The sequence below is a fragment of the Dermacentor andersoni genome, chromosome 7 (genome assembly GCF_023375885.2).
Source record: "Dermacentor andersoni chromosome 7, qqDerAnde1_hic_scaffold, whole genome shotgun sequence".
Classification (NCBI taxonomy): Eukaryota; Metazoa; Arthropoda; class Arachnida; order Ixodida; family Ixodidae; genus Dermacentor; species Dermacentor andersoni.
In genome coordinates this window covers 105461295-105749652 of record NC_092820.1, presented here as the reverse complement: position 1 = coordinate 105749652, position 288358 = coordinate 105461295, and the positions used below count along the sequence as shown (strand labels likewise).

The 288358-nt window shown below is 46.7% G+C and overlaps 1 protein-coding gene across 6 annotated transcripts; it reads right to left on the bottom strand.

Moving 5' to 3' along the window:
- Positions 1-162512: 162512 nt before the first annotated feature.
- Positions 162513-287238, bottom strand: LOC129385670 (uncharacterized). 6 transcript variants are annotated; one of them, XM_055072555.1, is made up of 11 exons: positions 287150-287238; positions 286075-286138; positions 273746-273776; positions 273250-273336; positions 253951-254127; positions 252827-252852; positions 211171-211317; positions 201991-202007; positions 194167-194228; positions 190882-190974; positions 162513-162676 (listed from the first exon to the last, which is right to left on the bottom strand). In XM_055072555.1, the coding sequence occupies exons 1-11, from the start codon at positions 287167-287169 to the stop codon at positions 162540-162542; spliced, it is 861 nt and encodes a 286-aa protein (XP_054928530.1). In that variant the 5' UTR covers positions 287170-287238; the 3' UTR covers positions 162513-162539. The 6 variants fall into 6 exon arrangements, with proteins under 6 accessions (XP_054928530.1, XP_054928533.1, XP_054928532.1 ...); XM_055072558.2 differs by having other exon boundaries at positions 287123-287226; XM_055072557.2 differs by lacking the exon at positions 286075-286138 and having other exon boundaries at positions 287123-287228.
- Between the last annotated feature and the right edge of the window lie 1120 nt (positions 287239-288358).

The following is a 288358-nucleotide window of genomic DNA, read 5'->3' as shown; positions in this document are numbered from 1 at the left end:
ATTTGTATAGGGTCATGTCTAGCTCCCGTCCTTAGCAACCCATACTTGGCACATCTAGATAGGCGCATGTACATTTAGCATTTAGATTTGTCGACGACGTCTTAGTGTTTCTAGATTGCGCTAGTAAGTGTTTCCAGTAAAGAATGTGCTAATGTCTTCACAATTGTTCGCAAGTTTTCAGAACTCTTGACGTGACTTTTGAAGTGCCTGTTGACAACGAGCATCGGTTTCTTCACGTTCAGTTCATATCCACTGGCAGTAGGACCTGCTGGTCTTAGAACCAATCAGATAATAAACCTGTTCTCTTATTTCATTCAGACCATTCGACGTTGACGAAGAGGGGCATAACTAAAGTGTTTCATAAGCGCCCTTAAATATGCATGCCCACCTCTAATGAAAATCAGTCTCCAGCAGCAGCCTGCGCGTCTTAAGAAGGCTTTTTATGCTGCCCATGTGTTGGTGTCGGTGGCGGAAGGGCTGCTAAAACAGGAACGTTCGAGAAATTGTTGCCGTGAGAATGCGAGAGCTAGTGGCCGTAAGCAGCAGGAAACCGCCGTGATTCCGCATATAGACCAGCTATCACATATCGTGATAAAATGGGAAGTCGCGCCAACCTGCGGGTTGTTTTTTTCAACTCCAAATCAGCTAAGTACCATGTGCAAAACCACTAACCCAATGAGGACCAAAAGGCTGGTGTTTGGTAAGAATCGCAAAGATCCGTTCGTGAGATGCGTGGTAGCGCTGGCCTATCGTGTTCCGCTGTCATGTGGTAAATGCTACATAAGCCAAACCGGAAATTGCATCAATGAGCGCTTAAGACAGCTCAGAAATGGGTGTGAGGGTGTATCAGGCGACGGTTTTCTTGCGTTTCATTGCAAAACGTGTCTACAGTATATCGGCCATGTCACCCACTTCTAGAAGATACCACTATTATAAATGGGGATAAGCGCGAGTGTGTAAGATTAATATTAGAAACGGAGCAAGTCCTCTTGGTCGCTAACCAATCCATCAGCAAACCGTCGCTATCCGTGTCATGAAAGCTGACCGCATTTGCACTATGTCATTTAGGTTTTCTTGTGTTTTCCTGATGCACCGGTGTTAGATTGCTCTCATGCCGTCATGTACGTGTATTTTCATGGTTGATATCGCGGTGCACCTGGTTGTTATCGCTGTGCACGTGGAAATAAATTTTCGTTATTGATAGCGTTTGTCTTCATCTTTATTTCCTCTTGTGTCCTTGTTTTCCTGCGTCATCCAGTTACCTTTCCATGCTTTCATCATGTGGCTGTGAAATGTTTTCTCTCGGTGAAACGAAAGGCAGCACGAAGTGTTCACTTCTCGTTGCCGGCACTCTTCATCACGCTAGCGTGTGACTACGAGTGCTCGTGGTCATCGACTGAGATGTGTTTTTAGTTGCCTGTGCATGCGTGACACTATGCTTGTCATAGGCATATCTACCAGGCTTGAGGGTGAACGCATGCACCTCGCTCCGCAGTGAGAAGTGAAAGCGCAAAGTAGGCCGTTGCGCCCCCCACCTCTACACACAGTTACTTGTGAAAGCGGGCACTGTCGGCTGCACACTTGCAAATTTAACAATACAGCTGCTGCAAAATTTTCTCTCAGAATTGTGCCTACATAGGTACGACTTCATTATTACGTATTCCCTACTGGACCAACTAGCATTGTCCTTCGGGCCTCGCCGCCACGTGCTGTAGGAGATGAAGCTCGACCGGCCGCACTAAGAAATTAAAAATTTTCGTGCAAGCCTGCGGTTGAGAAAGCTAGGCAGTCCAAAACAAGCTTAACTTAACACATCCCTTGCGTCATCCCGTGATTGTTGGGGTGGTCTAACCTAGGTTTGAAAACACAAAATCAGATTTGCTTTTTATAATTTACCGGTATTTATTCAGTGTTGCCATTTCTGCGATTTGTATCGTTAGATTTAGCAACATTTGTGTCTGTTTAGACGAAGTTTTATATTTGGGAATCAGCTGCCTTTTTTAATAATTGAATAAACAAACTGGTGATATGTTAAGAACTTCGAGGTTAGATAGGTTGCGTCAAAAATGGGCTTTTAGAAGGCAGTTTAATATTCGAAAGCTTACATGGAAGTGACCGACAGTCGCTGTACAATGCGTAAGCTCCGTGAACATGATGAACCAACGGTTGCCTTGACATTTTTATTGTGCTTCATACACAACTGCCATCCTAGCCTTCACATTGTGCTCACAAAATTTATGTTTCGTTTCAATGTGTTCAAAAGCTGCGGGTTCAGTGGTGTCACTAAAGCTCTTCTATCGGTGGACATGTCCAGGCGTGTCAGAGACCAAAACCAAATGAAATAAATTTTGTGATCAGATTTAGGACACAGCAAGGAACAAGACATATCGACTGAGTAAAAAAGGTGTGAATATCGGAACGGCTGAACTCGTTCACACGCGTGTGAACAAATCTCCTCTATTTGTCCCGGCTTTAGAACCAATCAGTGCTTCGCAACGGCTTCCAATTAGATCAAGGGCGAAAATGCGATATTGGACCTCGGTAAAGCCCGGGTAATTTTTATCGCCGTGTTAACAACATGCGGTCAGCGCGTTCCGGAGAATCTAGTTCTGCCACCACGAACGTCAAGAAGAACAAGATATTTAGGGATAGTCTGTAGATTAAGTGCGTTTTCGTGCAAGCAAAGTTAGGTTGTACGTGTGTAGTGTATTTGTAACTTTCCAATCTGAATGCGATGAAAAATTTAAAGCATAATCTGTTATGTAATTATTAGAGGCAGACAAACATTGACTTTCTCGAATACGAACCAAATAGGAATATTAATTATGTGGTAAATGTTGAATCGCATATGGAATAGACAAACGCAGATACAAATATCTACAGCAGGAATATTTATTTCGGTGTATTTAGGAACACGCTTGTGTTGAATAGGAAGTCAACTATCCCGGACAGTTAGGATAGTTATAAACACAACATCGCTACAGTCGTCACGAAAAGAACTGCACCAATAGCCAATTGACACCTTTAGAACCTGGTGGCAAAGAAGCTTTTGAAATATGACGCGCTGCTGTATAAACAGCTTTCCAAAAACGCTCAAGAAATAATTGTTTAACATATACCAGATGTTGTGCACAAAGAAAAGAACAATCTAATGAAGTATTTGTTTTTCCTAGACACAATAAAGGGCCCGTTACAAGAAAAACATCACCGTTTTGAACATAAAATATTAAACTGCGACATGACCAGACTGCGAGAAAGAATAATTGGCAGGCCAGTAGCGAAAATTACCGGTGTTCATGTAATGGTCGAAAAGAGTTTGGACCGAGGGGCCTGGTGTTTTAAGGGTGCACGTTTTTCAAAGAACGATTGTACAGTTTTGTTGTTGAGAACCATATGAAACCTACAGATAATGAAGAAAGGAAAGCATAGGGTAACATATTTTTAGTTTTGAACTGAAGTATAAAAATGAAATGCTAAGAGAAAATGGAGGGAAAAAGAACTTACTGATGGCGGGAGTCGAACCCACAAACTTCGCATTACGCGCACGTAGCACTAGCAATTTCGCTACGGCGACCGCGATTCCCACGTCCCCTCATTCTTGTATATTTATGTATGTGTGCAGGATCTAATCCAAAGAGCATTAACCTGGGTAGGATTTGCGTATATTTAAAGTTTGTTGCAACTTACGTGGGACGCCTATTATATTACATCCACCACGAATAACTACGCGTGCAATGAATGCCTGCAACGACGCGTCAATGCGGACCATTGCGGTGGCAAAATTGCAGACGTGGAAAGAAATATATAAATTCCCGAAGTTGAAAACGCATACAAGCGTGCTTTCGGCTGCGAGTCATGGCAGTATTATTTTGCATTGATATGTAACTTAACCTGAGCTACGTTATCGCCTTAATGGCTAACAATGCGAAAAAAATGAGGAGGACGCTTAAACTTTGCGTTTAAGAGTGGAACGCGATAACATTAAAAGACCCCTGATGCTTGTTTCCGGCATCTGCAGCTTATGTAACCTTAATGTTAACCGGGAAACGCTTGGGGCGAACGCTGTGCATGAAGGCGAGCTTTCTGGTAAAAACTCGGCCTCTTACATGGGAGGCGATGCTATCGAGACGAGCTCAAAGTAGAGGTGTTGCAAGAAACAGGGCGCGCCACTCCGTGGCCTCCGAGATTTGCGCGCGCCGGTGCGCGCAAATCTCGGATGTCGTGGCTGGTCAATGGATGGTAGAAATGCTGGAAAAGGGGTTTTCGTCTTATTTTCCGCGTAACATAATTATGTTTTCTCGTATATTCAAATTACAACCCAACGCTATCATGCCTGTAGGTTGTGTGCAAGTTGTACGTTTCGATTTTTCTTGCGTATATTACTTTGAGAAATTCAGTTAGTTCAGTACTTCCTTGACGCTACACGGAGGGTCTGCGTGGTTTGGTATGAGTGGTTGGGTTTGCATGGTTCGCAATTATTTTGCCGATACAATGGTCGACGCTGGACGTGGCACGCCGATATTGGATGTTCTGCGAAATGGGGCCCTTAATGCTATCGCGTTCAATTTGAGCGCGTAGCAGACGCCCGTTGCTAGCCCGACCGGAAACAACCCCCGAGTTTACCAAGTAGCGCCTCTGGCTGCTGCTACAGAAAACGCCTGAATTTCCTCTATGTGTTCGCGCGCCTCTTTGGCCAATCTCCCACTATGTTCAGGTATACCCCTATACTGGCTGCAACCCATCGACTCCGTATTCGTTTGCAGGAAGCAAAAAACTAGATGTAGACACGATGAAGCGGGACCATGAAAAATTCGAACAATAAAAATATAATTGAACTTTTTGTCTTATGCTTAGCAGTCTATGGACGTTTGTATTCGTAGGGTACTTGCAGCGTGTAGTAAAAATAAAAAAATTCCAGCAGAATCCATCTAATATTGTAAAAGGTAATAAGATGAGCATTCAAGCAACGAAGCGGCACACCACATTGCTGGAGAAATTTTTATTTACGATCTGTAGTGGAGATTCCGAAATTCCCGTTGCTTCGGCTACGTGTGACATACAGCGTCTTAGGAATTGTCCCTCTTTTGTATAACACTCGGCAGCTAGAGTCGGCCATAACAATGGCACATGGCGACGGCTGTATGATGACGACGCACTGCACGCCGAAAGGCCTTGTCTGGTTTACCAGCCTCCCTTGGGGCATCCCTCGGCAACACGTTTTTTCCAGCAGCGTATGGATACAATCCTGCAAGGACTTTCGGGAATCCAACTGTACTTTGACGACGTCATTATCGCGGAAAATTGCGATGATGCAACCACGCTCCGCAAAGTGTTGCGGAGGTTTCGATATTGTGGAGTGCGATGGCAACTCAAAAAATCGAAGTTTCGGCAGAAGAAGGTAAATATTTTAAGTCCCCTAATGGGTTACCTGCGACGAAAGTGGCCTGCAGCAGAAGGCTGATAACCTCGGTGCGATCCTTCAAGTACCACCGCGTCAAAACGTACCAGAAGTGAAGTTGTTTCTGGACCTAGTTACCTATTATGGCAAGTTCATTCTGAACTCATCCGCAGTGATGGATTCCTTGTGTGAGCTACTACGCGCACGTTTCGATTGAGGACAAGACAACAGCAGACTTTCCGAGACGGGAAGGGCCTTCTGGAGAAAGCGAATTTTCTTGCGAATTATCACCCCACTAAAACACTTAGCTTACAGTATGATGCTTCCCTGGTGGAAATCAGGGTGGTATTCTTTCACGACATAGCGGATAGTGTAGGAAGATCGATAGGCTTCTATTCACGTGTCCTAATTGCAGCCTAGCCAAATTACTCGCACATGGAATGGGAGGCTCTTGGCTTAGCTTTCGAAGCGTTCTCGTTTCGGGCCTACATATTGGGCAGACTATTCACTTCTTCGCAGACCGCAAGCAGTTGATTGGAATCTTCAGCCTGTACCAGTAAGGTCCCAGTGTTGCAGGTTGTTTGTGCTATAGTTAACTAGCGACGCCGGTGTTGGGTTGCGCTTGCTCACCAAAGCCTTGGACGTATAACTGCAGGGCTTAGACTCGGGCTTCGTTGCTGCCTGTTATTTGACTGACATTTGACACCGACCACGCCGCACACGTGGCTGTCGGCTTTCTCCACAGCCGAACGAGAACCGTTGTCGCACTTCCTTTACCAGCTTTGATGTCATAAAAGTAGCAAGCTTTATATTCGTGACATGTTGTTAACTTTGACAAATGAACGTGCCAAGTTTATACGCGGCTTGTCTGTTTTGTGAGATTTTCCTGCAGCGACTAGTGGATTAGCTTGTTGCAGCAGTGACAAGCAATGTGCAGGAACCAAAGACAATAACAAAGCGCATTGACTCAAAGCATGATATTTAGGACTGTCAGATCAGTTGCCTAGTTGACCACGAAGTTGTACATTTCTTTAGGTTGTCTGAGTTGCGAGATTCAATTCATATGTCTCAGAAGTCCCCAATTTCGCAACGGTAGACTTTTATATCTATGTCGCTACCTAGCATAACGCCTGATTCTCGTTAATGCTGAGTCGGCAGAAGGCTGAGAGAACAGACCGATTCGGGAGAATTTTAGAAGATTCCTTTTGCGTGCGTATGTGGCTGGTGAGCACAGGGTGAGCTGCAGTTTCCTCAAATTGAGGTCTCAAGTTTCTGTATCATTGATAGAAGATGTTTAGAAACGACTGCATGGAGACGTTCGCTACTGTCGGTTACTAAATAGGTAACAATGCGTAAAATATCTATGTTTCCAGAACCTTTAATTTCAGTCTGTCTCGGCCAAATTCTCAAATTTCTGCAAGCGAGCAAAAATTGGTGCGAGTTTATGGCACATCACGATGGAATACAAAAATTTTGACAACCTACTTTATTGCAGCTGCCCTCTAAGTTAAATTTGAATTTCTAGTATGTAGTTTAACAGAAACAGGACAGCACCGGTAATGATGGGAACGAAATAGAATGGCAAGTTGTTTGCTCTCTGGGTGTGTGGCTCTCATTGACAAGAACACATTTGGACTTTTCATTTGTGTTTGTCAATTATTGACAGAACGTGCTTACTCAGAAGAACTCACGAGTTGCAGCTGCTAAAGCAGTTTTTATTATACAAGAAGTATTGTGCAGTTTTGTTTTACTGACAGAACGTAAATTTTTTAAATATCAATATCGAAATTCAATCTGAGCCGTTCTGGCGACAGATGTAGCTGCTTGAAACTCCACATCGAGATTTATGCTTGAGAATGTGTCACTGTGATGCTCAGAAGAGCTTGATGTCGTTTTTGAAAGAATGAACGTGAAGCAGCAGCTCTGTAACCGAAGATGTTGGCCGCATAGCGAGAAATTAGGCACATGATCACACATTACCGGTAAAGACCACGTGCTTGAAATAGGCGCACTTTCTACGGGAAAACACCGTTTTTAGCGTAACTTTTCCAGTGCTGTATGATACTATACTAATTATGGCAGAAGAAAATGAAGCTCAATCGACTCATCCAATATAAAGAATACTCTTTCTAGTGGCCAAAAAGCCCGCCTCAAGTTGTATGCAAACTTTAAAATCTCGATATTTTGGACACCATATACATTGAAGTATAAAGGTCATAAACAGGAAGTGCCCCAGAAAGACTGGCTAACGTTTCGATAAGAGGACCTATCTTCGTCAAAGGCGGCCTCGTCGTCCTCGGCATGTTAGTTTTAAAGGGTTAGTACATTGACGTCACGTGCAATTGTTGTCGGTGCCGGCTGATTGTAAAGGGAGAGATTTTAAAGAGAATAAGCGCTGTCGCCTGACTTCTGTGAGCGTAGTTCCCAAGACGAGGGGACAAGAGCGGGAGAGTGGGATGGCGGGGAGAAAAGAAAAGAAAGCAAAGGAGCGAAAAAAAAACAAGGGAATTAAGGGGAGACACCAAGAGGAAAAAAAAAGAACAAGAAAAATATTGGCATGGGAGGGTGTTGGGGAAGGGACAGGTTAAGGAGGATTCAGGGGTGTAGTCGGTGGCATGCTTTTGTGGCTTTAGTAGAGCCCGTCACGCGGTCAGTGCGCGAGTAACAAAAAAGACCCATAAAGACATGAGTTGAAAAAGTCACATAGTAGCGCAGCAGCAAATGCGTCGCATAATTTTGAAGGAGTTAAGATAGCGACAAGGAGTCCGGGGTGCAATGCATGGGGTAACTGGAAGGCAGCGGCACGGTCTTTCAAGGGACGTTAGCCACAGTAGCTCAACGTCGGTGCCGTTACGGCGGTATACAGAAATGGCGATACGCTGTGTGGCTGAGGCACCGAAAAAGGTATGCTGGCGTCTGTGACTTTAGAATGTGTTGAGGGGGTTTGAAAAATATATAATTAAAACAGACAAAAAAGGGGGCGTAACTGAAAGCGGAAGAACAAATAGGAGGGTGACGTGCACAGAAGCGCGCGGAGGCAGGTGTTCTTGGGAAAAGGGGATGGTACAGTTTATGTAAACGTAAAAACATGAAAGAATATATTAAATTGTGTAGTAGGCAGGAAAAAAGTTTTCGCAATGGAGGAATAGGTCAGGTTAAGGATATAAGGTTAGCTGGTGGCATAATGCGCTTTGTGCTTTGGTTGATGATATGAGAATTTCAGATTTAGGTTACCGCTTTTAAAGTTTCTAAGTTGCCACGTGCCAAATTAATTCCCGTCGGGTATAGGCAATTAAACTTGTGTATGTGGTATGATTCCGTATATGCCCTCTCGCGAGGTGAACGGAAATTTGTTTGTATTATATAGAACCTTACTTTGTGGAATATATGACGATGTTCATTGAAGTGGCTGGCTACTGGTTTAGGTATATTATGTTTTGTATTCGCGCGGTGACCGTTGAGTCTTGTATGAATTTTTTGTCCAATCTCACCTGTGTATTGTTTGCTACACGCGGCACGTTCTAAAAAATTATGGGGTCTAACGTGCCAAAACCACTTCCTGATTATGAGGCACGCCATAGTGGAAGACTCCGGAAATTTCGACCACCTGGGGTTCTTTAACATGCACCTAAATCTAAGTACACGGGTGTTTTCGCATTTCGCCCCCATCGAAATGCGGCCGCCGTGGCCGGCACATTCTAGACAGTAGACTACGTTGCTAGATGTGCAGGTGAAATCCGAAGTTACCTTGTGGGAGTAATTCGACGCTGTACTTTTTACTGTAGTAGTAGTAGATGTTTGCATGTAGAGCGCCACAGGGACCGGTTCCCAACTTCGTCTTTGTACTTAGTTTCGCATGCACAAGAATATCTTTAAAATTAGTGTGGCGTGTGTAAGCTACTCTGTGCGGGTCGGGAAAACCTTATTATGTTTCTGGTTGCTGGTGAGAATTGGGTAGTATTTACTGAGGATGTTGTTCACCTTTGGAAGTGCGTTTGAGAATGTATAGTTAGGAGAGGCGTTGTTCTTGTGATTCTCGGGAGGGGCTTGAGGACCTCGGCTCGATCAAGTTTGGTTGCAGCGGTGTAGGCTTTTTGAAGGTCACTGTTTAGGTGGTTCCTGTTTGATAGGATTTCTTTTAGGTTATCGATTCTATCTATGTAGCCTTGGTTTTCAACGCAAATGCGACGTAGTCGTGTGGCTTGGCCTTTAAAGATGCTTTGTTGAAGATGAAGTCTACATGTCTCTCCTTGAATTAGTTTTAACACATAACGACTTCGGTTTCATTCATTACCTCTGTGTCATCTTCATTCCTCTGTTTAAAGACTGAATATTTGTTCGCAAGCACCAACCTTAATTGGTCTGCTTTTGCCTTTACTACGTCTAGGTTGGCCTGTTTCTTCCTGACCAATTTCACTCTTTGAAGTAGACTGTCTATATGCCGGCATACCCGGTTGTCGCGAAACATGTGACATGCATCTTGGCTATCGGCGCGGATAAAATGTGTTCGGTGGGATGGTGAGACTGCAGGACTGATTCGAGAAGTGCAAATGCCTCTGCGTCAGATGAATCAGGAATTTCTATGTGTGCTATTACATGCTCGTAGCCAGGGCGAACTACTGCGGTTAGACATCTACCCTCCAAATGACTACCATAAGTATAGTAATACGTAGTGTGGTGTTGTGGGTGCTCCCTATTTACTCGTTCAACTAACGCGGAGCGGCAAGCTTGGTGTTTGTGTGGCTGCATATGTTGTAGTATGGGTAGGAATATGAATATTTGTTGTGGGCGCCATGGTGGTGAATACAACGATGGAAAACGGGGTAGCTTACCTGTCTTGCATCCTTGATGTTCGAGCAGTCTGCGCCCTTGTGGGAATATTAGAAGCCTTTGAAATTGCTCCTTTCTGCCACTTTCCACGGTGTTCGTCAAGTGTGTTGAAGAGCCCAGTCGAGACCACAAAGTCGTTTGCGTCAAATCTAAGTACTCCTAAAGATGAACTGGTGTATCTGCGAATATATAGTGCTGTCTTTTTGTGAGATTGATATAGAAGTTAGTGGAGCACGCGGGAATAGACATGCATCTGAATAATCTTTCGAGGCAAATTTGTACAAGGTGTACAACAAGCAATCCTCAGGTCCCCAGAAGCTGTAGATTGTTGGAGCATGAAACAACCTTGCAGCTTTGTTCATAAAGTAAAGGTAAGGTTATAAGCCTTCATCCAGCTATGTGTGCTTGTATTGTGCAGCTAGCTGTTGATATCTTCGTCAGACATTCTTGACTTGTCAGCATTAGATGTTTTTCATAGTTATTGTTAACAGCCTTAAAAAAATTCGTCTTTATCGTTACAGCTTCCCATAAACCAGTAGTATTCACGTATCCTTCTTTACTCCTGCAGTCGTGGGCACAAACTACACTTGTTATCAGCTCGGTGAGGATAGTGAGGGGACTGATTCTTCCTTGGAATCAGCCGAACAAACTCGTGAGAGGCCAGTAAAGAACCAGAAAATAGCAACACGGCTTCTACACAGAGACATTTACAGTGATATAGGCACAGAGGCAGCCAAAAATCTATGCTTGTCAAAGGAACAGTGTGCCCCTATTGAAAAAGAAAGACGTGGTCAGTCACAATGTCCAAGATGGGTCCAAGAACGTCAGGGTCGAATAACAGCTTCTGCGTTGCGCCGCATTCTGGCATGCAAAACTGGGGCCAGTGGATTAACCACAGAAACAATGGGTTACATAAAGGCACCCCGAGTTGAAAGCATTCGATTTGGATGTGATATGGAGCTGAAAGCTAAGCGAGCATTCATTGAACATGAAGCCAAGAAACATGAGGATTCGCAGCTTCACGAATGTGGGTTTTTTTTTGTCGTACAGAAGGTTTCATTTCAGACTGCATCATCTGATGCTATTGCTTCGTGTGGCTGTTGCAAGAAGGCAGTACTGGAAGTTCCCGTTCTTATTTAATGGGGCTTATCTGAGTGATTCACCAAAGCATTTGCCTTTTCTGGATGAACAAATGAAGCTTAAGCATAACCACGGGTACCACATGAAAGTACAAGCAGGGATGGCTGACACAGAACTGAGCAAAACATATTTTATTGTGTTTACTGGATCTGCCATTACACTTGAAATTATTGTTTGATAAAAGGTTCTGGGAAAATTTAATACGAAAGGCAATTTTTTTTCTTTCGTGGGGTTTTGTAGAGATTCAAATAGCGAATTATTAGGAAAAATTCAAACTGTCAAGCTAACATGTCATTGTCATGGTGCCAGATCAGGATGTGCCGTAGAGTTCTTATCTTGTAGTCCATGTTTTCATTTGAGGCGCCTAAAGTAGAAACGGATGGCGGATCTGTGGAGGCGCTTTAAACGCTAAACCAAATGCTCACATTGTTTCAAGCAAGGAGGCAACTTGCCTTTGCAATTTGGTTAAAAATGGTTCAATAGAATAAGTTATGGTAAGAAATGACAATTATGCAATTCTGGAATATAGTAGAACAATGTTTTACTGCTTGCAGAGGAAGCTAAACATTTTGTAGTTGAAAGCTTTCGCACTATTAATAGTCGCGTTCGCTGCAGACTGCATGATTCTTGTGGTGTAATACCAAGAGATGCGTGTGTTGGGTGCTGTGATACAGTTGAAAATACAGAGCAAATTCAATCAATCTTTATTTACTCCTAAACAAACAGAAGCATAGGGTCACTGTATGATTGTTTTTTGTTACCAATGACAAAAATGGTTGCAGTCAAATTGGTGTAAGTTTTCTGAAAAGCTTGCTGAACGATTATGATTTTGCGGAAGGTTGCTTCAGAGATTACTAAGGAACACCAATGAGAAAGAATGGATTCGCTCTCTTACGACGGCGAAACAGGAAGCCTTCGCTCCATTTTGTTAGCCAGATTATGGCTGTAAATGCGGAGTCAACATATCCATTCCCAGTGGTTGACCTTTCTTGGACCGGCCCGGCCTTATCTGCCGATAGATTCGCGCCATGGCGCTGCTGTCATTTGTAGAAGATGGCGTTGTGTTTCACGCGTCCACGGTGTACGAGTAACGAAATGTCATTCATTTTCTACGGAGCAAGGGACGACCGCGAATAGAGATACTCAGGGAAATGCAGCCTACGTATGGGGAATGGTGTCTCCCTTTGAGTAGTTTGAGGTGGTGGTGTTGTGAGTTCGCCAAATGTCGTGAAAACTTGCAATACAATGAGCGTTCGAGGAGGTCGCGGTAGGAGGAATTATACCACAAGAACACCTGAAATTTAGTGCTGCGTTGGGTTTAAGAGACAGAAAGAGAGCGGTTTGGATCAGAGGGGAAACGGGTGTATTCTAATAAGACGATATTCTAACAGACAGTAGGAGAAAAAAATGGCGCTGGGCAGGTCATATAATGCGCAGATGAGATAACCGTTGGAACATTAGGGTGACAGAATGGATTCCAAGAGAAAGAAAGCGCAGTAGAGGATGGCAGAAGACTAGGTGGTGCGACGAAATTAGGAAATTTGCGGGTGCAAGTTGAAATCGGCTGGCGCAGGACAGGGGTAATTGGAGATCGCAGGGAGAGGCCTTCGTCCTGCAGTGGGCATAAAATAGGCTGATGATGATGATGATGCTAAGACGCAGGTGATCCGATGAGCTACGGCTTTAGAGGTAGCGCAATTCTTCATGCCCCACATCGTACTGTCACGGTGCTCCCTCCACTGTCATTACAGACGCAGTGACAGCATTCACTGCCTAGCTTATGAAGTTTTTGAATTAAGCAACACCAGGCAACTAGCGCCGACCACGTATCATCCACAGACCAACGGACTTACCGAGCGACTGAAGAAGACGGTCACAGACATTATCTCCATGTACATAGACGTTCGACACAAAACATGGGATCGGATCTTGCGTTACGTGACCTTCTCATGCCTGAGACGACGCGATTCGCACCATTTCGCCTCCTCTACCATAGCGAAGTCCAGATGATGCTGGATGTTATGCTGCCGTGTCATGACGCCGACAAATTGATATTTGACGCCGATGAATTAGCTCAGCATGCTGAGGAAGCTCGTCGGCTCGCGCGGCTGCACATCGGCCAGCGGCAGCAGACGGGTGCACGACGTTAGAACATCCACCACAGGGACGTGTCATACAACCACGGAGACCAAGTTTGGGTGTGGACCTTTATTTGCCGCCGTGGCCGCCATGAAAAGTTGCGGAGCCGGTATTTTGTGCCGTATAAAGTACTACGCCACGTCAGCGACGTTAACTATGAAGTGGTCCCGGGCACATCATCACAGACACACACCCGGAAACAAAGACAACCGAGCTCGGACATAGTTCATGTTGTTCGCATGAAACCGTACACTGCGCATTCGTAATTTTTTTTTCTCTCGATCACAATTCTTTGTTTCTGCTTTTCACTTATCTTCTTGAGCTTGCCCCTTTGTTCATCGACTGTGCCAGCGGAACGTTTCTTTCTTTTGTATTTTCGCTTGGGCTATCTGCCTTGTGATATCTCTCTTTTGTTTGTTTTGTTTTTATCTTACGCCCAGTTTAGAGCATCAAGACGATGCTTTTGTTCGGAAGAGCGGATAATGCCACATGTAGGCTGTTGGTCGAGGGAAAAAGTGGGTAGAGCCCAAAAGAACAAAGAAGACTGCGCGCCTTCCCTGTTCGCAGCGAACCCTGAGGGACGCGCTTTCCAAGAGCCAGCGGCTCTGCTGCTTATTAAAAACCCCAAGAGTACTTTTGAAGGCTCGTGAGAATATGACACCGTTTCAGTCATAAAACAATGTGTGCAACACCTGAGGTGGTTCGAGGTAATTATCGAAACTGTGCAGGGGAACCCACCAAGAGAATTTTATTGAAACCCTTTGAGATCAAAATTTGGCGGGAGTGGCCTTTTGCGCTGTTAAGAATAATGTATTTCATGGGTACTTTAGGAGTTTACTGCCGTTTCTTTACTAGTTACTAAAGTTGGTAACGTAGGAAGTGCGTCGGAGATTGTACTGGAATAGTTGTGAAAATCATTTTGAGGGACGTCCATGGAATATAAAGATGTCAAATTTGAGTTTTGTAGTACTCTACAAAAGAATAAAAATTGAAGTGCTTTTTGGAAAACTGTAGATCACCCTTACTCGGAGAACCCTTTAAATGCCCGAACATAGCGTTATGATCTGTAACGATGATTTGAACCTGAGCAGCATATAAAGTAACCGAAAAATTGGGCAATACGTAGTCTACAATGGCACCTTGACCCCTGTCATTACAGCGAGTAGGAAAAGAGACAAGGCGCTTGTACCCATAGCCATTCAGGCAAATCAAATATGATTACACGATAGGTTGCTGACGTCAAGTAGGGTTATGTTCATATCACTTATGATATGAACATAGTCCATTCTCTTTTCTGGAGACAACTTATGCAGAACTGTTTCTAAGATGAGATATAATTTATGCCTTGGCCATGAACGAGATCGATAGATACATCGGACAATCAAATGATTTTTCTCTTTATTAACAAGCTATTCCTGGAGCTTAATCCAGACATTTGAAATCGGATGAAATCGTTAAGCATTAAATGGGAACATATGCGGATGCTCAAACTTGAACAAATGTGGCAGCGCCGTGATGACAACTGACAATTACAGTACACAAAAGAGTATGATTGAAGCTTGAACAGATATTTTTCGTCTTAGCTTAACAATGTTTATTTAACGCATTCAATACAGAACTCGTCAGTGAGTTTAGGCCAGCTGCGTGCACTAAAATGGATTATGAATTTCTTATGAGAAAAAAAGTACGTCGCGAGTTTTGGCAGCAGTGAATACTACTCCCTCTTTTGAGTTTAGAGCTGACAATGAATTTCAGCAAGAAAGTTACGCGACGACTGACAAGTCGGATTCACAAATAATACGGAAGACGCGGATGTCATTGCTTTTCCGGGCTTTTCCGTGCTTTGACTTGACAATTGTCTGTCCACAAATGAAGCCAACAACTTTTTTTTGAGCGCCACTGTCATTGGAAGCCATTTCTTGTTGTCCACAGATAGATGTTCATTCACAAAATACAGCCCGTGTCCTTTTACTTGAGAAACAAAGACTGCGAGTATTCTGCCGCACCTTATGTAGTGCCGTACTAAAGTCTTTATTGTTAATGCAAGAGAAAAACCGACCATTCATGTTTTCCTCACCAGACTTTTCTGGCAAACAATGCCCAACATCAACGCCACTTTTGTCACCCATTGATGTCATAAGAGCCGTGCAACCTTCCCCTCGGGTAGCAGATGCCCCACTGATTTCAACGTTGTGGAATTTCGACTATTGCTGAAGCTCTGCCACATGCCTTTTTATTGCATCGAATTTTGGTGACGTCTAATTTTCGTGCTTAGTATGCGCACCGGCTCTGTGAGACGCGTCTTATTTACATGTACGTGTTCTTTCACAGCCCTTGACTTTGCCTCCTTTATACTCTTGCTTCTACTTGCGCATTTGTATTGGAATAGGGAAGTTTTGTTCGCTTTACAGATTTTCTCAGGGTATTTCCATAATTGCTTTTTGGCGACGTTATTGGGCGGCAGCGTGCTCAGCATCAATCAAAGAAGAGAAAGCAATGCAACCGACATTAGAGTTGCTGTAACGGCGCCTTGCGGGCAAAGAGTTGCGCGTAGCTCCACCATTTCGCCCGCCGACGCATCCATGATAAGCAGGAAAGCCACTCGTCTTGAATGCAGGAGACGGTGCGGCTCAGTGGCCGAGTGTGCTTGCTTGTTCATTCCGCGTCGTTGGCGCCACGTAGACTTTCACATCAAAGAAAAAGGGGAAGCTGCAAGAAAGAACCAATTTAGATAAAATTTATGCTATAAGTTGTTCGTTGCGAGCCACTATCGGCAGAAAAGTTTTTTTGTTTTAAATATAAGGAAACTTCAACAGAGACTATTCCAGAGTAAGTTCTAAAAATCACTCGTTGTACGTCGTTTTTGACAGAGTGCTTTGAAAGATGAAATATGTAACTTGAGCAAACAACCATTGCAGGTGAAGCAACTCCTACAAATTACCTGTGCTTCGTGCTTTATAAATAACGCAAGCTAAGTAGAATTTTGCGCAGATCGAGGTAGGCTTAGCGTAATTTTATACTTCGCAGTTCGACGGACTACGGCAATCTATATAGACTGTACTAAGCTGCCCTGCTACAACTGTAGGTTGAATCTTTGTATTTCTATTCACGTGCGCACATTTGTATCATTTTCCAGTACAGCTTCTTTTTTCACCGGCTAACCAACTGTTAGATAGCGCGAGAGGAGCCATACATGTCTTGAATGTTATCACGTATTCTCATCGAAAAAATGTTAATAGTGATATTTATACTTGCCGTATATGATCAGATTTCGTGCGGTACGTGAGAAGGTTTGTGCATTGTGGAACGTACCGTTACACTGGCGTAAATGGCGAGTCATGTTGAATAGCCGGCACACTTCACCCGCGGTATCGATTTCGGCGTGCGACGATCATTTTGCTTCGAGTGTCACTTGTTTGTCTGCGCACATGTTTGACAAGAGAGACTGTTTATCTTGTGCTTTGAAAATACATGACGCAGCGGTTGCGAGAAAAAGCTGGTTCCTAACAAGGTTAACAAGAGGTATGGCGCTGCCTTGCGCTACTTTCGCTAGTAAAAGTGGCCATGCAATTAAACAAGATGCCTAATTACAAAATTCTGAGAACCATCGTGTAGAATACAGAAGCACCGCATAGTAATCTTGACGCTGCGACGTAGGGCAAAAAAAAAAAAAAAATCTCCGTCGAAATCGCGATAACAAGACACCAACGCGACACATCCAAGCTTATAGATCACTCTAGTAGGCAACTTTGGCACGTTCTTATTATAGCGTAAGCTGTTATGGGCTCATTCCAGCAGCCGTTTCTGTTGACGATTGTGTCTGCTGCCGCCATTGCCCGCTGTAACCGCTATCGCCGGGAATGAGAAAAAAAAAAAAAGAAAACCACTTCCCGCCGAAATCGAGCCCTGAACCCTGGACGGGAATCGGCTGCTCTACCACTGAACCGTGCTAGTGCTTGCTAGCATGCAGGGGAGAAATTCCCTCTAAACGCGTCCTAGCACGCGAGGAGACACGCGATGTGACATGCGCACCGCGCAGCGTGGATAATTGCACATCTTGCATTGCATTTTGCATATTATTACACAGATGGGACTTCGTGCAACAGATTCACTAGTAGTGGTGGGAGGTAGTTAGAAATTTGAGAAAGAAAAAAAGTTTAAGGAGATGTATACATGAATGGGAGAAAATATATACATTGCGTACCTAACTAAATTAAGGTGGCTAAGTGACTATGTCACCGCTGCCTTTCAGAGGGAATGCCAGAAATCATGATCATTATCATAATTTGCATAGTATTGTACCACTTGCCTTGCGATGTGAGATGTGAGGACCTACATGTATGACAAACCTGTTTATTTCAAGCAGGCAAGGTGTCTGTCACCATCACGTTTCAAAAGGGAATGCCATTAAATCATCATCATCATCATCATCATCATCATCATCATCGACGTCGAATGGTGCCACTTGACACGCGATGGGACATGCGTGCCGTGTGGCGTAGATACGTACAGACTTTGCGTAACAGATCGATTATATTCCACCTGGTGTCCCGACATGTAGAAGTTACATGTAGCAGTTGCATGCTACATGAAACTGAACCTCGTAACTGAAGCAGGCTAGGTGACTATTTGTCACCACCCCGTTTCGAAGGGAATGCCAAAAAATCTCCACCATCATCATCAACAACGTACTGTGCTACAGGTCAAGCGATGTGACATGTGTGCCACGTAGTGTGAATACGTGTATTTACTCTTCGCTACATGTTATGACGCCTCCTCGCAAGGTACGAAGCGCTGCCGAAGAAGCGAATTGCAGAGATACGCTCGCGGCTGCAACCAGGCAACATCAGGCTCAGCAGACCACTGTGGAGAGAGCAGCACAAGCCGGAGCTTGCCGTCGACGCCGGGTGGACTGTTGCGACCATTCTCGTGAAAACGACGCGAACATACTTCGCCGCGAAGACCCTGTAGTGCTCAGTGGCGAAATGGGAGCTCATATGTAGTCATTTTTCGAGCTCACGCTGTGATTGTACTGCGTTTGCTGCGCAGGCTTGTGACTTTTTGCCAGTATTTTGTCATTTTTGGCGCTCATGTCGTCTTTAACCAACCCCATTTGGAGGTTAACTAGGAAGGTCCAAAATCAACAATGAAATTGTGGTTATCGTGTCTAGGGACTTTTGGCGAAGATCAAGTTTATCCCTTTCGAGAAGGAAGCTTGGAGTCATTTGTTATTTTTGAGGTATAGATGGCTAATGGTATCCTCACACCGCATCTTGAAACAATTTACGAACTTGTCTGGTAAACCGTAGTTAGTACTCCAGAACCCTATCAAATGCCTTCGTTTGATGAAGAGAGGCGAAGTCACCACAGATTCCCTTTTCTTTAGCACGATACCCGCTGTGGTTGCTCAGTGGCTATGGTGTTGGGCTGCTGAGCACGAGGTCGCGGGATCGAATCCCGGCCACGGCGGCCGCAATTCGATGGGGGCGAAATGCGAAAACACCCGTGTACTTAGATTTAGGTGCACGTTAAAGAACCCCAGGTGGTCGAAATTTCCGGAGTCCTCCACTACGGCGTGCCTCATAATCAGAAAGTGGTTTGGGCACGTAAAACCCGATAATTTAATTTTTTTTAGCACGATAGATGAGTGATCAGCCTCACAGTTGCAACAGCCCAACGGCACATGTGTTAGTTGGTTTCACTGAGTCGCTAAGTAGATGTTTGAGTCGCAGTTCTAGCAGCCTGTCCAGGAGTTTGTAGTCCGTGTAGCATAGCTTGATCTGCAAGTTAATTTCAAGGATTTCGGGTTAAAGGATCCATGCTGTCGTTCAAGAGCACTACACACGGTTCTCCAAGTTAGGCGTGTAATGACTCTACTTAGCACATTATTAAACTTCCTTATGTAGTCTGCGTGTCATACAAAGCACCTCCGCGTTAGAGTTCACGCATGGTCAGCGTCCCGTCAGCGTCTCATGGAGGCTGATTTCGGCGTTCTTGGGCCCGCCATGAATTTGGCCTGCTGTTAATATATGGGACCTTAGGGCACTATCGCCAGCAATCCTGGAGAACCTGCGAGTATGACGTCGAGACCTCTGCCCCCGGCGCTTACCAAGCAGCACTTCCTTACATTCGAAGGGTGAGAGAATGCCATTACAAGGCTTCATTGCACTTTGCGAACGAGCCCGTCCAAATGGCATATATATATATATATATATATATATATATATATATATATATATATATATATATATATATATATATATATATATATACAAAGGTTCTTTTTATATCTTTGTCTGCTCTTCCTGTGGTTGATATTTCATATATGCTTCATATGTTATTCGTGCTTTCTCGTAGTAAACTTTACTTTGAATGGTGCCTGTCTTGCCTTTTCTTCCATGTGTCAGCGTCCGTCCTTTAGCTGTTGTACTTGTCAAAAAGACTTTCTACAAGCCATCTCAACTTTATACACTCGCCACTTGAGCGCCTTATCGAACGATCTTTTGACAGTTGGTAGCACGCAGGACACCCCCCGTATTCTAGAACCTCCCTCTGTCAACGCTCCTTCTCGACTTAATGTTAGGATGGATGGATGCCACCCGCATCTCTTCTGAAACGGTGCACTGACCAATCTCTAGTTCTTATTTTGCTTAATGATCTACCTATAATAAAGAAAAACACGAACACATACACATACAAACATACGCATAATTTCAGCGTCTAGCTTTCTGAACCATTATGAGGAACTTTGGTTTTGTATGCCTCCGTGATTTGCTGTCTCCCCTCTTTTCTGTCACCAAACATACAATCGCCCTTTTTTAATCTCTCTTGTGGCCATGTTCACTTTCCCCCTAATATCCCCGAGTTTCATTGCTCCAAGAAGGCCAGAGGAGCCTAAACATTTTCCATTGTTTCCGTAGCTTTGCCGCAGCGAGCATATGCTTCTTCCTGCGTAGATGTCACTTTTCAATTACGCGTTCTATGACATCCTGATCTGGCTTCGAAAACTAAATACCTTCCCTTTGAGTTATCATGAATTGGTTATTACATGATTTTATTTCTACCTTTTATGTAGTTCCACATAGCAGGTTCCTTTTCCGTTGCCGCCATGCAGGACATTGTGTCAGCCTACATGACTTGGCATTTGACGTTTTTTGTTGTTGTGTTACTTAATACGCCGGTCGTATACATGCTGGTAAGCTTCCTAGCTTCTTCCCTCCACTGTGAGTCAATGTTTTTCCTGTACAAATATCTGAACAGTCGCAACCGATTTACTTTCCTTCACATTCTTCAGTTCTTCGAAACCTGTTTTACTCTGAGTTTCTCTCACGTCAAAATTTGTTCAGCCAATGTCACCTTGTACAGCCTCATTTGTAGTCTTCCCGTAAGCTCCCGATGCGAGGCGTGCCACTGACCCCTGCTTGCCATCGAGTACTGATTGTACCCCGGGCTTCGAAAAACAGGCGCCATTCCAAATGTATCTCCTGGAACTATTACACCTTTCCACATACACCGGAGCACCTCATACGCATTACATCCCTATAACGCTCTGTGTTTTAGTATGGCGGCGTTTCTCTTCGCCTTTGCTATTATTATGGGTAGATCACCTTATCCGTTGGAAAATAAAGTTTATTCTATCTGTTATTATTGTCTCTTCCTGTGTTTCAATATATCTATTTCCTTCGTTTATGTACACACCAATGTATTTGTATTCTGCAGCTGAGATATTTCCTGACCCAGTGTTAACACTGTCTGTTCACTGTATTCATTGAATACCATAAAACCTGATTTCTTAACGCTACAGTTCCGTCCTAAATTTCCACCTTGCTGTCCACATATATCTTTGCACACCACTTTGCCTGTTATTTAGCAACATACTATCATTCGCATAAAAGAAACCTGGGAGCTGCTGCTCTACCTATTGCGGCCGCCTATTCGTATGAGAAATTAAGCACGATATTACTTTCCTCTAGCACCCTTTGCATCCTTACTACATACATCATAAATAGCAACGCGGATTAAGGGCGACCTTATCTCAGTCCCTTGGTGATATCAACCTTCTCCTTGGTCCTCAACCCTTTTTATTCTACGCAAACGGTATCTTCTTCGTAAATTTCCCTCAAACGCTGTATACAGTCGTTGCCTAAGCCTTCCCACTCTAGAATATCCCACATAATGTTGCTGTCCACGTTGTAATGCGCGCCGGTATAATGTTTAAAAAGCAGCAAATAACAACCTCCTTTTCTCTCTGGATATTAGAATACAATGGGAAAGAAAAATACATGGTCATCAAGACGCTTACCGATTCCAAAGCCATTCTGAAGTTCTCCCAATATGCCATTATGTTCTGCCGAGGTTTGCAGTTATAGTTTAATCGTCTGCGTTGCTGACCTCTGTGCTACAGATTTAATGGTCAACAGTCTATATTAGGGAATTTTATCTTTTTCGCTCCTATGTTTATAACTAAATTTATTCGGCTTTGTCGCCAACTGTCTGGGGTTCTGCTGTCTTGTAAGCTTTCTTCCACTGCTTTCCACAGAGTTTGCTTTGTTTTTGGTGCTAGTTAATCATTGTAACGGGGCCCTTTTCGAACTCTCTGGATGTGCGCTTACAAATTTTCTTTTCAGCTGTCTTCCAGTTGTGGTTTGCCAGCACCAGCTTCTTTTTCATCTGGTTCTCGTTCATGATATTTCTTTTTTCCCGTAACCACCTCGTTATTGCCTTGAAATGCTGGGGCTGTAGTTTTTCGAATGTAATTTAATGTCGCGTCCCCTTCCAGTTTATTTCTATCTTTGTCTAGGATATGTTGTTGTATGGTTCCAGACTTCCTGCCTAATAAGTTAATGTGTTTAGGGATATTCTAGGTGTGGCCTTCTTTCTCTCTCATATTTCTGACAAGCAGCGTTGAGCTTCACCTTTAATCTTTACGGAAATCAATGGTTAAAGCATAAAGTTATTGTTTCGGTGTATTTACCATTTTCTGTCTACTTCACCCTGCGGCAACTGCGCTTTTTCGTATGCCTATGCTCTCACGATGCTTTCTGTCGTTCACGAAGTGCTTCTGGCATCTCCCTGTTCCAGCAGCTTTTCGGCGTCCTTTCTCCTTTCTAACAAATGTGTTGCTTTTGTTTCCTTATTTATCTCCTTATTACGCTCACTAACTTCCCACTGCTTGCTTGACCATTTGCCAAGTTCTTTCTTAACTCTTGTAACTGCATTTGTTATTTGTTCAGCGTTCAAATTTGGTATAGCCATTCTTCACTCCTTGCTCACTTTCCCACTTACATAACCCATTTTCAAAATAATGCGTTTATGGTCACTCTCTGTGCTACTCTACACTTCCTCGTCAATGACCATTTCTCGCAATTTATCATATATTCATTCTGTCATCAGTCAGTAATCAATGGTCGATATCCTATTTCCATTTTCGCATGTGATCTAGCCATCATATTTAGGCCCCGTATTTACGATAACGAGGTTACATTGCTCACAGATGTCGACCATTTATTTCCGTCGTTGTCGGTCTAAGTGTCTATATCCTGTATGTGGGCATTCATGTCAGCGAACAGGATAATTTCGGCATCAATCCCGAAGCCCTAATATCAGCACTTCTGGGATATGCGAGCATTCCTACTGCCCCTCCCGTTATTTCTGATTTATCTCTGTTGCGCCCTTCCCAAACATAATTAGCAACTATTGGTGGGTCTTCTATGTCTCTAAGGAGCGTTTGAGTAACGGCATACACGCCTAATTGTGAGTAACGGTATACACGTCTATTGGTTCTCTCTTTAACTGTTCCTCAACCTGTAACCAATTTTTCTTGTTTCTGTGGCATAGCGTGTTTATGTAGCCTATTTCGCGGCGAGCTCTGTTCTTTCTATCCCTCCCTTTTCTGTTATTGATAATTATGCTTGTCCGAGGTTTCCCTAGGAGGCCGTCTTCTTCATTACTACCCACCTGAGCATCTTCAGCGCCCGTAGGCCGCCCCCGCAAAAAGCATTTGGGCGACCAGCAAGAGGGCAGCCCCCTGAAGTGGATTCCACATCCTTGAAAACCACCGCACCTTCTGGCTTCCAAGATTACTTGCGCAACCTCGAAATTTTTGTCTGAGATCGCTATCCATATACCTCATTACCGGCCGCAACCGCTCTTCGCACGTAAGTGTCATGTAAAGGTACCTCCGGCACCACGCACACCACAAACTTCACCCGAGGGGACATCTCGCGCAAATGGTATACACCCTTCGCCAAACTGTGGGCTTGTCCAGACCCTTTTCTAGAAGTTTTGCACGTCATTTAGCCCGCCCGCTACTACTACAAGGTTGCGTCCCTGTTCGTTACCCGCTGGCTTTTCTCAGCTCGCTCCATGACAGAGCCCAATGTCTACGCGGTAAACGTCCATACCACCAACTGCCCCGGGTGCTTAGCGGCTACGGTGTTGCGTTGTCCTACGGTGTTGCGAGAAGCGTAGAAGCTCGAGATCGTGAGATCAAATCCGGACCGCGGCGGCTGCATTTCGATGGGGGTGAAATGCAAAAACACCAGTGTCCAGCTCATTGGGGGCACATTAACGATCCCCTGGAGATCAAAATTAATCCGGAGTCCCTCACTACGGCGTGCCTCGCAATCAAATCCTAGTTTCGCACGTAAATACACTGAATTCATTCATTCCTACTGCCACTCTTATGTCACGTAGCCTTCAGCCCCTCCATGAAAGTTAACGGCAGTGTCACACCTGGACAGATGCGTTCATGGCGCTTCACTGGCACTGCACGGAAATTATGGAGAAACGTAGTGTCTTGTTCAATCGAGGGATGGTGCTGCACTTCAATCGGTGGAGATCGACATGACGGGACAAAAAATTATCATAGTGAAGTAATATCAAAACCTCGACGTGTACAGAAAGTAAGGAAAGCCTTACTCAAGCACCCACCATGATAAACCGAAAATAAAGGGGAAGTGGAATGCAGCAGCAATGAAACATAGAGCACTTTGGTACCACAATAAACATAAGGTCGTGTGTGGAATCTGACATGGAGCAATGGTGCCAGCACAAACTTTAGCTCATGTCATTCTGTGTTTCAAATTTAATATCTTGTGGTGGTTTTAAGTTAACCAGAGATCTGGCTGGTTGGCTTTGTGGGCCTACGGTGAAACCTCAAATGAGGCAGCGCAGTGTGACATCGGTTAGGCCTGTTTTGAAGCACAGAGACGCAGAGCAGAATTCGTTTTCAAGAAAGTCTCAATAACATGAATAAAAATAACTGGACGGCTAAAGTGCAGAAGTATCTGTGCCTGAAAAGCGCGGGCAAAGATTTGAGGAAGAGGTCACGAGGGTTGGCAAGCAAGCACAGGGTAAGTGAAAGTTTAAAAAGTCAACCAGGAGTCAAAAGAAGGAAAGAGAGAGAAACAGAAACAGCGAATTGGATTGAAAGAATAGAAAGAAAGAAGACTAAGGAGATTTTCACGAATAGCATAAAAGAAAGAAAGAAAGAAAGAAAGAAAGAAAGAAAGAAAGAAAGAAAGAAATGGCTCGAGCCGGTTGCCTAAGGACAATAACATATCGGAGCGAATAGTCGCAATTAGATGAGGCATGTATACGCTGCAGCAAAAATCTGGAGACCACAAAGGACATCCTTATGAAATGCGAATGGGTTGACCCACCGAGACCTGTACGTAACCTGGAACATAACGTAGCGCTTGAATTTAAGCTGGGCGGAAGCATCAACCAGTCAGCAGTCGAGATAATGAAGAGACATTTAGAGTATTGGTGGAAGAAAAACAGGGAAGATATTGATACGACAGTATCTGTTGCTGACATAGGTACCGGTGCGATGTAGACAGAGGAGTTCTGAAGAAAAAAACGGTCGAATATATGTGGACAAAAATGCTAGAAATAAAGAAAATTGCATTGCGTACCTGATTGAGTGAAGCATGCTAGGCGACTATCACCGCCCGCTTCATACGGTATGCCAATAAATTATAATCACGGACTGGAGAGAGAGCTGCGATGCGAGGATCCTTTGAGAACACGAGGGTGCGAACGACCTACGGTGTTGCGTGAGCTTTCTCTGAAGATGTCTTGAACGTCATTATGTTCTTTCTACAAGCAGTTATACTACAATTGTCATTGCACTCCTCAACGCAGTTTAACAGCAAATGCCTGTGGGCTTTTAATGCCTGTGGGCTTTTTAACAGCAAATGCCTGTTGGCTGCTTAAGTAAATTTAGTAGGAATATGAAGTCGACCAGCGAAGCGTCTAATAGCGGCACCTTATTTCGCACATATAATATTGATTCTGCACGCATTATCTTAATGCTTCGACGCAAACTTACGACGTATGTACTTAACCCTTAATTGCCCGATATAATTTAACTTCGAGAAAGAACTTCAAACATGGTGGTTTATTTTGGTTTTTGGCCTTATATATAAGAGATAACCTGGAAAATTTCACTTCAGTGCTGCATTTCTCAAAATTGGTTTGCCGTGAATTTGAGACGCTGGAGATTTGGTCCATTTTTGAACAATATGAAAACTTAGTCAATCGGGCACGAACCTGAATAATGCCTGGTTCTTGTCTTGGGAAACACTTTTCATATTAAAGAACTTACAGATTCGTCTTACTCGTCTGAAGTGCTGATGAGTTTTGAAGAAGTAGTTATTGTGTTTATTAGGGCAGAGCTAGACATTGCACTTGGAGCGCATGAAACACATATGTTCTTGACAGTTAGGTGGTTTGCACCTCTTCCGCGTGTCTTTTACAAGTATCCAGTACCCCATATGCTCATTCTCCCACCAGAAGTTGGAACAGGCTTGATGAGACTGGTATACTGCCTTCGCCACTAGAAATGTTTTCGTGGACGATGACAGTATGCCGCTCTGCTTTGGAGCCGTACAGTTTGCATCTTATACAGCATGCTGCTCAATATGAAATTCCTGAAATATTTACCAGGACGTTCCTCCCTCTCACCTTCAGGTAGATGCTTGCTACAGCGTCCTATTACATTTCTCAATCCAAGATGTCTTCGTTAATTACATCTTCTCAGTTGCTAAGAGGCACGCGTTTGGTGCAACTGCAGCTTTAGTCTCAGCCTCGGTAGTGATGTCATTAAACAGAGGGGCCGTGTATATAAATATTATCACATTGTCCTCCTCTTTTCGTTCGTAAGATTCCTGTCATCACTGTCACATTCCGGTGGAGGAAATGTTTTCCGTAGACTTGATACCACAAAAGATTGTACATAGATTATATAAAAGGAGCACGCCAACATGTAATTAGTTGAATCCCTTCGGCAAGCCATGCAGCCGCGCTCCAAAAACAAAAGCAAAGCACAAAGGTGTCATACACAGCCACATCCTGAATGTTGCATTGAAGCAGAACCCGTGAAACAGAGGACTCGAATAACCACTATTGCCACAGCAACAGGTGTCCGGGTATCCCTGCTCACCTCATGTCGCTAACGCCGCTAAATTGGGCTCCTATTCTATTTATTTACTCGCCACGCAGCGCAATCCCACATTACTGTGGAAGTAAGAAAAAAGGGGCGATTTATTGGTGTAACGAATTCGTGACATAGTGAAAATCCAGACATGGGATGGATAAATTCACACTGCGGAGCGCTTATTGTGGTAATTATAAATATTGAGCAGCACAAGAACAAAAGCCAATTTGACAAGCATTCTGATATCGTGCATCAATACAAAACCATTAAAAGCCGTTCGTGGAGCCGTCAAAGAAGAACGCACACAGCCTAAACCTAGCCTGTAATTTCACGTCGGTAATGCGGAGTCAACAACTATTCGGTATGTCGCAAATTTGCGACACAAGGTAGTAAGGGGTTAAGAGAGCGCAAAAAAAAAACTAGAAAAAAAATCCGCCCCCATCACAACCACCACAAGCGAAGTACGTCACACCCTCATGACGTGTCCGGAAGTGCAGCATGCATCCTCATTCTTCTAGGCCCTCCGCCAAGCGCAAGTACATTATGGAACTAAATGAACGATTAATGTATAAAGTACGATTTACGCACAAGCTGCAGACATGCTAGCTTCAGATTGTTATTCGAATATATGAGGAAAGATAAAACTGTTACGCCGAAGCTGTGTTTAGAAAAAGTTTATTTCGACAAGAGACGATACGAACACCGAGTCATAATCACGGCACAATTCCACCGGGAGGATAACATGTAAGAAACGAAACACAGCACGTTTTCAACGTAAGTAATGTCCGAGTCCTCACGCACCAACATATAAACACGTATACCCACAGAAAGGCACAGTTAAACATAAACTGAAAGACAAAGCCATTATTTAGTAGCCTCTTGAGGTGTTTCTGAGTGGTCGCGGACGCTACATCCTCATTCTTGCAAGCCCTCCGCATAGTGCAAGTGCGTTATTATAGTAATCGAATTTCTCAACGTAACATGCGCCAGAACATTTGCAATATACAACTTACGTAAAACCTGCAGACATGATAGCATCGGATTGTAATTCAAATATAAGAGAAAACATGATTCTTTTACGCGGAAACTCAAACACAATACCTCTTGAGCTGCCGTTTGCTTCTGTGTGAGCAAAACTGCGCACTAGGACACGGAACATCTCGACCCACTAGAGGCTAACAGCTTCGCTGTAAAAACATGTAGAGTGGACGGACAACAGCGCTGGTGCTCCAGCTGCCTTTCATTGTATAAAGTATAACGTGAAGAAGAAGTTTGGCACACCGTCGAACAAATGCCATTGGAGGGTTTCAAGTCAGGCATTGAGGTTGTGCGATTGCGTTTGCAAAACGTCTCTCAACTTGAGAAAAGGCGGGAATAGGTACTCAAAAAACTTATTTCATGAGTTTATTAGTTCTGATGAATAGCGTTTTATCCTTGTGGTGCTTTCTTATTCAGCGCATGTGAAAAGCATGAATTTTCTTTTCAGTTTCAAGTATACAGCCTGAGTGCTATATTTCTTCAGTATTTTCTCTCTTTTTATGCCTCCTTTGAATTTATGAAGTTATTTTAATAAACCAATGTGCCAAACAACGATTGTTGTCAACAGAGAAATTAAAAGGGCGATAAGGCATCACAAGTTAACCAGATGAGAATTTCTGGTTGGCTACCTTGCACTGGTGCAAAAAAATGTGGGTCGACAAGGAGAAAACTAAGGAAAACGTAGAAAAAGAACACTAATGACGTTTACGTCATAGATGTGAACAAACTAGTCGATCGCAAGAAGCGCAGTATTGCTTCCACGGCCTTGTCGTGTGATAAGTTAAGTCTAGGGTCTCGAAATTGCTCGTCATCTTAAATTTCTTGCATATTTCAAACATACGTTTTAGGATATCTCACTCTCTCACATGTTTCCACGTTTTTGCCTTCTTTTATGTCAACAGCTATCATATTCTACAAAAAGTATGACCACATTCAATCAAGCAAGCATTATCTTCCTTCTAATGTGTGGAGAATGGTGCATAGTTCAAGGTGAGTGCTTTTTTTGTACCAGCGCCAAATAAGCATTCCATTAGGAATCTTTTTCCATACGATTCCTCAAGTGGGAGTACGATGAAGGCGTGATTGCTCGGTGTAGCGAATTGGTGACGTAGTGAAAATAGTGGAACTAGTGAACATAGTGAAACTGTCATCGGCCGGTTTTGCCTAGCGCTTTGCTGCTATACCTAAACGAAAACGGAACACAGGGCATACGGCAGAGAGAAGTGCATGATAATTACCTCGAGGATGAACCACCAACCTACTGTCTACCGTATTTCCGGAAACAAGTAAACAACACAGGGAAGTACGCGAATGAAACAAGTGAATAGCCGAAGAAGTCGCTTTCAGATTATATAAGCACTAATACTTTTAGATGTCAACTGACAGCCACAACTCATTTACTTCAGCATAATACCTCCTGAAAGCAGTGCTATTGAATACCGAATAACTCTTCCGTATTGCCAACGGTCGGGGACCCTCTCGCATGCAACCGTTGTCCTGCCCCAACCACAGGCGGCATTTAGTTGGAGCGCCAATCATGCCCTCTGAAGAGTTATCATAAAATTCACGCGGCAATCAGACGGGAATTCGACAATTAGGGCACCTGTATGTCGCCAGGCCTGGTCGTAGGCTGCGCAGGTGAACGCATCAGACAAGACCGTCAATTGTATTTCTGAGGCCAGCACTCCTTGTCGCAGAGTTTCAAATTATGATTTAGCCCTGGTTTACTTTATAAGAAGCCGGAGCTCCGGTTGCGCGACTGTGCATGACGCAATCCATCCTGGATGGCGTCTCGTTCGAACACAACGTTACGATCGACTGCGTGGATAGTAAAGTTTTTGCATGGCAGCATGGCTCCTGCAAGAGAAAGTCACCTGTTTAAGGAGTACATGGTAGCGCGACGTAGAAACATAATTAATATGAGGTTAATACGAGCGCTTAACTTTAACTCGTTATTCGCAGAGCGAAATCATAGGAATCCAAAACTTTTGCATGCGCGGAATAGCCAGGTTAAAAAAGTTCGAAGGCTATTCAAGCTCCAGTTGAAGTCAAGAGTTCGGGATGAGATAGGAGCAGAGTCACTGCACACGGTTCTCGATCGCATCCCGCCTCACTTGAGCTTAGCAGGAGGCGCGTCGGACGGGATTGCGATAGCCAGTACATGGACACTGCAGGCGCATATTTGTCGGCGCCGCACGTCGTTGCTGTATGTGCAAGTGAATGCACGCGAGGGCAGCCGACGATCACGGCTCAGCCTGGCGCGCGCGAAGGAGAAAGCGGTGAGCAATCGCGCCGTCTTCCGTGGCGCGCGCCGTATCTTGAAAGGGATCTGCAGACGGCTCACACCTCTGTGCGCGCTGTGTTCTCGCCGTACTAGCGTTTAAGCGATAGACGGCATGAATGTCACATCACTCACGGCTGCTGCCGCGCTTCGACAGCGAGTGTACCCGCTCATCGAGTGCGATGTGTTCGCGTTTGGTTGTGCTCGCCGATACATCATCATCATCATCATCATCATCATCATCATCATCATCATCATCACCAACCTGGTTATGCTCACTGCAGGGCAAAGGCCTCTTCCATACTTCTCCAACTACCGCAGTCATGTACTAATTGTGGCCATGTTGTCCCTGCAAACTTCTTAATCTCATCCGCCCACCTAACTTTCTGCCGGCCTCTGCTACGCTTTCCTTTCCTTGGAATCCATTCCGTAACTCTTAATGACCATCGGTTATCTTCCCTCCTCATTACGTGTCCTGCCCATGCCCATTTCTTTTTCTTGATTTCAACTAAGATATCATTAACTCGCGTTTGTTCCCTCACCCAATCTGCTCTTTTCTTATCCCTTAACGTTATACCAATCATTCTTCTTTCCATAGCTCGTTGCGTCGTCCTCAATTTAAGTAGAACCCTTTTCGTAAGCCTCCAGGTTTCTGCCCCGTACGTGAGTACTGGTAAGACACAGCTGCTATAAACTTTTCTCTGGAGGGATAATGGCAACCTGCTGTTCATGATCTGAGAATGCCTGCCAAACGCACCCCAGCCCATTCTTATTCTTCTGATTATTTCAGTCTCATGATCCGGATCCGCAGTCACTACCTGTCCTAAGTACCACTTCCAGTGCCTTACTACCTATTGTAAACTGCTGTTCCCTTACGAGACTGTTAAACATTACTTTAGTTTTCTGTAGATTAATTTTTAGACCCACCTTTCGGCTTTGCCTTTCCAGGCCAGTGAGCAGGCATTGCAGTTGGTCCCCTGAGTTACTAAGCAAGGCAATATCATCAGCGAATCACAAGTCACTAAGGTATTCTCCATTAACTCTTATCCCCAATTTTCCCCAATCCAGATCTCTGAATACCTCCTGTAAACACGCTGTGAATATTATCGGAGAGATCGTATCTCCCTGCCTGACGCCTTTCTTTATTGGGATTTTGTTGCTTTTTTTATGGAGGACTACGGTGGCTTTGGAGCCGCTATAGATATCTTTCAGTATTTTTACATACGGCTCGTCTACACCCTGATTACGCAATGCCTCCTCGCTGATACAATACTTGTTAATTCCGTTCGTAAGCGAATGTTTCTACGTTTATACGGCACATAGAGCTATTATCCTCACTTCGTATAGCAGCATACTAATTTGCAATCGCAATCGATGCTTCGCCTTTCAGGCGAAACTGCGACGTTTTAGTGCACGTCTCCGGGATCGGCCCACATTTTCACGAATGATGACGTGTTAATTATTATAAATAATTTCGTGGATTTGTCATGTGAAAACTACGATCTCATTATATGGCACGCAATTAGGGAGGAAAAGCGTCATCAGCGTAATGGTTACGGTATCGGGCTTCTCTGCTATATGTCCTGCATTCGAATCCGTCCGCTGGACAGCTTCATTGGCTTAAACATTTTAAAAAATCACAATATCGTCATAAGGCCGAAACGATGAATGTGATAGCTACATAATAGAATATTACGCGAAACAAAGGTCGTAGCTTTAGTTTCAGCATACATTAGAGTAAGCAAGCTTAAGCTGGCAAAGTAAACACGCGTGACGTGAGCTGTGCAGGTACATATGGACAGAAAAAACTCGGTGACCATGAGTAGCATCGGACAGAACTAAAGGTTCTGGTCGGCATTCTCTCCTTGTGTCGACCTTGCGTTCATGTACTGCGGCGTGCTCACGGCCGGCACGATTTGCGTTCGCTTCGTGCTTTTGAACTACAGGGTTTTGTCAGTGATGTCGCCTAGCCTCGGCCTCCCCCGGCGTCGAGCTGCAGCGTGCGCCGCACAGGTTGCAGGACGTTGTTCCTGCGTCTGGACCACGGAGGCGTCTTGGCGCTTTATGTGTGTCCTCCTTGCTTCTGTGCGATTGGCGTTTGACAGCAGCTTCTCGGCTGACGTCCTGACAATTGACACGCGGATACATTTTCGTGCGATGTGAGAGACACGGTGCTTCGTTGGAGAAACACCGCACCGACAGCTACTACCATGGCTACTATAGGAGCCAAAAAACAATGGCACAAGCTGGCAGGGTGTGCATATTGCTCAGCAGACCATAAATATGATCGCTTAGCGCAAATGTGAAACGAAGGCAGGAAACAAGGGGTGCGCCAACGGTGAGGCTGGAGGTCTTAGGTTATATGCACCGTGTAGCCCACAACTTAAAGAATGTTGCAGACAGACATTCCAGGCAGACATACATTGCAGGCAGACAGACATGCCATCGTGGTCATTCAATGATCATTATTCCAGGTTCGTGATCCGACTCACGTCATTCCGTCATTGTCATGCCTTGTACTCCGCCCCAGGGATCGAAGCTGTCTAATATCTTAGTCTACTAGGTGCGTGTTCGGGGTCATAACGCCATCGCGGTAGTTGGATTACAGCTTGTCCTCATACTCGTGTGATGCTGTAGTCAATACGCCATCGTTGCTGCACAGTCGTCGTCATGCCATCGTCGGCATGCGGTCGCTTTATCCGTGTCATCCCCTCACTAGCGTGATCGCACTGTCGTCGTCTCGTGGGCGTCGCACCGCCTTTAGTCGTTCTGTTGACGTCAAGCTTCTTTCGTAATTGTAGTGCAATCATACTGGCGGCATTTAATCGTGGCTATGCTACCTTTGGCATGACGTCAATATTAGACAGTCACTGTCATGACTCATTTTTCAGACAATGCCATCATGGTTATATCATCATCGTCACTGTAGCTTTCTCATCCGACTCTCGTCATGCCGCGTTCGTCACGCAGTCATCGCCATGCATGTTCCTCGGTAAAGCCATCATCGCTCTATTGTCATCGCACACTATCGTCAACCCATTCTCGTCATGTCGTCGTCATGGCATCGTCACCATATAGTCGTCGTTACGCATTCGTTGTCATACCGTCGTAGGGATTCCGTAGCGGTGTTCCATCACCATAACTGTAACTTCGACATCTGGCTTTCATCATTCTGTCTTCGTCACACCATCTTCGTCATATAGCTTTCGTGATACAGTCCCCTTCACGCCATTCTCATAAAAAACTCGTCCTTGCCCCATTGTCTTCCCGCCGTTGCCATGACGCCGTCATCACTGCATCAACGTCATACAGTTGTCGTCACGCATTCGTTGTCATACCATTGTAGGGATGCCATTGCGGTCATTTCGTCGTCATCGCTATAACGTATACATCCGACTCTCGTCGTGCTGTTGCCGTCTACACCTTTGTCGTTACGTCATCGTTTTCAGGCTCTCGTTTCACAGTTATCACTTCAGGAGCATCATCCAATCGTCGTCATGTCGCCGTCACCATATCCTTTTAGTCGATCATTCGACGTGATTCCATCTTCTATCTACCTTACTCATGGCATCGTGATTAAATCGTGATAATACCCTTGTCGTCATTGCGTCATTGTCACATAGGGGCTATGATGCATCCTTGGTTTTACTATCGCCGTCATACCGTCTTGTACCTGACATCGTCGTCATACCCGCTTCTTCATCTGGTTGTCGTCATACCGTCTTCGTCATCTCATCGTCCTCATGTCGTCGTCATCACGTTGTCATCGTTATCAAATCGTCATAATTTAAGAATTCACATCTTATTGCCGACCTGCTGTCGTCATCATGCGCCTTTTTTAATATATGGTACTAAAACGATGTTGCCTTTACTCGGCGCCGGCTGCTCCTTCTCACATAGAGCGTTAAAATAATTAACTTAAATGCATTAAAACTAAAGATCGACTCCAAATGATAATAACGCAAAGTCCAGTCACATAACTACACTAATGCCTCACTAAAACTAAGACAGCACGGAATAAATTCAAAGGAAGGTAAATTGTTCCAGGCACTGAATTGGCCAAAGCCGGGTTAGGCCATCGACATAAGGTCTTCTAGCGGCTGAAGGGCCTGCGGCATAATGTCACTAGATCAGATGCTAAGTGTTACCTGCGTGTGTCATGTCCCGCACATTCTACCAGACGATGCTGTACATCCTCTTCCGCGTGGCAACAATTGCATTCCGGACTCTCGGCTCTTCAAGTTTTATGTAGAAAGTGCTTTTTGCAAACGGTACCGTGCCGCAGACGGTGAATGAGCGTTTCAACGGCTCTGGTTGCATAAAATGTGGACGCAATGTTAAATTGAAGCGATGGGTCAATGTTAAATAAATCTGAAGCTTTCGAGTTCTGATCAAACAATGTCGCTTTGGCACCAATGGCTGAGATCTGTCTTAGTATGTGGCGCGATTCGCCTTGCATGAGAGGGAGACCACGTGTGGCGTTATAACATGTCCTTGTCCAGATGCCTTGTCTGCTTCAACATTTTTAGGGATATTGCAGTGGCCAGGTGCACATAGCAAGAATATTGTGTGATTCTCTTCACTTACTTTTGTGAGTTTCTTTAGTGTCTCCTAAACTAACGCTATGCTTGCAAATTGATGATGTCATTGTGAAGTGAAAACAAATCTGCCTTTGAATCACAAAGGATGACTCATTGTTTTCCTTTTTGCATAGAATTTATGTATCGTAAGAAATGCAATTTTGCAAAAAGCTCTGCTGCTGTTGATGATGTCGTGTGAGATAGCCTAAACGTCTGTATTTGGTTCCATTCTGGAATGACAAAGGTACCCGTAGAAGAATTTGTTTGGCAAGAGCCATTTTTATACGCTTGAATGTAGCCAGGGTATCGAAAGTATATCTGGTACAACGCTAGTTGTTGTGCTGCTAGCACAAACATATCCCGTTTGCGAATAATGCCTTCAATCGAAAGTTCGATTTTTGGGGAGTCGCCATGGAGGGTAGGATATATCTGAGAATGAAAATTCGTGGTTTGGTAGTAGATTCTTATTTCTTATGTATCCGGATCACGGTATTGATGTTTGCTCTGTCTCTCTAAATGAGTGCAGTTGCTGCTTTTTGTGCTCCACTAAAACGCGAGAGTAGCATCGACGAGTATCAACCATCCTCATAACAGAAAATGGAGGATGACGTGCGCCGGCAATTACCAAAGAATTTGAGGTGGCTCTGGAATGCCTGAACGTACTCTAAGAGTCCTAGCTATTATTAGTTGAGATGTCCCTTCAGATGAACGGGAGATTCAATGCAGAAACTCTGAAGAACATGTAATCTATTGCCTTCTAAGTGCATGGTGTACTTTTAGTAGGGATGAAACCAACTCTCCCCATGTCGTGCCTGCTACGTGGCGAAGAACATTTATTATTGGGTTTGTTTGCTCTTTGAGGGCCTTAATGGGAGGATTTCAAGAAAGTCGTCTGTCTAGTATAACCCCCTCTAAATTGTGTTGTTTTACTATGTGAAAAGGCTGTACCTAAAGACGAACTTAAACATCCTTTAAATATCCTCCGGCAAAAGGCAGCACGGCCGTCTTACTGTACGACAGTTCCATTCCTCTTTTCTTAAAGAATTTTTCCGAATTATTTAGGCGTTCCTGCAAAGTTGATTGAACAAGTCTGGTACTTGAACCAGAGGCCCAAATACAAACACCATGCGCGTATATGGAGTAGTGTAGCGCAGTTGGAAATCTCCGCTGTAAACCCGCCATTAAAGGGACACCAAAGTGAAAAATGATTTCTTCTGCATCGGTAAATTACCGTTCTACAACACCAAAAGCACCACTCTTACAACGATAAGATGTTTCGTAAGCCAGAAAAAGCGCAAGAACGAAATACGGGTAGCGACGCCTACTCAAGTTCCCGCACCTGGGGGCTGTGACGTCTTGGATTTTGATGCCATGTTCCAGGGCCTACTAATTATATATAGCGGTACAGATTGACTACATTGTGTTCTAGAGGAACCAAATATTAAACATGGCAAGTTTCGGGAACCAGCCAAAGCTGCCCAAATGCGAAAACATAGTTTGGTATCCCTGACGTCACGTTGACATACCGGCACTGGGGTTTCGGCGCGAAATTCAAATACTGATACTTGGACCTTCATTTTCTCATCTAATTATCAAACTATTTTTTGAAACGACTGCCTGCAGGGTTCTCAAACAGTGCTTCATTAGTCTGAACTGATTTATTGTTTCGCTTTAGTGTTCCTTTAAGCATTTAAGGAGAAACTGACCTAATACATTGCCTTGTGTGACTTCCTTGAATGAGAATATGCGAGCAGCTTTTCCTTCGTGCGTATGGATAAATACTGATCTGGCATTCAAGAAGTTAGATATGTGCCGTAGCACCATTCCAAAAACCCCATTTCTAGGAGCCCACCTAATATACGAGCCTTCTGTTATTCGCCTTTTGCGCTCAATCAGTATCATTCCTTCTTCGTCACTGTATCGGTGCCATACAGTCGTCGTCAAGCCTCCGTGCTGATGCGTGACCTTGGCAAGCGAGTGCCCTAAGAAAGTGAGATGACATCAGTGTATGGGCATATAGTCGAAGAAACGAAAGTCTAAGAGTTACCACTATACGTGTTAAATGAATGTGATTTCAGAAATTTGGCGTGTCGCTTCATTGCTCGATTGCTATTCGCATTACTGTCGATGGTGATGGTGAGATTAGTTGTGACGTCTTCCTCTTTTCGCGCTATAGGGTAAGGAGCGTCGCAATTATATTGTGGTTTTATCACGTAAAGTCCCCGGTTGTATTATTGTGCGTGCAAAAGAAAAATAAAAGAAAATCGTGTCCAAGCCGGTAGTGTCTGGCGCACTCAGGATGGCTGTTAGACCGAGACGAGATTCCAATGAGGTTATATCTGTGACAGGAAATTATTGCGTCCACATGGACCAGTGTGCAGTATGCCGTGATGCGCTGTGATGTAGTGGGATGTGCCATTATGAACGTGCCCGACACTAATTTTAAGATTGTGCTTGGTATCACCTCCTACCAATCTCCTTTGCCGTTAGCCATTTCATGCTTACATCTTCTCTTCATTTCGCGGGAGCCAGCACATCTGTTTACCTTTCTGCTTTAAGCATCGGGACGACGGTCTCTGAGCGGAGGGCATCGATGCACGGACGGATTTAAATGTTTTGCGGGGACTCCATTTCACCAGCTTGCAACTTACGTTACCGCTCATCGCAAGACGCGTAGGCGATGTTCTAGCCGAACATAATTCGATCAGGTTGTATGCGGGACACGAATAGGGTTGTCCTTTTTCGAAGGTGCACGAGCAACAGCGATATCGTTATCCTAGCGGACAACTTCCTGTGGCTATGAAGGGAAAATTACCGGCGCGTGGCTGCTGCCAGGGGCGTAGCCAGGGGGGGGGCTTATGGGGCTTCAGCCCCCCCCGAAATTTTTTCGTGCTGTCATGCGCCGCCGACCAAAACAACTCCCGGCGCCAGAAATCATGCTCGATTTTGTCTAGAATGTCCTTAATTCACGCTCGAAAAGATATTTTAGCGTGAACATTGTTAAATCGGGCTGGATTTCGCGGCAACGCCCATGCATCGGGAGTCACATATCGTAACGCAAGGAGCCCCACCGAGCACAAAATTTCAAGGGCGTTTTGAAGGCGAGCGGGCTCGTCGCGGCATCTCGCGGAGGCCGCGGAATCTACGGAGCGCTTGGATTTCAATTTTGAAACGTTGTGGGTATAAAGTTCTCATAACATGCGAAAGGTCCATTGACATTTTCAAAGTCGTGCTTTAGATTTTCAATTCCGGAACTTTTTGGGTTTAATGCTGTTGTAAACATTTGAAGCCAAAGGTGCATGCATCGACTTTTCTAAAGTCGTACATCGGGCCATACAACAAGACAAACCGAATCAACATACTATCAGACAAGTTGACAAAGCACGCAGCGAGGTCCGATGAGACAAACGTTGTGGTGGTTCATTTGTGCCGTCAGGTCACAGAAAAGAATATAAACATTGTTTTTTTCACCTGCGCCAAAGCATCCATGTCAAGACACTAAAGCCACCATTGTAACTAAGTTCTTATTTATTTTTCTACCTAGACTTTTATTCGCGAGGATATATTGAGCCTCTTTGTCATTTCCTTTCTTTTTTTTTTGTTCTCGCAACCCGCGGGCTGCCGATCCAGCCAGAGCGCATGCGTTTTTCTCGTGCTGCATCGATAACCGCGCGGCGCACTTGGATGCGCGTTTGTTTTTCTCTGGCCGACTGCATTTTCGCCTTGATGGATTGGGACTCGATGGATTGCAACGCGTTCGCTTGAGCGCAACCTCTCCGGAAAATTTTGTCTCGCCGGTGTAGGATGCCGAACAGTGTGCGTATGGTTTCCTGTGGACCAAGCGTCACACGTTTTCTTCGATATTCCTTCGGTAGCCACACTAGGTGCCCAAAGTAGGCATTCGATTGCAGCCCAACATGCTGTCCTTTGCGCTATTCTATTTCGCCGCCCCCCGCCCCACAAAAGAAAAAAAAGAAGACATTGTTGCGGCGCAGCGAATTTTCGAATGGTGAAAGTTCGATTTTGTTACTTCTTTCGCGGAAAGTAATGGGCCACGGAACGCTTCAGTTGCCGGATACTATTATATTATTGCGATAGCAGCTATATGAAGACTAGAGGCGTATTCCTGCCGTTGCCCTCATGTTCCGTATAAGTAAAGGCCAAGGGCGATAACATCGTGACCGTGCGCTGCATGCTCTATGTGCGAGTGAAAGCATGGGGGGGAAGGGGTGAGCCGACGGTGGTGCTGAGTCTTGTGTGCGCAAGGGAGAAAAGCGGGGAGGAAGTGCGCCGCCTTCCGTCGCACGCGATACATTTTGGGAGTGGAGGGAGGGGGGCGGGGTGCTGTGATCTGTGAATCTGTGGTTTCGCAACCTGTTTATTTGCCTTGTTTGACGCATAATATATAGTGACTTTTTCTTAGGCACGTAGATTTATTGGTGGCTTTTGCGTATATTTAAATATCTTGTTGCGAGGTTTTGTGCATATGCGCAGTGAACATTGTTTCCAGTGACAATTTTTTGCCCTGTATCAAGCTGTATCTTCACATTTGTATATTCCATTGTATCTTCGCATTTCTAATGTACGAAGGCGAGTCAAATGAAAGTGAGAAAACCCGCCCCGCGCAATAATGGTTGGGTTCATTATTTTCGAGGCATGTGCGTAGCACATACGCATCTCATTTACAATTGACATGCTGAGGTGAGGTTAAATGTTCTTTAGTGCTCTCATACACTGGGTTGAACATGGGTGTGTGACATAATGGACACTCCGAAAGTTGAACAGCTTGGTGTCGTAAGGTTTTTGACAAATGAAGATGTTTCCCAAAAAGAAATTATTTGCCGTATGCGTTGAACATTGCGTTTCATTGGCCACTGTGAAGCGTTGTAGCAAACTGTTCAAAGAAGCAAATGAAAGTTACAAAGACGATCCATGGCCGGGCCAAAGCCACCGTGCAATCACCCCGAACACAATTGAAAAGGCCGTCGTTGATCAGTGGCTATGGTATGGGCTGCTGAGCACGAGGTCGCGAGATCGCATCCCGGTCACGGCGGCTGCATTTCGATGGAGGCGAAATGCGAAAACACCCGTGTACTTAGATTTAAGTGCACGTCAAAGAATCCCAGATGAGGGTGACGACTTTTTGTCTGCAATTGTGACCGGGGATGACTCATGGTGCCGCTACTACTAGCCTGAAACACTACAGCAAAGCTTACAGTTGAAACATTTGCAATTCACCACTCCCAAGGAAAACAAAGGCCGTCATTTATGCCGGAAAAGTGATGACTTCTTTTTAGGTCTTTAGGAGCCACTATTGATCGAATTTTCTAAAGCTAGAGAGACTCTAAATCGTTTCAGATATTGTGAATGGTCGGATCGGCTGCGTGTCGCAATTAAGAACAAATGACGTGGAAAATTGAGCATTGGGAACATCTTGCTTCACGACATTACCCGTTCCCACGTCGCTGATGTGGTTAATACAAAACTGGCAAAGTTCAAGTATGAAACGCTGCAACATCCCTCATGCAGCCCAGACCTGTTGCCCTGCGTCTTCCACATTTGGTAAAATTTGAAGAAACCGCTCAGGGAACCAGATTCGTGTCGGAAGATGACGTGCAGTCATTTACGGATTTTCGAGGCAGCAACCCAAGGAGTTTTATGAGACGGGAATTACACGACTCGTTAGTAGGACAAGTGTCTAAATACTCTTGGTGACTACTTTTTAATAAAGTACCCCGTTTGTCATATATTCGCATTGGCTCACTTTCATTTGACTCGCCCTCGTATATGTTGCAGAACTCCTGCTTTTTATATGTGCTCTCTGTTGCGACTATAATTTTGGAGCAATTACTCGCAATACACAACCGGTGACAGCTGCTCCTGTGCAATACATTCTAACAAAGGAAAGCGTCATTGAGATTTTCCCCTGGTCGTTGCATATGTACGAAAATGTAAGCAAGGTTGTTGAACGACAGACACACACACACACACACACACACACACACACACACACACACACACACACACACACACACACACACACACACACACACACACACACACACACACACACACACACACACACACACACACACACACACACACACACACACACACACACACACACACACATATATATATATATATATATATATATATGTATATCTTAATCCCTCGACTAATTCTATAAGGAGGAGGCCGAGCTGCAAAGTGAGCCCCCCCCGAACGAAATTTCTGGCTACGCCACTGGCTGCTGCAGATGCGTTGCCGCGTCAAGTAGTCCGGCAGCGTTTGACAGTGTTTTGGTTGCTCGGAACAGACGCTGAATTGACGCGGCTTCCATGTGTGACAGACGCGGAAAGGAAAAGTCGCAAAATAACTAAACATCCACTCTTCGTGGTGTGTTCTTTCTTATGTAATTGTTGCTAATTGGGTGCTTATGTTTCCTCTCGCCCAGCCTAAACTCACGTGGATTAAAACAAGGGACTCTTTTCAGAAGCGCTCTCATTTGTGCGCGCTTTGCCTCCGTAACTTTCCCTTCATAGCCACAGAACGTTCTCCGCGGTTATAGAACCTTCGAGGAGCCTTGCGTAAAAGACGACGCGCTTGAGTCGCAGATCATATGTTTGGCAGTTATCGACTGTGCTCGCCGCAGTCGTTGTGCATTCAAAGTCACTTGGTTTTAGGGGCACAAGTTTGCCCAATAAAGAGTTAGTTTTGTCCTACGCAGTCTTCCTGTAATGTGCTATTCACCGTCACTACAATGTGACACCATTGACGCTGCACTGACGTAGTAGAATCTCCAGGTGATTGATCACTGCAGTCTCAATCATCTCTTGTCGTCTGGTTTGGATGCCTGGTTGCCTCATCACCAGAAATTTGATGTCTAGGCACTACAAATGCCCGTTGAGGTTTCATAACCAACATTAAACCTGTAATTTATGGCTTATATGCACGGCAAAGGCTGTGATTTAGGCATGTATAGGCTCAATTACTGAACTGCCGCTGTGCATGCGGGGATAAATTATGATTTTATAAGGAACACAGCCGACTAAGCCCTAATCTTATGCATTCATTTTTTTGCCGATAGAATGGAGTGACGGACAATGTGCAAGTTACATGATTTATATGAAATATAGCGGGACTAGACGAACGTGTAAAAAAGTTGTGAATTCAGTGACAAAGAAGCAGGATTTAAGAAATATTTTGGTTCATATTGTGTATATTTTACTGAGTATAAGTTAGCATGCAGAAAAGGAACACGCTCAACATCCACTGAAGTTAGTGGCACATGCTCGTAATTCCCAACGTTCAATGGTCTTGTTTACTCAGGAATTGCAGAATGTTCTCCATTCGGAGCATTCGACAGTTCTTTCAGTAGCGAAAGTCTGACATTTTCGTCCGAGATGGGTTGATGTTGCGAATCACCTTTAAGCAGCTGGTACAACTCGGATTGGGCCAACCTTACTGAATGTGGAAAATAAGCCCCACGTTGCAGGTCAGAATTGCGCCCAAGCACTCCACTTTCTACATAATCTCTGCAAAAAACGTGAAGTTAGCGCACAACAACGTTAAGCCACCTTCATCTGTTTGGTCCCGTAGAGCAGTTTGAGCCTTCCTCACAGCGACACTCTCGTCTGATACAAAGCTGTTAAAATTCCGCTGCCTTAAGTCCTTAATATTGGGCTGCCTTAAGTCAAGTTCCCCAGCGGGTGATAGCATTATAAACAAGATGAGGCTATGGCGAAATACAGAAAAAGGCATTTTTCTATCCTGAAAACTCAATACAGGCACCGACATCGAAACAAGCATCTGTAGGCCCAATACAGGGACTACTAAAATGTTCCAAGACCAATATTTCCGCTACATATAATAAAAGTACGAACAATAATTACAAAACAAATAAAACTGGCATTTTGGTTAAAGTTCCAGTCTCATTACTTAGAAGTTCATTTTCATCTTCCATCGCTTATTTTCCATGCCTTTACATAATTTCTTTATGCTCGGTTTTTGGCCTATCGCAGGCATAATGGTCTGAGCAATTAGCGGATATTTGCAAATAGAGTGGCTTTAGGGTCACGCAAAAATCCGTTCCGCAGAATGAGCCAGTCTAGTAGCGGACTGCACATGTGATAATCTGGTAACCTCTTAGAGGGCCTAATACATTGCGGTTGGCGTCATATATCGGAGCAATCATTATGAAAGCGCGATAACGAATTACTTGTAGTCGTGCGATAGATCATGCTCAGATAAATACAAATAAGCAACAGCAGAAGAAAGCTACACCGCTCTGATAGATAAACGTGTCCCCACTACGTATTCAGAATAATGACAGCTAAATTGTGTACTTAAGGAACAGGGCACGAACTGTGGGGAAATGCGATCACGGACGAATATCGGCGGAAATGACTACGGAACGAGAAAGATGGCAAGCAGCAGTTTTCTGCTGCATGAAATGGCTTTGCGGTACTAAATAGTCGGATATAATGGCAGAGCTGTTTTCTTACGCGGACGGAAATGTAAATGCCGGAAATGTTTGCATTCCACCTGCACTGTATATAGCCACTGCAGTTGTGAAATGAACCTATGACCTCTCGGTTAGCGACGGAACGCTCATCTGATAATTCGCTGGGCGAATGCAGCTATTGTATACAGTGAGCGTGTATGGGGTCTTAGGCGGTGTTGTAGCGCAAGTCTACGAGTCTGGCAACGCGAATACACGATTGGCTTCACGGTTACAGCAAACCTGCTGACGGTTTGGTCCCGTTTTAAATCCCGCGATAAAGGGACGCAATGATCATACCAATTTATAAAAACTTCTTCATACTTTTTCTTGTTTTGAGTTACTGTCACGGAGTTGCTTTAGTAGCCATAGTTCCGCGAACTTACACATGAGTTGTCCGACTCAATATAAGCAAGACTTATACCGAACACTTTGTCAGAGTGCCATTGAGTACCTGTTCATTGTCCTTATGGTGCGTTTGAGCTCGGGTGAGCCGGGCTAGGTCTGATTTCTGTGAGCTTGACCCCCTAGTGAGCCTTAGGTTAGATATATATTTTGCGAGTTAAATTATTGAACTTTGTTTACTTTTCATACTCATGGTCGTAAATGTAGCAAAGTGTTTTGTTTTCAGCGTCATCTTCCCTTCTTGTGTACAGGATTATATTTGCGTTGAAAAGGCTAGAGGCCCAAGGAGAGGATGAAGAATATCTGCCCTTGGAAGCAGAAAGCGCTAGAATACCCCCAGGAGCGGTAGGTGGTACAGTCAAGCGAACAGTGACAGGGGGTAGCAAGTCAGGGGGCAGCGACAATAATAATGGATAATAGAAATAGACTTAGTGTGTGGCAGTGGAACTGCAGAGGATTTCAGCAAAAGAGAGCGTCACTAGCACAGATAATCAAAACGGTTGAAAATAGGCCGAAATTAATAATGTTGCAGGAAACTCTAGCGGAGGAGATCGGGCTGTCCGGCTTCAACTCGGTCTGCAAAGGCAAAGAACCAGGCAGAGGAATTGCCACCCTAATTGACAAGAAAATTCCCTACATAGAGCACGATCTAAAATTAGGGGCGAGTAAAATTGAATACATATTGATAGAAATGGTCCTAAAAAGGCACAGAGGTAAAGCGCAAAGCTTGTTCTGCCTCAACATATATAGCAGTCCCAGAGAGATGAGACAGAGCTTCAGAGCAATTTTTAATAAGGCCATGAGGGTAGCCAAAACTGCGCCACTCATAATAGGAGGGGACTTCAACGCCCCACACCAATCTTGGGGTTACCGCTGGAGTAGTAAAAAAGGGGAAGGAATCTGGCATCTCGCCACAGATTTAGGCCTTTCTCTTATCACGGACCCAGCCTTTCCTACCAGTTGTGGCAGTTCCACGTGTAGGGACACTACCCCGGACTTATCCTTCACTTATAACTTACCCAGGGCAGACTGGATCAACTCTGGTACGGACCTAGGAAGCGACCATTACATACTACACATAATGGTCGAAACGACAGGGGGGGAGGTAAAGCATTTCACTTACATAGACTGGGAGCACTTTAGAAAAATCAGAAAAGACAGAGCAGACACAGATAGAAAGGGGCGCATCACACTACAAGAGTGGGTGGGTCAGCTTAGGGACGACTTGAATGCAGCAACTAAGGCTATAGAGACAGAGGAAGAGGTTGAACAAATTGATAGTAGATTGGCGCATTTGATCGAAGCCAAGCAATCGATTTTACAAAGATGGAAATCACAACGCCTAAACAGGAGACTTAGAAAACGAATTGCTCAGCTCAATAAGAGTATAGAGGAACACGCACGATATTTGCAGAAACAAAAATGGGATGAGGTGTGTAAATGTCTAGACGGAAGGATAAAACGTGGAGGCAATTGGAGTCTGCTCAGGCATCTGCTCAACGAAAAAGGCACTAAATCGAATAGACGTACGGCAGTGGCGAAACTGGTACACCAGGAGAGTCAGACTGCAAGCGCAGAGAGCATAATGGAGCGATTGGCTACTAAATACTTGCCTCTCAGGAAAGAAGATCAGGATGTGAGTTATCCCGATTACTTATGGGTAGAATGCAAATATATGGATCAGGAATTCACCGAAAGTGAGGTACGCACGGCACTGTATGATCTGAATAGTAGGTCAGCAGCTGGCCCGGATGGCATCTCTAACAGATTGCTTAAGAATTTGGACGACGATTCAATAAAATATCTGACCACATACATTAATGACCTATGGAAAAATGGGGTATATCCAGAAGAATGGAGGACGGCCAGTACTATCTTAATACCAAAGCCGGGCAAGCAACTCAACTTGGATAATCTGAGGCCAATTTCGTTAACATCATGTCTAGGGAAGACAATGGAGCATGTCATATTGAACAGGTTAACGAAATATGTGGAGGACAATGACATCCTACCGTACAATCTGATTGGTTTCAGATCAGGCTTGTCCACACAAGATGCCATGTTGTTAATCAAACATCAACTGCTATTAGCTAAACCAAAAAACACTCGAGCTCTCTTGGGGTTGGATGTCGAAAAAGCTTTTGACAGAATTAAGCATAGAGCAATACTTGAAGTGATTTCCGAACTGGGATTGGGGAGAAAACTCTACGAAGTGGTCAAAACCTTTCTTGGCAATCGTTCAGCTCACCTTAGATTCGGGGATATTAAATCAAAGAAGATGGATCTCGGTGACAGAGGGACGCCACAAGGGTCGGTCTTGTCACCTATGCTTTTCAACCTGACCATGTCAAAAGTGGCAAAGGGACTAAAAGGGATAGAGGGCATTCACTTTACCATTTATGCAGACGATGTGACTATATGGACCGCTGAAGGAAGTATGGGACATGCGGAAAGCAGACTTCAGAAGAGCATTTATGAGGTAGAGTCTATTTTAGAAGGCATGGGACTCAAATGCTCTGCTAATAAGTCTGAACTCCTTGTACTCAAGAACAGAAGAAGGGGTAGAAAACCGAGGGGATACGTTCCCGAGGAAGAACCCAGGTTAGTACTGACCACGAAGGCAGGCGAATCTATTAAGCAAGTAGAATCCATTAGAGTCTTAGGGTTATTCCTGGAGGCAAACGGGGCAAATGGAAGAACAATACGACACATCACAAGCAAGACTGTGGAGGTAATAAGACTGCTAAGGAGAATCACTAACAGACACAGAGGGCTGGGAGAGGAGAGCGCCATGAGACTGGTCCACGCTTTCGCCTTGTGTCACTTCTCATATGTAGCTGGGATGCTCACTTGGACACAGACAGAGATAAACAAGTTGAACAGATTAATTAAAAGGCTAGTCAAAACAACAGTGGGGTTACCGATTAACACTCCGGATAACAAATTAATGAAACTCGGGCTCCACAACACAATAGCCGAGATAATTGAAGCTCAGCAAATTGCCCACAGAGAGAGGCTCTCTGGAACAAGGCCAGGTAGAGCAATACTAGAAGAGGTAGGATGGTGCCCAACCGAATCCAAAATTTCAGGTGAAGGCACAGTAGAACTAAAAGATAGCACAAGAAAGGTAATCAAGACGACTCCTTTCCCCAGAAATATGCACCCGGTGCACAACCTGGAAAGACGAAAGGCAAGGGCCAAAGCTCTCCTGCAAGAGATAGAACACGACAGAGAACATGCGGCATTTGTAGATGCTGCGTGGGTCAGAGGGAAGAAAGCCTTTACGGCAGTAATAGTAGATGCAGATGGTCTCACTCGGGATGCTATTACAATCATGACTAAAGACACGACAGTCGCGGAACAAGCAGCGATAGCATTGGCTTTAAGGAATAATAAGTGGACGAAGATTTACAGTGACTCTAAGACGGCTATTAGACACTTTACCAATGGCTTTGTAACCAAAAGGGCTGCCCAGCTGATCGGTGAGTTGGACAGCCAAGAGATCGAAATCCGCTGGTTTCCTGCGCACATGGGGTCTGTCGATCCATCTCGGAAGAATTTAAACGAGATGGCTAACGCAGCTGCACGAGGACTTACTATCCGTGCACTACGCGACCAGGACCTTAATATTATACAGGAGGAGAACAGGGACCAATTACTAACATATAATGAAATCACGAGGCATTATTACATCAACAGAAGGGAATTCCCAGTGCCACACGCTAAGCTCAATAGAGCTCAAGCGGTGACTCTGAGATTGTTGCAAACAGGAACTTATCCAAGTCCAAACTTTATTAACAAGATATATCCTGAAAGAGAGATACCAATCAATTGCGAGAAGTGTAATGGCATCATTACTCTGGATCACATGCTTTGGCAGTGTCCTGTGACTTTCACAGACTGTGACAAGGAGAGAGACTGGTGGCAGCGAGTCCTACACAGTGGAGGTCTTTTCGATCAAGTACAGGCCGTCCAGAAGGCCCATGATATGGCGGTAAGGTTAAACCTTACTGTCCCGACGTGGGAGCCGCCTGCGTCAACCTAAGGGTTGATCTTCAGGACATTAAATAAAGTTCATCATACCATACCATACCATACTACATAAGACGTTTATGCTTGCAATTTGTGCTAAATATATCATAGGATGTTCACACGTTGCAGGTATATCGCTTGTTCTGAAATCGCATAGCGTGATGCCAGCATTCAACGTGTGAACAAATAGAGTAAGAATCCTAGAATCCAGAGAAATATTCGTTATGCTTAATTGAAGTGTAGAAATATCAACGTAAAAGAAAATGATAGGTTGTGATCAACAAAAGAGCGGGGACCTCGGATCTCCTTATTCTTACCAGCTCGTTAAACCTGCAGTGGCTACGCCTGATTTGACACTCTTCTACGCTTTCCCAACTTTGTGGGTTTTTGGTCTTCAGATTTCTTAGTCGCTGCTGCCTTAGCAAAATATTTATGTTTTTAGGGGATTGGACCATTCAGCAATCTATTTTGCCAGGCTATCATTATTTATTAAAGAAGACACGCCGCCCTATCGAGATTTATTCTTTCCTCATGACTTCAGCATGCAGACAGAACGAACACTTAGTTGACTGCCCACGTCGTGGGCTCATCCCTGGAGCCTTGTGTCCTGGAATGAAGTCGTCTCCATGCGGGAGACTAAAGATAGTGTGCGCATGCGTGGAAGGATCATTCGAGAGGTGGGATGGCCGCTGCGTCCACTACAGGGACTGCGGTAAGTGCGAAAACACTGGCTACTACACATTGTTTTCACTCTGGCACTGAAGTATTAGCTACAGCTGGCGTGAGCCAATTATCACGATCGTGCCTTTCCGCTTTAGTAACATCGTAGGCAGACAAGACAAGACGCACTGACAGACTAAGTGAGTGTGACTGACTGACTTATAGACCGAGAGGCTGGCTGGCTGGCTGCTTGCCTGGCTGGCTGGCTGACTGGCTGACTGACTGAGTGACTGACTTTGACTTACTGGCTGACCCTGGTCCGCTTTTATACTGCTGCCAATAGTAAAAATTCTCTACACTTTCAGGATTTTGGAGTGTACTGCTCGAGTAGACGTGGCTTATCAGGGAACAATATGCATTATTATGTATGCAAATGCAATGACGGAACGTTTTTAAAAGGTAATAATATCGTAGTTGCATTAGTGTCGCAAAAGTCTACTCCCACTTAAGTTATTAGGTGGGTGTCTCCTTAAGCCTATTTCCACTTAAAACATGGTATGACAGAGTAGTCCGGATGTCGCGAAATGTTTATATAGGCGCTGTTTATATCGCCTCGAGCTCCATTCATGCAGCAGCATCGATTTATCTCTACAGAAAAAAAAGAGCAGCATGGAACAGTGGAATAAATTGTAATCATAAACGTTGCCGACGTTTGCCAAAACTTTCCGCATAGTTGGGCACACTATGCCCTAACATTTTGGCTACCGCCAGCGTCCGTTACTCGAGCCAACAGCGCGATGAAACGTAAGGTAATAATTTCTGCTTGTTTTCCTTCTTTCTGGTAGCTCAACTCATACATACCGTTATGCCTCACCACCCACACTTCTTCCACCATTCTTCTGACGTCTGGCTCGTCTAATCAATACTAGTTGACACTTCTGTATAAGCAGGTTCTAGTGCCAGAACGACAGATTGCTTATCTTCGCTCTGTCTTTTTTTTTTCATAAACCTTGGATATATATTGCAAATAAAGTCTTCAGGGCCTTCAATCCAGAAAAAGTAAGTAAAATATGCTTAATTTAAAGTTGTCCGCTGATACACAGCTCTTGTACGCGCATCTTTCTTGTGTAGTTCGTGCCGTTTCGCGCTGTCAGTAGTTTCAGTATGGAATACCAACATGCCCAAGTACCGATATTTTGAAGCATACTTATGAGATAACAACTCTATTACACTTATTCTCAGTACAGCTTGTCGTTCATGATCCTGTTCATGTCCCTCTTTTCCTACCCTGAGCATAGTAGCAGTTCAGAGCACTATGGGCTAAGGCCGATTTCTCGGCTTTGCCTTAAATAAGTCCTCCCGGCACTCTGCCTTGAAAACAGCCGTCAAAAAAAGGTCGTTCATCAACAAACTAATGGATGGCTTTTACATGAGCAAGTGATACAATTAGAGCACGTCGGACGAGTTTGTATCCATTCATAATGAAGTTTAGAAGCGCGAAAAGACAACAGAGATGAGATAGAATGAAAATTAAAGCTGAGTAACCACCGAAGTTGTTTGTGAGTTGGTAGTGCTCGAATTTCTGTGTGGAAGACGCGGCAGCCCCGAGTGCCTTGGAATTCACAGGCTCATTTAAGCCAACTCGCTGTTCCGTGATCTTGTTTGGATTCCCAATTCTAAGATATAGGTATACTTCTTGGAATAAACAGATCCTTGAAGTTCTTATGCCTTTAGTGCAGACGTTCAAGACATGCATTATTCCACACTTCAGCATAAAATACTTCATAGCGAGAGGACAATAATGAGCCGGCTTTGATTTGAATTATGGGATCTCCGCAGTGTAGTTTATGTAGTTTCTGGCATTATACATCCAATGCGTGCTTGTTGGTTGGGATAGCGGAATGTTGATCTACAAGTGTGGAACACACATTCCTTCGTGCGTTGCCCACACTCTAAGCAAAGGTGGTTGTTGAGCCACGTTAATCGACAACTAAGTAAGCTGCTACATGGAACGGGTAAAACGGAATGTGTACATTTAAATATACACAGCGATTCGACTCGCATACTTCGCTTTACGTTTGGATTACCGAGTGGTGGCCAGATACACCTTCTTGTCTATAATTTGAGGTGTCACTGAATCATGTTTGTGAGAGTTATACGGGAAGTCTCTCTAAATCTTTACTTAGCTTTAATTCGAGCCTCTCAAAAGTTTTAAAAGGTGCGGCTGTTATGTCTATCCTGGGCTCTGTGCTTGAAATTTTTCTGTTTGCATAAGGCGCAAGAAAGTTGAATAAGCCAAATTAGGCAAATTAATGCGCTGGCGAAAGCAATAAGTGTGAGGGATAAGCTAAAGAAAGTGTATTAGTTTTTTTCTTATGTTCATCGTATGTTTGCGATAAAGACAGGAAAGGGTCATGATACGATCAAGAGGTTGCGCGCATGCCTGCAATGAGCTGCAGAGAGAGGAACAAACGACGAAGGAAAACACAACGCACCGCAGAATGCAATGATCGGGCGATTTATTTTATGTTAAACGTTTTTAAAAACTACTGTATGGGCATATGCAGCGTGTCCCAGCTCCCAGTCGTGGCGTTTTTCAAGAAGACGGGTTGTTCTACGTGAAGATAACCAAGTATATAATGCTCGAAGTAGAGTTGAGTAGCCGCCAGTGTTATTTTTGTTGGGTGCCATTCATGTTAATAATTAATTGCAATTACCTATATTACTAATTACTGTCTTGAATGTCGTGCTGTTAATGAAGGATTGTAGGAATTTGACAGAAACCTAAACCTGGAATATTTTGAGACAGGTACTTTTTGGCCGTTTATAGTTTCCGGCTGGTAATGAAAGCGCGCAAAAAATAAAAAAAGAAATTACGCGACGAATCACCCGCCAGCGCCTTCGAACAAGCTCCATAGCAGTTAGTGGCAGATCTCTCGTTTTATATGGTCCATGACAGCACGGCATCTTGGTTTTGATAAGGAAACAGTGCCGATAACTGGTGGTTGACGCTTCGTGGAAGGAGTGTGCTTACTAACTCCTATAGAGCGTATTCGAGGGCATTGGGTTTTAGTCACGCGATAGTTTTGATTTTCCCGGGTGTTACTTATCTGCCGTAAATCACAATGCGGCTAAAAACACCTGGTTGATGAATGCCAGTTATACATCTGTTTTAATTGTCTACTATTTCATCACTGACAACATGCCATTCACAACAGTAAATTAACAATGAACAATGAAAGCGGAGAAATGTATTCGAAAGCAAAAAAGCCTATCTAATGAATGCTTTGCTGCAAAAATGTTCACTGACGATTACGATTCCCTGATGGAAAATTTGAGCGCAACTCTACATATGTTTTCATATGTAGAGTTTCAGCTTAACGTAGTTCAGATGGTTTAGTTTAGACAGTTTTAGTTTAACGTGAGCATAATGACGGGGTTAAGGCAAATAGCGTTACTGTTATGCAAACGAAGTTTGTAGAAAGCTAGTTTTAGTGCACTGTGATAGCGTAGTTTACGTGTGGGATGCTATTCCATTACGTTTTGAATTTCGCATACATAGCGCACTTAAGCGATCGTATCTGTGTGTGCGCAACCATCCGCCGTGGTTGCTTAGAGGATATGGTGTGGGGCTGCTAAGCACGAGGTCCCGGGATCGAATCCCGGTGACGGCAGCCGCGTTTCGATGAGGGTGAGGTGTGAAAACACTGGTGTACTTCGGTTTAAGTGCACGTTAAAGAGCCCGAGGGTGTCGAACTTTCCGGACTCCCCCACTGCGGCATGCTTCATAATTAAGGCGTGGTTTTGGCACGTAAAATCCCTAATTTAATTTTTTAAGCTTTCCACATAGCGTCCGAAATATTTCTATCTCAGAGGTCATATGCCGTAGTCACGCCAGTCTCCTAACTTCACTGATAGGTGGCGCTAGCATGTAGAAAATTTCTCCTACATGCCAGGAAGATTGAGATGGTTATACCGACAACAAGGGAAAGTCACCTGTGTGAGCAACATAACCTCGTTATCGTGAATACAGGGCCTAAGCGTGAAGGGCAGATCACGTGGGAAGTGGGAAACCGGCACTCAACCATTGATTACTGTCCCACGACTGAAGGAATTCATGGTAAGTTGAGAGAAATGGTCATTGATGATGAAGGGTATACCAGCATAGGGAGTGACCATAAGCGCATCATCTTGAAAATGAGATATGTCGTTGGGAAAGAGAGCAAGGAGTGCAAAATGGCCAGTACAAATTTGAACGCTGAACAAATAACAAACATAGTCACTAGATTCGAGGAAGAACTTGGCAAATGGCCAAGTAAAGAGTGCGAATATAGTGAGCTTTTACGTGTAATAACGACAGAAATATGGAAAGGAAAAAACAAACCGAAAATTTAGTAAAGCAATGAAGGGGGCTAGTTGGTGAACGTTCATGGTTGTTTTGCGCTCAGTTTTACACAGACGATATTAAGGAAGAACAGGACGTGGACGGACGTAGCGCAATCGTTGCGTAGCGCAATAACGTTGCGCTACGTCCACGTCCTGTTCTTCCTTAATATCGTCTGTGTAAAACTGAGCGCAAAACAACCATGAACAAACCGAAAAGCTGGTGGAAAAGGGAGATACGAGAAGCGATCGCTCAACGAAAGAAAGCATCCCGGCAGCACAGGCCGGCAAACAAGGCGCAGTTGCCGCAGGATGAAGTAGCCAGTAAATGGGAAATATACGGGGAGAAAAAGTGTATGGTTCAAGTACTAGTGCAAGCAAAGATAAAAGGTGAAAGTGAACGTTGGTTGTCAGAAATACGTGAGAAAAAGAAGCCTGCACATAGAAAATTTTGGAACCCACATAAAATTATTACGCAGGAAGTCAACAACAATACAACAATATATCCTAGACGAAGATGGAAACAAACTTGAAGAGGAAGTGGCAATAAATTACATCCGCAAAATAACAGCGGAATCTTTCCAAGGTAATGACAAGGTTGTATTTTAAGAAAAAAAGAGCACGAAAGAGACCCAGGTGGAAAAGGAGCTGATGCTGACAAATTTCAACTGGACGAAAGCCGAAGAGAAAAGCCACACGACTAGACGAGGTTACCGTTAGGCTGAATAATGAACTAGGACCAAAAGGTAAGGAAGCTCTGGTGAAATCAGTGGAAATAACTGTAAAAGATGCATGAATGCAAGATGGTTGGCGACAAAGTAGAATGAATTTAATTTATAAAGGTAAAGGGGAGAAAGATAGAATTTACTCGTGTAGACTGTTGACCATTACATAGGTAATATACAGGCTAGCAATGCAGGCAATCGCATTAAAGCTGCAAGCATGGGCAGAAAATAATGGCATTTTGGGAGAACTTCTTAACGGCTTCCGTATAGGTAGGCGTTTAGATGATAACTTATTTGTTCTTGCTCAGTGTATTGAAATATCAAAAGTATAAAGCAGACCGTTATATGCGGCCTTTTAAACATTACAAGAGCCTATGACAGCATAGACGGCAACATTCTGTGGGATATTCTGGAAGGAGAAGGCTTAGGTGACGATTGTATGCAGCTTTTGAGAGAGATATACCTAGAAAATATGGTTTGCGTTGGATGGGAAGGGATGAGGAGTGAGGAGAAAGTTGATATCAAGTAGGGACTGAGGCAGCGGTGCCCTTTATCCCCACTGCTGTTTATGATGTACACGGATAGGATGGAGAAGGCACTAGAAGGAAGTGTATCGGGTTAGATCTCTCATAGCAACAGGTGTGTACAGTAGTAGTGCAGCAGCTTCCATGTTTCTTTATGCGGACGACATTGCGTTGCTTGCTAACAAGCAAAGGTATTTGCAACGTCTGGCTAGTATCTGTGGACAGGAAGGCGAGAATTTAGGTTTGAAATTTAGCGTTGGAATCAGGCACGTACCCAGGATTTTTTTTCGGGGGGGGGGGCCCACCACCTCCATCATCATCATCATCATCATCATCATCATCATCATCATCATCATGTTTTATGTCCACTGCAGGACGAAGGCCTCTCCCTGCGATCTCCAATTACCCTTGTCCCGCGCCAACCGATTCCAACTAGCGCCCGCGAATTTCCTAATTTCATCGCTCCACCTGGTCTTCTGTCGTCCTCGATTGTGTTTTCCTTCTCTTGGTACCCATTCTGTAACCCCAATGGTCCAACGGTTATATAACTGGCGAATTACTTGACCTGCCCAGCTACATTTTTTCCTCTTGATGTCAGTTAGAATATCGTCTATACCCGTTCGCTCTCTGTTCCAAACCGCTCTCTTTCTCTCTCTTAACGTTATGCCTAGCAATCTTCGTTCGATCGCTCTTTGCGCGGTCCTTAACTTGCTCTCAAGTCTCTGTCCCATATGTCAGCACTGGCAAAATGCACTGATTGCACACCTTACTTTTCAATAATAATGGTAAGCTTCCAGTCAGAAGCTGGTAAGGTCTGCCGTATGCGATCCAAGCTATTTTTATTCTTCTGTGAATTTCCTTCTCATGATCAGGGTTCCCTGTGATTAATTGACCTAGGTAAACGTACTCCTTCACAGTCTGTAGTGGCCGACTGGCGATCCTGATCTCTTGTTCCTTTGCCCGGCTATTTATCATTATCTTCATCTTCTGCATAATAATATTCAACCCCACTCTTATACTCTCTCTGTTAAGGTCTCCAATCATTTGTTGTAACTCGTCTGCATTGTTGTTGAATAGAACAATGTCATCGGCAAACCGAAGGTTGCTGAGATATTTGCCGTCGATCTTTACTCCTAAGCCTTCCCAGTTTAATACCTTGAATTCTTCTAAGCACGCAGTGAACAGCTTTGGAGAAATTGTGTCTCCCTGTCTGATCCCTTTCTCTATAGGTATCTCCCTGCTTTTCTTGTGTAGAATTAAGGTAGCTGTAGAACCTCTGTAGATATTCTTACGCGAAGGACGAATCAGTAAGACGAGAAACTATTTACAGATTATATTTAAACAACGGTTGCAGCGCTGACCAGTTAAATTCACAGCGCGGGCCCAGTTCGTTCTTCCTCCTCCTTTCTGGAGTGATGGCGCCCTCGCGCCTCGTTCAAACAAAGAAATACCACACGCATGTAGCAATATTTTCCAAGCTTTTTACGTAAGCGTTCTGTACTCCTTGATTACGTAGTGCCTCTATGACTGCTGGTATCTCTACTGAATCAAATGGATTTTCGTAATCTATATAAGCCACATAGAGAGGCTTATTGTACTCTGCAGATATCGCGATAACCTGATTGATGACATGGATGTGATCCATTGTAAAGTATCTCTTCCTGAAGCCAGCCTGTTCCCTTGGTTGACAAAATCCAGTGTTGCCCTTATCCTGTTGGAGGTTATTTTGGTAAATATTTTATATAATACTGGGAGCAAGCTAATGGTCCTATAATTTTTCAATTCGTTAACGTCTCCTTTTTTGTGGATTAGTATAATGTCTGCATTCTTCCAGTTTTCTGGGACCCTTGCAGTGGACAGACACTTCGTATAAAGAGCCGCCAGTTTTCCAAGTATTATGTCTCCTCCATCTTTGATTAAATCGACTGTTATTCCACCTTCTCCTCCCACTCTTCATCGTTTCATGTCTTGCAGGGCCCTTCTGACCTCATCGCTAGTTATAGGAGAGTTTCTGTATCCTGTTCATTACTGTGTCTAAGTGAGGTATCGTGACTCCTCTGGGTACTGTATATAGGTCAGCTTAGAATTTTTCCGCTGCATTTACTATATCTTCGAGATTGCTGATGATACTATCCTTCTTATCTTTTAGTGCATACATCATGGTTTGTCCTATGCCAGGTTTCTTTTTTACTGATTTCAGGCTGCGTTCATTTTTTACGGCGTCTTCAGTCTTTCTCATGTTATAGTTTCGAATATCAGTTATTTTCGCCTTGTTGATCAGTTTTGACAGTTCCGCGAGTTGCGTAACGCTGTGCGGCCGCCAGTCCCATACAACCGCGTAGAGCGCAGGACTCTGCGATTCTGGACGTACTGCGTTCACTGCGAAAGGTTAGAAAAACACCCACATAAGCACAGCAGAGAAGCGGCTACGTGAGGCGGTTCGACCGATAACTGTAGAAGCGTCATTCAAAACAAGCAATTGTTCTCCACTTCCGGCGGCGTTTTCTCTACTTCCTTTTTAAATGAAAAGATGTTGATCCATAAATAGTCTCATGAACAACGGTTAACTTTTTTATTATTCGCTTTTGCTTGCAGTTTGGTTGTTGCCTTGGCTCTCTCCCTTAGTAGATCACTTAATTTCTCAACTCCTTGCCATTTTCGTTTCCAGTTGCCAATTTTGCACGAAAAGTGCTATACAATTAGCGAAAAACAGACGAGGTAACGGGCGACAGTCATCTTGTTTATGGGTTTAAGGGTTATTGCAGCGTTTCATGATGGAAGCTCTTTCACATTATTTTATTTCCCACCTTATCTAACCCATATCACGTGTATGTGGTTCCGGGCATCTGCCAGCGCCGCGGCGAGCCGTAACTCAAGGAAATAATGAAGCAAAGGGAAAAGTTAAACGCAATTGGCGTTTTCTTCGGCCGCAACTCGTTCCATGAGAGTACAGACCAGCTGAGTAAGAGCCGCATCCCTCTCCTAGTCCCAGGATTAGCCTAAACAAAAAAAAAAAAGGTTGAACTAACAAAAGCAACAGCTATGCGCATGACGGTTGAATAGATGGTGACAACTGAACCCATCTCGATTTATTCGTGTGGGTGCGGAATCTATGAGAAAACTGTCCTTCACAATACAATAGATGCCGATAACTACCGCCATCTAAAAGGAGTGATAAAGGCAGCATAATGCTGACCGATGAACAGCTGCCAAGTCTCAACATTGATCTGGCGGCGCTTTAGGAATATGTGAGGAGTGGTGGCGTGGGTGGGGAGGGGGGGGGGTATGCCACTTGATTTTGAGGGGGGCCCGGGCCCCCCCGGCCCCCCCCCCCCCCCCCTGGGTACGTGCCTGGTTGGAATATCAGGTGCTATGGTACTCAATGAAAACAGTGAACAGACAGTGGCAATACAGGGCCAGGGAGTTCCTCGGGTTAGAAAATATAAATACCTTGGTATATGGATAAACGAAGGCAATAGATATATGTAAACAGAGAAAAAGAACAATAACAGTGAAGGGGAAAAGAAATGCAGCCATAATGAAGCACTGAGCGCTATGGGGATACAATGAGGTGCTCCGGGCTCTGTGAAAAGGTGTAATGGTTCCAGGACTTACTTTTGGAAATGCGGTTCTTTGCTTTAAATCAGGGGTACAATCAGTGCACGATGCTAACCAAAGGTCAGTGGTACTCCTCGCATTGGGCGTTCACGGAAAGATTGCAAATGAAACTGTGCAGGACTGTATGGGCGGGACAAGTTTTGAAATGAGGGAAGCTCAGAGTAAAATTGATGATGAGGAATGACTGAGGAATATGGCAGAAAGTAAATGGGCTCGGAAAGTGTTCAGTTATTTGCACAGGAAAATCATTGATTCACAGTGAAGGAAAAGAACAAGGAAGGTTACCAGCAAGTGGGCGACCGGAATAGCCCCTTCACTCACGAATTATCATCGATGGTCGATAAATCTGTGAAATATACATACTTTTATGCGAAGGTGCTCGAGAGGTCATTGCAAGCAAGAGAATGTTATAAAACCACCCTTTGTAATTATGATTAGCCATCATAAAATGCACTATGATTAAATATCTAATAATCTTACTGTCAATCATGCTACGTTTCTTCATAGAAAAAATTGAGTCACCCCTCAAACTAAATCCAAAAGTAACTTCGCAAACACTGCTAAAAAGAAGAAAAATTATTTAGAAATTGCTAGCACAATCCTCTACGTCATAACAAACGCACGTCAAACATGGTAGTGTTTTCACAAGAGCTGTCATCTGAAGGAAAACGTTTCACTCAGAAGTAAAATGAAGGTAATCTAGGTATACAGAAGGTCCGATGTACTGTAAACGTAATGTCCGTCGTCCATTAATTGCCGCCACTGCACAGAAAAGAGAATAAGTCGCATACACAAATTTGTACACTGTTGACTGAAGGGAATAATAAGGAATATGACAACAAAACGTCAAGCGGAAAGTCAGACATGCTGCCACAATATCACCCTTGGCGGCAATGGAACAGAAACCTGCTATGAGTAACTTCTTAAGCGAAAAGCAAAACAAAATCAGGAAAGAAACAATTCATAACTCAAAGGGAAACTATTCTTTTCGAAGCGAGATCAGGATGCCTTAGAACATGCACCTATAGAGTGAGGTACAACAGGGAAGCAGAACCCCGTGCTTGCGGCAGTAAAGTAGTTTTCTCATACCCAGGAATTCTGGACAAGCGTTTAGTTCCTTTTTCCGCCACCACGTGGCGTATCGGCCTTAAAGATTTGAAATACGCGCCGTGACGTATGCCATGACGCACAACTAAAGAAAACATAATAAAAAGAAGCACACCCTGAGACTGTTGCTTCACCTCGGCACTTGGAAACGAGCGCGCGAATGTGTAAGCGTTATCTTGAAAACAACCTGCTACTTGCTCGACTTGCAATGAATCGACGATTTTGCTAGACACCTTGCCAGACAGCCTGTCGGCATTCCGGGTGAGATGTCAGGCCGAGATAACGGCTCCCGCAAAGCTTCCGTTGGGTTTTCTTTCTTTATTCTTTTTCTTATTATTCTCGCACGGCTGCGGCCGCGGGCTTCCGTATAATCAGCGTTATGTTTCGTGGGTTTTCTAAGAACCGGTGTGATTCAATAAGAGGAAGCTTTAGTTCGGGCCCTGCTTCGATGCCGGCTGCTCAAATACATGTAAAATGCAAAAATGATCTTATGAAAAAATCGCTCAACCGCTCAACGGATCTGAATGAAAATTGTTGGATTCAAAAGAGAACGTTAGACCACAGTGATCGCTTTAATAATAATTTTGATTTAGGTCATGGCATTACTGACAAGAAATATCGGAAATCGGCAAATTTGAAAATATGATTAGAAGTACGAAGTTTACAAGTCTGTTAGTTCGGATAAAAACTGATATCGCAGCCCTCTATACTGCATTTGTTGGAGCATCTCAATCGCACAAATTAGATGTAGGAACTTATAACTTATCTGAAGTTGTTACAATGCCTGTCAAGATTTTGCGAATGCCATATTCAGGAGTTAGTAGTGTACTTCAGGGTGGCATATGATATGTCATTTTTGTCCGCAAAAAATTAAATATTAGGTGCAGCTTACAGAATTCCGATATCGTTTTTAGTTGCCGAGCTAGAGTCGTATACTTCGAGTATTGTTTCTTGAAATTTCGCATTTGTTAAGAATTTAAAAAAAATGGAAGCTAAGTAAAAATTCGCTTTCTGAAATCTCATTTTAACTGTTTCTTTTAAGTTCAACGTAGCTCATGAATTGCGGTGCAGTGGTTGTAAGAAGAAAGCATTGCTGATTTTCCATGTAGGAGCTAAAGCTTCCCGTTAAGGTAGGTTTAAAACAATATTTTTGCTAAGAGAAGCAAGGCAGGTAGCGTATATACATTATTGAGGCCGCATTTCGATGGGGGCGAAATGCGAAGACACACGTGTACTTAGATTTAGGCATACGTTAAAGATGCCCAAGTGGTCTAAATTTTCCAGATTCCCCCGCTACGCCGTGCCTCATAATCAGATCGTAGTCTTTGCATATAATACCCCATAAGTAATTATTCTTATTTACAGAATGTATAGTAACCTACAGTAATTGACAAAGCCAAGCCTACAGCCGGCTAGTCATTAAAGCGTTCACTTCTTCAGACCTAGTCTCGTGCTCATCTTCCTCGGCTTTGTGCAGAGCTGCGCAACATATTTTCACTTGGCGTGGAAGATCCGTCCCGCGGCTTTTTGGGCAGAAAAGGTCTGATAGCGTTTTAGGTGACCTGAACGACGGGATGGGAAGTCTGGTTGGAGCGTGCGGTAGGGCGATCGGAGACATCTCGTAGGTTACGTTGGTTACCTGACAGACGACCCGGTAAGGGCCGGAGTAGCGGGACATCAACTTTTCCGAGAGGCTGAAACGGCGGGTGGGAGATCACACAGGGACAAGATCCCAGGGAATATAATCGGCGTCCCGGTGACTACTGTCACAAATGCTTTTCCACTTGTTCTGAGAAGCACAGGGGCGACGGGGAGCACCTTGGCGTGTTTCTTGGGCTCAAGCAATGACATCGCTTGAATACTGAGCGGTAGGCAGTACTGTAATAAAAAGCAATACTGGATCTCAGCCGCACAACAAATAAAATGGCGAGTAACGTGCAGTGTCGTGTCGTGGTGAATTGTACGCGAATATGACAAAAGGGAGAGCAGTATCGCAGTCACGATGCTCATCAGAAACATACATGACGAACATGTCTGTTATTCGATTAAGCCACTCCGTAAGGCCGTTCGTCTGCGGATGGCATGCATTACTAAGTTTGTGCTTGGTAGAATAAGAACGGAGAATGTTGTCCACAACTGTAAAGAGGAAAGAGCGACCCCTGTCGGTAAGAAGTTGACAAGGATCGCCGTGGTGAACAATGACGTTGTGCAACAGAATATAGGCTACGTCTGTTGGAAGGGCTCTCATGCACGCGAACCAAGTGGTATAATCTGTTGCGACGGCAATCCACTTGTTGCATCAGTAAGATGTGGGGAAAGGTGCCAAGTGGTCTACACCAACTCGATAGAAGGGTTCGGTAGGAACGCCAAGAGGTAGGAGTAAACTAGCAGTGAGCACAAACGGCTTCTTCTGGCGTTGACATAACTCACAAGAAGCGATGTAGCGGCGGACAGATTGGTACAGACCCGGCCGAAAGAATCGTCGCCGGACACGGTCGTACGTCCCCGCACTTTTGGTCACCTCGGTCCCCGAGTTGACCAAAAGTTGGTAGATCGTGCAGCTTGGACAGAAAACGGGTGCGAACATGCCGGGAAATGACCAGCACCATCTCAGATCCACTGGGGCACATGCTACGCCGATATAAATTAAAGTGCCGTCCTTGAGTAAGAACATGCCTAGAAAACGATCACATGACCTACAGATGTGAACTTTGCCTTGATACCAAGTATTCTTGGATCTCGGCGCTGTTCGGCAGCGAGGTCAGCTAAGCAGATAGCCAAAGTACAGAGCAGAGGCATAGGTCGCCAGAACATCGTCTGGGTGGCGGTACAAGCAGTCGGCATCTTGGTATAAACGGTTGGACTTGTAAGCAACTGTGTACGAGTATTCCTGTAGGCGTAGCGCCCAGTGATCTAGGCGATCGGTAGGGTCTATGAGGAACGAAAGCTAGCAGAGCGCATGGTGGTCTGTGGTGAATGTAAAGGGCCGACCACATAGGTAAGGGCAAGATTTCGCCACTGCCCAGAGAAATGCAAGGCACTCACGTTCAGTAACGAAATAGTTCCGCTAGCAGACGGCTGGCGTAGGCATTGACGCGGTCGGGGCGCTTTTACGTTGTCAAGAAATGGCACCGATTCCATGACCACTGGCATCAGTCCGGATTTATCTTGGAGTAGTCTGGTCGAAGTGCGCATGAAGGAATGGAGATTAGATAAGCTTCGAGAAGGCAGTTGCTTGTTCAGGTCCCGAAGAAAATGGAGCGTCTGTCTTCAGAACAGAGCGCGGGTGACTTCGACAAAATTGTGCATGAAGCGGCGGAAGTACGAGAATAGGCCCACGAAGCTCCAGACATCTTTAGCACATGTTGGCACGTGAAACTTCTATACGGCACGAACCACTTGACGTTATGAAGGAGTGTGTCCATCATGCATTTAAAAGTAAATGGAGCATTACATAAGCCGAATGGTAAACATTTAATCTTGTATAGGCCATCGGGTGTAATAAAGGCGGTTTTCTGTCGGTCTATGTCGTCGACGCAGTCCGCCAGTAACCAGAACCAAGGTCGAATGAATAAAAGTACTTTGCACCATGGAGGCAGTCGACGGCGTCATCAACGCGTGGTAGATGGTAATCGTCTTTATTGGTGATCTTGTTGAGGCTGTCGTTAATCCACGCAGAAGCACCAGCTGGCGTCCTTTTTAACTAGAACGACAGGGGACGCCCGAAGACTAGATGATGGTTCAATGATTGATCGAGAGAGAATCTTCTCGACCTCCGCTTGAATGACTTGTCGTTCGTGCAAGGACCGATGGTATGGTCGCCTGTGGAGAGGGTGTGCGTCACCCACGTCAGTATGGTGTGTCGTGCGAGAGGTCTGGCCTAAAGGACGACCCAAGTCAAAAATGTCGCTGAACGCGGAGAGCAGCTGGCATAAGTAGTTGGCGTGGTGAGGCGGAAGTTCGGGAGCAATAACGTTTGTGAGCTGAGGAAGGACAGCCGGCAAAGAAGATGGGTCAACGGGAGGCGACGTAATATAAGCAGCCGAGGCTGAAAACAACCAAACTTGGGAGGAAGACAGCGTACCTAAGGCTATGCCTTAGGGTAGGACGTGGTCACTGATTCCGAAGTTGGCGAGCTGAAGCCTGGTAGAGTTGTTGGTGATACTGACTACAATTTGCGGAGGAGCAACGTGATGAGCAAGGAGGACTTCCGGGAGAGTAGACACAACGCAGTCACCATCAGGCACAGGTGGAACTGTGTAAAGCAGGACGCTGGGCATGGCTTGTCGGGCGAGTCGAATGTGCTCAGCGAAGCAGAGGCTGCTGGGAACTTCCTCAGGAGGGTCAGGGCAAAGTAAATCAAGGGAAGAAGTCCAGCGGAGCAGTAGATAGGATAGGAAATCAAGGCCTAGAATAACGTCATGGGGACACTCTTAAAGAACAGTAAACAAAACAGATGTTTGACGGCCAGAGACACCAACGCGAGCGGCACACATTCCTATTGTGTCCAGTGTTCTTCAGCTAGCGACTCGCTCAAGACAAGACGCCGCAGGTGTCAGGATGTAAGTGACCTCTCTACGAAGCCGGTCGCTCATCACATTGATGTGCGCGTCTGTAACAAGCATATCAGCGACAGGGACACCATGCACGTCACATCAAGTAAATTCCTTTTCGTCGGTAAGGTCAGTAGAGCAATTGCGATCCCAGTCGGTGAGCGAGACAGGGGTCGTCGTGGTGAGGGTAAACGACTCTGCCGTGTAGATGAGGACGCCTGCGTAGAGTTGTATGGTTCTGTCGATTCTTGCGGTGATAGACAAGTACCTGGCGAGTGGCGGTAAGGTTCGAACGCAGACTGATAGTGGCATGACGTCCAGGTATTGCGGCAGTGGCAAGAAATGTGGCCAACGCGCCGGCACTTGATGCATATCGGCCGGTGATTGGATGTTCGCCATTCCGCTGGGTTGCGAAAAGGCCGACAGGGGTACTGGCCTCGTGAAGAAGTGATCATAGGAAAATGTAGGTGTCCGCTCGGTTGACGGAATAGAGACTGAATTCCAAGGTTCGCCAACTCGTCGCGCACAACAGACTGCACAAAGGAAATCGTCAGTCGAGAATAGTTCGAAGGGGTCTGGAAGCCAACTGGAGGCTCCGACCTTCCGGTGAGCGATACGAACGACGCTTTCAGGCGTTGACGGCTGATTCGCAGGGCGAAAGTCCTCGCACAAAGACGTAGCAGCCGTATTTCGATGACGGATCAACTGGTGTGCGATGCGACGACGTTTTGCTTCTTCGATGCTTCGACATTCATTAGTGACGTCGGCTATGGGGGGAAAACCTCATGCACGGAAAGATGACAAGAGTCGTCTGCTATGCCCTTCAGCTAGTACGTGGTTCACTTTGTCTTCTTCTGACATGCTGTCGTCAACCTTGCGGCAAAGGGCGAGAACTTCCTGGATGTATGTCACATGACTCGGTCGACGCTTCTACGCGGGACCCAAATTCCCTTTGCGCAGCTCGCTGACGGCCAACAGGTTTATCGAACAACTCGTCGAGCTTCTGCTTACATTGCTCGTCAGTTTTTCCTTGTGTTTTCGAAACCAGAGCCATGCCATTCCTTTCAGGCAGAAAATTATGTTAGCCAGCATAACAGTTTGGAACCACCTGTTGTGGGCGCAGATGCTCTTGTACACTTGTAGCCGCTCAACGACATCATGATTGTACGTCCTGGAACACGTTCCTGGGTCGCGGAACTGCGACGAGATGAATGTCGGCGTTGCAACCCCTTCTAGCAATGTATGCGCTTATGGCACTTAGTAGAAACATCGGTGGTGCGTTTAAGCAGTGTTTTGGTCAGGAATCGGCAGTGAAGTCACATTTCACTTCAGGAGCAAATTGTTTTCCCCCCTCCCCGCAGTGGGAAGATTACGTCTATTTTTTTTTTAACTTTCACTTCGTGCAGGCTCGTATGGACGAGTCTAGTGCTGGGCAGAGGTTATGACGTCGTGTGCTGCACTTGGCTCGCTGGGCTGTAGCCAACACAGGAGAGTGCGCATGGTCTTCTGCATCAGCAGACGAAAATCACCTGACTTCGCACTTACTGGCTGCATATTTCTGTGTTAGCGGCGACAACACCCAAGGGAGCGCGGCATCCAGCTTTACTCGTAGCTGCTTGCCATCACCCCTTGCAGGAGCAGGGATCGCCGTCACACACTCTGGTATCGGGGACTGACGACGACGCGGACGACCGTAGCATTACCCGCATCACGCTACCCTGGAACTAAACTCCAGTGTACGATTTTTATTTCGTCTACAAATCTAGGCAAAGTGCAGCTAAATACATGGCGAATGCGCAGTGCACCAAGTCAGCGCGCAGTCTGAAACAGCCTGCACCATCGATGATTAAGTTAATTTTACCTTCTTGGAAGATTAGCTCACCTCCCTCTGTGACACATGGTCGCGCGAGCACATCGCTACGGTCTTTGCAGCGAGTATTTACTATCGTCGCTGTATCACTAATTTTGTTTGGCGACCGCTGCTTGCATTCATCGAAAGCGCAGTGTAGAAAGTGGTTTTCATGCTACACTACAGCTATAAAAATGACTTCGTGTAAGTAGGCGGAGCTAAACTATTCTACGCCAAATAAAAAATGGGGACTTCCTACACTAACGACACTGTTGTAGCGAGTGTAGATAAAAACATAGCCCTATTGACTTGAAGAAGCACGAAATTTAAACGGTAAGGCGATTTATTAGAGCTAGCGTTGGAACTGTAATTGCAGAGCAAGTGTGATTCACTCTGCACGCAGTAGCGTCTTGAGAGGCAGCAGGGAGTGTATATGCGTGTGCACGTCTTGAGTGTGCATGCGCGTGTACTTGAGTTTCTGTGTTCGCCCGGTGCTTGTGTCTCCGTATTTGAATCTGCGTGCGCACGAGCGCATTTATACGTCTGCGAGCCTACGCGCATTACTAACTATCATTATTATTATTATTATTATTATTAGTAGTAGTAGTAGTAGTAGTAGTAGTAGTAGTAGTAGCGGAAAACTTGAAGCTTGCTTCACCTCCGCCGCATGACAGCCCGATACTCCGTAACCTCCGGGATCGGCCCGCATTTTTGCTCCCTGACACGACAAATGCATTTCGGGGAAGTGGTACACAGCTTCGCTGTGAAAGCGCCTCTGCAGTCAGTATTGGCGCCCTGTATTTCGTCTCGATGACGCCATCACCATCGGCACGGTCACGCGAGGGGCTGCTAGCGGTTCGCGTTCGTTATCTTCCTTTGCCTCTTCACGGCGATGACGCGTTAAATCTGCACCATCATTGCGTCGTGCATCCCTTCTTCGACCAAGCAAGCTTTCGGCGGCACACGTTTGATGTTGTATTGACATTAAAGCTTTAAACTGATTGATTTCGAAAAAACTAACGTATATCGAAAGCGGACTGGCCGCAAGGAACGTATTCACGGAGAGATGCCATTGATCACATTATCAAAAAAGACTGGGTTTCGACAGGTCGCCCTGAAAGACATCCTTTTTAAGCGCCAGTTATGCTTTGAGAGTTTATCTGCCAAACACTTGTGCAAAACAAACGCACGTTTAATAATTACTCGCTCAGCTAGATAATCTCGATGACTGGCTCCAAGCTACTCATGTCCGTTAGCCGCCTAAGATGAATTATTGATAATTTAATTATCGTACCTTCGTTTAATACGCAAACTGCTCAACTTCCTCCGTAGCTAGAGGCTACCAGTTTCAACACTCGAATGATAGCAATAATGTCAGCAAGATTTACATTGCTCTATTAAAGTTTGGCGCCGTTAAAAAGTAACTGCCTGGATATTCATGGTGCACTACGCTTCTGATAAAGCAGGTGCAAATGCTTCGGCGGGTTTTCTTCGCGCAATTCAAGTTCATCAACTTAAGCACATGCGCCCAACAGTACACTTCTGCTTTTACGACGGACTCTCCTACGTTATACAAGAAGCATTTCAGCGCTACGGTATATCACACAAGGTGTGCGAGAACATTCTGCGCGCTACTGATTACATATATGATTGTTGGTGACATCAGCCTCGGTTTCCTGGCGTCATTAGGAATAAAAACAGCTGCCTGGCCGAAATAAATGCAAAATTATTATGGTACATTGTATCAAATACAGTAGCGCGCACTTGTGTGTTAGAACAAAAAGTACTGAAGTATTGGGATGAGTGCTTTGCGGAATATATTTTAACTGGCTATTTTTAACACATAAAGAAAAAAATATCGCTATTTTTTTTCTAGAATTATTGCTCATTTACTTATGCAGTCAATGAAAACATGAGTTCCGACCTAGTGCACGTGGTTGAAGCAGCCCCAAACCGCACCGGTACATTGGCAGACGAAATATTGGTTGACTAGGGCAAAAGTCTAAAGTGGCTCTTTGCAATGGCTCATACCCGAAAAAAGAACGACATAATCAGGAATGGCTCATTCCCTCGTAAGCAAGCAAATATGCAATGGCTGAATATGCATATACATTGTTTGACAACGCGTACGACTTGCTGTTGAATTGACACCATGTAATTATTCGTCTTTTCATAAAACATCATAATTCCCGATTTCTCTCTGCTAGACTTAAGGCCTAGGTTTGTCGCTGCATAGCCACAAACATTCGCCCGTGTATGAATCACATTCATTCTCGCCAATGGCAGAATGTCGTCATCACACATCATTCCGGGAACCTACTGTTGCGCGATTTGTAGGAGAATACATTGTAGGAGAACAATGTAGGAGAATACATTGTAAAGACAGAGGTGCATGGTTGGATGCATGTCTTCTAAGTTCATCAACTTGAATTGCACCAAGAAAACCTGTCCGAGCATTCGCACCTCCTTTATTAGATGCCTACTGCACTATCAATATACAGGTGGTCTTTTTGAACGGCACCAAATTTTAAGAAATAGATCAATGTAAATCTTCCTGATATTATTATCATTCGAGTGTTCAGACGGTAACCTCCGGATACGTAGCAAGTTGAGCAGTTGTGTGCGTAATTCACGAATGTATGTTGATCATGTTTTAAATAATTGATCTTGGGTGGCTAAAGCGAATGAATAGTTTGGAGCCTGTCTTCGACATTGTGTAATTGAGCGAATATATGCTTATTAAACATGATCCTGTAAGAGTAAGAACAAATATTTTGCAATTAAGCGCTCTCTGAAAGCCTAACTGACGCGGAAAAAGGTCGAGGGTAACATCGACCTGACCGCTTCCAGCCTTTTGAGATAATGTCATGAATGACAAGGCTCCGTGAGCATGTTCCTTGCGCCCAGACGACTGTCGATTTTTATTCACATTGTTTTTTTCCGAAGGCAAGCCGTTTAAAGTTGAAATGTCAATATAGCAACAAACGTGCGCTGCCGAAAGCTCGCTTGGTCACCGAAACGGTACACGATTGAATGATAGTGCAGATTTTGCGCGTCATTGCCTTCAAGACATTGCGCTGCCACCGACGGAAGCAAGATAACGAAGTTGAACTGCTTGGCAGCCTCTTACGGGCTGCGCCAGCCAAGGGCGGCATTACTGACATTGCAGGCGCTTTCTTTTTTTCGATTTCGCTTTCAGAAAGAGATAATGCTACAAATGCAGTGTCATTCGTTCTTGTCTCGTGGATTTAAACACGGGCTTTAATGGTCTCCACATCGCGTTTGTTTCCAAGAGTAGCTGTAAGCAGGAAAATGTTCGCTCACACCCGCAAACACGCAAATACCCTCGCACGCACACACACGCACTCTCTCTCCCTCGCACGAGCTCACACTCTCTTCCTCACACGCATTCACACGCCTTCTTCATCGCGCGCATCGTACGCACAGATGTCCATGCGCACACAAACACGCACACAAACACGCACACTTATGTGCGCAGACATGCATGCTGAAGCACGAACAAGCACGGTCGCACACGTGCACATTCACACGCCGCCATGCATGCGCCGCAAGCAGGCAAGCGCACACACACATGCACTAACACGCAGATGCAGGCATGCACACACGCCGCGAACGCTCATACACACATACGCGCACTCGCGTGCAAGCCTATGCACATACGGAGGCACTAGCACGCGCACACACTCTCCCCTGGCACGCACACACACGCACACTATTTCACTCCCTCGCGCATACACACGCTCTCTTTCCTACTCGCACACACACACATACACACACACACACACACTCTGTCTCTCTCGCACACAAACGTGCTCTCCCTCACGCGCACGTACTCTCTCTCCATCCGTCATACGCACACACACACACGCACACACACACACAATACGCAGGCACAGATATCCATGCGCACACAAACACGCACACATTTGTTCGCAATCCTGCATGCTGAAATTCGAAAAGCACACGTTGGCACGCGTACACGTTCACACACGCCCACGCATGCACCGCAAGGGCGCGCACAAGCACACACACACAGGCACGCACACACGCCGCGAACGCTCACACGTCGCGAACGCTGACACACGCATACACGCACTCGCGCGCATGCAAACGCAAATACGGAGGCACACGCCCACACACTCATACACAGAGCGAACATGCGCATAGAACCATACCCAGGCACGCTCAAGACATGCACACGCATAAACAACCACTCTGTACCATCTCGGTTGCTTCTCAAAAACCTGCACGTGTCAACAGGCTGCATAACACTCCCTCTACCAATACCTTCTCAATGTCAACTGTAATAAATCGCGTTATGGTTTAAATTTGGCGCTTTTTCAAGCCAGTTTGCCCTCTGGCGGGAGGGTGCAAAATCATTTTCTCCTGTCGTTGGACTTCACCGCCCCTGTCTGACTTTCTTTAACTCCTTTAACGTACCACCAATGTTCCGACTAAGTGCCAAAATGCATATGTTGCTTGAAGGGACTATCCTCTTGTTGTAGTCATATGAAACTTTTTGACCCTCGCCCTATATTCTGAAATATAATTGAGAAAAAAAAATTTCCCATTGAGTTACACTTGTGCGTTGCTGTGAAGTTCCGAAGGAGAATGTCCAGAATTCCTGGACATGCACCTCCCAATTCATGGCCGATCCCCCAGGGTGAGTTGTTGCCAGTTCACTAGGAACAAGAACGAGACCAAGGAAACGATGGAGCATGCATTACTAGAATGTGAAGACACCTGCCCAGCGATCGATTTAGGCTCCCCTGCAATCCTCGAAGCCCTTGGGTTCAGCGTATGCAGCGGAAACGATGTCCGCAATAAACATTAATAAGAGGCGAGTGGTAGTTTGGTTGAAGAAAAGTAGGGACACGACAAACAACGGAGGCGTACAAAAACAGTGTTCCCAATATGGGTTGAGTCGGTTTGGGGATGGAAATCATTTGCGTTTTTATAAAGGTAGGCACGACATTAGGCAAAAGACGAGTGAGAACAAGAGCTTGGTGGCGCAGCCCACCGCCCCGTTCGAACGGGAACGTTCACAGCAGCCATGCTTCCATCCATCCGCGCCTGCGGTGGCGCCAACCGTGCAGGGTAAAGAAAGAAAAATAAGCAGAAAGCTCGCCTTCGCGCACAACGTTCTCTGCAAGCTAGTGGGTTTGTGCCATTTATTGAGGATTCATCATCATTATCATAATCATCATCATCATCTGCAAGCATTTCTCTGTACAGATTACGGTTGCATAAGCTGCAGATGCCGGTGAGTGGCAACTGTGTGGCACATCTATATATAGCGCCGTGCGTGGTGGCTCTGCAATCGGTGCAGTGATTGGTGCCATGCCTCAATGTATCAAGAAATGAAAACAGGTATAAAACTTCGCTCAAATTTAGTGTTAGGCAGTATCGTAATCGTCGGTGATCTTTAATACGTAAGGTATTTGATCGCTATGATAGCGCAAATGTAGTTTATTGGCAGCTTTTAAGCGATAATGAATCATTTAAGTGAGCGCATTGTGACGCATTGCGCGTTTTCATTCGGCCTTGCCGAGACGCAGTGACTACCCAGGCGAGAGCCTGCGTGAACAAGGAACGTCTGCATAACACGGCCTTGCGAGAGATGATCATGGTAGCGATCTCAAGAAGGAAGTGGCGCTTGAATCTGCAACCCCTGACGGAGCAGTGCGAAGCGTCGTCAGGGTAGAGGGGGTGGGAAGTGCAAGAAGACAGAATAGAAAGAGAGAATGAGGCCTAATAGACTCCACCAGGTGCGACGGGTAGCAGCCCTCAGCAAAGGGGCCAGCGTTGTAGCGGGCGCTCACAGGGTCAATATTCTAGCTAAATGTTAATACTCCAGGAGGCTTCGCAGCGCTGGGAGCCGGGGGCGTACCGGGAACAGCAGGTCAGTCTGTGTGGTCGCTGGAAAATCGTAGCGTCTGCAAGTGGTGATGACTACGAAGCGTTTGTGCACGAAGGGTGGGCAGGCACAGACAAGATGCTCCAGAGTACCGGGGTGCCCGCAACACTTGCAGGCAGATGACGTGGAGCGGCTATGGCGTACATCCGGGTCGAAGTCTAGGTGTAGCCAGTGCGCAAGCGCAGGGGCGCGGGACAGGCTCTTCTGGAGAGGCCGTTCTGTGGAAGCGGCTTGTGGGCCTTGCAATTAGCCACTAGGGGGTCCGCGTGGATGGAGGTGAGCTGGCATTGTAGCCGATGTCTCGTATCATTTGAAGCCACTACCCCTCTGGTAACCGGGACCACATCATGATGGAAACTTTGCCGTAGGCATCCGCCTTCTCGTTACCGACTATCCCAACGTGTGTGAGGGCAGCCGATAGAAAGATATAGAGATTCCGGTGGTGGCTACATCCGTTAGCGTGGAAAGCCGTAGCACCCCTGTAAGTCCTTGTGAGAGCAACAGCGAGGGTGACATGGCATCACGGCGATGCACTCTGCCGTCACGCAACGCCTCACGCTCTAGTGCGGCAGCTGGTACTCCCATTGGATTGGTCTGCTCTGTGGAGACGCGATCGTGCCCGGAGTTCCGGCTCACTTGGTACGATTGCATTCAAGGGGCAAAAGGGGCGATGAAATCTGACCATTCTCTTCTAAGGCCTATGCATTTTCTGTAACATGAAAGGCCATGGATAGGCGCGGATAAACTAGGAAAATGAAGTCAGCAAAAATAAACAAAACGAAGTCTTGCCGAGCCAAGCAATATTTACGCCTTAGAAGACAATTCTCATAATTTCTGTAGCCTATTACTCAGCCTGTCAATGAACAAGCGTAATTCTACGCTATCTGCTATTCACTTTATTTAGTAATGTGTAAAGCGTTTATGACCCTCAATGTTGTCTGTTTCTCCTTGCAGTTGCTTAATCAGAAGGAAGACCTCATCATGGTCGGCTTGTCAACGTCAATATTTGACCAGAACACTTTCAAATGTTTTGTGTCGTCCCGGGCTGAACCTGTTAATTACAACTTCCGCCACGTGGTGAAGTACCAACAATACGTAGGGGTAAGTGCATATGTGCCTTATCAAAACTGTTTCATCAGCTTTTCTTTCAGGCGGGAGCAAATCGGCACGTGGCAAGCTGTCTTTGAGCACCCCCGAAAGCCGAGCAGCGCACAGAACACTACAGAGAAATGAACTGAACTCTGTTGGTGTTATGTCTCTTTGCTACTGCCATATTCAAGATTATCGGTCAGGAACTATAGCACGATTGTAAACTTTATTGAAGTTGCTTTCTTTAAGCTGTGAGGGCCGACTCTATTGGCTCGGAACTGAACGTTCCATCAAAGATGACACTGAAACATATGCACAGTACGTCGGTTTCGGGTAACGGCCAATAACTCCTGTTTTTTTCGACCCCACGGAAATGTCTGAAGATGCGCATAAACCTGATTCTTCCACGAAGTCTGTCCTTTTTTAAATGATACTAATAAGTGCAGGTGTTGCAAAACTTATGAATGCTGCAAAATGTTTGTGAGCGGGAGGTCAATATATATTAATAATATTTTTAATACACGGATATGGTACACACCTCATTTTCGCTTACGATAAGTGCGCAAACTTGTATATATAGAAATGGAACGTATACCGCGTCTGCTTGCCTTGAGTGAACGAAAGCTTGTTGCTTTTTTTTAGTAGCAGCGCTTACACGAATACGACAATGGTACATTGCATTGCATTTTCCGGATGTCACTTACTTTTAAACCGCGGTAATGCGCTTAGAAGTGAATAAACACCGCTCCTACGTTGCTCTGCATTCATCGTGAATGATAGCTGCGAAATTGAGAGGGTGTTTGTACAACTACCGGGTGTGCGAGTTATTTGAAGATGTAATGAAGACTTGAGGAATAGCATTGATATTTCAGACAAGATTCGGTATCTTAGGAACAAATATTTTCAGTGTTTCTTTCGCTGCTTTCCCGTTATGAAAGCATTCTTAGCCTCAAATATTAATGATATTCAGTTTTGATAATGTCTATGCACTCGAATCAGGTACTGCGTGTTGATGTTAGGCAGTATTCCACAGTATCAGGCTTCAGTAAGTTTTCTCATGGTGCGGCGGCTTGTTCGTATTTCTGTCATCGATGTCTGTGTTGTTGCTAGGCAGTGCTTCGCAGTAGCGAGCTTAAGCAAGTTTTCTCATCGTGCGGCTGTTTTTTCGTGCTTCTGTCAGTGACGCCCGCCATACATAGCGGCTTACAGGTTTATATGTTCGGAACTAGGACGCCATATTGAGGGTGACGTGGTCGCGGAAGTTCGGAAACCAAGCTTTCTTGGCTAGCGCAGGCACTGTGGACTCAGGAGAAGCTAACTTAGGAGTGGTGCAAACGAAGGTCACCCAGGGGAAGCGTGATTTCTTGGTCTGCCACCTGACGCTTATCATCAGTAGCCATGATCGGCTTTTCAGGGTTTTACACATCCTGACCTCCACGTGCTGGAGCATTTCAACCCTCTGAATGACATCTGCCCGCGGCCAGTGCTTCACTGTCAATGTCACGGACGATAATTGGCAACCATCTTTTGTCTCACCGAGAAAACGAAGCTTTCCGCGATATTCAAGAAGGAGGACATCTCCAAGCCACTAGGGTCGGTGTGCACGGCTACTAGGTGAATGTACTTCTTCATCACATGTGTCAGACCAAGAGCAGACAGCCCAGAATAAATGTGCTAGATAGATAACAGAGGGATTGATGCGGGCTATGTCAAGCGCGTAGACAGATTGAACGAGGATGGTAATGTCTATGGAGGTTCAAAGCTTTGCCCTAAAATACCTGATGCACCCATGCGTTACATTAAACTAAATATGGCGTGTTCGTTTATTCGGTATTCCAATAATTTTGTAGCAAAATCCTATGTCGGGACCAGCTAAACAGAACGACAACAGGCAAGGATCAAAGACCCTACAGGTCTAGTATTGACACAGAAATGTTCCCAGCGCATATGATAATGGGCTTCAACTAGAGCTGGTAAGATAATAAAAAGCATAACACATCCTGCGAGGCATCCTCTTGAAGTATGTTTCTTGTACTTCATTGTATTGTTAAAAAGCGCAATGAAAAAGTAAAAAAAGAATCGCGAAACCCGTATCTGCTTGTTGCTTTATGTTGTCATGGCTTGCTTTCAATGGAATCATACGGCCTGGAAAGGACGATTTGTAGAGATGAGTTCTTCACATGATATGCGAGCAGCTCTGTTTGCTATTACTTGTTCATGTGGGTGACTTTGCCTTTGATATAGATCGCTTGTGCCCAAACTGTGATCTTTTCTTGTATTAATCGCTTTTCATATTCACCAGAAATACCCAGAACTTTGGGCTGTCAGACAACGGAACTATGGATTTCCCCCCCCCCCCCCCCGTTTTCGTGGCAGACAACAGAACTCCCGATTACTCTCCAATTTCGCTCTTTAAATATAACACCCAATTGTTAAACCCAGAATATGAAAATATAAATAACCCGCAAACAAAAGAACCCACATTTATGATGCAAGTGCATTAAGGTAGTTCTCAGAGCACAGGATTGTACATGAGCAAAACAAAAGTAAACTTCTTCGGTATTAGCTTATCAGCGGGGTTGATAGAGCAGACATAGAACCTTGCGTTAGCACTCGATATACACAACCATAGCCACTGAGCCATCACATAAATGTTCGTACACGGTCCTGTACTCCTCATGACCTAGCTCTATATATATTGTGAGCGCAACACATGCCGGACTTTCAACTTCATCATCTCCATCCACATATCATCATCCATTGTACATATTCTTCATCTGTAATATCACCACCAGCAGCGCAGCTTCATACTCGTGGTAGTGGCACGAGCTCGGCTGGAATAAAGTGGTTCCTTAGAATATATCATACTTATTGCGTTTCTTTCTGTTCAGAACTTTTTAATGCCTTGCGACAGATAGCATAATTCTCCTTTTTGAGCTGGATTGCTGAAAAAAGCTGACAATAATTACACGAGATATCGAAATGCATATTAGAGTAATCAACATAAGTTCACCAAATGACTTCTTTACCTTGTTTACAGCATATATTGCCATTCACGAATTGCGGCTGGTGAGTTCGCAAAGTGTATCCACTTGAAAGAAATTTTCAGGATGACGGTGACTCCGAGATATTCATTCGCAAATGATGCGACAAAATACATTGTCCTTCCGGATACCTTCTTGCTTCTATGTATATTAAAGTTTAATTCTGGTATATCACTTGCCGAAACCAAGATGTGATTATGAGGCACGCCGTATTTGGGGGCTCCGGATTAAATTTTAACCACCAGGCGTTGTTTAACATGAACCCAACGAGCGGTAAGACATTTTTGCATTTCGCCTGAATCGTTATGCGGCCACCATGGCCGGGATTCCATCCTGCGAAGTCGTGCTTTGATGGGCAACGCCAAAACCACTACGCCATCACGGTGGGTAATTCTGTGGCATCGTCATGACGTCGACGTCATCCTATCGTTGCCATTCTTTCACGTCCTGCAGTTGCCGTGAAAATGAAGACGACAGTTGTTAGAAAGGCATGATGACTTTAGTAGAACGACTATAGAAGGATGACGACAGAATGACAACCAGAAAACTATCGTGACGGCACGACGGTGACGGCGATCCAATGACGACGAATGCATGATGACAACGGCTCGACGATGGCGGCCTGATGATGACGATATCACGGTTCAGTGAAGGCGGCGAAACATGCAGACTACGTGACAAAAGAGGCGCTGTTTCGCCTGAAAGGGGAAGCATCGATTGCGGTAGCAAATTATTTTACAGCCAAATGAAGTAAGCATATTAGTTTTATTCACTGTATCAACCTTTAACCACTCGCTTACTAACTTACTTAACGAACATGCGAGCGCGCACATGCAAACACGCACACATCACATTCGATTGCCGCAGCCACTCGTTGGCAAAACGCTGGCGTGAGGAAGCGAGGCAGCAGTAACGAGCAAAGTGACCTTCGTGTGGTCCATTTTTCAAGCCAAACTGAGCGACGAGAACAGCGCTACGAGCCGTCCTCGCACCTAGACTCTGTACCCAAAGGAGGTCGCTTTGAAGATAAAGATCGCGCGACCATGCGGGGCGGCCGTGCATTGCTGCCGAATTACTACACCCCCCTGCCTCCCTTCCACCCTGATTCCGTGCGCGCGACGAGAGCAGGAGCGCTTCCTCCCTCATTTCCTGGCTTGAGCGCGGTACATTGAGCCGCGAGTAAATTATCGGTCTTTACGTGCGGAAGCCACGATCTGATGAGACCCGCCGTAGTATGAGACTCCGGAATAATTTGGACCATCTGGGGTTCTTCAACGTGCACCTAAATCTACTTGAGCCGCGATCGGCAGTTCACCGTCGCACGCTTTCACTCGCAGTTGCAGCATTCGGCGTGAGGGGACGGTGTCATTGCCCTTGGACTTTATACGAAACATCACGGCGACGGCGATGGCAAGAAATGCGTCTGGAGTGGCATATACTTACCATCGCAACAAAAACAAATTATTACAATTGGATCAAGGCGATGAAGTGACTACGACAGAATGTTCATAACATGAGGACGAGGCGAGCTTTGGTAGAGCTCGCGCCTGTGCTTACGTGCTTCACCTGCCGCCCCGGGCCGTCTCGGTTCGCAGTACATCCAGTGCTTACACGCGCTACGTTCGGCACAGGCTAACCGTGCAGCACATCAGGTAGCAAGCAGAATTCCGAAGTTTAGGATTAACAAATTTACTAGCGCAGGTGTAACGACACAGAGCATCCAAAAATCACTTTACAGACTAGGGTCCCGCAGTCCGTGGACTGTGGGAGGATGCAAAGCACAAGGACTAAAAAATACATGTGGAAATGACAAGAAAGCAAAATTGTCACTTACGCATCAGTGAATGCAACGAAATATAACAATGTGATATCCATTAAGAACAGTCATGAATATATAAAAAGAAAAATTTTACGTAATTATTTAAGTTAATAAAGGCTGCACATAATAAAAAGATTAAGAATACGACATTGGTTTGGGTGGTAATGAGTTATAGAGTGACATGGCTGTATATAGCAAGCTTTTTTTCCCGCAATTGGTGTGAACTCGTGGTAATAATAAACTAATTCGTTCCGACGCGAAATCCGGACAAGGGGTGTTTTCTATTAAATCGCTCTTAATAAGCTCGAAAGGTATTTGCCAATTTATTGTTTTATAAAATAAGCACGTACGACTAAATCGAAGTAATTTCCTAAGAGATAAAATGTTGTATTGTCCAAGTAAAGCAAGGGCATTAGAAACGTGAGGCCTGAAGCCAATGATATGGATTGCCTGGTTCTGGATGTGTTGCACCGATGAAATGTGGGATTGATGTGTTTCCCAAGGTGGCTACACCGCAGTGTACATAACTGTGGATAAAGGAAAAATAGAAAGATAACAATGCATTAGTTGAAAAAATAAAACCTAGCTTTAATTAACGCACGAATACTAAAAGAAGTTTTATTCTTGCGTCGGTCATAGACAAACAAAAATTAACAGTTACATCAAAACGCACTCCAAGAAAAGAAAGCGAGTCATAAGCAGAGGTTATATTGAAACCTAGCACCAGAACGTCCGGTGTAATTATCGGCTTTCGAAAGAATCTCAAAGTCATCAATTTAATTTTGTCATTTAGAAGAGTTTACACTTAGACCATTTGTCTTAGACCAGTTAACAACTTCGTCTAGTACAGAATGTAGTCTTGATGTTGTAGAGGAGAATGTTTTGTCTCTACAAGATACCAAAGTGTCGTCACTATACAGGGTGTTTCAGCGAACGCTTTCAAATATTCTTGAAGTTGCCTGTGGCAGATAGCACAATTCTAGTTTATGACGTGGTCTACTCGAAGCGGCAGACACTACATGCACAAAAATTGAAATGCGTAATCGAAGAATTAACAACAATTTACTAATTATCTTTTGAACTAATAATCGTATGGTCCATATGGTAATTTAAAAACTCGTGCCGTGGAGCGCACAAAGCGGATCCACTTGGAACAAATTCTAAGATTGACACAACTTACGAATTATCAATTCACGAACTTTGAGGAGAAATTCATTGGCGTTCCAGTTACATTTCTGCTTGAATGCATACAGGACCGTTTGTTGAGTAACTGGGGCGCCCATGCATTTCTCCACAAAGTTCGGCAATTATTGTCTCCAAACTGGAGTCAGCTTCAGAATTCGTTCTAAGTGGATCCGCCTCGCGAACTCCACGGTTGAATTTGTAAACCGCAATATGGACCATAGGCTGCTTTGTTCAAAAGTTGATTGGTTAATTTTTGTTAATTATTCGATTATGCATTTTAATTTTTTTGTGCAAGTAATATCCACCTCTTTGAGTAGGCCACTTCGATTTGTGGTTCCTGCCACAGGCAGCCTTTAAAAGAATTTGAAGGTGTTCGCAGAAACAAGTAGTATGACACTCAATGTCCCGAAAAGTGGAGAGAAGAGGCAGAGAAAACTTGGCTTTAACGTAGCGACATTTGTGCCATGTCTCACTGATAACTGATATCAGAAGACCAACTGCTTCCTTCCTTTAGAATAACAATAAAAAGAAAATTAAGTTTCACTGCATTACCAAATTCCCATCAACGATACCAAATCAGCCACTCTCACCATGAGAGGAGGCTCGAAAAGTCACAGAAGCCGCAGGAATTTTCGATGTTTCGCCAGGAAGGGGGAGGAGCTTCAAAGACGATAACAGCGTCTTTGGCTTCGCTTTAACTCCTCGGACTCGACGTGGATGTGTCAAACTCGCCTGACCTAGCACGCAAGGCAACATCTGCGTCAGAAATGCAACATCTCTCTTGTAGCTACCAGACAATGCTAGAGGGATGCGGAGTCTTGGCAGTGACGTTGCGTGCATTGCATCACAATTGTGCACGATTGAGACCGACGGGAATTGTCCGTGTTATTCAGCGCCAAGTGAAATAATAGAAAACGTAAGCTTAACGTATGCTGCCCGTTCTTCTCAGAGCAGTGCGTGCACATGGCAACTTAGCAGAGGTTCTAGCGTGACCCACCGTGGTGGCGTAGTGGCTTCGGCGTTGGGCACGGGATCGAATCCCGGCCGCGGTGGCCGCATTTCGATGGGGTCGAAAGGCAAAAATGGCCGTGCACCCTGCGTTGTGTGTACGTTAAAGAACCTCAGGTGGTATTAACTAATCCAGAGTCCCCCATGCTCCATAATGATATCGCGGTTTTGGTGTACTACATTGAAGTTTGCTATAGTGTGCTATGGTACGTTAGTGTATCATAGTGTGCATGCGCACACCATAACATACTAACACACACTATAGCCATGGATGGCAGAATGCGGCAATGGCACCACTGTTCCAGCCAGTTTGGCGAAGCGTTAAGGGCGCGTCCTCTCTGTTTCGTCGCGTTAGCTGCAAAACGCACTCCGCCGGGTCTGGAGCACGTCTAAGCCTCCGCGTGTGGGCCGTGCGTACACCGCCGATGATAAGACCGACTGAACGACGGCGCGGAGTCGGTGGCGGCGTAAGTGCGCCTCCAGCATTTCCATAATTGCTAAGGCGATTAAATGAATGACGCGTAGTGTCGCCACCTTCAACTTCCCGCACCATCTCTCTATGAACATAGTTAATTTCACTCGTGAAGACGGAGTATTTTGTATTCTAAGGAGCCACAGGCTCAAGATTGCAGGTGTCGAAATATTTTTACTACTCAAGCTACGCAGAAAAGCATTCTTCAAATGCGGGATGAAACAAAAAGAAAACATAAATAATACGCACCCGACCCAGGTGAAAACAACAAGAAAAAGAACAGATCCTTTAAATACTGGCATTTCGCTCCCACACGGCATTTTCACAATGAAGGCGGAAGAAGGCTGGGAATGATGCATGAACACTGCGATCATTCGCAAAAAACTCAAGGGCACTTAGTTAGCTCTACGTGGGTGATTGAGAAAGCACTGCGGCCACCTCAGCAGGAGCGGTGGCACCACTCGCGGAGTCACATGACTCGAGTGGCCATGTGATCGGAAGCGCCGCGACATGACCAATGGCGTCCGTCTCAACGTCAGCACGACGGAAGGTCATGGGTTCGACTCCCCTCAAAGGTCGTGGTTTCGTGTGCCTTAATTACCGGTACTTTCACTAACCGTGCCTTATTAACTTCGCCGTCATTAACACCAAAGCTCCTGAGTTCGTGTACCATAATCAACTCTATCTTAATTAATTTCACCTTGATTAACACCAAAGAAGGCGGGTTCGACTCCTACCAAAGCTCCTAGCTTCCAGTGTCACAATTAACTCTATCTTACTTAACTGCGCCTTCACTAACACCAAATTACGTGGGTTCAACTCTCTAAAAAGGCGCTGGCTTCGGGTGTCATAATTAAATCCATCTTAATTCGCCTTCATTAACACGAAATAAAGTGGGTCCGATTGCCACCAAAGGTAGCAAGACTCCATGATCGGCAGTCAGCCTCTAGAGAATGCGCAGGAGTACGTTTATAAAGGTGAATTACTTAGAAGGGACTCGGATCACGAGAAGGAAACTTAAAAAAGAAATCAAAAGTGGGCCATAGTGCACACGGCGCGCAATACCAAATCCCGACTGAGCGCACCTACGTTGTTGAAACGAAATGTGTACAAGCATTGCATTTTACCGGCAACCAAATATTCGGGCAGAAGTTAGCAGGTTAAAAGAGAGGCTGTAGAAAAAGGTATGGATTGCGCGAAGAGCAATGGTACGGAAAATGCTACGCATAATTTTAAGAGACAGGATGAGTGCGGTGGCTATCAGAGAAGAAACGGTGATGGCCGATATTCTAGTTGACATTAGGAGAAAGAAATGGAGCTCGGGACGTCATGTATTGCGTAAGGCAGATAACGGGTGGGCCATTAGAGTTACAAAATTGGTTCCGAGGGAAGGGAAGCGCAGTCGAAGATGGCAGAAAATTAGGTGGCGTGATGAAATTAGGAAACTTGCAGGGACAGCTTCGAATCAGCTGGCGCCCGACAAGGATAAATTGAGATCGAAGGGTGAGGTCTTCCTCCTGCAGTGAACATAAATATAGGCTCCTGCTGCTGGTGATCATGATGACATGGCATGGCATGGCGTAAGTTGCAGGCGTAGATCTCGGCGTGTGAAGGGGCGTTAGGATCTATACCAGCAACGTGCCAGTGGATCTATGCTTTGGGCGTCGCGTTGACATGATAGCTCTCGGGTTTCAGCGCGAAATTCAAAGAGGGGTGATTAGCTTTCAGTTTCTGTTATAATAAAAATTTTCTCATTGGCTGTTTGAAGGATAGTTTGCTGCTCCAAACTGATTTAGTGTTTGTCCTGCTATACATTTAGCACTGAACCGTACTGCACAGAACAGTTAACAAAGCCTCCGTGAATATTTGCGTAGTTCCGCTACATTCGCCCTGAGAAGTTATTTTACCAGGTAACAAGTTGAAGAAAACGAACGTGTCTGCTGGCGCCGCAAGTGCAACCTCAACATAAATGGGTCTAAAATGCAGCCATTCCAATAAGGCTTTCTGCCAAATGTCCAAATTAGCCTATATTGAATGGTCATAAGCACTTTGTGTTATGTTGAAAGTAGTAGAACGTATATTGAAGTAGTAGTATAGAAAAATCGCCAGCATAATTCGTTTTCACGGTGAAGAGCGGATGAACGTGACCTGAGCGTCTTAATTTTCGTTGTGAAGTGCAATGAAAGATTTGAAAAGCTAGTAGTAAATCGCGTGTTCTTCTATTGTCTTTCTTTTCCAGGGCAAGTGGCAGAACATGTAAGTGATCTTACCATTTCATCACTGATATTCATGAAATGACTGGTACATCGACATGGTAGTGCTTTACGAAAGCGAACACGCGATGACATAGCCTCTGACCTGCGGAGGCTGCTTAGGTCGCCAGCAAGTGGCAGCGATGGGAAGCACGTCCACTTGTGGGTCCATCCATTGGTGGCCAGAATAACCAGGCATGGCCGATAGGCAAACGCCTGCTATAGAATTATCTGAACAACCGTGTGCATGACTGCTTCTCAAAGACTAGGGTCTGCAGCGCAGCGCCTGCTGTTAGCAAACCGCGCTGGGTACGTAAGCGCCCTGGAAGTGTAGAAGTGGCAACATGCACCCGGTAGTTATTAAGTACTCCCAGTGTGTATTAGTGCGTACGCATACTAGGGCTACTTCACTCGGGACTCTATCCATCCGTCCGTCGAATTGTTTCTCTTAAATGCATGACACGATGAACTGCATGCATAGGAATACGTTAGGTCCTACGGAGGTATAGAGGGTGATCACTTTTAAATTTTATGGAAGTTCTCTTAAATCGCTTGTGGCAGATGGCATAATTCTTGCCCTTGAGGTGGTATATTCGAAGAGGCGTACAATACTAGCACGAGAAATCGAAGCGCATGTTCAGCTAATTAACAAGAAAATCACCAATAACCTTCTTAGCTAATTACTTTACGACCAATATTGCAATTTACGAGTAGCAGCCGGTGAGCTTTCAAGACAACCTACTAGAAATGAATTTCGAGGATAACACCAGCTTTGAGATATCATTTCCCAAAGTGTGGGACGAAATACATTGACGTTCCAGTTACGTTTGTGCTTCAATGCACAAAACAGCGTTTTATTAAGTAGTAAATGGAACATCAATGGATTGTAGGGTGTTTTATGGCGCATATCTCCCTACTAACGTCATTCTGGAAAATAATTGTATTATCGCCTTGTATTGGCCCCGGTTACCATTCGTAAATTGTAATACGGCCTGTAAAATAAATAATTAGAAGGCTAATTAGCGGCTATCTATTAGTTAAATTTGTGTTTGGATTGTTCGTGCAAGCATTGTTTGCATCTCTGAATATTACAGCTCAAGAAGTACAATCGTGTTGTCTGTAAAAACCTATTTTTAAATCTTCCACAATACCTAAACGTGATAACCTTGTACATGAAAATGCGTTATGATTACGTATGACTACTGATGATTTATTATTATGACTATAAAATGAAACGGGCAGAGATATAAGGTTAAATCAGACCGTGTTTACTTTTCGGAATAATGGCCGGTGCAACCAGTACGGTGGAAGGTTAGGCTAGCTTAACTACGTCGTCTGTTTCGTCTTGTTGGTGAGCGTCTTCTTTGTCACTCTCGTCGGACCACGGCATGAACCACGGCGGTGAAAGCGCCGACCGGACGCCTGTTAGATGGAGGCCACATGGTATGGCTTGAGACGACCCACGTGGACAAAATGAGATGAGGTGGAAGAGGAGGAAACATCGGCTGGACAATTTTCATAAGTGACATACCTGACTTGTCGGAAAACGCGGTAAGAGCTACAGTAGCGAGAGAGCAGTTCTTTCCGACATGCCGACATGCCCTAAAGGAGTCCATAGGACGACGAGGTCGCCGCCACATGACTGGACATAATAATGGCGGTAGTCATACAGAGATTTCTATCTGGCCTGCGACTCAGAAAGGCGACGGTGGGCAATCTGGCTTCCCCTAGCGGCTGTCCCTATGGCATCGCGAGCCCAATCAGACGGGGACTCGAGAGCTGTTGGCAAAAGCATGTTGAAAGGCAATGTCGAGTGACGTCCAAAGAGGAATCAGAAGGGCGAGAGTGGTGCCGTGACGTAACGCGTTGTACGAGAACGTCAGAAATGGGAGGGCGGCGTCCCAGTCAAGATGATCTGAGGAGACACACTTCGAGAAGATGACATCTTGCGCAAGAAGTGTGCGACATCTGTAGTGCAATAGGTACGGATGACTAGTGTGATGGCGCAGCAGGTTGAATAATCCATTGCAATAACGGTCCACTAATTCCCCAATGTGAAGGCAGGAGCAGGGCCCAAGATGTCGAGGCCAACATAATAAAACGGTTCTTTCGGTATATGAATTGGCTGGAGGGTTCGAGCAGGAAGGAAGGCAAGCTTCTTACGACATTGGCACGGTTCACAAGCATTGACCTACGGTCGCACGGTACGGTAGAGTCTACGGCAGAAATATTGTCGCCGGACATGGTCGTACGTCCCGAAAATACCCAGGTGGCCAGCAGTGGGGACATCATGGAGTTGCGCGAGTGCAGTTCGTGTCCTTCTGCAGGGTCGAATATTTCGGCGGTACAAGATGCCCTGCAGAATGATGAACATGTGAAGTGAAGGGTCTGATCGGCCAAACCAGAGGTGGCTGAAGGTAGCACATAGTGTATCACGTTCTTGCTGTTCACCGATGTCGTAGAAGGCGGAGAGGGTGAATATTTCAGCAAGTGCATCCCGTGAGTCTGGAGCGTTCACGGGACGCCGAGAAAAGCAATCTGCATAACGGCGGAGCCAACTCGACTTATGCACCAATGTGTAGGTGAATACTTGAAGACGTAGTGCCGGGCGGCCTAGGCAACCCGTTGGATCTTTAGGTGTCGAGAGCCAAAAGAGAGCTTGATGATCAGTGGTGAAAGTGAAAGTTCATCCAGTATGGCCAAAATTGACCCACTGCTTAATCACACTTGCGCTCTGTAATGGAGGAATACCGTTCAAATTGTGAAAGCAGGCGACTTGTGTTCTCAATAACTCTAGTCATACTCACGTTGACAAAGAGCTCAAAAATCGCCAATTCCACAGCCACTAGCGTCTGTATGGACCTTTATTGGAGAAGATGGGTTGAAGTAAGCGTGAATTGGCCTAGCAGTGAGCAGGGTGATAAGGCTTTTGAAGGCAGCAGCTCGGTCAGGGCCCCATCAAAAAGGGGCGCCGTTTGTGAGAGGGCCAATCAGAGGCCGAGCAAAGTACGCGAAATTTCTGACAAATCGACGGAAACAGGAGAACAAGACTACAAAACTGTCGACGTCGTTGGCACAGGTCAGTACCGGAAAATAAAGAACAGCACGGACCGTTGGGGGAACGGAGCGGACGCCAGATGAGTCGACGAGATGAACGAGCATAGTGACTTGGCGACAACCAAAGGAACAGCTCGAAGAATTCAATTGTAGCCTAGCAGCACGGAAGCCCAACAGCACGATAGCGTGATGAGAACATGATGACGTCGTCGAGGTAACAAACGCATATAGACCACTTAAAACTGTGCAAGTGCGTCTCCATCATGAGCTCGAAGGTGGCTAGAGCATTGCACAAGCCGAATGACATGACTCGAACTAAAGCGATCTTCTCACGGGCCATATGGTCGACGGCAATTTGTCAGTAACCGGAGCGCAGGTGCATTGATGAATACGTCGCACTGCCTAGGCAATCCAAGGCGTAGTCTATGCGTGGCTGTGGATATACATCTATCTTTGTTATGTTGTTCAGATGTCGGTTTTCTGTACAGAATCCGCATGTGTTTTCCTTCTTTTTGACCAAGACAACAGGAATAGCCCACGGGCTCGATTACGGTTCAATAATGCCCTCGTCAAGCCTCTTATCAACCTCCTGTTGTATCAATCGGTCATCGGTTAGTGACACGCGATAGGGCTGTCTGTGAATAGGCGGTGCGTCGGTGGGATGTATGCGATGCTGCACAAGGGAACTTTGCCCAAAAGGCCGACCGTGAACGTCAAATATGTCAGAATAAGACGCAAGCTGGTGACAAGGGTAGTCGGCTGATGTGAGTGGAAGGTCCACGGCTTTCATCTTGGTAACGTCGTCGTGCGCTGGAGGACACGTTGTGGAATGAGCAATGCAGGTGGTGGTATAGTTAAAGGGAAGCTGAAGAGTCTGTTGAATTCAATAAGACGCTCATATACGGATGCGGGAACCTAATAAACCATGTAGGTAAAATTTGGCTTTTTTTTCAATTAGGAGCGACGTAATCGTCGGTTAAAATTGCGCTGTAGCTCCGCCCCCCGTCGAATGCCGCGCGCTGCTGCTGACGCTGACGATGCGAGCGGAGACCGGAAACCGCGGTGTTGTGACGTCAACTCTAATGTTTCCTTCCTTCGCAGCGTCTGCGACCGTGCCTGACCGCGCTTGTTTCTGCGTGCGTGCCATCGTAATCTGCTTCAATCGACCCTGCATTCCTTTGTTGGTGAGTCTGCGTGTATGTAGAGTGGTAGTCAACGTGCGTGGTTGTCAACGTGAGTGGTAATCAACGTGAGTGGTAGTCAACGTGGTAGTCAACAGATGAAGGTCACTACACGTACTGCATGAACCGGGAAGCTTTTCACGCGTTTAAACCGTCTTTGTAGATTGCCGACAGCTTTGGACAGCGCACAAATGCCGACGATCGCATCCCCGCTTACGTTCCACGAGGAGGCATGCAGGAACACAACACTACAGTTGTTTGACCGGAAACGAGCTCACTAGATCGGCGAAAGATCGGCGAGATCACTAGATCGCTTTGCAAAAACATACTCACCAAAGAGCATTTCCAACACGAGGAGATCCCAAGACTTCGCTTTCGTTCGCGTCGAAAGCACTGCTCGCACCAGCATCGTTTGCTTCTTCGAGAGGCCGGCTCTTCGCAATCGGCTCGTACATGTAGGGAGTAACGCCGAACTCCTCAGAAAAACGCAGTCTCTTTAAATTTTCCATTACCGTCTCAGAAAAACAGCACCAAACTACCTGGCACCGCGCTTCATGTGTAGCGGCAGCGGTCGTTTACTAGTGTTGACGTCACGAGGCGCCCGATCAATCACAGGAGGAAACGAGACGCGCGAGCTGGGCGTGTCCGCTGCTGCACTTTTCGTCGAAATAAAATATATTTGTGCTTTCTTTCGCTCAATTTCGATACGATATTCGAATTCGGAGAGTTGAAAACCATTATGTACAGATGTTCACTCATTTTTTCTGGAAAACCTTTCAGCTTCCCTTTAATGGAAGACGAAAGAAGCGAGATACAAGAAAGTTTATACTCGTGTGACGGGGACAGTCTGGCGAGAGAGATGCCTTTAGGTAGTGGTTGAGGGCAGAATTTGAAATTAAGGAGAAGAAGATAAGATTTGTGAGCCGATATGGTCACAATGGTGTGAGGAAACGACACATCTTGCGAAAGTAAGGCACTAATGCAGGGAGTGGCAGCATAGTCACCGTCCGGTACACAGGGGTTGGACATAGAAGTGATAGAGGTCAGTGCCCGTGGTGCTAGACGAACAAAGAAGCCACAACAGATCTGGATCTGCACTGTGTCGGAAAGGTCGGTAACGACTGCACCAGCCATGCAGTCCATTATGTATGAGTGAGCAGATACGAAATAACGGCCAAGGATGACGTCGTGAGGGCCATTGCCAAGTGCGTGGAACAGAACAGATGTGTAGCGGCCGCCAACATTCACACCAGCGGCACGCATTCCCACTACAGCGGTACTTCGCCCATCAGTGACTCGTACAATGCGGGACTCGGCAAATGTGAGCACTTTCTTGAGCCGCTTCCGGAGATCAACGTTCATGACTGAGATGTGTGCGCCGGTGTCGATCGTGTCACTTACACGTAGGGCATCAATTTCCACAGTGATTAGGTCTGATCTGCCGGCAAGGTAAGGAGAGTGTTTGCAGATCCAGGTCTAATGCAGCGTTACCTCCGGGCGCTATGTTCGTACATTTCGCGGGGGTTAGCGTACAGAATTCTGCAGCAACGTAAAACTACGGCGCGGAAGCGAGCTTGACCGACTATCGTGCGGCGACGGCAAACAGCTCGACTGTGTGGTGGACGCAGAAGGGCCGCGGTCACGGTATGTCGAGTCAAGAGGAGCATCAAATCACGGGCGCATGTTATCATTGTGGCGGTAGCAAAATGTGGAGCACAAAGACGAGGGCTGACGATAAGGAAACAGTCGGAAGCATATGGGCATGTCGTCATTTGTTCGCCATTGGGCCGGATCTTATGGCTTCTAAACGTCGGAGGAGGTCGATAAAGAGGGGCAGTAAGTCTATACAAAGGGTGGGTTATGGAGCACACGGATTGAATGCCTGCGTTTAGCAGTTCTTCGCGTGCCTGGATGAGAGAGATCGTCAGCGGAGCCTCCTCTGAAGGGCGTACAAAAGAAGATGGCGACGCAGCCTCGATTTCGTGCCGTACAATTCCGACAACGCTCTTCACAGCGGACGACTGAATGGACGAATAAGCGTCTTCGCACAACGACGTAGCGGCAGTGTTAGAAAGCCGCACGAACTGTCGGGCGATGCAACGGCTCTTGGCGACTTCGAAACTCCTGCACTCATAGATAATTTCGTCAATTGTCGAGCAGTCTTTAAAAACGAGCAAGTTAAGCGCATTATTAGCGATGTCTTTATGAAAATGCCTCACTTTTTCAGCCTCGGGCATAATGCAATCGACGCGGCGGTAAAGAGCTAGGACATCAAGGATGTACGCAACGTACGAAGGTGCAGCTGTCGGATCCCGACTGGATAGGTCTTTCGCAGCGGCGGTCTAGGGACCAGCGAGCTTTCCAAAGAGGCCACATGGTTTTTGCCTACATGAGTTCCAGCTGGTCAGCGCTTGTTCCTGTAGGTCATACCAGGTTCGTGCTGGTCCCTCCAGGTAGAAAAGATTTGCGAGCATCACCTTCGGGTCCCATCGATTGCATGCAGCGACGCGTTCGTATATGCCAGACCATTCTTTGACGTCAACGCTGTCGGTGCCCAAGGTCGCGCGGATGGGTCAAAACAATTCACGATTGGGGCGTCAAGGATATTGACGGCCCGGGCGTTGAGGCCGTGCTCGACCCAGCGGCCTGGTCGTCAGTCAGCATTGTAGGACGGCCGAGCACAAGCCCGTTGCGGAGTTCCCTCTTGTGCAGTATCCAGCACCTCCACCAAAAATGAAACGGGCTAAAATATAAGGCTAAATGGGACCATGTCTACTATTACGAAGGTATGGCCGGTACAACAAGCATGGTTGTAGGCTAGCCCCACTACGTCGTCTCTTTCGTCTTCTTGGTGAACTTCGTTTTTGTCACTCTCATGACGCTGTGAAGATAACTTGTGTACTGAAGAAGTGTAATTTTATTTAAAGTTAGCAAAGACTAACAACATTAAGTACGATAATAATAGCAAGGCGTAAAACCATTACTGATGGTAATTAATTACAGTGAAGCCAAATAAAATAATTTATTTATGCTATTACACTCAACAAGAGTGAATAAGGTTAAACCGAAGGGGCACAATCAAGAATAATTAAGGGTACTTGAGATTAGTTCGACCAAATTAGCTAAACCTAATTATTCATAGCTTACTAATACAAACGCGTCCATAATGCTATAACTTAGGCCTAATAAATTAAGCAGTTAAGGAATGTCATTATAAAAACAACTTAGTCTTATAATTATTGGACGAGTTAATTAGGTTTAGTTACCTAAGCCAAAGTTTGACCTGATTGCGCTGCTCTCTCCTAAACTGCTCCGAATCAGGTGAAGTACATTCACACTATGTGGGGAAGTGGGAACCCCGAGCTGAATACTGCAAGAAAGCATGCAGAAACTCCACTGGAGTTGTCTAAGTATGCAGGAGCATGCCCCGAAATTTCACTTTCCCATTCCAGGAACTTCAAGTTGGCCCGCCCCCTAATTTAATTTGTCCCACCCCTAAATTTCAAATTAGCCCACCCTAAGATTTCAAGCTGTGAGACCGGGCTAGGTGGTATTTCGTAATAATGTAACCGACGCGAAAGTTGATACGGGGAAAAAAAAGAAGCGTTAATAAATTTCAACTGGGGTTTATTAGAAACAAGCATGAATATACAGTGTCCCAGCTAACTTTAGCCACAGCATAAAAATGTGCGAATACCACGTAACTGGACCAAACCAAGGTAATGTTGTTTTCCCTCGCTTGGAGATACTCAAAATTTTTTTTTTCATTCTGCATAATTATATCATAAGTCTTCATTAATAAATCAACTTCTCAAATATAATATTTACATGAAAAGTGTCCAAGAAAAAATTGTACAGCGACATGAAAAACTCCCTCTACAGCTTTCTGTTGCTCAACATGGGCTCTATAAAAGTGTTTTTCCACAGCGCGAAAAAGGCCTTGAGTACACGCAAAGTGCCTGGAGCGGCCAGTCGCGCGGCAATCTTGCGGGCTATTTGCGGGTTCCTATTCTTTTAAAAGGATGCGGGGATGTGCAACAATGCAGATAAGATTCTTGTAGTAAATATGTACTATCTTTAACGTATACCATCACTCTTTCAGGAAATTTGACCTAAGGTTCTACACCGCGGACTACTATGGAGACAGACTCCTTGTCAAAGATGGTGAGATATCAGAGAATTTTCACCACCATACTTCGGAGCTTATACAAATTATCTGTACCATCATTCGTTACTAAACACGAAATAATTGCTCTCCACCTAAAACAATAAAAATGCACGGATTGAAAAACAAGCAGCAATAATCACGAGGCGCGTTCGTAAAATTGTGATGTCGGTATCATAATAGAAAGCGGCTCGTTGTCCGTGCTGCAACCGACTGTGGACGCTGGCTAGTTTGTTTTGATGCCCACGAAAGATGTGTTAACCAACATGTTTCGCTCAACAATTCCATACCGTTGGAAGTATTGTGATGCTGTAAAGGATGCAAGATGGCGCAAGCACATTCGCGTTTTTACACGTAAGTTCTGAAGCAAGCGAAGTTGGCAACACCAAAGTCCTTGGAAAAAAGTAACTCCTGTCTAAAACACTGCGTTTCTTGTGCTATCATGGTTAACAAAGTGCGTATGAATGTCTGAACGTTCATGGGTTGAGGAAAAGCTCTCAAAAATATGCCTGCTATTACCCTAATCCCTCTCCCCGCGCATTCAGGTTATTACAAGTTTCAAAATTTACATGTTCGCAAGTAGGCGCCGACCTCGTAGCTTTTTTTTTATTGCCGGGTCATGTTGTCCGCCGCTATAGTATAGCGAGAACGCGCGTTGGTAAGCTAGTTGGCGCGAGTTTAAAAGCGCATTTCTGTTTATTCGCGTTCTTAGCGCTGTTCGCTTTAAAGAATAGTTAGGAGGCAATGTAGTAGTAATTGCGAGAGAAATGCGTTAGAAATACCTCACACATCTTTGGCAACCCAGAGTCTTCCTTTAAACCGCGTCCACCGCATTGCAAAGTATTGTTCAGCAGCTCAATCCCATGTCCCGCCTTTTCAAGGAGCGAGGTGCAACTGACGGTGGCCTTGCGCATACCACTGTCAGTTGCACTATATTTATACATACATACATACATACATACATACATACATACATACATACATACATACATACATACATACATACATACACACACACACACACATACATACATACATACATACATACATACATACATACATACATACATACATACATACATACATACATACATACATACATACATACATACATACATACATACATACATACATCATACGAGGGCGTTTCAGAAAGTCCTTGCTCCTGCTTTTTATTAGCCAAAATAAGGTACATACAGGTAATTACTAATATAGGTACTATTCAACAACGTACCTTACCCTATATTTCCGCATAATCCCCGCGCTTGCTCGAGATTTGTCCCATCGCAGTACCAAATTTGAGATGTACATACCGTCATTTGTCGTGAGTCAGCGACGCACGCGGCCTCTCCGAACACCCTTTGTAGTGAGAGTCTTCACGGCATTTTGCGAATTTACAACACCACCTCCTTACACTTCTCGAAACGACAGTGAGTGAGTGAGTGAGTGAGTGAGTGAGTGAGTGAGTGAGTGAGTGAGTGAGTGAGTGAGTGAGTGAGTGAGTGAGTCAGCGAGTGAAAACTTTGTTGAGCTATAGTAATTGTCTTTTTCTACGCCTGGGGCTGACTCTTCAGGGGAGCCTTGCTCCTTGTGTCTTCCGCGGAGGTCTTACTCGGTGCTTTCCCATACACCTTTCCCCATACATGGGCTACATTTCCCTGTAGATTTCAATGGCCATTCATCCCTTGCTCCACAGAAAACGAATTACACTTCGTTGATGGTACGCCGTCAACGTGTGAAGTACTACCGCTATCTTCAACGATTCAATACAGAGCCGTGCCGCGGAGCTACACGCAGATAAGACTGGGCCTGTCCAAGAAGAGTCCATTGTTGAGAATGGATAAGTTGACTTCGTAGTAGCCATAATTTAGCTAAAGAAATAGGTGCATGGACTTTCGCATTCGCCGTCATACGTAAATGCATACATGTATCTCCAAATACACATACACAAATACACGTTCTTCTAATCTCTCCCATCAGTTCTGTACCACGTGTCCATCCTAACAAACTTCACGCACCTAGCCTTTATTTTCCACTTTGACGCTCCTAATGCTAGCGCATAATTAATATTGCAGCAGACCCTGCGTTGTGGCCGCGAGACGTGTGCCTGGACAGGACAGGACAGAAAAGTAGCGTCGTCATCGCCGCTGGGCGTTTTCCTCTGCGGGCAAGATTAGTTTGGTAGTGCGCTCCCTCTGTCTAATTTCTATGTACGCCTCTTAGCAAACGTTTTAATTGGTGGTGTCAAAGGACAGTGCGAATGAAAGGTTGGAACGCCTCTGCCGCAGATGCTGCTTTCCGGAACTCTGTGTTCCCAGGCCTTCCGTTCTCAAGCATCTCCGGAACAGCGCACAGTACTAAAGACTGCGGGGAACGATGTGCCGCCATTTTGGTGGCGCAGATTGTCGAAGTGGTTCGACATCGGTGGCTTCTGGCATTTCCGGTTGCCTAAATTCGTTGCGATCCATGCGGCTTGTTAAGATGCATTTTTCATTCTAGTGTTCTTCTAATCTGACATGCCGAGTGCTTAATCCGGGCAACAAATATGGTGCGGGGGCATCCAAGCCAACGACGAAGAGCGTAAGCTGTCAACGATGAGCAATTTCCTTTGACAATATGGCCACTTGCAAAAGAAGAGCCCTTTTCCTTGTGTGATGAAATGGGTGCTCGTAGCTGTGAACCACTTGGGATCAATAAAACAAAAATAAAGTAGTTAGACAGACACGGACCAAATGCAAGAATGATACAGTCCACTGTTACCGTGCAAAGTAAATACCTTATGGAGATGAGTCATGAAAAGAAGAGAATGCAGGGAATTTATCCTGTGTTTGTGTGGGACGGTGCACCCTTGTGAAGAATAAATACTGAGTTACTTGGCTCCTGGTTGCTCGTTTTATTTTGGTTTCAGAAGTGGGGCACCGCAATCACGGCAAAGCTTCAGTGATGGAATCCGCCGCATGAATAAGGCCAGAGGAAGCACTGTATGCGAGCACGTAGGCATCCAATGATTCAAACCCGCACACTGCTCGCATGGATTGGCTCTCCGGTGACTGGGCGCATTTACACGACAGACGACTGGGTTGAGCAGGGCTTACACTGAGGTATAGGGCCGAGTATCGCGGCTAGACGAGCAAGTCGTCGAAACTGATTGTAAAGAATATTTACTAGGCTTGCAGCACGTGTAGGTGCTAAGTGGGGGCTTAACAGGAGTTGCTTGCTTGGAGGGGAAGCGGAACTCAAGAAGGTGCAATCATTGGTATGCACATCCGCATGTGCTACAGTGTGAAAAATAGGCCAGTAATGCGACAAGAGTTGTAAATTATTCACAACACTGAGTAGCCTACGAAGAGGAAATAGTGCCTCTCGGTAGTAAAGCAGTGATAAATGTATTACATGCATTGTGCATGCTACAACGGCGAACGGCACTTCAAGGTGCACAAGTTTCTGCACTGGTCTATTGGCGCACAAAAGACGCCACCCAGGGAGTGCACTGCTGAATGCTTGTTACATGAACGCGCTTGCAATCCGCCTCCATCTCAATATTCTGCCACTGCGGCCGTTAATCAAACCCCCGACCTGATGCTCGGTTGGCGACTAGTGCGCGAATCATAGTAGAGCTGTATTGCGGGATATAAAGTAATACCCTTTCGTTGTGCCTTTCAGCATGGGACTCACTGCCATACGGTATGGAGGGTTTTCCATCTTTGCACGCCAGCGAGCACTGCATCATTCTGGGAAAGATGCCTCCATATGGACGTAAGCAAAATTACGATCTAAGGGCGAAGAAAATGGCAGTAATAAGTGAAATAGCCGGATGTTGGACTATAAGTCTTCTCATGTGTGATTTTTTCTCATTGTTCTTCTCATGTCTGATGTGTGTAGTTACTCAAGATGTGTTAAGTATTTTTCTTGCAATTTCCAGCATTGTTTATGTTTATGTTTATGTTTATAGACCAACTGTACATATCACACGTACCTTGGTTTAAACAAAATAATGTTCACGTGCTCTGGAGTGCAATTAGCAACGTTTAGATGAACTTGACATGTGATGGTGATCGAAAATTGGCTGTAGCTTCTGCATAAACACTGCATTGGGGAATGTCGCAACTTGCCGCAGGAGGATGTCGCGGATGGAAACATGCGCAAAATCAGTGACAGTGGCTCGCTGAAGCGGTCTAGTTTCGCAGTATTGCGTCAAATAACCAGTCGCAACCACGATCTAGTGATTGCCAGCAAAAGACGTGAAAAACAAGCAAAAGCAAGTCCATGACGATGTTTCGAAATGGTTGTACTGGCGGTGTAAGAGGCTTCAAGTAACCGGCTTGGCGCATATGTGGAGGTTTTCGGCGCTGGCAGTCACGTCACTTTTCACGTAATGTCACATGTTTTTACGTGTTCTTGATTTCCGGAGCGAGTTTAGTCCAGCAGTCGCTTTGACGAACACGGGCCAAGGTAGGCGCGATACCCAACTGGCCCGAAAAGATTTAATCGTGGTAGGCGACAGAATATCGGCACGCAGAGCGGACGGAACAAGGAGGTGATCCAGTCACCAGTGTGTTTTTTTTTTTTTGTACAAGACATTGCTGCAAAGACAGAACGAAGATGGTGAAAATGCGAATGTCCGTCGAGGATGGGAACTTCGGCCTTCAAGATAGTCGATAAGTTGTCCGAGTTCTAAATCGTCCTGCTGTTGTTGAGCCAAGTCGACAGATTGAGAGCGCAAAGGAAGCGACCGTCGTCATGGGTATCACTTGGCAACATTGCAAGTGGATCGCGCCAAAGACAGTCGGCACCAGCGTGCTTCCGGCGGACTCGTAGACGATTGTTACGGGAAATTCCTAAAGACGTAGGCTCCACCTGGTGAGAGGCCTTGAAGGTTCTTTGAGATTGGCTAGCCAACATAGGACAGGCTGGTCGGTAACCACTCTCAGGGGCGAAGCCAGGGGTGGGGGCTTATGGGGCATCAGGCCTCCCCCCCGCCCCCCCGAAATGTTTTGGTGCTGTCCATGCACCGCCGACCAAAGCAACCCCCGGCGCCGGAAATAATTCTGGATTTTCTCTAAAATGTCTTTCTTACGCTGAAAAAAACATTTCACCGCGAACAATGGGAACTCGGGCGTGATTTTGCGACAACGCCCATGTGCCAGGAGTTACATAACGCAACTCAGCCCCATCCGAGCACAAAGTTTCAAGGGCGTTTTGATGGCGAACGGGCTTGCTGCGGCATCTCGCGGAGGGCGCGGAATCTACGGAGCGCATGGATGTCAATTTCGAATATTAATGGGTATAAAGTTCTCAATTTTTGATGTGAAACGTGCATTGGCATTTCCATAGTTGTGCTTTCGATTTTAAATTGCGGAACCTTGTTGGTTTAATGTTGTTATAAACATTTGACGCCTAAGGTGTATTGACATTTTTAAAGTCGTCCATCGGAACATACAACAAGGCAAGCCAAATCAACACACTACCAGACAAGTTGACAAAGCACGCAGCGAGGTCCGATGAGACGAAGCGTTGAGGTGGTTCATTTGTGCCGCCATCTCCCACCAAAAGATATCAAGATTTTTTTTCACCTACTCCAAAGCATCCATGTCAAGACACTAAAGTCAGCAAAGGTAGCTGCGTTCTTATTTATTTTTTCTACTTCGACGTTTATTCACGAGGACACATTGAGCCTCTTCAATTTTTTTCGTTCTCGCTACCCTACCCGCGGGCTGCCAGAGCCAGCCAGAGCTCACGCTTTTTTCTCATGTTGCCCCGACCACCGTGCTGCGCAGTTCGGTGCGCGTTCGGTTTTCTCTGGCCGAGTGGATTTTCTCCTAGCAGAGCTTTGTACACTTTCTGGCTAGCAGACGAGAAAAGGGAACAATGGTCACTCGCCGCCATCACTGGGGGGACTCGACGGATTGCACCGCGTTCGCTTGAGAGCAACATCTTCGGAAAGTCTTGTCTAGCCGGTGTAGGACACCGAGCAGTATACGCATGGTTCTCGGTGGACCAAACGTCTCAAGTTTTCTTCGATATTCCTTCGGTAGCCACATTAGGGGCCCAAAAGAGGCATTCGATTGTGGAGATACTTTGCCTTTTTTCATTTCGGTGCTCCGCCCCAAAGAAGGTAAAAAAAAAGGACATTGTTGTGGCGCAGCGAATTATCGCATGGTGAAAGTTCGATTTCGTTACTTCTTTTGCGGAAAGGAAAGCTATGGGCCACGGGACGCTTCACTTGCCGGATACTCTTATTATATTATTCAAATATATGGACGCTACGGGCGCATTCCTGTCGTCGCCGTCGCCCTCACGTTTCGTATAATGTCCAAAGGCGATAACATCGGGACCGCGCGCCGCATACTGTATGTGCGAGTGAAAGCGTAGGGGGGTGGCGGCATGGGTGGGCCGATGATGGTGGCTCAGTCTTGTGTGTGCAAAGGAGAAAAACGGAGAGGGAGCGCGCCATCTTGCGTCGCGCGCGGTACATCGGGGGGAGTGGATGGAATGGGGGCGGCATCTAGGATTCCGTGAATCTGTGATTGCGCAACATGCTTATTTGCCTTATTTGATGCATTATATACAATGATTTTTTCTTAGATACATAGATTTATTGGAGACTTACACGTAGATTTATATATCTTGTTGCGAGGTTTTGTGTATACGTGCAGCGAACTTTGTTTCCAGTGATATTTTTTGCCCTTTATCAATCTGTATCTTCGCATTTGTATATTCCATCGTATCTTCGCATTTCTAATGTACAAGGGCGAGTTAAATGAAAGTGCGTCTACCCACGCCACGCAATAATGGTTCGATTCATTATCTGCGAGGCATGCGCGTAGCACACAGGCATCTCTCATTTACAAAAGTAAGTAGGTATGAGGATAAATGTTCTTTAATGCTCTCACACACTGGGTTGAACATAACTGCGTGACGTAATTGACGCTCCAGAAGTTGAACAGCGTGGTGTCGTGAGTTTTCTGACAGCTGAAGGTGTTTCCCTCCAAAAAATTAGTCGCCGTATGGTTGCCGTGTACTTTGGACATTGCATTTCATCGGCCACTGTGAAGCGTTGGAGCAAACTGTTGACAGACGGACGTGAAAGTTGCAAAGGCAATCCAAAACTGGGCCAAAGCCACCGTACAATCACCCCTAACAAACTTGCAAAGGTTGATGAGCTGATGAGACAAGAACGGAGGATAAGCATCGATAAACCGGCCGAGCGTGGGAACATTAGCCAGGATTCCGTTCACGCCATAATTCATGAACATCTCGGTTATCGGCTCTTGTGCACGCAATGGATGCCCAAGATTGTGAATCACTGCCAGAAGACGGAGAAGTTCGGCGCTGCTTTGACACATCAGATCTGGTATTAGAATGAGGGTGACGACTTGTCTGCAATTGTGATCGGGGACGAACCATGGTGCCACTGCTACGAACCTCAAACACGACGGCAAAGCTTACAGTGGAAACATTCGCATTCACAACCCCCAAGAAAGCAAAGGCCGTCATTTCCGCTGGAAAGATGTTGACTTTTTTTTTTTATCAGCAGGGGCCATTACCGATAGAATTTGCTAAATCTTGAGAGGCTATCAATTCTTTCCGATATTGTGAAACGCGGGACAGGCTACGTGTCGCAATCAAGAACAAACGACGTGGAAAATTGACGAATGGGGTCATCTTTTTCCACGACATTGCCCGTCCTCACGTCGCTGATGTGGTTAATATAACACTCATCATTTCATCATTTGAAATGATGAGTGTTATCATCATCATTTGATATCATTTACTTCGGGCAAAATTTCCGGCACATAAGAGTATATTCTTTTATAAAGAAACTAAATATTTTACTTGTTCTGAGAGTGTGTAGCGTTCAAGAATTCGCTTGCAGCATAATGCCAATGCAGTTCTTATTCATGTATTTGATCCCTCGACAAATTATTTAAGAGGAAGCTTTAGCTCGGGCCCAACTTCGACGCGATCTATTCACATACATGTAAAACGCAGAAACGCTTTTCTGATACAACCCCTGGATCGCTTCTAATGAAATTTGTTGCATTTGAGAGAGAAAGTTCAATTCTAGCGCCTGTTGGAAGCGGAATTTCGATTTAGGGCTTGAATTTTGTTTGAAATATTTTGAAAAATTCGAAAGTTCGAGAAAGATAGAAGCACGATGTTTACAACCTAATAGGTTTGCATCAAGAACAGATATCGCCGTTATAAAACGGCATCTACTATAATAGTCAAAGCGGACAAAATTTGGTATGTCAATTTATATATTACGTGAATTGGTTACGTTGTGTGCAAGGGTTCTGCAAAAGCCGTATTTCGATAATACTAATTTTTTTTAGATTAATTTGTAACATATCAATTTTGTCCGCTGTAGATGCACTATTAGGTGCACTTCACAGATTTGTGATATCATTTTTTATTGTTGAGTTAGAGTTTTAAACTTCATAGCTTAGCTTTCTGGAAATGTGAAATTTTCGGCAATTTTTAATAAAGAATTGACAGCCTAACGGAAAAGTCACTAGAATTTAAGTTTTTCTTTTCAATGAACAAACCTCGTCAAATTTGGTGCAGTGGTTGCCGAGAAACACTAATTCTCGTTCTACATGTATTTAGATAGGAGCGCCTGAGCTAAAGCTGCCTCTTAAGGAGGAGGCTGAACTGCAACGTGAGCCCCCCCGAACGAAATTTCTGGCTACGCCACTGACCTCTCTGAATTGACGGCCGTGTAAGTGTGACCGGAAGTTAGCTAACAGACAAACGACAGACAAGAATTCCTTTCCATTGGTAGAGTAGTTCGTTTCTGCCGAAGTTGAAGTCCGGCTAGAATAAGCAATAGCACTTTCAATACCATCTTGCCCCTACATGAGGACTGCATCGACGCCGATGTTGCTAGCATCGATGTATAGTTCAAGGTAGGCCTCTTCATCAAAGTGTCCATGTAAGGGTGGTGTCTAAATGAATCAGGATTAACCAAATAAGGGGTTGTGAGACTGTGGAAAAATTCTCCACAAAGCATGTGTAATATGCGCAGGGGCCCAAGAAGCGGCACGCGTCACTTTTTTTTGGCTGGTGATGGAAACGCAGCAACAGCCATGCTTTTTTCTGGGTCTGGCTGAATACCATCGTGACTAATAACGTGGCCGAGGAACTTCAGCTCCTGACAACCGAAATGATATTTCTAGGCTTTCAGTGATAGGCCTGCAGAGCGAATTGCAAGAAAAACGGGCTGAAGTCGCTGCAAGTGTTCAAATGTCCAAGAAAAAATTTGGAGGACGCTTAAGCTACGCCTTTAAGAGTGGAACGCGATAGCATTCAAAGATCCCTGACTGCTTCTCACGCTTCCTGGCAGCTCTAACTTATATAATCGCAATGTTTATTAGCAAATAGTGGCAGTGAACGCTAGGCATGAAGGCGAGGTTTCTGGTAGAAACGCGGTCTGTTGCGTGGGCCGGGGATGCACGGAGGCGAGAGTCTTCTGGGCGTTCTGGGCGGTGTTGAAAGGAACAGGGCCCGCCGCTCTATGAATGGTAGAAACGCTGCAAAAGGGATTTTAACGCGACAGCGTTAAGAAGCTCGTGTCACAGAAAAGCCGGTGTCGTCGGTGTCGGCGGCGTTGGCCGTAAGCGATAAATCCCGGGAGGCACTGTATAAATAAAAGGAACTTGCAAGATGGGCTGGGTGGGAATCGGAGTGTGAGACGGAGTGTGAGACGGAGACGCTACCACTCAGCCACGAGTTTTTTTATAGGGCAGATTAATTTATTACATAAATAAACTAGCAGATTGTAAAAATGAAGACAATACATTTAAATGGCGAGAGCGCTAAATTAAGCATGACATTAGTAACATCGGGTCCTCGTAAAAATAAGCGAATACAGGTGCTCGTCCACCACTTGAAATCCTCGGCGCTAGTCAAGAAAAGCAGTCAGGTGCCGCATAGTTCGACGACTAGAGCACGCGAAGGGCTCAGTCCTTCCATCAGGTCGTCTTCCTGGTACGGTCCCTTTTCGTGCAGCAGTTCTTGCAGTTGCCTCACGATATCCACTATGGACACACGTGTCTCGCATTCCTCCCTGTCCCAAAACACCGTGCCATGCGGTGATGATCGAGCATTCCACAGTTGTAGCTAGGATTTGTCTCTGGAGTAGGCAGCATGTATCCGTTCGAACCCACTCAGCCACGAGTTCGATTGTTCAAAGCGGTACAAAAGTGCCTCTAATGAATGCGGTGTTGCCTTAGAAACGTGCCGTAGAAAGTTATACTGCGGTGTATATTGGTAATTATGTGCATGTAATTTACAGAAGTCGCAGTTACACGAGTGGCGAAGTACGCTTCCGCTACATTTCTTCTGCGCTCTGCGCACACGCAGAGCCATCTTGCGGCAAACACAGAAGACCCCCTCCTCGCAATGTGCGGCGCTGCCCCGACACGCTGCCCGCTTCTCCCCTTCAGGCCTTGCGGGGACCGGTGCGAGGATGTCCCACTACCCTTGCGTTTATTAAGTTTACTAGCTCTCTCCCCTTCCCACTCTCAACGTGCGTCACTCGAACCCTCGTGTTTAGGCGACGCGGCTCCTCTTTCCGCTTCCCTCACGGGTTGCAGAATCAAGCGTCCTTCCTTTCTTTACATCAATATCATCATCTTTCCGCTCACGGCGCGATTACTAGGTGCAGCGTCCGATGCGGGACGCCTCTGACGTGATCGCGGCGCCGTAGCGCGTCTGGTGGGAAAGCGTCCCCTGCGATCTGTGCCGAGCTGCTTCCGAGGAGTCATGCGTCTCCGTGGTGCTCCCAAGCGGGATAGAGGACGATCCCATCGAGGCGTCAGCCCCATGATCGTGTCGGCCTTCATGGCGCGTCGCGGCCTGGCTCTCCCTGCCGATCATGACGTTTGGCTCGCGTAGATCGTTTCTCCGTCCAAGACACCCTGTTCTTTGGTTCGTTCCGTTTGCTCAAGCGCACGTTTCGTTGCCACGCCGAACGCTGCGTTGCTCGGCGCTCACCGCCTGATTGGTGGGTGCAAAGTCCGATGCGGGGCGTCTTATAAGTGATCACTGCGCCGTAGCGCATTGTCTTAAGGCGCGCTCACACTAGCGGGAGACTTTCCGCAGCAGCACAGCGTCAACGTCGACGCTGCCTCGCAGCTCCTGGGAATGACGCTCACACTGCGCGCGTTTTCTCACTGCGGTTGTCTTGGAATGTAGAGAGAGGAGGCGTTGAGGGAGGACCCTAACAAGCAGAGAGAGAAGGGGATAGTCACGTGACACCAGAGAAGACAGGAAAGCGCGCTCTTTTCCCGCGTCGTCGTCTTGATCGTCTGCTAGCTCTCCTCCCGTCGCCCTTTTTGTCACGAAAATGGCTGGTTCGAACGATGAGCTGTTGGCTACGGTAAACGTACTTGCTTGTTCGCTGCTTCTGCACCATCGCCTCAAGTCGCATGTTCATGCTGGCAAAGCAACCGCCGAGTGTCCCGCAGCCCGTGCGCAGCCTCCGCCTCCGCCGACGGGGTCACTGAGCTGGAACCGACGTCACGGTTCACGGTCGGCCCCCATTGGCTGTTCTCGTCAGCGGCGCGAGAAAAATAGCTACCGGACCCATCGCTCTGCGGGACGGCACAGCAGCCTGTCTGCGGGAGAAAAACCGGTTTGTGCGGGAAGCAGCGCGCGGAAAACGTTCTGCGTTGCGCGTTTTCCCGCCACTGTGAACGCGCCTTTACGCCACTTGGCTGGTCGACGGGAACGCACTCGCGTTCCACTCTTGAAGGCAAAGCTTAAGCGTCCTCCAATTTTTTGTTGAGTTTCCGCGTAACAGAATATACGTTTTCTCGTATATTTAAATACAATCAGACGGTATCATGTCTGCGTTGTCTAAGTCGTACTTTACGATTTTTCGGACGCATTTTACTTTTAGAATTTCTATTAGTTCAGTAACGTCTTTGCGCTACAAGGATGGTCTGCGTGGTTGGGTATGCGTCGTGCGGAATGATTTCTGCTCAAACATGATCGACGCTGGACACGGGACGCCAACAATGGATTTCTGGGATATGGGGCACTTAACGCTATCGCGTGAAAACAACAACGTCGTCAAAATAGACTAGACATCATTTTCACTTCAGAGATGACAGCTCGGTGTCCATCACCATTTGAACGGCCGTGGCTGCTGAGCATATTCCCAGGGCAGCACCTTAAATTTGCACTGGCCGTCAGGAGTTACGAGCGCAGTCTTTTTGCTATCACGTTCGTCAACTTCGATCTGCCAGTATCCGGTCGCATGGAGGCGGTCTGGAGATTCATATATACAGGGAAGACGGTAGACATAATTTTTCGCCCCCTTGTTCAGTTTGCGATAATCCGCACTAAACCTAAAAGTGCCGTCATTCTTTTTCACTACAACGGGAGACACAAATGGGCTAAGGTAGGGTTGATTCACGTTGTCTTCAAGCATTTGTTCAACTTGAGAACGAATCGTCTCTTGATCCTTTTATGACACTCGGTAGGCGTCCTCACGGACGGGCCGTTCATTCGTGTCCGTTATAATGCCGTGCTTTGCGGTGGGGGTCTGTTTTACTTCTGACGTGGGTGCAAACAGCCACTGAAACTGCATAAAATACTTTGCATACGCTCTTTCTGTGTGACTGACAGATTAAGGTTTATGGCGACTCTACTAACAACCACGGTGTCACTCTTGATGGCTGTAGAAAGCACAGCAAGCGTATAATTTATGGCATCCTCAATCCCTGGAAAGTGAGCAATGTCCATTCGCTTTGCCAGGTGTTAGTACTCGCCGCTGATGTTCGCAACTAAAAGCTTTGGCATTCCGCAATTCAGTTGAATATTACCGCGGGCGAAGCAGACCTGTCGAGCGAAGAGTACCGACAGGTTTCCTTCAGCGATGCACACAGTGCTATCTTGCACGTGTTACTATATCGCAGTACGATGGCGTAGTTGTCGGAAAACGTTATGATCAGCTCCCGAAGATCGATACCAGCTCCATGCTGTCGAAGAAAATCCCCATCCCAAGCATCACTTTCCTGGAGCACGCGTGTAACACAATGATAAGGCATCGTACGTTGGCACACGAATTTGGATAGGGGTTGTGCATCTTCCAATTGGCATCAAGAGATGACGATTTGCTGTCCGGAGGCTTGGTCTTTGCCATGGTATCGCGACTTCTGAATTCAACAGCTAGTGCGGCATTCAGAATAATCGGCGCCAGCGTCCACAAGGACTGTGACCGGTGTTACGGTTGACTTTGTGCGGCAATGAATGGAACAGATGCCAAACGCCTGGGACACGGCGTGCCTAATCGTCAGGCTTGTCAACAAGGAAATACTTGTCCGTTGGGTGTGTGTAAGCGTATTCTGCGCGGAATGTGCAAATCCTACTCCCCTCTGTCCTATATTCAAACCCTCTATGCCAAAGCGTAGTTTCCCTCCCAACCCTGGTGGGTTGACCCGACGTGTACTACCTTCAACTCATCTACGCAAATGAGTGGTTTCTCTCTCATGGCACTCAATGTAGGTTGATCCGACGTGTCCTGGCAAGGTCTTTTACTGAAAGAGGAATGAAGGATGCCCGGATGGTGGATGGTAGGGGAAAGCCAGTGAGCCGCCACATGTGGTTGCTTGTTCTCTGCCCTTGCGTGTAGGGGCATGCACGCTGAACACTTCTGTATTTTGTGTCTTGGGGCGCATCGCTCACCCGTAATAATGAATTAAACTTAAGTTATTTCTTTTGACATCACCTCGTCTTCGCTGCCGAACATTCTCCGATGGTCAACGTGGTTCGAGCTGCAATCAGACGTGGTTGAAGGTCACAGAACACGTCCCCATACCACCGGGTAGTTCTCAACCTGAAAAGGCACGGGAGTGCAAACACTTCTCTTGTCGACACCATGTGGCTGTGAGAGGCAATCGTAGGTGGATGGCTGGCGTATCCGTGGAGGAGGATATTTTATTGATTGGTCAACAGCGGCTCCACACCGGGAGGTCGATGCTCCTAGTTTTTCCTGCGTGTGCTTGGGGACCTAGTAAATATACCCCCAAAGCCGTAAGCGAACGCCAGGTGTTGGCCTGTAGACGCAGAGCGTCGAGGCGATGGATAGCGGCACTGGCGTCGCGAAACAGTCGAGCACGTATGGCTCGCCAAGTACTCGGCAATAGCTGTGCGCATGTGCACCTTGCCGGGGTGCACATGCGTCCTGACGAAACCGGGAAGGTTTTATGCGTTATGCGTCATGTGCGTTATCCGTTATGTGCACTCTCAGTATAGGTGACCTGCTTCACCATAATGGTAGCAGAGTGCCGATTGCCGATAGCGCGCTACACCCTGGATTTCCGCAAGTAGATTTGGGGTTGTGGAAGGCACAGGGCTCGAGAAGTACTGTGTCGTCTGTTGCGTAGATGGATGGCACGGATAGCCGACTGTCGGCATAGGAGCTCTCAAGGTTTCGGCGGGAGAGGGACCGTGGATGTTGGCGCAACCAGAGGTTGTACCAGCCGCTGACCTCTCTGTGAACCATATCACTTAGAGAAGTTACGTTGGTTGAGGAGACACTGCATTTAATTTTTCAACTCCTCACCAAGAATACTGCGTGCGAGTGCCCTGAGGCCCGTCAAACCATGGGTTGCCGTGGACAACGAGAGAGATTTAAGTTGCTTGGGCACTCGTACTGCGACGACCGCTGCCGTAGCATAGCTTTATCTTTGTTGCTTCATGAATTCGGGTGCTATATCCTTGAATTGCACAATAGACGTGTTATCAACTGCTCTTTCACGCCCCGCATCAACAAGTGTACCTTCTTTTCTGCTGTCATTCCTGTATCAGCTCACTGGAACAGCTTTGACATGCCTCAACAAACATGGTGACACTTTAATTTGGTCTCTGGTTCCTATAATTCAGGGCACGTTCTGCTTGCTCTTTGCGGTCCGAACTAACGTAGGCATTTCTTTGCTCGCTACAAAATTCTTCCCAGGTAGCCAAGCTAGCTTCATGGTTGCGAACTAGGTGCAGGTCAAATGGTCGAAGGCGAAGTAGACACACCAGAGCTTGCGATGGCCGTCCAATTCGTTGACGCTGGCAACTTGATTGCAGTCGTGCAGCCGGTTTGCAACATCGAAGGCTTCACCGTTAAAATACCTTGAAGTTCGCGGTGTGTTGAAAATCCACAAAGCAGGCGGAGTGGCATTCTCTCCTGTCTGCCTAGCCGTTTCATTGGTTATCATCTTCCTTAAGTCGACTGAGAAAATCTCCAGTTCTAGTGGTAGTCCTACTTGTATACGATTGCGCTTAAGGTCATCGTCGAAGGTGTAGCGATCAATGTTGGTACCTTTCCAGTTGGTCCCAGTGCATGGAACAGCGTACTCCGCACCTTCTGCACCATTCACGTTACTATATATGGCAAGAACTTTCATCTAAACGAATCGCAGAGCTTAAGTCCGACACCTTCACTGAGATCGCATGTTCATTGTAGTCGACACCCAGGTCACTTCGTCGTTCTCAGCTTCCGTAGAAACGGCGAACCCACAAAACAACCAACTCTTATGCGTGTAGTAATATTATACAGGGTGTCCCAGCTAACATGGGCCAAGATTTTGAAAAAAACCTATTCGTTCTTCAGAACAGAAATTGCGTAGATGTTAGCGTTTACCTAAATTTACAGTACCATTCTTGCTCGTCTTTTTTGAGTAATTAGCCGAGATACATTCATTAACTTTTAAAATATAGCTTGAAACGTTCAGGCGTCCATAGGAAAGTTGTGCAGCTCCACAAATATTACCGAACTCAGGCACTTGCAACGAGATAGACTTAGCGTGGTCGTTTTCATGCGGGAAAAGCGAAAGCCCGCGGAGTATAAAAATACCAGGTGATAGCGCGCTCTGGGTGCCCGAATGCGCCACGATTGCAGCGCTCATATCCGGTGCTTTGTAAAAAACGTCGCTTGCTTCGTAGTTCCTACGACACAGCTTCGCATCGTGCTTGGTTCGGAGATAAACGCCAGTGGGTTCGGGCGGCAGTTGAAATACAGCGCGGCTCCCGTTTCTGCGGCTATAATTGCACCTTCCCGCCAGCCGAATGCATGCGAAGGAAAAATGACAAGCTCATGAGTTCAAATATGGGAGCAAGACTCCAACAAGCAAACACGCATTATAACAAGCTTGATTACTTCGTGTGAATTACACTGGTTGTCACAAAAGGAAGAATTGTAAACTGACACGGAATGTTGCTTTTTAGCTTCCTTTCCTGTCGTTGTCGGCAGAGAATTTGTAATTTCATATTACATTCGTGGCTTTTACCACGTCGTACAAAAGTTTCCCACGGATGGCTCTTTTTATGGATAACGGTTGTAGATATTTATTCGCTGTGTTGTCTTTCTAAATAATGTGTTCAAACAGGTCGCCCTCTACCATAATGCAGTATTGGGACCTTTTCAGCACGTCCTATGTAGCTTTTTTGATGACGCAAGACGGTAGCTCGCTGCAGGCCTCAGCAATCTCTTCCTTTTACGCTTCTGGTGTAGTTGTAGGTTTGCGGTACACTCGGTCTTTTATATAGCCTCACAATAAGAATTCAGGGGGTGTCAAGTCGGGTGACCTTGCAGGCCATGCCACTGGTCCATGACGCCCGACCCACTGGTGTTTGAAGGCTTCGTAAAGCCAGGCTCGGGCAAGGCTGCTGCTGTGAGCTGGTGCACCATCGAGCCGATACCAAGTTCACCTTAAAAACGAAAGAGGAATGTCACAGCGAAAATATTCGACTGGGCCTTCCCAGATTTCTTTCACGTACCGCTGAGCAGCGAGCATGTGGTGAAAAAATATGCGGCCAACTATTCTTCCGACGAAGATACCGCACCACGCACTGAATGACCATTGATACTGGTGTCTGGTCTGCGCCACCCAATGCGGGTTCATATCGCTCCAGTAATGCGCATTATGGATGTTGTCTTTAGAATTTCTGGAGAAGGTTGCCTCAACTATCCAGAGTACTTTGTCAACAAAATCGAGTAGTTCGTCACTGTTAACAATAATCAAATTTGAGAAGTCAAGCCGCATTTGAAAGTCTCTTTCTTGCAGCTTTTGATGCAGTTGGAGGTATCAATGGGGGGGAAGACCTAGCGCGAACACAATTATGGGGAGTTCCTTGACGCTGAAAGAAAGAGGTAGCTTCAAGAAGATGCAGCACAGGAAGGGGACAATTCCAGCGTACCCCTCATTCTAGCGTACATAATGTGAGTTGTTAGGTCGACATTTCAATGTATTCATTGTCAAGAGTTCTTAGGAAGGCTGAAATACATTCGTATCTACCTTGGCAGTTTTCCTTTTGTCGCCTCGTGCCACTCCCAAGGCTAATACCATGTTCGCCTTCTGCTCGCATGAGTACGGCTTGCTTTAGGCCCTGCAACAAAATTCTTCGAAACAGTTGCGTGGCACGACAGTAATAGACAGTCGAGCTCACATAAATCTAGCCGCTCGCACAGCTTGGAAGAAAAGCGGCGCTGTGCCAAATGATGCTCTCACTCGCACATGTTCCAGATGTATGATGCATGTTTTGTGTGCACTTTTTCTATTCCGCATCGACTTGAACGGTGGAAAAAAATTCCTCTTCTAGTTATATCGGAATAAACGGCTGATGATGGCGCATTCTTCGGCGACAGACGCGAGCGGCTGCTGACGAAGCTCATTTTCGGAGCGTCGTCGCAAGTCTCTGCCGGTAATGTCAGAGCCGAGCAAAGATTGAAGCCCTTTCTCGTAAATGAAGGGAAGGCGCGGCGCTGGCGATGTTTTTACGAATCATTTATGAGAGCGCTGTAATCGCGGCGCATTTGGGCGCACAGAGCGCGTGGTCACGTGGTATTTTTTAAACTCTTGGGCTTTCGTTTTTCCCGAATAAAAACGGCCACGCTAAGTTTAAGTCGTTGGAAGTTGGGCAATATTTGTGGAGCTCCACAGTTTTCCTATTGCTGCCTGAACGTTTCAAGCTATATTTGAAAAGTTAGTTTATCTCGGCTAATTACTAAAAACAAGAAGAGCAAGAAAAAATGCTTCTGTAAGTTTAGGCTGTAAGTTTCGGTGCCTTCACCTCTTTCTGACATCATCCACGTCAGTTACCTCAAACGTTACCTTTCTCAGACCGATGAGCCGCACCAATAAGGAGCTTTTTCCGACGTGGGTGATGTCACAGTCGGTAATGTGGGAAGAAGAGGACGCTGATGGGGACCTTGCAGGCGACGAAGAAGAGTTTAGTATGATCGCTGCGTGACGCTTGTTGGCTCAGCCATTAAAAGCTATCCGTAAATAGACGCAGGCTTCTTCCTTCCCGCAACAGCATATATATATACATATATATATATATATATATGTACGGTTCTGTATGCTAGTTTTATCCAGCAGACGCGCTGCGTCCATTCTGGTGACCGTTTCCAGCCAGCTGCTAATTCTATTGTATTGTCTGTCTGGTTTGTTTATGCGTTATAGAGTACAATAATAAATCAAATAGTTGCGTAAACATCATGCGAAATGACAATCGACCTTATCGAAACCATATGGTGCGATTCTCAGTATTGTTAGGGTTTTTTTAGGGCATTCCCACATGCACCAACTTGTTTGTATAAGTTACGAAATCTAGGCGCGACGCGAGCCTGTGTGTCGTCTGACGATAGCAGCAGCAAGGTGACCACGATAGTATGAAAACGAGGGCGTGATTTATTGTGCTCAGACAAAGAAATGTTACAACTCGTTTCGTCACGACCTAAACATTATGGAGTTTTACGTGCCAAAACCACTTCCTCATTATGAGGCAAGCCGTAATGGGGGACTCCGAAAATTTAGACCAACTGGTATTCATTAACGTGCACTTAAATTGAAGTACACGGCTGTTTTCGCATTTCACCCGTCGAAATGTGGCCGAAGTGGCCGGGATTCAATCCGCGACCTCGTGCTTAGCAGCCCAACACTATAACCACTAAGCAAACACGGGGCGTTTCGTCCCGACCTGTGCCTATGCCAACAATGGTATAATGTAGGGGAAGCATGCGTGTCCTGGATTTTTGCAATCGGTTGCCATACGACGTGCCATGATGAAAACGCCGGTCGTCTCGAAGCGCTAGCTGGCGTTGACACGGTAGAAGTACGCACATGTGTGTGGCCTAATAGAGTGTTCGATAATATTGCCACAAGCATAACAGTTGGCTTTGTAGTGGGTTTGCCGCTTCTGCAGAAGCTTAGGTTGACGACGACAAAGGCGCATTCTCAGTGAACGTGTCGGACGGCAACTGTCCGCTTCCATTAGATTAAACTCCAGAGTCTTTGTCATATATATGATAACGTGACTGGTGGAGGTGCTGGGTAAACTGTTCCGTGCATGGCGACCAATAGAAAGCTCCCAACATAGATCGCGACACCTTCGACGCTGACCTTCCGCGCAGCCGGTGACAACAAGAACTACCACCAGAACTGGACCCTCTCTTAGTAAAGTGTACAACTACGACCAGTACAACTACCAGTACAACGAGTAGCCAGGCCGGAGAGACCACCACTGTGTTTGCTGCGTGGATTTTCAACACGTCACAAACCCCAAGGCCGTTTCACGGTGACGCGTTCGAGGATGTTTTTTTTAAAACATCTTTATTTTTACGTTTAATAGGCGAAGCCTTGCGGCAGAAAAGGGGTGCTCTGTGGAGGGTGGGGGAGGGGGACCGGTGCTCTCTTATTCCTCGAGGTGGAGTGGTCCCGAGGTCGGCTCTGCAAAGAGGCGGCCAGGCCCTTCCTTGTCCCTGAAAAAGTTCAAAAAGGCACGCCAAAGCTGGACTGAGTCCGTGGGCCCAATGTGCGATGGCGGGTCGAGCCACTTCTGCAGAGTGCCAGGTCGGTTCCCGCCCAGGGAGCGTAGTGTCCTTTCTCGGACCGTGTCAAAGGCAGAGCAGCTCTACAGAAGATGTTCGGCCGTACCTCTGGCCGGGCATGCCGGGCACTTAGGGCTTGATGAGGTGTAGCCTTGCTGGTGACAGAAGCTGGCCGGTCTGGGCTCGGCGAAGAAGAACCGCCTCTATCCGGCGAAATCGAGGATGTTTAGGACTGCTGTACCACTACAATCGAGTTGCCAGCGTCAATGAATGGGCATACCACCGGAAGCTCTGGTATGTCTACTTCGCTCCCGATGGCTCGTCGCGCATCTGATTCGAAAAAAACGAAGCAAGTTTGGCAACCTAGCAAAGATTGTGTGGCCAGCTGCGCAATACATACGAAAGTTCAGAACCGATAGGAGCAGGCAGAACGTGCTGTTAATTCCAGGAATCAAAGACCAAATGAGAATGCCGTCGTGTACGTTGAGTACATGTCGCCGCTGTTCCGGTGCGCTGATCCGGAATGACAGAAGAAAAATATGCATATCCCACGCACTGTGGGAATCGATGTAAGCGAAGCTTTGTCTGCTGTTTGCGTTGATTGACATCATTTGGCGGTCAGATATTGACGGCATACGACAGTAGTTTCGGGATGAGAAATGTTAGCTTGCCTGCTTCACTTGGGTTTCTTCTTGCTCCCCTCAACGGTTTATGCGTGCCTTCGTCTCGTCGGCACTAAGTGCACGCTTCGGCGCCATTCTGGGTTGTTGCGTTGTAGTTCACAAAACTGCCTCTTATCGCCCGCTCTCTCTGTATTCCCTCGCTAACATTCTCTCCACCTCCTCCCTCTACTGTCGTTGCTGTTGCGGTTGAGCAAGGAGACAAGCGCGGCAGCTCCTGCACAGCATCTCGGAGGGGTCACGCCTAGTCCAGGCGTCCGGAGGATATTGTGTAGATGCGACACGGCCTAAATCTTGACACGAGCTTCCCTGGTCGTCTTTCCTTTGTGGCACACACCTGTCATGTAATAGCACGATAGCATTAAGGGCCCTGTGTCGCAAAAAAGCCGGTGTGGATGCCGCGGTAGTCGCTTGGCGTATAATCACTCTGGATCACAAACGCGCATGCCCTCGACATGGCTCAGGTCTTGTCTTACATTCTTCACAAAGTTATGTATCGGAGTTTTGAGAATGACAGCTCATAAACAAATGTCATGAAACAAAACGCCAACAGCACATGCATTTTATGTTTTTGTGACTTGGCCACGTCTCGACCACGTCCGGACGTGGCCGGCGTTAGCCGCATGGCGGACAGCAGCAGCCGCAGCAGCTCAAAGCAGCAGCAGTAGGAAAGCCAAAGGAAGAGGCAAAGGAAGCTTCGCTTTAAAAGAAAGTACGCATGTTGACAAGGGGCGTGAAAGAGCAGTCATTCGGAGGTCTATACGCAATGCAACAGGTAGTGTAGCCAAATTTGTCAACAACGCAACAACGACGGAGCGTATGCTACGGCAGCGATCGTCGCAGTAAGAGCGCCCAAGCTACTTTACATCTGTCTCGTCGTTCATGGCCACCCCTGATTTGACGACCCTCAGGGAGCTCGTGCGCAGTATTGTACGCGAGGAGCTGCAAGAAGTTTATGCAATGTCTCCTCAATCCAATGTGACTGCTTAAGTGACGTGGTTCGAGAAGAGATCAGGCAGCTGTGCAAGCGTTGGTCGCGCCACCAGCAGCAGCCCTTCTCCTGACGAACGCCGAACCCTTAAGAGCTCCTATGTCGGCTGGCGGCTATCCGTCGCATCCAACCACGGAACAGACGACACAGTGCTTCTCGAGCACTAAGCACATTTCGAGCCTTCTGCCTTCCGCAAGCCCAAGTCTAAACGGGCGAAAATCCAGTGTGTGGCGCAATGCAGAGAATCGGCGACTCTGCTACCATTGTGGAGAAGCAGGACACCTATAGCGAGAGTGCAGGTACCACCAGATGGGCGTTCCTGGATTTAGCCAAGACGCACGTAGACCCTGTGATGGTGAGCGTCCCCGAGCTATTGTCGAGTACTTGGCGAGCCAGCAGTCCTCCACTCTTCCGCGGTGCCAGTTCCGCTCTCCATATTCTCGACGTTCTACGTCAACTGACCAAAGCTTGCCCTTCACTCATGGCGCTGGGGGCAGATTCATCAGTTCCCCAAGCCCACGCCGGGGAAACTAAAATCAGTCACCGCCAGGTATGGGGATGCTGTTGATGGATCTATAAAACATCCTCCTCCCCGATACGCCAGCCGACCGCCAACAAGTCTTTTAACAGCCGCATGCCGTCGACTCCAGAAGTGTTTCTGCAGACATCCCCATTCAAGTCGGCAACTTCCCAGTCGCTGTCTTCGAGGATACTTACGCCGAATATTTTCTAATGAGTGCCGAATTAGCTGCTGAACTGACAAAAGTCACGACGCCATAGCATGGGCCAAGCCTCCGGTAGCAGACGGGGGGGGGGGTATTCTATAGAGTCCACCTAGTGGACTGTCCATTTCGGCCACTGCTGATTGGGTGCAGCTGTACGAGCAAGGACGAGACGAGCAGCCCCAGCCCCTAAAGGGACAGTCCAATAAGTCGACTCCTACAGAATACACCATAGGTGGTCATCTCTTGACGCCGATTTGGGAGGTGCACCGCCAGGTTCCAAATCGGTCGGCCTAGGTGCGTTCGTTTGTTTATCGTGTTTCGTGAGTGCTCGCGGAAAGTCATCCTTGGGATGGGTTTCCTTCGCGATCACGGTGCTGTTATCGATCTTCAGGAGCTGTTTATAATGTTTTGCGGCAACCACGCCACGGTACTGCAAGATAGTAGCACGCGCAAGACAGTACTGCGTGTTGTTGATGACACTGCGACACTGCCGCCGCGGCCTAGTACGTTCATAACTGTTGAGTGCGGCTGTGAGCATTATAATAGTGGCATCGCTGAAGTTGACGGTGCCCTTGGCTCGGCAAGTCTGTGTCTCCCGCGTCATTACTCAACTGAACCGCCAATTGACTGCACCTTTACTGAAGAACTTCAGCAGCGACTACCAACACATCGAAATGCGAGTGGCCATTGCTCACGTTGAAGAGATTAGGCATGATATAGGTTATACGCTTGCTGAGCTTTCTGCAGCCATAAAGAGTGATACCGTGGTTATCAGTACAGTCAATGTAAATCATGAGCTCTCAACCACACAGACAGAGCGAATACGAAGTTTTTTATGCATTTTTAGTGATTGTTTCGAATCGGCGTCAAAAGTAACGCAGGCTCACATCGCGAAGCACCGTATTATAACGGACCCGACGGAACGTCGCGTGCGTCAGCACACATACCGTGTGTCACAAAAGCAGCAAGAGGCCATTCGTTGTCAAGTTAAGCAAATGCTAGACGAAGACGTAATTCAACCCTCAGTTAGCACATGGGTGTCCCCCATTGTACTTGTCAAGAAGAAGGATGCCACTTTCGCTTTTGTATAGGTTACCGCAAACTGAACAGGGCGATGAAAAAATACGTCTGCCCTCTTCCCTGCATGAATGACTCCAGACCGTCTTCGTTATGCCCGATTCATTTCCTCAGTGTATTTACGCACCGGATACTAGCAGATAGAAGTTGATAGACAAGATCGCGCAAAGGACGCGTTTCGTAGCTCCTGATGGCCTATATGAATTTAAGGGGCTGCCCTTCGGATGATGCTCAGCTCCCACGACCGTTTAAAGGAAGATGGACTCCGTCCTGTCAGATCTTAAGCGGAAATCATGTCTCGTCAATTTAGGCGATGTCGTTTTTTCGCGAACATTAAAACGAAACTTCCAGCGTCTTCAGTCTGTGTTCCTGAGAATTCAATCTGCAGGCCTGCAATTAAAGCCTAAGAAATGCAATTTCGGTTACCAGGAGCAAAAGTTCCTCGACCACGTTATTTTTAGTGAAAGCGTTCGGCCAGACCCAGAAACGAGTACGACTGTTGCCGCATTTCCACCACGAGCCAACAAACGTGACGTGCGCCGCATCTTGGGCCTGTGCTCATACAACAGACGCTTTGTGAAACATTTCTACAAGATTGCAGAACCACTTATTCGTTTAACAATGAAGGATATCCCGTTTATTTCGGGTCAGGAGCAGAGAGACGCCTTCTCCGAGTTTCAGTGGCGCCACCAGACACTTACTTAGACACTTTGATGAAGGTGTCAATACTGATGCTAGCAAAATCGGCCTTCCTGCAGTCCTCATGCTTTGGCAAGATCACGTTGAACCTGCTGTCACTTACGCTTAACATCTGTCGAAACGAACTACTCTACTACTGAAAAGGAATGATCAGCTGCCGTCTGTGCAATAGCCAAAATTTGGTCATATTTATACTGCCGTCAATTCAAAGAGCTTACCGACCATCATTCCGTTTGTTGGCTAGCAAACCTTAAAGACCCTTCAGGATGTCTCGCCAGGGGGAGCATTGATCTACAAGAATTTGACGCAAATTTTGTTCAAAAATCTGGCTGGAGGCACACTGATGCTGACTGTCTTTCGCGCGCTCCATTTGCAACGGTGTCAAGTGACGCCGATGACGACAGTCGTTGCCTCTGCGCTGTCAATATGTCCAACTTGGCTCAGGAAGAGCGCGACGATTTGGAACTCAGGCAACTTATGTACAATTTTGAAAGCCGCTGTGCGCATCCTTCAAGGACATTCGCGCATTCACTACCTTCGTTCTGTCTCCGCAGCAATGTTTTGTAGAAAAATAACTTCAATCAGCGACTGGACATTTCCTGGTCGTTCCGTTCGCTCTGCATGCCGATATTCTATCTGCCGTCCACGATGAGCCCTCTTCAGGCCATTTGAGATTCGTGCGTACCTTGGCAAGAATTCGCCAATGTTACTACTGGCCTAAGCTTGCCCATGAAGTCAAGCATTACATGAAGAACTGCCGTGACTACCAGCATCGAAAGGCTTCACATCAGCGCCCAGGCGGTTTCTTGAAGCATGACACACCGCCAACATAACCATTTCCACAGATGGGCATGGACTTGCTGGGGCCGTAAGTCATCTGCTGGCAACGGCCAGATCGGTTTTGCGACTGATTATCTGACTGCGAAACTATAGATCTTCTACGAGGCACTGTCAGTGTTATCGCGCACTTTTTCATCCAGAACATCGGCCTCCAGCATCATGCACCAGCAGTAGTCATAACAGATCGTGGTACAGCTTTCACAGCACAGGTGATGCAAAACGTCCTGGCGCTTAGTGGGACAGCTTATCGCCGAGCCACTGCATACTATCCTCAGACCAATGGTATTACGGAGAGGTTAAATAAGACAATCGCTGACATGCTTTCCATGTATGTCGACAACGACCACAAGAACTGGGACGATGTTTTGCTTTACGTTACATTCGCATACAACACTGCTGTTCGAGAAACTACTGGGTTCACTACTTTCCGGTTGCTCCACGGCGGTGAGGTCACCACCATGCTGGAAGCCATGCTCCTACCCGAGCAATACGAAACTAACACTGACGTAGAAGAATTTACCCGGCTCGCAGATGCCGCTCGCAAGCTTGTATGTGAGCTAATACATAATCAGCAATGCATAAACTCATAGAGGTGTAACGCTCGCCAACACGAGGTTCTCAACCAGCCAGGTGATCAAGTTTGGTTATAGACCCTGATTCGCAAGGTGGTTGATCGGAAAAGTTAATGCGCTGCTACTTCGGGCCCTACAGAGTCCTGTGTTTCCTCGGCGAGGTAAACTACGAAGTTCTCCCTGTACACATGGCTCGGCGATCCCGTCGTGTGCAGCCGATGGACATTGTCCATGTTTCCAGGGTGAAACCATACCATTCACGTTGACAAGGCCATTCTCATTGCCACTCGCCGTCATCCCCCTTATGTTAAACTTCCTTCTTCACAAACGTAATTAGCGTTGCCGTGTGTGTGCATTGTGTTTTACCCCTCTCTTATGCATTTGAAGCATCTAGACGATGCGTTCTGGAAGGGGGGTAATGCCACGAGCACAACAGTTGGCTGTGCAGTGAGCTTGCCGCTTCTGCAGAAGCTGACGTCTACGACGACGAAGACGCACTCTCAGTGAAGCTGTCTGCTTCCATTATATCAAAGTCACTTGTTTTTGTCATATATATATTAACGTAACAGCAAGATGCAGCGATGGCGTAGAGGTAGAGCATTCGCCTCGCGTGCAAAAGGACCGTGGTTCAAACCCCGGTGCCGCGCAATTTTCGACAGGATTAAAAAAAATCCGCCTGTTGATAAAATTGTATAAACAGGCCTGGAGTGTGGCCTTACCCCGGTGACCAGAACCGGTAACGCACTCCATCACCAGCGCTGTATAGACCATCCCTTGCAGTACTTGGCCACAACCTCCTATATGAATACAACAGTCAAAACCCGGCCCTCAGGCCCCAGCAGCTGCGAAGCAGCTGACCACGGCAGCGGTCAGACTTGTGACGCAGAAGAGGGTGGTAAGAATCTCTGGATCCGAACAGGCTGGCATTGGAATCTGAGCCTGGCACCGTTTAACGCCAGAACGTTATCTAGTGAGGCGAGTATAGCAGTGCTATTGCAGGAATTAGCGGACATTAAATGGGATATAATAGGGCTGAGTGCGGCTAGAAGGACAGATGCAGCATATACAGTGCTAAAAAGCGGGCACGTCCTGTGCTACTGGGGCTTAGCGGAGAGACGAGAACTAGTACATGGATTCCTGATTAATAAGGATATATGTGGTAACATACAGGATCTCTATAGCATTAACGAGAGGGTGGCAGGTCTTGTTGTGAAACTTAACCGACCCAAATTGAAGGTCCTACAGATCTACGCGCCCACATCCAGTCATGATGACCAGCAATTCGAAAGCTTCTATAAAGACGTCGAATTGGCGATGGGTAAAGTCAAAACAAAATACACTATTCTGATGGACGACTTCAATGCCAGCGCATGCAAGAAGCAGGCTGGAGACAAGTCAGGGGGGGAATATGGCGTAGATTCTAGAAATAGCAGGGTAGAGTTATTAGTAGAGTTTGCAGAACGGAACAATTTGCGGATAATGAATACCTTCTTCCGCAAAAGGGATAACCGAAAGTGGACGTGGAGGAGCCCGAATAGCGAGACAAGAAATGAAATAGACTTTATACTCTGCGCCAACCCTGGCGTCATACAAGATGTGCACATGCTCGGCAAGGTGCGCTGCAGTGACCATAGGATGGTAAGATCTCGAATTAGCCTAGACTTGGGTAGGGAATGGAAGAAACTGGTAAATAAGAAACCGATCAGTGAGTTAGCGGTAAGAGGGAAAATAGCGCACTTCCGGATCAAGCTTCTGAACAAGTATTCGGCTTTAAATCGGGAAGAGGACCTTAATATTGAAGCAAAAAACGACAACCTTATGGGCATCATTAAGGAGTGTGCAATAGAAGTCGGTGGTAACTTCTTTAGACAGGATACCGGTAAGCTATCGCTGGAGACGAAATATCTGATTAAGAATACGCCAACGTATGAAATCCTCTAACCCTGCAGCTAGAATATAACTTGGAGAACTTTCGAAGTTAATCAACAAGCGTAAGATAGCTGACATAAGGAAGCATAATATGGACAGAATTGAGCATGATGTCACCAACGGTGGAAGCCTCAAAGCAGTGAAGAAGAAACTAGGAATAAGGAATAATCAGATGTTCGCGTTAAGAGACAAAGCAGGCAATATCATTACTAATATGGATAAGGCAGTTCAAGTGGCTGCGAAGTTGTATAGAGATTTATACAGCACCAGTGGCACCCGCGACGATAATGGAAGAGAGAATAATCTAGACGAATTTACCATCCGACAAGTAACGCCGGAAGAAGCAAAGAAAGCTTTAGGAGCTATGCAAAGGGAGAAGGCAGCTGGAGAGCATATTGTAGCATCAGATTTGTTTAAGGATGGCAGGCATATTGTTCTAGAAAACTGGCTAGCCTGTATACGCAATGCCTCAAGACCTCGAGCGTACCGGAATCTTGGAAGAACGCCAACATTATCTTAACCCACAAGAAAGGGGACACCAAGGACTTGAAAAATTATAGACCGATCAGCTTACTGTCCATTGACTACAAGGTATTTACTAAGGTAATCGCAAATAAAATCAGGAACACCTTAGACTTCTGTCAACCAAAGGACCAGGCAGGATTTAGTAAAGGCTAATCAACATAGACCATATTCACACTATCAATCAGGTGATAGACAAATACGCGGAACATAACCGACCCTTATACCTGGCTTTCATTGATTGCGAGAAAACGTTTGATTCAGTCGAAACCTCAGCAGTCATGCAGACATTACGAAATCAGGGTGTAGACGAGCAGTATATAAATATACTGAATGATATCTATAGCGGCTCTACAGCTATCGCAGTCCTCCATAAAGAAGCAACAAAATCTTAGTAAAGCAGGGCGTCCGGCAGGGAGATTTGATCTCTCCAATGCTATTCCAATTGTGTTTACAGGAGGTATTCAGAGACCTGGATTTGGAGGAATTGGGGATAAGAGTTAAAAGAGAATACCTTAGTAACTTGCGATTCGCTGATAATATTGCCTTGCTTAGTAACTCAGGGGACCAATATCAATGCATGCTCCCTGATCTGGACAGGCAAAGCAGAAAAGTGGGTATAAAAATTAATCTGCAGAAAACTAATGTAATGTTTTACAGTCTCGGGAAGAAAATAGCCGTTTACAATATGTAACGGGGCGCTGGAAGTGGTGAGGAAATACATCCACTTAGGGCAGATAGTGACCGCGGAACCGGATTATGAGACTGAACTAATCAGAAGAATAAGACTGGGCTAAGGTGCGATTGGGCAGGCATTATCCCTCAAGAGAAAAGTGTATAACAGCTGTGTTTTACCAGTACTCACCTACGGGGAAGAAAGGTGGAGGCTTACGAAAAGCGTTTTACTTAAATTGAGGACGATACAACGAGCTATGGAAAGAAGAATGATGGGTGTAACGTTAAGGGATAAGAAGAGGGGAGATTGGGTGAGGGAACAAAGGCGAGTTGATGACATCTATGTTGAAATTAGGAAAAAGAAATGGGCATGGGCAGGAGATGTAATGAGGAGGGAAGATAACCGATGGTCATAAAGGGTTACGGACTGGATTGAAAGAGAAGGAAAGCGTAGCAGGGGACGGCAGAAAGTCAGCTCGGCAGATGAGATTGAAAGTTTGCAGGGACAGCATGGCCACAATGAGCACATGACCGGGGTAGTTGGAGAAGTATAGGAGAGGCCTTTTCCATGCAGTGGGCGTAGCCAGGCTGATGATGATTATATAGTGACGTGACTGTATAATGAAAAAAAAACTACTGTGTGAGAAGTGTCGTGCATGAGGTAAACACTGCTTCACACTATTAGCTGTTAGAGCTCAACACTTAGATGCGTTTCGCATAAAATGTCCCTGATAGATTTTCAGTGAAGTATATCTTTGGCGCTTGGCCTGGCACTGTCATGGTTTCCTCACCATATTGAGCAAAGCGTTGACTTTCGTTCCCTTTGCCCTCTCATTGTCAAGCATGCATCATCATCATCATGATTAGCCTGGTTACGCCCACTGCACGGCAAAGGCCTCTCCCATACTTCTCCTACTCCCTCAGTCATGTGCTAATTCTGGCCATATTGTCCCTGCAAACCTCTTAATCTCATGTGACCACCTTACTTTCTGCCGCCCCCTACTACGCTTCCCTTCACTTGGAATTCATTCCGTAACCCTCAATGACCATCGATTATCTTCCCTCCTCATTACATGTCCTGCCCATGCCCATTTGTTTTTCTTGATTTCAACTAAGATGTCATTAACTCGCGTTTGTTCCCTCACCCAATCTGCTCTTTTCTTATCCCTTAACGTTATACCCATCAATCTTCTTTCCATAGCTCGTGGCGTCGTCCTCAATTTAAGTGGAACCCTTTTCGTAAGTCTCCAGGTTTGTGACCCGTATGTGAGTACTGGTAAGACACAGCTGTTATACACTTTTCTCTTGAGGGATAATGGCAATCTGCTGTTCATGTTCTGAGAATGCCTCCCGAACGCGCCCCACCCCATTCTTATTCTGATTATTTCAGTCTCATGATCCGAATCCACGGTCACTGCGTGCCCTCACTCAGCACTCAAGAACTCCACCCACAGATATTCGCGTTCTTTTTCTGTGGCTGAGCGAATTCACCCGCGAATGCGCTCAGATGAACCACAATATAAAGTCATGAATGTAACGGAAAATGATTTGCGCAAGAACCTAAAACCATTTTCGTGGTTTCATATGAGATTCAGCGGTAATAAAAAATATATGAACAAATTTAGTTACTCTGCTTTAAAGGCGCCCTGCCACAAGTTTTACTCACACCTGAGAAACACACTCGAGTAACTGGGATGGCTTTAGAAGGATATATCCCGAACGAAACTTTTGAAGGACGCCTAATACTACCTGATCGTAGTATGTGAACGGGCTAGCTGTTGATCCATAATGAAAATTCACAGCGGGGAAACACCCTAATTTAGGTGTTTTACTATGGACTACTGGCTGTGAGAAAGAAATTGTGTTAAAATAAAGGTAAATGTCGCAGTAGATATATGTAGCAAGCATTTGTTATATACTTTGAGCACCCCAGAAATTATTCCTCCGATCTCATAATAAGACTTATTCCTAGCTGATGCTTTATAACGCGCATTACTTATGCCATTAATTTGCATGTTTCTTTCTTTATTGCAGAGTTTACGGAATGCACTTTCTGGGTTCGCAGAAGTGTTGTCGGAAATCGCAATTGGCGATGTGACTTCATATTCAATGCCTTTTGCAAGAGACCAGCGATTGTAGTAGATCAAAAGAACCTAAACAATTGTAATTAAACGCACGCAAACTTTTATTGAAGACAACTGTGCCTTCCGCAAATGTTCCTGTAATCTGGCGTGTCACATACTTCAAGCGATTAAAACAGGAATATTATTTTGAAGGGCCCCTCACCAGGCGCCACAGAAAATGTTTGCTTATACGGTGGAAGTTGTTACTAGTCCTCTAGGGAGCGTTCTGCCGCAAAACATTTTCAAATCGGCTTATTAATAGTCGAAATGAAAACATCTCAGTGCCGCGAATCCATCGTTTCAGGAAGCGAGCTCCACTGCCAAGCGAGGCACTCTTACCACTCTCCCCGTCTAGCCCCCGCAAGTGAAATTCCTTCCCCGCGTTCTCCCATACCGGACGTCGAGGATCGCGTGACGCATACGTCACGCGCGGTGCCATCATTTTTTTTTTCTTCTCGCTCGTTCTTTTGCGTCGCTGCGCACTTCTCCTGAAAGCCTTGAGCGCGAGCTGTTGCGATTGTCTGATTTCATGCAGCGCACGAGTTCGCTCACTGTACACAAGGAGACATGACTAGTGGTATAATTCAGTGCTACGCGAATACTGAGGCAGATCAAGTGGATCGCAGAACACGATGACGCGATGGGACACGCCAGAAAATGGCATAGTTTCGGTACTTGCGCACGTGACTGCCCCTCAGTGGAAACAAGCAGACAAAGCGGAATTACATCTCTCTGTCTCAGGTGCGAAGGAAACGAAAAAACACGCATACATTGCGTTTACGTGTTTTATCATTTCTGTAAACTTCAATTCGTTAATTCAAGCAACAGATCACACAAATGGGCCATGTTGCCTTCAATAATTATCGAAGTCGCGTGTCGCCACGAGCGACGTCCCATCCCGGACACGCGTACGTAGGCGCAGGGACACAAGTGCTCACTATCCGGCCTGGAGCGCGGTCGCCGCGAGGGAAAGAGAAAACGGCGTTCGGGTTGAAATTTCAGACCTTTCCGCGGCACGCAGCGATGTAATTCTTTGAGAACTCGATCGTTAGTGCGTATTGTGCCCTCTGCGGTTGTCAATTCAATATAGCATGACTTGGTGAGGGGTGCTTTAATGGGAAACCATAATGTGGCTTATGAAGCGTGAAATGCGGCGGTGTGGCCGCAGATGACACAAAAAGAAAGAGAATTCGCTGACGATTACGATTCTCCCTAATGAGAAATTTGAGCTCATCTCTATACGTGTTTTCATTTCGCAATATACTGAGGCAAATAATTTGAGAGAGATGTCTAGAAGAGTCTGTAATCTTCGAAAATCTGATCTGCGGGTCAAGCACGCCGGCTTTTTACATGACTCATCGAAGGTTCCAGTATAATCGCTGGTGCCGCTTTGCTTCCAGAAAGTACTACAGAATTCGAGTCGCGCATACAATCAGATTATAAAAGAATCCAAAACTACGAAAATCGAAACAAGCGCACACAAGACCAAACCAAGGAAACCAAACAAGCGCGAGCGAGAGATGACGCGAGCACAATAGTACGCATCGAGCGGTCGGGCGGGTCCGTATGAAACCAGTTTCCCGCGCGCCACGTTACTGAAGGGGTCGTTCTCATTCATGTCCGCCGCATAGCGTTCCCTCTTTCATCTTCTTTCGCTGTTCATCTCGTTCGCTCGTTTACGCCGCTGCCGCCGACACCGCGGGATGCTCGTTACAGGATCGGGCAATTACGAGCTGCGCTCTAAAGTCACGAAGTCAGACACGCACTCGGGCCAAGGCTCACGCGTTCGACGTCGCCTTCTTCCACAGCTGGCTCCGATGCCTCTCGTCATGCCATCGTTCCCATACTGCCCCTCTCTCCGTGAAGGCCTGGACCCCACTGGCCCACTACCAGTCGGCGCAGTGATTACGGTTTTCTGTCGTGTGCTCCGATGGACGAACCTTCGACGAATGGTGGCACAAATTGTCACCTGGTCACAGAGACAGACCGCACCGGTGGCCTGTTTACAAATGGCACTGCGCGTCGTGGTGATGTCCGTCGTCGCGGTGATTTCGGCGAGTTCTGTCGTGCGCTCCGATGGACGAAGCTTCGATTTCTGAGCCCGCAGCAGCGCCCGGATCCGTTGTACGTTCACGTAAGTACGCGAACGAGGGCGAGGCACATGATGCGATAAATTATACAAGGTAATGCGAAAACAATGTCATTACGTTTCGTAAAGCGAGTCGTCATTGGGAAGATGCTTCGATGCTTTCGGTTTCATCGAGGTAGCGATACCTAAGTGTCCTTGACTTTTTTTAATGCTGTGGAAGAGACAACTGCACAAGTATTTCGCTCTATAATCTGAATACACTCACTTATTTCATCTTTTTTATGTAAAGTCATGGGCGTAACACAACGCGAGAACCTCAACAACCTAAAGCCAGTTTGGTAGGTTCTATATGAGATTCAGCGACAGTAAACAAATTATGTATGAAGAAGTCTATGTAACTCTGCATAAAAGGCGCTCTGCGACATCTTTTATTCAGAACCTGAGATCACGCTGGAGTAAGTGCGATGGCTTTATAACAGTATACCAACAACAACAATAAAACAATATGTAAAGGCGCCCAATACTACCCGATCGAAGTATGTGAACGGGCTAGCTGGTGATGGACGATGAAAAGCCACAGCGCGGAAAAACCTTCAATTAGAGTGTTATACATGAGTTTTCTTAACCAGGAACTAGTTTCTGTGACAAAGCAAGGTTTACTGTGTTAAAATATTCCTTAAAATACTATTGCGTTAAATATTAGAGTGGCACATTGCTTTGCATATGCAATTCATACGCAAAGGAACGTGCCACTGAGTAATCATTAGGTATCATCATCATCATCATCATCATCATCATCATCATCATCATCATCATCATCAGCCTACTTACGCCCACTGCAGGGCAAAGGCCTCTCCCATACTTCTCCAACTGCCCCGGTCATGTACAAATTGTGGCCATGTTGACCCTCCAAACTTCCTAATCTCATCTGCCCACCTAACTTTCTGCCGCCCCATACTACGCTTCCCTTCCCTTGGAATCCAGTCCGTAACCCTTAGTGACCATCGGTTATCTTCCCTCCTCATTACATGCCCGGCACATGCCCATTTCTTTTTCTTGATTTCAACTAAGATGTCGTTTACCCACGTTTGTTCCCTCACCCAATCTGCTCTTTTCTTATCCCTTAACGTTACACCTATCATTCTTCTTTCCATAGCTCGTTGCGTCGTCCTCAATTTCAGCAGACCCCTTTTCGTAAGCCTCCAGGTTTCTGCCCCGTAGGTGAGTACTGGTAAGACACAGCTGTTATACACTTTCCTCTTGAGGGATAGTGGCAACCTGCTGTTCATGATTTGAGAATGCCTGCCAAACGCACCCCAGCCCATTCTTATTCTTCTGATTATTTCAGTCTCATGATCCGGATCCGTGGTTACTACCTGCCCTAAGTAGATGTATTCCCTTACCACTTCCAGTGCCTCGCTACCTATCGTAAACTGCTGTTCTCTTCCGAGACTGTTAAATGTTACTTTAGTTTTCTGTAGATTAATTTTCTGACCCACCCTTCTGCTTTGCCTCTCCAGGTCAGTGAGCATGCATTGCAATTGGTCTCCTGAGTTACTAAGCAAGGCAATATCATCAGCGAATCGCAAGTTGCTAAGGTATTCCCCATCAACTTTTATCCCCAATTCTTCCCACTCCAGGTCTCTGAATACCTCCTGTAAACATGCTGTGAATAGCATTGGAGATATCGTATCTACCTGTCTGACGCCTTTCTTTATAGGGATTTTGTTGCTTTCTTTGTGGAGGATTACGGTGGCTGTGGAACCGCTATAGATATCTTCCAGTATCTTTACATATGGCTCATCTACACCCTGATTCCGTAGTGCCTTCATGACTGCTGAGGTTTCGACTGAATCATATGCTTTTTCGTAGTCAATGAAGGCTATATATAAGGGTTGGTTATATTCCGCACATTTCTCTATCACCTGATTGATAGTGTGAATATGGTCTATGGTTGAGTAGCCTTTACGGAATCCTGCCTGGTCCTTTGGTTGACAGAAATCTAAGGTATTCCTGATTCTATTTGCGATTACCTTAGTAAATACTTTGTAGGCAACGGACAGTAAGCTGATCGGTCTATAATTTTTCAAGTCTTTGGCGTCCCCTTTCTTATGGATTAGGATTATGTTAGCGTTCTTCCAAGATTCCGGTGCGTTCGAGGTCATGAGGCATTGTGTATATAGGGTAGCCAGTTTCTCTAGAACAATCTGACCACCATCCTTCAACAAATCTGCTGTTACCTGATCCTCCCCAGCTGCCTTCCCCCTTTGCATAGCTCCGAAGGCTTTCTTTACTTCTTCTGGCGTTACCTGTGGGATTTCGAATTCCTCTAGGCTATTCTCTCTTCCACTATCGTCGTGGGTGCCACTGGTACTGTATAAATCTCTATAGAACTCCTCAGCCACTTGAACTATCTCATCCATATTAGTAACGATATTGCCGGCTTTGTCTCTTAAAGCACACATCTGATTCTTGCCTATTCCTAGTTTCTTCTTCACTGCTTTTAGGCTTCCTCCGTTCCTGAGAGCCTGTTCAATTCTATCCATATTATAGTTCCTTATGTCCGCTGTCTTACGCTTGTTGATTAACTTAGAAAGTTCTGCCAGTTGTATTCTAGCTATAGGTTTAGAGGCTTTCATACATTGGCATTTTTTGATCAGATCTTTCGTCTCCGGCGATAGCTTACTGGTTTCCTGTTTAACGGCGTTACCAGCGACTTCTATTGCGCACTCCTTAATGATGCCCATAAGATTGTCGTTCATTGCTTCAACACTATGGTCCTCTTCCTGGGTTAAAGCCGGATACCTGTTCTGTAGCTTGATCCGGAATTCCTCTAGTTTCAATCTTACCGCTAACTCATTGATTGGCTTCTTATGTACCAGTTTCTTCCGTTCCCTCCTCAAGTCAAGGCTAATTCGGGTTCTTACCATCCTATGGTAACTGCAGCGCACCTTGCCGAGCACGTCTACATCTTGTATGATGCCAGGGTTCGCGCAGAGTATGAAGTCGATTTCATTTCTAGTCTCATTTTTTTCTCATTTCTAGTCTCATTTCATTTCGGGCTCCTCCACGTCCACTTTCGGCCAACGTCTTGCGGAAAAAGGTATTCATTATCCGCATATTATTCTGTTCTGCAAACTCTACTAATAACTCTCCTCTGCTATTCCTAGAGCCTATGCCATATTCCCCCACTGACTTGTCTCCGGCCTGCTTCTTGCCTACCCTGGCATTGAAATCGCCCATCAGTATACTGTATTTTGTTTTGACTTTACCCATCGCCGATTCCACGTCTTCATAGAAGCTTTCGACTTCCTGGTCATCATGACTAGATGTAGGGGCGTAGACCTGTACAACCTTCATTTTTTACCTCCTATTAAGTTTCACAACAACGCATGCCACCCTCTCGTTAATGCTATAGAATTCCTGTATGTTACCAGCTATGTTCTTATTAATCAGGAATCCGACTCCTAGTTCTCGTCTCTCTGCTAAGCCCCGGTAGCACAGGACGTGCCCGCTTTTTTGCACTGTATATGCTTCTTTTGGCCTGCTAACTTCACTGAGCCGTATTATATCCCATTTACTGCCCTCTAATTTCTCCAATAGCACTGCTAGACTCGCCTCACTAGATAACGTTCTAGCGTTAAACGTTGCCAGGCTCATATTCCAATGGCGGCCTGTCCGGAGCCAGGGATTCTTAGCACCCTCTGCAGCGTCGCAGGTCTGACCGCCGCCGTGGTCAGTTGCTTCGCAGCTGCTGGGGACTGAGGGCCGGGGTTTGATTGTTGTGTTCATATAGGAGGTTGTGGCCAAGTACTGCACCAGGGTGACCAATCCTGCTCTGGTGAGAGAGTGCGTTACTGTTTCTGGTCACCGGGATAAGGCCGCACTCCAGGCCTGTTTGCGCAATTTTCTCAACACACGGTATTTTTTTTTTGTATTTTCCGGTGGAGAATTGTGTGGCACCGCGATTTGAATCACGGTCCTCTTGCACGGGAGGCGGATACTCTACCGTCTCCGCAGGAGTTAAATATAAAAATTAAATTATGGGGTTTTACGTGACAAAACCACTTTCTGATTATGAGGCACGCCGTAGTGGAGGACTCCGGAAATTTCGACCACCTGGGGTTCTTTAACGTGCACTTAAATCTAAGTACACGGGTGTTCTCGCATTTCGCCCCCATCGAAATGCGGCCGCCGAGGCCGGGATCCGATCCCGCGACCTCGTGCTCAGCAATCTAACACCATAGCTACTGAGTAACCACGGCGGGTCCCGTAGGAGTTGTACGCCTCATTTAACCTACAGTGGTGCCCTATTTGATAAGTCAAGGTGGACCAATCTGATCTCGGTTATACCGCACGGATGGCACTCGGCTAGAGAACCTGGTATTTATGACCTGCACATGTGTGGCCATACATAATTGAAGATATATATCTTTCATTTTTTTTATTTTAGTAGGGTTCCCTTACAGTGATAAAATAAAGGAAAAGACATTAAAAAGAAAGAAAAAAAAGAAAGAAAAAGGAAAAAAAAGGAACATAACAGGTGATTTGACCTCATGATCGTTGGATGTTGCCCGGAAAGATAGCTCATTTTTCTTTAAATTACATTCGGAAACACTCCCTGTTAAAACTTGGCTGAATTCGAGGGGTTGCTTTGTGCCGTCGTCAACAAACTGTCAGCTCTGTCCACGTGCCGAAACCATAGATCACTGTTTCATAGACTGTAGGGACGCTGTATTTTTTTGGGACATTCTCCAACGGACGCTTAAAAAGGACATTGACATGACTCCATACTCAATTAGGTTTCTACCGTTTAAGGTTACAGGTGGTCCTCCCTATGACATGTTCATTGTACTTGGTTTATACAGCCTGTGGAGAAGTAGACTCTGTGATCGCCATGCCGAAAGCCCGCGAACTACAAAATCCTTCTTTCGCGAAAGTGCTGCGTATGTAAGAAGTGTGTACGCTGTGCAGGAACCTCCGCCAGACTGGATGCACTTGTTGGATGCATGTGTGTGTTTGCCTGAGTTTTAAGTGTGTAGTTGTGTCCGCTTTGTTATACACCTTCAGTTTTCTTTTCCATGTAATAAAGAAAAAAAAAAAAAGGAAAGATAGCTCAGGTGGTTGGTTCGTCAGGCCCCAGGTTACTTTAAAGCGCCATAGCTCCTGCTCCGAGCCTTATACTTACGTGTAAAGGGTCTGATGTTGTCCGCGATAGTCGGTTGGTTGGAAAGCATACTTTCTTGAAAAAATGGCTGCCCGAGGAGAAGAGCGAACTCGAGCGGCTTTAGAGACTAGGAAAACTGCCTTAAAATATTTAGACTTGAGGGAAAGCTTCGTTATCAAACGATAGCACGGCAATCAGCACTCCAATACGACGAGAGAAATTATTGAGACGTGGAAAATTCCCTTGAAATAAATATGGTTTGCGAGACAAATGCTTGTAAGTATTGAACATCTTAAAAGATGAGGGGGGAATATGCACTCACCGAGAGTGCATCGTCGGCACGAGACCACCACCAGGCACCTTACTGAGACGTGGAGGGCTTTGCGGCCGGAAACAAAGCCTCCCTTCTCCGCCGGCCAAGAGGGGAAAACGCGCTTTCCGATCGCTCAAGGTTGCGCGGACATAGTATAACTCTAGCATCTAGGAACTGCTTAACTAGGTGCGGGGGCGGCACGCATAGCGTGGGAAGCTAGCCGCCAGAATAACTATCTCAAGGACTGCTGCTGACGAGGGCGAAATACCTTCGTGTAATTATAATAACCCTAATGGGACTACTTTCGAAAGAAAAAAGGAAACGGCCCAGAGGGCTATACTACGAGAGCTATGACTGATAATTCTCTCTCTCTCTCTCTCTCTATATATATATATATATATATATGTATATATATATATATATATATATATATATATATATATATATATATATATATATATATATATATATATTCATCGCATCTATGGGATCGCATGCGCGCGCTGTTGCTTTGTCTCTGCGTGTAGTAGTTAAGAGAGCCAGTTTAAGGGCGGAGAAGAAGGAAGGAAAGGAAAGCAATATAGCAGCGCCGTGGTTTTAAAGCGCACCCGTGGTAGTGAAACGGAAGGCGATATAAACGTGCGTGGCCATGATACGCACACGACAAACTGCCTTAAAACATTTAGACTTGAGGGAAAGCTTCGTTAACAAACGATAGCACAGCAATCAGCACTCCAATATAATTACAACCCTAATAATAATTGTAAATATTCATCTCATCTATGGGATCTAATGCGCGCGCTGTTGCTTTGTTTCTGCGTGTAGTAGTTGAGAGAGCCAGTTTAAGGGCGGAGGTATAAGGGTATTAGGTATAGTTAATGTTTAATATAGGATGTTTTCTTTGTTCTATATTTACTGTGTCCATTATTCTTTGTCATTTGTGCTGTTATTTGAATAATGGTATTGGACGATTATGTTAAGTGTAATCCCGCTTGTGACGAAGTAACTTGGTTTCTGCACATGTAAGTGCAGATAAGATTTTGTTTAGTCTTCGTATGTTTTTGCTATATTGTTGTTTTGTTCCTTATCATGAAGCCATCATGTCTGCGATGAGATTGCCTGTCGCTGCTGTTTTGTATTTCGGGGCTGCGGCCGAGTCAAGCTGTTTATGACAGCTTTTTCTGCAGCTCCCCCTGTCTGTATTTTTTGAGGCAGAAATAAAATTATTATTATTAATAAACTCGAGATAAATGTTGCAGGAGTTATACGTGGAAAGTATTTGTTTTTATACTTGTAGCAAAGCAGGAAATATTCTTCCGGTCACCTAATAAGGTTTCTTCCATCACATTTTTCGTTAATGTTTTTATTATAATCCTTATCTGCAACTGCAGGAACTTGAATCGCGCATGAAATGTTCGCAAAGCGCTGGAACAAGCTCCATCGGCCGTCACTGTGAACGCTGGCTTTGATGAAAAAGCTTTTGAGCCACTTTTATACACTTTCAGAGACTAAGACAGGCGAAGAAGTATTCGAAAGGATTGCCAGAAGTGTAATAGCATAGAGCACTAGGTCAAGCCAACGGAATCTCTGTTGAAGGCACGCCCACACCGCTCGGACCGTACTGGCCCTGACTTCTGGGAAACAGCGCTCGCATCACCATTGTAGGCCACGCTCATGCCTAATACTGTAGCAGAAAATAGAAATATATTGGAAACAAGCAGCAGACGGCCTTCATGTATGTGTGAAAGAACGTAACACATTGCAAAAGGGCAGCGAAAGTTTTCAGGCAATATACTGTACGATAGGATGCACAACACATTGTGCACCCCTCGTCATGAATACATATGTGATCGCAGTTGAGGTGCAGAAATGAGTAAACCAAACCATTACTCACTACATACTGATCCTATTTTGTACATGACTGCGTACTACTCGGAATCGTTTTTTAGCTACATGCTGTATGTGATGGACAAATGCGAAATATTCATGTAATCGATTCCCAGAGTGCGCGGCAACTGCGTAATGGTTTTCGCAGTGCTTCGTGCAGTGCACACTATTGCGGCGAGACAGTAGAACGTATTGACATCTACTGAGCTTCTTTTGACCATGAACGACAAACTTTGCCTGTCTCTGCAAGCTGACGGGACGACAGATGGGACCATAAACTCATGCCTCACCGTGCTGAGGGCTGCAAGAGCAATGCTGCACTTTCGTTTTCAAGGCGTTTGAGCTTAGCAACCGCCTTCCATTGCACGCTGAACGCTGCGGTGAAACCTTGTTAACTTGTTGGCTTGCATGGTTGTGGCGCATGCCCACAGTGGGGAATTTGCGGTGAAAACTTCACTGCCTTTCCTTTTCTCCCTCTTTCTTGTTCTTTCGTGGTGCACGTAAGGTGCGTCCTCATTTGCGGAAATAAGCGCGCGCTAGGCGGTGCGCTTAAGAACGCGCGCAGTCAAAGGCGCTTTCGAGGCAAGAATTCTCTAGAATAACAGCTTGGGCTCGTTGGTTTTCCATCCTGGTGTTAACAGCGAAAATGTAGACGGGACACGAGACGAGAAGGCGACACCACAAGCGCTGCCGAAATAAGCGCGCCGCCTTGCGCGTGTTTATTTCCGCAAGTGAGGACTTACCTTTATAGTAACCTTTCAATGTTGGCGTCCGACTTTGGTTAGAGATGGCCTCAAAGGAACGATGACCGAGTGCGCGGGCAGTGTTAATTACCAAGCCGCAGCATCGCCGTTTACTAATAGCACAGTCCTTTGGGTATGAAATGACTCTGCTAGAAGAGTAATGGTATTTCATACGTAGGTGAATTCCTGCACGGGAATAATTTCTCGTCGTGAAGTACCGGTCAATGGCTGGCGTCTATGGGCAATCGTGCTGCCTACAATGTCATTGGTCGTGGCCAAAGCGACCGGTCCTCGAAAGCCGCAAACGTTCTTCGACACGAGGTTGTCGGCTCCACGCTGCGTGCGGTGGAAAATTCGGCTCGCGTGTTTATGGCAGCATTGTCTACGGATCCGAAAGTACCAACGCGTTTACCTGTGTGATGTAGAAGTGAGTTGCACAGTGCGGATTTCACGGAGTAGTACCAATTGACGGAACTCGAATAGTGCGCCTTCGGTTTCACCATATTAACACGTCTACTTCTTTATCGGGCGACAACGTTTCACCGCCTAACAAATGTTATCGCACAGCACACGACGCGCCTGCATGTATAGGAGGTTTGTGAAATGTTATCGATGGTTCCATCCGCTGTCTGTGACCGAACCTTCTATAATCTGATTGCATGTGTGCGCGAAGCGATTAATACAGAACCTTCTGGAAGGAACGCGGGTCCCAGCGATTACTCTGCATCATTCGCCGACCGATGTATAAAAGCAGACGTGCTTGACCCGCTTATCAGATTTTGACGATCGCCGACTACATTCGCCGCTTTCGTTGAGCTTTGAGTGTAGCCTGTTTTTTGGGCACAGGTTCACCTAATAAAAGTTAGTTTCGTCTTTCACAGTATTGCTACTGTGTTCTTTATACATCACTACCACGACACATCTGGTGGAGGTGATTTCGTTCATGTACTGGACGCCCCCGACAAGCCGTGATCCAAGCCCGGAACGCAAACAGCACACCGACGTAGCCCCGGACCATCGAGCCAGCCGCCGGCTACAACAGCAGCCCCCGATTGTGGCCAAGACAACCCAAATGGCGACCGCAGCGTCCCCCATCGTTCTGCAAAAGCTCAAGGAGCCACCGAATTTCCAGGGATCATCGTGTCAAGACCCAGAAACCTGGTAGGAGACCTATGAACGAACCACGACTTTCAACAACTGGGACTCAGACGACAAGCTGTTGCATGTATGCTTCGCCTTAGAAGACGCCGATAGAATGTGGTTTAAGAACCGGGAGTCGACCCTGACATCATGGGTCTTGTACCATAGCGGCTTCCGGCGGACATCTACAAGCGTCGTGCACAAGAAAACAACCGAAGCGGTGCTATAAGCCCGAGTACAACTACCCAACCAGATCATAGCGATCTTCATAGAAGAGATGACGCGCCTGTTCTGGCACGACAACCCGGAAATGTCCAAAGAGAAAAAAGCAAGAACTTTTCGCTGGACTGATCCGCAACTCACCGAAGGCCATAGCTGAGTTCTTGACAGACACAATGACCATTGAGAAAACTCTAGAAATGCGGACTAGGCAGTATAACCGCCAATGGCTCACGCCGCAGTGCGCCATCCGAGCGCTGGGCTCCGGTCCCTTGCAAGAGACCATTAGTGCTATTGTGCGCGAAGAACTCCGCAAGATGTTTCCTTCATCGCAACCTCAGGTGTCCTCAGTCACTGACATCGTCAAGGACAAACTTCGGCAGTCACTGAGCTTTACCGAACTGCAGTCCGAATCGCCGCTTCCCGTGCCGGAAGCGATGACCTATGCAGCCGTCGCCCGTCGTCAAGGTCCCCCTCCGCGACCGCGCCAGGGCGCTGTAACGCCGGAATTCCGCCGTCCACCGCCGCCACCGCCAGCTCGCCCGCCCGTCGCCCAGCGCAGCCACCCGAGGAAGACTAACATTTGGGTCGCCCCCGACAACCGCCCTCTCTGGTATCTCTGCGGGGAGGCCGGGCATGTCTACCGCCGATGCCCATACCGTGAAATGGGTCTACGAGGGTCCGCCGCCAACGCTCCGTGCCCGCAAGGTGAACGCCCTCGCGATATCGCCGACTACTTCGTCGCTACTCAGTGGAGCTCTCGACGACCGTCTCGTTCACCATGACCAGGCCGCTACATGTCAGCGCAGTGCCGTCCATACACTGGCCCATCCCGAGGCCGCTGCGAACCCATATTAGGAAAACTGAAAGCAGTAACCGATGTAGGTGTGGTTGCTGTTCGTCGAACTGACGAAGATCCGCCGCTGACGATGACACCGAATGGACTATCTAGACGACATAACAACAAAACGCCGCCGTCTCGTGGAAGTCTGGAAACAAAGAATACGCCGACGAAAGACGATTTGACGAGGCCGCATACCAGCCACAGGTCAATGCGACGTAGCCGTGATCCGACACCAACACCTAACTGTAACGCAAGACAAAGAACCACCGCCCTGGACGTGCTTCTCGACGGCCACGTAGACACCGCCTTAGTGGACACAGGGGCCGATTACTCCGTAATGAGTGGACACAAAACCATCCAGTTGAAGAAAGTCAAAACTGCATTGGAAGGCCCTCATATTCAAACCACTGGAGGACACCTCATCACGCCGATTGGAATGTGCACGGCAAGAATTACCGTTCATGACCGGACTTACCCTGCTAGCTTCGTCATCCTCCAACAGCGTTCACGAGTCCTTATTTTGGGCATGGACTTCCTGAACAAACGCGGTGCAATCATCGACCTGAAGTTGAAGTCGATAACGCTGTTGGAAGATCAAGCGATACCGCCGGAGAGTTCTCGTATTCACTACGCCTTGAGTGTGCTCGAAGGTCAAGTGAGCGTCCCGCCGCACTCCAGGATTATTATTTCCGTCGGCGCCGAATCTCCCGCTGACGTAGAAGGCGCCATCGAGGGCGACCAACGTCTACTAGTCGACCGTAAAATTTGTGTCGCAAGAGGGATCGTTGGACTGCATAAGGAAGCACGAAAGTGTTGCTGACAAACTTCAGCCAGGAGTTCAAGAAAGAGAATTTATTGACAGGCAAGACAGAGAGGTCGACCTGAGCTCGTGCGCTCTAGTCTGCTACTCTGCATTAGAGAAGAGAGAAGGGGAGTGAATGTACTGGGATGGATGATGATGATAAGAGAAGTGGTGAGTGCTTATGTATACGAGACAGTTGCCTTGCTTGAGCCGCTCGTCGAGCTTTGTGTCCTGCAGAAACTACAACAAGGCTTTAGTTACACGCATTGAAGCTGCAGTGTCAGGCCATGGGCCTAGGATAGCTTCCTCCGACAGTGGTTGCCTGCCAACGCTGGCTAGGAAACTTTCTAACGTCCTTCGCTCCAGAATATGTGCTGGGCAATCGCACAGTATGTGTTCAAGTGTTTCAGGAATCTGACAATGTTCACAATCAGAGCTGTTCGATTGGCCGATGAGGTGCGCGTAGCGACGGGTGAAAGCAACGCCCAGCCGAATCCTGTGTAGCAATGACGTTTTGCTACGCGTAACCTTCGCAGCCAAACAGAATTTACCGTCTGCGTCGATCATTAGTAAGCGTCTGTGAATGTTGTCATCGTGTGCTCTGTATGCCTTTGTAAGGTCCTGCATGAGTGCCCTGATCATGGAGTTCGTGTCAAGTCGCGAGTAGGCAATCCGTACTTCATCAGATGAAGAGAAGGCCGATCTTGCTTCACTGTCAGCGAGTTCATTGCCAATGACGCCACATTGACTAGGCACCCGTTGAAAAGTGGTCACGTGGCCACTTAGCTAGGCACTGTGATGAAGTTCGGCGATTTCAAGCACGACCAGGTAGTATGGTCCTTCATTTAAAAAGCATTTTAGCGCCTGTAGCGCTGATTTCGCATCGCAGAATACCGTCCATTTATGAGGCGTCTGCGTTCTCCTAAAACGTATTTCGTGTTCCCGTATTCCCGCAAGTTCCGCAGCCGTAGTGGTAGATTTGTGGTGTAATTGAAATCACCGAGTAATTTCATGTTCTGGGAGGACAAATGTGGCTGCTATGGCAGATGGCGAGACCAAACCATCGGTATACAGCCCCATTCTATAATGTAAATATATGGGTCAGGGCGAGCTGTTTTAAGCTTCAGGGCGAGCTGTTTTAAGGAAACGTGGGATTTTCTCATAATTACGTGCATCTGAAGCCTCACTAGTGGTCTTGCAAATGCCCATGGAGGTATCTCGGTGATGTTGGTGGCCTGGAACCTTGCAGGTATAATGCTTCCGCGGCATGCAGTCGCTTTAGAAAAACCACAGTCAAGGTTGGTTCTTGGAAGTGTTCACAGAGGATGGTGTGAGTGTCTGGTAAGCAGGCGAAGATAGGTACGCACAGGTTCACAAGACCTGTATATGTCGATTGGACAAGCCCGTACTTTCGCTATTGTGACCTTAACTGACGTGCAGCGGGGCAAGCGAAGACATATCAGCAGTGCTTTTGCCTGAAGGCTCTCCAGCGTGCGTACACAAGATGATCCCATGTTAGATAGCACAGGCATGCTGTAGCATATGTAGCCCACAAAAAGTGCCTGGTACACACGAAGCAAACTTCGCTTAGAGGGGCCCCGTCTCAGTCCAGATATTACACGAAGTACGTGTATGAAGTTGGTCAGCTTAGGCCTAAGCGCAGTGACATGTTTGATACAAGAAAGATTGCGCTCTATTATCACGCCAAGAAATCTGTGGTGGGTGACTAAAGGGAGCGCCGTTCCGTCGACTACGATTGCATATTGTGATATTGATTTGCGCATGAATGCCAACACTGCACACTTAGTGGCTGAGAGTTGCTGCCCTTTACGGCGCAAGTACCTCGCCGTGATGGTAGCCACACGTTGAAGCCTTACACGTACTTGTGAACGTGTGACCGTACGACACGTACTTGTGGACGTGTGACCCCAGATGACCAGATACATATATCATCAGCGTACGTGCTGATATGCGTTGTTTCAGGTAGCTCGCCTGCAAGGCCCACCAGTATGACATAGAACAATATTGGGCTAAGGACGCCACCCTGCGGAACACCCGTGGGAACGTCATGTTTATCAGTCTCGCCATCCGAAGTGGCCACCAACTCCAATAGCCTCAAGCGCCCGAAGAATCGAATGGTGGAAGACGTTGTCGTAGGCACCTTTCATGTCCAGAAATATTGCACATACCAGATGGCGGCGTCTCTTTTCCCGTTGAACAGAAGATGCTAGGTCGATCACACCGTCAATGGACGATCGGCCTCTTCTGAATACATTGCTAAAATCAGGAAGTCCACCACTTTTCTCAAGTATCCATTCCAGTCTGCTCAGTACCATCCGCTCCATCACTTTACAGACACAGCTTGCCAAGGCTATTGGCCGATAACGTGAGAGATCATTTGGGCATTTCCCGGGTTTTAGTACATATACAGAAGTTCAAGCACATCAACAAGGGCACGACGATCGCGTACATCAAGGAAATTCTGGAAACCAGTAATACGTTTGTCCTGTCAAAATCTACCGCATCTACCCCGACGACCTTAGTTCCCAAACCAGATTTCGACATAAACCCAAGTCTCCCCATAATTAAGCAGCAACAGCTCAGAAGTCTGCTTCGACGAGACAAAGACTGCTTTTCGACGTCATTGAGGATTCGACAAACACCAGTCGCAACGCATTGCATAATAACGGAAGAATGCGCTCGACTACTCCGCCAGAGGCCTTACGGAGTTTCGACGCTAGAACGTGAAGCTATTAGGCAAAAAGTAGACGAAATTCTGCGCGACGACATCATCCAGTCGTCGAAAAGCCTGTCGGCATCTCCTGTTGTCTTGGTGAAGAATAAGGACGAAACCTCACGTTTCTGCGTCGATCACCACGACAGAATGAGTCTCGAAGAAGGACGTATACACCCTCCCACGGATAGACGACGCGTTGGGTCGGCTCTTCAACGCTAAATATTTCTCGTCGATGAATATCAAGTCTGGCTACGGAAAAATAGAAGTCGACCTGAGAGATCATGAAAAGACCGCCTTCATCACGCCAGACGGCCTCTGCGAGTTCCAGGTCATGCCATTCGGACTGTGCTTGTGCCTGCTACGTTCCAGCGCGTCATGGACACGGTGTTAGCAGGGTTGAAGTGGCAGACCAGTCTTGTTTACTTGTGTGACGTCGTCGTCTTTGCCGGAAATTTCGACGATCAGGTTAGGCGGCTTGCGACACTACTAGAGGCCACCAAGTCATCGGGGCTCACTCAGAAGCTGGAAAAGTGCCGCTTCGCCTACGATGAGCTTCTGTTCCTGGGCCACGTCATCAACAAATCTGGAGTCTGCTCCGGCCTACAGAAGACAGCCGCCATCGCAAAGTTCCAGCAGCCCATCGACAAGAAGGCAGTGTGTAGATTCCTAGGCATGTGTGCCTCGTTGAGTATTTGGAAGGGCACACCGACGTTTTCCCTAGGGCATTTAAGCGAGGATTGTCTTCGTTCTCGCTTCGGAACAACCTACTAGCAAAGAACTTGTGACCAGTCCGCTCCAACTACCTCTTTGTTGTATCCTTTGCGCTGGGTCCAGAAGTACTGCACGCCCTGCATGACGATTCGACCGCTGGGCACCTCGGATTATCCCGAACGCTATCAAGGATACAGGAAAGGTATTACTAAACACGCCTGATCACCGACGTTGCCCGTTACGTCTAGACATGCTGAGACTGTCAGCGATGCAGGACACCACCAACAAGGCCAGCGGGATTACTACAGCCGATCGAACCTCCTTTCCGACCGTTTCAGCAGATCGGGATGGACCTGTTGGGACCCTTTCCGAACGTCGACAGCCAGAAATAAGTGGATCGTCGTGGCGACGTACTGCCTCACGAGCTTTGCTGAAATGAAAGCTCTTACAAAAAGTAGCGCAGCCAAAGTAGAGAAATTCTTCGTCGAGAACATCCTGCTGCGGCCTGGCGCCCGAGAAGTCCTCATTGCCGACAGAGCAACGGCCTTTACAGCGGAGCTCCCTCATACCATTCTGCGGTAGGGTCAGATAAGGCACAGGAGCACAACTGCCTACCACCCACAGACGAATTGTCTTACGGAGCGCCTGAATTAGACCCTCGCCGCCATGCCAGCAATGTACCGTCGACGTCGAACCCAAGACCTGGGATGCCGTCCTGCAGTACGTAACCATCGCTTACAACACGGCGGCGCAATAAAACAACACAGATCACCCCGTTCAAGCTTGTTTACAGCAGGAACCCGACGACGACTTTCAATGCCATGCTGCCGCACGTCACGGACGAAGAGAATCTTGACGTCGCCACCTATCTCCAGCGAGCCGAAAAAGCCCGACAGACCGCACGCTTACGGATCAAGAACCAGCAGCGTACCGACAGCCGACACTAAAACTTCCGACGACTTTACGTCGAGTACCAGCCCGGCGACCGTGTTTGGGTTTGGACCCCGATACGCCGAGGAGGACTCAGTGAGAAACAATTGTGACGCTATTTCGGACCCTACAAGATCATCCGACCTATTGGCGAACCGAACGGTGAGGTTGTGCCAGACGGCATTTCGTATTCACAGCAGCGCCGCGCGAGATCTGAAGTGGTCCACGTGGTGCGTCTTAAGCCGTTTTACGCGCGCTGACGAACTTCCTTGTTTTGTTGTTTCGTTGCTACCGTTGTTTTTGTTTATAACTTTTGTTTGTTTGCCACATCGAGTCGATGCTTTTTAAGAGGGGGCTATTGACACGTCTACTTCGCTGTCGGAGGAGAAGGAAATAACTTTATTGGGTCCTGAGGAACCCCTCCCCACCCACTCTTAGTTTCGTGGCCGGCAGGGGTCGCGGGCCGCACCCGTGTTGGGACGGGAAGCCCGTGAGCCTTCGCCCTTTCGTGAGCCCTCTGGACGGCCCGAAGCTGGGTCTGGTGGTCGTCGCTTCGCAGGGCGTCCACCCATCTTCTTCTTTAGTGAATACGGTGCCTCTTAACGCGGAGCATTGCCAGAGCATGTGCGCTAGCGAGCTGTACGATTCGCCACAATCCGGACATTGCGGCTCTACTTCTGGTGAATAACGGCTCAGTCTGCCTCTCGAGGGGAACGACCCTGCCTGAAGCATTCTGAATATCGATGACTGGGGTTAGTGAGTTTAGCGTGGGCGAGCGGGAAGGATCTCCTCGACAGCTGATAGTGCGTTGTTATTTCGTTGAAGGTGAGCAGCGGGTCTCGGTGCTCTCCTCCCTCCCCGCCACTTCGCTCGCCACGATCGCCGCGGTGCGTGAGTCCTCGCGCGCGTTCGTGCGCCAGCTGTTGGCGTTGGGGTATTCGGGGTGCACGTCGGCACCCATGTGGGCTGGAAACCATTTGACGATGTGATGACCCGCGGCTCCCTCGCTGCCGAGGACGGCCGCCGCTTCCCGCGATATCGAGCCCGAGGCGAATGCTCTGGCCGCTGATCGCGAATCTGTGTAGACGTAAGGATGTGCGGAGTCCCTCATTGCCATGGCTATTGCCACCTGTTCGGCCACTTCGGACGTTACCCTCTTTGCCGATGCTGCGTTAATTATCGTACCATCCCAGCGTATCGAGACGGCCGCGTACCGGTCGCTGCGCCCGTACTGGGCCGCGTCTACAAATGTCGCCACTCCCGGGCAGTTGGCGGTCGATTTCAGCAGTGCTCAGGCCCTCGCCTTTCGGCGCCCCTCGTTGAATTGCGAGTGGACGTTTCTCGGAAGCGGTTCTACCTTCAAAGTGCCCCTGACCGCCGCGCTGAGCGCAACCTTGTGTGCCTTGCACTCTGCCTCTGCATTTGTCCCTGCTTCTTCTAGGATGAGTCTGCCGGCCCTGGTGGTCGACAGCCGCACGACCTGTGCCTTGGTCTGCGCTTCGATGATTTCTGATAGTGAATTGTGGACCCCTAACCTATCGAGCCGCTCCGTGCTTGTAGTGATCGGCAGGCCTAGCACCCTTTTGATGCTCTTGCGCATCAGTGTCTCTATCTTGGCCGCATCTCTCTTGGTCCATTTTAGCGCCGAGGCTACGTAATTTACATGACTCATGAGGAAGGCGTGGTAAGGTCTGATGAGATTGCTCTCGCTGAGCCCTCCCCTGCGGTTCGTCACCCTGAGGATCAGCCGGAGCATGTTCTCCGTTTTGGACGTTAGTTTCATGACACTTTGCGTGTTACCGCCTTTAGCCTCGATTTCCCAGGATTCTTATAGTGCCCACTCTGGGAATTGGCTGGCCGGTACTCGTGTGTAATTTGATCGGTATTTGATCGATCGGCGTCAGATTCCTCATGCCTTGTTTCGAGGGCCTGTACAGCAACAGTTCCGATTTGCTGGGTGACAGACGGAGTCCCGTATCCTTCAGGTACTCTTCCGTTGTGTCCAGTGCCTCTTGAAGAGCCCGCTCGACTTCTGCGTCAGACCCTCCCGGGCACCACACCGTGATGTCGTCTGCGTACAGGGCGTGATTGACGTTGGTCAATCTCGTCAGGCGGTCCGAGAGCCCTTTCATTGCCAGATTGAATAATGGTGGGGAGAGCACCGACCCTTGTCGGGTGCCCCTCGCGCCCAGCGTGTACCGATCGGACGTGGCCTGTCCTATTTTGATCGTTTCTTTCCTGTCTCTGAGGAAGGAGCCTATGTAAGAGTGGAATTTCCGGCCGTACCCCATCACCGAGATCGTTTCAATTAGAAATCTGTGTTTGACCGTGTCGAACGCTTTCGTTAGGTCCAGGGCCAGTATGCCCCTGGTGTCTCTGGTCATGCAGTCAATAATATGATTCTTGAGTAGTAAAATTACGTCCTGTGTGGAGAGGCCCGGTCTGAAGCCCACCATGTTATGTGGGAAGAGGCCCTCTCACTCTATGTGCCGCGATACTCGGTTATGTATGGCATGTTCGGCCGTCTTTCCTACGCACGAGGTTAGCGATATTGGCCGCATGTTCTCCGCCGCAACTGGTTTACCGGGTTTCGGTATTAGTATGACCGAGGCCTCTTTCCAGACCTGTGGTACTCGTCCCGTTTTCCACGCTCTGTTGACTTCTTCGGTGAGCTTCTCGACCGACTTTCCGTCTAGGTTCCTCGACAGTTTGTTCGAGACCCCGTCCGGGCCCGTGGCGGAGCGTCCGTTGAGGCCTCGTAAGGCATCCCAAATTTCCGATTCCGTGAAGGGCACGTCGAGTTCTTCGACCTCTGCCCCGGCGTATTGTGGATAGTCGCCGTCGCCTAACGGGCCCAGTGGAAGATACGTCTCCACCAGCTCCTTTAGGAACTCGCTTTCCGTTTTGCCCTGCTCCTTTTGCTTTTGTAAAATCCTATCGATTGCCAATCTCTGAATGTCTTTGGATTGCCTGTCGTTGCTTTAGGAGGTTCCATTTGCGCCCGGTTCTCATTTGTCCGTCTACCGATGCGCACACCTCGTTCGACTGTTGCTTGGAAAGCTCGATCGAATGCGCTTCGATTTCCCGGTTTAGTGCCGCTACTTTCTTTCACAGTCTGGGATTCAGTCTTTGCGTTATCCACCTGGCCGTGATGGAATTCTTTGCCTCTAACAGGTGTGCCAATCTCGAGTCCATCCTTTCCACGTTCAGTTTAGTTTGGACAACCATCGTCGTGGTGTTAACGTTCTCTATGAGCCTTCTAAAAAGACTGTCTATATCCGCGTATTCGCTTGTGTCTTCCTTCCTTATTTTGCGGAAGGCGTCTGAGTCGGTGACTTTAAATTCTCTCGGTGGTGCCGCCCTGATGGGGATCGTGACCGCCAGTGTGTAGTGGTCGCTGCCGAGGTTTTTGTGAAGGTTGCGCCACTCGGTCCCTCACACGCTCTTGACGGTCAGGTCGGTCGTCGCTTCCCGAGCCACCGACGTACCTAGTCGAGTCGGATAGCGGGGGTCTGTTACCAGCTCTAGCGAGCACGTAGTGACTGCCTCCAATAGCCGCTCTCCCTTAGGCATCGGCCTTGCGTAACCCCAGGCTCCGTGGGGCGCGTTAAAATCTCCTGCCACTATTAGCGGGGCGCCCCTGGCCATTGAGGCCGCCTTCATTATTATCGATGTGAACGACTGTCTGTGGTCAGAGGGTGGGCTCTACACGTTCACTACGAATATGCTGTTTTTCAGTCAACTGTTCGGTATGATTTCAATCACGGATACCTCCGCTTTCGCACTGCCTAATTTGAAATCTCGTCCCCGGGAAAGCATTTGTTCGCGACGAGGGTCGCCACTCCGCGCTTACCCTGTTCGAATTTCGACGAGGCGACCCGGTAGCCGGGCAGGGTCGCCTCGCTACCCAAAGTTTCTTGTAAGATTATGAAGTGCGATTTGTCCGCATGTGAGACAACGAACTGTAGCAGCGGAGCTTTGCGCTTTTTGAAGCTAGCGCAATTCCACTGCCACACTACCAGCTCTCTAGTTGAGTTGTTCGCCATGATTGATTCCTTGGATTTGTTTAGCACCTGCAGGCGCAATGTGTGCTTCGATGCACGTCACTCTTTCCGCGAGCGCTACCATGATTTCCTCTTGTTGCTGGACCATTAACTGCAAAGAGCTAATCGACTGCTTAATTCCCAATAGGATGCTACTGGACTCGGGTTCCGCCGGGTTTCCCTCCTCCGTAAGGGGAGGGGCCCTGCGTTTGACCGAGCGAACCGACTGCTCCCGTTGCGGGGTTGGTGTACTTTGTGGCACCTGCTGCTGCTGTTGTTCGACTAGCTGGGGAGTGGAACCTTGTTTCCGAAACGATTCGAAATCCGCCCTCATTTTCTGAATCTCCGCCTTGAGGCGCGCGTTTTCTTCCGCTAGCTGAGCTATTCTAGGGTCTTCCTTGTTATGTTTTGGCAATGCTACCTGCGTTACCTTTGATTGTGATTTCGGTTGTGGCTTTGGCTTGGCCCGGTCCGCCCAGGTCGGCCACTCTTGAATGCGCACTTGGGAGCGGGAGCGCCCCCTGGAGCGAGAACGGCCTCTCGATCGGCTGCGCTGTTGTAGTGTCGGCGTTGTCGAACGTCCCCCTCTGGGGGCGCTTGCCACGCTGGAATCGCGTGATCTACTCTCCAGCTGTTGCGGCTGGCTTTGCAGCTGCGATTTCTTCGCATTTCTGCGTCGGCGCCTCCTGCGCCGCACGACGTAAGGGATTTGGTATCGTTGCTTGCACTTGCTGTCCGCCGTCGGCTGTTGGCCCCCGCAGAGGGCGCACTTGGGCGAGCACTGGTGGTCTTCAGCCGGGTCGTTGGTTCTGCAGCCGCGGCACCTTTTCTTGGCAGGATTTCGACAGACGTCGACTCTGTGACCACGTTTCATCTGCCAACACATGTTATCGCACAGCGCAGGACCCACCTGCATGTATCGGCAGTTTATGGAATGTTATCGATGGTTCCATCCGCTGTCTGTGACCGAACGTTGTGCAATTTAATTGCATGTGTGCGCGACGCGAATAATGGATAACCTTGTGGAAGGCACGCGGGTCCCAGCAATTACTCTGGAACATTCGACGACTGATGTACAAAAGCTGACGCGCTTCACCCGCTGATGAGATTTGACGATCGCCGACTGCGTTCCCCGCTGTCACCGTTCTTTGAGTGTAGCCTCGTTTTTGTGGGCACAGGTTCGCCCAATAAAAAGTTAGTTTCGCCTTTCACAGTATTGCTGCTGTGTTCTATACGGCACTACCGCGTGACAGTGTAAGACATTTATGTCAGCCGTATCATAAAACGATGTGCATGGTCTCGAGCGTGGTTTTACATTTATTTACACCATTTATTTTATTTATTTATTATGCCTTCATGGCCAAATGCATTATAGAGGGGAGTGGGTAATATGGTATACAAGGACGATCAATACAATATAGTGAGTTTTGTTAAAACACAAATTCAACATTCTCCAAAATAAACAAAAGTTATTAGTGCATCGCGAAATGGTTGATTATCTTCAGCGGCTACATTATCGGCAGGGAGGCGGTTAAATTCGAGAGATGTCTGGGGAAGGTAAGAGTGAAAAAAAAAACGCTTTAGTATTGCATTTTTTGGTGCCAACCTTGTGCCGATGATCAATGCGACGGGAGATGTATTCCGGTGGTGCAATAAAATCATCGTGTAGCGTGACGTGATGATACACCTTGCGGAATAGAGCTAGGTGACTGATTTTCAAGCGAGTTTTTAAGGGTAGGAGGGAAAGGTTAGTTTTCATGGCTGTCATACTTTCGGTACGGTTGTAATTAGGAAGGATGAAGCGATCGGAGTTATCTTGGATACGTCCAAGAGAGAATACAATATTTTCATGTGCAGGGTCCTATATCGATGACGCCTATTCAAATTTAGGTCGTATTAGTGTTTATATAAGTAGGGGTTTTACGGCACGTTGTTAGTCAAGTATTCAGTATGGACATACCACGCTAAGTTTCGTGTTATATGTACACCTAGGTATTGTAAGCACTATTAACGTACTTCGTCGTTTTAATTTGTACATAGCCATCACCATCTTGCCTGTTCTTCTACTTCTTCGCGCATGAGCTGGGGCGTTTCTTTCTTTTTTTGGAATAAAGAGCGCTTGACAGCCTGGTCGCTCGGTCTTAGAGTAGTGGAGGCACGTCAAGACCACGACGTCCTCTCACGTTCCCGTCCTCCCTGGAGCTACGTTCCGGTCGCCAACTTCGCCCGCCTACCCCTACAACGATGGACACTTCGAACCCCGGCTCTTCCGGCGCCTCTAACCCTACCACACAGACGACTCCACCTGCGGTGCTCTCTTGGACTGTTACGAGCCCACAACGCGATCCCCCTGTCTTTGCGGGACTCCGCGGTGATGACGTCGACTATTGGATCGACCTCTACGCCCGCGTGAGTTCTTGCAATAAGTGGAACGACACCCAGAAATTGAGGCACGTCGCATCCTACTTGACCGGTTTTGCAAAGACGTGGTATTTAAACCACGAATCCGCCATCGCGGATTGGTCCACGTTTACCTCCAAGCTGCGGCAAATCTTCGCTTCCTTGTCTGGCCATGCAGAAGTCGCCAAACGGAAGCTGGGCACGCGCCTCCAACTTACACAAGAGTCTTACACCTCATACATAAATGATGTCTTGGCTCTGTGCCGCCGCGTGAACCCTAGCATGACGGAAGCCGAACGCGTTCGACACATATTAAAATACATTGGGTCTGTCGCGTTGAACGCCTTAATCGTGCAAAATCCGGCTTCTGTCCAAGACATCACTTCCACGTGTCAGCGCCTAGGCGAGCTGCAGTCCCTTCCTCTACAACATGACAGCAGCGATCCTCAGGTTCCCCATTCTTCAGATCTACGTGCACTTATCCACACCATCATCCGCGAAGAGCTTCAAATACAAGATGTGAGGCGTTCACCTGCTGCCGCAACCTCCACCTTCGACTTGCGCGAGGTTGTAAAGCAAGGGTTGACAGCGATGACTACACTCACGACGCATTTCGCTCTGATAGCGCGCTGCACAACTACCTACACGGTTGTTGCATCGATACCCACACCTACCGTGACCTCCGTGCCTATACTGACGTTGCCCATGACCATTTGGATTCGATGGGAACCAGAGCACTTGCTGCGCCATCCTACCCTCAGTGGTGTCCACCGCGTCCGGTTTGTTTTTAGTGTCGTAAACGCGGCCGTATATCTCGCTTCTGCCGCCGCCGTCAGCAGGATGAAAGACGAGGCTATGCTGAGCGCGAGAGAGACCGCACTCGCCGACCAGATGCCTACTATCCCGGATCGTAGTCGATCCCTCAGCAGCGCTCTCCATCTCCTACGGCTGCTCCCGATTTGCCTCACAGTTCCTGTTCGGCCAGACGTCGTTCTCCTTCGCCTTACCGGCGCTCTACATCACCGCTTCACCCTACGTCCCACCTTGCCGACCAGAACTCGGACAACTAACTGTTGCAGTTTTTGGACGGGAAACTACTTCCTATCGGTCTTCAAAAATTCCTCCTGTTCGCACGTCCAACATGTTTTATGTAACCTGTGAAGGTGTTCCCGCGTCAACGTTCATCGATACCTGGGCCGCCGTTTCTCTTCTTCGTAGTGATCTGTGTTCACGGCTCCGGAAAGTAAAAACTGCTTATCTTGGACCTATTTTGCTAGTGCTAATAATGCGATCATTCACCCCGACGGACAGTGTACTGCTCATGTTCTCATCGACGGCATTCGTCACCACATTGAGTGGCATTGACGGCATTCGTCACCACTTCCTATATTCTGTTTCAGTCGTCATTTCATGTAGAGAGAAAGTAGTCCATATCAGGGATACGCCGCTAGCACCGGTTACGGACTCACCTTCATGCGTGAACTTGGCCATTGCTGTAGACTACGTCCTGCGTCCTGGTGACGAAGACATTGTAGCCATAACATCCAGTCAGATCGCCGACGGAGACGCCCTAGTCGCCCCTTCTTCCCGCTGTATTTATCGCGGAATTCTCATTGCCGCTTGTCTTGTCCGGTTTTCATGTGGCTGTGCCCTTCTGTCTGCTTGCAACGCGACCCTAGATCCTGTAATGCTGCCCAAAGGGATGATTGTGGCCACCCTCGCCGACACTCAAGCTATATCTATAGTCACGCTTTGGCCTTCTTCATCGCCAGCGCCAACCTCAGGCTTGGTTGATTCCTTCCCTCCCCCAGCCGTCTTTTATTCTGACCTAACAGCCGCGCAGTCCGAAGCCTTACTGGCGGTCTTGGCGAAGCACAAAGCCTGTTTTGATAGCTGTTCTCCTGTGCTGAGCCAAACGTCTGCAGCTACACATTGCATCGAAACCGATGGTTCCGCTATAATGCGACGTCGTCCATATCGTGTATCGCCATCCTAACGAAAGGTCATTGAACAACAGCTGGCGCGGAAGATAATACGGTCTTCATCTAGCCTCTGGGCTTCTCCCATGATTCCAGTAAAGAAACAGACGGCTCAGTTCGTTTTTGCGTCGATTATCGAGCGCTCAGTAAGATCACACGCAAGGACGTATATCCAATACCTCGAATTGACGATGCTTTGGACATACTACAAGGGGCGAAATATTTCTCCAGCCTTCATCTTCGATCAGGATATTGGCAAATTCCTAAGAACGAGACTGACAAAGAAAAGACCGCATTCGCTACACCGGATGGCCTTTATGAATTAACGTGATGCCTTTTGGCCTTTGTAACGCTGCCGCCACATTTGAGCGCATGATCGATAACGCACTTCGTTGACTAAAATGAAAGACCCGCCTCTGTTATCTGGACAATATTGTCATCTTTTCGCCTGACTTCAGCCAACATCTTCATCGATTAGACGAAGTTCTCAAGCGCCTTGCAAATGCTGGTCTCCAGATCAATAAAAAATGCAAATTTTGCAAGCAAGACAATAAAGGTATTGGACCACGTCGTTTTAAAAGATGGCATCCAGCCATACCTTGATAAGATTAGTCCTGTTCTCCAGTTTCCTCTCCCGCATCTACGTAGTTTCCTCGGCTTGGCGTCATATTTTCGTCAATTTATACGTACCTCCGCTGTAATAGCAGCTCCTCAACTTTAGGTACTGGTCACCGGTGCCTCTTTCACAAGGACTAACGACTGTGAGTCGGCTTTTCAATCTCTTGAGCAACATCTTTGTTTTCGAACCAGTGCTTCGCCACTTCGATGATCGAGCCCCCACCATACTCTATAGTGACGCATGCGTACAAGTTATTGGCGCAGTACTTCTGCAACGCAATGCAGCCTCTAAAGAGCAAGTCATAGTATATGCCAGCCGCACACTTTCCCTAGCTGAGCGAAGCTACACCATTACAGAGAAAGATTGCATGGATATCGTTTGATCTATTCAGAAATTGCGCTCATACCTTTGCCCTCGCCACTTCACCATCGCCACCGACCATCATGATCTGCGTTGGCTGCCATCAATAAAAAACATGTTAGGGCGCTTAGGACGTTGGATACTCCGCTTGCAGGAATGTAACTTTACGATAATGTACAAGTCTGGACAAAGTCAGCATGATGCAGACGCATTATCTCGCTGCCCACTCTCGCTCTCTCCCGGTAACGCACCGTCGTCTTCCCCACTACATCGTTCCAATGCTACACCTGCCTCACAAAAGCTCTCGATAACGCCCCTGGACTAAGTTACGCTTTCATCACGCTCTGATTTCGTCTTGCTTCAGCGGGCCGAGTCATACTGTTGAACTCTCATCGATCGCCTTAGTGGGTTCACCGAACCACCCAATAGCAGCTTGTACCGCCAACTTCGACAATTCCACCTTCAAGGTGGCGTGATACACCATTACGTTTACCGCCCAACAGGTCACCGGTGGGTCCCAGTTCTACCTCGCTGCCTTCGCCTGCGAGTATTAGAGGCACTTCACGATGACCTATCGCCTGGCCACGTGGGCTTCCACAATACTCATATCGAGCTTTTCTGGACACGTGCCAACTAGCGCCCCAAGCGGCCCCGGCACGAAGCTAGCGCGTTTTCAAAGGAATGAGCGGGTTTTTCGCGAAATACAAAAACTGCAGGTCAATTATTGAAAAAGGCAGGTGATGGACATGTTCTGGAAGACATTCCACATGAGCCAAATGCAGTGATCACGCTGTGGCAAGCAATAATTTTGTTCCCAGAGTGGTTAAAGATTCAGCAATTGAAGCCTATGGAAACGACGAAAATTTGTACTCGAGTTTCGAGACATAAACAGTAGCTGTGATAAAACTACGGCGTGTATAGTAAAAGTCACTGCAGCGTATGTAGTCCGAAGACTCAGTTTTCGATTGATGCCTATCTTGACTCTCTACACATGGCGTAACACTGTTCCCAAAAGCGATTTTTGACACACAGTCGTGCAAGTTCACGTGGCATCTATAAAAACCCAAGCGCATCACTTGCGGAAACGCGGGAAGCCGTTAGCTGACTCGTTTAACCGCCAGCACCTATCGTTCCGCCTCATGCTGGCAGCGGTTCCATGGCGTGATACGATTTTTTTAACACACCGTAGGACTGAGTTCGGCAGTCTTCCACCAGATGGCCGAAACACAAAACTCACGATGTGGTTTCAGTATTGGTTTCTTCAGGGGTGCGATCGGAGATCTTTGTTCGATACGCGTTTTGCCCAGTTGCTGCAACGTCACAAAGTTACAGTATGCGAAATTTCTGAGAACGCGGCGGAGAGAGCTACCAGCCAGCAAGTGGCGAACTGCCCGGAAGTTTACTTCCCTCATTTGTCGTCTGCTTGCAGACAGTATACTACAAAACGAAATGTTTCTCGTCTTCCAATAAAGGAAATCTTAATCTAAACATGTACTTTTTTCTTCTCCAGTTCAAATACGTTTTCATATAGTAGTACGTGTGACTACTGCAATTTATAACTATTAGTTTCTCTGCGTCGTTCCTAGGTGGTGTCGTGCCCAGCGAGAATTAAAAAGAAAAAAAAGAAACGACGGGAACAGTGGCGACTTTTCAAGAGGCAGCAAAAACATTCCAGTGGCTCAGTGGCACCAATGATTGGGCCGATTTCGCGGTACAATCAACGCACTATTGGTTTCGAGAAACGAAAGCAACGCCGGAATTCGCTTTCGGCCATTTCTTCAAACGCGTTTCGCACCGCACCCACTCTCCGCGTTGCTGTCCTGCCTCCTCGAGCAACGCCAGTGGAACAACCTAAGCTCCCAACGCAAGCGCCATTTTTCTCGAAATAAACTATGGATTGGATCCGAACGTGCTATTCAGCTGCCGAAGCCGCCGTTTGGATCCAATCCAATTTACCAGACGCGCCATGCGAAGCTGGTCTCGTAACGAGCGATGATCGCTCCAAACTTCCCATTTCCGTCGCATTCGGCGCCTAGCAGACGACGTGATGGGCGGCAGGATGATTGACAGGAGCGTGTTGTCGTTTTGACGTCACCAAAAACGTGGCCGCGCCCACGCAGCTGGCGACGTTGCTGCGGAGTAGGCCGATCGCGCGCGCCGGTAACCGAACGAACACGCCGAACAACCATCGCCGATCGCACCCCAGGAGGGCGCTTCAAATACTATGTTTTCTATTTTTACTTTCTAAAGCCTAGGAATGGGTTGCTTATATGTTAAGTCATTGCTTTGATGATCATATTTTATTCCCTGGACAACATAACAACAAGCATGCGCATGTCTTTGAGATTCGTTAAAAAAATATACTATCGTGCCTTGTAGCATGGACATAGAAATTCTGTACATTGCACCTTGACCATCCTGTGAGTAATTGACATGTGTAAGTGAAGGGCGAAATTTTAAACAAGTTTATTTCTATATAATAGCCGAGTATCAACAAGTTTCAACTGTTTGTGCCAAGAGGGTAGTCTTTTGTATTGACATATGCTTTTATGGCCCTTAGTGGGAACATTAGGGATGCGCTAAAGCAATGTTTTGGTCGGGGATGCGCGGTTATGTCACACGACAGGAGCAAATGGTTTTGTACCATATGGGCAGAGGGCGCATTGATTTGAAGCAGCGCCAAATGTAAACTATAATGCCATTTATTACAGCTGGAGTTAAAATGGTGTTTGCAGAACGAATGCCATTCAGTCTGTTTGCACGCGCATGTTTTTGCGAGGCAGCCGAGAAGGAGCTGGAGTGTATATGCGTTTACACGCCTTGGGCATGCGTGCGTGGGTACTTGCATTTGCGTGAGCGCGCGTGTTTGTGTCTCCGTATTTGAATCTGTGTGCTCACGAGTGCGTGTATGCGTGTGCGAGGATATGCGCGCTTGTGTGTGCGTGCAGTTACGTGTGCCTGCGTGCGTACATTTATGTGCGTGTGTGCACGCGCGGACGCCTATATATTTGAATGCGCACAAATGTGCGTCGCGCGCGCGCGCGCGCGCGCGTGTGTGTGTGTGTGTGTGTGTGTTTGTGTGTGTGTGTGTGTGTGCGTGTGTGCGCTGACTCGTGACCGCGAAATTCGCACTTACACCTACTCTTTGGGATGAAGGGCATATAGAGTTTATTTAATCCGATATTTGAATCTACGAGACAAAAACGAATGACACTGCCTTTATAGCATTATCTCCTTCTAAAAGTGAATCAACGCAAAAAAAGAAAACGCAGTTCCCTTCCACTCTGTGAAGAAGTATGACCAGCGAAGCTGTGTATGTGGTTCCCTTAATGGCGAACTACACCTCCCCCGCTGGTTGGCCCGGCATTGCACTATCTTCGGTATCAGCCCACGTATGTGGTGTGCTTAAATCTTGCTTCACTTTCACCGCGGGTCGGCCCAGTGTTTATTTTATTTATTTATGTTTATTTAGGAATGCAGCATGCCTTAGAAGGCCCAGGCAGGAGGAGAAAGGTAGATACAAAAAAGAAAATATATTAGATTGAGGAAGGAGTGAATAAGCATAGGAGAAATTGTAAAAGAAAGTAGGAATGCATGATGAGTAAAGCACCTAAATAATGCATGGAGAGTGGCAAATCCAAATTGAAACACTGTTTTATAAGCACAATTTCGCAACACTGGAAATTTATTAGTGAAAAAGGGCAGTGTATAATTCAAAATTATTACAACGCGCAATTCAATAAATATTGCATTACAATACAAATTGACACAATATGTCGTAACTTCGGGATTTTCCGGATTTTGTTCTACACGCGAACGCGATAGTGGGGAGAGTAGCCGCCAATACCTTTGCTGTAAAAAAAAAAAAAGAAGAAGCATCCCAGCCGTCAGTACCGCCGCACCAGAATTTGTCACGCTGGCACCGTCTTGTCTTGTCTTGTGTCCCAGACTACAGTTTTCAATTTGACTTTGTGGCAACTATAAGGCAAACTGTCCGCGAAGAGCTTGAACGACACACCAAAGGGTCGGATGTCGAAGAGCTTGTTCGCTTCCAACCAACCTCAAGAACATGCATCTGCTGTGTCCGCATTATGCCATGCCAGGCGTTGCAGACTGTCGAGTCGATCAGCTGCGACAGCACGGATATTCCTTTCCCGACGACATGACGCACGATCAACGCACCCGTCGAGCTACCACCATGAATCCGAATTCGGAAGGTCGCGTTAATTATTCGCAACGTCCCAGCGTTGACCCCGAGGCTTACAACGTCGGTCGCGCATCGCCTGTGTGTTACAGCTGTGGCGCCTCATGACACATTGCCCGTTTTTGTCGCCGTCGCCGACAGACAACAACATATTACCCACCATCAACATGGCCTAATTTCGAACGGGACTGTTATGACGACCGTCGGCCGACAGACAACAACATATTTTCCAATATCAGCATCAACATGGCCTACGGGACAGTTATGACGACCATCGGCCACAGACCCTGATACTGCAAACACTACAGGCGCGCCACCGCGGAGTACCTTCCGCCAATATAGTAGAAGGAGTGGCTCGCCAGCTTCAGACCGCAGTCTGATGCCCCGAACCTGTCGCCAACGCCGTTCACCGTCACCACGGTGACGTTCTATGTCACCACCGCCTTCGGGAAAGTAGCCGGGACGGCCGATGGAGGTAAGGTCGCCGGACAGTCTGCGTCCATGGAAATACTCCTCTGCCTATTATGATGAAGAACAAAGTGCATGTGTTAATTGATAGTATACCTGCAACAGCATTACTGTATACTGGTGCTACCGTTTCCGTCATGAGTGTGACTTCCGAAGAGAGGCTGGTATGGAAAGTTATGTTCCCATGGAATGGTGGTGTGACGTTTCGTGGTGTCAGTGAAGAGTGCCTAGTTCCCCTTGGTATTTGTGTTGCAAGTGTTTTATTCGGAGGAGATCTTAAAACAGAGTCTCTCGTACTACCGTGGTGCACTCATGATGTGATTTTCGGGATTGACTTTTTTCAGGACGGTGGTACACCCGTTAACTGTGGCAAAGGCGAAATTTCTTTGAAGAGCGCGCTTCTCGCCACCCTGGCCGACCCATTCTTACAAGAGAAAAACTATTGTGTTGTTTCGAAGGATTTGCTGGTACCGCCTTGGTGGCTGTCACGCATTCCTATCACTTTCGCTGGTGCCGACCTTTCATCGTTTGACGCGCAAGTCCAGCTACTTACGTTGAGCTGCGCAAAAAAGATGTACTTGTACCACGCTCTTTCGTGAGAGTAGTGAATGGCGCCTCAAATGTGTTGGCTTTCAATTGTTCTTGCGTCCCTGCTGTTCTCCCGCGTGATATGAAGCTCGCTGATTTTGACGAGAATACTTAGAAGCTCCATTAGAATTCTAAGCGAGGAGGAGCAGTCTCATACTAGCGATCTCCACCGAAGCACTTCTGAAGAGCAGATCCTACGGATGATCAACAAGGAGCTGCCCTCACATGAGCGCCATGCTCTCGCACAAGTTTTGTGGGCACATCTTTCTGTGTTCGATTTCACACAAGGCGACAAACAGGCTTCACTCCTGCGTTCTCCTGCTCGCCACAGAATTGACACCGGATCTGCGCACCCCATTGGGCAAAAGCCTTACCACGTTTCTTCAACAGAGAGGACAGTTATCGCTGAACAGGTGAAAGACATGCTACGGAAAAGTGTTGTTCAAGAGTCCTCTAGTCCGTGGGCAGCACCAGTAATCTTAGTAAAGAAGGATGGATCGTGGCGGTTCTACGTTCATTACAGGAAACTGAATGTGGTCAACAAAAAGGATGTGTTTGCGCTTCCTAGGAATGATGATGTCATCGATCGTCTACATTCCGCTGCTTACTTTTCATTACTGAATTTGCGATCGGGGTATTGGCAGATACCCACGCGCCCAGACGATAAGGAGAGAACGGCCTTCGTGACACTAGACGGTCTTTATGAATTTAACGTTATGCCGTGCGGCCTTTGTAACGCGCCAGCAACATTCGAACAATTCATGGATGCTAACCTCCGAGGACTTAAATGGGAAATTCGTTTGTGCTACCTCGATGATGTGGCGACTTTTCGCAGCACATTGAGTGAGCATAACAGCCGTCTCAGTCTTCTTCTGGATTGTGTCAAACAAGCCGGCTTGATCCTAAATTCCAAGAAATGTCGTTTCGGTGAAGCCGAGACATTAGTACTTGGGCATCTGGTCGACAAAAACGGTGTGAGGCCAGGTCCACGGAAGATTGAGGCAGTCAGCTCCTTCGAAGCACCGAAGCCAGTGCGGGAGTTGAGGAGTTTCTTGGGCCTGTGCTCGTATTTTCGCCGCTTCGTCCCAAGATTCGCCGACGTGGTGTACCCCCTAACATGTCTTCTCCAAAAAAGTCCCTTTCAACTCGACATCGACTTGCGACGAGGCTTTCCGCCAGCGAAAATTCCGCCAGCGGAAAAAAATAAACATCTTTCTTTCAAAAAACAAACACTGCTTTAATGCACCACCAATATTCCGACTAAGTGCTATAAATGCGTATGTTACAAAGGACTACACTATTGGCGCACACAGTTGAAACTTATTGATACACAGCTACTACATTGCCACATGATGTGGCACAGCAAGGGACGGAAGAAGAGGAGAACGAGGTTTGTCTCGGCATCGCGCGTCGCCGCTTGCTTTTTCGTAAAGTGCAACCGCCTGTAACTTCATTCATCTTGTACACTCCAGCAGGGTATACCGGACAATTTGGCGGAGGCGCAGGGAACGCTCAACTTATGCAGGAGACTCCATTGGGCAGCAAGAACCTCGCCCCACAGTTGGAGTTGACTACAGTTCACCGCACAAGCCGGCGAATGCGAGGCCTCGCCCCAGAATTTGGAAACCTCCAGGAAAAAGTGATGACAGCGACCACTGCGACTTCTATGGAACGGGTAACACCGACTTACCTAACGCTGCTGAACCCCCAAGTTCCGACGGCTTTTCATGGCGACACATTTGAAGACGTGGAAGGCTTGCTGGCGCAGTTCGAGCGCGTGGCTGCATTTAACGAGTGGGACAACAGCGCCAAAATCAGGAACGTCTAATTCAGCCTCCAGGATGGTGCTCAAACGTGGTTTACGCACCGCGAAAGTGCCCTGTCATCCTGGCCTGGCTTCCAGTGCAAGCTACTGGAGACTTACTCCGGCCCCGATCGCCGGGAAAAAGTGGAGCTGGCCCTTCAGTCACGCGTTCAAGAGCCCAACGAGAGCGTCACGATGTACGTGGAGGACATGACGCGTCTTTTCCGAGCATGTCGGAAGAGAAGAAGGTGCGTCATCTGATGAGAGGCGTAAAGGAGCAGCTCTTTGGCGGTCTTGTTCGGAATGCGCCCAAGACTGTTGCGGAGTTCCTCACCGCGATGGAGAAGACGCTTCAGCAACGGTTGAGCTTGTACAACCGACAAGTAAAGGCCGCCTGCACACCGGATTCACTGGTAGGCTTCGGGTGCGACATCGCCTTGCTTTGCGAGCTGATTCGCTCAGTGGTTCGCGACGAGCTGCAGAAGCACCACGGTACGTCGCCACCTCCAGTCAGCTCCCTCGCCAGCGTCGTACGCAACGAAGTACAGCAGGCACTGCAGGCATCTCCTTCCAGCAGTGAAGCACCACCTCTGCCAAGCGAATCCTGGTGCAAGACTTAGGCAGAAACATTACTAAGCCCCGTCCAAGCTTTCGCACCTACTTATGTAGCGCCGCCAGTCGCGTTGCAATCGGCGCAAGCCACTCCGACAACTCCGCTACCGTACTTCGAATATCGCTGAACACCCGCGAGGAAATCAGAGGTTTGACGAGCACCCGATCGAAGACCGCTGTGCTACCACTGCGGCGAAGCTGGTCATGTGTATCGGGATTGCCCCTACCGACGACTCGGACTGCGGGGTTTTTCTATCGATTCACTTCGACCTAGGTTCTGCCAAAGGCCACCCCACATCGCAGAGTTCCTCGAACAGCAGCGCTGACGGGGCCCACCGCAGCGGCAGTCACGCTCATCCTCACCGCGGCGATATTTCCCTGCTCACGATACCACCTCGAGGACGACGCAAGGGTGATCAAGTCCACGCCGGGAAAACTGAGGTCAGCGACCTTCCGAGGCGGGGCCGCTGATACTCGACGCGCGCAAGACCTCGTATAGTGCCGACCGCAGAACAACGAAAACACGATGATTCCATAACCAGTTTCCGCGAACAAGATTTCACTAGACAAACCTGTGTTGATCGACGGCAGAAAAATAAGTGCACTTGTAGATACCGGCGCCGATTAGTATATTCTTAGTAGAAAACTGGCGAGCGTTCTGAAAAAAGTTAGGTTGCCCTGGAACGGGGCAACGTAACAATTCGTACGGCAGGTGGCCACCTGCCGTACGATTCGTACGGCAGGTGGTCACGTCCTCACACCGCTTGGCCTATGAACGGCCACAGTAGAAATTCGCGGTGCTGTTTTTCTCACCACTTGTCTGCTTCTACGCGAGTGTTCCCGTGATTTAATTCTTGGGATCGACTTTCTCCGGGAATATGACGCCATTATTGACCTCCGTGAGCGCTGCATCACTTTCTCGACACAAAAGGCAACACAGACCAACGCCATTGGACGCAGATCCGCACTTCGCGTTTCGGACGACAGCATCACCATATTGCCGCGTTCGAGTGTCATGTTTCCGGTCAACTGCGACGAGCTACAAGACGGTGAAGCCATTGTAAAAGGCAACATTTCTATGTTGCTGGAACAAGGTATTTGTGTAGCGCGAAGCCTTGGGGAGCTTCGTGATAGCCAGACAACGTTCCTCATTACCAACTTTACCATTGAGCATCGGCACATTTTTCGTGGCACTGCCATCGCATACGCAGAAACATCAACGGACATCGTCGAGTGCTTTCCTTCTGAAGTGGACACAGACGATGGTTCGCTCAGAAGTATCGATGTAAACTGCGAGCTTACGGACGACCAAAAGAGCGCACTGCAGGAACTCTTGAACGAATTCCGGGCGTGCTTCGCTCGGGCTACTAAGGTGGGCGAAACGCCAGTCATGAAGCACCGAATAACGACATCCGCCGACGCACGTCCCATCAAACAACAGCCTTATCGTGTCTCGCCAAAAGAACGTGAGGCAATTCAAGCCCAAGGCAAGGATATGCTAGATGATGGTGTTATTCGGCCTTCGCACAGTTCGTGGTCCTCCCCGGTCATTCTAGTCAAGAAAACAAGACAAACGCTTCGTTTCTGTGTTGATTATCGACGCCTCAACGATGTTACCAAGACGGACGTGTACCCACTACCACGCATCGATGACTCTTTAGACAGGTTGCGGCGAGCTAAGTGTTTTTCGTCTCTCGATCTAAAGAACGGTTACTGGCAAATTGAAGTCGATGAACGAGACCGCAAAGAAAACTGCTTTCTTCACTCCAGATGGCCTTTACGAATTCAGAGTACTTCCCTTCGGTCTCTGTTCGGCACCAGCAATTTCCAGCGAATGATGGACACCGTTCTCGCTGGTCTGAAGTGGCAAAGCTGCCTCGTCTACCTCGACGACGTGGTTGTTTTTTCGGCGACATTTGACGACCACCTGAAATGACTGTGGCAAGTTCTCAAAGCCATCCGATCGGCTAACCTCATCTTTAAAGGGCCCCTGAAGCGGTTCGGACAAATTTTGTAGACGCGTAGGGTACAGCTTAAGTAGAACATTCGCGCCACAATTTAAGTCGAGCGTTACGTATTAATGAATGGAGCTACAAGCGACTACAAGTTACCCTCCTCCCTAGCCATGCTTTTTCTCCTCAACTCATTCGCCGAGCGATCGGGGCTAAGCTCCGCCTTCACTGGTCCTGCGTCACGATGCGACGTCACATGGTGCATTTCCGGTTGTTTTGGAGCCCGCCCCCGCCCGCGAGAAACCTCTCCGATAGCCGTTTGGCCGTCGACCCCAAGCGACAGCTATCGAAGCAGCGTGCGTTGCGAGCATTCTGCCATAGTGGCCGAACGTGTCTGGTATTCCGGTAATCACACAGTACCTGAATATTTCGACGGAACGATGGAGGCATAAACTCAAGTTGATGAAGGAACTTTAGCGTAGACTTACGTGAGCTGCCTGATCGGTTTCCACGGTCCAGCCACCCGCTGGCGCAGAGCTTAACCAGCCAAAGAAAGAGATAATATTGCTCTAACCAAGTGTAAAACATTTTAAACATTTACAAAAACAACGTGTTAACGATTACACTCCTGCGAAAAATTTACGCCAGCAGCCAAGAAGATTACATTTTGTTACTGCTACTGTGTGTAGTTGAGCTCTCTGCCACCAGGTAGCTGCACCGTGCAGACCATTCACATTTGCGCTTCTGTTCATTCCCTGAAACCACACGCAAGGGCACACGGCCAGGCCCTGTCCCCTTGCACTTTCATTTACACTAATTCCGGACTCGCGAAACTCGCGGTGCCGATCGGATAGCGGCAGTCCGATGCGCTGCAGCCAGTCCGCTCGTCTACTGGCTTGCAGAGGGACACGATGTCGCAGCTTGACATATTGCCAGCCGCTACGTTTGCAGTCCACAACGCAACAAAGTCGAATCATAGCGCTCGCGAAAACACAAACCGACACTGACGGCTCGTCAAAGACCGAGCACGTTGTAACACAGCAGACGACACTTGCTGTGTGCCGGAAGTGCTTCAGTGTACTGAAAAATTGTTCTTGTGCATTCTCTTTATGTTACTTTCTTGCTATTAAAACAAATTAACTAACATTCCAACTATTACGAACATCATTTGTTTACCATAAAGTTGGAAAATTTATCCATCACGCGCCCTGGTCAGCCAATCGGATAGCTCGTCCAACTGACGTCATATGGGTGATTTCGGTCATATGGGTAGGGGCAGCTTATAATTCCGCCGAGCAGTGTGCTGCGATCGGCAGCGATGTGCATTTTTAGAGCCTTATAATAAATTACACGCTTTACGCGGAGCACTTAGATGTGTCAATTAATAATCAGAAGGACCTACTCTAACGACTCAGTACGTTTGTAGAAAATCGTCAAAATGATTTCAGGGTCCCTTTAAGCCTGAGAAGTGTCATTTCGGCTACAAGGACACGTTTCTCGGACACGTGGTGACCGCGGAAGGCGTTAGCCCCGATCACACTAAAACAGCCGCTGTAGCCTTGTTTCCAACACCGACCGACAAGAAAGGTCTCCAACGCTTCCTGGGCCTTTGCGCATACTACCGGCGTTTCATCGAAAATTTTTCGAAGATGGCAGAGCCGCTGACTCGCCTCACGAGGGACGATGTGTCGTTCTTCTGGTCCCCAGAGCAAGAGACTGCTTTCACCGAGCTTCGACAGCGTCTGGCGTCAGCACCAGTTTTGGCCCAGTTTGACGAGGAGGCGGACACGGAAGTTCATACAGACGCCAGTAACGTTGGTCTTGGCACGGTGCTTGTACAATGGCAGCAAGGTATTGAAAGAGTGATCGCCTACGCAAGTCGCACACGTCGCATGCAGAGACCAACTACACCACCACGGAGAAAGAGCGTCTTGCTGTCGTATGCGCGCTGGCCAAATTTCGACCTTACCTTTACGGCCGCCCATTCAAAGTTGTAACTAATCATCACTCGTTACGCTAGTTTGCAAATCTCCGGGACACTTCTGGACGACTGGCACGGTAGAGTCTACGTTTGCAGGAGTACTACGTGACCATCGAGTACAAGTCGGGCCGCATGCACGAAGACGCTGACGCACTATCGCGCACCCCTATCGAGACTGCCGACCAAGACATTGAGGACGACGGCGCTTTCCTTGGGGCCGTAAGCGTTACTGATTTGTCCACACTGCAGCGCACAGACGACGCATTGCAGCCTATATTCGAAAATCTGGAAGGACGAAACCCATCAATACCCCGGCATGTCGCTCGAGGATTGTCGTCTTTTTGTTTACGACATGGCGTCTTGAACAAGAAGAACTCTGCTGCCACCAACAAGACCTACCTTTTGGTCGTTCCAGCAGACCTCCGTGCCGAAGTTTTGTTCGCCTGTCATGACGAGCCTCTGCCTGGCCATTTGGGTTTTACGCGAACGCTTGATAGAGTGCGCAATGCCTACTACTGGCCGAAACTTGCCGAGTGTGTTCAGCGGTACGTCCAAGCTTGCAGTGAATGGCAGCGCGGAAAGTCGCCAACTGTGAAGCCTGCGGGATTGCTGAATCCGATTGACTCACCTTGCAAACCTTTCGACCAGGTCGGCATGGATCTTCTGGGCCTGTTTACACTGTCATCTTCTGGCAACAGGTGGATAATCGTCGCCACGGACTATTTAACGCGGTATGCTGAGATAAAGGCGCTGCCTCGAGGCACAGCTTCCGAGGTTGCCCAGTTGTTCATACAGAGCATCATCCCAAGGCATGGCGCCCCATCGCACATCATCCCAGACCGAGGCAAAGCCTTTACAACACAGCTCATTGAAGACGTTTTTAAACTCAGCTGCACGACCCATCGAAGGACAACTGCCTATCATCTGCAGACAAATGGCTTGACCGAACGACTGAACAAAACGATGACTGACATGCTGTCTATGTACGTAGACGTACTGCGCAAGACGTGGGACGAGATACTCCCTTACGTAACGTTTGCCTGTAATACTGCTACGAGAGAAACATGACTCACGCCGTTTTACCTCGTTTACGGCCGTGAAGTGCAGACTATGTTAGAAGTAATGCTGGCGTGCGACAACATCGATCATCTCGACCTCGCCCAAGATGCCGAACTCTTCGTGCAGCACGCGGAAGAAGCCCGTCAGCTTGCCCGAGTGCACATAAAGAAACAACAGAGCATCGATGCGCACCGCTACAATCTCCGCCATCGGCATGTCGAGTTCCAACTAGGTGATCAAGTTTTGGTCTGGACCCCCGTGCGCCGAAAAGGACTATCCCAGAATTCCCACGTGAGTGTTCCCACGTAGAAGACTCACGATCTGCAGGACTTCATTGAAATTTTGCCATATCATACCATACCATTCCTCTATGCATGTGCCTTGCCGTGAAGTTGGACAGGATGGTGAAGGTGCAACGTCCAGAATTCCTGAGTATATCGATGCTGCACGATAGTATCTTTAATGTAACACTAAGGCATGCACATGCTTGTTGTTACGTTGTCGAAGGAGTAAAATCTGGTAATAAAAGTGATGACAATAAGCAACCCATTGCTACGTATTAGGAAGTAAAAATAGAAAATTTAATATTTGAAGAGCCCTCCTGAAGGAACCGAAACCGAATCCAAAGCTTCAGTTTTGTGTTTCGGCCATCTGAAGGAAGACTGTCGAAAAAGTTCTACGTAGCGTTAGGAAAACGCATCACGCAGCCAGGATCGAACCGCTGACAGTATGACGCGGAACGATAGGTGCGAACGGCTAAACGGCTCGTCCACGGTTTCCAACGCTACCGCAAGGGAAACGCTCGGGATTTTTCTAGATACCACGTGAACTTGCATGACTGTGTGTCAGAAATCGCTTTTGTGAAAAGTGATACGCCATGTGTGGAGAGTCAATCGAAAGCTGAGTCTCCTGACTGCGTACGCTGCTGCGACTTTTACGATAGACACCGTGGTTTTACCATAGCTACCGTATGTGCCTCGAAAATCAAGTACAAATTTTTGTTGTTTCCGTAGGCTTCCATTTCTGAAGTTTTCACCGCTCTGGGAACAAAATTCTTGCTTGCATCAGCGTCCTCACTCCATTTGGCTCGTGTGCATTGTCTTCTAGAGCATATCTTGCACCTGCCTTTTTCAATATTCTGCCAGTAGCTTTTGTTATTCAAGAAAAACCCACTCGTCGCATTGAAAATGCGCTAGCTTCGCGCAGGGGCCGCTTGGGGTGCTAGTTGGTACGTGTCCAGAAAAGCTGGATATGTTATGCGGACACGCCCGACCGCTCTATGCGTACTATTGTGTGTTCCCATCAGCTCTTGCTCGCGCTTGTTTGGTTTCCTTGGTTTGGTCTCGTTCGCGCATGTTTCGATTGTCGTGGTTTGCGACTGTTTTGTAATCTGGTAGTATGCGCGATGCGGATTGTGTAGTATGTTCTGGAAGCCTAGTGGCACCAGCGGTTACAAAGGAACCTTCGACGAGTCATGTAAACGAGCCACCATGATTGACCCGCACATAAGGCTTTCGATGACTGCCGTCTCTGCTAAATGTCTCTCTCAAATTCTTTCCCTCAATATATTGCGAAAGGAAAACACATCTTCAACTGCACTCAAATTTCGCATTATGGAGAATCTTAATCATCGGTGAGCTTTTTTTTAGCATCTCAGGCCACACCACCGGATTAACGCTTCATGAGTCATATAATACTTTTGCATGAAAAGAGTATTTCATATGATTTCTTGAAATGTCTGACAGGCCAGATTACTGGAGTACTTGAAGAAGGCACAATTATTTTGTATAAGAGTTGTCGTGAGTTTAATAGCAAGTTTTTATGTTGGTGTGATTTACTACAATCGCTTGAGACTTGCAAAATTCATTGAATATGAAGTCACAAATCCACTTGCGATTTCCGACAGCACTTTTCGGAACCCAGTATGTGCATTCCGTTTTTTCTGCAATAAAGAAGGAAACGTGTTAATTAATGGTGACAGTAGTTCCCGTTATAAAGCATCAGCTAGGAACAAATGTTATTAGGATTTGCGTAGGATAAGGAAATGCTTGATGCACATAATTTCTGCAACATTTGCCTTGATTTTAACACAATAAAGCTTGATTTCTCACATCTAGCATTTCATGGACAAACACCTAAGGTGCTTAGCGCTGTGAATTTGTATCATGGATCACCAGCTAGACCGTTCACATACTTCGATCCGGTAATATTAGACGTATTTCGAAAGTTTCTTTAGTGGTATATTCTTGTGAAGCCATCCGACTTACTCCAGCGCGTTTCTCAGGTGTGAATAAGTGTTCTGTCAAGGTGCCCTAAAAGCAGAGTTACTAAAACTTGTTTATATATGATTTTTTCTATCGCTGATAAATCTCACATTGAACTAAGAAAATCGTTTTAGGTTGTTTCGCATGTCGAGTTTCGTTATACCTATGACATCACATTGTGCTTCATCTGAGCGCATTGCGGTTCACATTGCTCAGCCGCTGAAAAAGAACGCCATTATGCGTGGCTGCGTGTTAGGCAATGACAGGGCAAAGGAAATGGAAGTTAACGCTTAGCCCAGTGTGGTCAGGAAACCATGAATGCACCCGCCCGAGTGGCAAAGATATACTTCGCAGAAAATTCACCAGGGTCATTTAGAGCGAAACGCATCTAAGTGTTGAGCTCCACCAGTTGCTAGGGCGAATCAGTGTTTGCCACGCGCATGACACCCTTCGCGAAAGTTTTTTTTTTGTTTTTGTATAGTCACGGTACTCTATATGACAAACACTGTTGAGTTTTCTGTAATGGAAGTAGAAAGTTGCTGTCCGACACCATCAATGAGAGTGCGTCTTCGTTGACGTCGACCTCAGCTTCTGCAGTAGCGGCAAGACCACTACACAGCCAACTGTAGTGTTCATGGCATTACCTCTATTCGAGAAAGCATCGTCTGCATGCTTCAAACGCAAAAAAGAGAGGAAAAATACAATACACACACATGGCAGCACTTATAAATTTCTGAAGAAGGAAGTGTCACATAAGGGGGATGAAGGTGAGTGGCGATGAGAATGGCCTTGTCAACGTGAATGGTACGGTTTCATCGTGGAAACGTGGACAAGTCCGTCGGGTACACAGAACGGGATTGACCAGTCGCGTTTCGAATCGGGGTCTATACCCAAACTTGATGTTTGGGCTGGTAGTGAACCTCGCGATGGCGAGCGTTATGCGTCTGGGAGTCTATGCATTGCTGATTCTGTATTAGCTCGCATATAAGCTTACGAGCTGTGTCTGCGAGACCGGAAACTTCTTCCACGTCGGCGGTAGTTTCGTATTGCTCGGGTCTAGCATGGTTACCTCACGGCCGTGGAGCAACCGGAAGTGAACCCAGGAGTTTCTTCAACCGCAGTGTTGAATGCGAATGTAACGTAAGGCAAAACATCGTCCCAGCTCTTACGGTCACTGTGGACATACGTGGAAAGCAAGTCAGCGATTGCCTTATGCAACCGCTCCTTACGACCGTTGGTCTGAGTATGGTATGCAGTGGCTCGGCGATGAGCTGTCCCCCTAAGCATCATGTTTTGCATCACCTGTACTGTGAAAGCTGTACCACAATCTGTTATAACTACCGCTGGTGCACCCTGCCGGAGGACGATATTGTGGATGCAGTATGTGACGTCACTCGAAATGGCTCGTAAAATAGCTCTAGTTTCGCAGTATTGCGTCAGATAATCAGTCACAACCACGATCCAGCGGTCGCCACCACAAGACTTAGCGCAGGGCCCGAGCAAGTCCATGCCAATCTATTGAAATTGTAGCGTTGGTGGTGTAACATACTTCAATGAAGCGGCCTGGCGCCGATGTGAAAACTTTCGGCGCTGGCAGTGGCGGCACGTTTTCGTGCAATGCTTGACTTCATGGGTGAGCTTGGGCCAGTAGTAGCGTTGGCGAATTCTGTCCACGGCACGCAGAGCGGACGGAACAACAGGGAAAAGTCCATTCGCTGATGGATAGAAGTTCTTTTTGTACAACGTATTGCTGCGGAGACAGAACGAAGATAGTGAATGCCGAATGTCTTTGAAAGAAGGAACTGCGGCCTTCAAGGTTGTCCATAAGTTGCCTGAGTTTCAAATCGTTCCGCTGTTGTTGAGCCAAGTCGGACATATTGACAGCGCAGACGAAACGACCGTCGTCATCGGTACCACTTCACACCGTTGCAAGTAGAGCACCCGAACGAGTCAGCATCAGCGTGCCTCCAGTCCGATTTGTAAACGTTCTTGCGTCAAATTCTTGCAGGCGAATGCTCCATCTGGCAAGAGGACCTGAAGGGCCTTTAAGGTTTGCTAGCCAACAAAGGGCATTGTGGTCGGCAACCACTCTGAATGAACTGCCGTATAAATATGCTCGAATCTTATCTATCACAAGGACGACCGCTAAGCATTCCCTTCCGCTACTGGAGTAGTTGGTTTCTGCAGATGTTAAGGTTCGGCTAGCATAAGCGATATCATTTCAACGCCGTCTTGCCAATGGATGAAGACTGAACTAAGAGCCATGCTGCTAGCATCATTGTGCAGTTCAGTGTCGCCATCTTTATCAAAGTGTCCAAAAAAGGTGGTGTTTGGAGGCGCTGCTGACTTTCGGAGAATGTGTCCCTCTTCTCCGGTCCCCAAACAAACGGTTTCTGCGAACTTGTAAAAATGTTAAACGAAGAGTCTGTATTATGAGCAGAAGCCCAAGAAGCGGCGCACATCACGTTTGTTCGCTGCTGGTGGAAATGCTGCAACAGCCACACTTCTTTCTGGGTCTCGCCGAGCACCTGGTAACCTAAATGGCATTGCTCAGGTTTTGATGACAGGAGTGCAGGTGCAATTGCAAGGAACATGGGCTGAAGTCGTTGCAAATGTTGTTCAAATGTGCGAGAAAAAGCAACGACGTCATATAAATACAAGGGACACTACTCCCATTTGAGGCCTGACAGATGGTGTCTATCATCCATTGGAAAGTCACAGGTGCTGAGCATAATTCGAAGGGCAGCACCTTAAATTCGTACAGGCCATCAGGAGTTACGAAAGAAGTCGTTTCGCTATTTCGACATCTTTTTTCTTCATCCTGTTCAGTTTGAGTTTCTCCACAAGAAACTGAAGTGTGGCTTCCTTCTTATTGAGAAGTACAAAGGGGGACGCCGATTAGCTGGTTGGGTGTTGAATTATGTCGTCGTCTATCATTTGCTTCACATGACAATCGATCACCTCTTGCTGCTTTTTTGACACGCGGTAGGTGTGCCGACGCCAGCGATGTTCGGTCGGGTCCGTTATAATACAGTGCTTCGCAAAGAAGATCTGTGTTACTTCTGAGATGGATGCGAAAAAATAACTGAACATGCATACAATACTTCGTATTCGCTCTTTCTGTGTGGTTGAGAGGTCAGGGCTTACATCGACTGTACTGACGACGACGGTGTTACGCTTAACGGCTGCAGAAAGCACAGCAAGCGTATGAGATTGCATCCCCAATCTCTTCAAAGTGAGTAATACCCATTTGCTTTTCCAGGTGTTGGTACTCGCCGCGGAAGGTCGCCGCTAAAAACTCAATCATTTGGCGGTTCAGTTGAATACTGCCAGGCAAGACACAGACTAGCCAAGCCAAGAGCACCGACATGTTTTCTTCAGCGACGCCGCTATTACGGTCGCAGTCACTTTCAACAAATATGAACATACCAGTTCCCGGCGGAAGTGTCATACTGTCATCAAGAAAAACGCAGTGCTGCCTTGTGCGTTTTACTATCTCGCAGCGCTGCGGCGTAGTTGTCGGAAAACGTTGTAATCAGCTTCCGAATATTGCGACAGCACCGCGCTCGCAAAGAAAATTTATCCCAAGGATGACTTTCGGCGAGCAGCCGCACAACACGATAACAAAAGCAACGTATGTTGAATGACGGATTTGAAGCCTGGGAGTGCATCTCCCAATCGGCGTCAAGAGATGACCACCTGCTAGCTGGAGGTTTGGCCCAAGCCACGGTGTCTGAAGTTTTCTCAAGCAGCAGCTAGTCGGCAGTCATAACCGAATAACTGGAGGCTGTGGCCACGAAGGCAGTGACCGGGTAGTTGGCGACATGAATGGGGATGTCTGCGGAAACACTTTTTGTAGTCGACGGCATGAGGCTGTGAAAGGGAATCGTTGGTGATCGGCTGGCGTATCGGGTAAGGATATTGTTTTATAGAGCCGTCAACAGCGGCTCCATGCCCGGAGTTCACTGCTCCTAGGTTCCCAGGCTTGGGCCTGCGGACCTGATGGATCTGCTCCAACGCCTTTTGTGAATGGCAAGTTTTGGGCAGGTGACGTAGGACTTTGAGGAGATGGAGAGCCGGACTGGCGCCACGGAATAGTCGGGGACTGGTGGCTCGCCAAGTATTCGACAATAGCTCGGGGACGCTCACCATCAGGGTGTGAACTTGCGTCTGGGCTAAAGCTAGGAAGGGCTGCCTGGCGGTATGTGCACTCTCTGTATAGGTGACCTGCTTTGCCACAATGGTAGCAGAGTCGCTGATTATCGGGAGTGTGCCACACACTGGATTTCCGCACGTTTAGACTTGGGTTTGCCTAAGGCAGAGGGCACGAAAAGTACTGAGGACTCGAGGAGTACAGTGTCGTCTCTTGCGTGCGTGGACGGGATGGATAGCCGACTGCTGGCATAGGAGCTCTGAAGGCTTCGGCGTCCGTCATGGGAAGGGCTTCTGCTGGTGGCGCGACCAGCGGTTCTACCAATTCTCTGAGCTCTTCGCGAACCACATAACTTAAAGCAGTCACATGGAATTGAGAAGACATTGGCTGAACTTGTTGCAGCTGCTCGCTTACAATACTGCGCACGAGCTCCCTGAAGGTCGTCAAATCAGGGGTGGCCATGTACTACGACAGAAATGGAAAATTACTTGGGCGCCCGTACTGCGACGATCGCTTCCGTAGTGCACGCTCCATCGATTCTGCGTCGTTGGGAAATTCGGCTACGGTACCTGGCCGAATGTGCACCAATCTGCGAAGAACTACTCTTTCACGCCCTGTATCAACAAGCGTACTGTTTTTTTTCTGTCACTCCGGTATCCCCGCGTCGGAATAATCGCGACATGTCCTCAACGTACATGGCGACACTCTCATTTGCTCATTCATTTCCGGAACTAAAAGCACGTTCTTTTTTGCTCCGTACACCCGTAGGCATTGCACAGCTGTCCCCAAAAATCTTGCCAGGTCGTCAAACGAGCTTTGTAGTTTTCAAACCGGATGCGCGCCGAATCCTAGAGTACGAAGTAGACATACCGGAGCTTCCGGTGGTTGTTCCATTCATTCGCGCCGGCAACTCTATTGTGGTGGTCCAGCCAGGCACAATATGCTCGAACTCGTCTCCGTCAAATGACTTTGGGATTCGTGACGTGTTGAAAATCCACGCAGCAGGCTAGTGGTGGTCTCTTCAGCCTGGCTGCTCGTTGAACTGGTTGTAATGGAAGTACACTTTACTGTAAGAAGGTCCAGTTCTGGCGGTAGTCCTAGATGTCGTCGGCTGCGCCGAAAGTCAGCACTTACGGAATCTTGATCGAATTGCAGAGCTTCGTGTTGGTCGTAGTGCATGGAACAGTTTACGCAGCACTCAACCAGTGTAACTATTATATATATGGCAAAAGCTATTGAGCCTAATCTAATGGAACCAGACAGTTGCCGTCCGACACCTTCAATGAGAGTAGGCCATCGTCTTAGTCAACCTCAGCTTTTGCAGAACAGGCAAACCCAGAACGCAACCAACTGTTAGGCTGGTGCCAATAATATGGAACAAAGCTGTTAGGTCATACCCACGTGTGCACTGCTCTCGTTTCAACTGCTGAAGTGACTAGCGCAAGAATGGATACGGGATACCAAAAAGGCGAAAAGGACAAGCACAAACTGGTGTTTATTACAGAAAGGTATGTTTGTACACTTTCGCGCATTTGATTATAATCAGTTACAATCGTGCAAGACAACATGATCATGACAAATGACAAAGCGGCCTTCCCCATAGAGACCCCAAATATGCAAATTCTTTAACAGTGAACGCTAGGGATGGTTTGCTAACGCAGTTGCCTTCTGCGATAGCCGCTGCCTCAATGATGAGTCTAGTGTTTTCTTGCGCGTTCGTTGCTATTATTTCTGTTTCTTCAATGATTGGAGGACCATCGCACTCATCATCATCATCGTCAGCCTATTTATAGTTCAGGACAACATTCATCTGGGCTAGATGGTGCATACTTGAATTGGGAAGGAACAGCGCCAACTAAGACGATCACGAGAGGGAGAACGACACAGGACAAGCGCCAACGTATCTTGCATAGCATGTTGATGCAACAATGATGGTAACGATGGTATTCATGGCATTCGATGCCAGTCAAAAGAAGAAAGATGGCTCGATTCGTTTCTGTGTGGACTATCGTCGCCTCAAAAAGATTACAGGAAAAGATGTCCATTCTCTTCTGCGCATAGATGACGCCCTGGATGGCCTACATGGCGCCGAATTCTTTTCTTCTCTGGACTTGCGATCAGGCTGCTGGCAAGTCTGAGTGGATCAATCCGACCGCTCGAAGACAGCTTTCATTAAGTCTGATGGCCTGTATGAGTTTACAGTAATGCCATTCGGCCTCTGCAATGCGCCCACGACATTCGAAAGGATGATGGAAAATATTCGGCGAGGCCTCAAATGGAAGACGTGTTTGTGTTATTTGGACGGCGCGCTAGTTTTCCCCTGATTTCACCACTCTCCTCTCTCGTCTAACGCGAAGTCCTTACTTGCCTTGCCAACACCAACCTTCAACTTACCTTAAAAAAGTGCCGCTTCGTAGCCCGCCAGCTGACCATACTTGGCCATGTCACGTCCTTCCCGACCCTGAAAAACTTCGTGCTGTCGCAGAACTTCCGCTGCCGACTACTGTGAAAGAGCTCCGAAGTGTTGTCGGTCATTGCTCTCATTTTCGGCGCTTTGTGCGCAATTTCGCCTGCATCATCGCTCCCCTGACAAAGCTCTTGGCTGGCCCTGGTGACATTCGCGATAGGACTCTGGCATGTAACCAAGCCTTCACCACTTTGCGTCGTCTGCTTACCCCATCGCCTGTTCTACGCCACTACAATTCGAGTGCGCCGACCGACGTTCATACGGAAGCCAGCGGTGTTGGTCTTGGAGCCGTCCTTGCAGAACGCAAGCCTGGCATTGCGGAATACGTGGTTCCATATGCGAGCCGTGCCCTCACGAAGGCAGGAACCAATTATTCTGCCAGAGAAAAAGAATGTTTGGCTATAGTTTGAGCCTTACACAAATTTCGTCCTTAATTGATTGACCATCCATTCGACGTTGTGACAGACCACCACGCACTCTGCTGGCTTGCGTGACTCAAAGACCCGTCGGGGCGTCTTGGACGTTGGGCTCTTGGGCTACAAGAACTTGACATTCGCGTCATCTATCGCTGCGGGCGTCAACATTCTGATGCAGATGCGCTGTCCCGATCGCCTATGCAATCACACAAAACGCCACCCTCATCCGTGGAGTGCCCGGTTGCTACGCTTGCTGTTACTGACATGCCGTCTGAATGGAGAAAGGATCCGTTGATTGTGTCTCTCATTGACATTCTTAACCTTTCTTCAATGTCTACATACCCTCGAGCCCTTCGTCGCCAGGCTCCCCATTTCGTGCTACGGGACGCCATCTTCTACCGCTGAAACGATCAGTGAGATGTTCGCAAATGGTAGCTAGTCATCCATCGCCATTTGCGTTCCGAGATATGCAGGTATTTCAACGCCGACCCACAACAAGCTCATGCTGGCGTCCTGAAAACCTACGAGCGGCTACGCCAGCGGTACTACTGGTGCGGTATGCATTCTTATGTCCGCAAATGCATTCAGATGCATTCAGTCATATGCAGCCTGTCAGCGACGCAAAACCTCTCCTCATACGACAGGCCCTCTGCAACATTTACCATGTCCTGCAACGTCCTTTTGACCGGGTTGGCATTGACCTTTATGGGCCTCTTCTACGCACTGTTAACGGAAATAGTTGGATAATTGTCGCAGCAGACCACGTCACAAGATATGCCGAAACTGCTGCACTTGCTTCGGGTGCTGCTCGTCGCGACGTCGCCGCATTCATCTTACGGTATTTGATCTTACGGCACAGCGCACCGCAAGAACTGCTCAGCGACCGAGGCCATGTCTTCTTGTCCGAAGTTATTACCGAGCTACTCGCCGCGTGCCGCGCTATTCAGCTATACCACTAGGGCGCATCACCCACAGACTAACGAACTAACGGAACGATTCAATCGCACTCTTGGTGAGATGCTCACCATGTATGTTGCGTCTGATCATTCCAATTGGGACGAGGTCGTACCTTTTGTGACGTACGTATATAATGCGGCCGCTTAGGCTACCACAGGCTGCTCAGCATTTTTTCTTCTTTATGGACGTGAACCATCCCACACCTTCAACACCGTACTACAGCCGCGTCAGGTCAGGGAGGAACCTTGTAGCAATCCTCTCTCTTACATGCGTGACTATGCAAAGAACGAATAAAATTTGGAGTCGGAAATCTCGGAGCGTAGACATGCTAGAATTCTTCCAAGTGGGACTCTCTAGAAACACGACTGCATCGAACTATTCCATAAAAATGCATACATTCTGCAGTAAAAAAAGTTGATTATTAAATTTTAGTTAGTTGGGCTGGTGACAGCGATAACTATTATCCCACTTTGTGTCATCCTGGTCGCATAAAGTATTTCCACAGGTGGTCTTCGCGTGCCTCCCAGGGCCTGGTGCGTGACCATCTCCGTGGCGCCAGCTGCAGCTCTGGCGTTCGCTAAGGCTCCTCCTCTGTCACCGTTTTCAGGTATGGCAAGGGACACGGGGCGGTGAGGCTTCCTACGCGTTTTTGAGGCTCCCGGCGCGGCCGGTGGAGAAGGGACCTGTAGGCGCGTTTAATGCATCAACGCAATACAGACATGCATCAACGCCGCAAGCTGTCGAAGCACGGAGACTACGCGTGGCTCCAAACACGGCGGCGTGTCCACGTCTAGCGACACGGAGACGTCGGAGGGTGACAACAACTGGACCGTTGACCGCCAAGGGAGCCGCCAAGGCACGCGACTGCAAGCTGCCTGCGACGCCGTCGTGCGAAGACACTCATCCGTCCTTTCAGTCGTCCGCTACGGACAGCGTTGTCCGAATTGTGCGGCGCGAAATTGAGGCTGCGTCGCCATCTTCTTTCGTACGTCCTTCGGAGAATACTCAGTCGACAATCTCCCTCATCTATCCAGTTATCCGTGGAAAACTGGCCAGTGCCGGAATTCAACCGTTGTGCTGCATAACCGACCATTCAGTTGGACCTACTGCCCTTGTTGATCGGCTTTCATCGATGTTTCCACGCAATCGGGATCCAGCCCAACGGCAAACCCGTAACTATAAGCCCACCTGCTTCCGTTGTAGGGGCGAGGGGCACATTTTTCGCTATTACCCTTATTGTCAGCCCTCGGTTTCACGCTCCACATTTTACTACAGCCACAATGACAGCCAGTGCCCGCGACATTATGCTCTAAACAACCCGACATACCGTGTCTGCGGCCCTACTGCTTCGCCCAGATGCTCGAGCCGTTCGCGGTCGCCACACGATCATCGGTCCTGCTCGCCCCCGCCCCGTCGTTTATGATCGCAGCAGGCTTCTGTACACCGATGGATGCAGCCCCGAGAGGTGACGCTGCATTGGACCGCCGACCTGCAAATTCTCTCCTTACCTTGACTACAGGTCAGAACCTAATCGCCGTGGAATCAGAGACCCTACCTGTGATGGCCCTGATCGATCGACATCTTCGCACACATCTCACTCAAGAGCACTGACCTCGAGAAGCGGCTCAAGGGCTCACACCTGCCGAGTCCCTCGTATTACGAGTAACTGATGGGGGAACTCCCGCGGTTCTAGGAATGTGTGACGCTTGCGTCATTGTTGGCGGTTGCCACACATCCGGTTTGCTCCATGTATTTCACCAGTGTCCTTACAACGTGATCCTTGGCCTTGATTTCTTATCTGCGCACTCACCTATATTTGACTGCTCGGCTTGTGTAGTCCAACCTAATTTGCCTGGTGTCACCGGCCTTCCAGGCACAGTGCCAATCCAGCTCTGTTGTGCAGACTTTGTTCTTCTACCACCGCAGCTACGATACGTATAACTGCTGTGCCCAACCCCTGTGCACATGATGGTAACTTTGTCTTAAATCCCTGTATTAGTGCCTTACCTTCGCACATAGTGTTGTTCCCTCACATCGTTGTCACCATATTGGCCAACAGAACTTCCCTTCCGCTACCGAATTTTGAATTCTACCCTCCGGTACTGTCACCGTTGCATGAGAACGAACTTTATTCCCGCTCGTCTCATCCATCTTCTACCAACTCTTCCTGCGCCTGCAATGCTCTCTCTACAACGTCACCTCCAGCGCACGACGACATTACCAAGATGATAGTTCTGGGCATTTCACCGGTAAAACCAACGATGTTCAGGTGCTCGCAGCTTATTCCGACATTCTTGACATGCACGTTCGGCCTCTGGGATAAACCTTGCTTGTGCGGCATCGAATACACACCGGCGATGCACCGCCTACTCACAGATCGCCCTTTCGCAGGTCACACGCCGAGCCACACATTAAACAATCGTCGAGCCCGTGGGTGACTCTTGTGGTTTTGGTGAAAAGAAGGACCACAGGTGAATGTTCTGTAGATAATAACGGCAACAAGATAACAAAGACGGATGTATATCCACTGCCACGCATAGACGACGCTTGGATTGCCTACAACGTGCGACGTAGTTTTCAGCAATACACCTGCGCTCCGCTTACTGGCAGATTGCCGTCGATGACACGGAACTTGAGAAAATTGCATTTGTTACTCCTGATGGGCTTTATCTATTTTAAGTCATGCCGTTCATGTTGTTCAATGCTCCAGACACCTTCGAGCTCTCTTGCGCAGCTTTAAGTGGTCTATATGCATGTGTTACCTCGACGACGTCATCGTGTTCTCGCCGACCTTCGCGACACACCTTAAACGCCTTTTGTCTATTCTTTTAGCCTTCCGTGCAGCTGGGCTACAACAGAATTAATGAAATGCCACTTTGGTGTTTGACGTCCGCCCCGTTGCCGCAAATGTTCATGATGTTCTCGATCTTCCTGTACCAACCTGTGCCAAGAATGTCCGAAGCTTTGTAGGCTTGTGCAATTAGTTCCATCGATATGTGCGAAATGTTGCGTACATTCATCGGCCTCTGACTGATCTTTGTAAAGAGAGGTGCCCACTTTTCATGAGGTCCTGACCAAGCTGCTTGCTTCAAACGCTTTCTCCCCCTACCCACTACTACGCCAATCCTTGCTCGCTGTGAACCATATGCCCCTACAGACGTCCTTACACATGCTAGTGGCTATGGTATTGGCGCTGTTCTAGCTCAACGTGGGGATGACAAGATATTGCGCGTGCAAGTCGCCTGCTATACCACACTTAATGCAATTACTCTATTACAGCGAGCGATTTCTTCACACCCATATAGGCAGAGAGCAAACTCCGGCCGTAGTCATACGGCTGACCTTTCAGCTTTACTATCGACAATCATGCTCTCTCTTGGCTCTCGACACTTGAAGATCCTATGGGTGACCTACGTAGCTGAACACTACGTCTTCAGAAATTCACCTACAGAGTGGTGTACAAATTTGGTAGGCTACACCAGAATGCAGATTGCTTGTGTCGGTCTCCGGTATACGCTCCAGGCTCCACTGATGCATCTTCTGGAATATTCACGCTCTCCGTCATCCTCGACATCGGCCAGGAGCAAGAACGTGATTCATCTTTGTACAACCTCGTCTACCGCCTCTCTTGTGACACATCAGATCCTTCGCATAGCATGTTGCTCATTTTAGACGGCATCTTATACCGCTGAAATATTCCACCAGAAGGAAACGGACTGCTGATTGTCGCTTCCTCTCATCTCAGGGACGCTGTACTCGCGCAAGTCAGTGATGTGCCCAATTCTGGCCACCTGGGTGTTGCCGGGACGTACGGCCGTGTTCAGCGGCAATTCTTCTGGCCTGGGCTTTCTGGCCTTTGCTTCCCTCCAGAACCCTTCAGCCAATTTATATACCCCATCGAACCATTTTATCGCGTTGGACTCGACCTGGTGGGCCCTCTCCCTACCTAAAGAGCTGGAAATAAGTATATTGCCGTTGCAACGGATTACTCAACCCGCTACGCCATCACATAAGCCAACAAGACCAGTCGCGCTGCGTACGTCGCAGACTTCCTGCTCCAAGACATCATCTTACACCAGGGAACTCCTCTCCAGCTTCTCACAGACAGGGGCCGCTGCTTTTCATCTAGTGTTATCAAAGATATACTTCGCTCTTGTGCCACGAAACACAAGTCAATGACAGCATATCACCCTCAAACGAACGACCTCACTGAACTCCTGAACCGAACACTTACAGATATGCTCTCGAAGTGTGTCTCCTCATATCATCGTGACTGGAATGCCACCCTCCAATTTGTGACGTTCACGTACAACTCATCACATCACGGTACCCCTCTCGAATCGCCCTTCTATCTCCTCTTTGGACGTGACCCGACAGTTCCTTTGAACACGCTCCTGCTAACTGCTCTCGAGTCCCCTTCTGAGTACTCTCGCGACGCCATAGCTACAACCGGTAAGGCACGCCAGATTGCCTACTGTCGCTTTCCTGGGTGGAAGGCGAGACAGAAATTTCTTTATTGCAACTGTCATCGCGATGACCAGTTTTCTGCCGGTGACCTCGTCCCCCTCTGGACGCGTTCACGATGTGTGGGCCTATCGAAAAAACTGCCCTCACGTTACTCTCGCCGTTACCGCGTCGTCCGACAACTGAGTGATATCTCTCATAAGATAACTCCTGCCGAAGCTTCCCCGTGATTGACGTCATCTGATGCCGTCCGCGTGGGTTGTCTCAAGGGGTACCGTGCTGCCGCCATCTAGCAGGCGCCGTGTTGGCGCTTACGTCGTCGGGTGTCATGGTGCCACGAAAGCGAATAAGAAGACAGTCACCAACGAGATGAAAGGGCCGACGCACTGGGTCTAGCCCATCGTTCCACCGTACTGGTTGTACCGGCCATATCTTCTGCAGAGTAAACACGGTCCCATTTAATCTTATACCTCTGCCCGTTTCAATATCTTGCAAAGGGAGCGCAGATTTGGTTCGGGAAAAGGAGACGAGACAGCAAACACACTCGTTTTTTCGAACCACTGCTGGACTACCCATTACAAACTAAATTACTATGTCTTCTGAAGTTCCCTATTCTTTACATCAGCTGAAAGCCTTCTATGAGACAACCCACACATTTGTAAAACGGCCTATTGGCATAATGCTCACACATTTCAAACGGGGTCCGGCGTACAAACGCTGTGACAACGCGACGCCTAATTTTCCACGGTGCCAAGCCTTTACTTTTAGTTTTTCTCTGGATAATCCGTTGAAGTAGTGATTGTGCTGCAGACGCTATATATATATATATATATATATATATATATATATATATATATATATATATATATATATATATATATATATATATATATATATATGTGTGTGTGTGTGTGTGTGTGTGTGTGTGTGTGTGTGTGTGTGCGCACTTATTACCACGACCTTGACACAACTGACAGTAACTCGCAGCAATTTCATGCAACATGCTAGGCAAGTTGGCTCGTTCCAAAAAGAACAACGACGAAGGTGACAGGACAGCTTCATAAAAAGGTCTATAGCGTCGACCGAAGTCTTTTGTGGTTTTGTTTGTGACAAACTGTTGGAGGGGCAGGGCAGGCATCTATGTACTCTGTCCGCCAGAAACTGGAACAGACCACGGCAAGCCAGACACAGGAGACATACGGGACGGGACAGCTTCCTGTGTCTGTGGTTCTCCACACGTCACACTAGCCGCGGCCGTTCCACAGTGAGCCTCTTGAGGACGTGGAAGACTGGCTCGATGACTTCGATCGTGTGGCCGCCGTCAATTATTGGGATGAACCCAAAAAGTTTAGGAACGTGTACTTCGCCCTAGAGGACTCTGCCCCAAAATGGTTCCGTAACCACGAGCCATCCATCACCCCTCGCTAAGAATTTCAACAGAAGATACGCGATACGTACAACAGCCCCGCCAGAAAAGAGCGAGCAGAGTAAGCCCTTGGCAGTAAGGTTCAAACGCCGAATGAAAGCGTTGCCATGTTCGTAGAGGTCATCTCACAGTTTTTCAAGCGTGTTGACCCTGGCATGACGGAAGCTATGAAGGTCCGCCTGCTGATGGGTGCAGTTAAAGAGAAGCTGTTTGCTGGACTGAGCCGAAGGTCTCTAGCTACAGTAGCTGAGTTCGTCAGTGAGGTCACAACAATGGAGCGAGCCCTTCAGCAACGCTCCTCCGTCTGCAATCGCCAAATCAGCCTGGAATTAGCATCTTCTATCTCGTTACCCTGTGACACAGTTGCGCTTCGAGAGCTTTGTGTAGTGTCGTGCGTGAGTAGCTCGATCGACTACAGAGAGTGCCATTTCAGCCGACCGTAACATGCCTCACAGACATCGTCTGCGAAGAAGTCCGCCGGCGGCAAAGACACTTTTGCAAACCAGACCTAAAGCAGTGAGGCTACCTGCGCAGCCCGTGAACCAGCGTAACCCATCTTCTTCTTAAGAAGGGCTGTGCTACTTCCAGGGCCAAGCTTCACATACAAATATGTACGAGTCCGGGAGCCCCCGAATCAATACGCGAATGACAGACGTGTGGCGCATACCTGAGCATCAGCCACTCTGCTTCCACTGTGGTGAAGCGGGCCACTTGTTACCGTGCCTGCTACTACCGCAGAACAGGTCTCCAGGGCTATCCCCCCGGCGCTTGTCGCTCACGTGAGAGAGAGCGCCCGAGGGAAATCCACCAATATCTGGGCAGTCAAACTTCGTTGCCGTACACGGCGTTCCCATCATTTGAATAAGCCCTGCCAACGACCCGATCTTCGTCTCCGAAGAGGCGCCAGTCACGATCACCACCTCCTCGACGATCGGCGTCACCTAGCCGCAACACTATGTCCTCCACTTCCGTGGGCAACAGGCCCACGAGCCCATGTAGGGGAAACTAAGAACAGCGACCTCCGAGGGTGAGGCCGCTGTCCAACGCACTTCGAAAGATCCTCCGCTGCGACACCCCGGCGACGAAGTCGACGACGACGACGATAGCGATGACGACGACGATAAAGATGACAACGACGACTGCGTACCATCGGCACCTTCTTTCGAAAACCGTGAACCTGTTTCAGCCGACATAATCATTTCTGTAGATAACCGCCCGGTAACCGCTCTTGCATATACTGGTGCCGATTATTTTGTTATGAGCAGACAACTGGCTACTGCACTTCGCAAGGTGACGGCACAGTGGCCAGGACCTAAGCTCCGTAAAGCCGGCAGTCATGTTCCCACGCTGATCGGCAAATGCACTGCGAGGGTATAAACTGGTGAGGCCACATTTGTCAGCTCAATAATTATACTGGCAAAGTGCTCTAGCGAGGTCATACTTGGCATGGACTTTCTTCGGGAGTACGGCGCCGTCGCAAACCTTCGCGAGTCGCTTGTCACTTTCTCCAGCGCACGCGCACCTCATTCGACCTACTATCATCCACAGTCCACGGTGTTACGTGCTTCAGGTGACTGCGCTACTTTACCACCGCGGAGTACTACGTTGATCACCGTAGAAACAGGCGATGATCCTCCCCATCTCAGATTCGCTGAAGGCAATCTGTCGGTTTGTTGGCTCGACAGGTTTGCGTAGCCCACGGCATCTTGCAGTTGTCGTCATGGACTGCTCAGATTTTAGGGACTTATTTCAGTCATGAATTCCAGTATTCGCCCCACAAACTGCCATCACCCATTTGGAGCCAGTCAATGACTATCCTGCTTGTTTAACTGTAGGACACAATTATAGAGATTCTAACTGTGACGTACCAGCCAAAAGCAAACTTGATGTGACTTCTAAATTATCAGGTGAACAACAAGCTAGCATTCTAAACCTTTTACAGTCTCTTGCGGACTGTTTCGCTTCAACGTCGAAGGTCAAGCAAACGCATATCACGAAACACAGAATTATTACAAGTCCCAATGAAAAACCCGTGTGCCAAAGCGCCCGCCGTGTTTCCCGTAAAGAGCAAGACGCCATGCCAAGTGAAATCCAATAAATGATTTCCGGCGACACCATAGAGCCCTCCTCCAGTGCATGGGCGTCACCTGTGCTTGTTGTGAAAAAGAAAGACGGTACAATGCGTTTCTGTGTTGACAATTTTACGAAGAAGGACGTTTATCCCGTTCCCCGCATCCACGATTCTTTGGACTGCCTTCAACATGCCCGATTCTTCTCATCGATGGACTTCCCAGCGGCTACTGGCAAATCGAGGTTCAGGACCGTGACCGCAAGAAAACCGCATTTGTTGCGCCTGATAGACTCTACGAATGCAGGGTCCTTCCTTTCGGATTGTGCTCTGTGCCTGATACATTTCAGCGCATATCAGGTCTGAAGTGGCAGTCATGCCTGATGAATTTACATGATATTGTTGTGTTGTCATAAACTTTTGAGCGTCACCAGCGCTTACAAGCAGTTCTTGACGCGATTCGTACTGCTGGCCTGTCTCGAAAGCCTGAAAAATGCCATTTCGGGTATGACGAACTCAAATTTTTAGGCCATGTCGTCAGCTACAAAGGCATTCGACCAGACCCCGACAAAACCATTGCCGTTGTTTCGTTTATAACACCTTCGAACAAAGAGGAACTCCGCCGTTTTCTAGGGCTTTGCAGACGCTATATACGCTTCGTGGCTAACTTTTCAAGGATAGCCCTATCTTTGCAACGGTTAAAAAGGGTAATGTTCCGTTTGTCCGGGAGCAGGATCAACAAGAGGCCTTCTGTGAACTCCAGAAACGTCTGCACACACCTCCAGTTCTAGTACAATTTGACGAATACAGTGATACCGAGTTGCACACGGAGGCCAGCAACGTTGGCCTTTGTGCCGTCGTTGTACTGTCGCAAGATGGAGCCGAGCGCGTCATTGTGTACGCAAGCCACACTTTGTCTCCAGCTGAAAGAAACTATTCCACTACGGAGGAGGAATGCTTGGCTGTTGTGTGGGCAATTGCTAAGTTTCGGCCATATTTGTACGGCCGGTCGTTTTGAGTTGTGACAGATCACCACTCATTGTGCGGGCTCGCCAATTTGAAGTATCCATGTGGCCGTCTTGCACGCTGAAGTCTTCGGTTACAAGAATACGATATGACGATAGTGTTCAAGTCCGGGCGTAAAAACACCGACGCCGACTGCCTGTCGCGTGCTGCATTTCAGCCGTCATCATTCGACGTTGATAAAGAGGACGCATTTCTTTCCATTATTCCAGTGTCCGACATCAGCAAACAACAGCGCGATGATTCAGTACTCCGGCCTCTCATCGACCAGAGCCGCCTGGTATGTTCGTGCGCAAGTTATCCTGATTTTTTCTCCTCGATGGCTTCTTCTACAATTTGGCTTTTCACTCGACCGCAACCGCCTGCCTTCTTGCAGTGCCGTCCACACTACGTGACATCCTGCGGGCCTCTCTCGCACGGACGTTTTCACGCATACGGCAAAAGGACTTCTGGCCTAACCATCGCCGTGGCGTAAAGCAATACGTGAAGACAAGCGGTGATTGCCAGGGACGCAAACCACCACCCGTGCGTCCCGCCGGCTTCACCATGCCGTTGGTCCTCCGCAGATTCCTTTTCAGCAGGTTCGCATAGATTTGCTTGGGCCATTCCCCATGTCGAGGGCTGGTAACCCTTGAATTGCTGTTTCCAGAGAATACCTTACTCGTTACATTGAAACCCGAGCTCTCCCACGAGGCACTGCTAATGACATTGCGACCTTCTTTGTACCTGCCATCATGCTCCGCAAAGGTACTCCAACAGTGGTTATAACCAACAGGGCAGAGAATTTACAGCGCAGCTCACAGAAAATATCACGAATCTCAGTAGTACAGTTCACCGCAAAACCACTGCTTACCATCCCCAGACGAATGGGCTTGCAGAAAGGCTGAACAAAACGATCACTGATATGACTTCCATGTATGTTAACGTCGACTACAAACACTGGGACGACGTTTTCGCATATACTGGCGTTCAAGAAATTACCGACTTCACCCCTTTTCACTTGGTGCATTACCGGGAAGCTGTAACAACGTTGGACACATTGCTCTTCCCCACCCACTGTTTTGATGTTGCCACTGATGCTGCCGAATTCGCTTGATGCGGCGAAGAGGTGAGTCAGCGCGCACGAATGCGTATCCGCTACCAACAACGCAACGACACCGACCGATGCAATCTTCGTCACCGAGATGTCACTTATCAAGCCGGTGACAAAGTATGGGTGTGGACACCGATACGCCAGCCTGGTCGGTCGGAGAAACTTTTGCCCCGTTACTTTGGACCTTATAGGATTGTTCAACGACCTGGCGACGTCACATACGAGGTGATTCCTGAAGGACAAGGCACCACTCGCCGTCGCCTACGCCCACGCCTGTCCGATGTCGTTCACGTCCCTAGGAAGAATCTACACTACTCCTGCTGACCGCAAAGCTCTACCCCTATATCACCATCTACGTCTTCCTTAACAGTATCAGTGTGGCAATCTCTAGTGCATAAATGTTTCCCATTGAGAAGATGCTTCTAGGGAGGGGGGTACTGCCACGACCTTGAGACAACTGACAGCCACTTGGTGCAATTCGGTGCAACATTCTAGCCATTTTGGGCTGTTCCAAACAAAAGACAACGACGTAGGTGCCAGGATAGCTTCATAAAAAGATCTATGGCGTCGACGGAAGACTTTTGTGGGTTTTTGTCTGTGAAAATATTGCTTCGTGTATCGCTGTTGGTTGTTTTGTAGGTTTGCCGCTTCTACGGAAGCTGAGGGCGACTAAATGATCAGGATGTCGACAACACTGAAGACGCCGTCTCTGTGAATGTGTCGGACTGAAGCTCTGCGATTCGTTGGAAGTTAAATTATTCTCATAATAGTAACGTGACGGGTGCATGAGGTGCGGAGTGCTCTGTTCGATTCATTGGGACCAATAGGAACTTCGAAACATCGATCGCGACACCTTCGGTGATGACATTAGGTGCAGTCGGCTACAACAAGACTACCACCAGCACTGAACCCTCTCTCAGTCATTTTGAGGAAGACGACAATCAATTCAACTCCTAACCAGGTGGGAGAGATCAGACTTCGCCTGCTCCGTGCACCCTTTCAGCTCGCCGCGAAGCTCAATGTCTTTTGACGGTGACGCCTTCGATGTTGTGAACTGGCTGCAGGACTACAATCAAGTTGCCAGCGTCAACGAGTGGGACGAGCACCGCAAGCTCTGCTTTGTCTACTTCGCCCTCGACCACTTGGCCCGCACCTTGTTTCAAAACCATGAACCTAGCTTGGCGACCTGGGGAGAATTTTGTAGCGAGCGAAGAAATACTTACGGAAGTTGGGACCGTAAACAGCAAGCACAAACCGCCCCGAATTTTACGAACCAGAGACCAAATTAAAGTGTCGCCAAGTTCGTTGAGGAGATGTCAAAGCTGTTCTGGTGAGCTGTTACAGGAATGACAATAGAAGATGCGCTTGTTGATGCGGGGCGAGAAAGAGCAGTTGATATAAGGTCTAGTGCGCAACTCAAGGATACCGTGGCCAAATTCCTGAGTGAAGCAGCAACGATAAAGCGTGTGCTACGGCAGCGGTCGTCACAGTATGAGCGCCCAAGCAACGTTAAATACCTCTCGTCGTCCATGGCAGCCCATGGTTTGACAGCCCTCAGGGAACTCGGACGCAGTATAGTAGATGAGGAGCAGTAAAAATTTAATGTAGTGCCTCTTCCAACCCACGTAACTGCTCTAAGTGATACGGTTCACAAAGATGTCAGCCGCTGGTGGAACCACTGGTCGCGCTGCCATCTGCGGTCGGTCTCCTTCGGTAGCCTTAAGAGCTCCTATGCAGGCAGTCGGCTATCCTTCCCATACTTCTACGCAACAGACGACACAGTTCTTCTCGAGGCATTTGCCTTGTACAACCCCAAGTATAAACTTTCGGAAATCCACGGTGTGCCACGCTTCCGACAATCGACCACCCTGCTACCATTATGGTGAAGCAGGTCACCTATACTGACGGTGCATGTACCGCAGATTGACCTTCGCAGGTTTTGCCCGGACGCATGTGCACCCCGGTAAAGTGAGCGTCGCCGTGCTACTGCCGAGTACTTCGCGAGCCATTAGTCCACGACTGCTTCGCGGCCTCAGTCCCGCTCTTAATCTCATCGACGCTCTAGGTCACCCGGCCAACACACGGCGTTAGTTTATGGCGGCGGGGGCATATTGACACGTGACACGCTCGCTGCTCCTAGCTTCCCGGTGGGAAGCTAGGAGCAGCGACCGCCGGGGGTGGAGTGGCTGTTGACCGATCGATAATATATCCTCCTCCACGGATATGCCAGCCAACCACCGAAGATTGTCGCTCACAGCTGCATGGTGTCGACAACAAAAGTGCTTCTGTTCACGTGCCATTTCAGGTCGACAACTACACTGTGTTATGGGGACGGGGTTGTGTGACTTACAATAGTGTCTCGTTGGAACTCAAACCACGTTAAACATCGGAGAATGTTCAGCGGACAATGCGAGGTGGTGTAAAAAGGAATAAGAGAAGTTTAATACCTCAGATCGGGTGAGCGATGTGCTCCAAGAAAAAAGGTTCATAAACGTTCAGCTTGCATGCCTGTACGCGCAAAGGCAGAGAAAAACGACTACATGTGATGACTCGCTGGCTTTCATATACCCTCCACCATCCGGGCATCCTCATTCTCTGCGGCTCCGGGTACAGACCCTTGCCAGGACACGTCTGCTATACCTACATTGAGTGCCATGGTAGGGAAACCACTCCTTGGACTAGAGGGGCTGAAAGTAGGGCACGTCGTGTCAAACCACTCAGCGTGGAATGGGAGGGAAAGGGAAACCAGTCCTTGCCGTAGAGGGTTTGGATGCAGAACAGAGGGGAGTAGGATTTGCACATACCGCGTATGATACGTTCGCACACAGCCAACGGACATGTGTTTGCTTGTTGATGAGCGTGACCATTAGGCCTGCCGTGTCCCAAGCGTTTGGCATCCGTTCCATTGATTGTCGCACAAAGTGAACCGTCACACCAGTCACAGTCCTCGTGGATGCTGGTGCCGATTATTCTGAGTGTCACACTAGCTGTTGAATTGAAAAGTCAGGACGCCATGGCTCGGAGCAAGCCTTCGGACAGGAAGTCGTTGTCTCTCGACGCCACTTGGAAGATGCACAACGACTATCGAAATTTGTGTGTCAACGTACGATGCCTCATTCATCGTGTTACGCGAGTGCTCCCTGAAAGGCATCCTTAGGATCGATTTTCTTCGAGAGCACAGAGCTGGTATGGATCTTCGGGAACTGATCATACCGTTTTCCGACAACTACGCCGTCGTACTGCAAGATAGCAACACGCGCAAGAGAGCACTGTGTGCATCGCTGAAGGAAACCTATCGGTGCTCCTCACTCGACAGGTGTGCGTCGCCGCGGTATTATTTAACTGACTCGCACAATGACAAGGCTTTTAGTTACGAACATCAACGGCGAGTACCAACACGTGGTAAAGCAAAGCGACGTTTCTCACTTTGAAGAGATTGAGGATGCAAGAAGTTATACGCTTGCTGCGCTTTCTGCAGCCATCAAGTGCGACACCACGGTTTTTAGTAGAGTAGACATAAATTTTCAGCTGTCGGCCACGCAGAAAGACCGTATGCGAAGTATATTGCGCATTTTCAGTGACTGTTTGCACCCACGTCAAAAGTTAACCAGACCCCAACCACGAAGCACCGCAATACAACGGAACCGAGCGAACGGCCCATGCGTGAGGAGGCCTACCGAGTGTCACAAAAGGAGCAAGAGATGATTCGTTGTCAACTTGAGCAACTGTTCGACGGCCACGTAAATCAACCCTCACCCAGCCTGTTTGTGTCCCCCGTTGTACTTGTGAAAAAGAGGGACGTCACATTTTGGTTTTGTACGGATTATCGCAAACTGAACAAGCGGCGAGAAATAATGTCTACCCTCTTCTCCTTATAAGTTACTCTCCAGGTCACCTCCAGGCGACGAGATACCGGCAGATCGAAGTTGACGAACGTGATAGTGAAAAAGACTGCGCTCGTAACTCCTGGCGGCCTGTGCAAATTTAAGGTGCTGCCCTGGAATTATCCTCAGCAACTACGGCCTTTCAAATGATGATGGACACCATGCTGTCATCTCTAAAGTGGGAACCATGTTTCGTCTATTTAGACGACGTTGTTGTTTTAACGGGATGGCGTTAAGGGCCCCATATCGCAGAAAATCCGGTGTCGGCGTCCCTTCTTCAGCGTCGATCACATTTGAGCAAAAATCAGTCCGAACCACGCGCACCCAGCCACACAGACCCTCCGTGTAGCGCAATGGCGTAACTGAACGAATTGAATTTCTTAAACTAAAATGCATCAGAAAAATCGTAAAGTACTACTGACACACAACGTACAAGCATGATACCGTCATATTGTATTTGAATATAGGAGAACGTGTATGTTCTGTTACGCGGAAACTCAACGAAAATCCATTTTCCAGCGTTTGTACCATTCATAGAGGACGGGCCCTATTTCTTGCAATACCACCCAGAAGGCACTCGCCTCCTTGCATCCGCAGCCCACGCAAGAGGCCGCGTTTGTACCAGAAAGCTCGCCTTCGTACGTGGCCTTCATTGCCAGCGTTTCGCAATAAACATTACGATTACATAAGTTAGAGTTGCCAGGAAGCGTGAGAAGCAGTCGGGGATCGTTGAATGCTTTCGCGTTCCACTATTAAAGGGAAAGCTTAAGCGTCCTCCAAATTTTTTCTATGACATTTGAGCAACGCTTGCAGCGACTTCAGCGCACGTTTCTTGCAATTCGCTCAGCAGGACTATCACTGGAAACCTAGAAATGCCACTTTGGTTGTCAGGAGCAGGACTTTCTCGGCCACGTTGTTAGTCACGATGGTATTCGGCCATATCCAGAAAAAAAACATTGCTGTTACCGCGTTTCTACCACCAGCCAAAAAACGTGACCTGTGGCACTTCTTCTGCCCCTGCGTATATTACATATGTGTCGAGGATAATTATTCCGAAATCTCACAACCCTGATTTGTTAAACCCTGATTCGGTTACGGTATTGCCGAGCTCCAATATAATAAGGGCAACACTGGACTTTAGCCTACCGAGGGAACAGGCTGGCTTCAGGAAGGGATACTTTACAATGGATCACATTCATGTCGTTGATCAGGTTATCGAGAAATCCGCAGAGTACAATAAGCCTCTCTTTATGGCTTTCATACATTACGAAAAGGCATTTGATTCAGTATACATACCAGCAGTCATGGTGGCTTTACGTTATCAAGGGGCGGTATAACGTAAAGCTATTCCAAATTTTTCTATTCTAATTCTGCCATCAGCCCTCCATGATTGGTCGAAAACATTTTGGACCACCCCCACTTCGGCTATCTGTCACGTGCCGTCACGAAAACCGAAATAGCTCCCCATCTGATATGACGTGTACACACTGATTACGCATGATTTGACCGAACAAACGAAAAATAGTTTTTTCTGATTCGAAGCCTGTTCAACATTCAATGGGTCAAGGTTCAATGGTCATTGGTTCAACAGGTCAAGAGTTTTCGGGCGGCACCCACTTCATCTGCCGGTCACGCGACGTCACAAACCGCGAAAACTCACCGCGTCAAAGAGACGTGTGCGCTTTTTTCTTCACCCTGTTCAGTTTGAATTAATCCACAAAAAACCAAAGGGTGGCTGCTTTCTTATTGACAAGTACAAAGGGGGACGCCCATGGGCTGGTTGAGCGTTGAATTATGTCGTCGTCTATCATTTGCTTCACATGACAATCGATCACGTCTTGCTGCTTTTTTGACACGCAGTAGGTGTGCTGACGCAAGAGATGTTCGATCGGGTCCGTTATAATACAGTGCTTCGCAAAGAAGATCTGTGTTACTTCTGAGGTGGATGCGAAAAAATAACTGAACATTCATACAATACTTCGCATTCGCTTTTCTGTGTGGTTGAGAGCTCAGAGTTTACATCGGCTGCACTGACGACCATGGTGTCGCGTTTAACGGCTGCAGAAAGCAAAACAAGCGTATAACATTGCATCCCCAGTCTCTTCAAAGTGAGCAATAACCATTTGCTCTATATGGCTTTCATACATTATGGAAATGCATTTGATTCAGTAGACATACCAGCAGTCATAGAGGCATTACGTTATCAAGGGGCGGTATAACGTAAAGCTATTCCAAACTTTTCTATTCCAATTCTGCCATCAGCCCTCCGTGATTGGTCGATAACATTTTGGACCACCCCCACTTCGCCTATCTGACACGCGCCGTCACGAAAACCGAAATAGCTCCCCATCTGAGATGACGTGTAGACACTGATTACGCGTAATTTGACCGAACAAATGAAAAATAGTCATTTCTGGTTTGACGCCTGTTCAACATTAGCCCTCGGCTATTGGTCAAGAGTTTTCGGGCTGCACCCACTTCATCTGCCTGTCACGCCACGTCACAAAATCGCAGAAAACTCACCGCGTCAAATTGACGTGTACGCATTAAAGATGCATTAATATGCCGAACAAAACTGAATATTCTTCTGAATAGCCACAGGCTGCCCCGTTCCGATAGGCACAAACGATGCCTGCAAAAAATCACTCAGGCACTGGCTACTCGCACCTGCCGGAGAGCATGGGTTTATTTGCGTATAATAAAGCTTTCTGCGTGGCCGTGTAACGTTTTCGAGCACTTTCGGCACGCTTACATGCTCATTCTACCGACGCCTCTTTGTTGAGGATCCATTATACTGTCCTTATTAAGCTTCGGTTGCATGCTAGCACGATTTTTGACCAGTCACCGCAAGCTAAGTCAGGGTAAGCGGACCAATCGCATACGCCGGCAACACCCTCTTCATCCGGTTATCGATTTTCAGTGCAGTGGCTTGGCCCCATCGAATCCCTCTCCACTTGAGTGTGTTCCTCGCCTCTCGTGAACCAATTAGATACGACAAGGCGCTCATGTAGGCAATGTTATTCGTTTTCCAAGCAAGCAAAAGTGAGCTCCTATGATCGAGGAGAGGGTTTGATTGGTCTGTTGAGACAACCCTGTGGGTCACCGCTCGATGCTTTCGTCAGCGGTTACGCAAATTTTACGTCAGGAGATTCGAATAAAAACATATTGGAATAGCTTTAAGTTATAGGGTCCAAGGAGCACAAACCGCTTACGTAAATACCTTGGAATATATCTACAGAGGTTCCACAGTAACCTTAATTCTACAGAAGAAAAGCAGGAAGGTGCCTATAAAGAAACGGGTCTGTCCAGGGGACACAATCTCTCCAATGCTGTTCGCTGCGCGCTTGGAGGAAGTATTCAAGCTATTAAAAAGGATAGGCTTAGAAGTAAGGATCGATGGCGAATATATCAGAATCCTTCGATTTGCTGATCAAATAATTCTATTCAGCAACAATGCAGACGAATTACAACAAAGGATTGAGAACCGTAACAGAGAGAGTGGTAAAGTGGGGCGGAAGATTATTATGCAGAAGACAAAGATAATTATGAATAGCTGGGAAAGGGAAGAAGAGTTCAAGATCGCAGGTCAGCCTGTAGAGTCTGTGAAGGGGTACGTTTACGCAGGTCAATTCATCACAGGGAACCCTGATGGTGAGAATAAAATTCATAGAAGAATAAAACAGGGTTGGCCAGCATACGGTAGACATTGTTAGCTCTTGGCTGGAAGCTTACCATTATCACTGAAAAGGATGGTGTACAATCAGTGGATTCTACCAGGGCAAACATATGGCGCATAGACTTGGAGACTGACAAAGAAGCTTGAGAACAAGTTAAGACCGCACAAAGAGTTGTGGAACGAAGATTTCCAAGCATAACATTAGTAGACAGAAAGAAAGCGGTTGGGATCAGAGAGCAAACGGGTATAGACGGTATTCTAATTGACATCAAAAGAAAAAAAATGGAGCTGGGCAGGTCATGTAATGCGCCGTTTAGATAACCGTTGGACCATTATGGTTACACAATTGGTACCAAGTGAAGGAAAACGCAGTCGAGCACGGAAGAAAACTAGGTGGTGCGATGAAATTAGCAAATTCACGGGTGCTAGTTGGAATTTGTTGGCGCATGGCAGGGGTAACTGGAGATTCCAGGAAGAGGCCTTCGTGCTGCAGTGGACATAAAGCAGGCTGATGATGATGATGATGATGACGATGATGATGATGATTCGTTAAGATGCCACCCTTACTTGTACAATTTGATGAAGATGACCACACGGAACTGCACATTGATGCTAGCAACATCGGCCTTGCTGCAGTCCTCGTGTAGTGGCAAGATGGCATTGAACGTGCTGTTGCTTATAGTAGCCGTCCGTTAACTTCTGCAGAAACGAACTACTGTACCACTGAAGAGGAATGCTTAGCTGTCGTCTGGGTGATAGCTAAGTTCCGGTCACATTTACAAAGCCATCAATTCAGAGTGGTTACCGACCACTCTGAATTGGCTAGCCAATTTCCAAGACACTTCAGGGCCACTCGCCTGGTGGAGCCTTCGTCTTTAGGAATTTGACGTAACAATCGTATACTAGTCTGTGCGGAAGGACACTGGTGCTGATTGTCTTTCTCGCACTGCACTTGCAATGGTGTCAATTGATACCCATGGCGACGGTTGTTTCCTTTGCGCTCTCAATCTGTCTGACTTGGCTGAGCAACAGCATGAAGATTTAGAACTGAGGCCACTTACCGACCGTCTTGATGCCCAAAGTTCGCATCCTCCACGGACATTCGCGCTTTCACCGTCTTCCTGCTGTCTTCACAGCAATGTGTTGTACGAAAAAAAACTTCTACACATCGGAAACTGGATCACCTCCGTGTTCCGTGCACCCTGCGTGCCGATATTCGGTCGGCCTATCACGATTAACCCTCGTCGGGCCAGTTGGGCTTCGCGCCTAGCTTGGCCCCTGTTCGTCAAAGCGACTACTGGCCTAAGCTCACCCAAGAAATCAAGCATTACGCGAAAACTTGTCGCTCCAGCCAGCGCCGAAAGGCTCCACATCAGCGCCCAGCCGGTTTCTTGACGGCTGTTACAAGGCCAACACAACCATTTCAACAAGTTGTCATGGACATGCTTTTGCTGACAATTTCATGTCTTGCTGGCAACCACTGAATCGTGGTTGCGACTCATTATTTCACGCAATACTGCGAAACATGACTGATTCAGGTAGCCACTGTCAGGTGATGTTGCATACTTGTCCATCCGCGACATCCCCCTCCAGCATGATGCACCAGAAGCAGCCATAACAGTTCGTGGTAAAGCTTTCACAGCAAAGATGATACAAGACATCATGACGCTTAGTGGAACAGCTCATCGCCGAGCGTCTGCATGCGATCCTCAGACCAAAGGTCTTACGGAGAGTTTAAACAAGACAATTGCTGACATTCTTACCATGTATGTCGATAGCGACCACAAGAAATGAGACAATACCATATATCGTAAGTTGACTATATATATATATATATATATATATATATATATATATATATATATATATATATATATATATATATATATATATATATAGTGAAGTTACGACAATCCATGATGGAGTGCTTAGGCATATGCTACAGCCAATTAACGACAGCCATCTTATGTCAACGTCATCTAAACGCTGCTAATTGCACTCCAGAGCACGTGAAGATTATTTTGGGTACAGCAAGGCACGTGTGATGCGTACACTTGGCTCACTTGGTCGATGTCGACTAAGAAGCGCGACAAATTACAAGAAAAAAAATTAACACAGCTAAAGTAACTGCACACGCGCCACACATGAAAAGAACTGTGAGAAAAAAAATCATACATGAGCAGACTTATAGTCCGATCTGCACTATTTCTCTTATTACTGCCATTTTCTTTGCCCTTATACCGTAATTTCGCTTACTTCCATATGGAGGTCTTTTTCCCAGAATCATGCAGTCATCGTCGGTGTGCACAGATGAAAAACGCTCCATTCCGTATGGCAGTGAGGCCCATGCTGAAAGGCACAACGAAAGAGTATTCATTTACATCCCGTTATACAGCTCTACGATGACTCGTGTACTAGTCACCAACGGAGCAACAGGTCGGCGGTTCGATTTACGGCTGCAGTGGCGCAATATTCAGATGGGTGAGAATTCCAAGCGCGTTCATGTATCAATCCTTCCGCGGTTCACTCCCTGGGTGACAGGGTTTGTTCACCAATACACCAGTGCAGAAACTTGTGCACCTTGAAGTGCCGTTCGCCGTTGTAGCACGCACAATGCATGCAATACATTTATCATTGCTTTACTACTGAGAGGCACTATTTCCTCTTCGTAGGCTACTCAGTGTTGTGAATAATTCACAGCTCTTGTTGCATTAGTGGCGTATTTTTCACACTATAGCGCATGCGGTTGTGCATACCAATGAGTCCACCTTGAGTTCCGCTTCCCCTCCGAGCAAGAAACTCCTGATTATCCACCACATAGCACCTACACGTGCTTCAAGCTTAGTAAATATTCTTTAGAATAACTTTTGATGACTTCCTCGCCTAGCAGCGATACTCAGCCTTATATCTCGGTGTAAGCCCTGCTTAACCCAGTCGTCTGTCGCATAGCTGTGCCCGTTCACCGGAGAGCCAATCCGTGCGAGCCGTGTGCAGGTTTGCATCATTGCATGTATACGTGCTCGCGCATAGTGCTTCTTTCTGGCCTTGCCCCTTATGCAAGCAACGATTTCACGAACACGATTGTAACTAACACGCCATAATATACATGCGAAGTGCGGTATTCTTGCTGCGGATTGCGCCCGTGAAGCTTTGCCGTTATTGCGGTGCCCCACTTCTGAAACTAAAATAAAACGAGCAACCAGGAGGCAAGTAACTGTGTATTTAATCTTTACAGGGCTGCGCCGTCCCACAGGAACACAGGATGAATTCCCTGTGTACGTAGGTACGTTGAATAGCACGTATATTTGTAATTACCTGTATGTACCATATTTTGGCTAATAAAAAAAGATGAGCAAGTACTTTCGGTATGTATGTATGTATGTATGTATGTATGTATGTATGTATGTATGTATGTATGTATGTATGTATGTATGTATGTATGTATGTATGTATGTATGTATGTATGTATGTATGTATGTATGTATGTATGTATGTATGTATGTATGTATGTATAGTGCAACTGACAGTGGTGTGCTCCAGACCTCTGTCAGTTGCACTTCGCTCATCGAAGAGGCAGGACATGCGTGGGTTGCGCTGCTGAACAATACTCTGGAATGTGGTGAACGTGGTGTAAAGGAGACTCTGGATTACCAAAGGGATGCGAGGTAATGCTAACGCGTTTCTCTAGCAATTACTACTAAATTGCCTCCGCACTATTCCTCAAAGCGAATAGCACTAAGAACACGGCTAAACATAAATACGCTTTCAAAGTAATACCAACTAGCTCATCAACGCGCGTTCTCGCTATATTATAGCGGCGTACAGCATGACGTGGCAATGAAGAAAAAGCTACGAGGGCGGAGCTTATTAACCCGCTAATGTTTACACTTGGAATAACCTGACAGAGGGGGGAGGAAGATGAGTGTAATTGCAAGCATATTGTTTCAGAACTTTTCTTCAATCTATGAACGTTCAGGCATCCATACGCACTTTGCTAACCATGATTGCACAAGCAACGCAGTGTTTTAGGCCGCAGTTACTTTTTTCCAGCGACTTTGGTGCTGCCGATTTCGCTTGTTTCAGAATTGACTTGTCAAATGCGAATGTGCTTGCACTATCTTGCATACCTTCCAGCATCACAATACTTCCAACGGTATGGGATTGTTGAGCGAAACATGTTGGTTAACACATCTTTCGTAAAGCTTGACGCAGCGTTCGTACAATCGTAAACCGAGCTCTAATGATGCGTAAATGTTACGAAAGTTTTGGAAGAGTTGGCAGGTATGCATGTGTTACTTCACCAAGTAGTCGGGCTGTGTTTGACAGTGCTTTCGACTTCTTGTATCACATACTTAGTTAGCGTAACTCCCAGTTGCGACCAGCTTCATATCTTCCCCAAACACGAAAGTAAAAAGCAGAAAAATAAGTCACATTCAACAGTCACTCGTATATTCTATCTGTAACTGGCGATACTAAAGCAAGAAAAAAAAGAGGTTTATGCTTTCTCTTTCGCAGCATTAGGCAACGTGAAAGAGGATGTATGATCTTTTAGCGGGATTTAGCAGAAAAGCTACGGAGTTTCGCCTCCGTAGCTTTTCTGCAATGCCAAGTGGACGAGAAAAAAATATCGTGGGGAAAATTTGCTGGAAGCGAGTAGACCTTGTGTAACTAAAATAGCAAAAGCACTAAATGGTGTATGATGAAACATAGTAAAGGCCACAAATATCGCCAAATTTGGAATGAGTCCTAATATAGCGGACAGATGTTGCAGTCGGCGGCGGCGATAGCCTTCTGAGCGTTACCAACCATCGTCAGTTGCCTGCGTGATTACTGCAGAAGCTCCTGCATATTTCATATCGAAATCCTTGCGGACGCTTTCCGAGCATTAGTCTCAGCTGTCTCTGTTATCGATCTATGCCTAATAAGCGTTTGCATGCATATCTCCTAAAATATTTTGCTAATTGTAGTGCCGTTCTAGGCACTGGTGCATTTTTCGAACTCTTCTAGTAATATATACGCTATCTTGCTTCCAATGCATTTCTTTGCAGAAGCCCGCAACCATTTCCGAACCGTTCAAGCTGCAAGACACATGCTATGATACTCAAGGCTGATACTTTAAGACTAATTGAAGTCTGTTAAATCATAAGGAACGCTCATGAAGTTTGTATATGCACCATGAATTTGGAGCACGTGAACGCACGTCTCTTTGGCTTTAGCGGAATAGAAAGTTGTGCCTTGCGTACATGAGCACATTTCTAAGGGACGGGGGGGGGGGGGGGGGGGAGCGGAAGAGGGCATCAAAACAAACTAGGCAGCATCGACAGTGTGGTTGAAGCACGGGCAGTGAGCCGTTTTCTATTAGGGTACCGACATCACGAATTTTATGAATGCCCCTCGTGATTATTGTTGCTTGTTTTTCAATTCGTGCATTTTTTATTGTTTTATGTGGAGAGCATCTATTTCGTGCTTAGCAATGAATGATACTACAGATAATTTGTATACGCTCAGAAGTATGGTGGTGAAAATTCTGTCAAATCTTACCATCTCTGACTAGCAGTTTTTCGCCATAGTGGTTCGAAGTGTAGAACCTTAGGTCAAAGTGCCTGAAAGAGTCATCGTATATGTTAAGTATCGTACAGATTTACTACAGGACTCTTATCTACATTGCTGCAGATCCTCGCATCCTGTTAAGAGAAAAGGAACCCGAAAATTCCCGTAAAATTGCCGCGCGACTGGCCGCTCCAACCACTTCGCGTGTATTCGAGGGCTTTTTCGCGCTGTGGAAAAACACCTTTATATAGCCCGTATTGAGCAATAGAAAGCTGTATAGGGAGTTTTTCATGTCGCTCTACACTTGTTTCATGGAATATTTTCATGTAAATTTAATATTTGAGAAGTGGATTAATTAATGAAGACTAATGATATAATTAGGCATAATGAAAAAAATAATTTGAATATCTCCCAGCGATGGAATACAACATTACCTTGGTTCGGTCCAGCTACGTGGCGTTCGCATATTTTTCTGCTCTGGCTAAAGTTAGCTGGGACACCCTGTATATTCATGCTTGCTTCTAATAAACGCCAGTTCAGAGTTCTTATCGCTTCTTTTTGTGTTCCCTGTCAACTTTCGCGTTGGTTATATTATTAAGAAATACCACCTAGCCCGGTCTCACAGCTTGAAATTTGAGGGTGGGCTAACTTATAATTTGGGGGTGGGCCAACTTCAATTAGTGGGTGGGCCTACCTTAAGTTCGCGGTATAGCAAAGTGAAATTTCGGGGCATGCTTCTGCATACTTAGACAAATCCAGTGGAGTTTCTGCATACTTTCTTGCAGTATGCAGCTCGGGCTTCCCACTTCCCCACATAGTGTGAATATACTTTACCTGATTCGGAGCAGTTTAGGTGAGAGCAATGCACTCAGGTCAAACTTTGGCTTAGGTAACTCATTATCATCATCATCTTCTTCATCATCAAAAGCCTGGTTACGCCCACTGCAGGGCAAAGGCCCCTCCCATACTTCTCCAACTACCCCGGTCATGTACAAATTGTGGCCAAGTCGTCCCTGCAAACTTCTTAATTTCATCCGCCCACCTAGCTTTCTGCCGCATCCTGCTACGGTTGCCTTCCCCTGGAATCCAGTCCGTAACCCTTAATGACCATCCATTATCGTCCCTCCTCTTTACATGTCCTGCTCATGCCCATATATTTTTCTTGATATCAACTAGGATGTCATTAACTCACGTCTGTTCCCTCACCCAACCTGCTCTTTTCTTATCCCTTAATGTTACACCCATCATTCTTCTTTCCATAGCTCGTTGCGTCGTCCTTAATTTAAGTAGAATCCTTTTCGTTAGCCTCCAGGTTTCTGCCCCGTAGGTGAGTACTGGTAAGACACAGCTGTTATACACATTTCCCTTGAGGGATAATGACAACCTGCTGTTCATGATATGAGAATGCCTGCAAACGCACCCCAGCCCATTCTTATTCTTCTGATTATTTCAGACTCATGATCCGGATCCGCGGTCACTACCTGCCCTAAGCAGATGTATTCCCTTACCAATGTAAGGGAATACATCTGCTTAGGTGACTACAATTAGGTAAATAAGCCTACTTATTCGGCCAATAATTATAAGACTTAGTTGTTTTTAAAATGACATTGCTTAACTGCTTAATTTATTAGGCTATGGTGTTGGGCTGCTGAGCACGAGGTCGCGGGATCGAATCCCGGCCACGGCGGCTGCATTTCGATGGAGGCGAAATGCGAAAACACCCGTGTACTTAGATTTAGGTGCACGTTAAAGAACCCCAGGTGGTCGAAATTTCCGGAGCCCTTCACTACGGCGTGCCTCATAAACAGAAAGTGGTTTTGGCACGTAAAACCCCATAATTAAAACTAATTTATTAGACCTAAATTATAGCATCATTGATACATTTGTATTAGTAATCTATTAATAATTGTTTACCTAATTTGGTCGAACAAATGTGAGGCACCCTTAATTATTCTTGATTGTGCTCCTTGGAATTAATCTTTTTTTCTCTTGTTTAGTGCAATAACTTAAAATAAATTATTTTACTTAGCTGCACTGCACTTAATTACCATCATTTATGGTTTTAAGTATTGCTAATTTTATCGTACTTAATGTTGGTAGTCTTTGTTAACTTTAATTGCCATTACACCTCTTAAGTACACAATATATCGTAACAGCGTCATGAGAGTGACAAAAACGACGTTCACCAACAAGACGAAAGAGACCACGTAGTGGGCGCTAGCTTACAACCACACTGGTTGTGCCGGCCATATCATCGGAATAGTAGACATGGTCCCATTTAACCTCATATTTCAGCCCGTTTCATTTTTGGTGGAGGTGCTGGATACCGCACAAGAGGGACCTCCGCAACGGGCTTGTTGCTCGGCCGTCCTACAATGCTGACTGACGACGCATGGGTCGAGCACGGCGTCAACGCCCGGGCCGTCAACATCCTTGACGCCGCAATCGTGAGTTGTTTTGACCCATCCGCGCGACCTTGGGCACCGACAGCATCGACGCCGAAGAATGGCCTGGCATATACGAACGCGTCACTTGCATACAATCAATGGGACCCGATGGTGATGCTCGCAAATCTTTTCTATCTGGAGGGACCAGCACGAACCTGGTATGCCCTACAGGAACAAGAGCTGACCAGCTGGAACTCATGTAGGCGAAAACCATGTGACCTCTTTGGAAAGCTTGTTGGTCCCTAGACTGCCGCTGCGAAACACCTATCCAGTCGGTATCCGACAGCTACACCGTCGTACGTTGCGCACATCCTTGATGTCCTAGCTCTTTACTGCGGCGTCGATTCCATTATGCCCGAGGCTGAAAAAGTGAGGCATTTTCATAAAAACATCGCTAATGATGCGCTTAACTTACTCGTTTTGAATGAGTGCTCGACAATTGACGAAATTATCTATGAGTGCGGGAGTTTCGAAGTCGCTATGAGCCGTTGCATCGCCCGACAGTTGGTGCGGCTTTCGAACACTGCCGCTACGTCGTCCTGCGAAGACGATTATTCGTCCATTTAGTCGTCCGCTCCGAATAGGGTTGTCAGAGTTGTGCGGCACGAAATCGAGGCTGCGTCGCCATCTTTTCTACGCCCTTCAGAGGAGGCTCAGTTGACAATCTCCCTCATCCAGGTACGCGAAGAACTGCTAAACGCAGGCATTCAATCCGTGCGCTCCATAGCCCACCCTTTGTATAGACCTACTGCCCATTTTCATCAACCTCCTCCGAAGTTTAGACTCCGTAAAATCCAGCCCAATGGCGAACACATGAGGACATGCCCATATGCTTCCGACTGTTGCCCTTTAGTCAGAATTCGTCTTTGCGCTCCAAATTTTACTACCGCCACGATCATAACCTACGCCCGCAATTTGATGCTCCCCATGACCCGACATACCGTGCCATGTCCCTTCTGCGTCCACCATACAGTCGAGTAGTTCGCCGTCGCCGCACGATCGTCGGTCATGGTCGCCTCCGCCCCGTAGTTTTACGTCACGTCGCCGCACCATTGTGTACGTGCACTCCCTGGAAATCTATGAACGCAGCGCCCGGAGGTAACGCTGCATTGGACTTGGACCTGCAAATCCTCTCCTTAGCTTGCCGGCCGATCAGAACCTAATCACTGTAGAAGTTGATGCCCTACCGTTAACTGACATGATCGACACCGGGGCGCACATCTCAGTCATGAACTCTGATCTCCGGAAACGGCTCAAGAAAGTGCTCACATATGCCGAGTCCCGTGTTGTAGGAGTCGCTGATGCGTATGCGTACCGCTCGTGTCAGCGTTGGCGATCGCTACATATCTGTTCCAGGCACTTGGCAATTGCCCTCCAGACGTCATCCTTAGTCGTAATTACTCATCTGTTCACTCATCTATAATTGACTGCTCGTGTAGTCCAACTTGATTTGCCTGATGTTACCGACCTTTCCGACACAGTGCAGAACCAGCTATGTTGTGCCTACTTTGTTCGTCTACCACCGCATGCACTGACCTGTATCACTGCTGTGTCCAACCCCTGTGTACGATATGGTGACTATGCTGTCCCTCCCGGCATTAGTGCCTTACATTCGCAGGGTGTGTCGTTTCCTCACACCATTGGGGCCATATTGGCTCATAAAACTTATCTTCCTCTCCTGAATTTCGAATTTTGCTCTCAACCACTGCCCAAAAACATCTCTCTAGCCACACTGTCGCCGTTGCACGAGTACAAACTTTCTTTTCTCTCGCTTCATTCGTCTTCCACCAACTATACCGTCCCCTGCGTAGCTCATTCTGCAACGTCATCTACAGTGCCGACGGCGTTACCAAGATAAAAGCTGTGGACCTTCCATCCACAACAGCCGACCACCCTCGTCACCTGCTTGCGTCTTATTCTGACATTTTTGACATTAGTGGTCGCCCTTTTGGACAAAGCTCCCTTGTGCAGCATCGCATACATACCGGCGACGCACCGCTTATTTACAGAGAGCCCTATCGCGTGTCACATACCGATTGTCGATTGATGCAACCAAAGGTTGTTAAAATGCTTACCAAGGCTATTATTGAACCGTAAAAGAGCCCGTGGGCTACTCCTGTTGTCTAGCACAAAAAGATGGAAAACACTTGGGGATTCTGTACAGATTAACGACATCTAAGCAACATAAGAAAGATGGGTGTCTATCCCCTGACACACATAGACGACGCGTTGGATTGCCTACACGACGCGACGTATTTTTCATCAATACGCCTGAGCTCCGGTTACTGGCAAATTGCCGTGGATGACATAGACCGTTAAAAGACCGCATTAGTTCGAGGCGTGTCGTTCGGCTTGTGCAATGCTCCAGCCACCTTAGACCGCATGATGGACACGCACTTGCACAGCTTTGGTTGTTGCCTAGTCACTATCCTCCGTCATGTATTGAACTCATCTGGCGTCCGCTCTGATCCCACGAGAGTCCTGGCTGTTTATTTTCCTGCACTGACCTGCGCCTACGACGTCCGCAGCTTTGTAGTCTTGTGCTCTTATTTCCGTCGATTTGTTGGAAATTTCGCGTACATTGCTCGGCCACTGAATGACCTTCTCAAGAACAGCGACTCTGTTTCATGGGGCCCTCACCAAGCTACTGCCTTCAAACGCCTTATCACTCTGCTCACTACTGGGCCAATTCTCGCTTACTTCGACCCATCTGCCCCAATAGAGGTCCATACAGGTGCTAGTGGCTGTGGAATTGGTGCTTTTTGAGCTCTGTCTCAACGTGAGTATGACCAGAGTTATTGCGAACACTAGTCGCCTGCTTTCACAAGTTGAACGGCATTCGTCCATTACATAGCGCGATTGCGATTAAGCAGTGGCTAAATTTCAGTCGTACTGGTCGACCTTTCACTGTCCCCACTGATCATCAAGCTCTCTGTTGGCTCTCGACAGTTAAAGATCCAATGGATTGCCTAAGCCGCCCGGCACTAGGTCTTCGAGAATTCACCTTCACATTCGTGTATAAGTCCAGTAGGCTCCACCAGGATGCAGATTGCTTTTCACGGCGTCCCGTCAATGCTCCCGATTCCCATGATGCACTTGCTGAAATATTCTGCCTCTCCGCCATCTGCGACATTGGTGAGTAGCAACAGCGCGATACACCTTTGTGCGACCTCATCAGCCGCCTCCAGTTTGACCCATCAGACCCTTCACTACACATGTTCCTCATTGTGCACGGCATCTTGTACCGCAGAATTATGCGACGCTGCCGAAGGACAGGAACTGCTGCTAGCCACTCCCTCACATCTCCGGGCGACTGCACTCGCGCAACTCTATGATGTCCCAACTGCTGGCTGAGGAATTAGTGAATCGTTTTTGCCAGGGATTATTCAACCTGCTACGCTATCACACTAGTCATCCGAACCTATCGCACTACAGATGTCGCAGACTTCTTGCGCAAGGCGTCATCTTCTCGATGTGCTTCTCCTCAGATCTTCTTGACTGGGAGCCGCCATTCCATTTGTGACGTTCGCGTACAACGCGCCACGTCACGGCGCCGCTCTCGCCCTTCTATCTCCTTTTTGTACGTCAATCCACATTGCCTTCCAACATGCTCCTGCCAACAGCTCTCGAGGCCCGGTCTGAACGCTCGCCATGCTATAGGGACAGCCGCTAGGGCAAGCCAGATTGCCCACCGTCGCCTTTCCGAGTCGAAGGCGACTACTGTCGTCATTATTTCCAGTCGTACTCGTTCCCCTATGGACTCCGTCAGGGCATGTGAGCATGTCGGAAAAAACTGCTCTCTCGCTACTCCGGCCCTTACCACGTTTTCCGACAAGTCAGGTATGTCGCTTATGAAAATTGTCCTGCCGATGCTTCCTCCTCTTTCACCTCATCTCATTTTGTCCACGTAGGTCGTCCCAAGCCATACCATGTGGCTGCCATCTAACAGGCACCGGGTTGGCGCTTTCGCCGCCGGCGCTCATGTCGCGATCTGACGAGAGTGACAAAGACGAGATCATAAACAAGACGAAAAGGACGACGTAGTCGTTCTAGCCTAACGCTTCGCCATACTGGTTGCACCGGCCATATTTCTGAATAGTAGACATGGTCTCATTTAACCTTATATCTCCGCCCGTTTCATTTTATAGTCATAATCATAAATCATCAGTAGTCATACGTAATCATAAGTTATTCTCATGTACGGGGTGATCAGTGTAAAGTTTTGAAATTTTGAAGTTTTGTGGTAGATTTAAAAATAGCATTGTACAGATAACACAATTCGGCTTCTTAAGCTGTAATATTCTGAGACAATGCTTGCAGGACCAATCGAAACACATATTTTACTAACAAACAAATAGCCATTACTTATCTTTTGATTTATTTATTGTACGACACATATTGCAATTTACGAATTGTCGCCGGTGAGTTTGCAAGGCGATAATAGAATTAATTTCCAGAATGACGTTAGTTTAGAAATATGCGCCATCAAACGCACTAATATTCATTGTTGTTCCAATAATTATTTAATAAAGCACTGTTTTATGCATTGAAGCACAAAAGTAACTGCACGTCAGTGTATTTCGTCCCACACTTTGGGAAATAAAATCTCAAAACTGGCATCATCGTCAAAATTCATTTAAAGTAGATAAATCTTGCAAGCTCACCGGCTGCTATTTGTAGCTTGCAATATGTGCCATAAATTATTTAGCTAGGAAGTTAATTAGTGATTTCGTTGTTAATTAGCTGAGTATGCGTTTCGATTTATCGTGCTAGTAATGTACGCCTTATCGAATTTTCCACCTCAACGACAAGAATAATGCAACCTGCCATAGGCCATTAAAAAAGTTGCCTAAAACTTAAAAATTGTCACCTCGCCTGTATACCTCCGTAGGACCACGTGTATTCCTATGCATGCAGTGCACCGTGTCATGCATTTAAGAGAAACAATTGGACGGACCGACGGATAGAGTCCCGAGTGAAGTAGCCCTAGTATGCGTACGTACTAATACAGACTGGCAGTACCTAATAACTACCGGATGCATGTTGCCAATTCTACGCTTTCAGTGCGCTTGCGTACCCAGCACGGTTTGCTAACAGCAGACTCTGCGCTGCATTCCCTAGTCTTTGAGCAGCAGTCATGCGGAGGGTTGTTCAGATAACCCTATAGCTGGCGCTTGCCTATCGGCTATGCCTGGTTATTCTGGCTGCCAATGGATGAACCCACAAACGGACGTGCTTCCTCTTGCTGCCACTTGCTGGCGACCTAAGCAGCCTCCGCAGGTCAGACGCTATGTCATCGCGTGTTTCCTTTCATAAAGGACTACCTTTCCGATGTACCAGTCAGTGATGCAATGGTAAGAGCACTAACTTTTTCTCCCAGTTCCTCTGAAAAAGAAAGACAATAAGAGAACACGTTATTTACTACTAGATTTTGAAATCTTTCAATGCGCTTGACAACAACAACTATAAAGCTCGCGTTACATTCATCTGCTCTTCATCGTGAAAGCGAATCATATAGGCTATTTCAATATGCATCTACTTCAGTATAACAACTACTACTTTCAATATTACACAAAGTGCCTATGATCATTCAATACGGAATAATTTGCACATTTGGCAGAAAGGCTTCTTTGACTGGCTGCACCTGAGACGCATTTATGTTGAGGTGGCACTTCCGGTGCCAGCAGATCCGTTCGCTTCCTTCAACTTGTTCCCCGGTAAAAATAACTTAACAGGGTGAATGTAGCGGAACAACGCAAATATGAACGGAGGCTTTGTTAATTGTTCTGTGCAGTACGGCCCAGGGCTAAATGTATAGCAGCACTAACACTAAATCAGTTTAGGGCAGCAAACTATCCTTTAAACGGCCTATGAGAAAATTTTTACTAGAACAGAAACTGAAAGCTAGTCACCTATCGCCATGCCCCCCCCCCCCCCCCCCCCTCCCTTGAATTTCGCGCCCAAACCCCAGAGCAAGCATGTCAATGTGACGTACTTGATCGATCTGCGCCCAAAGCATATAGTCACTGGCATATGCTTTGGTCCTGGTTCTACTCCTGCCAAAGGTCCTGGCCAGAAGCCAGGACCGTTGGCAGGAGTAGAACCATGCCATTTGGTGTTAATGAAGGCGCAGTTAAGTAAGATAGAGTTAATTATGAGACTCGAAGCTAGGAGCTCTTGTAGAAGTTGTACCCACCTCCATTGGTGGTAATGAAGGCGAAGCTAATTAAGATGGAATTAATTATGGCCCTCAAAGCCAGGACCTTTGTCGGGAGTCAAACCATACCATTTGATGCTAATGAAGGCGCAGTAAGTAAGATAGAGTGAATTATGACACTCGAAGCTAGGATCTTTGGCAGGAGTCGAACCCACCTCCTTTGCTGTTAATGAAGGCGAAGGTAATTAAGATAGGGTTGATTGTGGTACACGAACGAGGGACCTTTGGTGTTAATGAAGGAGAAGTTCATTAAGGCATGGTTAGTGAAAGTAGCGGTAATTAATGTACACGAAACCACGACCGTTGGGGGAGTCGAACCCACGATCTTCCATCGTGCTGACGTTGCGACGGATGCCATTGGTCATGTCGCGGCGCTTCTGATCACATGGCCGCTCAAATCATGTGACTCTGCGAGTGGTGCCACCGCTCCTGCTGACGTGGCCGCTGAGCTTTCTCATTAATGCACTTAAACATAACTAATTGACATTGAATCTTTGTTTCGATTGATCGCCGTGTTCATGCATTGTTCCCAGCCTGCTTCCGCCTTCACTGTAAAGAAGGCTCGCGTGGGGGGGGCAAAACACCAGTAATTTAAGGATCTGTACTTTTTGTTGTTGTTCTTTTCTCCTGGGTAGGGTACCTGTTATTGATCATTTTTTTGCTTCATCACGCATTTCAAGAATGCTTTTCTGGACAGTTGTGGAGTAGTAATAGTATTTAGAAACCTCCAAAATTGGGCGTCTGGCTTCTTACAATACAATGTAGTCCATCTTCACCTGTGAAAATAACTATGTCCATGCAGAGATGATGCGGGAAGTTGAAGGTGACGACTCTACGCGTGATTCATTTAATCGCCATAGCGGTTATGCAAATGCTGGAGGCACACTTACGCGGCCACCGACTCCGCGCCGTCGTTCAGTCAGTCTTGCCATCAGCGGTCTGCGCGCGGCCCACACGCAGATGCTTAGACGTGTTCCAGACCGGGCGTAGTGCGTTTTGCAGCTATCACGACGAAACGGAGAGGACGCACCCTCAACGCTTCGCCAAACTGGCTGGAGGAGTGGTGCCATTGCCGCATTCCGCCATCCATGGCTATAGTGTGTTAGTGTGTTATGGTGTGCGCACACACACTATAACACACTAATGCACCATAGCACACTATAGCAAACTTCAATGGAGTACACCAAAACCGCAGTATCATTATGGGGCTGGGGGACTCCACATTAGTTTAGACCTCCTGAGGTTCTTTAACGTACACACAACGCAGCGTGCACGGGCATTTTCGCCTTTCGGCCCCATCGAAATGTGGCCGCTGCGGGCGGGATTCGACCCCGTGCCCAACGCCGAAGCCACTATGCCACCACGGCAGGTCACGCTAGAACCTCTGCTAAGTTGCCATGTGCACGCACTGCTCTGAGAAGAGCGGGCAGCATACGTCAAGCTTATGTTTTCTATTATTTCACTTGGCGCTGAATAACACGGACAATTTCCCGTCTATCTCAATCGTGCAGCATTGTGGCGCAATGCCTGCAACGTTACTACCAGGGCTTGGCAGCACTCTACCATTGTCTGGTAGCTACAAGAGACATGTTGCTTTTCTGACGCAGCGGTTGCCTTGCGTGCTAGGTCACGCAAACTTGACACAGTCACGTCGAGTCCGAGGAGTTAAAGCGAAGCCAAAGACGCTGTTATCGTTTTCGAAACTCCTCCCCCCCTCCTGGCGAAACATCGAAACTTCCTGCGGCTTCTGTGGCTTTTCGAGCCTCCTCTCATGGTGAGAGCGGCTGATTTGGTATCGTTGATGGGAATTTGGTAATGCAGTGAAACTTAATTTTCTCTTTATTGTTACTCTAAAGGAAGGAAGCAGTTGGTCTTCTGATATCAGTTATCAGTGAGACATGGCACAAATGTCGCTACGTTAAAGCCAAGTTTTCTCTGCCTCTTCTCTCCACTTTTCGGGACATTGAGTGTCATACTACGTGTTTCTGCGAACACCTTCAAATTCTTTAAAGGCTGCCTGTGGCAGGAACCACAAATCGAAGTGGCCTACTCAAAGAGGCGGACATTACTTGCACAAAAAAAATTGAAATGCATAATCGAATAATTAACAAAGATTAACCAATCAACTTTGGAACAAAGCAGCCTATGGTCCATATTGTGGTTTAAAACTTCAACCTTAGAGTTCGCGAGGCGGATCCACTTAGAACGAATTCTGAAGATGACTCCAGTTTGGAGGCAATAATTGCCGAACTTTGTGGAGAAATGCATGGGCGTCCCAGTTACTCAACAAACGGTCCTGTATGCATTCAAGCAGAAATGTAACTGGAACGCCAATGTATTTCTCCTCAAAGTTCGGGAATTGAAATCTCGTAAGTTGTGTCAATCTTAGAATTTGTTCCAAGTGGGTCCGCCTTGTGCGCTCCACGGCACGAGTTTTTAAATTACCATATGGATCATACGGTTATTAGTTCAAAAGATAATTAGTAAATTGTTGTTAATTCTTCTATTACGCATTCAATTTTTGTGCAAGTAGCGTCCGTCGCTTCAAGTAGACCACGTCATGAACTAGAATTATGCTATCTGCCACAGGCAACTTCAAGAATATTTGAAAGCGTTCGCTGAAACACCCTGTATACTGACAACACTTTGGTATCTTGTAGAGACAAAACATTCTCCACTACAAAATCAAGACTAATTTCTGTACTAAACGAAGTTGGTAACTGGCCTAAGACAAATGATCTAAGTGTAACCACTTCTAAATTATAAAATTAAATTTATGAATTTCAGATCCTTTCCAAAGCCGATATTTACACCAGACGTTCTGGTGCAGTCTTCCAATATAACCTCTGCTTATGACTCGCTTCCTTTTCTTGGAGTGCGTTTTGACGTAACTGTTAATTTTTGTTTGCATATGACCGACGTCAAGAATAAAACTGCTTTCAGTATTCGTGCAATAATTAAAAGTAGGTTTTATTTTTCATATAATGCACTGTTGTCTTTAAATTTTTCCTTTATCCACAGTTACGTAAACTACGGTTAACTACCTTGGGAAACACATCAATCCCACATTTCAATGGTGCAACACATCGAGAACAACACAATTCGTATCATTGCTTTCAGTCCACGTCTTCGTAATGCCCTTGCCTTACTTGGACAATGCAACATGCTATCGCTTAGGAAGTTACTTCAATTTATTGGTACCTGCTTGTTCTATAAAACAATAAAATGACATATACCTTTCGAACCTATTAACAGCGACTTATTAGAAAACACTCATTGTCCACCTTTCGCGTCGGAACCAATTAGTTTTTTATTACCGAGAGTTCGCACCAATTACGGAATAAGAACCTGGTCATTTACAGCCATCTATTCCTGGAATTCATTGCCACCCAGCCCAATATCGTTGCATAAGCTTTATATATTTAAGAAAACTGTGAAAATTTTCTTCCTGTGTTCCTCAACCTTTTATTATATGCAGCCCCTATTATCTTGAGTAATTATGTGAAATTTTTCGTCTTTCGTATTCATCGCTGCTTTTTATAGCTATAATATTGTGTTTGGTTGCAATTACTCTAGCGTAAGTGACACTTTTGTTTTCTTGCCACTCACACGTGTATTTTTAATCCTTGTGTTTTTCGTCAGTCTGCGATAGTCTACGTACAATGGGACCCTACTCTGTAAAGTGATTTTTAGATGCTCTGTATTATTAGACTTGCGCTAGTAGATATTGAAATTTTAAACTTCGCAATTCTGCTTGCTACCTGATGTGTTGCAAGATTAGCCGGTGCCGAACGTAGCGCATGCAAGCACTGGATGTGCTGCGAACCGAGGCGGCCCGGGGCGGCAGGTGAAGCACGTAAGAAAAGGCGCGAGCTCTACCGAAACTCGCCTCGTCATCATGTTGTTATGAAAATTCCGTCGTAGTTACTTCATGGCCTTGATACAATTGTGATACCTTCTTTTTGTTGCGATGGGAACTATATGACAACTACAGTCGCCTTTTTTGCCGTCGCCGTCGCCGTGATGTTCCCTATAAAGTCCAAGGGCGATAACACCATCCCCTCGCGCCGAATGCTGTAACTGCGAGTGAAAGCGTGCGACGGTGAACTGACGATCGCGGCTTAAGTAGATTTAGGCGCACGTTCAAGAACCCCAGGTGGTCCAAATTATTCCGGAGTCTCCTACTACAGCGTGCCTCATCATCAGATCGCGGTTTCCGCACGTAAAACCCCATAATTTAATCGCGGCTCAATGTGCCGCGCTCAAGACACGAAAGGAGCGAGGAAGCGCTCCTTCTCACGGCGCGCTCACGGAATCGGGGTTGAAGGGAGGCAGGGGGTCGCTGTAATTCGGCAGCAATGCGCGGTCGCCCCGCGTGGTCGCGCGATCTTTTTCTTGAAAGCGATCTCCTTTGAGGACAGAACCTAGGTGGGCCGACGGCTCGCAGCTCTGTTCTTGCCGCTGAGTTTGGGTTGGAACAATAGACATCACGAAGGTCCCTTTGCTCGTCGCTGCTGCCGCGCTTCCTCACGCGAGCGTTTCGACAGCGAGTGTCTGCGGAAATCGAATGTGATGTGTGCATGTTTGCTTGTGGGCCACTCGCACCATGTTGGTTAAGTAAGTTAGTAAGAGAGTGTTTACAAGTTGATATAGTCGATAAAATTGGTATGCTTAGTTCGTGTGGCTGCCTACTAATTTGCTACCGCAAACGATGCTTCCCATTTCAGGCGACACTGCGACTCTTCTGTCGTGTAGTCGGCATTTTGGCCGTCTTCGCTGAACTGCGATATCATCATAAGGCCTCCATCGTGGAGCCGTCGTCAACTTGCAGTAGACGTCATTGCATCATGGTTATACAGTCGCCGTCGGGCCGTCATAATAGTTCTGTAGCTGTCATTCTGTCCTAATCATCCTATAGTGGTTCTATTATCGTCATGCGAAGGTCACCATGCCTTTGTCACCCGGCTGTCGTCTTCATTTTCACGGCCGCTGTAAGACGTGACATAATGACAAGGATAGGATGACGCCGACGTCGTGACGACGCCATAGAATCACGAGCCCTGGAGTGGTAGTGGTTTTCGCGTTGCCCGGCAAATCACGGCATCGCGGGATGAAATCCCGGCCACGGCGGCCGCATAGCGATTAGGGTGAAATGCAAACACGTCTTGTGCACCGTTAGTTGGGGGCGCGTTAAACCACGCCTGGTTGTCAAAAATTAATCCGGAGCCCCCGAATACGGCGTGTCCCATAATCACAGCCTGGTTGCGGCACGTGATATACCAGAATTAAATTTTAACATGCATTGCAGCAAGAAGGTATCTGGAACGACAATGTATTTCGTCGCACCATTTGCGAATGAATATCTAGGAGTTGCTGCGATCCTGAAAATTCATTTCAAGTAGATACACTTTGCGAACTTTGCATATGTGCAGTAAACAGGTTAAATAAAAGTCATTTGAAGAACTTGTGTTGATTTGTCTAATATGCATTTCGATATCTAGTGGCTGGGCCACCGGCCCAAAACGTTCAATAATAAAGTCTTTCTAAAAGTTCGTCGCCTCTTTCCTGCGTATATTACATCGGGTCTTGCATGCTGAACTTTGAAGAAACCCCCTATACATATAATATATATATGCATATATATATGCATATATGTGTATGTATAGCTAGGCAATGAAGAGCGCAGAACCGTGCACCAAAATTTCTGCGTTGGCTCAGTGTCTGGGGTTGTGTAGTTGGCGTGCTAACGCAAGCTTCAATGTCAGCTGTATCAGCCTCGCTGATAAACTAATACCGAAGAAGATTACTTTGACTTTGATCCTGTGCAATCCTGTGCTGTGAGAAGTACCTGAAGAAAATTGCCCTATAACTATAGGTTCCTTTGTTTGCAGGTTATATATTTTTTGAACTTCTGAGGCTAACAATCGGACGTTATTTTTAAAGAGCGAAATCTGGGAGAAATTCAATTGAGAGTTCTGTTGGCTGCCACGAAAATGGGGGAGAAATCGGTAGTTCCGCTATCTGACAGGCTCAACATCTCGGCTTTCTGGTAAATTTTAAAAAAACGATTAACACAAGAACACATCTCCGTTTGGACACAAGCGTTCTATTTCAAAGGCAAAGTAAATTACATGAACAAGTAATAGCAAAAAGAGCTGCTAGCATATGATGTGATGAACCCATCTTTACAAATCGTCCTTTCCAGGCCGTATGATTACATTGAAAGGAAGCTACGATAACATAAAGCAACAGGCAGATACGGGTTGCGCGATTATATTTTTTTTACTTTTTCATCGCGCTTTTTAACAACACAATGAAGTACAAGAAACATACTTCCAGAGGATGCCTCGCAGGATCTTTTATGCTTTTTCTTATCTTACCAGCACTAGTTGAAGCACATTATCATATGCACTGGGAACATTTCCGTGTCAATACTAGACCTGTCGGGTCTTCGATCCTTGCCTGTTGTCGTTCTGTTTTGTTGGTTCTGACAAAGGATTTTGCTACAAAATTATTGGAATGCCGAATAAACGAACACGCCATATTTTTTTAACGTAACGCACGGGCGCATCAGGTATTTGAGGGCAAAGCTTTGAACCAGCATAGACATTACCATTCTCGTTCTATCTGTCTAGGCGCTTGACATAGACAGCATCAATGCCTCTGTTACCTATCTAGCACAATTATTCCGTGGTGTCGGCTCTCAGTCTGACACATGTGATGAAGAAGTACATTTTCCAAGTCGCGAAGCACGCCGACCATAGCGACTTGGAGATCTCCTCGTTCTTGAATATCGCGGAAAGCTTCGTTTTCTCGGTGAGACAATAGTTGGTTGTCAATTATCGTCCGTGACATTGACAATGAAGCACTGGCCGCGGGCAGGTGTCATTCAGAGGGTTGAAATCCTCCAGCACGTGGAGGTCACGAGGAGTACAACCCTGAAAAGTCGATCATGGCTACTGATGATAAGCGTCAGGTGGCAGAAAAAGAAATCCCGCTTCCCCTGGGTGACCTTCTTTTGCTTTAAGTTAGCTTTTACTGAGGCCACAGTGCCTGCGCTAGCCAAGAAAGCTTGTTTTCCGAACTTCAGCGACCACGTCACCCTCAATATGGCGCCCTAGTTCTGAACATATAAACCTGTAAGCCGCTATGTATGGCGGGCGTCGCTGACAAAAGTACGAAAAAACAGCCACACGATGAGAAATTTTGCTTAAGCTTGCTACTGCGAAGCGCTGCCTAGTATCAATACGGACATCGATGACAGAAACACGAACAAGCCGCCACAGTATTAGAAAACTTACGAAGCCTGTTACTGTGACGTACTGCCTAACATCAACACGCAGTATTTGATCCGAGTGTATAGACATTATCAAAACTGAATGTAAATAATATTTGAGGCTAAAAATGTTTTTATAATGGGAAAGCAGCGAAAGAAACACTGAAAATATTTGTTCCTAAGATACCGAATCTTCTCTGAAATATGAATGCTATTCCTGAAGTCATCATTACATCCTCAAGTAACTCGCACACCCGGTAGTTGTACAAACACCCTTTCAATTTCGCAGCTACAATTCACAATGAATGCAGAGCAATGTAGGAGCGGTGTTAATTCACTTCCAAGCGCATTACCGCGGTTCAAAAGTAAGTCACATCCGGAAAATGCAATGCAATGTACCATGGTCGTATTCGTGTAAGCGCTGCTACTAAAAAAGCAACAAGCTTTCGTTGACTCAAGGCAGGCAGATGCGGTATATGTGCCATTTCTATATAGACCAGTTTGCGCACTGATCGTAAGCGAAAACGATGCGTGTACCATATCAGTGTATTAAAAATATTATTAATATATATTGACCACCTACTCACCAAACGTTTGCAGCATTCATACGTTTTGCAACACCTGTACTTACTAGAATCATTTAAGAAAGGACAGACTTCGTGGAAAATCCAGGTTTATGCGCATTTTCAGACATTTCCGTCGGGTCGGAAAAAAACAGGAGTTATTAGCCTTTACCCGAAAACGACGTACTCTGCATGTATGGCAGTGCCATCTTTAATGGAACGTTCAGTTCCGTGCCCATAGAGGTACCCACCAAAGCCTAAATTAAGCAAATTCAATAAAGTTCGCAATCGGGAAATAGCTCTTGACCAATTATCTTTAATATGCAGTAGACCAGAGGCATAACACAAATAGAGATGGCTTCATTTCTGTGCAGTGTTCTGCGCGCTTCTCGGCTTTCGGGGGTGCTCAAAGACAGCTTGCCACGTGCAGGTTTGCTCCCCCCTGAAAGAAATGCTGATGAAACAGTTTTAATAAGGCGCATATGCACTTACCCCTGCTTTTTTTTCGTACTTCACCAGACGGTGGAAACTGTGCTTAATAGGCTCACCCAGGGAGGACACAAAGCATTTTAAAGTGCCGTTCTCAAATATTGAGGTTGACAAGCCCACCATGACGAGGTCTTCTTCCAGACTAAGAAACTGCATGGAGAAACAGAGAACTTTGAGGGTCGCAACCCTTTGCTGATGAATAAATAAACTGAATAGCACCTAGCTTAAGATTGCGCTTTTTGATTGAGGTGATCTTAGTAAAAATCTACAGAAATTCTTAAAATTGTCGGCTAATACGTTAATATTGCTTGGCTCGAATGTGGCTTCCTATTAGTTTTGTTTTGCGAACTTGCTTTTCCGAGATCATCCGCGCCTATCCATGGTCTTTCCGGTGGCAAAAATGCATAGGCCTTAGTAGAGAATTGCAAGATTTTCTCGCCCCGTCCCGCCCTTTGAATGCAATCGTACCATGTAAGCCGGAATTCCGGGCACAAGCGCCTCTCCACAGACCAGACTAATCCAATGGGAACACCAGCTGCCGCACTAGAGCGTGAGGCGTACCATGACGGGAAAGTGCATCGCCGTGATGCCATGTCTCCCTCGCTGTTGATCTCACAAGGACTTACAGGGGTGCTACTGCTTTTCACGCTAACGGATGTAGCCACCACCGGAATCTCTACATATTTCTATCGGCTGCCCTCACACAGGTTGGCATAGTCGGTAACGAGAAGGCGGATGCCTACGGCAAAGTTTCCATCATAATGTAGCCCCGGTTACCAGAGCGATTGTGGCTCTACAGCCTCTCCAGACTCTGGACGGCCTCTCCAGAAGAGCCCGTCCCACGTTTCTGCGCTTGCGCACTGGCTACACCTGGACTTCGAACTGGATGTACGTCATACCCGCTCCACGTCATCTGCGTTCAAGAGTTGCGGGCACCCCGAGACTCTGGAGCATCCATCTTGTCTGTGCTTGCCCAGCCTGGGTGCACGAACGCTGCGTAGTCATCACCACTTGCAGACGCCACGACTTTCCGGCGACCACACAGACTGCATACTGTTGTTCCCGGTGCGCCCCGGCTTCCTGCGCTGCAAAGCCGCCTGGAGTTTTAACATTTAGCTAGAATATCGACCCTGTGAGCGCCCGCTACAACGCTGGCCCCTTTGCTGAGGGCTGCTACCCGTCGAACTTGGCGGAGTATATTAGGGCTCATCCTCTCTTTCTATTCTGTCCTCTTGCACTTCCCAGCCCCTCAACCCTGACGATGCTTCGCCGTGCTCCTTCAGGGGTTTCAGAATCAAGCGCCACTTCCTTCTTTTGATCGCTACCATCATCATCTCTCGCAAGTACGTTATGGGCACGTTCCTTGTGCACGCAAGCTCTCGCCTGCGTTCTTATCGCGTCTCGATAAGGCCGAATGAAAACGCGCAATGAGTCACAATGAGCTCACTTAAATTATTCATTATCGCTTAAAATCTACCAATAAACTACATTTACACTATCATTGCGATCAAATATCTTAACAAAAAAAAGCTTACGCATTAAAAATCACCGACGATTAAGATACTGCCTAATACTAAATTTGAGCGAAGTTTTACACCTGTTTGCATTTTTCGGTGTATTGAGGCATCGCACCGATCACTGCACCGATTGGCAGAGCCATCACGCGCGGCACTATATATACACGGGCCACACAGTTGCCACTTCCCGGCATCTGCAGCTAATCTTTACAGGGAAATGCTTGCAGAGAAGGTTATGCGCGAAAGCGAGCTTTCTGCTTCTTTTTCTTACTTTACCCTGCACGGTCGGCGCCACCGCTGCCGCGAATGGATGGAAGCATGGATGCTGTGAGCGTTCCTGTTGGAAGGGGGCGGTGGGTTGCGCCACGAAGCTCTTGTTCTTACTCGTCTTTTCCCTAATGTCCTTCCTACCTTTCAAAAAACGCAAAGAATTTACATCACCAAACCGTCTCCACCCGTATTGGGAGCAGTGTTTTTGTACGCCTCCGTTGTCTGTCGTGTCCCGACTTTTCTTCAACCAAACTACCTCTCGCCTCTTACGAATCTTCATTGCGGACATCTTTCCCGCTGCTCACGCTGAACCCAAGGGCTTCGAGGTTTGCAGGCGAGCCTAAATCGATCGCTGGACACGTGTCTTCACATTCTAGTAATGCATGCTCCATCGTTTCCTTGTTCTCGTTCTTTCTCCTAGTGAACTGCCACAAGCCACTCTGGGGTATTGGCCATGAAAGGGCGGTGAGAAAACAACTTTACCGCCACAAGCACATGGTCCTTCTTCCATGTTGTACTAGCTTTATAGGTGCACGTTCTAAGGCATCCTGATCTGGCTTCGGAAAGTATAGTTTCCCTTTGAGTTATGAATTGTTTCTTTCCTGATTTCCTTTTGTTTTGTCTTAAGTAATTACTCATAGCAGGTTTCTTTTCCACTGCCGCCACCGATGATTTTGTAGCAGCATGTCTGAATTTCCGCTTGACGTTGTTTGTTGCCATAATACTTACTATTCCCTACAGTCACAGTGTACAAACTTTTGTATGCGACTTATTTTCCTTTTCTGTGTAGTGGCGGCAACTAATGGACGACGCACATTACGTTTACAGTACATCGGACCTTCTGTATACCTAAATTACCTTAATTTTACTTCTGAGTGAAATGTTTTCCTTCAGATGACTGCTCTCGTGAAAACACTGCCATGTTGTAGTGTACGCGCTTTGTTCGTGCTTGTCTCGCTTTCTTTCTATCTCCCCCTTCCACTCTGTTTCTCTTTTTATCCCTCTTAACCCTTCCCCCTGCGCAGGGTAGCCAACCGGAACTACCTCTGGTTAACCTCCCTGCCTTTCTCTGCATTATTTTCTTTCTCTCTCTGCCATGTTTGACGTGGCGTTTGTTATGACGCAGAGGATTATGGTAGCAATTTCGACATAATTTTTCTTCTTTTCAGCAGTGTTTGCCAAGTTACTTTTGCATGTAGTTTGAGCGGGTGGCTCATTTCTTTCTACGAAGAAAGGTAGCATGATTGACAGTAAGACTATTCAATATTTAATGATAGTGCACTTTATGATGGCTAGTCATAATTACAAAGGGTCATTTTATAACATTGTCTTGGTTTCAGTGACCTCTCGAGCATCTTCGCGTAAAAGTATGTATATTTCACAGATTTATCGACCATCAGTGATAATTCGTGAGTGAAGGGGCTATACCGGTCGCCCACTTGCTGGTAACTTTCCTTGTTCTTTTCCTCCACTGTGAATCAATGGTTTTCCTGTACAAATATCTGAAATCTTTCCGAGCCCACTTACTTTCTGCCATATTCTTCAGTCGTTCCTCATCATAAATTTTACTCTGAGCTTCCCTCATTTCCCTTTGGCTTCCATCGAGCCCTGATTGTACCCCTCATTTAAAGCAAGCAACCACATTTCCAAAAGTACATTCTGGAACCATTACGCCTTTCCACACACCCCGCAGCACCTCTTACCTATGGTATCCTTATAGCGCTCTGTGCTTCAATATGGCTGCATTTCTCTTCCCCTTCGCTGTTATTGTTTTTTTTTCTGTGTTCCCATATATCTATTGTCTTCGTTTATTCATATACCAAGGTATTTATATCTTCTTACCCGATGTACTTCCTGCCCCTGTATTGCCACTGTCTTATCACTGTTTTCATTGAACACCATATGACCTGATTTTCTTACACTAAATTTCAAACCTAAATTGTCACCTTCCTGTCGACACATATTAGCCAGACGTTGCAAATAACTTTGCTTGTTAGCAAGCAACTCAATGTCGTCGGCATAAAAAAACATGGAAGCTGCTGCTCTACCACTCTACCCGCCTGCTGCTATGAGAGATTAAACCCGATATTATTACCTTCTAGCGCCCTCTCCATCCTCACCGTGTACACATAAACAGCAGTGGGGATAAAGGACACCCCTGCCACAGTCCCTACTTGATATCAACTTTTTCCTCACTCCTCATTCCTTCCCATTCAACGCAAACAATATTTTCTAGGTATATCTCTCTCAAAAGCTGTAGACAATCGTCACCTAAGCCTTCCCCTTCCAGAATATCCCAGAAAATGTTGCGGTCTATGTTGTCATAGGCTCCTCTAATGTCTAAAGAGGCCGCATATAACGCTCTGCTTTGTACATTTGATATTTCAATGCGCTGAATAAGAACAAATACTTTATAATCTAAACGCCTACCTATTCTGAAGCCGTTCAGAAGTTCTCCCGAAATGTCATCATTTTCTGCCCTTGCTTGCAGCTTTAATGTGTTGCCTGCATTGCTAGCCTGTATATTACCTATGTAATGTTCAACAGTCTACACGAGTGAATTCTATCTTTCTACCCTTTACCTTTATAAATTAATTTCATACTACTTTATCTTTTACAGTTATTTCCACTGATTTCACTAATGCTTCCTTACCTTTTCATCCTAGTTCATTGTTCAGCCTAACGGGAACCTTGTCTAGCCCTTTGGCTATGCGGTTAGGAAATTTCTCTTCGGCTTTCTTCCAGTTGAAATTTGACAGCATCAGCTCCTTTTCCACCTGGGTCTCTTTCATGCTGTTTATTTCTTCAAATACAACCTCGTCATTTCCTTGGAAAAATTCCGCTGTTAATTTGCGGGTGTAATTTGCTGCCGCTTCCCCTTCCACTTTGTTTCCAACTTCGTCTAGGATAGACTGTTCTATTGTTGTTGACTTCCTGCCTAATAATTTTATGTGGTTCCAAAATATGCGGCCTTCTTTTTCTCACGTATTTCTGGCAACCAACGTTTACTTTCACCTTTTATCTTTGTTTGCGCTAGTACATGAACCATATACTTTTTCTCCCGGTATATTTGCCATTTACTGGCTACTTCATCCTTTGGCAACTGCACATTCTTTGCCTGCCTATGATCTCGGGACGCTTTCTTTCGTTCAGCGATCGCTTCTCGTATCTCCCTGCTCCACCAGCCTTTCGATTTGTTTTTTCCTTTCCAATGAACTTGTTGTTTTTCTTTCCGTATTTCTGTCGTTATTACACTTAGAAGCTCACTATATTCATACTCTTTACTTGGCCATTTGCCTAGTTCTCCCTCGAATCTAGTGACTATATTTGTTATTTATTCAGCGCTCAAAGACAGTAATCAGTATGAGACAGCATGAGACAGTAATCAATGGTTGAGTGCCGGTTTCCCTCTTCCCACGTGATCTGCCCTTCACACTTAGGCCCTGTATTCACGATAACGAGGTTATGTTGCTCACAGAGGTGACTTCCCGCTGTTGTCAGTATAACCAGGCCCCGCACACTCTCAAGTTCAACAAATGGCCACAGAGGGCGAAAAATCAATCGAGGCGCGTTTCAGCGTAAGCGCGCAAGTGGAGCTACTGTAATTCGGTCGAATACTTTAATTTGTGCTTTCTCTGCTAGGGGCGCTGAACATGCTGAATTCTTTAATTTACACAAACCATTGGCATTAACAATCGAGGTGTCTAAGGATGCTTTTTTACCTCAGGCAAATAGGCAGTTGATTTTTTTTTAATTTGATTGTTGAAGCTGCTTTTTAGTCATAGCGTCAAGGTTTTTGTGCTCGATTAACCACCGACAGCCGACAGCCTATTGGTATCGATGTGTTTCCTGGCCGTTGGCGTTCGAATACTACGGCGGTAAAACGTTTTCGAAAGCATGCTGGTTTCGTCTGCGAGTCATTACATAGACTTGCTGTAAAAAGGTCTACTCTTGGCAAAGAATAGTGCCTCTTTTTTTTAGGCGTTGATTATCATAATGAATGCGGCGGAGGTTGAGGGAGTACGCTTGAAGGTACATTTTATGCCGTTGATCTCCATAACACCGTAAGTACGCAAACCGATGTCACAGAACACCCGATGCATCATTGTGTGTTCTCCGTCATCGCTTGTTTGCTGTATGCCTACTAATTCTTCATTTCTTCAAGTGTTGTATCCTCCTTTTGTCCTTGTTCTCTTGTGCTTCACTTACAGTATGTCGTTCCGTCAGCTGTAATGCGCATTTGCAAAACCAATACGTTTGATAAGACGCAGTGGTTATCATAATTTCACTACACGTGTATTAAGCTGGCACATATGGTTCAGATACAGATACCTGTATGCGAACTTGCACGACGTTCATGCGGAGATTAGGATAATTATGACACCCGTAAGGAAGAGGCAGCTGACGGCCGTATAAGCTGTCGCGTTCTTCCCGCCAAACTACCCGGCCTGGTAGTGCTGTAAAGATGCTGTATAAAAGTGACACGCGGTGCCAGGGAAATTATTATACTTAGCAGCCGACCGTACGTTTTGTAGCTTAGGTCTTCTTTCTTGTGCGTTTGTGCTACCCTTATTAATGAGCCATTTCTTGACTATGTTCTTGACTATGTAACCGCGTTTGTGTGGATGCGTAGACGTGTGCTTTTTGTTGTACTTGTAAAATGCGAATAAACTATATTCAGGCTTACTCAATCTTTGGTGTCGTGTGCGTTTATTCCAGTCGAGGCCATCGTGCCACCTGGAAACCGCATTCTGTCAGTAGCCCTACACGAAATGCAACAGCTGGAGCGCGGCGGCACAATTTACCTCAGGGTAACGGCGGCGTAATAAACGAAAAACTGCTCGGGATGCCCTTAAAAGTCAGTTGAGAGTGTGCCTTAACTCGATATGACTCAGCGCTACATGTATTCTGCTGCGCCTCGATCGTGCTCCCGCCAGTTTGGTTGCTGTGTGGCAAACGTAGCGCCTACATAAATATGTAGGCGCTACGTTTGCTACACAGCAACTATATTGGCGGGGGCACGATCGAGGCGCAGCAGCCAGAAACCCAGTAAAGCCACAGAACACCTGGTAAAGCGTGTGCAAAACCCCGCTTCCGTTTCCTGTTGTACAGCGCCACCTGTGGTCACATACTTTAGTTCACGACGCCACCGCTACGCTTATTTCCGTAGCACTGTGGAAGGTACAGTTTCCCTTCTCTAAGTTTGTATAGGTGTTCTGTGGTATAACCATCTAAATCATCCTGACATGTAGCAGAAAGCTCTTACATGCCAGCGCCACCTATCGGTGAAGTTAGAAGACTGGCGTGACTACGGCATATGACCTCTGAGATTGGAATATTTCGGAGGCTATGTAGAAAGCTTAAAAAATTAAATTAGGGATTTTACGTGCCAAAACCACGATTTGATTATGAGGCACGCCGTAGTGGGGGAGTCCGGAAAGTTCGACACCCTCGGGCACTTTAACGTGCACCTACACCGAAGTACAACGGTGTTTTCGGGTCTCACCCTCATCGAAACGGGGCTGCCTTCACCGGGATTCGATGCCGGGACCTTGTGCTTAGCAGCCCCTTACCATGGCCACTAAGCAACCACGGCGGGTGGTTGCGCACACACAGATATGATCGCTGAAGTGTTCTATGTATGCGAAATTCAAAACATAATGGAATAGCATCCCACACGTAAACTACGCTATCACAGTGCACTAAAGCTAGCTTTCTGCAAAGTTCGTTTTCGTAGCAGTAACGCTATTTGCTTTAACCCCGTCACTATGCTTATGTTAAACTAATACTGTCTAAAATAAGCCGTCTAAACTGAACTACGTGAACCTAAAACTCTACATATGAAGGCATATGTAGAGTTGCGCTCAAATTTCGCCTCAGGTAATCGTAATCGTCGGTGAACTTCCTTACGGCAAAGCATTTATTAGATAGGCTATTTTGCCTTCGAATGCATTTCTCTGCTTTCATTGTTCATTGTTAATTTACTGTTGTGAATGGAATGTTGGCAATGATGAAAATGTAAACAATTAAAACAGATGTAAAACTGGCATTCGTCTACCAGGTGTTTTTAGCCGCATTGTGTTTTACGGCAGATAAGTATAGCCCGGGAAAATCAAAACTATCGCGTGACTAAAACCCAATGCCCTCGAATACGCTCTATAGGAGTTAGTAAGCACACTACTTCCACGAAGCATCAACCACCACTTATCGGCACTGTTTCCTTATCAAAACCAAGATGCCGTGATGTCATGGACGAGGCGTACCATATAAAGCAACAGATCTGCCACTAACTGTTATGGAGCTTGTTCTAAGGTGCTGGAGGATAATTGGTCGCGTAATTTTCTTTTTTTCATTCTTCGCGCGCTTTCTTTATCAGCCGGAAACTATAAACGGGGAAAAAAGTACCTGTCTCAATATATTCCAGGTTTAGGTTTCTGTCAATTTCCTACAAATTCTTCATTGACAGCACGACATTCAGGAGAGTAATTAGAAATACAGGTAATTGCAATTACATATAACTTCAATGGCACCAACAAAAATAACACTGGCGGCTACTCAACTCTACTTTGAACATTATGTACTTGGTTATCTTCGCGTAGAATAGCCCGTCTTCTTGAAAAACGCGATGACTGGTAGCTGGGACACGCTGCATATGCCCATACAATAGTTATTAAAAACGTCTAACATAAAATAAATCCCCCGATAATTGCATTGTGCGGTGCGTTGTGTTCCCCTTTGTCGTTTGTTCCTCTCTCTGCAGCTCATTGCAGGCATGCGCGCAACCTCGTGTTCCTCTCATGACCCTTTCCTGTCATTATTTGATGGTTATAAAAATCACTAAACTGGGCGGCAATACGGTTCTTGCTTTTGTGAGAACACGTGCTTAGAATACGCCTTTACAAGAGAAGCGACAAAGTTGTTTCTTGACAATGAGACTACTACTTGCAAACAAAAGGAAGTCCCAGGCCTGCGCGGCGTACGCATCACAATCACAGTGTGAGCTGGAGGAGAAGCTCCACAGGAGCTTCATCTTCGCCAGCGCGCACTGGACGGTCTTCGCGACGATGTCTGCTCGCGTCGTTTTCACCAGAACAATCTAAACTCTCTTCCCGGTGTCAACACCCAGCCGCGGCTTGTACCCCTCTCTGCACAGCGGTCCACTGAATCCGATGTTGTCCTGTTGCAACCGCGCGCGTACCTCTAGTGTTCGCTTCTTCCGAAGCGGTTCGTACCTTGCGAGAACGTGCCATACCTCGTGTACCGAAGAGTAAACACAGGTATCCAGACAACGCGACACACATGTCACATCTCTTGACGTGTGGCACGATACGATGCCGTTGATGATGATTATTATTTATTGGCACCTAGCCTGCTTAACTTAACCAGGGAGATGGAGAATGGAAATGCTACGTGCCACTGATATATCTCGCGACGCCTGGTAGATTACAATGGAGATGCAATGCAATGTTTGAACGTATTGACTGTACGTGGTGGGCCTGTTACATCGAGTGACAAATGGCACGTTACGATGCTAATGATGATGATCATGACTGAATGGCACTCCCTTTCAAACAAATCGGTGACAATCAGACGCATATCCTGCTGGCAGATAGGTATGTGAGGGTAGCTGCGAAAGGATGAATCACAGAATTTGTAAAACAATTTTTTGGGCAAGTGCCGAACGCGCTAGATGACAATTTTACGTGAGCAACATTTTTTAGATCTTCTTTTGTCAATAATAATACTGGCGTTTAATACGCTTGCTGGCTTGAGAAAGCTTGTCTAAGAAGTCTTGCCAACTACAGATTCGCAAGAAACCAATAAAACGCTAAGCGTGCTTTATCTTTCTTATACTAAAGCGTGTACTGCACTGTCGCATCGTGACAAAGTAACCTTAATCACCCCTCTCCCCAGCCTTCCTACACGCTTTCAAGTTTTGATTGAAACCAGTCTTGTTTGTCTCTAAGCACTACAACTAAACTTGAACACAGGGTGCCCTACAAGCATTACACTGCAACTTAATACCGCAAGAACGGAGCTGAGACAAGATAAGACACTGGGTGAGCGCGCATTCTCCCCTGCAGTTTAATAGAGAATTCATGTAATATATATATATATATATATATATATATATATATATATATATATATATATATATATATATATATATATATATATATATATATATATATATATATATATATATATATATATATAGGGGTTTTCTTCAAGGTTCAGCACGCAGGACCCGACGTCAATGGTTATCCGACCCGACGGTTTTCAATGGTTATCCCCCCACCGAGTGCTTGCTGCCGATGGGCTACATCCCAGCTTCGAGGGCGTTAGCTTGATAGCAAGCCACATCCGTCATCTTTGCGCCAAGAGTCTTCTGGGTGCCTCGTCGTTCTGGTGCGACCACGCGTCAAAAGAGTCCACACAGCCACCTGCACGAACCCCGATGTCAAGGGACAGAGCTCCATCCCACGTTCCGCGCTGCAAGTCTCCAAATAACCCAGCCCCGAGTGACCAGTGACTACAAGACTCTTTTGGTAATTCAACTTTAAGTACTGTTTCTGTATCTTTTCTGAAGTGCCGGAAGGTGACTGAAAAACGCATTCGTGCGGAACTTCATGTGTCCACCCTTAGAGAGTATGTTAATACTTCAATAATCCCTAGGGGCCTTCGAATTCATGTAAACCCAGCTACCTCTGAACTATCGACCGTAAACAAGCATAAGTGGCAAGATGTACTGACGAATGCTTCACTCCAGCTAGTACGTATTATTTTAAATCTCTATGAATCATCGGCAAGTTCACTTTTAAATGTAGAAAATACCTTGGTTGACCAACTTGCTCCGCATGAAGTACATTTGCTGAATGTTTACGAAGAAAGAAAGGTGAACGCGTTAAACAATATAAAAAGTCGGAAACTGTTACGGGACAATGTCCCGGCGATAACATACTCTACCAAACAAACCTGTTCGACAACTTCTGTAATACCAGTTGCTGAAACATTGCCGGAGACAACCAACCCGGGCACTACCATAGTTAACCTTTCCCATGTTGCGCTTCTGCCTGCGGAAGAAAGGGTTCTTTCAAAAGGCCTCAATTTCTGTCCAGCCACCGGGGGCTTCGACGAATTCCAGTTAATGAAAGACATTGAAAACTTCTCGCGAAACTTAAGACTCAAAGAATATTTTCATGGCCGCGCTAGCAGCAAACAGGACCACCCAGCTATACCGTCCGCGGCACACTGGACGCCTGCCTCGCAACGGGACAAATGCCTAGACCTATATATCAAAGCTGTTTCTCGCGACGTGCTCGACACCTACAAGACACGCGCCCCATTCCAGAGAAATCTTTCCACTAGCGAATCCGATGCTCTTAGAAGCCTAAGCACACGCGGTGATATTGTTATTAAACCAGCGGACAAGGGTGGCTCGGTCGTGATAATGACAAAAGAAAATTACAATAAAGAAGTCGTAAGACAGTTATCTGACAGTACATTTTATAAAGAACTTCCCTGTGATCCTACCGACGAATTCCTTTCCATCATTAAGGAGAACATAAAAGCATTGGTGAAGAAGCAGAAGATCGACGATAAAACAGCACGCTCCTTGATCCCACTTAGTCCAATAGCCGGACGCTTTTACCTGCTGCCCAAGATACATAAACCAGGTAATCCAGGCCATCCCATTGTATCCGGCATCAGAACAGTCACAGAATACATCTCTCGTTACGTCGACAGTCTAATCAAATTTATTCCAGCCACATTTTCTTCTTTCATTAAGGATACTAATGCTTTTCTTAATGACATAATAGATCTAACCGTTCCTGAAGGCTCGCTTCTGGTGGCGATGGATGTCACTTCCCTCTACACGAATATTCCCCATAGGGATGGCATTCAGGCTGTCTTGAAATCCTATGAATACCTCCAGTGTAATAGCCCGATTGATAGCTCAACCCTCGAGGTTCTGCTTAAATTAGTTCTCGAGCTTAACAACTTCGAATTTAACAATTCTCATTATGTACAAATTAGTGGAACATCGATGGGAACTAAAGTAGGCCCTAACTATGCAAACGTCTTCGTGGGAGTGCTCGAAGACGCGTTCCTTAATAGTGTACGACTAAAACCTATCTACTTTAAACGCTACATCGACGATATATTTTGTATTTGGACGCATAGCGAAACAGAACTCTTAAACTTCATTGCGGCATTCAACCAGGCACACCCCGCTATCAAATTCACACATCATTACTCACCGTCATCTGTAGACTTCCTTGACGTCACGATTACCATTGCCGATGGACGCCTAATCACAAAACTCTACAAAAAGCCAACTGACAATCATCAATTTCTTCATTTTGAAAGCAGCCACGTGCGTCATTGCAAGACTGCGATTCCATATAGCCAGGCACAGCGCTTTAAGCGCATATGTTCCGAAGAAGACGATTTTAATTCTTGTTGCCAGGAACTCAAAAAGAAACTTCTCAACCGTAAATATCCAGAGAAAATGATCGATGACGCGATACACCGAGCGGCAGGATATGACCGGATGGACTTTTTTAAAGGCAGAAACAAACCCAGTGGCTCCCTGTCGGCTAATTTGATACTCACACATTCCGCATCTAACCCTAAGGTCTCAGGCATACTCCGCAAACACTATAACATTCTCACCCAAAGCGACAGGTTAAAAGCGATTTTTCCTGAGCCACCTCGTGTCGTGTATAGACGTTCGAAAAACATAGGTGACATACTAACATCTTCAAAGATCGCCACTTCTAACCCGACTGGTTGCAGCCGCTGCAACAAACCACGTTGCAAAGTCTGCGCTCATATAACGCCTACATTGACTGCCACCAGCACAGCCAGCCAATTCACGTGCACTATCAAAGGCAGTTTCAACTGTGATTCATATAACGTAGTGTACTTGCTCGAGTGCGGCACTTGCCACATGCAATACATAGGCCAGACTGAAACACCTTTCAGGATCCGTTTCAACAACCACAGGTCACATGCCAAATCCCAACCAAATCTACCACTCTCGAAACATGTAAACATGCCGGGCCACTCATTTAATAATCTCAAAGTAACAATACTCGAATCTGGATTCCGCACCAACCATGACCGCGAGCTTCGCGAATCTTACCTGATTCACAAATTTAACACTGTCTCGTCCGGAATAAATGAAAACAAAGGAAAACTAACCTGTCTAACTTTAGACTGAGCACAAATATACACCTCCCACACAGTGTACACCTATGATTTCAGCGTTTTTTTTTTTTTTTTTTTGTCTTTCTTTACATGTGGCTTTTTTGACATATTTCGCTGTTGTTCACAGTTGTACGCTTAACATCTCAGTTTTTAGATAATTCGAGGTTGCACTTACGATGCCATGTGCTAAAAATCACGCCTTTGTATCTGCATGTATAAGTCATTTTGCTTTCACTACACATAATCATGGTAACCGCTGGCACTTACTTGAGAGTCATGTTTGTATGTATTGTATCGTGAACACATCTGCATTTCATTTTTTGTATATTCCAAAATGCGTGTCATTGATAATCATTTATAATGCGCAATGACCATGATTTATGATGCGCAGTGTATGGTCTAGTCAGTGCAGATAGCGCGCCCTCTGCCTGTGATACGGTGCCTTTAAAGCTGTGTATGTGTTGTACATGCGTTACTCTACTCTGACGAAGGCTGGTCCACCAGCCGAAAACGTTAAGTAAAAGAAGTCTTCCAAAAAGTTCGTCGTCTCTTTCCTGCGTATATATATATATATATATATATATATATATATATATATATATATATATATATGGTCGCAGTCAGGCGACCAGGAATGGCGGGGTCTGTTGCTGCGAAGGAGCTTCGTCAGGGGCTACATGATGGCGGTGAAATTACAAAGAAGCGCCTGAAGTAGGAATACAAGCCTACGAAACTACGCACTTCTTTGACGGACGTCGGTTTAGAGAATTCAGCGACAGCACGAAGTTTCGCTGGATAGGCGAGGATTCCATCCTTCGACACGACGTAACCTAATATCGTGAGCTACAGCGCTGCAAATCAGCACTTCCTTAGGTTCAGTTGCAGGCCAGCGTTTGTTAGGCACGTCAGAACACGCCAGAGGCGTTGAAGGTGCATGGTGAAGTCAGGGGCAAAAAGAACAACGTCGTCTAGGTGACATAAGCACGTGTGCCACTTCAAACCACGCAGGACTGTGTCCATCATGCGTTCAAACGTTGCTGGCTCATTACGAAGTCCAAACGGCATGACATTAAATTCGTATAAGCCGTCGGGTGTGACAAATGCTGTCATCTGCCTATCGACGTCAGCCATGGTCAGCCATAGCTGGAGTGTAAAACTAGGGATTAAAAGAATTCAGCTCCTTGTAGGCTATCGACAGCGTCATCAATTCGCGGCAGCGGGTATACATCTTTGCGAGTGATCTTGTTCAGGCGCCGATAGTCTACACAGAAGCGTACAGAGCCGTCTTTTTTCGTAACGACGACTACAGGAGATGCCCATGGACTGTTTGAGGGTCGAATCACTTCGCGGCGAAGTATTTCGGCCACTCACTCATTAAGCACACGACGTTCTGGGGCAGAGACGCGACATGGGCGTTGCCGCAATGGCCATTGGAAGCCAGTGCCAATACGGTGTGTGACAGCAGATGTCCGGCCCAAGGATGGTTGACCAACATCAAAAGAAGAATGAAATTCTTCTAAGATGCACAGAAGCTCAGAACGCTGAGATGGGGTGAGGTCATCGGCAATAGATGAATCGAACACACCTGTGGGCCAAGGGTTGGACGTAGAGAGAGAACCAAGCGTTCTGTAACTGGCGAAAGACGTGTTTTCGGGAACATCCGTAATTTGTACGGCATCGAACGATTCCACATAGCCAAGACATTCGCCTGGAAGCAGCATCACGAGGTATGAGAAGGTGTTACAGACCAAAAGAGCTCTGGAGCCACGTTTGACGTTCACTGTCGCAAAAGGTGGCAGCAGATCTTTTCGAGTATAAAAGCGGCCAGACGGAGAAAGTAGTGCGACGGTGTCAGAGAGGCTGCTGCAATGCATAGAGACAATCACTGACGAGTTGGGAAGCACCGTGGTGTCGTGCCTGACGAGTAGTTTGATCGCAAAAGAAGCATTATTGGCAAGCGTCATATCCGAGATCGGCGACAGTTCTAGTTAGGCCTGTGCGCAATGGATGACGGCATTGTGGCGGGCGAGAAAGCCCCATCCCAGAATAACTTCGTGGGAGCCCAATGAAATCCCAATAAATTCGACGGCGTATACAACGTCCTCGATGAGAACACGAGCAGTGCCCGCCGCTACCCGCCGGATACGCTGTGCGCCTGCTGTGCGGAGGGAGTATCCAGCAAGGGGCGTCGTGAGCTTTCAAATGAATTGACAAAGCGTTGCGCCCATAACTGCTACAGAGGGCATATGTGCGCACACCGTCAACTAACACGTCTATCACATCGGTCGGGCTACGTTGAGGAGCAGACAGGCCGAATGGTGGTGACGTAGCCCGAGGTTCGTCGTCGTAATACGGGCGCGGTGAACCCACCGTACGACTTGGCGCATATTGTGTAGCGCTAGGCGACTGCACGCGACTGCAGTGGCGTGGGACTTGGCCTGCTAGCCCCACGCAAAACATATCGACCGATTGTCCGCTTTATGCCACCGAGTCGCTGTGGCAAGTTCCATCCATGTGGGAAGACGCGTTGGACGGGGCGGCTGGTGAAGTGATTGCATGGCAGGCTGTTGTCGGGGCATAACTATGACTTCGGCGTGCGTGAGAATTCCCCGTTCAGGGAGTTGTTGAGGGTGAGTGACGACTTCCGCGTAGCTGAGTGGCGCAGCCGTCGGGACTTGTTCCGGCCTGGCCATGACTTCGGCGTAGCTGTGAAGCGCAGTCGGAGGAACGTGCTAGTGGTGCTCAGGCGAAACCTCCTTGATTTCCATCACAATCCATCAGTGAAAGTTGCCGGGCAACTTCCTCGCGGATGAATGCCTTCATTTCTTCGAGCATAGCTGCCTGTTCGGATATGGCAGCCAAACCAGCAAGGTGTTTGTCACGCGGTCGAGAACGACGATCAGTGACCGCTTCAGGCGGAGTTTTTTTTTTTTCAGTTTGTCAGTTTATTTTGGGCAACATAAATACAAGGTTTGCCCGCAAGGTAAGGAAAAGGAGGGCGTAATCCTCCTGACTAAGGCCTTTACCTCGCTGGAGCAGCAGAAGTAGCAGTCAACTGATAACAAAGTACAACTAATATGACACAAAACTTCAAAACTATTTACAGCAAAATTTTAAACAATGAAAAGTACAAACCGTTTGCCAAATAGCAAGTAACTGAATAAATACAGCACAGGAAAAATAAGAACATTCTGTTATTAACAAAATTATACATTCAGAATAGAACATTAATAACATTACTATTGATATTAAACAAAGAAACTTTATTAACATTCGTTAAACACACAGTGATCAGAAAATATTATGTTTTGTATTGCATGTTTAAATTTGTGAATTGTTCTAGAATTTATAGCTTCGTCAACAATGTTAGGGTACATATTACATAAAGAAATGGTTTCATATTCGATCGTTTGCGTGCCATATTTTGTCCTTGGTTTCTTTATTACTATTGATGTGTGACGTAGGTTGTATCCCGTGTCTCTACTCAGGTAAAGAGTTGAAAATAGTTCCCTGTTGCTGGAGATCTGCTTAAATAGCCCTATACAGATCTTTGTTTTGTAAGAGTCTCTAATATTAGGAATATTGTAGCGCATCATTAGTATAGAAGATCCTATGTATTGTTTTGAGAAGTTCAGCAACCGGACAGCTCGCCGTTGCAAAATTGCCAATTTTTCTATATCTGTTTTAGTACCGTTTCCCCATACTAAGAGGCAGTAGCTAAGATGCGAGTGCACAAACGAAAAGTACAATTGTATGAGAAGCCCGATAGGCACAATGCATCGGATCCGTTGTAGCAAGCCGAGAGATCGTGCAACCTTAGTGCGTACTTTATTTATGTGTTCTGTCCAGCTTAGGTTTTTGTGAAATGTAACACCCAGAAACGAATGGCTTGAGACATGTTCAAGTTGCGATCCAGAATAAAAAAGCTTTACGTCGTAATCTGTTTGCGTATTCTTGGAATGAAAAACTGAATTTTGTTTTTTTTTTTTGCATTTAAGTCAAGTTTATTTAGAGAGAGCCACTCGCTAACTTCTTGTAACCAATGGGTTTCGGTAACTTCTAGTTCGTGAAGGTCTGCTCCGGAAAAAAAGACATTAGTGTCATCAGCATACAGTATGATTTCCTCTGTCAATGGAATGTTAGTTAGGTCATTTATGTAAATAATAAATAATAATGGCCCTAAAATGGAGCTTTGTGGTACCCCATATTTAATCATGCTCTTTTCAGAACTGTAACCTTTCAAGGAAGTGTACTGAAATCTAGATTCAAGGTAACTATGCATAAGTTCTAATGCTATGCCTCTAATGCCATAATCTTGGAGTTTCTCTAGTAATATATTATGTTTAATGCTATCAAAAGCCTTGCGAAAGTCTAGGAATATACCAATGGTAAAGTTTCTGTCTTCGATGTTATTTATTATTGTATCTCGGACTTTTAATAATGCCATTTCGGTCGATTTATTCTTCTGAAAACCATACTGCTTATCCGAGATAACGCCTTTATCCAGAAAAAAACTATTTAGACGCTTATATATAATACGTTCAGCCACTTTGGAAAATACCGGCAATACCGAAACTGGTCTATAATTATTCAAGTCATTGTGTTTTCCATCCTTAAAGATTACAGCGACACGAGCTATTTTCTTTGTATTAGGAAAAATTCCACTTGATAATATACTGTTACAAATGTGTACCATGGGGCCACAGATTATGTGAGCAACTGCTTTAATAGGCTGGGGTTTAATGTCATCCTCGCCAGCAGCTGATTTGTTACTCAAGGAATTAAGAACAGAAAAAATCTCAGTTTCAGACGTAGGCATAAGAAATATGGTCTCTTTGACGCGATGTTTTATATAAGTTCGAATATTACGTTCAGTGCAAAACGCAGACGTAGAAGTTGAAGCACCGGCATTAACAAAATGATTATTAAATAAATTAGCTGCCTCGTTACCATAGTACGTGTCTCCATTTACAACAATTTCGTGTGGCACATTCGGTGAAGATGACCCTATTAGTTCGCGGTTTATGTTCCACGTTTTATGACCACGACTCATAGAGGCTTCAAATCTATGCGCGTAATACTGCAATTTAACTTTCTTGAGATCACTGCTCAGCTGGTTTCTAACTTGTTTAAACTCTTTAAGCATGTCAGGGTCGCGAGTCTTTAAGAAGTTATTGAATAATTTGTCTTTGTGTTGTATGCGCTTGTATAATTGTTGATTTACCCATTCCTTTCTAGCTTTTTTATGCTTGACGACAGGCACGGAGGGAAATGCTACATTGTGTACTTGTTTCACTTTGGATACAAATGCATCATAATATGCTGTAGGATCTTCTTCAGCATAAACATCAGACCAATTTACACTAGAAAGTAACGTTTGAAATATCCCTATAGTGCGATTATTTATGACCCGCTTGAAGTGATGTTTGTTATCTGTGCGCACACGAAATAGCAATGCGACAAAAAGCGGCAGATGATCACGTATGCCCGAACTGAGCACTCCAGAACATCTCTCATCTTTTGCGATAGAAGTAAAACATAAATCAATCAATGTTCTTGAGTTCAAAGTTATCCGCGTAGGAAGTTCAATAAGGTTTTCACAGCCATTTGCTAGCATAGTTTCAATAAGTTGGATCCTGTCATTATTTTTTGAAAATAAGTCAACGTTGAAGTCACCAACAATTACCGATTGTAATTTCTTCACGCTAGCAAGTTGAAGTACCGAATCCATATAATGAAGCAGTTTCGTCAGAGCACCTTGAGGTGGGCGGTAGACAGCAACAATCATAATATTTCGAGAAACTACTGCAACACATTCAAAATCGTCAGTCACACATGTAAATTCAGCCAAGATTTCGCAACAATGACATTCACGAATGTAAAGATACGCCACCACCTCGTTTTCTTGAACGATAAATTGAAACGTGCCTGTAGCCCGGGAAATGTATGACGTCATACTCGCTCGCATACCAAGTTTCCGAAAAAGCTAGGAAATCAAAACAGCAGTTCAGCTGAGATAGGTATGTCTCAATATCAACCTGTTTGTTTCTTAAACTTTGTGCAGTCATATGAAACAGTTTAAGCCCGTTTTCATTGAAGCAAGTATTTTTCGTTACTAAACTGTTGAAAGACGTAACACTGTGATATGGTTCCATGTTTGTGGTCTTTGATCCTTATAAGATTTTGCTTAGATCGCTTTCTATGGCGAGCCTTATCGCTCGAGCATTCGGCTGCTTGCGTACAAAGATAGTTCCTTGTGAACTCCAAACGAATTGATAGTTCAATTCTCTTGCCTTGTTTTTTGCAAGCCAAAGCAACCTCTTGTTTGTTGCAGTCAAGTTGTCAAAAAATTTAATGCCCTGCGTTTTGTTCCTGAGGATTTCTTTCTTTTCGAGCCATGTAGTCTTCAGTGTTCTGCTAGGAAAACGAACGAGAACAACAGGGTCCCTGTTTTCTTTTGCACGTAGACGGTGCATTCCGTCAATATCTTTTTCAGATAATGGCGGGAGGTCAAGCTGTGTAGCAATCTTATTTATTTCAGTTAACAGATTCTCGCCTTCTTGTTGAGGCAAGCCATGAATTTCCATGTTCTGTTTTCGGCTGTATTGTTCTAGAGCATTTATTTCTTCCTTTAACTTTGAGAGCATTGTTGTGTCTTGCGACTGCTCAACGGTCTCCATTCGGTGGCGCAATTCACTGATACGATGTTCCTGCCGCTTTAGAGCTTCTTTTAAGTTATCGTAAGTATCAGACAAATGTTGTACTGACCTTTCTATGCTCTGCACAGTGTCTTGTAAGCCTATCAACTTATCTAATTTTGCTTCTAGGGATTGCACGTGCGACAGTTTTTTGTTTATTTCAGCAAGATCAGCTTGAAGGCTCGTAGATTGGCCCGCTGTGTCGGTGTTCACTACAGCAAGTTTACATGTAGGGCATCTAAGTGACTTCTTCGTGGCGTCTTTCATCATCCTAAAGGACCTAACAGTGATGCCACTACATTTCCCGACGTGAAAGTGACCAGTGCAATCGACACATTGTATGACGACATCATCATGACTAAACACGGAGTGACAAAACGAACATGCCTCTACAGTCATTATTACTCGAGAGCAAAACTATACATACAGCAGCGGAACTATACAGCAGCGGAAGAGGCAAAAAAAATGAATACAATACAATATTTCAAACGAGTTCCACTAACCTGCAAAAATTTCAGTTGTGATTTTAGACGCGAATTCCGTCAACCACGCCAACCGCCACTGCTGCTGCCCAAAGAAGGAATGCGTTGGCCGAGCATCGCTCCTTATGTAGTATCTGGTAGTGGCAAGGGTCAAGGGTCACGTGTCCCAGTGATCCGTAGTAAAGGTAGCTTGTTCTTCAGATGAACCTTATCGGACAGCGGCCAACTTGAAGGGATGATCACACTGCAAAAATTTCAGTTGTGATTTTAGACGCGAATTCCGTCAACCACGCCAACCGCCACTGCTGCTGCCCAAAGAAGGAATGCGTTGGCCGAGCGTCGCTCCTTATGTAGTATCTGGCAGTGGCAAGGGTCAAGGGTCACGTGTCCCAGCGATCCGTAGTAAAGGTAGCTTGTTCTTCAGATGAACCTTATCGGACAGCGGCCAACTTGAAGGGATGATCACACTGCAAAAATTTCAGTTGTGATTTTAGACGCGAATTCCGTCAACCACGCCAACCGCCACTGCTGCTGCCCAAAGTTCCTCATAGCTGTCGCACAGTGTGATACTTTCGGCCAAAGAGCGAGGTTTCTTGGCCAGAAACATAGTAAAGGCGTCTGTCCTCTATATCCTTCTGAAAGTTTTGGATTCGATCAGCATTCGCCATGGTCTAATTTACTTTCCGGCATATGTCCAGGACATCGTCAATATAACTGAATATTTCACCTGGCTGTTTTGCTCGTTCTCGTAAACGCTGCTCGGCACGCATCTTGCTAGCAGCAGGGCGACCAAATACATCGGCGATTGAAGTCTTTAAACGGACCATGTCTGGAACTCTGCTTCATTGTTATTATACCACAAGCTGGCCACACCAGCGAGGTAGAACAGAACATGGCTCAGTTTGGCCGCATCGTCCCCCTCGTTATGGGCGCTTAGCCTGTCGTACGCCGTGAGCTATTGGTCGACGTCAGTGTCCTCCGCTCCAGTTTAGACAGGAGGGTCGCGGTGACGAGCCACCCCAGGACACGAAGTGGGTACAGCAGGAGGCATTTGCTGGGAAGCGTCGTGGGGCATGGTAGATGGTGGGGTATGAGACCGGAGTTCGAGGATGATTGTCTGAGGCTGCCCAGCACACTCCATCAATTATAAAGCTGTTTATATGGCAGAGCTCGGAGTAGCGCAACGTCAACAGTCAGGACAGTGACAGCATCCAAACACGACTGCCGTTGGCGAGCCAGAGCGGTCGACCCACTAGCGTCTCTCTTCTTCGTTACAATATATATATTGATAGGGCATGAGCCGGGCGAGCAGAAGAGGAAGAAGACGTTAGCTGGTGCAGCCTCAGGACGCCATTTTGACTTCACCATCAATCTCGTCCCTTAACTAAAGCCGGTTTACCATTAACGGTAACAGTTTTGTGGTGGAGGAGCGGGGTACTTTGACCAAGACGACGGAGCTACTGCAGTAAGTGCCATGCCGGAGCGGACGCCTCGGTCGACTGCCTACAACACCACTTGAGATCCCGATGTCCCACAGCGGCGACCAACAGCCTTCTCTGGCTGCTCCAGTGCGAATAACCGGCGTCTGGATGCATCAGATGGAGCCCCATCCTTTCTCAGGAAAATTCGGCGAGGACGGGGAGGAATGGCTCACCCACTACAAGCGTGTGAGCAAGTACAGACGGCTGGTACTCCACGGCTCAGCTCGACAATGTGGTTCTGTTCCTCACAGAAACTGCGCTAGTGTGGTTGGAGAATCATGAAGATACCTGCACAACGTGGGACAGCTTCGTTACTCACCTAACAGAATGCTTCGGCGATTCCACCACGAAAAGGAAGCGGGCGGAGCAGACATTGCTTCAGCCCGCTCAAGTCCCATGTGGGACCTGTACTACGTAAAATAGAGGCAATCCTGAAGCTTTGCAGAACGGTCAATCCTCGAATGTCTGAAGAGGACAAGGTTGGACACCTTCTCAAAGGCATATCCGAGGATGTTTATAATTATTTAATCGGAAAGGAGAGTCTCGCCTCGGTCGCCGACCTCATCAAGCATTGCTGCAGATTTGAGGCCTTGAAGTTACGCCGTATCACGCCAAAGTTTGGCAGGTTAGCAAATGTCACAACGGTGGCAAGCGTTGACGAAAATGACAGCTACAGTTTTCAATTTGACCTTGCGGCTACTATAAGGCAAATTGTCCGCGAAGAACTTGAACGACACACCAAAGGGGCGGAAGCCAAACAGCTTGGCTGCGCTTCCAACCAACCTCAAGAACATGCATTCGCTGTGTACGCATTGTCTGCCATGCCAGGCGTTGCGGACTGTCGAGTCGATCAGCTGCGACAGCCCCGACGTACCTTTCCCGACGACATGACGCACAATCAATGAACTCGTCGAGCTGCCACCACGAATCGGAATTCGGAAAATCGCGTTTATTATTAGCAGCGTCCCAGGATTGACCCCGAGGCTGACAACGTCGGTCGCGCATCGCCTGTGTGTTACAGCTGTGGCGCCTCAGAACACATTGCTCGTTTCTGTCGCCCGCGCCGACAGACAACATATGGCCCACCACCAACTTGGCCTAATTTTGAACGTGACAGTTATGACGACCGTTGGCCGACAGACCCTGATACTACAAACGTCACAGGCGCGTCACCGCGGAATACCTTCCGTCAGTATAGTAGAAGGAGTGTCTCGCCAGCTTCAGACCGCAGCCTGACGCCCCCAGCCAGTCAGCAACACCGTTCACCGTCACCACGGCGACGTGCTACGTCACCACCGCCGTCGGGAAACTAGCCGGCGCGGCCTACGGAGGTAAGGTCGCCGGACAGTCTGCGTCTCTGCGAAATACTCCTCGGCCTATTATGATGGCGAAGAAGAAAGTGCGTGTGTTAATTGATGGTATATCTGCAACAGCATTAGTGGATACTGGTGCTACCGTTTCCGTCATGAGTGTGACTTTCAAAGAGAGGCTGGGTCAGAAAGTAATGTTCCCGTGGAATGGTGGTGTGACGTTTCGTGGTGGCAGTGGAGAGTGCCTAGTTCCCCTGGGTATTTGTGTGGCAAGTGCTTTGTTCGGAGGAGAACATATTAAAACAGAATTTCTCGTACTACCGCGGTGCACTCATGATGTGATTCTCGGGATTTACTTTCTTCAGGATTGTGGTGCATCCGTTAACTGTGGCACAGGCGAAATTACTTTGAATAGCGCGCTTCTCGCCACCCTTGCCGACACATCCTTACCAGTGAAAAATTATTGTGTTGTTTCGAACGATTTGCTGCTACCGCCTTGGTCGCTGTCACATATCCTGTCAATTTCGCTGCTGCCGACCTTTCATCGTTTGACGCGCAAGTCCAACCACTTACCTCAAGCTGCGCAAAGAAAGATATACATGTACCACGCTCTGTCGTGAGAGTAGTGAATGGTGCCTCAAATTTGTGGGCTTTCAATTGTTCTTGCGTTCCTGCTGTTCTTCCGCGTGATATGAAGCTCGCTGAATTTGACGAGATTACTTACAGCTCCATCACAGTTCTAAGCGAGGAGGAGCAGTCTCACACTAGCGATCCTCACCAAAGCACTTCTGAAGAGCAGATCCTATGGATGATCAACAAGGCGCTGCCCTCACATGAGCGCCACGCTCTCGCACAAGTTTTGTGGGCGCATCTTTCTGTGTTCGATTTCACACACGGCGACAAGCGGGCTTCACTACCGCGTTCTCGTGCTCGCCACAGAATTGACACCGGATCTGCGCACCCCATTCGGCAAAAGCCTTACCGCGTTTCTTCAACAGACAGGACAGTTATTGCTGAACAGGTGAAAGACATGCTGCGGAAAAGTGTTGTTCAAGAGTCCTCTAGTCCGTCGGCAGCACCAGTAATCCTAGTAAAGAGGAAGGATGGATCGTGGCGGTTTTGCGTTGATTACAGGAAACTGAATGCTGTCACCAAGAAGGATGTGTATCCACTTTCTAGAATTGATGATGTCATCGATTGTTTACATTTCAATGCCTCCATTTCATCACTGGATTTGCGATCAGGGTATTGGCAGATACCCATGCACCCAGACGATAAGGAGAAGACGGCCTTCGTAACACCAGACGGTCTTTATGAATTTAACGTTATGCCGTTCGGCCTATATAACTTGCCAGCAACATTCGAACGATTCAGGGATACTATCCTCCGAGGACTTAAATGGGAAACTTGTTTGTGATACCTCGATGATGTGGGGATTTTTGGCAGGACATTGAATGAGCATAACAGCCGTCTCAGTCTTGTTCTGCATTGTGTCAAACAAGCCGGCTTGATCCTAAATTCCAAGAAATGTCGTATCGGGGAATCCGAGACGCTAGTACTTGGGCATCTGGTCGATAAAAAGGGTGTGAGGCCAGATCTACGGAAGATTGAGGCAGTCACCTCCTTCGAAGCACCGAAGTCAGTGCGGGAGTTGAGGAGTTTTTTGGGCCTGTGCTCGTATTTTCGTCGCTTCGTCCCAAGATTCGCCGACGTTGTGTACCCACTAACATGTCTTCTCCAAAAAAGCCGTCCCTTTCAGCTGGACATCAGCTTGCGACGACGCGTTCCGCCAGCTAAAATTTCTACCGACGTCAGGGCCCATATTGCCTCACTTCGATGCATCCGCACCTACGTAAGTGCACGGGGATGCCAGTGGCGTAGGCATCGGTGCAGTACTAGTGCAACGTCATCAAGAAGCTGAACATGTTGTGGCTTATGCTAGTCGCTTTTGACCAAGGCGGAACGCAATTACACTGTGACCGAGCAAGAACGCTTGGCAGCTGTTTTCGCTGTCCACAAATTTCTGCACTATATCTATGGACGCCCGTTCACTATCGTTACTGACCACCACGCGTTATGATGGTTGGTAAATCTCCGTGAACCGAGTGGATGACTGGCACGTTGAGCTCTTCGACTGCAGGACTACGACGTCGTTATTTCCTACAAGTCCGGACGTCGCCACGCAGATGTGGACTGTGTCTCCCGCCTTCCTCTGAGGACGACGGAGTGTGACGAAAAAAATTTTGATGACTGTTCTGCTCCCATTTCTTCTACATTCGCAACTCGATGACTTTCAAAGCAGAGCAGGAAAATGACATTAGTTTGGAACCTCTATCTGTAGCTGCATCGTCTCCTGGAGCCACAGGCGAGTTTGTGTCCGTGACAGTCTGCTTTACAAGACCAATTATTGGGCTAAAGGTGCACGCTTCCTTCTGGTGGTGCCGCAGAGTCTGCGAACGGACATACTGAGAGCCATGCACGACGACGTGACCTGTGGCCATCTAGGCTTCATCAGAACTTGGAACCGGACACAGGAGCGTTTTCACTGGGCCAGAATGCGGGACACAGTCAAGCACTACGTCACCAGTTGCGAACAATGTCAACGCTACAAGCGCCCTACGACCGCTCCGCCAGGTCTTCTCCAACCTCTGCCGCCGCCTCGCCTGCCATTTGAACCAGTGGGTGTCGACCTTCTGGGCCCATTTCCCCGATCATCTAACGACAACCGATGGGTGCTTGTATGTGTCGACCATCTGACCCGTTACGCGGAAACGCTGGCCGTACCATCTTCAACAGCTGCGTCCGTTGCAACGTTTTTGCTTCGATTCATTATTCTTCGACATGCCCCCCCCCCCGTGTCATCAATAGCGATCGCGGTCGTCAGTGCGTTGCAGACGCCGTAGAAGAACTGCGTTGTCTCTGCACTTCGCAGTTCCGTCATATGACGCCTTATCACCCTCAGACAAATGGGCTTGTAGAACGTACGAACAGAACTCTAACTAACATGCAGGCCATGTACGTATCATCCGATCACAAGGACTGCGATGATGTACTCCCCTTCATCACCTATGCTTATATTACTGCAAAGCATGAGACGACCGATTACAGTCCTTTTTAGCTCCTTTACGCATGTTCAACACTAAGCTGCATTGACACTATACTACCGTTTGACTTTCACAGCGAGTACTCTTTTGCCAAGACACTTTGTCTTGCAGAAGAAGCCCGGCGTATCGCTTGTCTTCGTACTGTGGCACCAGTCTGTCTCGTACGCTAAAGGAAACTTTGTGTGATTGTGGACTCTAGAACGTAAACGTGGCTTATGCGAAAAGTGTTTACCCCAGTAGCCGGGCCCATTCGTCATTGTAGATCGCTTGAGTGACTTGACGTACGTGGTGGCACGCTTGACGTCCGCTGGTCGTCGGTCTAGCCGGACCCAGTTAGTACATGTTGCCTGTCTGAAGCGGTTTCACCCTACGCTTTCCGAGTGATTTCGACTTGCCCAGCGGGCTTCGTCTGGCAACCGGAGATTGCTACGGCATGGGCCGGGTGAGCAGTAGAGGAAAAAGACGATAGCTGGTGCAGCCTCGGGACGCCATCTTGACTTCACCATCAATCTCGTCCTTTAAATAAAGTCGGTTTAACAGTAACCGTAACAATATATATATATATATATATATATATATATATATGTGAAATTACCACGGTCGAGACGACGCTTTATTTCAAGCAGCAAACATGGCCCGACACAATAACGAACACGCGCCGATGATTGGTGTTGAGTTTCTACAGATGAAGATGAAATCCGCATATATGCTATATATGCTTACACTAATTTCCCCCGTGAACGGAAGCCGCCAGCCTGGCCGCACTGTAGACAGTGGAAAGGAGATGAAAGGGCTTCAGGCGGGAAACGTGCACGATCTCTGTTACACGCCAGCGTCGGCCATTTGGGGCATCAACGATTGTAACGCGATAGTTCACCGGTTAGGTCTGCTCTATGACCTTGAAGGAGCTAATGTAGCGAGACTCAAGCCTCTCACATAAACCGGGTGTTCGTGCAGCTGTCCATAGGAGCACATCGTCACCAGGGTGGTAGGAAACGACGCGGTGAGAGGCATCGTACCGATGTTTGCGATGGTCTTGACTGGCTTCATTGTTCATGCGGGCTAGACGAGACACAAACTGGTCGCAAATGAATGGTGAAGCGTTGACGGCGCCAGAGAAGAGAGAAACGTCGACTGATGAGGTTGGGTGGCGGACGTATACTAAGAAAACGGGAGAGTAACCGGTGATCCCTTGAACAGACGTATTGCATGCAAATGTTACAAATGGGAAAATCGCATCCCAGTTACGATGGTCAGGCTCAATATACATGGATTGCATGTCGCACAGCGTGCGATGCAATCGCTCTACTAGGCCATTGGTTTGGATGTGGTGGCTAGACGTTGTGTTGTACAAGGTGTTGAACGCTTGCAGAACTTGATTAAGAGTGCTTGAAAGAAATGCCTTGCCTCGGTCGCTCAAAAGAACGCGAGGCGCACCGTGACGTAAGTAGATGATATGCAAGAAGAAGGCCGCTACTTTTCAGGCAGCTCCTGAACGTACTGAGGCTGTTTCAGCGTACCGGGACAAGTGGTCAACAGCAGTGACGATCCATCTGTTGCCGTATGGTGTAGGTGGTAGCGGCGCGAAAAGGGCAATGCCTACGAGAGAGAAGGGTTCTGCTGGACAAGGAAGTGGTTGTAGCGTCCCCACCGGAGCAGTAGTAGGTGGCTTACGGTGATAGCAAAGCGTGCACGAGGCAACATATCTAGCTATGCTCGTAGAAAGACCTGGCCAAAAGAATCGGCTGCGTATGCGCTCGTGTTTTTTGTGGTAACCTAAGTGGCCTGACGTAGGGTCATCGTGTGAGGCCTGCAGAACTACAGCGTGAAGAGAACGCGGTATAACGGGAACCCATCGATGGCCTTCCGGGTGAAAAATGTAAAAGGTAGAGTACGTCATCTTCGAACTTCAACAGTTTGAGCAGTTTCCGTAGCCTGGCATTGGGTGGAGATGAAACACCGCTAAGGCGATTAATGATACCATGGTAATAAGAATCAGTGCGCTGGTAAGTGGAAAGCACTCAAGGGCTGTTTGATGGAGTCAAAGAAGAAATCGGTGTAATAGACGATGCGTCTACCGTGCGGCCAATTTGACAAGTCGATGTGATGTGCTCCGATGATGGCGGTAGTGGGTACCGTGAAAGAGCATTGGCATCTTGGTGCTTCCTTCCAGACTTGTATATGACATCCAAATCATATGTATGTAATCGAAGTATCCAGCAGCCTTCTTTTCTTTTTGTGCCCCATGCCTCTTACATATGACAGCTGGCGAAGTTCTGGATGAAACGTCGAAAGTATGAGGTGAGTCCAAGGATGCTGCGCCGTTCATTTGCACGAAGTGGTCATAGAAAGTTGAGCACTGCGGAAAGTTTGTCCGGATCGGGCTGGATGCCGTCTTTCCTAACAAGTTGGCCCAGAAGTTTATTCGTTGTGCTTGCGAAACGGCACTTCCTCGTGTTTAATTGAAGTCTGGCATTAGAAAGGCATGTGAGCACTTCATCTAAGCGTTGCAGATGGTCAGTGAAAGTTGAGGAAAACACGACGATGTCGTCGAGATAACATAGACAAGTTTTCCACTTGAGGCCACGAAGAACAGTGCCGATCATTCTTTTAAATGTGGCGGGAGCATTGCACAGGCCGAATGACATTACGTTAAACTCGTAAAAACCGTCCGAAGTAGAAAAGGCGGTCTTTTCTTCGTCCGTTGTGTGCATTGGAATTTGCCAATATCCGGAGCGAACATCAAGGCTGGAAAAGTATTGCGCGCCTTGCAAAGAATCAAGGGCGTCATCGATACGGGCCATAGGATATACATCCTTACGGGTGATCTTCTTTACCGCGCGCTGGTCTACACAAAATCATACCGATCCATCCTTCTTCTGCAGTAAAACGACGGGTGATGACCAAGAACTGGTGGAGGGGCGTATGCTGTTTCTTTTAAACATATCAGCGACGTTCTCCTTGATGATTTTCGGCCAAAGAGATTGGGTAGGGACGACGGCGTACAATAGTCTGGCCATCGGTGTCGATACGATGGGAGGCAACGGAGGTGTTTTCGAGTGACGAAGTATCCATATCGAAGGAGGCCTGGTGCTTCGTGAGCAATTTTAGCAACGCTTCACCCTGAGCAGCAGTAAGGTCGGGACTTATCACGGAAGCAAGTGCAAATGGAGCACATTTGCCCTGTTGAGGAAGAGCGTGCGAGGCGGCAAGAGGAAGCAGGGAGACTGGTTGGGTGTCCACATAACAGGTCACTGCAGAGCTTTGAGGTAGGAGGATTGCCTAAGTGGTCGTGTTTAAAGCGATGATTATTGCACAGCTTTCTTTGAACCACGCCAGGCAGGAATCGAAGACAATCCCACGGGCAGGACAGCGGCTGTAAGGAGTGATGAGCACGTCGCCATTGGTGATGTCCGTAGAAGAGATAGTTCTGATTTTCTCGTGGCCGGGAGGCAGTACAGAATTGGCGGCAGCGAAAAGACGCAGTCGTGGCTCATCGGCACTCCCGCTGCAATGGACCGTCTTGGTCATATGGACTACACGCTTACGGCAAGAGATTAAAGCGTACGCTGACGAGAGGAATTCCCAACCTAGAATTGGTTCATGAGCGCACGGGAATAAAATCGGGAACCTAATGTGATGACGGATACCATTAATGAAGACGCGTGTTGTACACTGGGCTGATGGTCGAATGATTGCTCCATTAGCTCCAATGAAGGATGATCCAATATAAGGCGTCTTCACTTTCCGCAGACGAGAGCACAGGTCCGCACACATAAGAGACATAGTAGCTCCCGTGTCAATCAGAGCTAACAACCACACACCCTCCAAAGACACCAATAGCATGTTCAAAGGACGTTCCGGAGGCCTTAGAGCATTTCGCGGCGATGCAGTTTTCCCTCCGAAAACTGCACTGGTTAGTTTTCCGGTCGCTGGCCATGGAGTTGGGAGACAGGCCGAAGTGGCGAAACAGAACGCCTGAGCGGCGATGGGGAGCAGCGTCTCGAGGCACGTGGGTTGTGGGCGGTGTTGGAGAAGTCGGCCGGAGATGGAGATCGGCGAGCGGTAGGATTATCGCTATAAGTACGGTAGATGCGAGGAGGTGGCTCATCGCGTTCAAAGGCAGCGTAACCACGACGCTCGTTTTGCTGGCGGCGTCGGCAAAACCGGGAGATATGTCCTCGAAAGCCGCAGTAATGGCAGATAGGCCTCGATGAGCGCCAGGCAGAGTGGTAAGGTGGGTTCGGAGCTCGGGTTACTAAAGGTTACAGGTGATTGTGAACAGGCGCAGGTGGTGTGATTGGAGATGGGGCGGCTGGCATCGCTGCATCTTCGGCGTAAGACGTCGGTTGTGGGCAAGGAGAAGCGTTGGCATGGTGGGCGTTCTGCAGGGAGGCCAATTCCTCTATAATAATGCCGCGCAGGTAAGAAGCAGCAGGTTGTACGTGAACGCTGCTGCAAAGGGGTGAACCATGCGCTCGCAATTCCTCAGGAATTATGGCTCGAATGATAGACCGGTGCTCAATGCTGTTTGCCAGGGGGTTGTCGGAAAAGTCTCGTTGCAAGCGGATTGATTGCAGGACGTCGTGGCGCTGACAGACGGAGACGACGTCCGCCACCGACGAAAGATTTTGAGCGGCGAGTGCCTTGAAGGCAGTAGATCCTATACCCCGAAGAAGGTGTCGCACGCGGTCTGTTTCTAGTATGGCACTGCCGACACGGCGGCAAAGCACGAGGATATCCTCAATGTACGAGGTATACGACTCGCCATAATGGTCGACGCGCTCAGACAGCCTCTTTTTAACAACTTCCGAACAAACCGCAGGTGTGCCAAAAATCCGCCGTAGCTGCTCCCTGAAAGAAGACCAATCATGGAAGTCTCTCTCCTGCTTCAGGAACGATGTCTTGGCTACTTCAAAGATGTAAAATGGGACGTTGTTTAACCTGGATGTCTCGTTCCAGATGTTGTACTGGCTGACACGATCGTAGTTGTCGAGCCAGTCTTCAACGTCCTTACCAGGCAAGCCAGAGAAGACTTAAGGATCGCGATACCTGTTGTTGGCAGGGCTGGGAGTGGGGGTGCGCGGCATTTGAATAGACCTGGTGGACGCTGCGGCCTGGTCTTGTGACATGGCGGCCTCCTGGCGTAAGCGGCGGCCTGAATGTAGCTCCAGGAGAGATCTTGAAGAGGATGGAGGTCGAAAGGATCTTGAAGCGCCTCCACCACTTGAAATACGGCGGACCAGATGACGCTTTATTCCAACAAGGAAAAATGGCGCCGACCCAAAAACGAGCATGAGCCCATGATTGATGGTGAGTTTGCACAGCAAACAAAGTCCGCATAAATGCTGGCTATATATATATATATATATATATATATATATATATATATATATATATATATATATATATATATATATAGGGGAAATTATTTTTGCTGAATAAATAAATTGAATAATGAAACGATAAATTAATGGAAATAAAGTGGATGAAAAAACAACTTGCCGCAGGTGGGAACCGTACCCACAACCTTCGCATTTCGCGTGCGATGCTCTACCAATTGAGCTACCGCGGCGCTGTTTCCCAATCCACTTTCTTGGGTATTTATGTGTCCTAGTAGAACATTGGGAGTGTTAGCCAGCGCCACCACTCACAGATCTTGGGCGGTGGACGTGGAACGTTCTTCTTGCCGCAGGCGTCACGGGAACGTGATCTTTTTGGGTGAAGGCAACTGGTCAATAAACCCACATATGCTACCTGAAGGCATCAATGTAGCCGGATTCGAGACCCTCGTTATGTAATAAACGAGAAGAAAGGGGGTTAGCCGAGGGGCCAGATTTTTAGTCATATCACAAGAAGCCAACAAACATTGACACCAAGGACAACATAGGGGAAATTACTTGTGCTGAATAAATAAATTGAATAATGAAACGAGAAATTAATGGAAATTAAAATGGATGAAAAAACAGCTTGCCGCAGGTGGGAACCGAACCTGCTTTGTTGGCTTCTTATGATTTGACTAATAAAAATCTGGCCCCTCGGCCAACCCCCTTTCTTCTCGTTTATATATATATATGTCTGTCTGGACCTGTAATTCTGATGCGACTTTGTATATACATATATATATATATATATATATATATATATATATATATATATATATTATAATACCGAGACCGATCAAGTTGTCCAGCGCTGTTTATTCCACCAAAGGCAACGCCCCCAGCTCACGCGCGAAGAAGTCGAAGAACAGTGAAGATGATGATGGCTATGTACAAATGAAAACGACGAAGTACGTTAATAGTGCTTACACTAACTTCCCCCCGTCATGGAAGCGGCCAGCCTGGCCGCAGATTAGAGATTATCTAAACGGGGAGTGAAGGGCTTCATCCGCGAGACGTGAACAATTTCAGCATTCCGGCGGCGCCGGTCAGTGACGGAGTGTACTGGGCGAACGAGATAGTTCACTGCAGATGTTTGCTGCACAACGGTGTATGGGCCAATGTAGCGTGGAAGGAACTTCTCACAGAGGCCTGGGGTGCGGACTGGAGTCCAAAGCAGGACTTGGTCTCCAGGGTGAAAACGTAGGTCACGGCGTTTGTTGTCGCAGTAACGCTTGCGCTCAGCTTGGGTAGCTTCTGTGCTTTGCCGGGCGATTTGACGGCAATGTGCAACTCGGGCAGCGAAATCTTCCGGAAGCGACGCGTTAGGCGAAGAAGGTGCGAAAAATAGTTCTCTGTCGAATATGGTGGTAGGAGATCGTCCATACACAAGGAAGAAAGGGCTGTAGCCGGTAGTTCGTTGAATAGCAGTGTTATATGCGAATGTCACAAAAGGAAGAATTTTATCCCAGTCAGTGTGGTCAGGACGGATGTACATGGAAATCATGTCAGACAGCGTACGGTGGAAGCGCTCAGTAAGGCCATTGGTTTGCGGATGATAAGTGGACGTAGATTTGTGGACGGTATTAGTGGCTCGAAGAACTTCCTCGAGGACTTGTGAAATGAACGCCTTGCCACGGTCACTGAGAAGAACGCGAGGAGCCCCATGGCGCAAGACGATGGCGCGCAAGAAAAAGTCGGCGACCTCAGAAGCGGTGCCGGATCGCAGAGGGGCAGTCTCGGCATATCTTGTTAAATGGTCGACCGAAGTGACAATCCAACGGTGACCGGAGGGTGTCAACGGCAAGGGACCATATAAATCAATGCCAACAAATTCAAAAGGTGCGTCCGGGCAAGGGAGAGGTTGTAGTAAACCGGCAGGAGGGGATGTCGAGCGTTTGCGGTGCTGACATGACGCACAAGAGGCAATGTATTTGGCCACCGTTGAGGATAGGCCAGGCCAGAAGCAGCGGGTCTTTATGCGGTCGTATGTCTTGTGGAAGCCTAAGTGGCCAGCCGATACATCGTCGTGAAGTGCCTCTAATACCCGCAAACGAAGGCAGCGAGGTAGAACTGGGACCCACCGGTGACCTGTTGGGTGGTAAATGTAGCGGTGTAGCACGCCACCTTGAAGGCGGAATTGTCGAAGTTGGCGTCGCAAGCGGCTGTTGGGCGGTTCGGCGAACCCACTAAGGCGATCCATGAGAGCTCGACAGTAGGAGTCGGCCCGCTGAAGCGAGACGAAATCAGAGCGTGATGAAAGCGTAACTTGGTCCAGGGATGTTATCGAGAGTTGGTGAGAGGCAGGCGTAGCATCGGAACGACGTGGTTGGGAAGACGACGGCGCGTTACCTGGAGAGAGTGAGAGTGGGCAGCGAGACAATGCGTCTGCATCATGATGGTGTTTTCCAGACTTGTACGTTATAGTGAAGTCATATTCCTGCAAGCGGAGTATCCAGCGTCCTAAGCGTCCTGACATGTTTTTCATTGATGACAGCCAACACAGAGCATGATGGTCGGTGACGATGGTGAAGTGGCGGCCGTAAAGGTATGGGCGAAATTTCTGAATCGACCAAACGATAGCCAGGCACTCTTGCTCTGTAATGGTGTAGTTCCGCTCAGCTGGAGAAAGTGTTCGGCTGGCATATGCTATGACTTGCTCTTTAGATGCTGTATTACGTTGCAGAAGTACTGCGCCAATACCTTGTGCGCTTGCGTCAGTATGGAGTATGGTGGGGGCACGATTATCGAAGTGGCGAAGCACTGGTCCGGAAGTAAGATGCCGCTTAAGAGCTTGAAAAGCCGACTCGCAGTCGCTAGTCCACGTGAAAGAGGCACCGGTAACCAGTAGCTTGTGTAGAGGAGCTGCTATTGCTGCGAAGTTGCGTATAAACCTACGAAAATATGACGCCAAGCCGAGGAAACTACGTAGATCTTTCTGTTGCTGGGGGCGAGGAAACTGAAGAACGGCACTAATCTTGTCGGGGTCAGGCTGGATGCCATCTTTTGAGACGACGTGACCCAATACTTTTATTGTTTTGGTTGCAAATTTGCATTTTTTTGTATTGATCTGGAGACCAGCATTCGCAAGGCACTTGAGAACTTCGTCTAATCGTTGAAGATGTTGGCTGAAGTCAGACGAAAAGATGACAATATCGTCCAGATAACAGAGGCATGTCTTCCATTTTAGACCACGAAGTACGTTGTCTATCATGCGCTCAAATGTGGCAGGAGCATTGCAAAGGCCAAAAGGCATCACGTTAAATTCATAAAGGCCATCCGGTGTAGCGAATGCGGTCTTTTCTTTGTCAGTCTCGTTCATCGGAATTTGCCAATATCCTGATCGAAGATCAATGCTGGAGAAATACTCCGCCCCTTGTAGTGTGTCCAAAGCGTCGTCAATTCGAGGTATTGGATATACGTCCTTGCGCGTGATCTTATTGAGCGCTCGATAATCCACGCAAAAGCGAACTGAGCCATCTTTCTTCTTTACCAGGACCACGGGAGACGCCCATGGGCTAGATGAAGGTCGTATTATCTTCCGCGCAAGCATGTCAGCGACCTGTTGTTCAATGACCTTTCGTTCGGACGGCGATACACGATAGGGGCGTCGTCGTATTATAGCGGAACCTTCGGTTTCGATACGGTGTGTAGCCGCAGGAGTTTGGCTCAACACAGAGGAACAGCTATCGAAACAGGCTTTGTGTTTTGCCAAGACCACCATTAAGGCTTCGGACTGCGCGGCTGTTAGGTCAGAACCAAGAACGGCTGGAGGAGGGAAAGAATCATCCAAACCTGAGGTTGGTGCTGGCGATGAAGAAGGGCAAAGCGTGACTAGAGAGATTGGTTGAGTGTCGGCGAGGGTTGCCACAGTCATCCCTTTGGGCAGCATCACAGGATCTGGGGTCGTGTTGCAAGCAGACAGAAGGGCGCGGCCGCGTGAAAACCGGACGAGACAGGTGGCAATGAGAATTCCGCGAGAAGTACAGCGGGAAGAAGGGGCGACTAGGGCGTCTCCGTCGGCGATCTGACTGGACGTTACGGCTACAACGTCTTCGTGACCAGGACGCAGGACGTAGTCTGAAGCGAGGACCAAGTTCACGCATGAAAGTGAAGAGTCCGCAACAGGTTCAAGCTCTGTATCTGTGATGTGGACAACTTCTTCTCTACATGAAATGACGGCTGAAGCAGAATGTAGGAAGTCCCAACCAAGTATAAGTTCATGGATACACGTTGGAAGGATGATAAACTCGATGTGGTGGCGTATGCCGTCGATGAGAACACGAGCAGTACACTGTCCGTCAGGGTGAATGAATGCATTATTAGCGCCACGCAAAATAGGTCCAAGATAAGGCGTTTTTACTTTACGGAGCCGGGAACACAGATCACTCCGAAGAACAGAAACGGCGGCACCGGTATCGATGAGAGCTGATGCGGGAACACCTTCGACAGTCACAGAAAGCATGTTGGCCGGGCGAACAGGAGGAATTTTTGAAGACCGATAAGAAGCAGTTTCCCCTCCAAAAACTGCAACAGTTAGTTTTCCGAGTGCTGGTCGACAAAATGGGAAGTGGGACGAAGTGGTGATGTAGAGCGCCGGTAAGGGGATGGAGAACGACGTCTGGCCGAACGGGAACTATGAGGCAGATTGGGAGCAGCTGGTGGAGACGGAGAACGCTGTTGAGGGAATGAGTGCGGTCCGGGATAGTAGTCGTCTGATCGGCGAGTGCGGTCTCTTTCGTGCTCAGCATAGCCTCGCCTTTCATCCTGCTGGCGCCGGCGGCAGAAGCGAGATATATGGCCGCGTATGCCACAGTAAAAACAAACCGGACGAGGTGGACGCCACTGAGGGTACGATGGCGCAGCAAGTGCTCTGGTTCCCATCGAAGCCAAATGGTCATAGGAAACGCCAGTAGGCACGGAAGTCACGGTAGGGGTGGGTAGCGAAACAACATCCGCGTAGGTAGGGGTGGAGCGCGCTACCGGAGCAAGATGCGTCGTGGGTGTAGTCATCGCTGTCAACTCCTGCTTTACGACCTCGCGCAAGTCGAAGGTGGGGGTTGGTGCGCAGGCAGCAGGGGGACGCTTTAGGTCTTGTAGTTGAAGCTCCTCGCGGATGATGGTGCGGATAAGAGCACGTAGATCTGGAGAATGAGCAACCTGAGGATCGCTGCTGTCATGTGGAAGACGAATAGACTGCAGCTCGTCGAGGCGTTGACACGTTGAAGTGATGTCTTGGACAGAAGCCGGATTTTGCACGATTAAGGCGTTGAACGCGACAGGCCCAATGCCTTTTAAGATGTGGCGAACGCGTTCGGCTTCCGTCATGCTAGGATTCGCACGGCGGCACAGAGCCAAGACATCCTCTATGTATGAGGTGTAAGACTCTTGGGGAAGTTGGCGGCGCGTTCCCAGCTTCTGTTTGGCGACTTCTGCACGGCCAGACGAGGAAGCGAAGATTTGCCGCAGCTTCGAGGTAAACGTGGTCCAATCCGCGATGTCGGTTTCGTGGTTGAAATACCACGTCTTTGCAACACCGGTCAAGTAGAAGGCGACGTGCCTCAATTTCTGGGTGTCGTTCCACTTGTTACAAGAACTCACGCGGTCGTAGTGGTCGATCCAATCGTCTACGTCATCACCGCGGAGTCCCGCAAAGACAGGGGGATCGCGCTGAGGGCTCGTCACAGTCCAAGAGGGCGCCGCAGGTGGGGTCGTCTGTGTGGTAGGGTTTGAGGCGCCGGAAGGGCCGGGGTCGGAAGTGTCCATTGTTGTAGGGGTAGTTGGGTGCAGGCGGCGACCGGAACGGAGCTCCAGGGAGGACGGGAACGCGAGAGGACGTCGGGATCTTGACGTACCTCCACCACTTTATAATACCGAGACCGATCAAGTTGTCCAGCGCTGTTTATTCCACCAAAGGCAACGCCCCCAGCTCACGCGCGAAGAAGTCGAAGAACAGTGAAGATGATGATGGCTATGTACAAATGAAAACGACGAAGTACGTTAATAGTGCTTACAATATATATATATATATATATATATATATATATATATATATATATACAAAGTCACATCAGGTCCAGACAGACATTGCACATTTTTGTCCCAGAGCCGGACGCAAGGCTGAGTAGTGCACACATTTCTGCACACAATGTGATAGGTCTCAATCACCAGCCTTGTGGCTGCTTCTTACTAGCGCTAACAAAGAGCGTCTCTTTCATAACAAAAGGACCAGCATGTATTACGTGTTACGACGGGCTGTTAAATGAGACTGCGTGTTAGTTCGAATGCTATTCGTGTGTTCTCCGAACCTATCAGTTACGTGTTGAACGTATCATTTACGCGGCGAATAAGAACTATCCCGCACTATAGCGAAATTCGGTATACTACACCGGTACGGGCAAGGCAGAAGTTCAACCTTGTAACTTTCTTTACAGAAGTTGCAGTCATTTATGTAATCTCATGTTTTTGTCGAATGCCAAACAAACCTGCCTAGGCTTAACAGGAGCATTTAGGGTGTTAGTGATAACATAACAATTTATTTATTTCATTTATTTCAACATTACTGCCAGCCTCTGATTATAGGCCTTAAGCAGGAGCGGTTATATACATGACGAACAATACATTGAGTACAAGGTGCGAAGCCTGAGTAAAATGACATAGCACTGAATTTGAAAATGTGAACAGCGTGTCATTTTCGAAAACGTAGCATTTAGCGCTAACTATGTAAAACCATTCGAGAAGAAGAAAATGCAAACTGCTCTTAGCGCTAAGTTGACGAACACTTGACGAACAAAACTGGAAGAATATTTGTATACAAAGCGTGGCAAACGATTTCAGAGCATACATCCTATCACACAAACATAATATAGTAGTGTGTGTAAAATAAAAATATGTAGCAGTGGCAGACGGAGAAAGCACGTGCGTTCAATTACGTGGAAGGACAAGCCGAAAAAAAAGAAAAAAGGAAAGGAGGGCAGTCATGTACCCCTCTCATTTATACAATTTCTTTAAGCAGTTTTAAGAAATTTTCAGCGGTGTCGCAGGAACAGCCATTAGCAGTATCTTTTATACCACGCAGCATGCGATGAACATAAGAAAAAACTGTTGCTTTCTTTAGCTTATCGCTCGAACGTATTGCTTTCGTCTGCGCATTAATTTGCCTAATCTGGCTTATTCAGCTTTCTTGCGCCCTACGGACAAAAAAAAAAACATTTTCAAGCACAGAGCCCAGGATAGACATAACAGTCGCACCTTTTAGTACTTTTGAGAGGCCCGAATTAAAGCTAAGTAAAGATATACAGAGACTTCACTTATAACTCCCACAAACGTGATTCAGTGCCACCTCAAATTATAGACAAGAACGCGTATCTGGCCACCACTCGGTAATTCAAACGTAAAGAGAAGTATACGAGTCGAATCGCTGTGTATCTTTAAATGTACAGATTCCGTTTTGCACATTCGATGTAGTCGCTTACTTAGTTGTCGATTAACGTGGCTCAAAAAACACCTTTACTTAGGATGTGCGCAACAAACGGACGAATGCGAGTTCCACACTTAATTCAATTCAATTAAATTCAGTTTATTTGGACATACATAGGTGGTACAGGATGTCCACGAGGCGGGGCAAAAGGAGGCAACAATGCCTCCTGAGAGGGCCTTCACCTCGGGATCACACATTATGACAGCAGGTCGGCATGACAAAATACTGCAGTACATTGTGAGATCAAAGAAATCAGTGGAAATTCAAAAACACAATACTGTGTCACATATGACAAATTATCCTATGATTTGATATTATACATTGATTACATCATTCTAATTCACGGAAACAATGATGTAGATAATCATTAAAATTGCACTTGCTCAAGATAAAAGAAAGGTGCAATTCTAAGCAAAAGAGGCAGGAGAAGAAAGCATCATTTTCATTTTTTTCTTAAATTGAGAAAGGGTGTTGCAGTCATTTATGCAGTTGATCATTAAAGGATAAGTGTTACAGAGTGTAACTATTTGGTTGTCTATGATCTGAGTACCATAATTTGTGCGTGACTTCGACCAAACCATAGATACAGTGCGCAAGTTATGGGTAAGGTTCCTGTTTAAGTACTTAGTGCAGAAGGATGTAAAATCATGCTTAATCTTATGAAAAATAAGTACAGCCAATGACAAACTGTAAAGGTGGTAGTACGGCAGTGCCTTAACTGCGTCGTACAGGGATTCTTTGGTAACAGGTGCGGAACCGAATACCGTCTTCAACGCCCTGAACTTAAGCGAGAAAAGGCGGTCTAAATCTGATTTGTTACATGTACCCCAAACAAGCTGGCAGTACATAAAATAGGAGGGAACTACGGAAAAATAAATCTGTTTTCTCAAACGCAGGGGTAAAAGATATTTTACGTGTTGCAACAAACCGACAGACCTAGATGCTTTAAAGCGAACCTGATCCACGTGATCTGTCCATGTTAAGTCATACTTGAAACAGACGCCCAGGAAGCGGCAAGAAGTTTTTGGCAATAGATTGGTATTATACATATGTAGTTGGTCGTGATGATTCAAGGGCTTGTTTTTGGGGCAGGAAATAATATATTGTGTTTTCTTTATATTTAAGTCAAGTTCGTTGTTTTTTAACCAGATCTGTAGCTGACTCAGCCACTGATTTGCATGTTGTTCAAGTGAGGCTAGACTTGGACCAGAAAAGAAGACATTAGTGTCATCCGTGTAAAGGATAATATCAGGTGTCAAGGGGATGTTAACGAGGTCATTGATGTATAAAATAAATAACAAAGGCCCAAGAATAGATCCTTGCGGCACACCGTATTTAATTATTCCTATATCTGACAGGAATTGATTCATACTAGTGTATTGTTTTCTTCCTTTGAGATAACTGTCTATCAGCTCATGTGGTATTCCTCTGATACCATACTTTCCCAGTTTTTCCATCAGAATGTCATGTTTAATAGAATCAAAGGTTTTTTGGAAGTCAAGAAAAATGCCCAGTGTATATAGTTTCTGTTCAAAGTTTTCCAAAATACGGTCCTTTATGAATAGCAGTGCTTTCTCCGTTGATTTTCCAGCCCGAAATCCATATTGTTGTTTACATATTATATCATGAGCATTTAAAGATTTGTTTAACCTCGTATATATTATGCGTTCTGGATCTTAGAAAAGAGCGGCAAAACAGAAATAGGTCTGTAATTGTTCAGATAATTTTTCCCTCCTCCTTTGAATATTAAGGTTAGGCGTGCAACTTTCATTTTGTCAGGGAATATACCGGTCTCTAATATTAGATTACAAATATATACTAGAGGACCCACAAGTAATGGAAGTACGGCCTTGATGGGGCGTGCATTTGTAGATCAACATTCCGGTAACCCAGCCAACAAGCAAGAATTGAATGTAGAAGGCCAGAACCTACATAACTACACTGCGGACATCCCATATTTCCAATCAAAACTGGCTCATTATTGTCCTCTCGCTAAGAAATAGCTGATGCTGAAGTATGGAATATATGCATATTTTCAACGTCTACACTAAATGCATAGGAATTTAAAGTATCTGTTTATTTCCAGAAGTATACCTATATCTTAGAATTGGGAATCCAAGCAAGAACACGGTAGAGCGAGTTGGCTTAAATGAGCCTGCGAATACAAAGACACTTGGGACAGCCGCGTATTCCACACAGAAATTAGGGCACTCCCAACTCACAAGAAACTTCAGTAGTGACTAAGCGTTAACTTATCTTCTATCTCATCTTTGTTGTTCTTTCGTGCTTCTTAACTTCATGATAAGCATAAACCAACTCGCACGACTTACTCGTATAGTACGACTTGCGTATTTAAAGTTCATCAATGTGTTTGTTGATCGACAACGACCTTTATTTGACGTCTGTTTTCAAGACAGAGGGTCGGGGGGACTTCATTAAGGCAAGGCAGAGAGGTCGCCTGTAGGCAACAGTCCTCTTGAGTGCTACTATGCTCAGGGGAGAAAAAGATGGACATGAAGAGGATCATTAACGACCAGCTGTACTGAGAATAAGTGTAATGGAGTTGTTATCTTATAAATATGCTTCAAAAGGTCAGTACTTGGGCATGTTGGTAGTCGATACTCAAACTAGGTACAGCGCCAAACGGCACGAACTACACAAGAAAGATACACGAACAAGAGTTGTCTATCAACGGACTTTAAAGTAAGCTTATATTACTTACTTTGTTGGGCTCGAAGGTCCTGAAGACTTTAGTTGCAATATATATCCAAGGTTTATGAAAAAAAGACAAAGCGAAGATAAGCAATCTGTCGTTCTGGCACTAGAACCTGCTTATACAGAAGTGTCAACTAGTAGCGATTGGACTAGCCAGACGTCAGAAGAATGGTGGAAGAGGTGGGGGTGGTGACGCGTAAGGGTATCTATGAGTGGAGGTGCCAGAAGGAAGGAAAACAAAAAGAAATAAGTAACTTACATTTCATCGCGCCGTATCGCAAATAACGAACGCTGGCGATGGCCAAAATGTTATGGCCCAGTGTGCCTAACTAAGCGTAAAGTTTTGACAGCCGTCAGCAACGTTTGTGATTACAATTTATTCCACTGTTCCATGCTGCTCTTTTTTTTCTGTGCAGATAAATCGATGCTGCTGCATGAATGGAGCTCGAGGTGATATAAACAGCGACTTTATAACCGTTTTGCGACATCCGGACTACTCTGTCTTACCATGTTTTATGTGGGAGTAGACTTAAGTAGACTCCCACTTAATAACCTAAGTGCGAGTACACGTTTGCGACAACATGCATCTACGATCTTATTATCTTTTAAAAACGCTGCGTCATTGCGTGTGCTTACATAATGATGCATATTATTGCCTGCTAAGTCACGCCTACTCGAGCAGTACACTGCAAAAGCCTGAAAGTGTAGAGCATTTTTACTGTTGGCAGCAGTATAAAAGCGGAACAGTCAGCCAGTAAGCCAAAGTGAGTCAGTCACTGAGTCAGCCAGCCAGCCAGCCAGCCAGCCAGCCAGCCAGCCAACCAGCCAGCAAGCCAGCCAGCCAGCTAGCCAGCCAGCCAGCCAGCCAGCCAGCCAGCCAGCCAGCCAGCCAGCCAGCCAGCCAGCGAGCCAGCCAGCCAGCCAGCCAGCCAGCCAGCCAGCCTCTGGGCTGATAAGTCAGTCAGTCATACTCCTTTGGTCATTTAGTCAGTCAGACCATCTTGTCTTGTCTGTTTACGATGTTACTTAAGCGGAAGGACACGATCGTGATAATAGGTTCACGCCAGCTGTAGCTAATACTTCAGTGCCAAAGTGGAAACAATGAGTAGTACCCAGTGTTTGCGTACTTACCGCAGTCCCTGTAGCGGACGCAGTGGCCGTCCCACCTCTGGAAATATCCGCGGACGCATGCGCACACTGTCTTTGATCTCTCGCATGCCGGTGGCTTCATTCCAGGACAGAAGCCTCCAGGGACATGCCCACCACTTTGGCAGCCAACTAGGTGTTTGTTTTGATTTTGACTGCATGCTGAAGTGATGAGAAAAGAAGAAATCTCAATAGGGCGGCGTGTCTTCTTTCATAAATGATGATAGCCTGGTAAAATAAATTATTGAAGGGTCCAAGCCCCTAAAAACATACATCTTTTGATAAGGCCGCAGCGACAACGAAATGTGAAGAACTAAAACCCACAAAAGTGGAAAAGCAGAGACAACCGTCAAGTCACGCGTAGCCACTGCAGGTTTAATGAGCTGTTAAGAATAACGAGATCCGAGGTACTCGCTCTTTTGTTGATCAGAACTTTTCGTTTTCCTTTACGTTATTGTTTCTACACTTCAATTAATCATAGCAATTATTTTCCCTATAATAGTTTCCTGCTCTGTTTCTTTATATGTTGAAAGCTGGCGCCACGCTATGGGAAGTTTGAACATGCTATATACCTGCAAAGGATGAACGTCCAATGGTATATTTGGGACAAGTTGCAAGCATGCACCTCTTATGCAGTACGTACACGCAAAGCTGTCCCAGTACACAGGGAAGACGGCACAGAAAAACAATCACTTTGCTAGATTTACCCAGATGACTTCCAAAAATAAACGAATCTCAGTAAAACTGACTCACAAAATAGGTATTTAACGAAAGGCTCACTAGGGGTCAGACTCAACAAAATCAGATCTAGCCCGGGTAGCTCGAACTGAAACTCTCCACAAAAAAATCAGCCGCCGCTCAATGGTACTCTGACTCACCGGTCGGTGTTAGTCTTGCTTAGATTCTGTAAGTTCGCTGAACTATGGTTACTAAACCAACTTGGTTACAGTAACCCAAAATCAGAAAAATAATAAAGGATTTTTTATTAAATCGGTTTGATCATTGCATCTCTTTATTATGGGTAGAGTGTATAAGCGCGACTGGACGAGGACGAAGAAAGAAACAGATACACAGACACAGCGCTTCCACTCTACCATAGATTCTAACCAACTAGCCCGCCAACGTGTTTTAACCAAGTTTATTATGGGATTTAAAACGGTACCAAATCGTCAGTAGGCTTGCTGTGACCATGAGGCCAGTAATGTATTTGCTTCGCTAGACTTGTAGATTTGCACTGCAACCGCGCTTAAGGCTCCAAACGTCTTGACTGTATGCAAATAGGCCCAGCGAATTATCAGCTGAAATTTCCGCCGCCAATCGAGAAGTCAGAGTTTCATTTACCAACGGCAGTGGCTATATACGATGCAGGTACAATACAAGCATTTCCTACACTGATATTTCAGTACGCGAAAGAAAACATCTCTGCCACAATATGCGACAATTTAGAACCGCAGAGCCAGTTCATGCAGCAGAAAACTGCTGCTTGCCATTTTTCTCGTTCCGTAGTCATTTCCGCCGATAATTGTCCGAGATCCTCTTCGCCGCAGTTCGTACCTTGTCCCTTGAGCTCACAATCTAGCTGTTATTATTATGAAAGGCTTGCCCATCTAATGGTTGTTTGGAAGGTAGGGGGAGACGTTAATTTAACTATCAAAAGGGTGTAGCTTTTGCCTGCTGTTGCTTATATGTGTTTATCTGCGCACAATCAAGTAGTTCGTTATAACGCTTTTATATGAATTGCTATAATATATGACACCAACTGCAATGGCTTAGGCCCTCTGAGAGGCTACCAGATAATCACATGTGCAGCCCGCTACTAGACTGGCAGAACGGTTATTTGCGCTAACCTATAGCCGCTATATTTGTTAATACCAGCTAATTGAACAGACCATAATGCCTGGGACAGAGCAAAAAACCGAACACAAAAAATATGTGAAGGTATGGAAAATAAAGGATGAAAGATTAAAAAAATTCTAAGTGATGAGACTTGAACTCTAACCAAAATTCTAGTTTTGCTTGTTCTGGATTATCGTTCGTACTTTTATCATATATGCCCGAACTTTGGACCTAGGAACATTTTAGTGCCCCCTTTATTATGCCTATACATGCTTGTTTCGATGTTGGTGCTTGTATTGAATTTTCAGGATAGAACAATACTGTTTTCCGTGTTTTGCCCTATCCTTATCATGTTTATAATGCTATCGCCTGCTGGGGAACTTGGCTTAAGGCATTGCAATATTCAACGAACACTGGTGGTGTAAATGCTGTTGTTAACAGCTTTGTATCAGACGAGAGAGTCGCCATGAGAAGGGCTCAAACTGCTGTACGGGACCAAACACATGAAGGGAAAGAAAGTGGAGAAAGTGGAGTGGTTGGGCGCAACTCTGACCTGCAATGTGGGGCTCATTTTGCACGTTCAGTAAAGGTTCGCCCCAATCCGATTGTACCAGCTGCTGAAAGTTAGTTCGCAACATCAACCCATCTCGGACGAAAACCTCAGACTTTCGTTACTGAAATACCTGCCGAAGGCTCTGAATGGAGAACATTCTGCAATTCCAAAGGAAGCAAGGCCATTGCACGTTGGGAATCACGAGCATGTGCCAATAACTTCGGTGCATGTTGAGCGTGTTCCTTTTCTGCATGCAAAATTAGACTCAGTAAAAATACATAACATGAACCAATAAATTTCTTAAATTGTGCTTCTTTGTCATTGAATTCGCAACTTTTTTATACTTGTGTCTAGTCGGGCTATATTTCATATAAATCATGTAACTTGCACATTGTCCGTCGCTCCGTTCTATCGGCAAAATTATGAATGCATAAGATTAGGGCTTAGTCGGCTGTGTTCCTTATAAAATCATGATTTATCCCCACATGCCCAGCGGCAGTTCCTTAATTGAGCCTATACATGGCTAAATCGCAGTCCTTGGCGCCCATATAAGCCATAAATTACAGGATTAATGCTTGTTATGAAACCTAAAAGGGTATTTGTAGTGCCTAGACATCAAATCTCTGGTGATGAGTCAACCGGGCATCCAAACCAGACGAGAAGAGATGATTGAGACTGCAGAGATCAATCGCCTGGAGATTCTGCTACGTCAGTGCAGCGTCAATGGTGTCACATTGTAGTGACGGTGAATAGCACACTACAGGAAGAATGCGTATGACAAAACTAACTCTTTATTGGGCAAAATTCCGCCCCTAAAACCAAGAGACTTTCAAAGCCCAACGACAGCGGCGAGAACAGTCGATAACTGCCGAACATATGACCTGCGACTCAAGCGTGTCGGCTTTTATGCAAGGCTACTCTAAGGTTCTGTAAGCGCGGACAACTTTCAGTGGCCATGAAGGGAAAGCTACGGAGGCAAATCGCGCACAAGTGCGAGCGCTTCTGAAAAGAGTCCCGCGTATTAATCCACCGGGGTTTAGGCTGCGGAAACACGAAACATAAGCACCCTATTAGCAACAGTTTGATAAGACAGCACACACCACTGAGAGTAGAGGTTTACTTATTTTGCTTTTTTTCCTTTCCGCGTCTGGGAAACGCAAAACCGTCGCACGGGGAAACCGCGGCGATTCAGCGTATGTTCGGACCATAGAGTTTCTAAAGAAATACCTTTGAGGCAAATGTGGCGCTAGTGTCTTCGGGGCTCTCATGAGCGTTGCGTCAACCTACATGGGAATGATCGGAAGTACAGGCTTCGGATTGACTTCGATCTTTAGACTAGTGGCATTTGCTTGCGGCGCAGTAAACGAAGCTGTACTAAAATATTATCGCGTAAAATCTAATATCTTATATAATGTACAGCACGTTACATAAACTTTGTATGACATTGAGATTGAAGCACGGTTTCCTATGGTTTGTCAACCGGCCACACCAGGGTATGCATTCTTCTGCGATTGTGTTCCCGAATTATTGCCAGAGAATAATTATTTATTTATTTTTACAACAGCAATAACAACCGTGCATGTACTCATATAAAAACACTCAGCAAGTATTTATGGAACTAAAAATGTTGCATTGTCAGAAAGTGTTGCGTCCTTGAGAGGAATGCTACAAGTGTCGTCTGCTACGACGCCTGCTCGCTGCAAACGCGAGACTTTTCCCTCAGAAGACAAGCACTTGCGAACTCTCTCACTCTTTCGAAAGGCTGCGTCGGCTGTCACGATTGCCGCACGCCTTCAAGTACTTTTAAGCACATCTGCTGCAGTGCTAGCTAGGACGCATGTGGCCTTCTACGAGTATGCTTCATTATACATTATATCGACGTGCCACTTCCGAAGGGTTATGGCGTGGATTTGCACATAACCGTTTTGCGACACTGAACTACAGCCAGGAAGCAGCAGCCTGTCCCACCACAAGTAAGTTTGTGCTCTCAAAGTCCTAAAACACGCCTTTAATGAGCACAGAAATGAGTAATGCATAATGAAGCCCTCAATAAAATTTTATTGTCAAGCCCCTAGAAGTACAACTGTCTATGTCTTGTATCAGTAGCATCTTCTTTTTGGTATTCTCAAGTTTCATAAACCACGTAACGCTAAAGCGCAAACCTAACGCTCTTAACAAACCAAGGTCCAGACGGTCACAACATGTTCTTTCAACGTTTACGATGCCATCGCTTTCTCGTCAGGGGCTTCGACACCATACCGCCACACAAACACCGTCCCAGCCGCTTGCCCAAAGCGCTAGCCCCACTTCGAGCAACAGAACAAAGACACAGAGCTTTGCGTCGCACTGCCCCACTGCACGTTATAGCAATTAGCGAAACCAAAACTGCCAAAATACTTGTAGACTAGTTCGCCACTCAACAGAATGCCAATCCGTAGTCTGCACTTCCCATCATTTCCATGATGGTTGAATGATCGGAGAGCCAGATTTCCCTCTAACCATACTAACATGAAAATCTGGTTCGGAGCAACCGAAAATCACGGTCAAACGCTGCCGGACTACTTGGCGCAGCCACACATTTGCAGCAGCCACGCGCCCGTAAATTTCGCTTCATAGCCACAGGAAGTTGTTGGCGAGGTTACCGCAATCCTTCGTGCTCTTGCACCTTCCAGAAACAACGACGTTATTCGTGTCCCGAATACAACCTAATCGAATTATGTTCGGCGAGAACATATACAACAGATATAATCAGCGATAACATTCGCGTAAGTGCCTGATAATGCCTACGCGTCTTGCGATGACCGATCCCATAAGTTTTAAGCGGGTAAAATGCAATCCCCCTAAAAGTTTAAATCAGTGCACGCATCGATGCCCCACTCTTAAAGTCCGTCGTCCCGATGCTATAAACACAAGATGCTGGCTCCACCGTAATCAAGAATAGATGTAAGCCTGAAATGGCTAGCGGCAAAGCTTATTGGTTGGAGATGATACCAGCCACAATGTTAAAGTGAAGGTAATGCACGTTCATAATGGCACACCCCACCACACCAAACCGCACCACGCGATACTGTGCACTCGTCTATATGGACGCAATGATTTCCTGTCACAGACAGAATCTCATTGCAATCTCGTCTCGTTCAAAGAGCCAGCCTGAGTGCGCCGGACACTACCGGCTTGGACACGTTTCTCTTTGTTTTTGTTTTGTACGCACAATAAGATAACTTGGGACTTTACGTGACAAAACCACAATATAATTACGAGGCTGGTTGCCCAAAAACACGAACAGAGAAAGACGTCACAACTCATTTCACGATCAACATCGACAGTAATATTAACAGCAATCGAGCAATCAAGCAACACGCCATATTTCTGAAATCATATTGATTTAATACATGTAGTGGTGACTCTTAGACTTTCGTTTCTTTGACTACATGCCATACCCTGATATCGTCTCACTTCTTTAGGGCACTCGCCTGCCAAGGTCACCCATCAGCACGGATACTTGACGACGACTGTATGACACCGATGCAGTGACGAAGATGGAATGATATTGATCGAACGCAAAAGAGGCATAACAAAAGGGTCATATATTAGGTGGGCTGCCAGAACTGGGGTGTCTGGAAGAGTGCTACGGCGGATACCAAACTTCTTGAATGGCAGATCAGTATTTATACAAACACGCGAAAGAAAAAGCTGCTCGCATATTTTCATTAAAGAAAATCGCACAAGGTAGTGCATTAGGTCCTTTTCCCCTTAAATGCGTAATGGCGGATTCACAGCGGAGATTTCCACCGGCGCTACGCCAATTCATGTGTGCGGATGATGTTTGTATTTGGGCCTCCGGTTCAAGTACCAGAATTGCTCAATGAACTTTCCAGGAAAGCCTAAACATCTCGGACAAATTCCCAAAGAAAAGGGGAATGGAACTGTCGTACAGTAAGACGGCTGTGCTGCCTTTCACAGGAAGATATCTAAAGGATGTTCAGGTGCGCCTTGAGGGACAACATTTTCATATAGTAAAACAACACAAATTTCGGGGGGTTATACAAGACGGATACTTTTATTGAAATTCTCACAATCAATCCCTCAAAGAGCAAACAAACTCAATAATACATGTTCTTCGCCGCGTAACAGGCACAATAGGGGGAGGGCCTGCTTGATCCCTACTAATGTACACAATACACTTCCAAAGCAAAAGATGGCATGTTCTTCACCGGTTCTGCATTGAATCTTCCGTTCATGTGAAGAGAGACCTCAAAGATTAATACCCAGGGCTCTTAGAGTATGTTCAGGCATTCCACAGCAACTTCAAATTCTTTGGTAATTGCAGGGGACGTCATCCTCCATTTTCTGTTATGAGGATGGTTGATACTCGTCGACGCTACTTTCACGTTTTCATCATCATCATCATCGGCCTGGTTACGCCCACTGCAGGGTAAAGGCCTCTCCCATACTTCTCCAACAACCCCGGTCATGGAGTTTTAGTGGAGCACAAAAGGCAGCAATTGCACTCATTTAGAGAGACAGGGCAAGCATCAATACGGTGATCCGGATGCACAATATCCACTTCTACCACCCCACGAATTTTGGTTCTCAGATATCTCCTACCCTCGATGGCGACTCCCCAAAAATTGACCTTTCGATTGAAGGAATTATTCGCAAACGAGATATGTTTACGCTAGCAGCACAATAACTAGCGTTATACCAGATATAGTTTCGATACCGTGGCTATATTCAAGCGTATGGAGATGGCTCTTGCCAAACAATTTCTTCTACAGCTACCTTTGTCATTCCAGAATGGAACTAAATACAGACGTTTAAACTATCTCACACGACATCATCAACAGCAGCAAAGCTTTTTGCAATATTGCATTTGTTACGATACCTAAATTCAGTGCAAATAGGCGAACAATGGGTCATCCTTTGAGATTCAAAACCAGCTTTTTTTTCACTTCATAGCGACATAATCAATTAGCAAAACATTGCGTCAGTTTAGGAGACACTAAAGGAACTCACAAAAAGCAAATGAATGGAAACGCACAATGTTCTTCCAATGGGTACCTGGCCACTGCAATATACTTAGAAATGTTGAAACTGACAATGCAGCTGGACAAGGACACGTTATAACGCCACACGCGGTCTCACTCTAAAGCAAGACGAATTGCGCCACATACTAAGACAGATCTCAGCCATTGGTGCCAAAGCGACATGGTTTGATCAGAATTAGAAAGCGTCAGCTTTATTTAACATTGACCCATCACTTCAATTTAAGATTGCGTTCACATTTTATGCAACCAGAGCTTTTGAAACGCTCATTCACCGTCTGCGGCACGGTACCGTTTGCAAAAAGCACTTTCTGCATAAAATCTGAAGATCTGAGAGTCCGGAATGCAATTTTGGCCACGCGAAAGAGGATGTACAGCATCGTCTGGTAGAATGTTCGCGACATGACACACGCAGGCAACGCTTAGCATGTGATCTATTGACATTGGGCGGCAGGCCCTTCAGCCTCTAGAAGACCTTATGTCGATGGCCTAACCCGGTTTTGGCCAATTCAGTGCCTGGAATAACCTACCTTCATTACAATTTAATCCGTGCTTTCTTATGTGCCCTTGTTTTTTCATCCACTTTAATTTCCATGAATTTATCGTTTCTTCATTCCATTTATTAAGCACAAGTTATTTCCTCTCTGTTGTCCTTGGTGTCAGTGTTTGTTGGCTTCTCATGATATGACTAATAAAAATCGGGCCCCTCGGTTAACCCCCTTTCTCCTCGCTGATTTTAGTTTAGTGATGTGACCGGACTTTGTGTTTACTTTAGTTCACTTATGTGACTGGACCTTGCGTTGGTGTGTTTCTGAGATTACTTTCAGTTTTAGTGAGGCATTAGTTTACTTATGTGACTGGACTTTGCGCTATTATCATTTGGAGTTGATTGTTAGTTTTAGCGCGTTCATGTTAATTATTTTTAACGCCCTATGTGAAAAGGAGCAGCCGGCGCCGAGTAAAGGCAACATCATTTTAGTACAATATAATAAAAAAGGCGCATGATGACGACAGCAGGCCGGCAATAAGATGTGAATTCTTAAAATATGACCATTTAATAACGATGACAACGTGATGAAGACGACATGAGGACGATGAGATGACGAAGACGGTATGACGACAACCAGATGAAGGTGCGCGTATGACGACGATGTTAGGTACACGACGGTATGACGGCCATAGTAAAACCAAGGGTGCATCATAGCCCCTATGTGACAATGACGCAATGACGACCAGGGTATTATCACGATTGAATGACGACACCGTGTGTAAGGTAGATTGAAGAAGGAATCACGTCGATTGATCGACTAAAGGGATATGGTGACGGCGACATGACGACGTTGGTATGATGCTCCTGAAGTCATGACTGTGAAACGAGAGCCTTAAAATTATGACGTGACGACAAAGGTGTAGACGACAACAGCACGACGAGAGTCGGATGTATAAGTTATAGCGATGACGATGGAATGACCGCGATGACATCTCTACGACGGTATGACAACGAATGCGTGACGACGGCTGTATGATATTGATGCAGTGATGACGGTGTCATGGCAACGGCGTGAAGACAATGGGGTAACGACGAGTTTTTGATGAGAATGGCATGAAGATGACTGTATCACGAAAGCTATATGACGAAGATGGTTTGAGGAAGACGGCATGATGAAAGCCAGATCTCGAAGTTACAATGACAATCATGCAACACCGCCACGGAATCCGTGGCGGTGTTCGACAACGAATGCGTAACGACGACTATATGATGACGATGCCATGACAACGACATGGCGAGAACGGGTTGACGATAGTGTGTGATGACAATAGAGAGATGATGGCTTTCTCGAGAAACATCCATGACGACGACTGTGTGACTAGCGCGGCATGACGAGAGTCGGATGCGAAAGCTACAGTGACGAGGATGATATAACCATGATGATATTTCTGCAAAATGAGTCATGACAGGGACTGTCTAACGATGACGTCGTGACAACGGTAGCATAGCGACGATTAGAGAGAGCAAATGATAAAGGAAAGGTAGGGAGGTTAACCGGGACTGAGCCAGGTTGGCTACCCTACACTAGCGAAAGGAAAAATGGGACGGAAAGATTAAAAGTGGAAGAGAAATTCTACTGGGGATATCGTTCGGTCATTAAGCCCTGATCACAGACGCCGACTCAATCCAGTAGCATTGAAATATCGCAGCAGAGCTTTTGTCGCCTTTTGTAGCTGCGATATGCGAGGCCATGGTCCCAAGATCTTGTTCGAGGTGAACGGTGTTCTATCTAGCTGATTGAGAGCTGCGCAGAGGTCATGTCCTTCGTTTTCAAAAGATGGGCAGTAGCACAGTAGATGTTCTATAGTTTCCTCGACACCGCAGGCATTGCAGTCGGCGCTATCAGTCATTCCAATCAAAAACATATGCATTGGTGAATGCGACGCCCAAGCGTAAGCGGCACAGCATTGTTTCCGCATTTCGTAGAAGCCCTAGTAACAGCCGCAGTTGCATAGAAGGGTCGAGGGAATGCAATCGTTCTTGGGTGAATTCAGGTGTGGGCCACTTCTCTAATGTCATACGGTGTGCTACCTTGCTTAGGTGTTGGGCTGCGTCGGTCCGCGATAAAGGTACAGAAACAAGGGTTGCTCCTTCGTGTGCTTTGCTAGCAGCTTCGTCAGCGAGGTCGTTGCCAGAGATACCGAAATGGCCAGGCAGCCACTGACACACGACGTCGTGTCCTTTTGCTATACTACAATGGTGCATTTCTCGTATCTCCGACACTAGTTATTCACAGGACCCGCGACGAAGAGATGACAGAAGACATTGTAAGGCCGCCTTCGAATCGCAGAATATTGTCCACCGATTAGCGGGTTGGTTGTTGATGTAATCAACGGCACCTCGGAGGGCAACAAGCTCCGACCCGGTCGATGTTGTCAAGTGAAAAATCTTGTATCAGATGCTAGTTGATCGTGATGGTATAACCACTGCGCCGGTGGAGCTGGTCTGAGTGGAAGAGCCATCCCTATATATGTGGACTCGGTCAAAGTAGAAAGTGTTCAAAGAATCTAGAGCTGCTTACTTCAGGGCCAAGGTATGCAGGTCGGTCTTCTTTCTTATCCCTGGAACCATAAGACGCACTTGAGGTTGTTTTGAACACCACAAAGCTGAGGTTGAACGTGCTGAGGGTGTGAAGCCCGATGGTAGACAGGCACGATGGATGCTGACTTCGTTGGAGGTGGACGCCTGTGGTCGTCGTTCTGGCAGGCAGGCAAGAGAGCTTGATTGCATGCGTGAAACATGACGAACATGGGCCCTAAGCGTGTCGGTGCTAATGTAAGTCGTGATCGGATGGTCTCGAGCCATTATAATGATTTCTGCTGTTGAGGCGTTCCGCGGAAGGCCTCAGCAAACACGTAGTGCCTGTGCTTGCATGCTCTGAAGTTGTCGAAGATTTGACTTGCATGTTTTAGCAAGCACGGCAGAACTATAAGGTAGCAATCCGATGAAAATTGCTCGATATGACTGCGGCATGGAGCCCACTGACGAGCCCCATGTTTTCCCGGCGCTGAACTTGAAGGCATTAACAATAGATGTGAGCTTTTTCTTCAAGTGGGCAACGTGAGGGCTCCTAGAGAGGACCCGGTCCACAATAACATCCAAAAACCGATTATATCTCTTGTAGGAGATAGGCTAGCCATTGATGCATACTGGATAACGAGACATCGGTTTTCGTGTAAAAGCGACTAACGCACATTTTTCTGTTCAGATGGCAATGCCTTGTATGTGAAGATAGTGAGATGCCTGTGTTGCTGCTTCTGTAGCCTTGCGCGAACCTGCAGACGAGTGACCGCTGATGACCAGATGCAGATGTCGTCGGCGTAGATTGAGACACTAACTGTTGCCCGTAGGGATTCGGCCAGCCCAAGAAACGCGAGGTTGAAAAGAGTAGGGCTTAGTACACCGCCTTGGGGAACGCCTCGGCATATGCAGTGGTCAGTAGTCGGACCGTCTTCCGTACGTACGAACAAGGACCTTTGTGTCAAGTAGTTACTGATCCATCGATACACTCGCCCTCCTAGTTCAATTGTTAAAAGTGCGTCTAGAATGGGTTGATGTGAAACGGCGTCGTAAGCGCCTATCACGTCCAGAAAGAGCGCTACTAATAATCATTTTCAAGATTTTTGCTGTTCTACAGATAACACTAGATCGATGACACTGTCAATCGATGAACGGCCTCGACAAAATCTCGCCATAGAATCAGGATAAATTTTGCGGTGTTCTAGGTACCATTCGAGACGCATGAGGATCATGCGGTCCATGAGCTTCCTGACGCAGCTGGCAAGTGCTAAGCGGCGACTTTCCTGCTTTTAGTAGCGGTACCAGGCGGCTGCGTTTCCACTCCTGTGAGACCACACCATCTTGCCATGAACTATTAAAAAGGCTGAGGAGTTATCTTCGTGCTTCTCGGCCTAGGTGGCGTAAAGCAGTATATGTTATGCCATCGGGCCCTGGTGAAGACGAACACCTACAGAGCGTCATAGCAGCTTCTAACTCTTCCATAGAGAATGGAGCCTCCATACTTGTATCTCGTGGACCGGGGATGTCGCTGAAAGCCATGTCAGGGACTAAAACTTTGCCGCCGCCGATTTTCGCGCAAAATTCCCGTTTTTATAGAGAGCAAGGGCGTTAAAAGGGTGTCGTTGCTCGGGTCATGAGCAAAGACCCCGTAGGGCACGCCACACACGGGACAATGGCTTGCGGCGGTCTAGTGACTCGCAAAAGCATTTCCGTCTTTGATCCGCTAGCTTATCCATTCGGCGTCTTCTTTGCATGCGCCGAGCTTCTCTGAGGTCAAGAATTGACTTTGTGCACCTGTACCTCCTTTCAACACAGTGACGTATTGTATAGAGCCTTTCCAATTAAATGTCATTCTCTGCACGCTTTTACGAATGTGTTAGGCAACGCGTGCAATCTTGGATTGCATCTGCGATTATGTCTTCTAATCTGCTTGCGATATGTTTCTTGCAGGTGTGTTCTACTCGATCTTGAAAGACTGACCAGTCGATCTGGCGAGATACATACGGTAATGCGGCGTCTAGTCCATCGATTCTCACATAGGTCGGAATATGATCACTTCCATGGGTTTCAATATCAGTGAACCACTGCACGCTCGAAGTCAGGCAACGTGACACCAAAGTCAAGTCAAGACAGCTGCTGTACGTTATTCCTCGCAGAAATGTCGGACTTCCGTCATTTAGAAGACAGGTTGTTGCCTGATGCAAAGGGTATTAGTGACCTGCACCTCGAATTTATCCTGGAGCTTCCCCATATATGGTGGTGAGTGTTGAAGTCCCCCGTTATTATCCAAGCACCGGGAGTGGCAGCCATAATATCTTCTTGTCTTTTGCTGGCAAACTGACTTGTTGGATAGGTGGACGCCAATAATAGGAAGAAACAGCCTCTTCTTTTTCACACTAACACAGACGTATTGGTTACCGTCGTGTGGCACTACGGGTTGCGAAAAATACGTTAGGTCCTTGCGTATGTAAACCAGAACCTTACTAATACGGACGCACGTTGTTGAAACAGAACGTTCATATCCTGATAGTCTTATGGATGCTGATAAATTCGGTTCACAGATCACCAGTATAGGAAAGTGGTAGTCAAACACGAACTGTCGAAAATCCGAAATACGTGACCTCAGGCCTCTCGCATTCCTTTGGTATATAGAGGCACTTGACATCATCCCGGAACAATCGCTGTTGCTGTCGATGAGCCATGGCTCTGCTGTAGAAGTTCTCAAGCACTGGACTTCTAAAGGCTCGCTAGAACCGGATTGATGGCATCCAGCACTTGCAATGTACTTCGAGCTGTCGGTGTCGGTAGCTTTTCCAGAAGAACACGAATAACACTCACCAGAGAGCTGATCATGACAACAATTTGTTGATCTCGGTCCGTCAGTTTATAAGGAACAGTCGAAGTGTCCCTTGCTGTAGAAGTCTGATTTCGCTCAGTAGGAGCATGTAGCCTCGAGAGTGCAGGCCAAGCGTCAGCAGCAGGGCTGTTCGTTGTACCTATGTCCTTTGAGCTGACTGCGTTTGACCTGGGCGGAGGAGTGGGTGGTAATGCACGTGGCTGGTGCTCTGCAGAGGCTTTGGAGGCTCGTGATCGACGTCGGCGACGCGATCGTCGCCGCCTAATAGATGTTGCTGCTTCTCGGTGAGACGAGTGGTCTCTAACCATTTTCCTCAATATTGCCATTTCCTTACGAATTAAAGGGCATTCCTTCGAGGAAGCATCGTGAGGGCCGCTGCAGTTTGTGCACTTCAGCACACAGGTCTCGCACGTGTTAGTCGTGTGGGACCCAGTGCAGCGAGAGCAGACAGTTGTGTTCTTGCACACCCTACTCACATGCCCAAACTTCATGTACTTCCAGCACTGCAGCGGTTTTGGTATGAAGGGGCGGACTGCGTGTCGGTAGTGGCCCACTTTTACATGCGATGGCAGGGATTCGCCTTTAAATATGATTTTGACTCACCGTGATGTGCCGAGAAGGAACGCGTTTGTGATGAGGGTGTTTTCTGTAGCTGGCTTGATTAAGATCGACAGATCGGAGTCTACAATGGTCTCGTCAACATTGTAAATTACGCCAATCGTGACTTCTTTGCCCAGCGGAATATCAGGGCGGACTTTCATCCCGTCAAGGTCCGTGACATTGCACAAAGAATCCAACGCAGCCGTGTGTTCTACTTCAATTGCTAGGACGTGCTTACGGGTGTTCACTCTGATGTCTTTGATTTCATTCGGAACCAGTGCCTCTAGATGTGAAGACACGGCTTGCCTGTTGAGGTGTCTCAGGTTTTCAATAGCGACAACTGGCGCGAACAGGATGGTGAGCTCCTCGATATTCCGCGATGATCTCACAGTGGACTCACTCGAATTCGAGGATGCGCTAAGAAACCTTCGCTTTGCTTTACGACTCCGCACCAACTAGAAGGTGTCGTCACAGGAATCTTCACTGCTGACATAGTACTGCATGGTGTCGTCGATGCCAGTGTCGCTGTCGGTGCCGTTGCGCTTCCTGGAGGCAGCCGCCGCGGGCACTGCCGAGTCCGCCGGACACGCATGAGACTCCATCTCCATCGCAGTTAAGGAGGAAGCAGCAGTTCATTAGCAGTCTAAGAAATCCACAAAATAAGTAGAGCTGCAAGGCCCGGCCTTCTGCCTGAAAGGCACCTCGTCTTCGCCACAATTAAATCCGGACAGTATGATTACACTACAATTACGAAAGAAGCTTGACGTCAACAGAACGGCTAAGGCGGTACAGCGACCACGAGACGATGACAGTGCGATCACGCTAGTGAGGGGATGACACGCACAAAGCCACCGCATCGCGATGATGGCATGATGACGACTGTGAAGCAACGATGGCGTGTTGACGGCGGCATGACACGAGTAGGATGACAAATCTGTAATCACGGCAAACCAACTACCGCGATGGTGTTATCACCCCGAACACATACCTAGTAGACTGAGTTAGACAACTTCGACCCCCGGGTCGGAGTACACGGCATGATAATGTTGGAATGACGAGAGTCTATCACGAAGCTGGAATAATGATCATTGAATGACCACGATAACATAATAAGGTGGTCTAATAACGACTGCATGATGACTCTGTGACAGTGACGGCATCACGAATGTCGGATGACAAAGCTTTAATTACGATGCAACCGACCACGGGCCCATGCCTAGTGATTCAATCTATTAGACAACTTGCTGCACTGGGGCGGGGTAGAAGGCAAGATGACGACGGCATGACAAAAGTAGTTTATGACGAAGTTAAGTTGATGACAATAGAACAACCATGACGGCACGACTACGCCAAGCATAAACATAGTAGCCCGAACAGGTAGGCAACTTGACCCACTCGATCGATCCACAGACAGACGGACGGACGGACGGACCGACAGACAGACAGACAGACAGACAGACAGACAGACAGACAGACAGACAGACAGACAGACAGACAGACAGACAGACAGACAGACAGACAGACACAGACAGACACAGACAGACACAGACAGACAGACACAGACAGACACAGACAGACAGACAGACAGACAGACAGACAGACAGACAGACAGACAGACAGACAGACAGACAGACAGACAGACAGACAGACAGACAGAGATGTGTTTGTGTTACAATCGCACAGAAGGGTTCACAGAGGAATCTATGCTAATAATTCAGGTTAGACAGATTTGCTTGCTTCAGGGAATTCTAATACAGCTATGCATACCCTCAGAAGTCAAATTTGGCTGGGCTAGTCGGTTTATATCGCTCAGTAGACCCTAAATATGATCGCTGAGAGCAAGCGAGGAAGGGAGAGAACACGGGGAGGGCCAACTTTCGACTGCTTATTCTATATTGCATAACATCCAATATATACATGCAAGGGAATGCGCAACATGCAGAACAGCTTCAATCGCGCAACACCCTAATCTCAGCCGGCTAGCAGAAAACCTTCGTTCTTCTTGCAGAAGTAAAACAGATGTGTCGCTAATACAAGATGAACCTCTCTTTTAATGGAAAACGCCCTTAACAGTTCACTTGCCGTGGCGTCCCTGCTTTTTCCTAGATTCCGTATCTTGCTCAGTCATGGCTTACATAGGTGTGTATTGCAGTACTTTTGAAAATGTGCTCCGCCTTTGCCTCATGTTTCCGCGCACGCTCATTTTCGCATCGCCCAGTCTGGCCGATATATGTCTTGCCGCAAGACAGCAGAAACTCACACACGACGCCGGTAGCACGTTCTTTGTACGTCTTGGCATGTATCTTATAACAACCACCTGTCTTGCTCCGATTAGAAACAATGCATATGCACAGCTGGTCGAGCTTGCGTGGCGCAGAGAATACGACTGGCACCCCATGTCTGTCTGCAATATTCTTTAAGTTGTGGGTTACACGGTGCGTATAAGGTAAGACCTCCAGCCTCACCGTTGGCGCACCCCTTGTTTCCTTCCTTTGTTCCTCGTTTGTGCTAAGCGATCATATTTATGGTCTGCTGAGCAATACGCACATCCTGCCAGCTTGTGCCACCGTTTTTTGGCTCCTATAGTAGCCATGGTAGTAGCTATCGGTGCAGGGTTTCTCCAAAGAAGCCCCGTATCTCTCACATCGCACGAAAATGTATCCAAGTGTCAATTGTCAGAACGTCAGCCGAGAAGTTGCTGTGAAACACTAATCGCACAGAAGCAAGCAGGACACACATAAAGTGCCATAACGACTCCGTGGTCCAGATGCAAGAACAACGTCCTGTAGCATGTGCGGCGCACGCTGCAGCTCAACGCCGGGTGCGCCCAGACGCGGCGATGCAGAAGCAGGAGGCCGAGGTTAGGCGACATACCTAACAAAACCCTGCAGTTCAAAAGCCCGAAGCGAACGAAAATGGTGCCGGCCGTGAGCACGCCGCAGTACATGAACGCAAAGGCCGACACAAGGAGAGAATGCCGTCAAGTACCTCTAGTTCTATCCCATGCTACTCGTGGTCACCGAATTTTTTCTGCTCACATGTGTCTGCACAGCTCACGTCACGCGTATTTACTTAGTCAGCTTACCCTTACTTCCTGTGATGCATGCTGAACTTAAGCTACGAGCATTACTTTGCGTAATATTCTGTAATGGAGCTATCGCATTCATAGTTTCGCCCTTATGACAATATTGTGATTTTTTTACTGGTTAAGTCAATGAAATTGTCCAGCTGTCGGATTCGAATGCAGGACATCTAGCAGAAAATCCTCATACTGTAACCGCTGCGCCGATGACGCTTTTCTCCCATAACTGCGTGCCACATAATCAGATCGTAGTTTCGACACGGCAATCCACGAACTTATTTAATATAATTAACACGTCATCATTCGTGAAAATGTGGGCCGATGCCGAAGACGTGCACTAAAAACGTCGCACTTTAGCCTGAAAAGCGAAGCCTTGATTGAGATTGCAAATTAATATACTACTATACGAAGTGAGGATAGTAGCTTTATCGGCCGTATAAATGTGGAAAAATTCGCTTACTAACTGAATTAACAAGTATGGTGCAGCGCGCACAAGCAAACACGAACACATCGCACTCGATGAGCGCGGACACTCGCTGTGAAAGCGCTGTTGCGCAAGCGCGGCAGCAGCCGTGAGCGAAGTGGCATTCGTGCAGTCTATCCCTTAAAGGCAACACACCATGCACAAAGGTGTGAGCCGTTTGCAGATCCCTTTCGAGATACGGCGCGCGTGACCGCGGGTGGACGTGCAAAGCACGCACATGTTGGCGAAGACGAAGCCGCCCCCTCGCCTCCCTCCCGCACCTCTCCCTTCCCTCGATCGTCAGTTACTCGATCGTCACTTCTCTTCGCATCCAGTCGCGATATGCGCAGTTGCTGCCGGAGCGCAAGGCCGCCCCGCCCTCTCTACTTCCCATAACCTCCCCCACCCTTCCACCCCGGGCTTGCGCGCGACGGAAGACGGCGCGTTTGCTCACCACTTTCTCCTTCGCGCGCGCCAGGGTGAGCCGCGATCGACGGCTTCCCTCACCTGCTTTCACTCACACATACAGCAACGACGTGTGGCGACCACAAAAAAAGCGCCTGCAGTGTCCATATACTTTCTATCGCAATTCCGTCCTACGCGCCTCCTGCTAACCTCAGGTAAGGCGGGATGCGATAGAGAACCGTGCGCAGTGACTCTGCCCCTATCTCATCCCGAACTCGCTCGGACAGAGTTCGCGTTTCATTGAATTCAACTGGAGCTTGAATCGCCTTCGAACTTCTTTAACGTGACTACTCTACGCATGCAGAGATGGATTCCTCAGACTTCGCTCTACGAATAACAAGTTGAAGTTTAGTGCTCGCTATTTTCTTTCGTACTACCTCCATTATTTGTTTCTACGCCTCTCGGCCATGTGCCCACTAAACAAGTGACTTTCTTTTTGCGGGAGCCGTGCTGTCCTGAAAAAGAAAAAACTTTACTATCCACTGCAGTCAATCGTAACGTTGTGTTCGAACGAGACACCATCCAGCAAGGATTGCTTCGTCTACAGTCGCGCAACCGGAGCTCCGGCTTCTTATAAAATAAACCAGGGCTAAATCATAATTTGAAACTCTGCGACAAGGTATCACCGGCCTCAGAAATACAATTGACGGTCTTGCCTGATGCGTTCACCTGCGCAGCGTACGACTAGGCTTGGCAAAATACAGGTGCCCAAATTGGCGAATCGCCGTCTGATTGCCGTGTGAATTTTTTATCTCTTCACAGGGCAAGATGAGTGCTCCAACGAAATGCCGCCTGCGGTTGGGGCAGGACGACGATTGCCTGTGAGGGGGTCCGCGGGCGTTGACGATACGGAAGTGATTCGACGTTCAAGAGCATTGCTTTCAGGAGGTATAATGCTGAAGTGAATGAGTAGTTGCGGTTAGTTGAAATTCAAAAGTACTAGTGCATAGTTAATCTGAAAGCGACTTCTTCGGGTATTCACTTGTCTCATTCGCGTACTTCCCTGTGTTGTTTATTTGTTTCCGGAAATATGGTAGACAGCAGGTTGATGGTCCATCCTCAAGGTAATTACCATGCACTTCTCTCCGCCGTATGCCCCGTGTTCCGTTTTCGTTTGGGTATAGCGACAAAGCGCTAGGCAAACGCGGCCTATGAGAATTTCACTATGTTCACGAGTTTCAATATTTTCCCCACGTCACCAATTCGCTACACCGAGCAATCGCGCTTTCATTCGTACTGCCACTAAAGCAGTTATAAGGAAAAAGATTCCTTATAAATGCTTATTTGGCACTGGTACAAAAAAAAGGACTCACCTTGAGCAAGGCACCGTTCGACACACATTAGAAGGAAGATGATGCTTGCTTGACTGAATGTGGCCATGTTTTTGCAGAATATGATGGCTGTTGACATAAAAGAAGGGAAAAATGTGGAAACATGCAAAAGAGTGAGATATCCTAAAACATATGTTTGAAATATGCAAGAAATTTAGAATACGAGCAATTGGGAGAGCCTTAGACGCAGCTAATTACAAGGAAATTTCATGGAAGCAATATTGCTCTTTTTGCGATCGACCAGTTTGTTCACATCTATGACGTAAACCTTCTTGCTCTTTCTTTTTCATATTTTTCGTCTTTTCGACCAAAATTCGCTTACACTAGTGCAAGGTAGCAAACCACAAATTTTCGTCTGGTTAACTTGTGATGCCTTTGCTCCCTTTCAATTTCTCTTTTGACAGCAATCGCTGTTTGACGAATTGGTTTATTAAACATCATAAATCGAAAGGAAGCAAAAAATAGAGAAAGTACTCACGAAATATAGCACTGAGGATGTATATTTGCAACTGAAAAGAAAATTCGTGCTTTTCACATGTGCAGAACAAAAAAGCACCACAAGAGTAAAACGCTATTCATCAGAGCTAATAAACTCATTAAATGAGTCTTTCGAATACCTATTCCCGCCTTATCTCAAGTTCAGAGGCGTGTTACAAACGCAATCGCACAACCTCTATTCCTCACTAGAAACCTTTCTTCGCCTTTGTGCGAAGTTGTGTCAAACTTCTTAATATCATACTTTATACAATTAAAGGCAGGTGGAGCGCCAGCGCTGTTGTCCGTTCACTCTACATGTTTTTACAGTGAAGCTTTTAGCCTCTAGTGGGTGGAGATGTTCCGTGGCCTCGAGCGATGTTTTGCTCACAGAAAAGCAAACGGCAGCTCGAGAGGTTTTATGTTTGTTTCCCCGTAACAGAATCGTGTTTTTTCCTATATATGAATTCCAGTCCGATGGTATTATGTCCGCAGGTTGTGCGTAAGTTGTATCTTACAAATGTTCTGGCGCATGTTACGTTGTGAAATTCAATTACTGTAATAACGCACTTTGCCTAGGCGGAGGGCCAGCAAGAATGAGGAGGTAGCGGCGGCGGCCGCTGCGAAAGGACATTGTCTTTCAGCTTCGGCGTAAAAGTTTTATTTTTCCTCGTAATTCAAATAACAATCTGAAGCTATCGTGTCTGCAGCTTGTGCGTAAATCGTACATTACACATTTTTCTGATGCATTTTACTATTAACCGTTTATTTAGTTCCATAAAGCACTTGCACTTCGCCGAGGGCCTAGAAGAATGAGGATGCATGTTGCACTTCCGGACACTTCGTGAGGGTGTGAAGTATTACGCTAGCGGGGGGGTCGATGGTAGCGGATTTTTTTTTCTTGTTTATTTCTTGCGCTATCTTAACCCCTTCTACCTTGTATCGCGAATTTACGACATATCGAGTAGTTGTTGACTCCGCGCGACCGACGTAAAATTACGGGCTAGATTTAGGCTTAGTGCATTCTTTTTTTGAAAGCTCCACGGACGGCTTTCAATGGTTTTGTATTGATACACAATATCAGCATGCTTGTCAAATTGGCTTTTTTTCTTGTGCTGCTCAATATTTATGATTACCGCAATAAGCGCTCCGCAGATTGAATTTATCCATCGAATGGCTGTATTTTCACTATGTCACGAATTCGTTACACCGAGCAATCGCCCCTTTTTTCGTACTCCCACAGTAAAGTGGGATTGCACTGCGCGGTGAGTAAACAAATAGAATAGGAGCCCGGTTTAGCGACGCTGGGGACTTGAGGTGAGCAGGAAGACCTTGACACCTGTTGCTGTGACAGTAGTGGTTATTCAAGTCCTCAGTTTCACATGTTCTGCTTCACTGCAACATTTAGGATGTGCATGTGTATGAAAATTTTGTGCTTTGTTTTTGTTTTGTTAGCGCGGATGGATGATTCGGAGATGGGATTCAAACAAAATTACAAGTTGGCGTGCTGGTTTTATATAATGTATGTACAATCTTTTGTTGTATTCAGTCTACTGCACACATTTCTTCCACCGAAAGGTGACACTGATGACAGGAGTCTTACCGACAAAAATGAGGAGGACAATGTGGTAATATTTCAATAGAAGGCCCCTCTGTTTAATGACATGACTAGCGAGGACGAGACTAAAACTGCAGTTGCACCAAACGCGAGCATCTTAGCAACTGAGAAGATGTAATTAACGAAGACATCTTGGATTGAGAAATGTAATAGGGTGCTGTAGCAAGGATCTACCTGAAAGTAAGAGGGAGGAACGCCCTGGTAAATATTTCAGGATTTTCAAATTGAGCAGCACGCTGTATAAGATGAAAACTGCACTGTTCCAAACCAAAGCGGCATACTGTGATCGTCCACGAAAGCATTTCTAGTGGCGAAGACAGTATGCCAGTCTCATCAAGCCTGTTCCAACGTCTGCTGGAAGGATGAGCATATGGGGTACTGGCTACTTGTAAAAGTCACGCGGCCGAGGTGCAAACCACCCAACCGTCAAGAACAGATGTTTTTCATGTGCTCCCAAGCGCAATGTCTAACTCTGCCTCAACAAACACAAGAACTACTTCTTCACAACTCATCAGCACTTCAGACGGGTAAGACCAATCTGTAAGTTTTTTTAAATATAAAAAGTGTTTCCCAAGACAAGAACCAGGCATTACTCAGGTTCGTGCCCGATTTAATAAGTTTTCATAACTGGTCACAAAAGGACCAAATGCCAAGCGTCGCAAATTCACGACATACAAATTTTGAGAAATGCAGCATTGAAATGAAATTTTCCAGCTTATCTCTTATATAAGGACAAAAACCAAAATAAACCTCCAAGTTTGACGTTCTCTCTCGAGCTTAAATTATATCAGCAATTAAAGGTTTAAGTAAATCAGTCTTAAATTTGCGTCGAAGCACTAAGATAACGTATATAGAGCCAACATTCTATGTGCGAAATATGGTGCCGCTATTAGGGGCTTCGCTGGTCCTGTTAATATTCTTACTAACTTTGTTTACACAGCCTACGGAATGTTTACAGGCATTTGCTGTTAAACTGCGTTGAGCGTGCAAAGACAATTGCAGTATAACTGTTTCTAGAAATAACAGAATGACGTTCAAGACATCTTCATAGAAAGCTCTCGCACCGTCGTATTATCAAAGGATCCTCGCATCGCAGCTCTTTCTCCCGTCCGTGATTATGATTTATTGGCATCCCGTATGAAGCGCGCGGTGATAGATAGTCGCCTAGGCTGCTTGACTGAATCAGGTACGGAATGCAAGTTCCTTTATTTCTAGCATTTTGTACGCATATCTTCGATCTTTATTTCTTCAGAACTCCTCTGTCTACATCGCACCGGTACCTATGTCAGCAACAGATACTGTCGTATCAATAGCTTCCCTGTTTTTCTTCCACCAATACTCTAAATGTCACTTGATTTTCTGGTGCTGACTGGTTGATGCTTCCGCACAGTTTGAATCGAAGCGCTTCTTAATGTCCTACGTTGCGTACCGGTCTCGGTGGGTCAACCCCTTCTCTTTTCATTAGGATGTTCTTTGTGGTCTCCAGATTTTACTGCAGCATATACATGCCTCATCTAATTGCGACTATTCGCTCCGATATGTTATTGTCCTTAGGCAACCGCCTCGAGCCTTAAATAGGCAGGCACTGCCCTTTCTTTCTTTCTTTCTTTCTTTCTTTCTTTCTTTCTTTCTTTCTTTCTTTCTTTCTTTCTTTCTATTCCTGAAAATTTCCATAGTCTTCTTTCTTTCTAATCTTTCCATCCAATTCGGTGTCTCTGTTTCAGTCGCTTTCCTTCTCTTGGCTCCTGGATGTCTTTTTAGACTTTCAAACTTTCACTTATTTTGTGCTTGCTTGCCAACTCTCCTGACCTCCTCCTGCATTCTTTGCCCACGCGTTTCAGGCGCAGATACTTCTGCACTTTAGCCGTGCCTTTATATTTATTCATGTTAATGAGACTTTCTTGAAAACTAATTTTGCTCTGCGTCTCTGTGCTTCAAAACAGGCCCAACCGATGTCAGTCTGCAGTGCCTCATTTGAGGTTTCACCGTAGGCCCCCAAAGCCAACGAGCAAGATCTTTGGTTAACTTACAACCATCACAAGATATTAAATTTGAAACACAGAATGACATGAGCTAAAGTTAGTGCTGGCACCATTGCTCCATGTCAGATTCCACCCTCCACCTGATATTTATTGTGGTGCCAAAGTTTTGCTCTATGTTTCACTGCTGTTGCATTCCTTTTCCCCATTATTTTTGGTTTATCTTGGGGGATGCTTGAGACAGGCTTTCCTTACTTTGTGTACACGTCGAGGTATTGATATTACTTCACTATGATTATTTGTTGTCCGGTCGTGTCGATCCCCACCTGGTGGAGTGCAGCACCGTCCCTCGACTGAACAAGACACTAAGCTTCTCCAGAATTGCTGTGCAGTCTCAGTGATGTGCCATGAACACGCCTATCCAGGGGTGACACTGCCGTGAACTTTCTTGGGCTGTAGGCTAGGTGAAATAAGAGTGGCAGTAGGGAATGAATGAATTCAGTGTATTTACAAGGCAAACGACGATTTGACTGCTAGGCACGCCGTAGTGAGAGACTCCGGATTAACTTTGACCCCCAGGAGATCGGTAATGTGCCCCCAATGAAATGGAGACGGGAATTTTCGCATTTCATCTCCATCGAAATGCAGCCGCCACGGCCCAGATTTGATCTCACTATCTCGAGCTTAGATAGCCGCTAAGGCACCGCGGCAGTTGGCGGTATGGACGTTGACAGGGCAAACATTGGGCTCTGCCATGGAGCGAGCTACAGAAAAGCGAGCGGGTAATGAACAGGCGCGCAACCTTGTAGTAGTAGCGGGCGGGCTAAATGACGTGCAAAACTTCTAGAAAAGGGTCAGGACAAGCCCAGCGTTTGGCGAAGGGTGCGTACCATCTGCGCGAGATGTCCTCTCGGGTGAAGTTTGTGGTGTGCATGGTGCCGGAGGTGCCTTTACGTGACGCTTACGTGCGAAGAGCGGTTGCGGCCGGTAATGAGGTCTATGGATGGCGATCCCAGACAAATGGAAGCACGCATGGAAGTCAGAAGGCGTAGTGGTTTTCAAGGAGGCGGAATCCACTTCAGGGGCTGGCGTCTTGCTGGTCGTCCAATTGCTTGCTGGGGGGGGGGGAGGCTACGGGCGCTCAAGATGCCTAGGTAGGTAGTAATGAACAAGACGGCCTCCTAGGGAAACCTCGGACAAGCATAGCCATCAATAAGAGAAAAGGGAGGGACGGAAAAGACAGAGCTCGCCGCGAAATAGGATACATAAACAGGCTATGCTGCAGAAACAAGAAAAATTAGTTACAGATTAAGGAACAGGTAAAGAGAGAACCAGTGGGTGCGTATACCGTTACTCACAAATAGGCGTGTATGCCATTACTCAAACGCTCCTTAGAGACATAGAAAAGCCACGAATGGTTGCTAATTGGGTTTGGGAAGGGTGCAACAGAGAGAAATCGGAAATCGCGGGTGGGGAAGTAGGAATGCTCATAAATCTCAGAACTGCTGATATTAGGGCTTCAGGATGGATGCCGAAATTATCCTGTTAGTTGACATGAATGTCCACATAGAGGATCTAGACAATTAGACCCACAACGACTGAAAGTAAATGCTAGACATCTGTGAGGAATGTAACCTCGTTATTGTGAATACGGGGCCTAAATATAATGGCTAGATCACATGCGATGATGAAGATGGGATATCGACCATTGATTACTGCCTCATGACAAAAGGAATTTACGATAAATTGCGAAACTGGTCAATGACGAGGAAGTGTATAGTAGCACATGGAGTTGCCATAAACTCATCATATTGAAAATGGGCTATGTGAGTGCGAAATAGAGCAACTGGTGAATCTTGGCTACACCAAATTTGAACGCTGAACAAATAACAAATACAGTTACAAGAGCAGAGAAAGAACTTAGCAAATGGCCAAGCAAGCAGTGGGAATATAGTGAGCTTCTAAGCGTAATAAGGAGATAAATAAGGAAACAAAAGGAACACATTTGTTAGAATGGTGAAAGGACACCGCAAAGCTGCTGGAACATGGAGATGTCTGTAGCATTCCATGAATGACAGAAAGCACCATGAGAGCAGCGTAAAAAAAGCGCAGTTGCCGCAGGGTGAAGTAGACAGACTGCACAGGCTGCATTTCCCTCTGTATCTCTACGCGCGTTCGTCCCTTGCTCCGTTGGCGTGCCTCATAATCAGAAAGTGGTTTTGGCACGTAAAACCCCATATTTTAATTTTTTTCCTTGCTCCGCAGAAAACGAATCACACTTCCTTGCTCGTACACCACGGACGCGTAAAACACAACCGCCGCCTTCAAGAAATGACAGCAGCGCCATGGAGCGAAGTTACCGGCTGATAAGACCGGGCCATCCCAAGAAAGGTCCACCGCTGGGAATGGCTATGTTGACTTCGTATTTACGGCGACAATCTGGGTAACGAAATGGGGCAAAGGCTTTCTGATTCACCGTCGTACGAGAGCGAATTCTTTCTTTCTAATTGGTATTCATTGGTAATCTCTGAAGCAACCTTCCGCAAAGTTATAATTTTGCAGTAAGCATTTCAGAAAATTGACACCAATTTGTCTGCATCATTGTTGTCATTGGTAACATAGAGTAACGATACAGTGACTTTATGCTTATGTTTGCTTATGAGTAAATAAAGATTGATTTATTATGCTGTGTACTATCAACGGTACCACAGCACCATATACACGCACCTCTTGGAATTATGCCTGAAGAATCATGCAGTCTGCCACAAGTGTGGCTTCTAATAGTTCGCAAGGGCTCAATTACAAGATGTATAGCTTCCTCGGCAAACAGCAAAGCTTTGTTCTACAATATTTCATTGCATTATTGCCATCAGTTGCCATAACTCATTCTATTGAACCATATTAAACCAAATTGCAAAGGCAAGTTGCCTCCTTGCTTGAAACAACGTTCGCATTTGGCTTGGCGTTTAAAGTACTTTCATATATTGGCGACCCGCTTCTGCTTCAGGTACTTCAAATGAAAATAGGGACTGCAAGATAAGTAGACTACGACACATCCTGGTCTGACACCACGACAATCACGTGTTAGCTTGACAGATTGAATTTTTCCTAATTCCCCACATTGAATGTCAGGAAAAGCGCGATGAAAGAAAAAAATGGCGTTAGGTAATAAATTTGTGCAGAACATTTTATCAACCTCTAATATCAAGTGTCATGGCAGATCCAGTAAACACAACAAAACATGCTTTGCTCAGTTCTGTGCCAGCCATCCCTGCTTGTAATTTCATATGGGTGGATGTCTGATTTTCCGTTTAGTAATTACTTCTCGCCACCTTGCGGGTTTTCGGAGAACTACTACGCCAAACACTTGTCTTTGCTTCGTGTTGTCGACAAATTCGACTTCGCCCTGCCATCTGCTAGCCGCCTTGTTAGCTCAGATGGTAGAGCGGCTGCCCCGGAAAGACGCTCGGCTCGGGTTCGAGTACCGGATCACGACGAATTTTTCATCGACTTTGAGGCAATTCTTTCGAGGAACGCTTACGGGATTCCATTGTAGCAATTGCTACAATCGGGTGGATGTCAGATTTTCTGTTTACTAAGAACTTTCATGTAGTACGCTTGCTTGTTCTTAAGCTTGCTCTTAAGACAAAGGCTTGATGAATCACTCAGAAAAGCTCCATTGAATGAGAACCCGAATTCAACTTCCAGTACTACCTACTCCCAACAGCCACACGAAATAAAAGCATCAATTGGTGCAGTCAGAAATGAAACTTTCTCTGCCACAAAGAATTCGTGAATCTGGAAATCCTAATTTTTCTTAGCTTCATGTTCAAGGAATGCTTGCTTAGCTTTCAGCTCCACATCACATCTAAATCGAATACTTTCAACTCGGGGTGCCTTTATGTAACCCATTATTTCTGCGGTTAATGCACTGGCGCCAGTTTTGCATGCCAAAAGGCGGCGCAATACAGAAGCTGTTATTTGACCCTGACGTTCCTGGATCCATCTTGGGCATTGGGGCTCACAACGTGCTTCTTTTTCAAGAGTGGCACACTGTTCCTTTGACAAGCCCAGATTCATGGCTGCTTTTGTGTCCATACCAGAGTAAATGCCTCTGAGTGGATGCCGTGTTCTTATTTGTTGGTTGTTGACTGACCTCACTGGAACTTGTTCGGCTGATTCAAAGGAACAATAAGTACCCTCAGTATCCGTAATCGAGCTGATAACAAGTGTGCTTGGTGCACATGACTGCAAGAGTCAAGAAGGATACTTGAATACAACTGGTTTATGGGAAGCTGTAATGATAAAATGAATTTTTTTGAAGCTGGTTAACAAAAACTATGAAAAATATCTAATGCTGACAAATCAAGAATGCCTGATGAAGATACTAGCAGCTGCGCGATACATGCACACAGTGCTATGAAGGCTTATAACCTTACCTCTACTTTATGATTGAAGCTGCGAGGTTGTTTCGAGCTCCAACAGTCTACAGCTTCTGGCGACCTGAGGATTGCTTGGTGTGCACCTTGTACAAATTTGACTCGAAAGAATATTCAGACGCTTGTCTGCTCCCGCGTGCTCCACTAACTTCGATATCAATGTCACGAGAACACAGCACTATAAATTAGAGACGGCGCTTCGCAAATACACCAGTTTAGCTTTAGAAGTGCCTTGATTTTGCGCAAACGACTTCGTGGTCTCCACTGGGCTCTTCAGCACACTTCACGAACACCTCGACAATTTGCAGAAAGGCGCAATTTCAAACGGTTCTAATATTCCCACAATCGCGCGAACTGCTCGTACCTCAATGATACCAGACATGGAAGCTACCCCATTTTCCACCGCTGTATTCGCCAGCATTCCTACCCATACTACAACATATGCAGCCACACAAACACCAAGCTTGCCACTCCGCGTTAGTTAAAACAGTAAATAAGGAGAACACACAACACACCACGTATTACTATACGTATGCTAGTCGTGCGGAAGGTAGATGTCTTACTGCAGTAGTTGGCGCTGGCTACGAGCATGTAATATCACACAGGGGAGTTCCTACCTCATCCAACGCGGAGGCTCTTGCAATTCTCGAATCAGTCCTGCAGTCTCACCAACCTACCGAACACATATTATCCGCACCGATAGCCAAGATGCATGTCACATGTATCGCGACTACCAGCCATGTCGGCATAGATACAGTCTACTTCAAAAAGTAAAATTGGTCCAGAAGAAACAGGCCAAGCTAGACGCAGTAAGGGCAAAAGCAGATCATTTAAGCCGGGTGCTTGCAAACAAATATTCAACCTTTAAACAGAGGAATGAAGAAGACAGAGGTAATGAATGAAACCGTAACTAATGTTGCTTGAGAAGCAGCCACTCAAGTAGAAGGCAAGGCAGAAAGCTCTTCCAAGTAAGAAGAGACTTACTAAAAAAAACGACAAAGATTGAACGTGTCCAGCTCAAGCGACAAGATAGAATACGCGGAAGCGTCAATACTGACCAAGAAGTAGTAAGCAGGGTTATTTGAAATTATAAAGTGAGAAATACTGGACCCAGCATGAAATATGCGAGAAGAAAGTTTGGCAAGAGAAGCCAAGATATTTGCACTGAAATATAAGCAGGGTAACATCATCAGCAATTTCGAAGATATAGTAAAAGCAGCGGAAGAATTCTATACTGACCTGTACAGTACCCAGAGCAGCCACGATACCTCCACAGAGGCTCCTTCTATAATTAGCGGTGAAGTTAGAAGGCCCTTGCAAGATATGAAACGGGGAAAAGCGGCAGGAGCAGATGGAATAACAGTCGACTTAATCAAAGATCAAGGAGATATCATGGTTGAGAAGCTTGTGGCTCCTTCGACGAAATGTATCAAGCCTTGAAGGGTCCCACAGAAGTGGAAGAATGCCAAAATTATACTAATCGACAAAAAGGGACTTTAAGCAATTGAAAAATTATCGACCCATTAGCTTACTTCCAGTATTGTATGAATTATTCAGAAAGCTAATTTTTAATAGAATAAAGGCAACAATTGACTTCAGTGAACCGAGAGAACAAGCTAGCTTCAGGAAGGGAGACTCAACAATGAATCACATCCATGCCATCTATCACGTTCTCTGGAAATCTTCCGAGTATAATCAGCCTCTCTATATGTCTTTCATAGGTTACAAAAATACATTTCATTCAGAGGAGATACCTGCCGCCATATATACATTGCGTAATCAAGGAGTACACGAGGCATACATGGATATCTTGTAAATCTTGGAAATTATCTACGAAAATTGCACACCTACCTTGATTCTCCACAAGAAAAGTGGAACGATACCCATAAAGAGAGGGATCAGGGAAGGAAACACAATCTATCCAATGCTATTGATGGAATGTTTGGAAGAAGTATTCCAACTATTAAACTGGGAAGGCTTAGAAGTGAGGACCAGCGGCGAATATCTCAGCACCCTTCGGTTTGCAGATCACATTGTTCTGTTCAGCAGCACTGGGGACGAGTTACAACCAATGATTGAGGACCTTGCCAGTGAATGTGTCACAGTACGGTTGAAGATTAATATGCACAAAACAAATAATGATTAACAGCCTGCAAGATAACAAGAGCTCAAGATTTCCAATCAGCATTTAAAGTCTGTGAAGGAGTACGCTTACCTAAGTCAATTGCTCAACGCGGATTCTGATCGCGAGAAGGAAATTTAAAGCAGAATAAAAATGGCCTGGAGAGCATACGGCAGATATTGCCAGATCCTGACCGAAAGCTTAGCAGCGTCATTAAAAACAAAGGTGTACAATCAATGCGTTCTACCAGTACTAACTTATGGGGCAGAAGCTTGCAGATTGACAATGAACTTTGAGAAACAGGTAAAGAACGCGAAGGAGTGATGGAACGAAAAAATATACGCAATGAGTGAGGAAGGGTTTGGTGTGGATCAGAGAGCAAACGGGGATAGCCGATATTGTAAATGAGATTAATAGAAAGAAATGTAGCTGGGCAGACCATGTGATGCGAAGGCTACATACCCGTGGCCCATTAGGGTTACAAAATGTGGGCCAAGGAAAGAGAAGCGCAGTCGAGGACGACAGAAGATTAGGTGGGGTGATGAAATTAGGAAATGCGCGGGCGTAAGTGGGAATCGGCTGGCGCAGGACACAGGTAATGTTAAGTCGTAGGGAGAAGCCTTCGTCCTGCAGTGGGCATAAAATAGGATGATGATGATGCTGATGATGATGAGGATGTTGACGATGACCATGGCTTCAATGGTACTTGGATGCACACCTTTTGCAATGTGTTACTTTGTATTACATACCGGGACACCAAGGCACGGGGGCGAAGTCCCGAGCTCATCAGTTCACCTGCGTAGTTAGCTTTCCGGGTTCTCCGTGCCTATGACCATCCAAATTTAACCCAAGGTAACAGAGCAAGACTTTGCACAAGGAAAGCACATCATTTCAAAAAAAACTTCGCGCCAATGTCATGGCTCTTATTACTCCTCCTGCTATCCCCTCGCGAAAACGGAAAACTATTCTATGAAGACTCCATACAAACTCTGTAGTGTCTCGTCTTTTCTATCTCTATATTCAAGGGCTGCCTAGGTGTCCACATGTCCAAACTGTATGCAATATCTGTCTCTAGATCATTGCCTATGGCATTTACCACATTCATCCCAAGTTGTAGTCAGCCCTCTCCACCATTCTCTATAAGATCCAGCTACTGTCATGGACAGACTAGCTCACTCCACCATTCCATGGAACGAACACTGTCTGCGGGTGGTGATCCAGCACGTTAGAGACGTGCTGGGTGAGGACTGGTAGCTGACCGACCAGAGGAGAGCGCCGGACATTGGCGTAGAAATAAAAGTATTTCTCTCTCTCTCTCTCTCTCTGTGAGCGTCTTGAGACACCTAAGCACTTCTTATGAATTGTAAACACGAAAGAATTAATGCCGAGAAACTTGGTGCAATTTGATTTGGGCTTACCGTGGCGCAGTTATAACGCAGGTGAGAGCTTGCGCGGACAAGGAACGCACGGTTGACATAGAGTTCGGAGAGCGAAAGCGAGGCTGAGGTGGCGCGTTGCGGTGATACCCTCTCCTCTCACGCAACACCTGGCGTGGCAAGACAGCCAGATCGGCATCAGGTGTACCCTTTCGCCCACTCTCCTCTGTCGTGACCAACTGGTACGGTGACGTCGCCGCCAACGGGAACTCCGTGGAAACACACTTGTGACGAGGCGTCGCAGCCAATGGCAATGGAAGCTTAGATGCAGTTTCACTGCTATAGACGACAGCCGCTTGGCTCTTTCACTCAACAGGCCGTTTGTCACTTTTGCAGCAAAGAGACCGTCGGCGTCGGTCGGCTTTCAAAGCAAGAATTTCACCAATTTCGTTTGACCCGCAGGGCCATTCTATAGGTTTCTTTCTGGTTTGAAGTTCATCACCCAAAGCTGCTCAGCAGGAACGCTGACATGGGTGCACACAATGCTCATGGCACTAGTGGAAGCGAGAACGCCTCCACTAACGGCGCGTCCACCTGGCTTGCTCACTTTTGTTGGAGTCGAATTAACGCATTTCGCTTGCGTTAATTTGCACTGTTTAGACGAGCTGAGTGTGTGGTATTCGTAGCTTGTAAAACACCCGAACCTTCCTAAAACACACAGTAGTATTCGACACAAAGATGCGCGGGTGTACACATGCGTGCGTTTTTCTATTTATATGATTGTTTGTAAGCAACAAACCTGTAGTCGTGAGTTAGCGCTCGTGTTACGTCTGTCGTCTTTGTCCGCGTTTGAGTAGTTTGCGCTGTAAGTAATAATAAAGTATTTTATTCGCATTTATTTCCAAACCTAAAAATGCCTCGAAATGTGTACGGTGGTCAAGACTTATAGATTTCAAAGTTTGCATGCAAATTGGCGCCGGCTTTTTGGCCACTGGAAATAATATCGTTCATATTGGATGGGTGATTTGAGTCTCCTTTCCTTCCGCCATAATTAGTATATTATCGTGCAGCACTTGAACAGCTACTCTAAAAACGGTGTTTTAACGTAGAAACTGCGCCTATTTCAGGCACGTGGTAATAAGCGATCATGTGAGATCATTTGCCTAATTTATCGCTATGCACAAACATGTTCGGTTACAGAGCTGCTGTTTCACATTTATTCTTTCAAAAACGACATCAAGCTCTTCTGAGGATCACAGTGTCACATTCTCAAGCGCCAATATAGATGTGGCGCTTCAAGCGGCTACATGTGTCGCCGTAACGACTCAGATTGAAATTCGGCAGTGATATTTAAAAATTACGTTGTGACAGTAAAGCAAAATTACACAATGGATCTTGCATAAAAAAAAACAGATTTTGCAGCAGAAACTCATGAGTTCTTCAGAGTAAGCATGTTCTTTCAATAATTGCCAAAAGAAATGAAAAGTCTAAATGTGTGCTTGTCAATGACGAGCACATGCCCACAAAGCACATAACTTGCCATTCAATTTCGTTCCCATCAGTACCGGTGCTGTCCTGTTTCTGTTACACTACATGCTTGAAACTCAAATTTAACTTTCAATTTAAATTTAACTCAAATTTAAATTTTCATTGTGATGCGGGAAAAACTCGTACCAATTCATGCTCGCTTGCAGAAATTTCACAATTTGGCCGAGACAAACTAAAATTAAGTGTTTAGGAAACATGGATATTGGACGCAGTGTTACCTACTTCGTCACCGACAGTATCGAACATCTCAATGCTGTCGTTTCTAAACATCTTGTGTTAATGATACGAAAACTTGGTACCTCAATTTGAGGAAAACTGCAGCTCACCCTGTGTGCACCAGCCACATACGCACGCAAAAGGAACCTTCTAAAATTCTCCCGAATCTGCCTGGTCTGTCAGCCTTCTGAGGACTCAACATTAACGAAAATCAGGTGTTATATTAGGTGCAGACATTGATATAAATGTCTTCCGTTGTGAAATTGGGGACTTCTGAGAAAAATGAATTGAAGTTCGCATCTCAGACAATGTGAAAAGTTGTGAAACTTTGTTCTCAACTAGGCAACCGATCTGACAGTTCTAAATATCGTCTTGGTTTGGCGCACATTGCTTGTCACTGCTACAACAAGCTCATCCCTTAGTCGCTCTTAGAAAATATCACAAAACAGACTTGCGGTGGATAAACTTGGCACATTCATTCCCAGGTGTTAACGACATTTCAAAAATATAACGCTTGCTGCTTTTATGACACCAAAGCTGTCAAAGGGAGTGCGACAGCGGTTCTCGTTCGGCTCTGAAGAAAGCCGAAAGCCACCTGTGGAGCGTGGTCGGTGTCAAATGTCATTCAAATAACAGGCAGCAACGAAGCCCCAGTCCAAGCCCTCCAATTATACGTCCAAGGCATTGGTGAGCAAGCGCAGCCGAACACCGGCGTCACTGGTTAACTATCACACAAACAACCGGCTCTTTCCGTCCTAGAAAGTCTCCTGTCGTCTCGGTCCCCAATGGAAACGGCTCACACAAGGAAGCCATCACTGCGAATGAGTTCAGAATGAACTTGTCATAATAGGTAACTAGGTCCAGAAACAACTTCAGTTATGCTGCGTCCTGAGGTGACGGTACTTCAAGGATCGCATCGAGGTTTTCATTCTTCCGTCGTCAGCTACTTCCGTCGCTGGTCACCTTCTTATGCCGAAACTTCGATTTTTCGTGTTGCCGTCGCACTCCACCATATCGAAACCTCCGCAACACTTTCCGGGAAGCAGTTCGATCGTGGCACTTCTCCGCGATTATGACGTCGTCAAAGTACAGTTGGATTCCCAAAATTCCCAGCAGGAGTGTTTCCATACGCTGCTGGAAAAAAGATGTTGCCGAGGAAAGCACCAAGGGAGGCTGCTAAACCAGACAAGGTCTTTCGGCATGAAATGCATCGTCATCATACTGCCATAACCATGCCATCATTGTCATGGCCGACTCTAGTGACCTAGTGTCATAGAAAGAGGGGCAATCGCTAAGACGCTGTATGTCGCACGTAGAAG

Bases quoted from the DNA above. Each gene is read 5' to 3' on its own strand.
- LOC129385670 (XM_055072555.1), bottom strand. From the start codon at position 287,169: ATGTGGCTGGTGCACACAGG. The intron at 273,337-273,745 runs GTGAGTACTTTC...TTATGTCAACAG, and splicing joins CATCCTCAGTGCTATATTTC to CCATCATATTCTGCAAAAAC. The intron at 190,975-194,166 runs GTAAGATTTGAC...TGTGCCTTTCAG, and splicing joins AAAACTGCTAGTCAGAGATG to CATGGGCCTCACTGCCATAC.